The 288,358-nt window shown below is 38.5% G+C and overlaps 3 protein-coding genes across 8 annotated transcripts in view; 2 read left to right on the top strand and 1 right to left on the bottom strand.

Annotated features, from left to right (window-relative positions):
- Window positions 1-824, top strand: part of LOC122022658 (E3 SUMO-protein ligase MMS21-like) — a 1,102-nt gene extending 278 nt beyond the window's left edge. The window contains exons 2-3 of the mRNA XM_042580708.1: window positions 473-558; window positions 631-824. Coding sequence (XP_042436642.1) covers window positions 473-558; window positions 631-761 — 217 coding nt within the window. The 3' untranslated portion in view covers window positions 762-824. The remainder of the gene's footprint in view (window positions 1-472; window positions 559-630) is intronic.
- Window positions 825-69,217: 68,393 nt separating this feature from the next.
- LOC122025621 lies at window positions 69,218-203,193 on the bottom strand. 6 transcript variants are annotated; one of them, XR_006123780.1, is made up of 20 exons: window positions 202,747-203,193; window positions 202,399-202,646; window positions 201,589-201,696; window positions 201,392-201,500; window positions 187,367-187,435; window positions 187,143-187,298; window positions 186,965-187,038; window positions 186,393-186,480; window positions 177,202-177,244; window positions 164,946-165,008; window positions 164,015-164,244; window positions 162,188-162,308; window positions 162,011-162,111; window positions 161,810-161,923; window positions 161,512-161,682; window positions 161,284-161,430; window positions 161,073-161,218; window positions 158,083-158,960; window positions 157,678-158,001; window positions 133,939-134,071 (listed from the first exon to the last, which is right to left on the bottom strand). XR_006123780.1 is itself a non-coding variant. In XM_042584457.1 (19 exons), the coding sequence occupies exons 3-18, from the start codon at window positions 201,650-201,652 to the stop codon at window positions 151,554-151,556; spliced, it is 1,731 nt and encodes a 576-aa protein (XP_042440391.1). In that variant the 5' UTR covers window positions 201,653-201,696; window positions 202,399-202,646; window positions 202,747-203,192; the 3' UTR covers window positions 133,934-134,071; window positions 151,508-151,553. The 6 variants fall into 6 exon arrangements, 2 of the variants coding, with proteins under 2 accessions (XP_042440390.1, XP_042440391.1); XR_006123781.1 differs by lacking the exons at window positions 133,939-134,071; window positions 157,678-158,001; window positions 158,083-158,960 and adding exons at window positions 69,218-69,539; window positions 69,621-69,695 and having other exon boundaries at window positions 202,747-203,192; XM_042584457.1 differs by lacking the exons at window positions 157,678-158,001; window positions 158,083-158,960 and adding an exon at window positions 151,508-151,588 and having other exon boundaries at window positions 133,934-134,071; window positions 202,747-203,192.
- A 79,384-nt stretch (window positions 203,194-282,577) lies between these two features.
- On the top strand, window positions 282,578-283,530 carry LOC122024681. Its single transcript, XM_042583353.1, has 2 exons — window positions 282,578-282,736; window positions 282,837-283,530. Exons 1-2 carry the CDS (start codon window positions 282,602-282,604, stop codon window positions 283,257-283,259), a joined length of 558 nt encoding a protein of 185 aa, XP_042439287.1. The 5' UTR covers window positions 282,578-282,601; the 3' UTR covers window positions 283,260-283,530.
- The last annotated feature ends 4,828 nt before the right edge of the window (window positions 283,531-288,358 follow it).

The raw sequence follows: 288,358 nt of genomic DNA, 5'->3' as shown, positions 1-288,358 counted from the left end.
ATTTTTTTTTCTTTGTGAATGAACAAATATTAAACGGTTCACAAGTTAACTAAAAATAACTATTTTAAGTGAACTTCTTTCTTAAAATGCATTGCTTGGTTTCCTTGGAAATCATGTTCCTTCTTGAACCATATTCAATTTGGCATGAGTCCTTATTTGATTAGTTGCGAACTATGAATTTGTGTGCTTTGTAGAATGCAATGTGAGATATGTTAATGTCGTAGACAACATTCCATAGCTTTCTACTTATATTTCCTTCTAACAACTCAAAAAAATCTTTTAATAGATTTTGTTGATTCAATTGTTCATGTTCCTTGAACAATGCTTGATGTATATTTATTTATCAAGTGATGAAGAAGCTTATGACTAGTCTGTTTCACTTTTTTTTTTGTTTCCCAAGCAAAAGGTATGTTATTATTATTATTAAAGTCATAAACTGTGTTCTTTCTATCTGTTGTTCTTCATCAAGAAGGATGGACTGCAAGCACATTTATGAGAAGGAACCAGTAATCCACTATATAAGCACAAAGAAACCACATTCTCGATGCCCAGTTACAGGTAAGTTCCCTATATGTTGTAGTTGATCTTTCGTTGTTGATCTTTTTGCTCATTACAGCTACATCCTATCAGGTTGCCCAAAAATTCTCCAAGTTGGACGGGTTGTATGCGACGCCTTGCTTACAATAGAAATTGATGAAATGTGTTTGGCATCAGCTACAAACATAAATTCAACAATGGTAGAAGATTTTTACAGAAGTTGACTGAAAATGGCAACACTGCTCCCTGCAACTGTAAGCTTGATATAATTTTTCAAGGTGATTTAGCCCCTGTCGGTGATTTATCATCAGCCAATGCGATTTAGGCATCATAGTTAATTATCTTTTGATGTTGTAAGAAGAATATTTGTGTAATTTGTGGATACGGACTTGATGTGTACAATATCGATTATCTTTTTATGTTGTAATAATAATATTTATGTGTTGGTTACATGGATATTGACTTGGTGTGTTTAGATACACCAATGTATAATAATATTAACTAAATTTTGTACTATTAAAATATTATATAATATCAATTTTTCACTATTTCGGAAATTGAATCGATGTTGTTAAACAATACTGATATTACATCGGTTTTCCACCACTACCAAAACCGGTGTTATTAACTGATATTACATCGGTTTTACACCGTTGTTGAAACGGTGTCGTTAAGTGATACTACACCAGTTCATAACCGATTCGAAAACCGGTGTCGTTAAGTGATACTACATTGGTTATAACCCGATGTCTAAAATGGCAAACCTTTTACATCGCCTTCATAGACATCGGTCGATTTTGTAATAGACAGCGGTGGAAAACCGATGTCTATGAGGGGTTTTCTTGTAGTGTATATTCGACAAGGGAATGTACATGTAATCTAAATAGAACAGAATGTAAAATCCTAAAACTAATACAACTCCGGCTGTATTTAATATTTACAATCATGCACACACATAAAATGCCCTCGACATGCCCGAGGGTCCAAATCACACACAAACACAATATGGTCATAATAGTTAGAACTAGGATGCCTGCAACCACAAAGTTAATCTATTTGCACATCCTACTATTATCCTGCCTAAATTTATGTATGAAAAGTGCATAATTTAACTAAAAACTAAACACACAGAGGCAAAAAACTAGCTCTGATACCAATTGTTGGCGCTACTCGGAATTCTGTTCTATTTCCCCTGTACAAAAATTTATACAAGCACAGAACTTTTCCTAGCAACCCATGTGCTTTTCAGAAGTTTAACTTGGATTGCAAATGAAACTTAACATTATTAATCCAATTTCAACCCATGTGTTCATCAGAAGTTAAAACATATTACAGAAGTTGATTAAATATCTATTTCAAGGATTGGCTTCCAGGTCGTTGGTGAGGCACTCGACCTTCTTGGGTATGGGATCATCCACCACTTCCTAGACAAAGTCTTTCAAAGAAATTGAATATTTAAACTCCTTACAGTAACCTTAGGTTTAATTACAGAGACCATAATTGAAGCATAAGATCATTGGCCTCTTGTGTTGGTATTTCAGAATCCATACAAAGAAAATAAAGTAACTAATACGTAGCGGAATAATTAACTAGTTGTACCTTTCCTTTTTTTCAATAGACCTCTTGATCTTCTGCTGTATTCCTCTCCTCCTCTTGGACATCGTGTGGGCGACGATCTTCCAAGATAACACCACCCAAACCACTTCTTTGCCTCCAAGACTTTCGACCACCAAGGGATTCTAGAATAGGGAGTCTCCTTCTCTTCTTCTTCTCCTCCAAGTAATTGGCCACAAGAAGATGGAGCCTCTTGATGCCGCCAGCCCTTGGTAAAGGAAACAAGGGGAGAATAGAAAGGGACGAGGGCCGACCAAAACAAGGATTAAAGGAAAAGACTTAGGTTGTGTTATACCATAAGGCACCATCTACCTCTCTTTTATAATCCTTGGTGAATGCAAAAAAGGAAAGATTTAAAATTAAAACCTTCCTTTTAATTCCTATTATGTGTGGCCGACCCTTATTTGGGCAACAATTAAGGATAAATTTTAAATTAAAATCTCTCGTTTGAACCATTGTGGATGGCTACAAAAAGGAAATATTTTAAAATTAAAATATCTCTTTGAAATCCCTTTGTGGATGGCTATAAAAGGAAAGTTTTTTAAAATTAAAATCTCTCTTTAAAATCCCTTGGAGGATGGCTATAAAAGGAAAGATTTTAAAATTAAAATCTTTCTTTCAAATCCCTTGAAGGATGAGTATAAAAGGAAAGATTTTAAAAAAATTAAAACTCTCTTTTAATTCCTTGTGGTCGGCCCCTTGCTTGGGCACCAAGCAAGGCTTGGCCGACCACCTCTTGGGCTCCAAGCAAAGCTTGGCCGACCCTTGCTTGGGCACCAAGCAAGGATGTGGCCGGGCCATTACTTGGGTAAGAAGTGGACTTGGTTGGATACAAGGTTTTTTTATAAAGAGGCTACAACAGGGACCTAGAGGAGGAATTGGTTTTGGCCTCCTGATGGACTTGGGCTTCCCGTGCTGAACCCGAACACCTAACTCAAGTCCATCAATAATAACTCATACCACTAAAGGATTATTATTGAACTACCGCACCAATTCCATATTACAATATGGGCTCCTTCTTATTATGACTGTGTTAATCTTCCTGTGTTTAAGATATCGTATGTCCATTAATTAAATGAGTTACTAACAACTTACTTAATTAACATCTAACTTCAAGAGTAGTACTACTCAACTTCATTGTCATGTCAGAACTAAGTCCACCTACAGGGTTTACATGACAATCCTTATGAGCTCCTCAAGGAGACATCATCATCCTAATAAATAAGACATAGTTTCCTTCTATAATCAACAACACACCATATAAATAATATTATTTTTCAACTTATCAGACCTATTGATTTAACGAATAAATCTCACCCTTTGATAAATTAAAGAAATAAATACTAAGTACATGTACTTGTTATTATATCGGGATTAAGAGTACGCACATCCATAATAACAGAGGTTCTGTTCTTTTATGCAGTCAGTATAAAAGGAACAAACTCAAAATGATCCTGCTCAATACACACATAGTGTACTGGTGTAATTTTATAGTCAAGATAAACTAATACCAAATTACACTACAACTATTCCAATGGTTTATCCCAATCCATCTTGGTTGTGAGCTACTATTTATAATTTATAAGGAACTGATAACATGATCTTCTGTGTGACACCACATACCATGTTATTTACAATATAAATTAAATGGACAATTGCATTTAACTAAATACAGACATTTAACTAATGTGATTCTCATTTCAAAATAAATGTTTATACAAAAGCTAAGTTTTTAATATACATTCTAACACAAAGGCATCGTCATGATTCAGTCCAAAGTCAGAGGGCCTTTCAAGTGTGCGATGATCATTCTCCAATGGAAAACTAGGCTGAATGTTTAAATGGCTATTCCCATGAAGTGTGGTAATCATGTTTTCTTTATTTCCATTTTTAGGTGTGATTCTGTCCGAAAGTAGGCGAGTAGAAAGTTGGGATGTGGAAACTTTGCTGACCAGATGTGAACTTTGCCCCGCTCTGTAAAACATATGCCATCAGTGCCGAGCCAGGGAAAGTGTCCCGGCATTGGCCCTCCGACGCTCAAGTCAGTCACCAGAATGTGGAGGAGTAAAATAGTAGAATTATGCGCAAAATAGTAAATCACCCCTACTTTCATTGATGATGGACCCCCCTTCATATAGAACTTTGGTGGATGACGTGCATGCTCCTCGAGGCATAAACACGTTCTCCGATATGTTCATGGCCATGTTCTCCGACATGTTCGTGGCCAAATTCTCCAACATGTTCGTGGCCACATCCTCCACTATGCCCTATGAAAGGATGTCGAGAGTCATGTCTCATTGCTTGGCCGAGCCGGTAGCTACTCGGCCGGGAGTGCTTCGCTCTGTCCACTTCAGTTGCTCTTCCATGCGATGTCTGTGTAGTAACCACCTTCCTCCATTCGGACAAACTATCCGGTCTCCCTCAGCGTCTTGATAATATGACTTGAATGTTTGCCTATGATATTCTCCCAAGTCGGAAGGATTGTTCGCTCAGACATATCTCCCATCGATCAAGACCTACCTGTCCCGAACGGTCATTACATTTACCCTTCATTTGGCCCTTTGACACTTGGGCATTCACCATCTTGACTTTGACCTCCACCCTAGCGGTTGACCCCGTGCCAGGTGGGCCTCCTCCTATCGTCGAATCACAAACTGCCCCTTCAAGTCTAGTCAAAGGAGGTTGTAAGTCTGACTGACTGGACAAGATGTGTCTTCGTCGACTCTAAAACACAATCGGCCCATATGCTCAAGGTACTGATCGACTCCCATATTCGTGTCATTCGACCTTATTTCACTGGACTGGGTCTGTCACTGTTGCTCGACCCAAGCTTTCATAGGAAAATGTGCTTTGGACATTCAGCTGTATGATAATCGCTTATTCATGTCCGATCGAGATGATGGGCGAATATACTTGGCGGCAATTTTCTTCTCCTTGCTCCTCGCTCTTCTCGGCCAAGTGCCCTGACGTCATCCAAATTTCTTAAAGATCATGCAAATCTTCATTCATTATGGCTGAGCACGTGGCCATACCTATTAATTAAGCCTCATTAATGTCGTCCGGTGATTGAACGTCGTGTGTCTCCTTGTTGTCCCCTCACGTTTTACATGACAGACAAATATCCGCTAATGACGTGATAGGCGGCCTTTTAAATTCAACGGTTGGATCTTCTTCTAGGTTTTTGTAACTCTGGATCGGACGGTTGTCGTCAATCGACCATGAGGTTTATAAGCATCACGTGTGTTACCGTCGTTTTCACTTTGTGTGCCTTCGTCTTCGAGCTTCCCGGCGACGCCTTGCTTCTGTTGGAATGTATACTAAAAACCTAGCTTTTTATATAAACATTTATTTAGAAATAAGAATCACATTGGTTAAATGTCTACATTTATGCTAAGTGTAGTTGTCCGTTTAATTTATATTGTAGATAACATGGTGTGAGGAGACACACAGAAGTTCATGTTATCAGTTCCATATAAATTATAAATAGTTGCTCACGACCAAGATGGAATGGGACAAACCATTGGAGTGGTTATAGTTTAATTAGGTATTAGTTTATCTTGACTAATAAATTACACTACTACACTATGAGTGTATTGAGCAAGAGCATTTGAGGTAGTTTCTTTTTATACTGACTATATAAAAGAACAATACCTCTGTTATTATGGAAGTGTGTACTCTTAATCATAATATAATAACAAGCACATATACTTAATATTTATTTCTTTAATTTATCAAAGGGTGTGATTTAGCTCGTTAAATCAATAGGCCCGATAAGTTGGGAAATGATATTATTTATATGGTGTGTTATTGATTATAGAATGAAACTGTGTCCTAGTAAGCGAGGTTGATGATGTCCCCTTGAGAAGCTCATAAGGATTGTCATGTAAACCCTGCAGGTAGACTTAGTCCGACATGACAATAAAGTTGAGTGGTACTACTCTTGGAGCTAGATATTAATTAAGTGAGTTGTCAGTAACTCATTTAATTAGTGGGCATTCGATATCTTAAACACAGGGAGATTAACACACTCATAATAAGAAGGAGCCCATATTGTAATATGGGATTGGTGCGGTAGTGCAATAATAACTCTTTAGTGGTATGAGTTATTATTGATGAACTTGAGTTCAATGTTCGGGGCGAACACGGGAAACTCAAGCTCATCGGGAGAGCAAAACCAATTCGTCCTCTCGGTCTCTATTGTAGCCTCTTATATAAAACCTTATATTCACCCAAAGCCTAGCTTCTTAAGGCCCAAGCAAGGGGTCGGCCAAGCTAAGCTTGGAGCCCAAGATAGGGCCAGCCAAGCCTTGCTTGGTGCCCAAGCAAGGGGCCGACCACACCATGATTAAGAAGGAAGTTTTATTTTTTGTAAAATCTTTCCTTTTATAGAGATCTATAAAAAGGATTTAAAAGGATGATTTTAATATAAAACTTTCCTTATTTAGATCAGTCATAAAATGAAATAAAAGGGAGTTTTTTATTTTGTTAAAAACTTTCCTTTTATGTTGGTTTTAAAAGAGAGTTTTAAATTTTAAGATCTTTCCTTTTATAGCTTTCTACAAAGGAATAAAAGCGATATTTGAAATCTTTCCTTATTTGTAGTTATCTATAATGTGAAAGAAAGATTTTAATTTTTTGATAAAATTTTCCATTCTTGAAACCATGTTTTATTTTAAATCTTATCTTTTATAGATATCCATAAAAGGATTTAAAAGAGAGACATTTTAATTTATAAAATATTCCTTTTAGAACTATCCACAAAAGGGATTTTAAAAGAGAGATTTTAATTTTTTTTTTTTAAATCTTTCCTTGCTTGGAGAACAAGCATGTGGTCGGCCATGACAAGAAGAAAAGGAAGTTTTAATTTTTTTTTTTAACTTTCCTTTTTAGTCATTGCCAACGAATATAAGGAAGTTTCAATTATGTTTAAAATTTTCCTTATTTGCCAAGACCAAGGAATATAAAAGAGAGGGTAAAGGTGCCTCACCTAAGAATATATCTTCTATTCCTCTCCTCTCTTCCTTGGTGGTGGACGACCCTTACTCTTTCTCTCTTCTCCTTTGTTTTCCCTCTTGGTGGCCGGTGGCATATTGGTGTGGAGATCCATTGATGGCCGGTTGCTTGAAGGAGAAGAAGAAGAGAAGGAGGTTCTCTTGTCTAGCATCCCTTGGAGGAAAGATTGGTGGCCGAACTTCATCATCTCTTGGAGAAAGTTGGTGGCTGAAACTTGGAAGGAAGAAGAAGGCTTGGGTGGATTCTCGTCTTGGTATATCATCGCCCACACGACGTTCGAGATAAGAAGAGGAATACAATAGAAGATCAAGAGATCTATAAGATACAAGAGTTATAACTAGTTATAAGTTTCCGCATCATAACTAGTGCATCCTTTTGTATAGATCTTGTAAAACCAAACACAAGAGATTATCAATTTTAATTATCATTTTTGTTTTCGATTTCATGTTTCGATAATGTGTTTCTATTGAGGTCTCTATTGTTAAACCTTATTTACTGTGAGAAGTTTAAATATCTGATTTCTTTGAAAGACTTTGTCTAGGTAGTGGTGAATGATCCCATACCCAAGATTGCCTAGTGCCTTACCACGTTTGACCTGGAAGTCTATCCTTAAAATAGATATTTGATCAACTTCTGTAATATGGTTTAACTTAGGAAGATCACATCGGTTGAACTTGAAGTAAGAATGTTAAGTTTCGTTCCCAATTCAAGTTTAACTTCTAAAGGGAAAATTTGGATTAATAATGTTAAGCATCATTTACAATCCAAATTTAACTTTAGTAGAACACATGGGTAGCTAGGATTGTTCTATGCTTGTACAAATTTTTGTACAGGGGAACTAGGACGGTATTCCGAGTAGCAACCAACAATTGGTATCAGAGATAGGTTTTAACCTCTGTGTGTTTGGTTTTAGCTTAATTGTGCATATGTCATACATATTTTAGGCAGGATAATAGTAGGATGTACAAATACATTAACTCTGTGGTTGCAGGCTCCAACTATTATGGCCTATTGTGATTGTTTGTAATTGGACCCTTGGACATGTCAAGGGCATTTTATGTGTGTGCATGATTGTACTTATTAAATACAGCAGGAGTTGTATTAGTTTTAGGATTTTACTTTTTGTTTGATCAAGATTACATGTGGAATATAGGATCGATAAATGTAAAATTCTATTTTTATCACGGATCATATCCTTGCGACGCATGGTGCTATTTGAGAACTAGAGGCACAGCGGAAAAAGAAGCAAGATAGATGTGACAATGAGACCCGATTGCGGTGGCTAAAGATGGCAGCAGCTAAGGTTGGCAGCACACAGAGGACAGTGATGGAAGAGACCATAATAGTTGGAAAACTATTTTTCCATATTTATTGCTTTTATTTGTTGTGATGTGTGTGCGCATGATAAAATCCTCATCTTAAAAAACTAAGTGGGAGAGGGATTAGTAAATAAATTCCACGGTCTCCATTACTGGTTTGTAAGTGATGCAACAAACTTGTGTGTTGGCTCTGAGTGCCTCCCTCCACAACGAATGAGTTTGTTTGCGGATCACTAGATCAAACTTCCTTTATGGATGGTTATAGGAAATTATTTAGGAGCGTGTGATCTTCTCCAACTGAAGGGGCACAATCCTATTTAATGGACTAATTATCAAGTAATGGTATACACTTAGGCGCATTTAATAGTATCCTCCCCAACAGAGTCACTGCTATTATTTGTGTGACCAAAAGAATACCAACTATTAATTTGTCATAAAGCTAGGTAAACCCCCCTCTTACAAATGTCTGAATTTGTATACGCCCACACTAACGTGGCATATAAAATTCACAGTGTTTGAGGTAATTTTATTTGTCATAAAGTTAGGTTGATAAAATAAAATGGGTAAAACCTCCTTCTACAAAAAATTGAATTTGTATACGTCCACACTAACGTGGCATACAAAATTCATGGGTTTGAGGTAATTTAAGATTGACAAGATAATTTATGGGTAAGGCCCTCCTTTTACAAATGTCTAAATTTGTATACGTCCACACTAATGTGCCATACAAAATTCATGGTGTTTGAGGTGTTGGTGAATTTAAATAATATTGTTTTGAGGAATCAATATTATTTTAAAGTTTTGACCAAATATTTGATCGAAGACAGACCAACTATTAATTTTATTTGTCATAAAGATAGGTTGACAAGATAATAAAATTAATGGATAAAATATCCTCTTACAAATGTTTGAATTTGTATATGTCCACACTAACGTGATATACAAAATTCACGGGGATTTTAAGGTGTTGGTCTTGACCAAATATTTTTGTGATTCTTAGGATTTCAAATGTTTTTCAATCCCCTAGCTGTTATACTATAGAATAGACTTAGTAGTCCCAATTATAATGATTGGAAACAAAAACTTGGACACTAAGGTGGACTGTCCTCTCAAAACTGAGAACAATAAAGGTGTATTCTATTCATTAGTTGTTGAAACATGTTTAGTGGTGTTATCTATCGGTACCTGGTGTGTAGATACGGGAGCCACTGATCATGTCTGCAATTCATTGCAAGGGTTCCAGGAAACTTGACAACTATATGAAGGGGAAATTACCGTCTACATGGGCACTGCTGCAAAAGTAGCAGCTGTTGCAGTGGGAGATGTTTATCCTCTGATAGGAATAAAACATGAATTTTAAGAAATTATCTTTATGTACCAAGTTTAGAAAGAACTTGATTTCAATTTCTAAACTATTCAAAGAACTTGATATTCTGTCTCTTTTGATAACAGAGTTATTATCAAGAAAAAATAGGAAAGTTATCTATTCTGGTACATTTGTTTGCAATTTATATATTCTAAATCCAAAAACTCCCATGATGCAACAAATTGAAATTAATAACACATCTTCTAACTCTAATAAGAGAAAACAACCTTTAGAAATAAACCAATCATATCTTTCGCATCTAAGGCTAGGTCATATTAACTTAAGTAGGATTCAAAGGATAATAGCTGATGAACTTTTGGGTTCATTGGTGGTGGAAAACTTTCCAACCTGCAAGTCTTACTTGGAAGGAAAAATGACCAAGAGGTCTTTTAAGTCTAAGGGGTATAGAGCCAAAGATGTGTTGGAATTGGTTCATTCTGATTTGTGTGGACCTATGACTATCCAGGCAAGAGGTGGTTTCGAATATTTCATCTCTTTTATAGACGACTATTTGAGATATGGGTACATTTACTTGATGTGCCGCAAGTCTAAGTGCTTTGATAAGTTCAAACAATACAAGGATGATGTGGAGAAATGTCAAGGTATCAAGACTACGGTGAGATCGTAGTGGCGAGTACCTCTTAGGAGAGTTTAGGAGTCACTTATCAGAAGTCGGGATTCAATCCCAACCGACTGCACCTAATACACCCCAATAGAATGGTGTGGCAGAACGAACGTATAGGACTCTTATGGAAATGGTTAGATCGATGATGAGTTATTCAGAATTACCAAATTCATTTTAGGGATATACTCTAGAAACGGCAATGAACATAGTACCTTCTAAAGTCAGAACCCTCTACTCCCATAGAATTGTAGAATGGGCGTAAGCCTATTCGGATTTGGGGTAGTCCAACACATGTGCTGAAGGGAGACACTGATAAGTTAGATAGGAGTTCACTTGTTTGTTGGTTATCATAGAGAAACAAAAGGAGGTTTATAGTCCTAAAAAAATCAGAAGGTCATTGTTAGCACCAATGCCCGATTTTTAGAAGAGGACTATGTTATGAACCACAAGCCCATGAGTAAAATTGTTCTTAAGGAAATTAGAGAAGACACGTTTAAACTAGTACCAACTGTACAGGATGAGATACCACAAGAAACTGCAACACGTGTCACAAATGATGCACAATTGCAGACAGTGCCTCGTCATAGTGGGAGGGTTGTTAGGCAACCTGAAAGATTCATGTTTTGGGAGAGTCTTTGGACTTGATCCCTGGAGAACATGAACCTGATTCTCGGACATATGACGAAGCACTCCAGGTTAAAGATGCAGCATCTTGGCAAAGAGCAATGAATACAGGAGTAGAATCTATGTATTCTAATAAAGTCTGGGAGCTTGTAGAACCACCAAATGATGTAAAAGTCATTGGGTGTAAATAGGTCTACAATAGAAAAAGAGGGACAGACGGGAAGGTGGAAACTTTCAAAGCAAGGTTTGTTGAAAAAGGGTATCAATTATAAGGAAACATTTTCACCGGTAGTCATGCTTAAGTCTATCCGGATTCTTTTATCTTTTGTTGCTCATATGGATTATAAGATTTGGCAAGTGGATGTCAAGACAGCTTTCCTTAATAGAAGTCTTGAAGAAAGCATCCATATGAAACAACCAGAGGGGTCCATTGCAAATGCCAAAGAGCATCTTGTATGTAAGCTCAATCAGTCTATTTATGGACTAAAATAAACTTAAAGGTCTTGGAACATCCGGTTTAATGAAGTAATCCAGTCGTATGGATTTATTCAGTGTCCGGATGAGTCTTGTGTATACAAGAAGTGTGATAGAAACGTGGTGGTATTTCTTATACTATACGTAGATGACATGTTTGATAGTTGGAAACAATATCAAAGTGTTGTCGGAAGTAAGGGTATGGTTGTCCAAGCAATTCGATATGAAGGACTTGGGAGAATGTGCACATATTATCGTGATCAAAGTAATAAGGGATTGTTGGAGTGTATACTAAAAGCCTAGCTTTTGTATAAACATTTATAAGAATCACATTGGTCAAATATCTACATTTATATATACCAAATATAGATGTTTAATTAATTTATATTGTAGATAACATAGTGTGTGGTGTCACACACAGAAGATTGTGTTATCGGATCTTTATAAATTATAAACAGTAGCTCACGACTAAGATGGAAAGGAACAAACCATTGGAATAGTCGTAGTGTAATTAGGCATTAGTTTATCTTAACTAATAAATTACACTAGTACACTTTAAGTGTATTGAGCAGGACCATTTAAGGTAAATTCTTTTTATATTGATTTAATAAAAGAACTAGATCTTAGTTATTATGGAAATTTGTGCTCTTAATCCTAATATAATAACAAGCACATATATTTAATATTTATTTCTTTGACTTATCAAAGGGTGAGATTTAGTTCGATAAATCAAAATGCCCTATAAGTTGGGAAATGATGTTACTTATAGTGTGACTTGTTGATTATAGAAGGAAACTGTGTCCTAGTAATCTAGGTTGATAATGTCCCCAAGAGGAGCTCATAAAGATTGTTATGTTAAACCCTGCAGGTGTACTTAGTCCAACATGACGATAAGGTTGAGTGGTACTACTCTTGGACAAAGATATTAATTAAATGAGTTGTCAGTAACTCACTTAATTAGTGGACATTCGATATCTTAAACACAGGGAGACTAACACACTCATAATAAGAAGGAGCCCAAAAATGTAATTTGGGATTGGTGCGGTAGTTCAATAATAATTCTTTAGTGGTATGAATTATTATTGATGAAGTTAAGTTGTGTGTTCGGGGCGAACACGGGAAGCTTAATTTCATCGGGAGATCAAAACCAATTCCTCATCTCGATCCCTATCGTAGCCTCTTGTATATAGAGATTTATACCCACCACATACCCACCTTATTACCCATCCTAATGGGGTCGGCCAAGCTAGCTTGGAACCCAAGCTAGGGCCGGCCAAGACCAAGTGGATGAACCAAGTTGGTGGCCGGCCAAAGCTTGGGTCCCAAGCTTAGGTGGCCGGCCACTAGAAAATTAAAAGGAATTTTTATTAAAATTATTTCTTATGTGGATATCATGGTTTTAAAAGAGGGGTTAAAATTTAAATCTTTCCTTTTATAGCTTTCTACAAAAGATTAAGAAAAGATTTGAAATCTTTCCTTATTTGTAGATTGAAAGGAGATTTAAATTTTGAGAAAACTTTCCTTTTTAACCATGTTCATGATTTAAAAGAAAGTTTAAAAATTAAATATTCTCTTTTATTAGTTTCTACAAAATATTAAGAAAAGATTTGATATCTTTCCTTATTTATAGATTGAAAAGAGATTTTAATTTTTAGAGATAACTTTCCTTTTTGGAAATTATCCACATGTTTAAAAGAAAGATTTTAATTTATAAAATTTCCTTTTTACTAACCAATCATGAAGGGATTAAAATTATTGAAATTTTTATAAATTTCTGGAAACAAATTAGGAAGTTTTAATTCTTGTTTTAATTAAAACTTTCCTTGTTTTGGGGAGAAAGTGGCCGACCATTGAAATTGAGAAAAGAAATTTGATTTTAATTAATTAAATTTTTTATTTTCATGGCAAAAGAATTAAGGAAGTTTTTATTTAAATTTCCTTATTTGCCAAGACCAAGGATTATAAAAGAGGGGGTAGAGGTGTCTTCATGGTGAACGAGTCTATTCTTTTCTTCCTCTCTTTTCTTCCTTAGTGTGGCCGGCCCTAGGGTCTCCTCTTCTCCTTCTTTTCTCTTCCTCCTTTGTGGCCGGCGACATCAACTTAAGGGAAGTCCATGGTGGCCGGTTCTAGCTAAGAGAAGAAGGAGAGAAATAAGGCTTCGTTTCTCGCATCCCTTGGAGCTTGGTGGTGGTGGTCGGACCTTTACTTCTCATGGAGAATTAATGGTGGCCGAATCTAACTTGGAGAAGAAGGAGCTTGGTGGTTCTTGTCTCGGAAGATCATTGCCCACACAACGTCTGAGATAAGAAAAGGAATACGGTAGAAGATCAAGAGGTCATTAAAGTTTACAAAGGAAGGTATAATTAGTAATTAATTTCTGTATCATACTAGTTGTATTTCTTTTGTATGAATTCCAAACACAAGAGGCATTAGATCTAGTTTTTCGAATTAGTTTTTTCGAGCTTGTGTTTTCTTCTTTTTCGAATTTGTAATTCGATTGTTTTTTTTGGTTAACCTAGAGTTATTTAAGGAAATTAAATATTATCTTTCCTTAAAAGGCTTTGTTTAGGCGGTGGTGGTTGCTCCCATATCCAAGAAGGTCATGTGCCTCGTCATGCAGTCCTGGAAGCCAATTTTGGAAATTAATATTTAATGAAATTAATAACATAGGTGGATTTAAATCAATAGTGTTAAGTTCCGCTTGCGATTCAAATCTAAAACATTAAGAATAGATAAGTTAAATTTGGAATCAATGATGTTAAGTTCCGTCTGCGATTCCTAATTTAACTTCTAAAGAACACAATAGGTTATTTAAGGAAAGGTTCGACACTTGTACAAAATTTTTTGTACAGTTGAACCGATACGTTTTCCTAGGACTAACCAACAATTGGTATCAGAGCTAGGGTTTGCCTCTGTGTGTTTGGTTTTCAAATAGGTTATGCACATGTCATATATAATTTAGGCAGGATAATAGTAGGATGTGCTAACTTTGTGGTTGCAGGCTCCAACTATTATGGCTTATAGATGTTGTGTGTGATTGGACCCTTGGACATGTCAAGGGCATTATTTTTGTGTGTACATGATTGTATGTAACTAATATAGCAGGAGCTATATTAGCCCTAGGTTTTAGAATTTTATTTTTCAATCTAGATTACATGTACATTCCATTTATGGAATATAGGATCGATATATGTAAAATTCTATATTTATCGCGGATCGTATCTTAGCGAGGCGTGGTGCTATTGGAGGACCAAAGGCGTAGCGGATTAAGAAGCAAGATAGATGCGACGACTCGACCCGATGGCGGTGGCTAAAGATGGCAACAGCTAGAGTTGGAGCACATGAAGGACAGTGATGGAAAAGGCCATAATAGTTGGAAAATTAATTTCCATATTTATTGCTTATATTTACTGTGATGTGTGTGCGTATGATATATGCTAGCATAGGTTAAAATTCCTCACCTTAAATAACTAAGTGGGAGAGGGATTAGTATATTAATCCCACGGTCTCCATTACTGGTTTGTAAGTGATGCAACAAGCTTGCGTGTTGGCTCTGAGTGCCTCCCTCCACAACGGATGAGTTTGTTTGAGGATCACTAGATCAAACTTCCTTAATGGATGGTTATAGGAAGTTATTTAGGATGTGTGTGATCTTCTCCAACTGAAGGGGCACAATTCTATTTAATAGACTTAGTATCAAGTAATGGTATACACTTAGACATATTTAATAGTATCCTCCCCAATGGAGTCACTGCTATCATTTGTGTGACCAAAGGGAAACCAACTATTAATTTGTCATAAAACTAGGGTGACAAGATAATAAAATTAATGGGTTAAAACCCCTCTTACAAATGATTGATTTTGTATACGTCCACACTAACGTGGCATACAAAATTAACGGTGTTTGAGATAATTGTATTTGTCATAAAGTTAGGTTAACAAGATAATTAATGGGTAAAACTCTCCTCTTACAAATGATGATTTTGTATACGTCCACACTAACGTGGCATGCAAAATTCACGGTGTTTTGAGGTGTTGGTAAATTTAAATAGTATTGTTAGAGGAATCAATATTATTTTAAATTTAGAGTCTTGACCAAATATTTGATCAAAGACAGACCAACTATTAATTTTATTTGTCATAGGTTGACGAGATAATAAAATTAATGGATGAAATCTCCTTTTAGAATTTGTATACGTCCACACTAACGTGGCATACAAAATTCACGGGGATTTTGAGATGTTGGTCTTGACCAAATATTTTTGTGATTCTTAGGATTTCAAATGTTAGTCAATCCCCTAGTTGTTATACTATAGAATAGACTTAGTAGTCCCAATTGTAATGATTGAAAAACTTGGACATTAAGGTAGACTGTCCTCTCAGAACTGAGAACAATAACGGTGTATTTTATTAGTTGTTGAAACATATTTAGTGGTGTTATCTACTGGTACCTGGTGTGTAGATACAGGAACCACTGATTATGTCTGCAATTCATTGCAGGGGTTTCAGAAAATCCGACAACTATATAAATCACCGTCCACATGGGCACTGCTGTAAAAGTAGTAGCTGTTGCAGTGGGAGATGTTTATTCTTTGATAGGAATAAAATATGGATTTTCAGAAATTGTCTTTACGTACTAAGTTTAGAAAGAACCTGATTTCGGTTTCTAAACTATTAAAGAATAGATATTCTATCTATTTTGATAACAAACTTGTTATCAAGAAAAATAGGGAAGTTATCTATTCTGGTACGTTGGTTGACAATTTATAATCCAATAACTCCCACGATGCAATAAATGGAAATTAATAACACATTTTCTAACTTGAAAGAGAAAGTAACCTTCGGAAGTGAACCAATCATATTTTTGGCATCTAAGGCTAGGTTATATTAACTTGAGTAGGATTCAAAGGATATTAACCAATGAACTCTTGGGTTCTTTGGTAGTGGAAATCTTTTCAACCTGCGAGTCTTACTTGGAAGGAAAAATAACCAAGAAGCTTTTAAGTCTAAGGGGTTTAGAGCCAAAGATATGTTGAAATTGGTTCATTCTGATTTGTGTAGACTTTTGACTATCCAGGCAAGAGGTTGTTTCGAATATTTCGTCTCTTTTATAGATGACTATTCGAGATAAGGATACATTTACTTGACACACCACAAGTCTAAGTGCTTTGATTAGTTCAAGAGTACTAGATTGATGTGGAGTAACGTCAAGGTAAAAGTATCAAGACACTACGGTTAAATCATAATGGCAAGAACCTCTTAGGAGAGCTTAGGAGTCACTTATCAGAAGACGGGACTCAATCCCAATTAACTGCACTTGGTACACCCCAACAGAATGGTGTAGAAAAAGAAGGTATAGGACTCTTATGGAAATGAGTAGATTGATGATGAGTTATTCAGAAAATTACCAAATTTATTTTAAGGATATACTCTGAAAACGAAAGTGAACATAGTACATTCCAAGTCACAACTCTCTACTCATATAGAATTGTTGAATAGGTGTAAGCCTATTTTGAAGTATATTCAGATTCGGGTAGTCCAACACATATGTTGAAGAGAGACAATGATAAGTTGGACAGGAGTTCACTTGTTTGTGGGTTATCCTTGATAAACGAAAGTAGGTTTATGGTCTTAAAAATCAGAAGGTCATTGTTAGCATCAATGACCGATTTTTAGAAGAGGACTATATAATGAACCACAAGCCCATAAGTAAATTTGTTCTTAAGAAAATAATAAAGGACACGTCTAATCTAGTACCAACTGTACAAGATGAAATATCACAAGAAACTGCAACACGTATCACAAATGATACACAATTATAGACAGTGCCTCGTCATAGTGAGAGGGTTATTTAGCAACCTAAAAGATTCAGGTTTTGGGAGAGTCTTTGGACTTAATCCCTGGTCAACATAAATCCAATCTCCAGACATATGACGATGCACTCCAAGATAAAGATGCAGCATCTTGGCAAAGAGCAATGAATATAGAAATAGAATTTAGTATTCTAATAAATTCTCGGAGCTTATAGAATCACCAAATGGTGTAAAAGCCATTGGGTGAAAATAAGTCTACAATAGAAAAAAGGGATAGATGGGAAAGTGGAAACTTTCAAAGCAAGGCTTGTTGAAAAAGGGAAACCTTTTATCGGTAGTCATGCTTAAGTCTATCCGGATTCTTTTATCTATTGCTGCTCATATAGACTATGAGATTAGGCAAATGAATGTCAAGACAGCTTTCCTTTATGGAAGTCTTGAAGAATGCATCCATATAAAGCAACCAGAGAGGTTCATTGCAAAGGGCAAAGAGCATCTAGTATGTAAGCTCAATCAGTCTATGAACTGAAGTAAAGCTTCAAAGTCTTGGTTCATCTGGTTTAATGAAGTAATCCAGTCTTATGGATTTAGTTACCGGATAAGTCTTGAGTATACAAGAAGTGTGATGGAAACGTGGTGGTATTTCTTGTACTATACGTAGATGACATTTTTGATAGTTGGAAACAATATCAAGGTATTATCAGAAGTAAGGGTATGGTTGTCCAAGCAATTTGTTATGAAGAACTTAGGAAAGTGAGCACATATTCTTGGGATCAAGGATCGCAAGGAAAAGAATGTTGTGCTTATCCCAAGCTTCATACAATGAGCTCGTTTTAGCATGTAAAACTCCAAGAAAGGTTTTTCTACCTTTTAGACATGGAGCGGCTTTATCTAAAGAGATATCTCCGAAGATATCAAAGGAGATAAAGGGCATGAAGGTAGTTCCTTATGTTTCGGCTGTAGGAAGCCTAATGTATGCTATGCACTAGACCGGATATCTGTTTTACCATGAGAATGGTTAGCAGATATCAAAGTAACCCAGGACAGGGACATTGGACTGCTGTGAATGCATATGTTGAAGTACCTTAGAAGGACTAAAGATTATATGCTAAGTTTACCAGTCAGATGATTTGCTCCCTGTGAGTTACACAGATCCGGATTTCCAATCAGATAGGGATGATAGTAAGTCAACCTCGGGGTTTTATGTTTACTTTAGGAGGTAAAGCCATAACTATGGAGGAGTGTTAAGCATTGGTGCTTTCTCAGACTCCGCTATGGATGCTAAGTATGTGGCAGCCTCAGAGGCAGCCATAGAAGCTGAATGACTCAGTAACCTCAAGATGGACTTAGATATGATTTCTGGTTTGTCCAAAGATTATTACAATTTATTGTAATAATATTGGTACAGTAACAAACTCGAAGAAACCATGAGTCCATAAGGCAAGTAAACACAATAGAGCGCAAGTACCACCCAATACGAGAAATTGTATAAACGAGGAGAAGTTGTTGCCGCCTAAATTGCATCAGGTGATGACCTATAGATCCTTTCACTAAGGTCCTTAAGGCAAGAGCTTTTGAAGGGTATGTTGAAGGGTTGGGAATCAGATGTATGGTAGCATTTATGGCAGCATAGTCTTTTAGTATAAGTGGGAGATTGTTGGAGTGTATACTAAAAGTCTAGCTTTTGTATAAACAATTATAAGAATCACATTGGTCAATTGTCTACATTTATATATACCAAATGTAGATGTTCAATTAATTTATATTATAGATAACATAATGTGTGGTGTCACACACAGAAGATTGTGTTATCGGATCTTTATAAATTATAAACAGTAGCTCACGACTAAGATGGAAAGGAACAAACCATTGGAATAGTCGTAGTGTAATTAGGTATTAGTTTATCTTAACTAATAAATTACACTAGTACACTTTAAGTGTATTGAGCAAGACCATTTAAGGTAAGTTCTTTTTATACTGATTTAATAAAAGAACTAGATCTTAGTTATTATGGAAGTGTGTGCTCTTAATCCTAATATAATAACAAGCACATATATTTAATATTTATTTCTTTGACTTATCAAAGGGTCAGATTTAGTTCGATAAATCAAAATGCCCGATAAGTTGGGAAATGATGTGACTTATAGTGTGACTTGTTGATTATAGAAGGAAACTGTGTCCTAGTAATCTAGGTTAATAATGTCCCTAAGAGGAGCTCATAAAAATTGTCATTTTAAACCCTGCAGGTGGACTTAGTCCGACATGACGATAAGGTTGAGTGGTGGTACTACTCTTGGACTAAGATATTAATTAAATGAGTTATCATTAACTCACTTAATTAGTGGACATTCGACATCTTAAACACAGGGAGATTAACACACTCATAATAAGAAGGAGCCCAAAAATGTAATTTGGGATTGGTGTGGTAGTTCAATAATAATTCTTTAGTGGTATGAATTATTATTGATGAAGTTAAGTTGTGTGTTCGGGGCGAACACGGGAAGCTTAATTTCATCCGGAGACCAAAACCAATTCCTCCTCTCGGTCCCTATCGTAGCCTCTTGTATATAGAGATTTATACCCACCATATACCCACCTTCTTACCCATCCTAACGGGGCCGGCCAAGCTAGCTTGGAACCCAAGCTAGGGTCGGCCAAGACCAAGTGGATGAGCCAAGTTGGTGGCCGGCCAAAGCTTGGGTCCCAAGCTTAGGTGGCCGGCCACTAGAAAATTAAAAGGAATTTTTATTAAAATTATTTCTTATGTGGATATCATGGTTTTAAAAGAGAGTTTAAAATTTAAATCTTTCCTTTTATAGCTTTCTACAAAAGATTAAGAAAAGATTTGAAATCTTTCCTTATTTGTAGATTGAAAGGAGATTTAAATTTTGAGAAAACTTTCCTTTTTAACCATGTTCATGATTTAAAAGAAAGTTTAAAAATTAAATATTCTCTTTTATTAGTTTCTACAAAATATTAAGAAAAGATTTGATATCTTTCCTTATTTGTAGATTGAAAAGATATTTTAATTTTTAGAGATAACTTTCCTTTTTGGAAATTATCCACATGTTTAAAAGAAAGATTTTAATTTATAAAATTTCCTTTTTACTAACCAATCATGAAGGGATTAAAATTATTGAAATTTTTATAAATTTCTGGAAACAAATTAGGAAGTTTTAATTCTTGTTTTAATTAAAACTTTCCTTGTTTTGGGGAGAAAGTGGCCGGCATTGAAATTGAGAAAAGAAATTTGATTTTAATTAATTAAACTTTTTCTTTACATGGCAAAAGAATTAAGGAAGTTATTATTTAAATTTCCTTATTTGCCAAGACCAAGGATTATAAAAGAGGGGGTAGAGGCCTCTTCATGGCGAACGAGTCTATTCTTTTCTTCCTCTCTTTTTTTCCTTGGTGTGGCCGGCCTAGGGTATCCTCTTCTCCTTCTTTTCTCTTCATCCTTTGTGGCCGGCAGCATCAACTTAAGGGAAGTCCATGGTGGCCGGTTATAGCTAAGAGAAGAAGGAGAGAAAGAAAGCTTCGTTTCTAGCATCCCTTGGAGCTTGGTGGTGGTGGTCGGACCTTTACTTCTCATGGAGAATTAATGGTGGCCGAATCTAGCTTGGAGAAGAAGAAGCTTGGTGGTTCTCGTCTCGGAAGATCGTTGCCCACACAACGTCTGAGATAAGAAGAGGAATACGGTAGAAGATCAAGAGGTCATTAAAGTTTACAAAGGAAGGTATAATTAGTAATTAATTTTCGCATCATACTAGTTGTATTTCTTTTGTATGAATTCCAAACACAAGAGGCATTAGATCTAGTTTTTCGAATTAGTTATTTTGAGCTTGTGTTTTCTTCTTTTTCGAATTTGTGATTCGATTGTTCTTTTTGGTTAACCTAGAGTTATTTAAGGAAATTAAATATTAGCTTTCCTTAAAAGGCTTTATCTAGGCGGTGGTGGTTGCTCCCATATCCAAGAAGGCCATGTGCCTCGCCATGCAGTCCTGGAAGCTAATTTTGGAAATTAATATTTAATGAAATTAATAACATAGGTGGATTTGAATCAATACTGTTAAGTTCCGCTTGTGATTCAAATCTAAACCATTAAGAACAGATAAGTTAAATTTGGAATCAATGATGTTAAGTTCCGTCTGCGATTCCTAATTTAACTTCTAAAGAACACAATAGGTTATTTAAGAAAAGGTTCGACACTTGTACAAAAAATTTTGTACAGTGGACTCGGTACATTTTCCTAGGACTAACCAACAGGGATCGCAAGAAAAGAGTATTGTGCTTATCCCAAGCTTCATATATCGATACTGATCCGGTGATAAGGATGGGGAATCCTCGTCGACGGAGGGTCAACGGCACGTGGAGGTCAAAGGTCAAGAGAATCAACCCGGAGACCGGCCGACCGGAAGAAACAGACCTACCGACCGGGCACCAGCAGGCCGACCGGCCGTGAATCCCCCGAACCGAATGACAGATAACCTGCCTAGGGGTCGGGTTTCTGATGCTCAAGGTAAAATGGTTTCGAGGGTCGAACGGGCTGTCCGTTCGGCCGGTGCACAAGGCAACGCAGGCAGGAGCAGTCTCATCCGAGTATATGACCGATGCAGAAGTGATATGCCTACCGAGCGGTCGATCCGCTCGGCCCTGGAACAGACAGGGAACGTAAGAGGACAACGGAGACAGGGGATAATATCATCCTCGAGACACCTGCCGTCGACAAGCAGCAGAGTTGGCGGCCGATCCGTACACAGAATCATACGGTGGAAGCTTCCACCGTCACATCCGGGATATGCTCGGACAGTTGTGGAATGGCGCCAGAGGTACTTTTCTAACAGAGGCTTGTTAAGGTATGTTTGGGGAAGCGTGCACGCATAAAGAAGCGTGCCCGCGCCGCCCCGGGGTCCTATATAAGGACCCCCAGACGTCGACGAAGGTATGCGCAACTCTCTACTGTAGCCACATTACGCTGCCTCTCTCGTTGCCTGACTTGAGCGTCGGAGGGTTGTCGCCGGGAAACCCCTCCCGGCTCAGTTTCTTTGCAGGTTCGCCGGAGAAGCTACGCCACCCGTCGGAGACAACAGAGCGTGCCACGTCCCCAGCGTCAGACGACTTAGCGCTCGGACAGGATCAAATTGGCGCCGTCTGTGGGAACGCACCTGAATCTGAGCCAAGAAGATGGAAGAAACTGGACGTCAACTTCTGGTAACGCTCTCTCCCGAAGAACTCGAGGCACTCGTCCAAGCGCAAGCCGCAAAAATCGTGGAGCAGCAACAGAAAGCTCAGGCTAAGCGGGCAGTGCAGCAAGCGACATCAGCTTCGGGGGGTCGAGCACCACTCGAAGACTGGCAGGAGCAGCTCTCAATATGGGGGCAAAACAAAGGGTCGGCCGGCACACAGATGGGGGCGCCGCCCGCCCCGATCCCTTTTCATCAGGCTCTATTCCAGATGCCCTCAGAGGTGGCGCAAGCCAATCAAGACAAGGGATCCTCATCGGACGAAGCACCCGTCCGGGACGTCAAAAAAGGAAAGGCGCCCCGAACAGACTCGTCACCCAAGCGGATCAACCGGCAGTTTTCAGACGCCATTCTTCGCGATCCACTGCCAAAGCATTATGCTCCCCCTACGATCGGGGAGTACAACGGGACAACCGACCCAGATGACCACCTAGGTAAGTTCGACAGCACCGCCACTCTGCATCAATACATAGATGATGTGAAATGCCGAGTGTTCCTTACCACGCTTTCGGGATCGGCGCATCGGTGGTTTCGAAGACTGCCGGACAGATCTATCACAAGTTTCAAGGAATTCCGAACGGCGTTCCTCCATCATTTTGCAAGCAGCAGGCGCCACCAGAAGACAAGTGTCAGCCTATTTGCCATCAAGCAAAGCGCGAGGGAGCCGCTCCGAGCGTACATCCAGCGCTTCAACCAGGTGGCCATGGACATTCCAACGGTCACCTCAGAAACAATGATGAACGCGTTCACGCAAGGGCTTGTGGACGGTGACTTCTTCCGCTCGCTCATCCGGAAGCCACCTCGGGACTATGACCACATGCTGCATAAAGCCAACGAATACATCAATGTGGAGGAAGCCCAGGCGGCGAGAAGAAAGGAAGCCCAGAGCGACCAACCAGCTCCCGCCGAGTGGAAGCAGCCAGTCAGCCACCAGCCCCCCAGAGGACCACGAGCCGAAGTCGCCCGTCCTCATCAACACATCCGGCCGCACGCCGTCCAGCAAGTCGTGGCTGATCGGCCCAACCCCAAGGGGAAGGTATGGACCCCGATGTTCTGTTCACTCTATCAATCGGCCACTCACAATACCCGTGACTGTCGGAGCCTACCCCCCATCGCTCATCCTGCGCCAAGGAGCTACCGCCGCCGATCGCCTTCACCAGACCAGCGACATCGACAGTGTAGCCCCGTGCAAAGGATAGAAAGGCGATCCCCCAAGCGACATCATCGACAGCAGCTTGGAGCCCACCATCGAGCGTCAAATGAACGACCTCGACCTTCCGCTCGGGAGGAGGAAAATAGGGCCAACGCATCTCGGGGAGAGATCAACATCATCGCCGGGGGCCCGACCGGCGGAGATTCCAATACAGCCAGAAAGGCACACGCAAGGCAGCTGAGGATCCATGCGGTCTGATGCAGCCAGGAAAGGGCGATCGGACCCGAGATCAGCTTCGGGCCCAGGGACCTCGAATGAGTTGAAGCCCCACACGATGACACCCTGATCATTCAAGCGGTAATAGCCAACTATACTATTCATCACATTTTCATTGACACAGGCAGCTCAGTCAACATAATATTCAAGAAGGCCTTCGATCAACTGTAAATCGACCGAGCTGAACTACTGCCAATGACGACCCCCCTCTATGGGTTCACTGGGAACGAAGTCTTGCCAGTCGGCCAGGTTCGGCTGGCTATCTCATTGGGCGAGGAGCCACTCAGAAGGACAAGGACCACCACCTTCATTGTGGTTGATGCTCCTTCTGCATACAACGTTATCTTGGGACGACCGGCGCTCAACGAGTTCCGGGCGGTCGTCTCTACCTTCTGCCAGAAGTTTAAGTTCCCGGTGGAAGACCAAGTAGGGGAGGTGCGGGGAGACCAACTGGCGGCTCGGAGATGCTATGTGGAGATGGTCCGAGCCGAATCCAAGTCCGCTCGGAAGATGCCGCTAGTTGAGGTAAATACTATTACTGAAAAACCACCTTCTTTGGTTTATGATGAAAATGAGGAGGTACAGATTGACCCTTCCCGACCGGAGGCCATCACCTTCATAGCATCCGATCTGGAAGAAAAGCAGAAGGAGAAGTTGGTCAAATGCCTACGGAGAAACTGCGACGTCTTCGCTTGGTCGACCCATGAACTGTCAGGGGTCTCGCCAAGTGTAGCGCAGCATGAACTTCACGTCCGACCGGACGCTCGGTCGGTGAAGCAAAGGAAGAGGGACTTCAGCGCGGAGTAGAATGTAATCATCCGGGTGGAGGTCGAAAAACTTCTAGAGGCTGGCCACATAAGGGAAGTGCAATTCCCGAGTTGGCTTGCCAATGTGGTTCTGGTCTCCAAGCCGGGCAACAAGTGGAGAGTCTGCATCGACTTCCGGGACTTGAACAAGGCATGCCCAAAAGACTTCTACCCCCTGCCCCGGATCGATCAACTAGTGGACTCCACGGCCGAGTGCGAGCTGATATGCATGCTGGATGCATACCAAGGCTACCATCAAGTGTCTCTCGCCCGAGAAGACCAAGAGAAGGTCAGCTTCGTCACAGCGGACGACACCTACTGCTATAATGTAATGCCGTTCGGGCTGAAGAACGTAGGAGCCACCTACCAGCGTCTGATGAACAAGGTCTTCAGGGAGCAGATCGGACGCAACTTGGAAGTGTACGTGGATGACATACTTATCAAGTCCTTCCGGGCGGCCGATCTATACGCGGACATGGAGGAGACCTTCCAAACACTGAGAAGGTATGGCGTCAAACGTAACCCTCAGAAGTGCCTGTTCGAAGTGAGAGGCAGGCACTTCCTGGGGTACATTGTGACCGAGCGGGGCATAGAGGCGAACCCCAGCAAGATAAAGGCATTGCAGGACATGTCGCCTCCCAGAAATCTCCGAGAGGTACAGCGTCTCACCGGTCGGATAACAGCGCTGTCAAGGTTTATCTCTAAGACCGCTGACCGGAGCTTGCCATTTTTCAAGATTCTCCGTAAAGCCACCAAGTTTCAATGGGACGAGGAGTGCGATCGGGCATTCGAGGAATTAAAGACTTATTTGAATTCCTTACCCGTATTGGCGAAACCAGTCGTAGGTGAGCCGCTCCGCATTTATTTATCTTCAACTGAGCATGCTGTGGGCTCAGCATTGGTAAGGCCGAGCGGAGAGGAACAGCTAGTGTACTTTTTGAGCCATATCTTAAAGGATGCTGAGTCTCGCTACACCGATCTCGAGAAGTTGGCTTTCACCCTGGTCCTTGTCGCTCGGAGGTTGCGCCCTTACTTTTTTGGCGCACACCATTATCGTGATGACGAATAGCCCGCTAGCAAGAGTACTCCTGAACCCTGAAGCATCCGGACGGCTCATCAAGTGGACGACGGAGTTAAGCGAATTTGACATCCAATATCAACCCCGCTCGACGATCAAAGCACAGTCCTTGGCGAATTTCGTGTCCGAGGTACAAAAGCCCGAGCCCGAAGCTACATGGAAAATATATGTGGACGGATCGTCCACTCGGCTCGGAAGCAGAATTGGGATCATGCTACTTTCGCCTCAGGGAGATCGGATGCATTTATCCGTCTGGCTGGACTATCGGGCAACAAATAATGAGGCAGAGTATGAAGCCCTCATAGTCGGATTGCAAGCCGTCCAGCATGTTGGAGCCAGTCGGGTCGTGATCCACTTGGATTCACAGCTTGTCGCTCAGCAACTCATGGGCACTTTTGAGATAAACAATGCAAGACTCAGATTGTACGCGGCGGCCTTTGAGAAACTCAAGACCGGCTTCACCGAGGTAGTGGTCCAGAAGATACCCCGAGCGGAGAACTAGGCGGCAGATGAGTTAGCCAAACTCGCCAGCTCAATATCGTCGGTCATCATCCAACCACCAATCGAGCAAGTATCTTTGGTAGCACATGTGGACCAGATGGATGGCCTCACATTCCCGATCGATTGGAGAATAACCATCACTGAGTTCTGCGCTCAGGTGCCACGCCTTCCGATCGGGACGAAGCTCAGCTACTAAGGAGGAGAGCTGGCCGGTTCACGCTCATCAAAGATTAGCTTTATAAAAAGGCGTTCTCTCGACCTCTGCTGAAGTGCGTCAGCTCAGAAGACTCCGAGTACATCGCAACGTGTCTTTCCTGTGAGGATATACACCAAGGATCTTGCGGAGGTCATTCGGGCGGCCGTTCCTTGGCTAGGAAGATCCTGCTGGCTGGATACTTCTGGCCAACGCTACACGAGGACGCCGCTCGAACCATCGCAACGTGTCTTTCCTGTCAGAAGTACCACTGTTGTTCTCATAGGCCGACCGAAGAGATGAAAGTGTCCACAGTGTCCTGCCCGTTCGACCAGTGGGGCATGGACATCGTAGGACCCTTCCCTATGGCAACCGGACAACGGAAGTTTCTATTGGTGGCAGTAGATTACTTCTCCAAGTGGGTGGAGGCTGAGCCATTAGCCAAGATAACCGAGCACATGGTTAAGAAATTTATCTGGCAAAACATCATCTGTCGGTTCGGCATTCCGCGTTGGCTCGTGTTGGACAACGAACGACAGTTCGTCGGAAACCAGCTCGAGAAATGGTGCAAGGGATATGGCATTGAGTAGCATTTCACGTCCGTGGCATATCCCCAAAGCAATGGCTAAGCCGAAGTAGCCAACCGGGAGATACTCCGAATTCTTCGGGCTCGGCTCGACCACATGGGAGGAAGCTGGGTGGACGAGCTACCGGGAGTCTTATGGGCCATCCGCACGACCCCAAAGGAGGGAACGAGAGTAACACCGTTGTTAGGATGTATACTAAAAGTCTAGCTTTTGGTATAAACATTTATCTAGAAATAAGAATCACATTGGTCAAATGTCTACATTTATGATAAATGTAGTTGTTCAATTAATTTATATTGTAGATAACATGGTGTATGGTGTCACACACAGAGGATCATGTTATCAGTACCTTATAAATTATAAACAGTAGCTCACGACCAAGATGGAAAAGAACACACCATTGGAAGGTCGTAGTGTAATTAGGTATTAGTTTATCTTAACTATATAATTACACTAGTACACTTAGAGTGTATTGAGTAGGACCATTAGAGGTCGTTTCTTTTATACTGACTTTATAAAGGAACAAAGACCTCAGTTATTATGAAAGTGTGTGCTCTTAATCCTAATATAATAACAAGCACATATATTTTATATTTATTTCTTTAATTTATCAATGGGTGAGATTTAGTTCGATAAATCAATAAGCCCGATAAGTTGGGAAATGATATCACTTATAGTGTGTGTTGTTGATTATAGAAGGAAACTGTGTCATAGTAATCTAGGTTGAGAATGTCCCCAAGAGGAGCTCATAAGGATTGTCATGTTAAACCCTGCAGGTGGACTTAGTCCGACATGACGATAAAGTTGAGTGGTACTACTCTTTGACTAAGATATTAATTAAATGAGTTGTTAGTAACTCACTTAATTAGTGGACATTCGACATCTTAAACACAGGGAGACTACCACACTCATAATAAGAAGGAGCCCAAAATATAATTTGGGATTGGTGCGGTAGTTCAATAATAGTTCTCTAGTGGAATGAATTATTATTGATAAAATTAAGTTGTGTGTTCGAAGATGCTTAATTTTATCAGGAGACCAAAACCAATTCCTCCTCTCGGTCCCTATCGTAGCCTCTTGTATATAGAGATTTATACCCACCACATACCCACCTTCTTACCCATCCAATGGGGCCCGCCAAGCTAGCTTGGAACCCAAGCTAGGGCCGGCCAAGACCAAGTGGATGAGACAAGTTGGTGGCCAGCCAAAGCTTGGGTCCCAAGCTTAGGTGGTCGGCCACTAGAATATTAAAAAGGTTTTTTATTAAAATTATTTTTTATGTGGATATCATGGTTTTAAAAGAGAGTTTAAAAAATTAAAAATATCCTTTTATAGCTTTCTACAAAAGATTAAGAGAAGAGATTAATCTCTTTCCTTATTTGTAGATTAAAAGGATGGTTTTAATTTTTTGGTAAAAACTTTCCTTATTTGTAAATCATCTACATGTTTAAAAGAGAGTTTAAAATTTGAAATCTTTCCTTATTTGTTGATTAAAAGGTGGATTTTAAATTTTAAGAAAACTTTCCTTTTTAACCATGTTTATGATTTAAAAGAGAGTTTAAAAATTAAATATTCTCTTTTATAAGTTTCTACAAGAGATTAAGAAAAGATTTGATATCTTTCCTTATTTGTAGATTAAAAGAGATTTTAATTTTTAGAGATAATTTTCTTTTTATCCACATGTTTAAAAGAAAGATTTTAATTTATTAAATTTCCTTTTTATAAACCAATCATGAAGGGATAAAATTATTGGAGAAATTTTTATAAATTTCCGGAAACAAATTAGGAAGGTTTTAATTCTTGATTAAATTAAATTTCCTTTGCTTAGATTATTGTGGCCGGCCATGTTGATTAATAAAAGAGAAATTGATTTTATATCAATTAAATTTATTTTTCATGGCAAAGAAATTAAGGAAGTTTTTATTAAAATTTCCTTATTTGCCAAGACCAAGAATTATAAAAGAGGAGGTAGAGGTGCCTTCATGACAAGAACTCTATTCTATTTTTCTCCCTCTTTTTCTTCCTTGGTGTGGCCGGCCATCCTCTCCTCCTCTCTTCTCTTTGATGGTCGAACCTCATCCTTCTTGTGGAGATTCATATGGTGGCCGGATCAAGTTTAGAGAAGAAGGAGAGAAAGAAAGCTTTGTTTCTAGCATCCCTTGGAGCATGGTGGTGGTGGCCGAACCTCTTCATCCTAGGAGAAGTTTTGATGGCCGAAACTTGCAAGGAAGAAGAAGGTGCTTGGTGGTTCTCATCTCGGAAGGTCGTTGACCACACAACGTCCGAGGTTAGAAGAGGAATACGGTAGAAGACCTAGAGGTTTTTGCTTGAAAAAGAAAAGGTATACTAGTATTTAATTTCCGCATCATACTAGTTTTATCTTCATGTAAAAATACCAAATACAAGAGGCATGCGATTCTAGTATTTCGAATTTGTTTTCGATGTTGTGTTCTTTTGTTTTTCTTTTCCTTGTGATTTGATTGTTCTTTTCGGTTGACCTAAAGTTATTTAAGGAAATTAAATATTAGCTTTCCTTAAAAGGCTTTGTCTAGGCGGTGGTGGTTGTTCCCATATCCAAGAAGGCCATGTGCCTCGCCATGCAGTCCTGGAAGCCAATTTTGGAAATTAATATTTAATGGAATTAATAACCTAGGTGATTTGGATCGAACGTGTTAAGTTCCGCAGGAGATCCAAGTCTAAACCTAAAAGAACAAGTAAATTAAACTTTGGATCAAACGTGTTAAGTTCCGCAGGCGATCCAAGTTTAATTTAAAAGAACACATGATAGCTAGGAAAAGGTTCAGACCTTTGTACAAAATTTTTGTACAGTGGAACCGATAGGTTTTTCGAGTAGCAACCAACAACCGTTCCACCTGATGTATGGAGGTGAGGCGGTTGTCCCAGTCGAAGTCGGCGTAGAGTCCGTCCGGATCCAGAATTATGACGAGGATAATTCCGAGCGGAGGTAGCTAGAATTGGACTTGATCGACGAGGAGCGTGCCAAAGCGTCCGTTCGGATGATGGCCTACAGGCAGAGAATGAAGTAGAACTACAACCGCCGCGTGATTCCCCGAGCATTCCAGGTGGGCGACTTGGTCTGGAAGAAAGTGAAGTCGGTCGGGGATGTAGGCAAGCTGGAGGTGCCCTAGGCAGGACCCTTCAAGGTCGTCGAGAAGCTCCGATCCGGAGCCTACTACTTGGAGGATGAGGATGGATGGTGGCTGGATAGGCCATGGAGCGCAAACCATCTCCATCCCTATCGGGCTGGATGAAAGGTGCGCCAATGTAATATATTTTCATGATTATTCTATTCGGATGTATCTTGTGGCTGCAGGAATGAAAGTTATAAGAACAAAGCAAAGGCATGAACATCGTGCGCCCAGCGGATAGTTGTATAAAGGCATGGTGAAGACCCCGTGCTGTTCGGCCGGGCGTATATTATCCGAGCCATAGGCTCAATGGTGAAGACCCCGTGTCGTTTGGCCGGGAGTATATTATCCGAGTTATAGACTCGATGGAGAAGACCCCGCGCCATTCGGCCGGATGTATATTATCCAAGCTAGAAGCTCATTATTGAAGGTCGTCGAGCGGCGACGTTAAACTCTAGAGTCGGATCAGCGACTATAAACCCCCCAGCTTGAAGAAGACCGTCGAGCGACGACGTTAAACTCTAGAGTTGAACCGGCGACTATAAACCCTCCGGTCGGAAAAAGACAATAAAGAGGTCGACCTGCGACTCGATGTGCCGATCGGTCAAGTTACCAAAGGTACTTCGTGAACATCTATCGGGAATCCCATTTAAAGAAGTGGGAGGTGTTCAGGCGAGCGGCCTGGTTATGCAGAATACTTCGTAAAAAATTCCTTAGGAAAGCAAGGCAGGACAAGAAACGATCAATGAAAAAAAATAATAAATAAATAAATAATAATAATAATAATAAAGGGGAGACGCGAACGACAGTAATTCGCGATCCGATCGAAAGACACAAGCATTGACAAAAGGAAAAGGAGTAAGTTACTAAAAATACGGCATATCTTCATTACAATTTAGGCCCTTAGGGCCGATCGGAAGGTTTACAACGAACACTACTCGAGGAAATCATAAACGGTCTTCGGGATGGAAGAGAGGAGCACCACGTGGTCTTCAGCCGGGATGGTTGTGGAGTCGGGAAGCTGACCCATGGACTTCAGATAGTCTGTCGTGGCGGTAATGGCCAACTCAGAGGCGGTATACATCCGTTTGCAGACCTTCTCAGAAAACTCGTTCGAGCGGATGTGCTGCTGCTTCAGGGCTGCGACCCGACCTGGCTCGGCCTCTTGATATTCTTTGAAGGCAGCTTGGGAAGCTTCCAGGGAGTCCTGCAGGGTCTTCAGTTCATCCTTATGTTTGAGCGCGTCCCCCGAGCGGTTCGCCTTCTCACCGTCCAGCTGCTCCATCAATTCTTTGACTCGCTGCTCCAGGCCCCGCGCCTCAACGTTTTTCTTCTCCAGATCAGCGATGGTCATTTTCTTTCATTCGGTGGCTAGGCTTATTTTTCAGTCAAGTGTCTTGACCTGTCGTTCGAGTTCGGCCAAAGTATGGGCCGGGCCTGGTCGGTCGTCTTCTTTTGCTCAGCCTTCAACAAATCTTGGGTCTTTTTGAGCTCCTTCTACAACTCGGCATAGGAGAGGCCCTGGGAGGACGGACCACCCGAGCTCCTTAGCCTCTTCAGCTCTTCGTCCACCATGGTCAGCCGATTGGAGACAGCAATCTCCTCCACTCATCTCTGACATAAACAAGAGTATTAATAACTGATCGGAAAGAGGGCGTAAAGGACTACGGAAGAAAACACGCTTACCCTAGTGGCCTGCTGCATATGGCTGTTGGCCAGCTTGCTGAGCGGAATGATCGCGACTCGGGCCCGAGCATCGACCCACATCTTGGCGAGGGGCCCCTTCATAGTGATCATGTGCTCGAGCGCAGTCGATCGATCAGACTTGGGCAAAAGTTCCTCGGTAGGAAGATGCAGGGTGGCCCTGATTGTGTGGCTCCGACCGGGAGACGTGTGAGCAGATGCAGAAGGATCAGAGGTCGGGGTGGAGAATTTGGACAAAATAACCGAGCGCTGGACCCGGCTGGGGGCAGGTGGAAGAGCGTTGACCGGCACAGCCTCAATAGCGTTGGTGGGAAAGTTTAGTTGAGACGGAGTCCGATCAGACGATAATGCCTCCACCATTGGAGTTTTCCCACGAGAATCGGACCCCGCCCGCTCGGATACGCGAACAGCAGAAGTAGCCGATCGCAACGGAGTATCCGTCCGGCGCCTCTTTTGTCTGAGTGGCTGCTCATCTTCCTGACCGGAGACTTCCTCTTGCAGGAGGCCTGAGCGGCTGACTCTTCCGCATGTGTCTCGCTCTCACCCTCGTGAGAGCCGACCGGAGTGATGCCCAGTCGCTCCATCTCTTTGGCGGCGGCCGCCTCGAGCGCCTCGGCTTTCCTCTTCAAAATCCCTTGCACCACGGACTCCATGACGATATTTACTGCAAAGGGAAAAGAAGAAAATCAGTTAGCACTCAAAGTATATGTGCAAGTGAAATTCTTACCGAAGCTGCTCGGAAGTGGAGTGCGGCTCGGACTCAAGCCAAAGATATAAAGCACGCCTTCAGGCAGAAGCTTGTTGATATCGAGCTTCAGACCGGCAAGCATGTTCGTGGCCTCGAGGTAATCTGGTCGGGTCTTAAATCTTTTTAGTTCGGGAGAAGTAGGCGGTCTGACCTGCCATGTGGTCCGGAAGGGAGCCCGCTCGGGAAGACGAAGATAAAAATAGTACTCCTTCCAGTGTTTATTGGAGGAAGGGAGTTTATAAAAAAAGACTAGGCCGGGCCGAGCCTGGAATAGATAGGTGCCCAGCTCGGACTGCTTGGGATAATAAAAATAGTAAAAAAATTCCTGTCGGAGAGGGATGCGGTGTATCTTGAACAGTACCACCACTCCACACAAAAGTTGAAAAGTATTGGGAACTAGTTGGGCGAGCGGAAGACCAAAGAAGTTGCAAACGTCGACGAAGAAGGGATGAAGGGGAAATCGTAGACCGGCTGTGAATTGGTCGCGGAAAAAACAAATGGCTCCTCTCGGCGGTTTGTGAGGCCGAGCGATTGGTGAGGGTAGAATAAGTTCAAAATTAGACGGGATGTCAAAACCGTCAAGCAAAGCCTCGGCGTCACGTCGATCGAAGCGAGATTCCATGGTAGTATACCAGGGACCTAAAGTGGGTTCTACGGGTCGGGATGAGCTAGCCATTATCCGATCGGGCAAGAAAGCAAAAGCCAAGAGAATAGAAAATGACACAAGGCAAGGAGACGATGAGAAGGACAGTGACCAGAAGACGAGAACTCGACAAGAAAGACGAAGAAAACAGAGAGGAAAGGCGGAGAAACCTTATGAAGAGGCTGGGGAATCGAAGACGGCGGAAAATCGTCGGGAAACAGTGTGGCGGGGTCGCCGGAACGCTGAAGCACCAAAGGGAGGCAGCGGAATACGCGAAGGCAGAGGTGTGACGGAAGAGGAAGGTGACGGCTTTATAAGGTCGGGCCCGATCGGCCTCGGCCGTCCGATGCAGGTCACAGGAACCGAGGCCCCCATCGGGTCGTTCATTTCAAACCGCCGATGTCCCATCGGACACACCGCCGAGCCGTACGATGACGCCAACAGAGGTGCCACGTGGCATCATGTCATAAGGGCGCATTTAATGAGCACCATTACGGCGCGCAGCGCGTGTGCTCAGTCTTAATGGAGAAGATTTGCACTAATCTCAAGGAGATCCGAAGGGCATCAGCAAGGATCGTCGACGCGGCAGCAAAGCCAGCGCTCGGAAGGGGCCGAGCGGCCGCTTGAGGAACATTCCAGAGTGGTAGGGCGATGTCATTCAAGCCGACCGACAGTCCAGTCAGTCGGACTTAGCGCCTCCTTCGACTAGACTTGAAGGGGAGGCATGTGATCCGGTGATAAGGACGGGGGATCCTCGTCGGCGGAGGGTCAACGACACGTGGAGGTCAAAGGTCAAGAGAATCAACCTGGAGACCGGCCGACCGGAAGAAACAGGCCTACCGACCGGGCACCAGCAGGCCGACCGGCCGTGAATCCCCCGAACCGGATGACAGACAACCCGCCTAGGGGTCAGGTTTCTGATGCTCAAGGTAAAATGGTTTCGAGGGTCGAACGGGCTGTCCGTTCGGCCGGTGCACAAGGCAACGCAGGCAGGAGCAGTCTTATCCGAGTATATGACCGATGCAGAAGTGATATGCCTACCGAGCGGTCGATCCGCTCGGCCCTGGAACAGACAGGGAACGTAAGAGGACAACGGAGACAGGGGATAACATCATCCTCCAGACACCTGCCGTCGACAAGCAGCAGAGTTGGCGGCCGATCCGTACACAGAATCATACGGTGGAAGCTTCCACCGTCACATCCGGGATATGCTCGGACAGTTGTGGAATGGCGCCAGAGGTACTTTTCTAACAGAGGCTTGTTAAGGTATGTTTGGGGAAGCGTGCACGCATAAAGAAGAGTGCCCGCGCCTCCCCGGGGTCCTATATAAGGACCCCCAGACGTCGACGAAGGTATGCGCAACTCTCTACTGTAGCCACATTACGCTACCTCTCTCGTTGCCTGACTTGAGCGTCGGAGGGCCGTCGTCGGGAAACCCCTCCCGGCTCGGTTTCTTTGCAGGTTCGCCGGAGAAGCTACGCCACCCGTCGGAGACAGCAGAGTGTGCCACATCCCCAGCGTTCGTCGACTCAGCGCTCGGACAGGATCAGATACGATCTTAGCTCGTTTTAGCATGCAAGACTCCAAGAAAGGTTTTCTACCTTTTAGGCATGGAGTATCTTTATCTAAAGAGATGTCTCCGAAGACATCAAAAGAGATAGAAGAAATGAAGGCAGTTCCTTATGCTTCAGCTGTAGGAAGCTTAATGTATGCTATGCATGAGGCCGGATATCTATTTTGCCATGGGCATGGTTAGCGGATATCAAAGTAATCCATGGCAGGGACATTGGACTGCCGTAAAGCATATAAGGACTAGAGATTATATGCTGGCAGATGATTTGCTCCCTGTGGGTTACACGGATTCTGACTTCCAATCAGATAGTGGCAATAGTAAGTCGACCTCAGTATTTTGTGTTTACTTTAGGAGGTAAAGCCATAACAATGGAGGAGTGTTAAGCAATGATGCTTTTCGGACTCCACCATGGAAGCTAAGTATGTGGCAACCTCTGAGGCAGCCATAGAAGCTGTATGACTCAAAAACTTCATGATGGACTTAGATGTGATTCCTGGTTTGCCCAAAAAAAAATTATTACAGTGTATTGTGATAATAAGTGGTGCAATAGCAAACTCGAAGGAACCACGAGCCCATAAGGCAAGTAAACACATAGAGCGCAAGTACCACCCAATACGAGACATCGTATAACGAGGAAAATTTGTTGTCGCCTAGATTGCATCAGATGATAACCTGGAAGATCCTTTCACTAAGGCCCTTAAGGGAAGAGCTTTCGATGGACATATTCAAGGGTGGGAATTAGATGTATGGCAGGGTATATGGAAGCATAGTCTTTTAGTATAAGTGGGAGATTGTTGAAATGTATACTAAAAGCCTAGCTTTTTGCATAAACATTTATTTAGAAATAATAATCACATTGGTCAAATGTCTACATTTATGCTAAGTGTAGTTGTCCGTTTAATTTATATTGTAGATAACATGGTGTGAGGATACACACAGAAGTTCATGTTATCAGTTTCTTATAAATTATAAATAGTTGCTCACGACCAAGATGGAATGGGACAAACCATTGGAGTGGTTGTAGTATAATTAGGTATTAGTTTATCTTGACTAATAAATTACACTAGTACACTATGAGTATATTAAGCAGGACCATTTGAGGTAGTTTCTTTTTATACTGACTATATAAAAGAATAATACCTCTGTTATTATGGAAGTGTGTACTCTTAATCATGATATAATAACAAGCACATATACTTAATATTTATTTCTTTAATTTATCAAAGGGTGTGATTTAGCTCATTAAATCAATAGGCTTGATAAGTTGGAAAATGATATTATTTATATGGTGTGTTGTTGATTATAGAATGAAACTGTGTCCTAGTAATCTAAATTGATGATGTCCCCTTGAGAAGCTCATAAGGATTGTCATGTAAACCCTACAGGTGGACTTAGTATGACATGACGATAAGGTTGAGTGATACTACTCTTGGAGCTAGATATTAATTAAGTGAGTTGTCAGTAACTCATTTAATTAGTGGGCATTCGATATCTTAAACATAGGGAAATTAACACACTCATAATAAGAATGAGCCCATATTGTAATATGAGATTGGTGCGGTAGTGCAATAATAACTCTTTAGTTGTATGAGTTATCATTGATGAACTTGAGTTGGGTGTTCGGGGCGAACACGGGAAGCTCAAGCTCATCGGGAGACCAAAATCAATTCCTCCTCTCGGTCCCTATTGTAGCCTCTTATATAAAGCCTTATATTCACCCAAAGCCTAGCTTCTTAAGGCCCAATCTAGGGTCGGCCACACCATGATTAAGAAGGAAGTTTTATTTTTTGTAAAATATTTCCTTTTATAGAGATCCATAAAAAGGATTTAAAAGGATGATTTTAATATAAAACTTTCCTTATTTAGATCTATCATAAAAGGAAATAAAAGGGAGTTTTTTATTTTGTTAAAAACTTTCCTTTTATGTTGGTTTTAAAAGAGAGTTTTAAATTTTAAGATCTTTCCTTTTATAAGTTTTTACAAAGGAATAAAAGAGAGATTTGAAATCTTTCCTTATTTATAGTTATCTATAATGTGAAAGAAAGATTTTAATTTTTTGATAAAACTTTCCTTTCTTGAAACCATATTTTATTTTAAATCTTGTCTAACCTAACTATTAGGTGGAGAAAACCTAACACAAAGGTGTGCTAGCACCTTGGTAAGGTTCGGCCAAGAGAGGAGAGGGAGAGCAAGAAGAGAGAGCAAGGAAGAAGATGGAATGAATTTTCCTTGAATAAAATTCAATCTCATTCAATCACTAAAGTGGCCGGCCACAATGGGATTGTAACTCCCCATTCTCATTTAATGTGGTCATTAAAGAGATTTGTAACCTCCATGAGGTGGCACACACATGTGCTAAACATGATGATGTGTAACACCATTATTGGCCACTTAATGCCAAGTCACAAATGATGTGGCATAAAGTCAAGTCAAACTTGACTCTTCCTCTTCCTCTCAAGTCAAGTCAAACTTGACTTAATCTCTCTCATGGTTGATCTAATTCAACCATTTAATTCAAGTCAATTTAATATAATGAATCTAATTCATTTAATTAAATTGATTCAATGAGTCATAATCTAAATTAGACTCATTGAACACATGAATCAACTTGAGTCCAACTCAATTAGCCCAATTAGGATTACTCTTAATTCAATTTGATTCATCACATGAATCTAATCCTCTTGGTTCATCATATGAACCTAATCTCCATCTAATTGTCCTTAGTGTGTGACCCTATAGGTTCTTGTAACGTTGGTAATTCCCCTAAACCCATTTAGGAGCATAAGTAATGAGCGGTATCTAGCAACACATCACTACTACCCAAGTTACAAGAATGTTGAGATCCAACATCACCTTGTGACTACTAATTGTGACTCCTCACAAAATATGACAAGTGTCCTTCTATCCTAGACATCTAGATTGATCAATATGAGGCATAGACCGTGTCATCCTCTGACCAATCTAAATCTTGAACTCCAAGTAGACTCACTCAATCAAATGAGCTCAATATCTCATATTAACTCATTTGGGCATGGCCATGCACTTCGTGGTCTCACTCTATCAAGAATATCGATGTCGCTCCCGTCATATAGGAGGGATAGATCTCATCTACATCACTCACATCCCTCTACATAATTCGTTACATACCCAGTAATCGCCTTTATAGTCCACCCAGTTACGGGTGACGTTTGACGAAACCAAAGTACATAACTTCTTATGTAGGGAACCATGGTGACTTCAGGTCTAAGGACTAGTAGTCATACTAATAGCCACATGAGAAAGTATATGACACTCATATAACGATCCATGATACTTTCTCATGACGGGTCATTCAGTATACATTCTTCAATGCATACCCATGTGTCAACTTGATATCTCTATATCCATGACTTGTGAGATCAAGTCATCGAGTGGACCTACATGCTAGTCTCGTCGCATTAACATTGTCCCTGAATGTTAATACTCGACTAGGAATGATTAAGAGTAGTGTTCCCTATATCATCTCACTATCGGTTCAACTAACCGATTGATATAGGTAAGAACCTTCTACTCAAGGACGCTATTATACTTAGTTTATTTGGCACCAATACAAGTAAGTATAATAACCAAAACAAATGCCTTTATTTATATAAGAATATGATACAATAAGTTCATAATACAATCATCAAATGATTGGCTCTAGGGCTCTAACTAACAAGATCCATTAATGACCGGTTGTTTGAAGGAGAAGAAGAAGAGAAGGAGGTTCTCTTGTCTAGCATCCCTTGGAGGAAAGATTGGTGGCCGAACTTCATCATCTCTTGGAGAAAGTTGGTGGTTGAAACTTGGAAGGAATAAGAAGGCTTGGGTGGATTCTCGTCTTGGTAGATCATCGCCCACACAACGTCTGAGATAAGAAGAGGAATACAATAGAAGATCAAGAGGTCTATAAGATACAAGAGGTATAACTAGTTATAAGTTTCCGCATCATAACTAATGCATCCTTTTGTATAGATCTTGTAAAACCAAACATAAGAGGTTATCAATTTTAATTATCATTTTTGTTTTCGATATTTGTTTCAATTTCATGTTTCGATAATGTGTTTCTATTGAGGTCTCTATTGGTAAACCTTGTTTACTGTGAGAACTTTAAATATCTGATTTCTTTGAAAGACTTTGTCTAGGCAGTGGTGGATGATCCCATACCCAAGAAGGCCTAGTGCCTCGCCACGTTTGACTTGGAAACCGATCCTTGAAATAGATATTTGATCAACTTCTATAATATGGTTTAACGAAGATCACATCGGTTGAACTTGAAGTAAGAATGTTAAGTTTCGTTTCCAATTCAAGTTTAACTTCTAAAGGAAAATTTTGGATTAATAATGTTAAGCATCGTTTGCAATCCAAATTTAACTTTAGTAGAACACATGGGTAGATAGGATAGTTCTATGCTTGTACAAATTTTTGTACAGGGGAACTATGACGGTATTCTGAGTAGCAACCAACAGCTTCCTCTTCCTCTCCGATGACCTTTTCTGTAAGCTTCCTCTTCCTCACTCGAATCTTTTCATTGTTCTTAGCGTCCTCTCTTTCAATCGAACTTTTTCGTTGTTCCTCGTCAACCTCTTTGTTTCCGATGGCAAGATCCTCACAACCTCTCATCTCCATCCTTGGGCTCTGGTACATGTCCATTGAGTCCAGGTTCGACGGAGGCGATGCTGAGAGTTTGAGAGCCGCTTACGAAATTCCATCTAACTATCAAATCACTCTTCCTTCTACTTCCGAACGATCGAATGAACCGCCATCAAGTTTTCTATACTTCTTTAGGGATCAATTCACTGACGGTCTGCGGTTTCCTGTCCACCCCTTCGTTTCCACAATCTGTAAATATTGTCATATTTCTCTCCACTAATTAGTCCTGAAATCCTTTAGGTTGTTGTGTGGGGTCGTCGTCCTTTTCCGCCTGCACGACATTCCTTTGACCCCTCGGCTCTTCCACTACTATTATCCTAAATTTTCTAAGTCGGGGACCTTCCTATTCCAAGCTTGAGTGGGCTTGGTCTTCTTCGATAAGATGTTGTCCTCCAATAAGCTTTGGAAGGACTACTATTTTTTCATTTGCTTTCTCGAGCGGCTGGCAACTTGAAGTGGCGAACCCCCCGGCGCTCAAAAAGTATAAGAGCCAACCAGACTACCTCCATGCATCTTCACACTTAGCCGGTCAGAAGTACCATATCCATAAGTTGTTGTATGAGGGAGTCCTCTACATGTTTAGCTTGAGCCCAAATCCCATGAAGCTCTCGTCTAGCCTAGGTATACTCCTCTTCTTCTTCTTCTTCATTGAATCTAACTGATTTTTTTCTCCTTTTTTGCAACTCACGTCATGCTAAGGGTGCTCTGGCCGGCAAGAGTAAACTGGTGGATGTAGAGATCAATGCTACAACCGCGACCGAGCTAGAGAGCCGAGACTTACAGCTGGTCGACTCCCAAGATAACCTGCTCGACGGAAGCGAGGGAGCGCTATTACAGGTGAGCGAAGGAGGAGGCAGCCAGACGGCTATTAGTGGGGTAGCTGGTACAGTAGATATCCCCCTAGGGCAAGCTCTGGCACTTCCAGTCGACGCAACCTCTGAGTCGGCCTCTTCTGGGGAATCACTGATAAGTCGGAAGAGGCATCGTGTGGAAGCTACATCCCCATCTACTACTTCTGCTATGTGATAACCATGATTTTACTGTATTATTTTGATTCATATATACATGGTTTGATGTTGATTTCATAGGTTTAAATCATGGTTACATCACATTTTATACATTGTATCGATTTTGGGCTTAATTATAAATTATTTTATTTTCGTGTTATTTGATGCTAATATTTTATTATTATTTTGTAGGAATCAAATGATCTTATATTTGGATCTATTCAAACCGAATTTGTGCTCGAATCGGAGTTTAAACGAGAAGATCAAGCTGCGGAGCATTATGGACCGTTCATCAAAGATTAGACAGATCTGAACCATCCAGTGAAGATCTGGTCGATCCGACCTAAGAGAGAGTAGATCGAGACCCTAGATCAAGATCAGTACCTTTGGATCGGATTTTAGGCAACTTTCCACCGTTGATCAAGCTCCAAATCAATCACAGTCATCCGTTCATATCTGGATCAGATTCAAAAGAGAAACTACAGTAACCTTGGTCTTCGTCGATCTCCTCCGCGCAGCTTCGTCCCAAGGCGCATTTTCTTCCGGATTCTGACCACCTTTCCTTCTCTGATCATCCTCTCAAGCTTCAACCTTAGTGCATAATCTCTATAGCAGCTCATCCCGATCTTCTGGAGCCATCGAAGGGTGTTCCCTTCGGTGGAATTTGGCTCCCGGCATCTCTCTGTTCCAGCCTGATTTGGAGGTGTTCTTCCAATCGGCGACTCCGATTCACATCAGCGACTATCGGCGGTGGTCCTCCGGTGTTCCTGAGCTCCATCTGATAGCAAACCATCATCCGCAACTTCATCCCAGATCCAGAGCTCAGATTTGCAGATTTTCAGGCCATTCTTGGGTTTAGGGTTGTTTCAGCTCGTCGGGGGTGGTCCGCCGGTGTTGTTGAGCATACCTCGAACTGAGACGCAGCTGAGGTTCTTCGTTGAGGTCCGGAGTTGGGTGTTCTCGACTTCGGCACTCTTGTGTGACGGCAAGAGTGTGAGGATTGTTAGATTGATTGTGAGAATGGATTGGTTTACCCTTTTTAGTTCATTTTGTTACTGTTTATAGCTTGTCATAGATTTCTTGATGTTTGTTAAGTTGTTTTAGCAAGTAATCTAGTATTTCTTTCCTTGTTGAAGTTTAATTTGTGCTTAATTTGATGTTAGGTTAATTGTTTAGTGTTTAAGTTTTAAGCTATGGTTTAATTTCTGTTTAAATTAGATTTAAATGCTTCTTGTTATTTCATTCCCGATTTAATTCAATGCTTAGATTAAATTTTAATTGTGTCTCGTTATTTCATTACTAGTTTAAGTGGGTGTTGATGGTTTAATCACAACGTAAGGTGACAATGCGTTATGATTTGATTATTGGTACCTAGTTAGGTTTCACTATTGCTTTAGATTAATTTCTTATTCGTTGTGCTTTACTTTTGTTAGATTTAGATTCAAGCTTAAACCCTCCATTTATGTATTAAAACCCCAAAAAAATAGAATAACCGACAATCCTAGATTACATCCTACCATTTGTTCCTCGAGAGATCGATCCTGGTCTCGTTATTACAACATGATTGTGTAGATAAGGGGTTCAGTGGAAAATTCATTGTTAATTTGATTTATGAGTGTGACAGACATCGTTATCAAATTTTGGCGTCGTTGCCGGGGAACTTGTAGCGGTGTTTGATAATTTTAGGATTGTTGTTTTATTGCTTTCATGATTATATATCCATGTGTTTTATTTGTTCCTGAGTCTTCTGATTTTATTCGCTAGTATTTCAGTGTAAGAACAGGAAATCTATGTGACCATGGATCCATATTATCAGCATTTTGAAAATTGGAGTCAGAGTTATTATTATCAGCCTCAGACTGGGATTTATGCGCTTAAATATCAGTATGAGGAAGCACAAGAACAAATTGAAGAATCAATGTAGAAATTCAATGAAGTTATGCAACAAATGAGAGAGCATCAAGATCAGCAATTTGCAAGGATACAGAATATTCAGACTCAGTTAGATCAGATTGCATTATCTATTAATCAGTTACAAGCACAGAATGCCAGTGAGGAGATGGAGAGTAGAGATTCTATCAGTCCTGACCCTACTTTCATCTATTCACAAGAATTTTCTAGTATTATTTGTGATGATGATGTAGTTCTTCAAATTTCTGATTCTACTAATAGTGTTGCTTTAGATGTTGGAAATGATGCAGGTATTGATGTTGAAGATGATTTAAGTGTAGGGGAATGCTTACTGGAAGCATTACCTCAAGAATCACGAAAAATTGAAGATGTAAGTGTAGGGACTTGTGCTATGGAGCCAAGCACCCAAGAATTACTACATGAAGATGTACATACACCAGAAATAGATTCTTTGAATTTGAAAACCTCATTCATTGTTGTCCTTAGATTCAAATTCCAGAAACTGTTTTAAATGTTCAAGAGAAGAATGTTGTATATGTTAAATTGAATTCTGTAGGATCTAACCAAATTACAGAATCTGGTTCTCAAGCTATTTCAAAACATTAAATCTGAGTTCTAAATTTTAAAATGGAAATTCTGTTTTGAGCCAATTGTATATGCTAACTTTGAATAGTAGTGACTTGAAGTAAACATTTTGTTTATTCAATGGAAAATGAGAGTCTTTGTTCAAATCCCTTGTTCATGATTCAAACTGAACTCCATCAACTAGAATTTTGGAAGCTAAAATCGGAAACTATAAACAAGTGCCAAATGGTTCCCTCTTCCAAGCTGAATTCTGGAAATTGATGTTTCCTATCTTCTAGATCTTCTATGATTCAGTGCAGATTTTTGATACACTCATTGCCATAAATGGGAGTTTTAGACAAGTTGATTTCTTTATAATTCAAGTTGGATTTTTTATAATTCAAGCTGGATTTCTTTGGAGTTGTGTAAAGACCGAATTCTTTGATTTTATTATTTAACTCCTGAGTGCAACCCTTGAGGAGGGATTGTTATAGGAGAAATATCCAGTGAACTAGTTGTAATTACTGAATTGCAGAAGAGTCCAAACCCAATTGTTGTTTCTGTCAGTAGAGATTAGAATTTGATCTTTTGTTATGACAATACCAATTTATAATTTCAAAAACTAGTTCATTTCAAGGAAGTTGTATTCTGAAATGCTGAACTTAATTTTAGGTTCTGGTTAATATGGATTCTGAATTCTGGAAACCATGAATCAGTATGTGAAATTCAAATGGTGAGTGTCATTTCATTCAGGAAGCATTTCAAATTGGAACATAACTCCTGAAGAAATAAGGATAAGAACAACCACTTGATACAATACAAAGAACAGTGCAGAAAATTTGAGGAAAGTGTAATGTGATTATTAAGAGTTTGGATTCGAACTTCAAGTGTAGGGCACTGTTTATTTCAGGAAGTACTTCAAGCTATTGTTCACTAAGTGCTTAATGATATGTTCTATAGTCTAGATAACCAAGAGGAAAGAAGGCTAAAATTCTGAAAATTTCAAGTTGCTGGAAACTCAATGAAGTGTTGAATTCTGTTCATTGGGTAATATTATGTGCTAATTTTTGGAATTAAATTTTCAGCCAAATTAAATTGAATTCAAGCTAATTGTGAGTGAGAAATCAAGCTGCCGAAGTTTATAGAGATTTGACAGTAAAGCTTGATCTAAATGCAATGAATTATGAGTGAAACAGAATTCTGGAATTGGAAAGATCTGGAACTGAACAGCATTGGGATTTCTTTAGTTTTGTTTTAGCTGAGTTTCCAAATTGGAATCGATTGTGGTCAAGCTTGAAATGAGTAAATGGATGAGATAGTTCATTGAAGAGATAAATGATGAAGCTTGAATTTTGAAGGGAGATCAACAGAGAAAAAAAAAAGTGCAGAATTGCAGTGTGCTAATCAAAAATTGAATTAGTGTGTCTGGTTGCTGGATTTGCAGCTAGTAGAGTTCAAATTCGAATTAAATTTTTGTTCCATCATTCAGATTTGAATGGTATTTAAGTGATATCAATCATTAGCACAAGATTTTAAAGAACAGATGTAGAATTTTTAAATAACAGAGAAGAAACAGATTCTGAAACATTGCTGAATTGGAGTGCAGAAATAGAGAAGTGTTGAAACATGGTATCAAGACGTATCAAAAATTGGAAGCAGTATTTAAACAATTGAGAAGCTCAAGTTAAGTCCTGTAAAGTGCCTAGTATTCTATGTTGCTTAACTTTTGAAATCAGTAATTTTTCTGCTGAAATTGTTGGAAACCTGATACTGAATAAAACCCACAGAAAATAAAACAGAAATCATGAAGACCTTAAATGCATCCTTGTGTTGCTGGACCTCAAGTGAAGACATTTCAATTGTAGTGTGACATTGTGTGACTTATTTATGCTATGATACTGATTGAAGCTTAAGAACCATCCATGAGGCAGATCCTGGATTTGTTAAATTGCACTGCAGTTGTGGATCTTATTTCAATGCATTGCTAGTATTAAGAAGTTGTTGTACGATTTAGTTGCCAAGTTTTATGATAGTCTTTTATGATCTTAAGACAAGTCATGGTTGTGAATTCCGGTATCAGTTTTAATTCTGATTCTGGAAACAAGAGATGAATCTACCAATGGCGAAAATCGAAAACAGAATCTGCAGCAGATATGAAAAAAAATACAGTGGTTTAAAGTGTGTTGAGTTTTTGGAAGCTGAGTTGAGTTGTTCTTTATTAATTGTTGTGCCCAGATTTGTAACTGAAAGTTCTGAATTGGATTGAGTTCTTACTATATGATTAGTGATATGCTCAAACATAGTCTGAATTCTTTCCAAAATTTGAATTGCCAGAATTTAGTTCCAGAATGTGCTATTAATGTAACACCAAGAGGATGCTCTTGCACTTGAATTTCAGAACCTGAACCTGAACCTGGAATCATCTGCACTGCAGTTCAAGAAATTAGTAGAATACCTGTTTATAAAAATACTTTTTAGTGCCAATTTTGTGTGTGGATTTTGATCAGCAATAACTTTCTTAATCTTACTGGTACTACAAAATGCAAAGGTTGTAGAATGCAGTAGATACTGGAAATGTTGGATTGGCTAGCTGCACTTTTCTAAATTTCTTTTTAAGCTAAGTTACTGAACTTGATAACATTGATACCATCTTATGTGTGCAAAGGAAACTACACTACAAGAAGTAGAGAATTAAAAATTTGCAACCTAGGAGTCAAGTTTCTGAGATATAACTGGAAGTTCTGCTATTGATTTTGAGCTAAATTTCTGCTGCTACCAGATCAGCTGGTTCTACTTTTCTTGTGGCATAATTTGTTACAGCAGATGTTGGAATCCAATTTCCTTTTATTGAATCAGCAGCACTTTACAATTTGATTGTTTTGTGTGAATCTATGATATGTTGTATTATCTGAGACAGCCAATGTTTTAAGTGTGGGGGAGGGAACTCTTCTTGGCAAGTTGATGTGAGATTATTTTAGTTTCAAAATGCTGAAATTGAAGTGCAAAAACAGTGAAGAAGAAAGGAAAAATAGTGGCAAAACAAAAGAGTATCAAGTGTGGAGATAGAGTATCAAAATTTTTGGATAGTCATCAAATTGAATGAGAAGTTAGCTTGATATTTTGAAGTGGTAATGACAAATGGTATTCATCTCTTTTCACATCAAATTGGTCAACTCATCAAGTATATTCCTCCAATACTCTCATCTTCTCAATTTTTCATTGAATTCTTTTCTTTTGCCTACTACATTCACTTCACTTGTTCTTTTTTATTCCATTTCAATTCTTGTTGATAAAAATCCTTTTGATTCATGTATGCTATGTTTATAGTGGTGGAGAATTAGAAAATAAGCAAGCTTATGGTAGTGAAATGTTGTGAGTTGCATTGAGTGAGCTCCACTTATACATATTTTTGAGTGTGAGAGCTAGAATAGGTAAATCCCTTGTGAGATTGCATCTTGCTTAATTTTTCACTATGCAGACCTCAACTCGAACCAGCTCACACCCTCCATCTGAGTGGGGTGAGACCTCTACACCCGCTCCTCCCGAACAAGTGGCGATCGTCCACCATACTTCGATTTCATCTGATCGGATGTCATCCTTGTCCGAACTGCCACAAGAAACCATCTGTGCATCGCCGGTCGCTTTCATACTGCCTCCATTTTTTCCAACAACCTAGAAATCACGCATACGGCCAGCACAAGCATCTCGATCGGTTAGCCGAGCGACGTCCGCCTCATCTGGCTAGAGCTGCCAACGCCACATAACGACAGTCATCCATCTGCCAACAGACAAGTGGCGCAACTCTGATGACGCCGCATCCCAGACTCCCGAGCACTAAATAATTATTCAAGGGCCACTTGCTCAGATATAGGCTAACACCCGGGCTCATGTGACAGTCATGCCTCCCGGGGCTCTCACCAACAATCACACCCAGATGTCCACTGGGATAAGTATCCATCATGTGTACTTGTATGTTCCCATTTAGCCTTCATAGTTTCTTGGTGCCTTGCAGTATTGGGTAGAGAGCCTTGCCATGTGCCAAAGGTTCACCTACTTGGAGCATGAAGTCTAGCAGCTGCGTGCTCCGAGCAGCCAATCGTCCACTTCTCAACCACAAATGGAGCAAATGAGCCCTAAGATGACTCAATTAAGAGCCAATCTGAGTAAGAGCTCCGAGCAGCTGGAGGTGGAGAGGGTCAAAAGCGCCAAGCAGGCTACACAATTAGCTTGGTTTAATAAATAGGCCAGCTGTTGGGAATTTTGGGCCGCAAAAATCGCCTTTTTGCGTTGCGGAAGCCCCAAACCCCAAGCCACCGGATCCGTGCGAAGATAAAATTTTTGAAAACATTATGAGTACGAGTTTCTTACGCTAGTTCTAAACTAGATCTACAAGGAGAAGGAATTTACCCTTGATGTGATGCCCTTCGTAATCCCGCTCGTCCAACGGTTCGCCGGATCTCGAGATCGTCAAGTGTACGATCCTCTAGAAGTATCCACACGAACAAACTAGGTGAAGAAGACCAAACAAAGGTGTGCTAGAACCTTAGATGGTTCGGCCAAGGAGGAGGAGAGGGAGAGCAAGAAGAGAGGAAGAAGGAGGAATGAATGCCTTGAATGAAAATCAAATTTTCCTCCACACCATAAGTGGTCAGCCACTATTGGAGTTGTAACCTCCATTCTCATTTAATGTGGCCATTAAAGAGGAGATTTGTAACCTCCATGAGGTGGCACACACATGTGCTAAACATGATGATGTGGCATATCATCATTAGGCCACTTAATGCCAACTCACAAATGAGGTGGCATATAGTCAAGTCAAACTTGACTCTTCCTCTTCCTCTTCCTCTCAAGTCAAGTCAAACTTGACATTATAACTCTCATGGTTGATCAAATCCAACCATTTGATTCAAGACAATTTAATATAATGGATATAATTCATTTAATTAAATTGATTCAATGAGTCATAATCTAAATTAGACTCATTGAACACATGAATCAAATTGAGTCCAACTCAATTAGTTCAATTAGGATTACTTTTAATCCAATTTGATTCATCACATGAATCTAATCCTCTTGGTTCATCATATGAACCTAATCTCCATCTAATTGTCCTTTGTGTGTGACCCTATAGGTTCTTATAACGTTGGCAATGCTCCTAAACCAATTTAGAAGCATAAGTAATGAGCGGTATCTAGCAACACATCATTACTACCCAAGTTATAAGATTGTTGAGAACCAACATCACCTTGTGACTACTAATTGTGACTCTTCACAATATATGACATTGTCCTTCTATCCTAGACCTCTAGATTGATCAATATGAGGCATAGATCGTGTCATCCTCTAATCAATCTAAATCTTGAACTCCAAGTAGACTCACTCAATCAAATGAGCTCAATATCTCATATTGTCTCATTTGGGCATGGTCATGCACTTAGTGGTCTCACTCTATCAAGAATATCGATGTCCCTCCCGTCATATAGGAGGGATAGATCTCATCTACATCACTCACATCCCTCTGCATAATTTGTTACATACACAGTAATCGCCTTTATAGTCCACCCAGTTACAGGTGACGTTTGACGAAGCCAAAGTACGTAACTCCTTATGTAGGGAACCATGGTGACTTCAGGTCTAAGGACTAGTAGTCATACTAATAGCCACATGAGAAAGTATATGACACTCATATAACGATCCATGATACTTTCTCATGGCGGGTCATTCAGTATACATTCTCCAATGCATACTCATGTGTCAACTTGATATCTCCATATCCATGACTTGTGAGATCAAGTCATCGAGTTGACCTACATGTTAGTCTCGTTGCATTAACATTGTCCCTGAATGTTAATACTCGACTAGGAATAATTAAGAGTAGTGTTCCCGATATCATCTTACTATCGATTCAACCAATCGATTGATATAGGTAAGAACCTTCTACTCAAGAACGCTATTATACTTAGTTTATTTGGCACCAATACAAGTAAGCATAATAACCAAAAAATCAAATGCCTTTATATATAAGAATATGATACAATGAGTCCATACAACAATCATCAAATGATTGGCTCTAGGGCTCTAACTAACACCAGCTCCTTTGAGTCCAAGATCAACTCAGCCAACACCAGGAAGCTTTTGCCCATCGAAGACTTGGGGATCAAAAACAAAGAATTTTGGGTGATGGCTCAAAAACTCAAGGATACTGAGGAGTCTCTTAACGTCGTGTGGGAGAGTCGATCGGCTTAACGCTCCATCGCGAAGACCTAGCATGATGCCAAAGATGAAGAGCTGGCCAAGTTGAAGTCAGAGCTGGAAGCCTCCCGAGCGGCCCTAGTGACGTATCAAGCGAGTCTAGTTGATTCGAGCTCATGAAGCGGGCTTACATCCGCTCGGACATCTTTAATGACAAGGTTGTCGATCGGGCACTCTGTCTTTTCAACCTTGCCATCGACAAGACGCTGGACCAACTGAAGGATGGTGGCTACATTCCAACTGCTCAGACAAGTAAGGTCATTAGTCGGGACAAGCTCACTGAGTCGCTGCCTGATGATGCTTTGAATTATCTTGAGTGAGCTTGTTCATGAGAATGCTGCTTTATTTTGTATTGCCCTCCATGCACTTGTAAGAATTTTTTAGTGTAAATGTGTAATCGCCTGTTCGGCGAGTTTTTCTTGTTTGTTTGTCCCCATATCGCCGTTCGGTATTTGCTTACTGGTTTGGCTCACAACCTACAAGTGTGTCAATTTCGATCGGCGATGGGCTACTTGCTTTCAAAGTTGATCGATCAATTCAGGCTTGCCGAACAACCACCTTATTTTGAAAAACTTCCTTTTGAGCGCTGTGTTTCCTAGTCGGTCATTTTCGTCGATACTATTTTTCATCGAAGGCCCAAGTTTAGGGTCGCTGCTCGACCGTTGATGAAGACCAGGATTTAAGGTCGCCACTCGACCGTTGAAAGGCATAAACATGGGTTTAAGATCGCTGCTCGACCGCTGAATGAAGTAGACATGGGTTTAAGGTTGCCGCTCGACTGTTGAATATGTAGACATGAGTTTAAGGTCGCCGGTCGACCGTTGAATGGCGTAGACATGGGTTTAAGGTCGCCGCTCAACCATTTAATGGTGTAGACATGGGTTTAAGATTGCTGCTCGACCGTTGATGGATACCAGTTCGATCGGCATAAGAGTCTGGAATACTATATTTTTCATTCATAGTTTTCCTGCATTCATAAGTCACACTTATGCATTTACATTGGTACTCATTCATGCACCTCTCACCCAACTCTATTAGGTTGAAGGTGGTTCGCGCTCCAAGGATGCTCGAGCTGTCTGCCATTTCGTCCTGCAGGTAGTATGATCTCGAGCAGAGTTTTTACACTACTTTGAAGGGGCCTCCTTAGGGAGCTTCGAGCTTGGTGACATCTCCAACTGGCTTTATTCTTTTCTAAACTAAATCACCAACCTCGAAGGACCTCGGGATCACCCTTCATTTGTAGTTTTACCTCATCCTCTGTTGGTATACCGTTAACTGAATGGTAGCCTTATCCCATGCCTCATCCACCAAGTCGAGCTCTATTAGCCTCCGCTCGGAGTTTCCCTCCGACTTCAACAGGGACCACTGCTTTGCCTCCATACACTAGCTGGAATGGTATTACGCCGATCGACTCTTTTGGAGTTGTGCGAAGTGCCCACAAGACACTCTGGAGCTCATCAACCCAACTTCCTCTTGTGTGGTTGAGCCGAGTCCGTAGACCCCTGAGGATCTCCCGATTCATGACTTTTGCCTGGCCGTTGCTTTGGGGGTAGGACACTGAGGTGAAAGATTGTTGGATGTTATAGCTTTTGCACCACTTTCTGAGCCTTCGACCGGTGAATTGCCTTTCGTTATCTAAGACGAGCGGGTGGGGGATGTCAAACCGACATAAGATGTTCTGCCATATGAATTTGATAACTATCTACTTGGTTATCTTTGCCAGAGGCTTGGCCTCCACCCACATTGAGAAGTAGTCCACCGCGATAAGCAGGAATCTCTGCTGACTGGTTGTCATGGGAAACAGTCCAACGATATCCATACCCCATTGGTCGAACAGGCAAGATACCATAGATACCTTCATCTCCTCGGTTGGTCGGTGTGAGATGTTGTAATACCTTTGGCAGGACAGACAGTTGGCTACTGTCTGAGCGACATCCTCTTGGAGTGTGGGCAAAAAATATTCAGCCAAGAGAATCTTTCGGGCCAACGAATCGCCACTCGGATTTCCACAGGAGCCATGATGTACTTCTTGGAGTATATACTCCATGTCCTCCATGTCTACACATTTGAACAGCGACCTTGAGAAAGATCTCTTATAAAGTTGGTCTCCAATCAGGGTGAATCGTCCAACCCTCTTTTTTAGTAGTCAAGCTGCATCCTGGTCGGCCAACGTGCTACCCGATTGGAGGAATTCAATCAGCGAGATTCTTCAGTCGCTCGAGAAGACCACTTCCTCCATCCGGTCAATGTCCGCCACCAATGAAACATGTTCAATCGGCTAGCTGATCATGACCAGTGATAATGAACTGGCTAACTTAGCCAGTTCGTCCGTGGCTTGATTGTCCAATTGGGGGATCTTCTGTACAGTGAACTTTTGAAAATTTATCTTTAGCTTCTCGAAGGCTTCTGCATATAACTTGAGTTAGGAGCTACTAATATCGAACGCCCCAGATAGTTGTTGGGCGGCCAAGTGGGAGTCTGAGTAAATGAGGACTTTTGTGGCTCCGACATGCTGCGCTGCTTGTAAAACGGCTATCAAGGTTTCATATTCGGCTTCGTTGTTGGTGGACGATAGTCCAATCGAACAGAAAGTTGTATTTGATCTTTCGGAGATGAAATGAGCAGAATGCTGATCCCGCTGCCCTACCGAGTGGATGAACCATCGACATATATTCTCCAAACAGATTCTGGCTAGGCATTCTGGACCTCTGTGACAAAATCAGCCAAGGTTTGAGCTTTGATCACCATTTGAGGCTGGTATTGAATGTCGAACTCACTTAGTTCGGTTTTCCACTTGATCAGATGTTCGAATGCCTCTGGGTTAAGGAGGATTCTTTCCAAGGTGTTGTTGGTCATCACGACGATTGGATGTGCGAGGAAGTATGGGCGGAGTATCCGAGTGGCAAGTACCAATGCGTAAGCTAATTTTTCAAGACCTGTGTAGCAGGACTCGGCGTCTTTCAATATATGGCTTAAAAAGTACATGGGTTGTTATTCATGGCCATTCTACTTAACTAATGCTGAGCCAACCACATACTCGGTGGACGACGGATAGATCCAGAGCGGCTCCCCAGTGCACGGCTTAGCTAACACAAGCAAGGAGTTAAGATACTCCTTGAGCTCTTCCAACGCCTGGTCGAACTCCGCGTCCCACTAGAATTTTGTCGCTTAGCGCAGCACCTTGAAGAATGGTAGGCTCCAGTCAGATGACTTCAATATGAATCTAGACAATGTTGTGATTCGTCCGGTCAGTCATTTGGCCTCCTTTAAGCTGTGTGGCGGAGGCATGTCTTGTAGCGCCTTCACCTTGCTCGGATTCGCCTTGATCCCCCACTCGGCGACGATATAACCCAGGAATCGACTGCACCTCGTGCCGAACAAGCACTTGTTTGGGTTCAGCTTTATTCCATAGACCCTAAGAGTTTGGCACGTCTCGTCGATATCTGCACAAAGGTCAACAGCTCAGAAGGATTTTATTAAAATGTCATCAACATATACCTCCGTATTACGGCTGACCTACTATCGAAAAACCTTATTCATCAGCTGCTGATATGTGGTGCAGGTGTTCTTCAGTCCGAACAGCATGACGTTGTAGCAATACGTTCCATCGGCCATAATGAAGCTGACCTTTTCCTGATCTTCTCGGGCGAGCGATACTTGGTGGTATCCCTGATACGCATCGAGCATGCAGATTAGCTCGCAGCCTAATGTGGAATACACCATCTGATCTATCCTGGCCAGCGGATAGAAATCCTTCGGCATGCCTTATTCAAGTCATGGAAGTCGATGTAGACCCACCATTTGTTGCATGGCTTGGAGACCAACACCATATTTTCGAGCCAGCTCAGGAATTAAACTTCCCGTATATGACCGACCTCCACTAGTTTCTCTATCTCTTCTCGGATGATTAGGTTTTTCTCCATGCTAAAGTCACTTTTCTTTTGCTTCATCGGTCGGATGTCCGGTCGGACATAAAGCTCGTGCTATGCCATGCTCAGCGAGATTCCGGGGAGCTTGTGAGTAGACCAAGCGAATACGTCATGGTTTCGTCTGAAGTAGATGGCCAACTCTGCCTTCTTCTCGCTCTCTAGATCGGTGGCAATGAAGGTGACTGCTTCCGATCAGACCCCCTCATTTTCTTCATACACCAACGTAGGAGGCTTCTCCGTGATAGTGTTCACCCCCAGGCGTAAATTTTTCCGAGCGGCATTTGTTTCTGCTCTGACCATCTCGACATAGCATCGCCGAGTGACCAATTGATCTCCTTTGACTTCTCCCACCTTGTCGTCTACTAGGATTTTGATCTTCTAGCAATAGGTGGATACCACCACTCGAAATTTATTGAGCACTGGTCGGCCCAGGATGACGTTGTAGGCCAAAGGCGTGCCCACCACGATGAAGTTTATGGTCCTTGTCCTCTTCAAGGGATCCTCTCCGAGCAAGATGGCCAACTTGATCTAGCCGATCGACAATACTTCGTTGCACATGAAACCATAGAGTAGAGTCGTCATCAACAGCAGCTCACTCCGGTCGATTTGCAACTGATTGAACGCTTTCTTGAATATGATGTTCACCGAACTCCCTGTATCAACAAAAGTTGAATGAATTGTATAATTGGTGATTACCGCTCGGATGATCTATGCATCGTCATGAGGAATTTCCACTCCTTCCAAATCTCTCGAGCCAAAGCTGATCTCGGGTCTGTTGGCCTTCTCCTTGTTGTAGCCAATAGCATGGATCTCGATTCGCCGAATGTGCGACTTTCTCATTCGGTTAAAATCACCACCGGCCGACCCACCCACGATCATTCTTATTTCTCCCCAAGCGGCGTTTCTCTGGTTCTCCTCCTCCCGTTGCAACAATCTAACCCGCTCGACAGATGCTCTAGCAGGGCTTATGTTATTCCTTCACGGGAGATGAAAATGACGTGGTTCAGCCATCCTCCTTTCCTCCTCCCTTCGCCCTGTAGATCGGCATCTGTGTTGTCAATCAGGAGAAGGGGATCGACGATGGTATCCATGTAGGGTCAGTCTGCTAGCTATGGGTGTTAGATCATAATAGTCCCTCGTGTTGTGTGTCACCGACTGATGGAAGGAGCAGAAGAGTGGCGTACATACCTTACCTTTTACGGCCCTCAGGAGACCAGCCGCCACATGCTGCACGACATGTATCTTTGGCTCCAGGTGGGATTGGGCTTCACCCGATCGAGGCCCCTTAGGAGGTTGATGGCTGCTCTGCGGTCTCCGTTTAGATGCGGTTACTGGCTCGGTGGGCGTTTCCCTTTTTCTTGCCGCTTGGGCTTCTTCCGCATTGATATACTCCATGGCCTTCTTCTGAAGATGTTCGAAGTCCCATGGCAGCCTCCGAATGAGTGATATGAAGAACTCCTCTTCAGTGAGCCCTTAGGTGAAGATGTTCACCAACACGTCCGAAAAGACCACCGAGATGTCCATCTCCACCTGATTGAAACACTGGATGTAGGACCTCGGTGCTTCCCTGGGCCCTTGCTTAAGGGTGAACAAGTTGATGCTCGTCTTCTAGTGGCAACGACTGTTGGGACCGATGTGCCCGCTAGAGGGGGGTGAATAGCGTCTCACCTCAAATCGATGGCTTCCTACATATTCGTTAGTGCGCAAGCGGAATAATACAATACAAATTACGAATACGAAAGTTAAAGATAAAGAAAAGAACAAGCAAACCAATGCACGTCGATGTAACGTGGTTCGGAGATGATGCTCCTACTCCACGGCTATCCGTAAGGTGGACGATCCCTCAATCCGTCGGTGGATTAGTCCCCAGAAACTCCGGCTAGCTCAAACCGCTCCTTGTGGGTGGAGAAACCTCACCACAACTTCAACCAAGAACACTTGGACACAAGAGATCCTTGAGCACTTTAATGACTACTAATTAGGCTTTAACCAAGTCTAATTTCGTCAACTTCAACCAAGCTTCCAATGCTTGGTTATATAGGCCACGGGTTAGAAAACCTCGCCTACCAGTCGACTGCCAAAACATGCAGTTGACTGCCCTTCGTGGAAATTCAACCGTTGCAGCCCAACGGCTCGATACCAACCCTCTGTTCGCTACCAGTCGACTGCAGCAGTCGACTGATGAAACCACCAGTCGACTGCTACAGTAACACTACAGTAACGCTACAGTACTGCTACGGTAAACCCTAATTTTGGGATTTTACCTCGAGTACATTCACTCAGCACTCGTTCTCGCCCGACCAACCTAGACATAGCCTTCTAGCCTCCTCCATCAGCCTTGCGTCCCTCGGATGCCTCCCCATCCTTCACGTCTTGCCTTCTGGAGCTTCCATCGGCCTTGTCATTGTTGTCGGGTCTTCCTTTGCCAAGAGGTCACGCCTCCGGGACTTCATCCATTGCCAAGTCACACTTGGACTTACGTTGCCAAGACTACATGCTTGGACTTACACCGCCAAGACTCATCCTTGGACTTTCCTCCTTTGCCAAGATCACACTTGGACTTACGTTGCCAAGACTACATGCTTGGACTTACACTGCCAAGACTCATCCTTGGACTTTCCTTGTTGTACCTGTATCCTGCACACTCACAATGCATATCAAATACAACAATAAACCTAACTTAAACCTTTGCCCAAACATCAAAACCTAGGATACCCAGATTGCTCCAACAATCTCCCCCTTTTTGATGTTTGGCAACCCGTTTAAGTTAGGGAAACAATATAGCAATACATATGCAAATAAATATATGTAATCTACACATGCATAAATCATGGAACCTAATCCTAGGCTCCCCCTTCACCTAAGCTCCCCCTTGAGCTAGGATTTCTTGCAAAGGTAAACTTCTCCCCCTTTGCTAATAAATGAGCAATCGCTCCCCCTTCACCTAAGCTCCTCCTTGAGCTAGGATTTCTTGCAAAGGTATGTAAGTTTTTCACTTAAACCTAAACTTCTCCCCCTTTACCATACATCAAAAAGAGCTCCAACAATATCCCAATTATTGGACTCTTTGACCTCTAATGACCATAAACATCATGTATTAATCCCCCATAAGATTACATACATGTTCACCACTCTTTTGGTCATTTTCTAATGCTTGAAAAATATTTTCAGACCGTATCAGTCGACTGCAAGAAGTACCAGTCGACTGTCCCCATGAAAACGAACTTACAGAGACATTCTGTGCTCGTGAACAGTGTTAACAGTCGACTGGTAACTGTACCAGTCGACTGGTACACTATTCATGAAAAAATCAGCCTTTTCTGGCCAACTTCAGAAATGCGCCAGAAATTTCACAGACCTCCAAAAATCCCCAAATTTTGTGGAGAGGTCTATTATATCAATATCTACTTGGGAAAAATATATATAAAAATATATGTATCACAGATCCTAAGATTGACACAAAAATTCAAAACTAGCTAAATTGTTCAATTGAACCTTGACCTAAAGTCCTAGTTTTGGCTTCCTCTGGATGTATCTGCCCATACTAAATCACAATACTTTCCTAGCATGAGTTTATATGGCATCTATATATCAAAAACTAATTTTCATGCAATATGAACCCAATTCATATTTCCATGCATAAAACTTAACTCAATTGTGCCAACCAAGTATAGTAGAGACTCAAATCTATCTCTAATCCCTTTGGCACATCTTGGTTCACTTAAGATCATTTGCCATATGTCCCAAAGACTCTTTGAGCTCCCCCTTGAGCTCTTAATCTTATCCACCTCCCTAGGTGACTCATTTACTATGACTAGGCCATTTTGGTGCACCTCAGGTGACACTTGGCCTACAAGACTCACCTTCTTAACCTTAGACGCCTTGTCTTTGATTAATTTCTTCTTGTCCTTAATCTTGGACACCTCATCCTTGCTATAATTATATGATACCCTAGCATATTCCTTCTTATTGGCCTTGGATAACTCTCCCTTGTCCTTGGTAACACCTCTCATACCAATGTCATGTGCTACCTTAACACTTGACCTCCTTTTGGTCTTGGAAAAGATTTTTATGTTTCCAAAGCGTAACTCCCCCTAAAAATATGGTCAAACTTCCATCACTGCACCAACAATGACTTGGGGTTCCTAAATAATTAAGAAAACTAAAACTCGAAGTTTTGAGGTTCAAAATTCAATAATGAAACTAAACCTCAACCGAAACTTCACTTTGGTTTTTCTTAACCAATCCATACTTGTTTTCATCATAAAAACTCATGGAAACAATATTTAGGGTATACTTTATCATGGAAAAATAGTTTTCTATGAAACTACTTCCTATTTTCAAAGATTGACACAAATTTGAAAACTCTTGAAAACTTAAATGTTTTCTCCTAATTTGTATCTAACTTTTCAATGATGATTACTATCAAAAGATAGTCTTCACCAAGGTTTTTCAAAAGTATTTTGAAATCATTTTCAAAACCAATATCCAACCACGTTCTTTGGGTTCAATGCACATGACTTGTACATTAGCTTTCCCAATGATTGGAAGACACATAACTATGTGTTTTGATGAACCTAAAACTCAACAAGATGCACTAGATCAACATCTTGAGTTTTGTTCACCATATTAACATCTCACTTGTATCTAACGTGTATTAAAACACATACAAGTCACCTTATAGTTCTTTGTGAGATGTATATTTGGTCTTGCCCTAAACTAAGGGATCATGCATCTCTATCTAGGCATTGTAAAAATCATGATCATCCATCTAGGATGTCACTTGATATTATCCCTCTTGTTGGAACATTTACATACATAATAAATATCTTTTGTCCTTAATTACAAGGAAATTGACATACTGCATGATGATTAATGACATACATCAAAATAAGCAATTTTCAAAAACAAAGCATGTTATAGCTACATGATGTATGTATGACATGACATGGTATTTTTGTATTTTTCATAATAAAATGTGAATGTTAAATATGATGTCATGACATATGATGGGCAAACAATCATGGCAAGTTAGCATAAATAAAATTTACCTAGATTACCTATCTAAGTATTCTTAACCCTAGCTAACTCAAAATTTAACCCTAGATTGCCTAATTTTATCAAGAAAATGCCAAACCCCTACTTGACATTTCTTTAATTTCTTTCTAAATTTGTGTCATTTTAAGTTAAACAAATTCCTCAAAGTATGGCACATTTTACTCTTTCCAAGAGTAAATGAAATCAAATTAAAACTTAGATTCGCCTTTAACCTTCTAAGAAAATGTCAAAACTCCAACTTGACATTTCTTATCCTTTTCTAAATGTGTCAATTTAAATTAAGTTCAAAACCTCAAAGTTTGACACATTTTACTCTTCTAAAGAGTAAACATCTTACATTAGGACCTAGATTTTCCTTTAATTACCCTAAGAAGATACCAAAACCCCAATTTGGTATTTCTTATGTTTTTACACATTGTGCTAATTTAATTCAAACATAATTCCTTAAGATTTGGCACATGTTACTCTTTCCAAGAGTGACAATTTGGATTAAGGTTTGCATTTCCCTTAATTCCATAAGAAAATGTCGAATTCCAAATATGGCATTACTTTTGCTTCTCTCTAGTGTGTCAATTTAAATTATATTTAACTCCTCAAATTTTGACACATATATTACTCTTTCAAAGAGTAACCCTACAATCCTTTTCATTTTCAAAGGTTAACAATAACCTTGAAAATGCTCTCAAGTGTCAACTTTAACAAGTTTGGGTTAAATACCCTTCCAATTGGAGTTGACACTCTCTAAACCTATCTAGGGTGTAGAGAATATGCTCCTAGGAACCCACAACCTATTGGTGCTCCTTGGATTTTCTAGGTACTCACTAGGGATGACTTCCCTAGATACCTTCCTAAGGACCTTTCTAGGCTTTTTAGAAGCCTTGGTCACCTCTACTAGGTCACTTCTAGGAATAACTTCCCTTGTAACCTTCTTTGTGACTTTATTAGGCCTCTTAGAAGTCTTAGTCACATTTGTCTTGTCAAAAGTACTCTTAGGGATTCCTTCCCTAGTATCTTTGACTTGACCTCTACACCTAGGGTTGACCCCATAGTTATATGGAACCCTATGAAAAGAAGTCACATCCTCCTTGGCTTTAGGTTTGTATCCCAAACCCCTATCGCCATTGGATGACTCTTGTCTAACTTTTCCTAGGTTATGCTCATTTTGACCCCTAAGCATGTTTTCCATTCTTGCTAAGGTCCTTCCTAAATTATCAAGTCTTGTCCTTAAGACTTGATTTTCACTCCATAAATCCCTAGATTTTGGGTTTTCATTTAATCTTTGAGCATTTCTATTTTTAGGCTTATATCTAAAATCCTTGGTGTTATTGCCTAAGTTGTTATTTACCTTCCTAACCTTAGGTGTGGTAAATCTAGCATAAGGAGGAATATATTTATCCTTAAGGTTATCATGCCTCCTATTCTCATGATAAATAACATTAAGATGATAAGAGTTATTTCTAGCATGCTTTTTATCATATGTCAACGGAATGGATTCATTAAATGATACCTTGGTTTTTACCTTGGAAGCTCCCTTCTTCTCCCACTTCTTCAAGTGCGCCAATTTCTTGAGCTCTCCTCTCCTTGGGCACTTTGTGTGGTAGTGACCCCACTCACCACATGTAAAGCACCTAATGTGCTTCTTCTCCTTCTTCTTCTTCCTACAACTCACATTAGTTTCTAAATTAACTTTAGTGAGTTTAGGGTTTACCTTCTTTACCTTCTTGAGCAAAGGACACCTACTCTTGTAGTGCCCCATCTTACCACACTCAAAACATTTGATGTGGTCCTTTATGCTCTTCTTGGTAGTTGAAGTAGAGGGTTGAGCTTCCAAGATCTCCTCTTCCTCGGATTTCTCTTCTTCCTCTTCACTTGAAGATGTGGACTCTTCCACTTCTTCATCTCTTGAGGATGTGGAAGATCTCTCCTCTTCCACCTCTTCCTTTTCCTCCTCGAATGTTGACCTCTTGTCAACATCGGATTGCTCCTTCTCTTCTTGGACCAATGAGCCATTTTCCTTGGGCTCTTCCACTCCTTGGATTTTTATAGGGTCTTCATGATAGGCAATGATCTTTTTCCAAAGATCACTTGCATTTGTGGTTTCACCTACACTCAACAAAATATTAGAAGGTAGTAAATTATGCAAAATTCTCGTTACGTCCTTGTCCGCCTCCGATTGCTCTCGTTGCTCTTCGATCCAATGCCGAGGTCGTAGGCGTTTACCCTTCTTGTCTGTAGGAGCTTCAAATGGGTCACTCAAGACAACCCATTGGTTCCAATACATTTGGAACCATGTCTCCAACCGCTTCCTCCAATAATTGAAGTCTTCTTTGTCGTACGGAGGTGGAATTCGGATATCCCATCCGAGCGGTCCTTCGGACTCCATCTTCTTCTTCATCTAGCTTCTTGCTCTCTTGGCGGTTAGTCCGTAGAAGAGCGACCTCGCTCTGATACCACTTGTTGGGACCGATGTGCCCGCTAGAGGGGGGGTGAATAGCGTCTCACCTCAAATCGATGGCTTCCTACGTATTCGTTAGTGTGCAAGCGGAATAATACAATACAAATTACGAATACGAAAGCTAAAGATAAAGAAAAGAACAAGCAAACCAATGCACGTCGATGTAACGTGGTTCGGAGATGATGCCCCTACTCCACGGCTGTCCGTAAGGTGGACGATCCCTCAATCCGTCGGTGGATTAGTCCCCGGAAACTCCGGCTAGCTCAAACCGCTCCTTGTGGGTGGAGAAACCTCACCACAACTTCAACCAAGAACACTTGGACACAAGAGATCCTTGAGCACTTTGGTGACTACTAATTAGGCTTTAACCAAGTCTAATTTCATCAACTTCAACCAAGCTTCCAATGCTTGGTTATATAGGCCACGGGTTAGAAAACCTCGCCTACCAGTCGACTGCCCTTCGTGGAAATTCGACCGTTGCAGTCCAACGGCTCGATATCAACCCTCTGTTCGCTACCAGTCGACTGCACCAGTCGACTGCAGTAGTCGACTGATGAAACCACCAGGCGACTGCTACAGTACTGCTACAGTAACTCTACAGTACTGCTACGGTAAACCCTAATTTTGGGGTTTTACCTCGAGTACATTCACTCAGCACTCGTTCTCGCCCGACCAACCTAGACATAGCCTTCTAGCCTCCTCCATCAGCCTTGCGTCCCTCGGATGCCTCCCCATCCTTCACGTCTTGCCTTCTGGAGCTTCCATCGGCCTTGTCATTGTTGTCGGGTCTTCCTTTGCCAAGAGGTCGCGCCTCCGGGACTTCATCCATTGCCAAGTCACACTTGGACTTACGTTGCCAAGACTACATGCTTGGACTTACACCGCCAAGACTCATCCTTGGACTTTCCTCCTTTGCCAAGATCACACTTGGACTTACGTTGCCAAGACTACATGCTTGGACTTACACTGCCAAGACTCACCCTTGGACTTTCCTTGTTGTACCTGTATCCTGCACACTCACAATGCATATCAAATACAACAATAAACCTAACTTAAACCTTTGCCCAAACATCAAAACCTAGGATACCCAGATTGCTCCAACAACGACTTCTGACGAAGTGATGTAGGAAGGCCGCTATGAAGTCTTTGAAGTTGTGGATCGAGCACCTCGGCAACCTCTTGAACTAATGTTGCGCCAATCCAGATAGCGTGCTGAGAAAGACTCGACACTTCACTCCATTCATGTACTAGTGAAGTGTGGTCGTGTTATCAAACTTGGCCAAATGATCGTCCGGGTCGGTTGCTCCATTATATTCCCTGATCGTCAGTGGGGTTAATGCTTCGGTAGAGGGTCGTCCAGAATCCCCTGTGAGAACTGTTGATTAATTTACTCGGGCGAATCATCTTCCTTTGGCGATTTTCTTTTTCGTGCATTTCGAACGGATGCCTCATTCGAAGAAGATCCCCGATCTCTATTTGCCTGACCTCTCTCTTATGATGGAGTCTAGAATAGTGCTCGATGGAATGGGATAGGCGCATGAGGGGCTTCCTCATAGGTGTCGGTCGACTTCTTTGTCTGCTCCTGAGGGCTATTTGGTCCACATGCTCTACTTGTTCGACCGATTGGCCTGCAGTTGATGTCACATGCTCTGGTGTTTGCCGCTCGACCATCGCTTGATGTTGTTGTTGCTCCACTATCTTCGTTGCTCGAGCTTGTATTAGTGTGTCAAGCTCTTCTTGCGTCAATGTCACCATGTGGTGTCGTCCAGCGTCTTCCATCTCCTCATTTTAGATGGAGACTACATTCCCACAAACGACGCCAAAATGATTCTATCCAAAAGTGGGCGAGTGGAAAGCTAGGATGCGGTGACTTCGCTGACCAGATGTGAACTCCGCTTCACTCTGCAAAACAAATGCCGTCAATGGCGAGCTAGGGGAAGGGTCCTCGACGTTGGCCCTCCGACGCTCAAGTCAGTCAACGAAATATGGAGGAGTGAAATAGTAGAATTACGCGTAAAACAGTAAATCACCCGTACCTCCGCCGGTGATAGACCCCCTTTATATAAAGCTCTGGTGGATGATGTGCACGCTCCTCGAGGCATGAGCACATTCTCTAATATGTTCATGGCCACGTTCTTCAACATGTTTGTGGTCACTTCCTCCACTATGCCCTATGAAAGGATGTCAAGCAGGTCAACTCCTCGACCAGGACTCCACTATGTCCATGGTCAGGTACCGTTGCTTGGCCGAGCGGATAGCTGCTCGGTCGAGAGTCCTTTGCTCTGTCCACTTCATTTGCTCTTCCGTGCGATGTCTGTGTAGTAACCTGCCTCCCTCCATTCGAACAAACTATCCGGTCTCCCTCAGCATCTTGATAATATGACTTGAGTGCCTGCCTATGATATTCTCCCGAGTCGGAAGGATTGTTCACTCGGACATATCTCTCGTCGATCGAGATTTACCTGTCTCGACCGACCATTATATTTACCCTCCGTTCAACCCTTTAACACTTGGGCATTGACCATCTTGACTTTGACCTCCACCCTGGCAATTGACCCCATGCCAAGTGGGTCTCTTCCTATCGCTGCATCTAGGTGCATCTTGGTAACTTGAATATTTGTCATAGGGTCGTAGCTATGTAATGGAAGCATCATTCTCCAAATGACCACCAGCATCATAGGAAACTGAAGTTTCCAGGAGAAAATGGGATCCAAGACCATGAGATTCTTCTATGACAACTATTGTTGGGATCTTTGTTCTTGGTGCAATCTGTGCATGGGCAGAATGACGGTATACCACCATTTTGGTTGAGTCAAGACTAGAGTTAAACTCTATCTCTTTAAGATGAATTTGCCCCGCATACGGTGCTCATGGAACATGGAAATCACCTCCCAAGATACAACAACTTTATCTTGCGATAGCAACACTACAAATCGCAAGACCTTCAAACCGAAGAAGGCTTCTCGAACTCTCCAATGCAAGTATGGAATGCAATGCTTGCTTTGCTTGGAAGGAATTGAGTGAGTGAAATGAGGATGTGAGGGACTTTGTTTATACTAAATGAAGGGGGTATAAGAACCTCTTGGTTCAATTAGATCTCATCAATCCATTTTGAATTGGACGATGTAGATCGCATCCTTTCCTAAGAGGCACACTACCTCTTCATAAGATGTCACCCTTTAACTATCCAAAAGACACTTAAACCTTTTAATTTCTTATTTATAATTTCTAACAATCCTCCACATAAATAAAAATTAATGCATGCATGTTATCACCTAAGGAGAGTTCAATCGATAAGTTAATGCATCGGGAGAGGTAGCTTGTGGCTTTGAACCTTCCGTAGTGGAATGCTATCGAGAATACTAGGCTACGCAGTGAACGTGATGTTTTGAACTGCTCAGCTGTTTGTGTATACTAAGACAATAACACTCACACAGAGACTTGTCTCACCTACTTTTCGTTCTCATGGTTGGTTCCGTTTTAGCCATGGACATCATCTTGGATTCATGAGTGTTTCATTGAAGCGGTCAGTCTTCACACTCATATAGGTGACACTTCTAACAAGAGTTTTCTACCATACTCCACCTTATAAAGGTATAGAAGTCATTAAAAGGATACGTTTAACCTCACTACATGTGGTAGGATAGAACAAGTTCATCCTAGGATTGGGATAGAGATAATATATCTCGTGTGCTATAACACAACTTCTGTAACTTTGTTGTCTCATTGAACCAAGATCTTGGGATCTCCAGTCAACAAGGTTGGGTTACCGCTATAGTCATTTTAGTTGTAGGTTTTTAGTCTCATTCCTCTCGATGAGCAGTATACTTGATCTCGACTTAGCCCCTTCGTAAGAGGGTCTGCCAAGTTATCTTTTGACTTGATATAGTTGATTGCAATTACTCCGTTTAAGATCAACTGCCTAATGGTATTGTGTCTACGACATATATGTCGAGACTTACCATTATACATACTACTCTGTGCCCTTCCAATCGTCGATAGACTATCACAGTGTATAAGTACGGTGGGCACAGGTTTCGTCCAGGTCGGAATATCTTCCAAGAAATTTCTCAGCCATTCAACTTCTTCTGTTGCTTTGTCTAGTGCTATAAACTCAAATTTCATAGTTGACCGAGCAATACATGTCTGCTTTGTGGATTTCTAAGATACTGCTCCTCCACCGATTATGAATACATACCCACTAGTGGATTTGAAATCTTTTGTATATGATATTCAATTAGCATCACAATATCCCTCTAAGACAATGGGATATATTCCGTAATGTAATCCGTAGTTCATAGTATATTTCAAATATTTAAGAACTCAAATCAATGGGTGTCATTTGGATTACTCGTAAAAGGACTCAGCTTGTTTACCACACAAGTAATATTTGGACGTGTGCAGTTTGCAAGATACATCAAACTACCTATTAACCGACAATATTCCAATTGCGATATGGGCTCACCATAGTTTTTCGCTAAGTGTTGACTTAGATCCATAAGTATTTTTACTGTAGAGAGATCGTACGCATTGAACCTTTTCAACATTGACTCTACATAATGGGATTGTGTTAAAACTATCCCATCGGATGTCTTAAGAATTTTAATTCCCAATATAACATCTGTTAGACCCATATCTTTCATATCAAAATTCTTGGTCAACATTTTCTTTGTACTCATGATTACCTCATTATTACTGCACATTATAAGCATGTCGTATACATATAGACAAACGATTACATGACCTTTAGGTGTGTGTTTGACATAAATACATTTGTCACATTTATTTATTTTGATTCATTTGATAGCATTGTTTTGTCAAATTTTGTGTCATTGTTTAGGCGCTTGTTTAAGTCTGTACAATGACTTAACAAGTCGACACACATTTTCTTCTTTTCCTGGAGCTACGAACCCCTCGAGTTGCTCCATATAGATTTCTTCTTCCAACTCACCATTTAAGAATGCAGTCTTAACATCCATTTGGTGTATTGCAAGGTTAAATAGTGGTGCGATGGCTATCAACACTCATATGGACATAATCCTTGTCATTGGTGAGTAGGTATCGAAGTAATCAATGCTTTCCTTTTGCTTGTATCCTTTGACTACAAGTCTAGCTTTATACTTGTCAATCGATCCATCAGCTTTATACTTGCGTTTTAATATCCACTTACAACCTAATGATTTAGTACAAAAAGGAACGCCCACTAATTCCCAAGTATGGTTATTCATGATGGACTCGATTTCATTACTGACAGCTTCTTTCCACAATAGGGCATTGAGACTAGCGAGAGTTTCGCTTAATGTTCTTGGGTCCATTTCCGACATAAAAGTCATGAAGTCCGGCCTGAACAATTTCTCAACTCTAGCTCGTTTGCTCCTACGTGGCTCTTCGCTTTGATTGTCAATAGTCCTTTTATGATAACTAAGTTCTGAAATATCATTTTCGTTAGAACTTCTGTTGTTATCACTTTGAATCTTTCCCTTCTTATTCGAGAATATGTTTTCAAAGAATATCGCATTCTGAGATTCCATGGTTGTTCCCACATGAATATCAGGAATGTCTGACTTGTGAACTATGAAACGATATACACTACTATTATGGGCATATCCGATAAATATCACATCGAATGTTTTAGGTCTGATTTTTACTTGCTTTGGTTTGGGTACTTCGACCTTTGCTAAGCACCCCCACACTTTCAGATATTTGTACGATGGCTCGCAGCCTTTCTATAGCTCATATGGTGTTTTATCATTTTTCTTGTGAGGGATTTTATTGAGGATGTGGTTTGCTGATAATATAGCTCCCCCCCCCCCCATAAGTTTTGGGGTAAGCTTGAATTTATCAACAAAGCATTCATCATTTCCTTTAATGTTCAATTTTTACGTTTGGCAACACCATTTGATTGAGGCGAGTAAGGCACCGTTGTCTAATGGATAATGCCAGATTCTGAATATAACTAATCAAACAGTGCACCAGATTCTCTACCTCTATCGCTACGAATTATTTTAATTCATTTATCAAGTTGATTCTCAACTTCTATTTTATATGTTCTGAAAGCTTCTAAGGCTTCGTCTTTACTTTTTAAAAGAAAAACATAACAGAACCTCGTGCAATCATCGATAAAAGTAATAAAATACTTTTTATCTCCTCTACTTTGCATGAATTTTAAGTCACATAGATCACTATCTATTAACTCTAGAGGAGTCGTTGACCTTTCCACTGAATGAAAAGGTAGTCTCATCATTTTTGCTTCCACGCACACTTCACATTTGTGTGTTTTGTCCATATTGACATTTGGTAATAAATTTAATTTGACGAGACGTTTAAGAGTATTATTATTGACATGCCCAAGTCAATCATGCCATAAATTAAAACACTTAACAACGTAGTTGGAAGCTTTTATTTTATTACCATCAAAGTCACGGTGTACAGTCATTACAACCATTTTGAACAGACTTTATTCTAAGTACCCCTTACCTATGAATACACCATTCTTCGTAAGTACAAAGTTGTTTGATTAGAACATAAGTCTGAAATCGACCTTAACAAGTGCTGATCCAGAAACTAGGTTCTTCATGATGTCGGGAATATGGAGCACATCAATGAGCGTTAGATCTTTCCCAGATGTCATTTTCAGAACAACTTTCTCGAGTCTGACAATCCAGGATGTCGTGGAATTACCTATATAGAGCTTTCTTCCACTTATCGGAGTATACTTGGAGAATATCACCTTATTAGAACAGATATGATGTGTTGCTCCTGTATCCATCCACCACTGCTTTGGGTTATCCATCACTGTGTTGGTTTCAAACACGATCGCAATGAGATCTAATTCCATGTCGTCAGAAGTTATGACCTGGTTCGCAGCATCCTTCTGACTCTTGGTTGGTTCCTTCGGGTGTCTGCAATCTTTGGACATGTGTCCTGGCTTTCCACAGTTGTAGCATGCACCCTTGAATTTCTTGCTTTGAGCCTTCTTTTTAGATTGGTTTGGTTTTTTAGCTTTTGGCTCAGCCAGGTTCGACATCTCGTCGACTGCCCACTTTGTTCCTCTGAAGTCGGACATCTTTCAATTATCTTCCTCAATTCATAGCCTTAGGATTAGGTCTTCAAGTTCCATCTCCTTTTGCTTGTGATTCAGGTAATTTTTGAAATCCTTCCATGATGGAGGGAGTTTCTCGATTACCACGACTACTTTGGACAACTCGTTCAGTTTCATGCCTTCGGCATCCAGATCATGCATTATCAGTTGCATGTCTTGGACTTGAGATGCCACACTCTTGAAATCCATCATCTTGAAATCCATAAATCGTCCGACGATGAATTTCTTCAATCCAGCATTTTCGGTTTTGTATTTCTTTTCAAGTGATTCCCACAAAGATTTTGCCGTTTCCATCGAACAATACACGTTATACAACATGTTGTCTAATGCGTTGTAGTTGCGGCATAGGAAATCTCTGTGCGTCCACGTATCGCATGCAACCTTATTATTGGGCTTTCCTTCCGTAGCAGCTTGCGGGTCTTCATGCAAAAATCGTACGAGGTTTAGCGTTGTCAAGTAGAATAGCATCTTTTGCTGCCATCGTTTGAAGTCGATTCCGTTAAACTTCTTCGGCTTTTCTCCGTGTGGAATGGCGGTCAAACTGTCATTGATCCCAACCATCAGTTTGCAGGATTAAAAAAAATTGTTTTAAAATTGTTGGGATCTTTGTTCTTGGTGCAATCTGAGCGCGGGCAGAATGACAGTATACTACCGTTTTGGTTGAGTCGAGCTTAAAGTTAGACTCTATCTCTTTAAGACGAATTTGCCCCCACACGGTGCTCACGGAACACGACAATCGTCTCCTAAGAAACAATGACTTTATCTTGCGATAGCAGCACTGCAAATCACAAGACCTCCAAACCGAAGAAGGCTTCTCGAACTCTCCAATGCAAGTAGGGAATTAAATGCTTGCTTTGCTTGTAGATCTCATTTCATCCATTTTGAATTGGATGATGTAGATCGTATCATTTCCAAAGAGGCATACTACCTCTTCATAAGATGTCACCCTTTAACTATCCAAAAGGTACTTAAACCTTTTAATTTCTTATTTATAATTTCTAACAAACTAGTTTGTCACTAAGAGAATCTTGATTAGCTCTTCGTGATTTATGTGGAGGTTGAGCACTTCACTGCTTTCTCGGCCAGGCAGGTCACAGAACGAACTCTGTCTAATAGCTCTATCATTAGCTCCGGTATGTAAAATATAAACATCTGTATCATTTTTCTTAAGCAAACATCTCATAGTTTCTGAAGCAACTTCTCTAGATGCTACACTGTTTCTTCCATAAGTGAAAACAATGGAATTATGTATTCCTGGCCAAAAATGATAATCAGAGCTCAATTTAATTGTCTTCAGCCTGTTGATCTTGGTGACACAATTGCTTCTTTGGTAAAGTAGGATCTTGTCAGACTGTAATATTGATAAGCTGAACTCTGCTCTGATGGATGAATTTGGTTATCTTGTATGCTTATTTCAACCTGCTTAGCCTTTTGAAATCGATCATGAGCATTGCACTGAGCATCATCAAGTTTAGTTTGAATTGGCACACCACTGATTTCCTTCAATGGCAGGAGAGCTTGGCATCTGTCAAGTAGAATACCTTCCTTTAACTGAGACACAACCCAAGAGTACGAAAAGGTTAACACGAACAAAATTCCTTATGTACTTTAAAGGAAAAATGAATTGCTAACCTTGTCAAGAGAAGTTCTAGGCAAGGAAGCCTTGTTTTGGATGATAAATTTGTGAAGTTCACCATTCAAAATCTCCTAAACAAGGCATATAATTGTCAGGTTGACAAAATTAACAGCAAAAAAGAACTAAAACTTTAAATGTCCAGAGCATGCAGTAAATTTTACAATAACTAGAGGAATTTCACTCCGTTCTAATCATAACAAAAAAAACTTATTATTCACGTTGACTGACATGTGAACTACGTCAAGACAAATGATTCAGGCGACCACACATTGTCTTCCTTAATTCAAGAAGTCGCACCAAGCAACAAGCAATCTTCCTCTTTCATGAGCCAAGAGTATTGGCAGTTTCATGACCCATATGTATCCACAACTCATTAACCACAACCACTAGCTAGGGATTTTGATGATTGTGAATGCAGTTCTGCAACTCCACACAATTGGCCATTACCAAGTGCTCAAAAATAGATTTTAACAAGGCAAGCACAGGCGATGAAATCAAACTAGTGCTATTTCCACTCTCCTTTTCAATTGCATATCGTGGCACCTTCCACGTCCTCATTGATCTCACTAATACCATATGTGTCAGAATGAGTGAAATGACATGATAGTGTTTTGTAGTCAAGGACCAAAACCTCAAGGAATGAAATTTTACATCTTGTGTGGAGTGTACCTAGCATTCTAAACATGAACTAGAAGTGCAAACTGCTGGTGCAATTTTCCCTAGGTCCAAGTTGATCAGGTTGACTAAGTTTGAGTTGGCTGAAGTTTGAGTCTTGATGTTTGACAATATATGGAGATTACAGATGTAATTGTCTATATTGGAGACTCACTATTAAAGGTTAACCAGCATAGTCTAGTAGGTCAACATTGACCAGATACTTGACTGGGAAGTCCTAACTAAAGGTTAGGCAAGGGCAAGTCTAACGGGAAGGTTGGCAGAAGAAGGAAAATCCAGGTGGATCAGTGTTGACCGAACACTTGATGTGAAAGTCCTGGTGAATGAAGTCAGATAACTATAAAGTCCTGGTGAATGAAGTCAGATGAAAAACCCTAGTGAATGAAGCTAAGCAGTGAGAAAGTCCTAGTGAGTGAAGCCAGATAGTTAGGAAGTCCTAGTGAGTAAAGCTAAGTAGATGGAAATCCTGGTGAGTGAAGTCAGGTGAGAAAGCCCTAGTGAGTGAAGCTAGGCAAATGGAAAAAGTCCTGGTAAGTGAAGCCAGGTGAAAAACCTTAGTGAGTAAAGCTAGGCAATGAGAAAATCCTGGTGAGTAAAGCCAGGTGGTGAGAAGTAATGGTGAGTGAAGTCAAGCAGAGAAAAGTCCAAGTGAGTCAAACGGTTAACTGGACACTTGGTGACGAAGTCCTAGTAGGTCAAGACTGACTAGATGCTAGGCACGAGAAAGTCCCAACAGGTCAAGATTGACTGGATGTTGGGCAAGAGAACCCTAGTTTTATGTTTGGCGAGATAGGGCTGAGCAATATATTTGGCCTAAACTCCAATCGATCAGTTCATCAATTGAGAGCACTATCGTGACAAAGGCGACCTAAGCGATCAGCTGATCGATTAGGAGTTTATCACAAACACACAGAGGGTTTTCCAATCGATCTGCTGACCGATTGGGACACACCAATCAATCAGGCCATTGATTGGGCTCAGATTTCTCGCGATGATGCGAGGAAGCCCGAATCGATTTTGGATCTTCTGCGAGAGCACAGAGGCACTCTAAATCAATCAGTTAATTGATTGAAGTCTCCCCGATCGATTGGTCAATCGATTAGATATGACTATTGCATAAGTTACGAGCTTTGGATGGATGTGATCACTGGGATCTGATGTGGAAATCGATTGGGAGCAGACTCAATCAATTGGGAGCCTTAAAAGCGCAGATATAAAAGCAACAAGTTCAAAATGTGACAATTTTTCACCGATTCTTCTCCACCATTGTCGTAGGTTTTTGAAGCTTCTTTGAGACAAGTGTTGTTGCACTTCTAAGGTTCAAGAGGTGATTACAAGCTATAAGAGATTAAGCAAAAAGAGGCTTATTGTATTTATGTGCATTTACTTCTTGTTTTGAGTTTTATTCTTGTGTGAGCTTGTACGATGTTTCTTCACCTCCAGATTGTTCCGAGAAGAAGTGTTTTTCATAGTGGAGAGTGTGCTTAGGTGTGGATCTTTGGATTAGTCACCTCTTCTTGAGGTGGATTTAAGTAAATCCTTGTGTTAACATTGGAGGAGTTCGCTTTAAGTATTTCTACTGCAAAAGATCAGCATCGACAAAGTGAGTGATCTATTCAACCCCTCCCCCTCCTCCTCTAGCTCCGGAGTGCCCCAATAAGAGGTATCAGAGCAAGGCCACTCTACACCGGACTCATCGTTGGAAAGGGCAAAGAGCTAGAGGAAAAATAAGAAGTTGAAGCCCTAATTCAACAAATCAAAAACTTCATTAAAAGAGCTCAACTTCAAGATGGGTTTTCTAGATGGATTCGGATATGACACAAGGATACCTCCACCATTCACATCTATAAGCTTCGATTCTTGGAAATCAGGAATCAAAAACTTCTTCATGATGGAGATAGAGCAATGGTTTATTTTAATAGAAGACTTTCAAGCTCCAACAAATGACAAAGGCAAAATCCTCAACAAGAGCAAATGGAGCAAGGAGCAAATTCAAAGAAATGAGGTCATGACAAAGTGACCAAATTATTGGTCAATCTATTAACAAGCAACATATTGAGCCAAATTAGAAAATACCAAAACGCCAAGGAACTTTGGAACAAGTTGGCAGAGTTTCATGAAGACCCCTTCACTATACCAAATCAAGACAAATGTAAAGAGGGAGATTCAATTGATCAAGAAGAAGAAGATCCATGCTCAAGAGAGTGTCAAGACAAAGGCAAAGGGGCATGCTCTTTGTTTGATGTGCACGAGGATTCAGAGATTGAGAGGTGCTCAACATCCGAGGAGGAAATTCAAGAAGCTTCCACCTCAAGGATTGAGGGGGAGAGTCATTCGTTGACACCATAATAAGAAGAAGCTTCTACTTCTGGGTCAAATGATAAAAAAGATGGTGTCACCTCTAAAAATCAAGAAAAATCAAATGGAGGATCAAGCGACACCCCTACAAGCAAAGATATAAAAATTTCAAATTGTAATGATAAAAATCACATTATATGTTTTGAATATAGGGAAAGAGGACACTACAAAAGTAAGTATCCAAAGTTGACCGAGAAGAGAGGTCAAGTGGCACCAAAGGCTAAGGAGAAGTCAAGAAAGGTCAGTCCCGTGATACGAAAGGGCAAGGAGCAGTGTTTCTTGTGAAGTCAAAAGGGGCATTATCGGAGTCATTGCCCACGGAAGAAGATACCGACCAAGAGTCAAGAAGGAAGCTCAACTCAAGGGGAGGCTCTTAAGAGAAAATCCAAGATATCATTTGTTGAAGTGATTCCTTTAAATCATGATAAAAATCATGCTAGATCAAATTTATATTATTTTAATAATATTTATCATGAAAATAGGAAGTATGGTAGAGTTAAAGAAAAATATATAGTGTATTATACTAAAACTACCTCAATTAAGACTAGGAAGGTAAATAACAATTTAGGCAAGAACTCTAAGGATTTTTAATATATGCCTAAGAAAAAAATGACTCAAGGTTTTAATGAAAAATCTAAATTTGAGAACTTAAGGAGAGAAAATCAAATCTTAAGGTCAAGACTTGATAAATTAGAAAGAGTCCTTAAGAAAATGACAAATGGTGTCCAATGATCTAAGGACAAAAATCTATGGATAGATAGACAAGAACCATCCAATGGTAGGAGGGGTTTAGGTTACAAACCTAAAGCTTAGAAGGATGTGCTCTTTTATCATAGAGTTTCATATAACTATAGGACTAACCCTAGGTCTAGTGGTCAAGTCAAGGTAATAAGAGAAGTTATCCCTAAAAGTAACCTTAAAAAAACCAATGTAACTAAGGCTTTTAAGAAGCCTAAGAAAGTCACTAAGAAGATCAGGATAGTTATCTCTAGAGTTGACCTAGAGGAGTCTAGCATGATCAAGGCTTCTAAGAAACCTAGGAAGGTCACAAGGGAAGTCATCCCTAGAGTTGACCTAGAGGAGTCTAGCATGACCAAGCTTCTAAGAAGCCTAGGAAGGTCATTAGAAACGTAATTAGGGAAGTTATCCCTAGTGAGTACTTAGCACACCCAAGGAGCACTAATAGGTTTTGGGTTCCTAAGAGTGTGTTCTCTACACCCTAAATAGGTTTAGAGAGAGTTAATTCTAATTGGAAGGGTAGTTAATTTAGTCTTGATGAAGTTGGCACTTTAGGATATTTTTAAGGTATTGTTACAACTTGAAAATGAGAAGGATTAATTATTTACTCTTTAATAGAGTAAAATGTGCCAAAATTTGAAGATTTGAACTTAATTAAAATTGGCACAAATAGTGTAATTCAAAGAAATACCAAGTTGGAATTTTGACATTCTCTTGGGAGATAAAGGCAAACCTAGGTATATTCTTTAAATTTAGTAATTAATTAGGGATACTTAGATATATAATCTAGGTATATTATTTATGCCAAATTGTCATGATTGTTTGCTCATCATATGCTATGACATTATATTTTACATTCATTTCGTTTTGAAAAATAAAAAATATCATATCATGTCATGTCATACATACATCATGTTGCTATAGTAGATTTTCTTTTGAAAATACTCATTTTGATGTAGACCATAAATCATCATGCATTACTTTAATTCCTTCTATATAAAGACTATGACATTAGTTAACAAATGACATCCTAGATGGATGATCACAACTTAAATGTCTAGATAGATATATATGAATCTTTAGATTAGGACAAACCAATATCTATATCTCACAAAGATCATAAGTTAACTTATATCTATTTTAGTACACATTAGATACAAGTGAGATGTTAGGAGGATGAACAAAACTCAAGATGTTTATTTAATGCATTGTTTTGAGTTTTAATTTCATCAAAACACAGTTATGTGTTATCCAATCATTAGGAAAGTTAGTTTATAAGTCATGTGCATTTAGCTCAAGGAATATAATTAGAAATTGATTTTGAAAATTATTTTAAATATACTTTAGAAAACCTTGGTGAATGCTATCTTTTAATAGAAATCACTATTATATAGTTAAACACAAACTAAAGCAAAACATTAAAGTTTTCAATGGTTTCAAGTTTTGTGTTAATCTTTGAAAATAGAATGTATTTTCATAGAAAACTATTTTTCCATGATTGTGTATGAATTAAATAATGTCTACATAAAATTTTTTGATTTTTAGAAAATCATAGAATTATTTAGGCATTTTTGAAATTCGACCAAAAGTTGATTTCAGAAAAATCAGAAACTCAATCGATCAGGGGAAGTTCAAGCAATCGGCCGATTAATTGAATTGAGTTTTCCATGAGCAGAAACTCCTAGAATTGATCCTTTGATTGATTAACCCATGACTTGATCGATCGGTTGATCAATTCAAGTGTTTTTCCGTGAACAGAGCCTTATTGAATCAATCAATTGATCAATTGAAAGGTTTTAATCGATCGAGTCTCAACTTCAATCGATTGAAAAAACTAATTTTAGCTATGATGGTCTTAATTCAGTCCATTAAGCTACGTTTAGTTATGTTAACCATCCTTAACCTTATGAAACTCATTTATGAATATTTAAGGGTAGTTTTCTTGATGAAAACAAGAATGGAATGATTAAAGAAGACTAACTTGGAGTTTAGGATAAGAAAGAGTTTCAAAGTTGAACTTTGAACATCAAAACTTCAAATTTTGGATTTTCTAAAGATTTAGATATTTCAAATCATTTTTGGTGCAATGGCAGAAGATTAAAGCATATTTTGAAGGGGAGCTACTCCTTAAAGACATGAATTATTTTTTACGAAACAATGGAAGGTTATAAACCTTCATTATGGATGTATGCTCTAGGATGAGCATTTAGAGATAATGAAGGATATAAGACTTTCATTGTGATGTTATGAGCAACATGTGGATAACTCTTTAGAGGGAGGGATTTTGATGTGTGCCAAAGGGGGAGAATGTAGGGTTTAAGTTAGGAAACCTTCATGACTCAAAGGGGGAGATTACCCTCTTGGAAAGGGGGAAAATAAAGGAAACTCTTATTCATACTTTAGCATAAAGAAGAAGTTGAGGCTGTGAGATTAGCATAACTTAAACGTATTATCAAATATATAAAAAAAGAAGAGATTGTTGGTACAATTTCCCCTAAGTCAAGGTTAACCAGCTTGACTAAGCTTGAGTTGGCTCAAATTTAAGTCTTAATGTTTGACATATATAAAGATTGTAAGTGCAATTATCCATATGGGAGACTGACGGTCAAAGGTTGATCAAAAGAGTCAAATATGTCAAAGTTGACTAGATACTTGATTGGGAAGTCCTAACTGAAGGTTATACAAGGGCAAATCTAATGGGAAGTTTGGCAGAAGAAGAAAAGTCCAGGTGCGTCAATGTTGATTAGACACTTTGCGTGAAAGTCCTGCTGAGTGAAGCCAGACAATTGGAAAGTCCTGGTGAGTAAAGCCAGACAATTAGAAAGCCCTAGTGAGTGAAGCTAGGTAGATGAGAAAAGTCTTGGTAAGTGAAGTCACGTAAAAGACCCTACTGAGTGAAACTAGGCAGTGAGAAAGTCCTGATGAGTGAAACCAGACAGTTATGAAGTTCTAGTGAATAAAGCTATGCAGATGGAAATCCTGGTGAATGAACGTATGTGGAAAATCCCTAGTGAATGAAATTAGGCAAATGAGAAAAGTCCTGGTGAGTAAAGTCAGATGAAAAGTCCTAGTGAGTGAAGCTAGGGAGTTAGAAAATTATGGTGAGTTAAGCCAGGTGGTGAGAAGTCCAGGTGAGTAAAGTCAAGCAGAGAAAAGTCCAAGTCCCTTTAACTGAATACTTGGTGGCGAACTCCTAGTAGGTCAAGGATGGCCAGATGCTAGGAATGAGGAAGTCCTAGTATGTCAAGATTGACCGGATGCTGGGCAAGGGAATCGTAGACTTGTGTTTGGCGAGATAGGGTTGAGCAATCGATCAATTGATTGATTGGCCCAAGCCCAATCCATCGATTCATCCATTAGTTGCACTATTGCGACAAAGGCGACATAATCGATCAACCGATCGATTTGGCTACTCCAATCGATTAGTTGATCAATTGGGAGTTTATCGCAAACACACAGAGGTTTTCCCAATCGATCAGCTGATCGATTAGGAGACTAATCGATCAAGCAATCGATTGGGCTCAAATTTCTCACGATGACACAAGGAAGCCCGAATCGATTGGTCAATCGATTCCGGGTCTTCTGCGAGAGCGTAGAGGCGCTCTGAATCAATAAGTTGATCTATTAAAGGCTCCCTAATCGATTGAGATATAACCGTTGCGCAGGTTGCGTGCTTTGGATGACTGTGATCACTGGGATCTGACGTGGCAATCGATTGAGAGCAGACTCAATCGATCGGGAGTCCTAAAAATGCAGATATAAAGGCGACGACAAGTTCAAAATGTGACAACTCTTCACCGATTCTTCTCCACTATTGTTGTCGATTCTTGTAGTTTCTTGGAAACAAGTGTTACCACACTTCAAGATTCAAGAGGTGATTACAAGCTTCAAGAGATCAAGCAAGAATAGGTTTTATTGTATTTATGTACATTTATTTCTTGTTTTGAGTTATATTCTTATATGAGCTTGTACGAACTTCCTTCACCTCCGAATTATTCCGAGAATAAGTGTTTGTTATAGTGGAGAGTGTACTCGGATGTGGATCTTTAGATTAGCCACCTTTTCTTAAGGTGGATACCAAATAAATCATTGTATTAATATTGGAAGAGTTCACTTCGAATATTTTCACTGTAAAAGATCATCATCAATGAAGTTAACGAGCTATTCACCCCATCCCACCCAATCTAGCTCCAGAGGGGAAAAAAACTATTTTCCTATGCAAATTCATCCTGTTCTGATTCCGAAATCATTATAATCAGTAACAAGCATGCACCTTGATTTTGACTAATTATCTTTCGTACTAAAGACCTTCGTAAAAGAAGAGAGCATCAGACTTTACTACAGTAGCATCCAATAATAATTAACTCTTGAGATTCTGCCCAAACCAATGCTAAATTAACCTTTATGTCATTTAATTTTTTGTAGCAGCAACTGCAAACAGGTAGCAATATCGGTTGAGAGCTCTCGACTGGTTGGCATTGGTTCAGACTTTAAGTAATACAGGCAACTAGCTGACATGTTTTCTGTAAGTATTACGGTACAACCCAAGCGTGACCAGGCATTTTGTATATCTCTTTGCTCATCATCTTTTCTCTCACTTTTTCTACCTCCTCCCATTTTCCTTGCTTTGCATATATATTCGATAAAATCACCAACGAAGTCGAATTTCTTGGCTCCAACTTGTAAAACTTCTTGCTCATTGCTTTTCCAAGTTCAGCCTCCGCATAATGCCTGCTAGCACCTAACAAAGAAGAATACATGGAACTTGAAGGCTCAGGGATTTCACATATAAAATTTTCAGCTTCACTAAGCTTTCCTGCTCGTCCTAACAAATCAATCAAACAGCCAAGGTGCTCTTTTGATGGCTTTATCCCACATACTACTGTCATGAATTTAAAAATTTTCATGCCCTTTTCGACTTGACCACTATGACTACATGCCGATAAAGAAGCCAAAAAACTAGCCGCACTAGGCTTTACTTCATGTTCTAGCATTTCTCTGAACAATTCAAGTGCAGCATTATGCTCCCCATTTCTTCCATAACCAGATATCATGGCGTTCCACATCACTGGATCCATTGACTTACTTTCCACGTGATTAAAAACCCTACAAGCATGAAGAGAGTATCCACACTTCATGTACATATCGATTAAGGCTGTTTGGAAAACGTCATCTTTGCGCCCCACTCCGATCCTCAACGCATGGCAGTGAATCTCTTTCCCAAAAAGGAGATTTGAGGTCGACGAAGAAACTTGAAGTAGACTAGTCATGCATTCTAAACTCAGTGATGGAGTGACTTGGTCCAATCGCACTAGGACCAACAACCTATAAGCTTCGGTAACATTTCCATGTCTCGAAAGGCCACTGATCAATATGTTCCAAGTGACTGCATCAGGGGATATACGTTCCACTCTCAATTGATGAAACAAACTCAGAGCACTATGAACATTTCCATGGCATAAGAATCCTGAAATCATAGTGTTCCAAGTCACCAAGTTCCGGTCCTCCATTTGCTGAAAAACTCTATGAGCTTGTTCGACCAGACTACATTTGCAATACATGCGCACAAGTGCTGTTCCAATCTTGACATCATGGTAGCTCAACCCATTTCTGAACACATAACAATGTATCTGCTTTCCGAATCGCAAAGAGGAGAGCTCCGAGCATGCGGATAGAACAGTGAGCAATGTCGATGAGTTGGACTGCAGCACCACCAGCATCTCTCTGAATAGATTCAAAGCTGATAGAAACTCTGCATTTCTGACCAATGCAGACAACATTGCGTTAAAGGTAGCCACTTTCTTGTCCAGCATCAACTGGAAGATCCTTCTAGCAAAACTTAGCTCGGAGCAATTCGAGTACATGGTGAGGAGGGCAGTTGCTACATATGCATCTGAATCATGCCCCACCTTCAACGAGAAGACATGCAGCTGCTTACCCAGCATCGAAGTCATGCAGGCTGGGAGTAAACTTGCGACGGTGACGGAGCTGGGTCGCAGCACAACAACCATGTCTCTGAATAACTTCAGAGCTGATAAGAACTCTGCATTTCTGACCAATGCAGATAGCATGGCGTTAAAAGTAGCCACTTTCTTTTGCGGCATTAGCTCGAACACCCTCCGAGCGGAACTCAACTCGGAGCAATTTGAGTACTTGGTGATGAGTGACGTCACGATGTACGCATCGGAGTCATGCCCCATCTTCAACGAGAGGCCGTGCAACTGCTTGACCTGCTTTGGAGTCGCGCAAGCACGTAGTAAGCTAGTGAGATTGACAGAACTGGGATGTAGATTGGCGTTGTCAAGGAGGCCGGTGAATACGGGAAGGAGGTGGTGGAAGCATTGGTGACGTGAAAGGCCGGGGATGAGGGCTTTAAAAGACTGTAAGGTTTGGTGGTGAACACGGTCGAACACCTTGAAGGCGTCGTGAAAGTAGCAGCTTTGTCGGTAGGCGGTGCTGAGGGCGGTGGCGGAGTCGATGCTGCGTGTGGTTGCATGGCCGTGAAGGATGTGGGTGATGAGAACGGAGTGGAGCTTGCCTGATGCCATGTGAAGGAGTAGGAGGAAGGTGAAGTCATCGAGAGGAATTATCCAAAGAGCATAGAGGAGAGCTGCTGTGCTATTTATTAATCGGGAGATGGCAGCCTTCATTGGGTTTAATCATCTGATCTAGTGGCCAATTTTATTTGATAATATATTTTTTAAATAAAAAATCATTTCAATAAAAATGATAATAGTATGATATAACTTGCCGTGTTTATATGTATAATTATAAATATATTAAAATAATTTTAAGAGATTGAGTTGAGACATCATTAATTTTATCATATTAGTACATATTATATTTTTTGATTTATTCAAGTAGCTGCTCCTCTCTCCTCTCTGACTAGAGATATTAGAATATCGAAAGTTAAATATAGATACTAATTATGGTAACTAGTTCATTAGAGTAACCTGTTATGACACTTCATATGATTCTCTATCTATATAAATATGTCAATAAAGATCTCATTACAACTCAAGTGTAAGTTTTCTTCTATCTGAGGTATTCAAGTCACCTTGGTCATGAAAACTTATACTTTGACATATTAAGGAATCATCTTCGTGGAGATGTGGACCCGGATTGATTGAGTATAAATCGAAGTAGCCAAAAGTGTTTAAATAGTCAACAAAGGATTCACCTCTCCTTATATAAGGAGATGTATATCCTATGGTCACCTATCAAGATTGTTACTCAAAGTTTTTAGCCAAAGCATTAAATGTCAAGGGTATGATACTCTTAGACACATGTTAGAGTAATTTTAATCCACATGATGATGAAGTATTAGTTGGGTTAGATGTGATGTAGTCAGTCTAGTGGAGATTGACACATAGACTATGTCCTAAACCAAATAGGTATAAGACGAATGAAAGGAATAAATCACGATTCATTATAGCTGCTAAAGAGTTCAGAAAGTGGTTTTAAGGTCAATCGTTGATTTTTTTGTCAATTGAAGGTTATGATATACTATTAGATGTCACTCGTGATCTATTTGTAATTAATAGTTAATTACGAATGACTAACATAACTAGGAACATATTGAGTCACACGTATTACAAGTTTATCTGAAAGACTTAAAATAAGTTTAAGAATTGAATTCTCAAATCGAGAGAGATTAAGTCTAGTTGAACCAAATGAAGGAAAAATATGAAAGATATTTTATTAGAATGGAAGCGTAGATGAGTTGTGTCTTTTGAAGATGAGATGAACCCTCTTTGGTTCAATTATGAACCAAATTAGTTTGATTCTAATTAAAGATGGTTTAGTTATTAAACTCATGAGCTTGATTTTGAACCAACTTAGTTTGGTCATAAACCAAACTTAAGTCAATTGGTTTGAGTTTTAGGCTTTGGATTAGATTCTAGCTCAATTTTGATATATTCTATAAAAAGGTAAAATCTATAACCCCAACCACTGTCTCACACTATTGCCAGAGAGTAAATCAGGAAATTGAAGATAGATGTGTTTTTTTTATTAAACTTAAAAGTTAGGTTTTAATAGCCTTAATTAAAAGCCTAAAGTTAGTTTTTAGGGTTTTAATTTTTAGCTGTGTTTTCTCTCTTTACGTTTTCCTCTCTCTCCTATGAGCACCACTGCCCAAGCCATTCTCAATGTTGCCTATGTTGGAAATGTGAATGGAATAAAGAGATGGAGACGAAGAGACTCTATTGTGCATGAGTTTAGTCCCACATTAGAAGTCTCTTGGCTTTATTGTTGGTTTATATTATGACACATGCATTGACGTTGTAAACATATGCATGGGGAGAGCTCTCTCACACGTGAGTGCGCAGGGGTGGGTGCAAATCCAGGGCCCGGATTGTACCGAACCAAGGTTGACTCGTGCGCGAGCACGACTTGTGCATGTCGAATGCCGGACCGGTTGAGGTAAAATTTACCCAAAAGAATGAACCAACATATAGCCACTAGAATCTTGCTCAAGGATGTAATGGAAGCATTAATGTGAAATTAATGCTGATTCCGTAACGTCTCGACATTAATTGCGGCATTAAACTCATTAATGGTGATTTCGTAACGTCTCAGTATTAATGACGACATTAATCTCATTAATAATGATTCTGTAACGTCTCGACATTAATGAAGACATTAAACTCATTAATGACGAAATTAAACTCAGCATTAAATGATCATAATTTGATCATTTATTGCAGGCAAGATGAGAGCTCCTATATAAGGAGGCTGGATCTTGAGCAAAGCGAAGAAAAAGAACGCAAGCAAAGCGAAAGCAAGAGAATTCCTCCATCTTCGTTCCCTGATTCTTTTCTCTCAGTCGTGCATCCGCTCGGTTAAACTATTTGTGATAGCACTCAGGTGCATTCTCAGTTCGCCACGAACAACCAGTGCTTGGTTGCGTTCGTGGTCTTGCCGTTGTATCCTGGGAAACAGACGATCCGAGAAAACCTCGAAGCACAGCCGGAGGTGGGACGAATCTGTTTTAAGGAAACTGCGTTGATCGCAGGCCTCGGTCCGGTGCTCTGTTTGTCCGCTCGGTTGGACTCTTCATTTGCTGGGTCGGCCACTCGCCCTTCTGATCTGCCCGACTGGTCTCCCGCTCTACCTGTCTATCCTTCAGTCTGCTCGGACGATCTGATTACTCAGACTCTGAGGTCAGAAAAATCAGCCCCTGTTGGCAGCCTGAGATTATCTGCTCAGGTCATCTTAACTGTGAGTTGAATTTAATTCGAGTATTTAGATTCAGCTAATTTCCTGTAAATCTCCGGCTACAGATTGTTTGGTATCCAACAATCTTGAAACAGACTCGATTCTGTTGAGATGGCCACGGAACGAAATGTTGAGGTGCAACAGACTCAACATGTTCAGGCCCCCTCCGCCCCGATTGGAACTGTGCCAATTAGTCATGGGGAAAGGCCAGAGAAGTTCAATGGACTAAACCTCAAGAGGTGGCAGCAGAAGATGCTCTTCTACCTGACCACACTCAATCTGGCTCGGTTCTTGACCGAGGACCCTCCCAAACGCACTGAGGATGTTGATGCGCAAACCATCAGTACAGTGGAGGCATGGACTCATTCCGAGTTCCTTTGCCGAAACTACATCCTTAACTGCCTTGCCGACTCGCTGTATGCTGTGTATAGCATGAAGAGTACGGCTAAGGAACTGTGGGAGTCCCTAGACAAGAAATACAAGATGGAGGACGCAGGGGCAAAGAAGTTCATCGTGGGCAGATTCCTGGACTACAAGATGATTAACTCCAAGACAGTGATCAGTCAAGTCCAGGAGCTTCAGGTGATCTTGCACGAGATCCACTCAGAAGGAATGGTTCTGAGTGAAACCTTCCAAGTGGTTGCTATCATCGAGAAGCTGCCTCCCGGCTGGAAGGATTTCAAGAACTACCTGAAGCACAAGCAGAAGGAGATGAATGTGGAGGAACTCATCGTTCGACTTCACATCGAAGAAGACAACAAGAGTTCAGAGAGAAAGTTGTTCTCTCCGGCTACTGTCAAAGCCAACGTGGTCGAGCACGGACAAAGCTCGAAATGGAAGAACCCCAAGTCTTCCAAGATAGGACCCAAAGGAGGCATCAGCAAGAAGAAATTCTCTGGGAAGTGCTTCAACTGTGACAAAGTGGGTCACAAATCTTCGGAGTGCAGAAAGCCGAAGAAGAAGCAGGAGGCCAACCTGAACGAGGGACCAGAAATGGACGACCTCTGCGCTGTGGTCTCTGAACTGAACCTGATCGGTTCAAACCCGCGACAATGGTGGATCGATACTGGAGCCACTCGACATGTCTACTGCAACAAGGAGCTGCTCCACAACTTCGAAGAAGTCACTGGAGACAAACTGTTCATGGGGAACTCAGCAACCTCGGACATCACGGGCCAAGGAAAGGTGGTGCTGAAGATAACCTCAGGCAAGGACCTCACTCTGAACAATGTGCTGTATGTTCCGGAGATTCGGAAGAATTTAGTGTCCGGATCACTTCTGAGCAAGTATGGCTTTCGCATTGTTTTTGAGTCGGACAGAGTTGTATTGTCCAAAAATGGGAGGTTTGTAGGAAGAGGCTATGTATCTGATGGGCTGTTTAAGCTCAATGTAATGGCCATTAGGCCCAAGATAAATAAAACTGAAAGTTCTTCCACTTATATGCTTGAGTCTTCGTGTTTGTGGCATGGTAGACTAGGACATGTTAACTACGATGTATTGCGTAGATTAATAAACATGCAAAGCATACCTACATTCCACCTTGACCCAAAACACAAGTGTGAGATTTGTGTTGAAGCGAAAATGACAAGGTCATCCTTTCAACATATTGAAAGAAGTAACGAACCACTTGACCTAATCCACACTGACGTGTGCGATCTAAAAGGTACGCCAACGCGTGGTGGAAATAAATACTTCATCACTTTTGTAGATGATAACACAAAATACTGTTATGTGTATCTTCTCAAAAGTAAGGATGAAGCTATAGAAAAATTTGCTCTCTATAAGAACGAGGTTGAAAACCAGCTTAATAGAAAGATTAAGGTGGTTCGAAGTGACCGAGGCGGTGAATATGTGTCACCGTTCGCTGACTTGTGTGCTGAACAAAGGATCAGACATGAAACAACAGCTCCTTATACTCCTCAGCAAAACGGGGTTGCTGAGCGAAAGAATCGAACTCTTAAGGAGATGATGAATGCTCTTCTATTAAGCTCTGGATTGCCAGAGTTCATGTGGGGGGAAGCTGTGTTAACAGCTAATTACCTTTTAAATAAGGTGCCTCGGAAGAAAATAGATAAGAGCCCTTATGAGTTGTGGAATGAAAGACAACCGTCCTACAAATATTTACGAATGTGGGGGTGTCTTGCCAAAGTGTTGGTGCCTGATCCAAAAAGGATTAAGATAGGACCAAAGACTGTTGATTGTATATTTATTGGATATGCACATAACAGCAGTGCTTATCGATTTTGTGTGTATGAGTCACACATACCGGAGATACATAAGAACTCGATAATCGAATCGAGAAATGCCTCTTTCTTCGAGCATGTGTTTCTATATAAGACCCGTGAGGATGCTAGCTCCTCAAAACGGGCGAATGAAACACAAGGTGAAGAAGAAAATGATGACAATGAGGAACCAGTGGAGGTTGAGCCTAGACGGAGCAAAAGAGCTAGGGTAGAAAAATCCTATGGATCGGATTTTATCACTTTCATGTTGGAGAGTGAGCCCCGTAGTTACTCAGAAGCTGTAGGCTCTTCTGATGGACCTCACTGGAAAGAGGCAATTGCATCTGAGATAGAATCTATCTTGCAAAATCACACTTGAGAACTTGTGGATCTTCCTCCGGGAAGTAAACCACTAGGTTGCAAATGGATTTTCAAGAAGAAAATGAAGTCAGATGGCACGATCGATAAATACAAGGCCAGATTGGTAATCAAAGGATACCGACAACGAGAAGGCCTTGATTACTTCGATACATACTCTCCAGTATCGAGAATAACTTCCATTAGAGTATTGTTGGCTATTGCCGCTCTATGGAATCTCAAAATACATCAAATGGATGTAAAGACAGCTTTTCTAAACGGGGATTTAGAAGAGGAAATCTACATGGACCAACCTGAGGGGTTTTCTGTGCCAGGACAGAAAAACAAGGTATGTAGATTGGTGAAGTCATTATATGGCTTGAAACAAGCGCCAAAGCAGTGGCATGAGAAATTCGATAATGCCATGAAGGAATGTGGATTCAAGATCAATGAATGTGATAAATGTGTCTACATGAGAGTCACAGAGAGTGACTATGTCATCTTGTGCCTCTATGTAGATGACATAATTATCATTGGGAGTAATGATAAGATAATCAAATCCACAAAAGATATGTTGAACTCAAGATTTGACATGAAAGATATGGGCCTAGCTGATGTGATTCTGGGAATCAAAATTCTTAGAACGACAGAAGGACTTGTTCTTAGTCAGTCCCATTACGTGGACAAAATTCTTGAAAAATTCACCAAGGGTGATACTTCTTTGGCACGAATGTCGATAGATACGAGTCAACATCTATCGAAAAATCGAGGTGAAAGTATCTCGCAGATAGAGTACTCTCGAGTGATTGGAAGTCTGATGTACTTGATGAGTTGTACTCGACCAGACTTGGCCTACGCAGTAAGCAAACTGAGTAGATACACGAGTAATCCCGGTGTTGAACACTGGAAAGGGATAACAAGAGTACTGAGGTACTTGAGGTATACTCGTGAATATGGACTGCACTATACGAGATATCCTGCTGTAATCGAAGGATACAGCGATGCAAGTTAGATATCCGATATAAAAGACTCTAAGTCTACGAGTGGGTATGTCTTCACTCTAGCAGGTGCAGCCATTTCCTGGAAATCTTCTAAGCAAACCATAATAACCAGATCCACGATGGAATCTGAGTTTGTAGCTCTTGACAAGTGCGGTGAAGAGGCTGAGTGGCTACGGCAATTCATAGAAGATATTCCACGATGGGTGAAACCGGTGCCGGCGATATGCATACATTGCGATAGTCAATCAGCAATCGGTCGGGCACAGAGCCATCTGTATAATGGTAAGTCTAGACATATACGTTGTAGACACAATACCATTAGAAAACTATTCTCAACTGGAGTTATCACTGTTGACTATGTGAAGTCAAAGGATAACCTAGCGGATCCGCTAACCAAAGGGTTAAATCGAGAGTTAGTTGTAAGCTCATCACAGGGAATGAGCTTGATGTCGTTGTCAGCGATCAGTGCAGAGGACACCCAACCTATGCTGACTGGAGATCCCAAGAACTAGGTTCAAAGGGACAACTAATCTGCGCTGACAAGACACACTGTGGGGATAGCCCAATGAAACAGTGACTAGACGAGGGTAAGCCGATGGGTTTTTAATGATCAAAAAGAGTAGTTGGAACTCTTGAGGGATCACCTATGTGAGGAAGAAGTGGGACCGCTTCGAAGAGAATTGGAGGCATAATTCTTAGAGCTTCTCACAGAACCAGGCGTGTTCATGGCCAAGAACGAACACACTCATGAGAACTGAGTTGTATCAGGGAGAGTCTTACACAGACGGCAGTATAGTTCAAAGACATCATGTCTACTATCAGTCAATAAGCAACCAGATCTTCACAAGGGAGGGTTCAAAGGGTAAAACCTACCTATCCTATACTTGACTCAACTGTTGAATGCTATCACATACCCTGTTTTCCATTCATGTGGGGGATTGTTGGAAATGTGAATGGAATAAAGAGATGGAGACGAAGAGACTCTATTGTGCATGAGTTTAGTCCCACATTAGAAGTCTCTTGGCTTTATTGTTGGTTTATATTATGACACATGTATTGACGTTGTAAACATATGCATGGGGAGAGCTCTCTCACGCGTGAGTTCGCAGGGGTGGGTGCAAATCCAGGGCCCTGATTGTACCGAACCAAGGTTGACTCGTGCGCGAGCACGACTTGTGCATGTCGAATGCCGGACCGGTTGAGGTAAAATTTACCCAAAAGAATGAACCAACATATAGCCACTAGAATCTTGCTCAAGGATGTAATGGAAGCATTAATGTGAAATTAATGCTGATTCCGTAACGTCTCGACATTAATGGCGGCATTAAACTCATTAATGGTGATTTCGTAACATCTCAGTATTAATGACGACATTAATCTCATTAATAATGATTCTGTAACGTCTCGACATTAATGAAGACATTAAACCCATTAATGACAAAATTTGATCATTTATTGCAGGCAAGATGAGAGCTCCTATATAAGGAGGCTGGATCTTGAGCAAAGCGAAGAAAAAGAACGAAAGCAAAGCGAAAGCAAGAGAATTCCTCCACCTTCGTTCCCTGATTCTTTTCTCTCAGTCGTGCATCCGCTCGGCTAAACTATTTGTGATAGCACTCAGGTGCATTCTCAGTTCGCCACGAACAACCAGTGCTTGGTTGTGTTCGTGGTCTTGCCGTTGTATCCTGGGAAACAGACGATCCGAGAAAACCTCGAAGCACAGCCGGAGGTGGGACGAATCTGTTTTAAGGAAACTGCATCGATCGCAGGCCTCGGTCCGGTGCTCTGTTTGTCCGCTCGGTTGGACTCTTCATTTGCTGGGTCGACCACTCTCCCTTCTAATCTGCCCGACTGGTCTCCCGCTCTACCTGTCTATCCTTCAGTCTGCTCGGACGATCGATTGCTCAAACTCTGAGGTCAGAAAAACCAGCCCCTGCTGGCAGCCTGAGATTATCTGCTCAGGTCATCTTAACTGTGAGTTGAATTTAATTCGAGTATTTAGTTTCATCTAATTTCCTGTAAATCTTCGGCTACAGATTGTTTGTTGTCCAACAGCCTAGTCGCTGGAGCTCTTGCAGCAGTCAACTAGCTCGGGTGGAAGCCATCTTCGAAGGGAGCCAAAGACCAATTGGTGTTAGATGCTGGCAGTCAGAGCATCTCGTATGTCGCCTCACCTCAGTTGCGCGCCACCACATGACGGCTCTTTGGAAGAGTTGTCTGGCCATCCATCGATCACCACTGGTCATCCAAAGACCTGCTGACTTCTGGCAACTCCAGTAGCAGCTGGACAATAAGGAGAAACCTCTCCTTACTTGTTGGCGTGAGTTTCCAGTTGCCGAAAACTGTTTCCAACCACCGTGAGTTTACCGAAACACCAGTCGTGGTCACTAGTGTTGTTGCTGCTGACAGTCAACAGTTGTCAATGAGACCATCGGTAATAGAGCTTCTAGTCAAGAACCGCAACAAGTATTGTTGTCGTTTATCTCGCTAAGTGCCATCGGGTTGCAAATGCCCCCGAGCAGCGAAGCAAGTGGATAACCTCCACATTTGGTATTGTCTTAGTTGTATACGCCATCAGATACTGAAATGTGGGAGGGATCCTCTCTCGGATCTGTTGGTGCGGGAAACATCCGACGATCAAATTCAAGTTTTGGTAATGACAAAGGATTCAAAATGAAGGTTGTTTGTTATCTAATGTGTGTGAATGAGATTGCAGGAAAGTCCTAACTGCGGTTAGGCAGGTGGAAAACCCTAGGGGGTGGTAACCCTAGGTCCTAGGGGATGGTAACCCTAGGTGGTGGAAATCCTAAGGGAGGGGTAACCTTAATGTTGGAACCCCAAGGTTGTTTTGGTGTGATCAACAAGTTAAGTTAGGTCCTGCGTTATTTTAACCTTGTGTCTAAGTGTGCAGGAGCTTAGGAGCACAGGTACTCGAGCGGAAGACGCAGCTAGCGAGAAGGACGGCACGTGGTGCGTCCGAGGGACGAGGCACTGCGGAAGAGTACCCCGATGGACGAGAAGGAAGCGTGCGGTGGTTCCGAGGGACGAAAGCCGGAGCGGAAGATTGCTCGGGGAGCAAGAGACGCAGCTAGCGAGAAGGTCGGCACGCGGTGCGACCGAGGGACGAAGACTGCGGATGAGTACACTGGTGGACGAGAAGGAAACACGCAGCGATTCCGAGGGACGAGAAGCCCGGCCGAGATCACCCAAGCTAGCAGAGCCGGAGCGAACAAGACCCGTACCGAGACGAGCTGAACCGGAGGTGAAAAAGTCAACGTTGTTGACTTTGGGCTCCAGGGCGCCCGGAGCAGTCCGGGGCGCCCGGAGCAGTCCGGGGCGCCCAGAACCCTCCGGGGCGCCCTAACCAGTGAAATTGACCAGATCGAGTTTTGACTCGATCTGAACGTTGGGGGATAAGTTTTATCCCCCCCTAGGGCACCTGGAACCCTTCCAAGCGCCCCGACCAAGGCTATAAATATAGCCTTGGTCCAGAAGCTTTGGAATGAACTCACTGATTGTAAATCCAGTGCTTGCACGCTCTCTTTTAGTCTAAGCTTCTGTTTTCTGCGCTACATTGCCGTACGAGGCTTCTCCGCCTGAAGGAGATTTTTAGTGAGCTTAATCTTCCTTGGATTAACAACCACATCAGTTGTAACCAAGTAAACCTTTTGTGCCTCGCTTTTTCTTTATGCTCTTAATTTATCAGCTTACTTTATTATTTATGCAAATGTTAGTTTAAAGAGTTCGAGGAGGGTTTGTCTTTTTGTGTTTGCAGGATATCCAACAACCCCCTCCTATCCGGCCGCAACGGTCTTACAAGTGGTATCAAAGCCGAGTACGCCTCAGAAGGACTAACCGCCGTCTGAAGGAACAAAAAGATGGCCGGAGCTAGCGACTACCCACCAGCATTCAAGGGGGAGCTTGCTTCTTGGAAGCAACAAATGAAGGTATTTCTTAACTCTGATATTGGTATTTCTTTAATAATGAAATCTGGTTATGAAGCACCAAAGAAAGAAAACGGAGAAAAGATCGACATACGCCTCTGGAACGAGAAGCAACGCGACGAGTTTATGGCAAACGGTCGGGCAGAGTTTCACATTCTAACCGCTATACCAAATAAAGATTTTGATAGAGTTGGCGAATATAAAAGCGCAAAAGAACTTTGGGAAAAGTTCTTAAAACTCTACGAAGAACCGGTTGAAGCCGTCCCCTCAATAGACATCGAGCCATCATCAAAAGAATCCGAGACGGAAGAAATTACCGAGACAGCCCCAACAGTCGAAGTACATCCCGAAGCTACAAGCTCATCCCAGATGAGCATCGATGAAGGGGGAGAGACATCGGAAGAAACCAACTTGATAGGGGGAGAATCAACTACTGACAAGGTAAGTCAGGTATGGTCTCCACCTTCTGAACAAGTAATTAACTCATCGAAAGAATTATTCGAATCGCAAAATGCTTTGACAAAAGATTCTTACGAATCACAAATTATTTTGTCAAAAGAATTTTGCAAATCAAAAAAATTGTCGAAAACTTTCTTCGAATATTTTTTCAAATTATAAATTACCTTCTCGAAAAAGTTTTGCGAATTAAAAATTGAGTCATCGAAAAAGTTTTTCGGATTAAGAAATATGTTATTAATAGATTCCTGCAAATTAGAATTTTTGTTAAAAAATTCTTGCAAATTACAAAATATTTCTTCAAACGAATTTTGCACATTGTCGAAAGAAGTTTTACAAATTATATTGTCGAAAAATTTTATCAAGTTATTGAAATATTTTTGTGAAGTAGAAAGTCAAAAAAATAACAGAAAATGACATGTTAAAAGATCGAATAAAATTTTTAGCATGTTTAATATTTATGGCTTTAAATCTGAAAAAGGTTGAGTTAAGAAGTTATGATAAATTAAAATGGAAATTTAAAATTTTCTGATAAAAGCATTAGAATATATAAAATAAATAAATGCATAGAAAATTTCTTTTAATATTATCAATTCTTTTAAATTTTCTTGCATAAATTTTTCGTCTTTGAAAGTTTTTTATTATTGATGACGAATACTTAGAAGTTTTTTTTTTAAAAAAAAAGTTATCTCTTGACTTAGAAATTTTCCTTAACTTGGAAATATTTTTTCTCCGAAAAACATTGAAATAGATTTCTATAATTTTTCTAAGTGTCAAACCCTTAGATTGTTTTTCTTGAAACCCCATTTTTATTGTGATCAAAGGAGGAGAAGGGAAAGTATAAGTCTAGGGGGGGGTAGAAAATTGAAAATTAAAATTTAAAATTTTTGAAATTCAATTTTTTCTATCATGTTGCATGTTATTGCAATAAATTATTTTTATTCTATGTCTATTTGTAACCCTAGCTTAACTTGGGTTGATCAGACCAAAAAGGGAGAGATTGTTGGAACCCCAAGGTTATTTTGGTGTGATCAACAAGTAAAGTTAGGTCCTGCGTTGTTTTAACCTTGTGTCTAAGTGTGCAGGAGCTTAGGAGCACAGGTACTCGAGCGGAAGACACAGCTAGCGAGAAAGATGGCACGCGGTGCGTCCGAGAGACGAGGCGCTGCGGAAGAGTACCCCGGTGGACGAGAAGGAAGCGTGCGGTGGTTCCGAGGGACGAAAGCCGGAGCGGAAGATTGCTCGGGGAGCAAGAGACGCAGCTAGCGAGAAGGTCGGCACGCGGTGCGACCGAGGGACGAAGACTGCGGATGAGTACGCTGGTGGACGAGAAGGAAACACGCAGCGATTCCGAGGGACGAGAAGCCGGAGCGGAAGGCTGCTCGAGAAGACCGGAAGTTGGGTTCGGGTGAGCCCTTTTCCGGATGGCAGAGATCACCCAAACGAGCGGATCCGGAGGAGAAGAACCGGACTGAGGCGGGACTGAACCAGAGAAGAAGTCCCGGATGAAAAAGTCAACAACTATTGACTTTGGGCTCCGGGGCACCCGGAGCAGTCCACGGCGCCCGGAGCCCTCCAGGGCGCCCGGAACCCTCCGGGGCGCCCTGAGCAGTGAAATTGACCAGATCGAGTTTTGACTCGATCTGAACGTTGGGGGATAAGTTTTATCCCCCCCTAGGGCGCCCGGAACCCTTCCAGGCGCCCCGACCAAGGCTATAAATATAGCCTTAGTCCAGAAGCTTTGGAATGAACTCACTGATTGTAAATCCAGTGCTTGCACGCTCTCTTTTAGTCTAAGCTTCTGTTTTCTGCGCTACATTGTTGTACGAGGCTTCTCCGCTTGAAGGAGAATTTTAGTGAGTTTAATCTTCCTTGGATTAACAACTACATCGGTTGTAACCAAGTAAACCTTTTGTGCCTCGCTTTTTCTTTATGCTCTTAATTTATCAGCTTACTTTATTATTTATGCAAGTGTTAGTTTAAAGAGTTCGAGGAGGGTTTGTCTTTTTGTGTTTACAGGATATCCAACAACCCCCTCCTAGCCGACCGCAACGGTCCTACACTTAGGTCCTAGGGGGAGGTAACCCTAGGTGGCGGAAAACCCTAGGGGGTGGTAACCCTAGACAGAAAGTCCAGTCGAGCTGGAGGACCGAATTAGCATCAGGTATGCTCTCCAGAGTGGAGTAGGTGAGGACGCGTTCCCCGTAGAGGGAACAGTAGGCGTCGGTTCGACCTAGGGTTTCCGGTTGAAAATCCAAAGTCAGAACCGGACAGTCCAGTAACTGTCACACATTTGTTTTTATGCTATTATTATGTGCTAACTTTGTTTTGCAGGATATGTTGTTGTTTTATGAACTAACATGTCTTGTAGGCTCAAAAGTGCAAAGTTTACCTCGGGTGAACAGTACCCGAGGTGCCCTCATGGAGGTTTGAGGTGTAACGTCCCAGCCTGGGCGGGCCCCACCCGGACCGAACCGGGAACGCCACCAGAATTTTCCGTCGGGTTGACGACTAGCTCCACAAACCACCGGAGGTCCTTTCAGCGTGCTTTGTCCTCACTCGCACGCATCCTGGAAAACTTCCCAGGAGATCACTCATCCTCAGATTTGTCCAAGCCAAGCATGCTTAACTTTGGAGTTTTTAAGTTTGAGCTTCCGAAAAGGAAAGTGAACCTTAGTGATATGAATAGTATCATCTAACCTTTTAAGTCATACTTAACCAGAATCTCAGAACCAAGGTATTACAATCACCCCCACTTAAAGACACAACGTCTTCGTTGTGTAACCACGTACGAATTACACCATAGACAAATCCCAGAATCTCCCTCGCTAGGTGGTGCCCTGGGTGCTCCTGCCATAGGCGCACTCACAGTCGCAAGGTGGCTCTGATACCATCTGTAACGCCCCGGCCCGGGCGGGCCCCACCCGAACCCAACTGGGAACACCACCAGAATTGCCCATCGGGTTGACGACTAGCTCCACAGACCACCAGAGGTCCTTTCAGCGTGCTTTGTCCTCACTCGCACACACCCTGGAAAACTTCGCAGGAGATCACCCATCCTCAGATTTCTCCAAGCCAAGCAAGCACGCTTAACTTTGGAGTTCTTAAGTTTGGGCTTCCGAAAAGGAAGGTGCATCTTAGTGATATGGATAGTACCATCTAACCTTTTAAGTCATACTTAACCAGAATCTCAGAACCGAGGTATTACAATCACCCTCCTCAGCGGGTAACTACTGATATGTATAATAAAAAAAATACAAATAGCACTAACTATGCGTACAGTCTCCTGATATAAGAAGGATAAATGTAATTGAAATAAATAGGAGAACAACTGTACTAACCAAGACCCGGTGTATGGATAAAAACCCGAGAGGTATAGAAATCATGTATGCATGTCAAACAAATGCATCCATCCAATATGCAACATATAAGTGCAGCAAACACAAGCAATAAATGCAACAATGCGTATGATGCCAATGGCATGTCCTGGTCACCCCTACTGCCAGTCAGCCATCTCACACACGATGGTGAGACCGAGTGGGTAGGGTTGTGACAACCGTGCACTCTGCCATCACTGCTCCTGATGAGTGATCGAGTGAACGGGATGCTGTCGGAGTACACCTATCCTCCTACCCCAAATCATAAGTGGGAGAGCGCAATGCTCTCATCTCCCTGAGCAAGTTCAGAGGAGGGATCCTTGTCGGCTACCACGCTGCGTCACACTACCCATGAGCGGACCAACAGAGCCAAACAGAGCAAACTGTCTGCCGGCTACCACGCTGCGTCTCCAGACCAGCGGAGCCTAACAGAGCAGAACTGTCTGTCGACTACCACGCTGAGTCATCGAACCAGCGGAGCCTAACAACAGAATTATCACACACCTACCTGACATACCACTAACCCATGAGTGGTGGTGTGTGCAGATCTATGTAACTGGCGATGTGCTCAACAATAATGGAGCCGACTATTGCACAGCATGCAATCATTCGAGATGGTGCATGATACTAAGCATGGAAATATCCTGAACCTATCCATCTCTACAAAATGTGTACCATAGGACAAAGAATCAAATCAAAGTTACACAGATCAGATAAGGTATAAAAACCTAGGTTCTGAACATAATAAAGCATAGTTATGCCACTACCCCTATAAGCATGTATAATCAGGTAGGTACTAACATGAAGTGTATAACAAGTAAACAAAACAAGCATGTAACAGGTAACGGGTAGTGATCAACCGATGCAGATAAGAAACATAACCATTATTATTTGTTAAAAACACTACTATGCATATCAAAATGACATATATAAAAAGATAAGTCAAAGTACCCGCCTCTAATAAGAGGATCGTATCCAGTCCAAATCCGACGTCGAGATACTCGTCTCGCGTCAAAATCCTGTGTCACCAATATATACATTTTTATTTAACTACAACTCATATGAATAGCTAAATAAAATCTTTAAGGCTAAATTAAGGTAAAACCCTAATCAATCTAACCATCTAGTAATCCAATTTGTCCCTAATTCAATACATATACCTAGGTTAACATAAATTACTAACCTATCTATCAATCATCGACAACAAGATCAAAACCCTATACCTTACCTAAATTCACAGTCGTGCTTGTTGATCCATACAAGGAGTGTTGCTGCCAGCAAAGGTTAATTGCTGCTGGAACCCAAGAAAACCCACCGAACAACCCTTCCTACTGGAATCCTTCACTGAACGAAACAGGAGGAGATCAAGAATCTAACCAAAATCCCAAATTTTCAACTAAGCAATCCCTTACCTTCAAGATCACCGGAAATCAAAGAAGAGAGAAGCAAAATGGCGTCGCTCGATCCTAGCAGCGGCGACTAGGGCACAAGGACAACGACAGCCGGCGCTAGGGCAGAGGGAAAGCACTGCTCGAAGCTTTGGCCAGTAGTAAGAAGAGAGGAGATAAGTCGGCGGCGATGCTAGGGCACAGGCAACAGCGGCGCTGGGTCGAACCTGGTGGCCGACGATGCTCTCGTGGCGGCTAGCTGGCAATGACGATCAGGTGGCAGAGGGAGTCAGCGTCGGTTGTGGTGGCCAGTGGCTGGCTAGGGCACGAGCAGAGAGACGGGTGGAGATTGGGAGAGTGGCTCAGCCGGCGGTGGCTCGTGCTTGTCGTCCCTTAGGCAGGGACGGAGGAGAAGAGAGTAAGAGGATTTGGGCAGAGGCGAGGAAAGCGTTCAGTTTCGGCCACGAAGAGGAAGAGAAACCCTTGGCCGAGGGGTTTAATCACGAGGGGAGGAGCGTCGCGGGCGGCAACGGTTGGAGAAAGGTGTGATTCAGCGCGTGGAGGTTAGGGCACGCGGGTGGTTCAGCGGGGGAGAAAGAAAAAGAATAAAAAGAAAAGGAATTAAATAAAATCAACATTTCCTCGCTAAAACGGGGTAGCCTAAACAAGCTTTCCCGAGGCCCAATATGTATCCCCGTAAACTCGTCATACGAGCTCCGAAAATTTTTCGAAAAATTTCTAAAAATTCCAAAAAATTCTCTTATGGTTATTCGGCCATTTTCGATATTTTACATGAGGCGCCTCGGACAGCCTTGAAGGAGCCCTCAAAGAGCATGGAGGCACCTTCAAGTGGATGAGCGACGACGGAGTCTGGGCTTATCCGCGGGGCTGACTCGGCTATGATGGAGGTGCCCTCAAGGGGCTTTGAGGCGCCTTCAACAGCCCTTTTATAGAGGTCTCCACCAGCAGCTCTCAACAACGACTGAAAAATGATCCTTCTTCCATGTGCTGCGAACGAGACGATCCAGGACAGCTGTAGCAACACCCCGACGACCAGGAGCTTCAAATTTAGTATTTCTGTTGTCGGTATAACTTATTTATTGCATTACTTATACTTCATAGTTGTATATTTGCGAACTTATAGTGATTGTCCAAAGTAAACGCTCAACGAGCGTGGGCCTTGGAGTAGGAGTCGCCCAAGGCTCCGAACCAAGTAAAAATACTTGGGTCTTCTTGTGTGTGTTTTATTTGTTATTCCGCTGCATTACTCGAACGTTTTTGAATTCGATAAGTCAAAGTCACGAGCGCTATTCACCCCCCTCTAGCGCGTCTTGATCCAACAATTGTATTAGAGCGGGGTCGCTTCAATTTGGTGCAACCACCAGTCAAGCATTCTTTTCATGGTGATTTTCAATTTTTCGGAGTCGATCGGAGTCGATATTTTTGCTGTGCCTTCCGATCCGATTTTTTCGTAATCGAATTTTTCTCGAAGTTGGTGCAACACCACTTGAGAATGCGTGTTATTTTTCTTTTATCCCGCACTACTAATCCAGGATAAAGTCCTGGGACAAGTTTTTCTATTTTTTTGTGCTAGATCTTCAATGGCTCTCCAAGAAAGCTATAGCACCGCTCGCCCATCGCTCTTCACCGGAGATGACTTCGGTTGCTGGAAGGGCCGGATGGAGGCATACCTTCAGACTCACTTTGAAGTCTGGATGATCGTCAAAACCGAGTTCGAACTACCAACTGATGGCGCCGGCAAACCAATACTGTACGAGAACTAGGACGCGACTATGATCAAGAAAGTAGAAGCCAATGCCAAAGCGACCTGCACCCTCCAATATGGACTAACGATGGAGGAGTTGAACAGCGTCGGCCCGTTCTCGAGCGTCAAAGAACTGTGAGAGAAGCTGATCGAGTTGCACGAGGGCACATCCGACACCAAGGTAAGTAAGAGAGATCTTATTCTTAATAAACAATTTAATATTAAGTTGCAGGAAGAAGAAACAACAAGCCAATTGCATGCACGCATTCAAGACCTCCTCAACGGTCTCCACGCAATTGGACAAAAGGTAGAAAATAGAGATATCATCAAATATTCCCTAAATGCTTTTCCGAGAAATACCTTGTGGGCATCCATGGTAGATGCTTACAAGGTATCCAAGAATCTTTCTTCAATTAAACTGGATGAGTTGTTTTCAGAATTCGAATTGCATGAATAGATTAACTCACGTGTGGCCAAGAAGGGTATAGCTTTGGTTGCAGGTACAAGCAGAGCGCGTGAGTCAAAACTAAGAGCCGAACTAGAGTCAGAAGAAGAACTGGATTCAGACGACGACGACGACGAGCTCACAACCGAACTCGTCAACCTAGTGAGGAAGCTCTACAGAAAGAAGAAAGGCTTCAACAAGAAAGATGTCAAAAAAGTAATTCAATCCAAGGAGGCCCAACCAAACTCAAAGATGAAAGTCGAAGTCACCTACTACGAATGCAACCAGAAGGGGCACATCAAGGCAAATTGTCCGAACAAGAAAGACGTGAAGAAACTAAGAAAGAAGAATGCTCTGAAGGTGACCTGGGATGAGTCTTCCTCAGAAGAGTGCGACGATGAAGAACTCGAACAGACGAGTTTCCTTGCAATGACGACCTGGGACCAAATCAATGAATTCGGAAGCGAGGATGAATCGGAAGTTGAGTCCGAGAGAAGCCACGGATCCGTATCCATTTCCGAATGGCCTAACCCCTCTGTAAGTATTTATCGCCTATACAATTTAATTAATTATTTAATACATAAATTAGCTAAATCCAACATTCGGATCAGATCACTTCTAAAGGAGGTAACATCCCTTAAAGAAGTGACCAACTCCGAATCCTTGACTGACCCGATTCAGACTGGAACCTCAACTCAAGTCCAAAAGCTCGAGGAAGAGAATTCCAGCCTAAAAACGCAAGTCAAGGATTTGAAGATAGCATTGGAACGGTTCACACTGGGTTCCAAGAATCTTGACTTGATTATTGGAAAACAAAAAGTCGTATACAATCGATCCGGACTAGGGTTTAAAGCTAGAAGAAAGTACCGGTCTTATCTATCGCTTGTTAACAGACCGAATAGAAATGTAGTCCAAGCATGAGTACTTAAGTTCAACTTGGTCAATAAAGTTGGACTTGGTCAATATTGGGTCCCCAAGGATCAAGTTCATTACCTTGATAGACCATATCGAGGTTATGATCCAGGGGGAGCCAATAGAAAAACTATCTTAATAAATAGGTAAAATTTCTTGATGATTTTTTATTTCTTTTTTTAAAATGCATGATTAGACTAGAATAGATTAAGGACATAGGCGTAATTTACACTTGATTGGTTAGTCCTAGGATTTTCAAAAAGAAAATTAAATATATATTTTCTTTGAAAGACTCTGTCTAGAAGTGGTGGATGATCTCATACTCAAGAAGGCCTAGTGCATCGCCATAGCCTGAGAGTCAATCTTTGAAATGTGTATTTAATTGATTAATTGGAAAACCTAAGTTTAACTCAAATGTAAATTAATCCTTAGACATAATCTAAATTAAAGATAACCATCTCACAAAATTACTTATTTCCTATTGATAACTTAGAATCGGGTGAGATGGATCTAGGATGAATCTAGTCAAAATTGATTTAATTTAACTATTCAATTAATTTAACTAATTAATTTAACTCAACTATTTAATTAACTTAATAAATTAATCAACTTAATAATTAACTTAAATTATCAACATAAATTAATCAACTTAATAATTAACTTAAATACTCAACATAAAATAATCAACTTAATAATTAACTTAATAGATTATCAACTTAATAATTAACTCAACATAAATTAATCAACTTAATAATTAACTTAAATTATCTACATAAATTATCAACTTAATAATTAACTTAAATTATCAACAATACTTAATCAACTTAATTAGTAACTTAATAAAACATCTCACAATTACCCATAGGAATACCATGTTTGATCATTTAGATTGGATGAGATAGAACATTAAATTGATTTCAATCAAACTATCTTCTGAATTCATTTAATTGACTCAAATCAAATACTTTATGTAGGAACATAAAGATTTGGATCAATGGATGCTAGATAGTGGATGCTCCAGACACATGACTGGAGATAGATTGAAATTCACTAAGCTGAAACTCAAGAACCTAGGGTCTGTTGCGTTCGACAACGACGGAACCCTTAAGGTAATCGGAATAGGTAATATTCAATTAAATTCTGATTTTTACATTTGAAAAGTCTTATTGGTTGAACAATTCAGTTTTAATTTACTTAGTATTAGCCAATTATGTGACTCAGGATATTTAGTCAAATTTTCAAAAACTGAGTGCATAATTAAGAACATTAATAATCCTGAAATCACACTTAAGGGCATTAGGAAAAAGAACATCTATTCTATAGATCTACCAACTTCCTCTCTAGAGTGTTTGTTAACACAACAAGAGGAAATCGAGTTGTGGCACAGGAGACTAGGTTACACTCACACTAGCTTATTTCGAAAATGAGTCAAAATGGTTTAGTCAGAGGTTTGACCAAATTAAAATTTACTGAAAATTTTAATGCTTGTCAACAAGGTAAACAATCCAAATCAACCCACAAATTAACCAACTTAAATAGAACTACCTCGATACTTGAGCTCCTTCACTTAGACCTATTTGATTCACATGGAGTCACGCCACTAAGCAAAAAACTAATATTACTTAATAATAATTGATGATTACTCAAGATTTACTTGGGTAAAATTCCTTAAAACTAAAGATGAAACCTTTGAAGTCTTTAAAATCTTTTGTAAATTAATAGAAAATGAAAAAGATACTCAGATAAAAAGAATTAGAAATGACCATGGGAGAGAATTTGAAAACCACAAATTTATTGAATTTTGTGAAATTAATGGATATAAACACGAATATTCATGCCCTAGGACCCCCCAACAAAATTGTCTAGTAGAACGTAAAAATAGAACCCTACAAGAAGCCGCTAGGACCATGTTGAATGAATATAACCTATCTAATCAATTCTGGGCTGAAGCAATTAATACAACATGTTATATACAAAACATAATTTTAATTAATAAAGGTCAAAATAAAACACCTTACGAAATATATTATAATAAAATTCTCAACTTAAACTATTTAAAGGTGTTTGGGTGTAAAGTTTTCATTCTAAACACCAAAGACTACTTAGGAAAATTTACATCAAAAATAACCCCAGGAATATCTTTAGGGTATTCAACAACCAGTAGGGCATATAGAGTGTTTAACAAAAATACCCTAAAAGTTGAAAAATCAACCAATGTAATCTTTGATGAAGAAAATAACCCACCCAACGTAACAAATGAAAACATTAATATAGAAAATGTTAGGAACATAGAAGATGATGAAGATATTCAACCTAAACCTAGTGAATTACAAGAACCAGAAACTAACCCAAATATAAGACCAACAAGAGCAAGTACTTATCATCCATCTGACCAAATTTTGGGTGACTCAACTCTAGGAGTCAGAACTAGATCAGCCTATAGAAACCTAAATCAAATAGCCTTGATTTCCAAAATTGAACTCAAAACTATAGACGAAGCTCTACCAGACCCAAACTGGACATTAGTAATGCAAGAGAAATTATCCCAATTTGAAAGAAACCAGGTCTGGGAACTAGTACCTAAACCCATCAACAAGATGATAATTGACACTAAGTGGGGTTTTAGGAACAAATTAGATGAACAGGACGAAATAATTAGAAACAAGGTAAGAATAGTAGCTAAAGGGTTCAGCCAAATAGTAGGATTAGACTATGATGAGACCTATGCCCCTGTAGCCAGACTTGAATCTATTAGGATGTTGCTGGCTTATGTAGCACATAAAGGATTCAAGCTATATCAAATGGATGTAAAATCCATCTTCCTAAATGGATTTATCAAAGAAGATGTATATGTAAGCCAACCTCCAGGATTTGAAAACTTAGAACATCCAAACCATGTTTTTAGGTTAAAAAAAGCTTTATATAGACTAAAACAAGCACCTAGGGCTTGGTTTGAATGCTTATCAAATCATCTAATATCTAAAGGGTTTAATCAAGGTCAAATAGATCTAACACTGTTTGTAAAAACCTTAGAAAAAGACATATTTATAGCTCAAATTTACGTAGACGACATAATTTTTTGTTCAACCAACTCTAAATTTTTAAAAGAATTTACCAAATTAATGGAAAATGAATTTGAAATGAGTCTAGTAGGAGAACTTAACTTTTTCCTAGGTTTACAAATTAAACAAACTAAAGATGGAATTTATATTTTTCAAACTAAATATGCTAAGTAATTAATTAGAAAATTTGGAATGAAAAATTCAAAAAATACTAATACACCAATGGCTACTAACAATAATATGTGTTGGATCGAGAAGCGCTAGAGGGGGGGTGAATAGCGCTCGTGGCTATTTTGATCGATTTAAAACAAGAGTGATAAACGCAGCGGAAATTAAAAGGACAATCACACACAGACACGAGGAGTTACTTGGTTCGGAGTCTGTGGCGACTCCTACTCCAAGGCCCGCAATCGTTGATCGCTTCCGGTGGCCAACAACTATAAGCTCGAAAAGTTATTACAAACTAATTACAATTTGAACTGTAAAGAAAGCAATACCGACAACAAGAATATCAAATCTGGAGTTCCGGGCCATCGGGATGTTGCTACAGCACTTCGGGAACTTCTCGTTGGTAGCTTGTCGCAAAAGGATCGCTTAGAAGGTGTTATCCTAGACTGCTGGTCGAAACCCCCTTATAAAGGGTGTTCAAGGCACCTCCATTAAGCTCCAAGGCGCCTCCAACCCAAGGTTTTATCCCGACTCAACCGCTGTCGATCAGGCTTTGACCGCTGCTCATTATCCACCTGAAAGCGCCTTCAACGCCACTCCAAGGTGTTGGTGCGGGTAGCACTAACGGTCTAACCCAGGTTTTGATGAATGACAAATAGGTTAAGTTAGTTGTGTTGTTGTCTGACACTTTGATCAAGTGTGCAGGAAAAGTCCAGACAGTAGGATGTCCGAAGTCGGGGTGGCGGATAGGCGAGAAGTCAGCGGGTCGGCCTGGCCGGACGCTGGCGAGAAGTCCGGTCGAACAAGTAAGTCAGGAAGGGAGTGATGAGGGCGTTCCCGGAAGGAACATTAGGCGTCGATCCGACTTAGATCCATTTCGGATATTTAAGTTGAGATCGTGACTAGATTCGGTCTCGGAAAGACGGGATAAGTCATACTCTTTTTAATTATCTGTTGAACCTTAACTATGCTGACAATCTGTTTTCAGGATATACATTTGCCTCGGACTAACTTTGTTTTGCGGGAAAAGGGAGTTTTCTGGAACAAGGTGGTCCGGCGCGGAGGATCCGGGGGATCAGGCGCCCGGAAGGCGAATTTTATCCAGCCAAGTCGTCGCCACGTGGAGCATCTTGGTTTGGCGGTTATGTCACCTCCTAAGGAATCCGGATATAAAGAAGCGGCGGGAGCTTCAGAAATGAATTTTTACTGAGAACTCTTCTACTGCTGGTCTTGCTGCTCGACGTTCAAGTGCGACGTCAACAACGCTCCGACAAAAGTGCTCCTCCGGTGTTTATTTTATTTTTCTTTGTCGGTATTGCTTTCTTATTACTAGCATTTCCTGTACTTATTCTGTAGTCATATTTCGACTTGTTAGTAATTGTCCAACGAAAGTGGTCAAGGACCACGGGCCTTCGAGTAGGAGTCGTCACAGGCTCCGAACGAAGTAAAAATATCTGTGTCTACTTTATTTTTTCGCTGCGTTTATACTCGTCTTTTTCGAATCGATATTCACCCCCCCCCCCCCTCTATCGAATCTAACGGTCCTACAAGTGGTATCAGAGCAGGTACCGCTCTGATTTGGTGCAACCACCAATCAGACAGGGGGTGAATTGTTTTTTTTAATAATTAATTTTAAAACTGGTGTTTCGTTAACTTAATATTTCACTAATCAATTTAAAATTAGTGCAACACGAATCTAGATTTTATTTTTTTTCATTTTTCTCTTCCCGCACTACTAATCCAAGACCAAGTCTTGAGATTTTTTTGGTTATTTACCTGTGCACAGAATGTCCCAACAAGCAGTGCGACCTCCACTCTTCAACGGGGACGACTTCCCTTACTGGAAGAAGCGCATGGAGGTCTACCTCAAAACAGACTTCGACCAGTGGATGAGCATTACGAAACCTTACAAAATTCCAGTGGACAACGCCGAGAATCTGGTGGATCCTGAAGACTGGACAGCAGATCTCAAGAAAAAAGCATCAACAGAAAATAAAGCGATCAACACTCTACAGTGCGGATTGACAAGAGAAGAATTGAACAGAGTCGGTCCACACAAAAACGCTGACAAGTTGATCGAACTGCACGAGGGAACGAGCGACGCTAAGGTAACAAAATGAGACCTGCTTCTAAATAAAATTTTTAATATAAAAATGCAGGAAGGAGAAACAGCGAATCAACTACACGCGAGGATCAAGGACATCCTCAACGGGCTTCATGCAATAGGCCACCAAATGGAGAACAGAGACTTAATAAGGTACGCTTTAAACGCTTTTCCACGTAATAGTTTGTGGGCATCAATAGTGGATGCCTACAAAATTTCTAAGAATCTTTCTAACTTAAAATTAGACGAGCTATTTTGTGAATTAGAATTACACGAACAAACTAATGCTGGAGCCGAGAAAGGTATAGCACTATTTGCAGGTTCCTCCAAAGAAAAGAAAAGCACCTGAACTTGAAGAAGACTCGATCAAGATTCAAGACGAAGAACACCCAGTGAACTTGGTAAGAAAAATGTTCACCAGGAGAAAGAGGAGCTTCAGCAAAAGGATCTTCAAAGATCGGCTCTCCCTCGGAACAAAAGAGCGTGACTTGTAGCAAAAAAGGACATTACAGAACGAATGTCCAAAACTAAAGTTCGACAAACCAAAGCCAACAAAAAGAAGGCACTCAAAGCAACGTGGGACGACTCCTCGGACGAATCGGAGGAAGAAGAGCGGAAACATCAGAGCCACCTCGCACGGATGGCCCGCGAAGCAGAGATGAAGACGGGTCTGAACCGAAACAAGCCACGAGTCCGTACTGGTTTAGAAGGCCAGAATGAGGTATACTTTAATTTAAACAAAAATTTTTAGAATTATTTCTGTTTAAATAGTAAATTAACTAAATTAGAAAATGAAAACAAATCACTTCTTGAGGAAAATCAAAACCTCAAGGAACAATTAAAAAATTCGAATCCAACTCAAGATCTAACACTTGAAGAGGAAAATTTATCGTTAAAAAATGATGTTAAAAATTTAAAAGAAATGCTAGAAAAATTTACAACAAGATCAAAAAATCTAGACTTAATCCTAAATAATCAAAAAGCATGTTATAATAAAACCGGACTAGGATATAAGTCAAATTCAAATAAAACCTTCAAATCATTAATAACCCAATACAAGTCAACCAATCTAGCTTGGGTTCCGAAAGTGTGTCTGACCACGCAAGTAGGACTTAATCAATATTATATACCTAAAGAAAAAATACATTATATAAAATTAAATAAACCAAACCAAAATCCAAAATAAAACCTAAATCAAATTCAAAATCTAAACAGTTTAAAAAACAACAAAATTATCACCAAGTTAACTATAACTATAAAAAGAATCGACACAAGCCTAAAATCAAAACTTAAATTAATGGCCAATAATTCAGGGGGAGGCTCCAGAATAGCTGGCACCTCCAAAACTAACTTACACGACAGGGTAACCCAAAACTAACAAACCCGGCAAGGCAATTAGAATTAGAGACCAAGTTTAACTTGAATCATGGTATTGGTAAAATTTTTGGATGATAGTACGTTAGGGAAACTTGGGCATCGCATGTCTAGAAAGATATGGTTTCGATCTGGTGCATTTGGCCAAGTGGAACTGACCGAAGCTACCCTTAAACGAATCCTAACCAGTTAGACCAAGATTTAGTACTAAGTTCCGTGGATGGGACTATTCGGAAAACCTCGAAAGGTTGGTTACTTCTAATGATGTCCTTGTGACTCACCAAACTTAGAAGTTTATCCGAAGAATGCCTATTTGTGGAAACCAAAGCTAAGTCTGAATCTAACACAAGTTAAACCAAAAGTCTGTAATCAAACCAATTTCATCTCACAAAATCATAGGATTCCCTGATTGATAATATAGATCGGGTGAGATGAATAAGGCTTAAATTTTAATTTCAAAATTTTAATTTTAACTTAAAAATTAATTTCAAAATTTTAATTTTAAACTTAAAAATTAATTTCAAAATTTTTAATTTTAATTTAAAAATTAATTTCAAAATTTTAATTTTAACTTAAAAATTAATTTCAAAATTTTTAATTTTAACTTAAAAATTAATTTCAAAATTTTAATTTTAACTTAAAAATTAATTTCAAAATTTTTAATTTTAATTTAAAAATTAATTTCAAAATTTTAATTTTAAACTTAAAATTAATTTCAAAATTTTTAATTTTAAACTTAAAAATTAATTTCAATTTTTTTTCAACTTAAAAATTAATTTCAAAATTTTTAATTTTAACTTAAAAATTAATTTCAAAATTTTAATTTTAACTTAAAAAATCAATTTCAAAATTTTAATTTTAAACTTAAAAATTATTTTCAAAATTTTAATTTTAAACTTAAAAAAATTTCAAAATTTTAATTCAAAATTTTAATTTTAAACTTAATTTCAAAATCTTAATTTTAAACTTAAATTAATGCATGCTCAAAAGAGTAACTTCAAAATCCTACTTACTGTAGGAAACCAAATGGATTTTGGACAGTGGTTGCTCCAAACATATGACTGGAGATCACACCAAGTTCACTCAACTCACTTACAAAAGCCTAGGAACAGTTGCCTTTGGAAACAACGACAAACTCAAGGTAATTGGTATAGGTAATATTGAATTAAAATTAGACTTTATAATTTCAAATGTCTTACTTGTTGAAAACTTTAAATATAATCTTCTAAGTATAAGTCAATTGTGTGATACTAGGTATAAGGTCAAGTTTCTATCTACAGAATGTTCAATCAAACATCTAGATAATCCTACCATAAGCCTAAAAGGTTTTAGAAAAGACAACATCTATGTCATCAACTTAACCATTTCTTCCATTAAGTGTTATTTAACACAAAAAGAAGAAACTTGGTTATGGCATAGGAGAATGTCTCACACCAACTTCAGAAATATAAGTAAACTAAATGGACTTGTAAAAGGCTTATCGAAGTTATCTAACTTAGATTCAACTATATGTAATGCTTGTCAACAAGGAAAACAAACTAAATCAACCCACAAACAAACAAATCAACCACAAACTAACTCAATCTTAGAACTTCTACATTTAGATCTTTTTGAGTCCTATGGAGTCAAATCCATTAATGGAAACTTATATTGTTTAGTAATTATAGACGATTACTCTAGGTTTACTTGGGTAAAATTCTTAAAACATAAAGATGAAACTTTTAAAATTCTTACAAATTTTTGCAAACAGATTGAAAACGAAAAAGATATTAAAATTAAAAGAATTAGGAGTGACAATGGGGGAGAATTTAAAAATCACAACTTTAACAGTTTTTGTCTAGAAAACGGTTACCATCATGAGTTCTCATGCCCTAAAACCCCCCAACAAAATGGAATTGTAGAAAGAAAAAATAGAACCTTACTTGAAGCTTCTAGAACAATGTTAAATGAGTATAACCTACCTAAATACTTTTGGGCAGAAGCCGTTAGTACAGCTTGCTATGTACAGAACAGAACAACAATAAATAAAACTCATAACAAAACTTTCTTCGAAATGTTTTATAATAAACAACCAAACATAAAATACTTTAAGGTATTTGGGTGCCCAGTTTTTATCTTAAATACAAGAGAACACTTAGGAAAATTCACCTCTAAAATTGAAAATGGAATTTTTGTAGGATATTCCCTAAACAGTAGAGGCTACAGAATTTATAATAAGGTTACCTTAAAAATTGAAGAAACTACTAATGTAAAATTTAAAGAAACTAAACAAGACATAGAACCTACACAACCACCGGAGTTTGTTCCAGAAATCAACCAAACTCTAAGTCATGAAGAAGAGGAACAACATCAAGAGAATCAACCTCCTAAAACAATAAGGGTAAACCCAAATCATCCAACTGATCAAATAATTGGTGACCCAGACTTAAGAGTTCAAACCAGATCATCTTTTAGAAACCTAAGTCAAATTTCATTAATTTCAAAAATTGAACCTAAAACTGTGGATGAATCCCTACTAGACCCAGATTGGATTATAGCTATGCAAGAAGAACTAGCCCAATTTGAGCGTAATGAGGTCTGGGACCTAGTCCCACCACCTAAGAATAAGAAAATAATAGAAACAAAATGGGTATTGAGAAACAAACTAAGTGAAACGGGAAATTACTAGAAATAAGGCTAGGCTAGTTGCAAAGGATTTAGTCAAGTTGAAGGACTTGACTATGGAAACATATGCCCCAAGAGCCAGATTAGAATCCATTAGAATGTTACTAAGTTATGCATAAGGGATTTAAACTATACCAAATGGATGTTAAGTCTGCCTTTCTTAATGGACTAATCAAAGAAGAAGTTTATGTAGGTCAGCCTCCTGGTTTTGAAAGCTTAGAACACCCTGATTATGTTTTTAAATTAAAGAAAGCCCTATATGGACTTAAACAAGCACCCAGGGCGTGGTATGAGAGGCTAACATCTTACCTAACATCTAAAGGATTCAAACAAGGTCAAATTGACCCAACCTTGTTTGTTAAATCATTAAATACAAACATTTTTATTGCACAAATATACGTGGATGACATAATATTTGGCTCAACAAATTCAGAATTTTTAGAAGAATTTATTAATCTAATGGAAAAAGAATTTGAAATGAGCTTAGTGGGAAAACTAACCTATTTCTTAGGATTACAAATCAAACAGACAAATGAAGGAAACTATATTTCTCAACATAAATACACCAAAGAATTACTTAAAAATTTTGGAATGGAAAATACAAAAGAAATAAAAACACCGATGGCTGTAAACACAATCTTAGATAGTGACCCAAATGGAAAATCAATTGATTTAAAATATTATAGAAGTGCAATAGGTAGCTTACTGTACTTAACTGCAAGCCGACCTGATATTTTATTTGCAGTTAGTATGTGTGCTAGATACCAAACTTGTGCTAAGGAATCCCATTTGACACAGGTTAAAAGAATTTTTAGATATCTTAAAGGAACAACAAATGTAGGAATCTGGTATCCTAGGACAAATAATTTTGAACTAATAGGGTATTCTGACTCAGATTATGCTGGATGCAAATTAGACCGCAAAAGCACAAGTGGTGGATGCCAATTATTAGGTGCATCACTTGTTAGCTGGTTTAGTAGAAAGCAACATTGTGTTGCTCTGTCTACAACTGAGTCAGAATACATAGCTATAGGCGAATGTGTTGCACAAATATTATGGATGATGCATACTCTAAAAGATTTCAACTTAAATATCACAAATGTAAGTATTAATTGACAATATAAGTTCAATTAACTTAACCAAAAATCCTGTGCATCATTCAAGAACCAAACATATTGAAATTAGACACCACTTCATCAGGGATCATGTTACTAAAGGCGATATTAAACTCAAGTACATTGAGTCCAAATCAAATTTAGCTGACATTTTTACAAAACCTCTCCCTGAAAGTGAATTTAGCAACTTACGACGAAAATTAGGGATGTGCTTAATAGACTAGGATCTTTCAAAAATACCTTCAAAAATGATTTTATCAAATTATAAGTCAAATTTATTTGTTTTCAAACTTTTCATTTTTAGACTTTCAAAAACAGTTTTGGCCTTAGACTAGTTTTGAATCCTTAGAAAGCAAGTACCCATAGGTCTAGTTCTTGAGCATCTCACCAACACCTTAGGTTTACCTTGCTTGTGTTTGATAAACATAGAAAGGGGTGAGATGCATAGGCCAACTGTCTAGACTTAAGATGTTTATTCCAGTGCATCAGCATAAGTCTGGACGTTAAATACAATTCAGATATTAATCAGATTAAAGTTCATCAGTCAAGTCAAACACTGACTGGTTATAATTAACTTAATCTGACTAACCAAGTGAAAGCTACTATCTTCTGATAGTTAGTTAGTACCTAATTGGTTAGACAGCTGGTTAGAGTAAGTATCAAGTTCAGGGGGAGAATAAACTCAAATTTTGTGTGTTTGAAAAATGTCTTTTAAAACCTAACCTATGTTTGAACATTGATTTACAAAAAGTTAAATTTAACTAAGTATTTGAAAAATGTGAAAGTTTAATCCCACCTAATTTTCAAACCTGATTTGAAAAATTAACTATTTCCAAAATTAGCCTTAAAAATTAATTTTGGCAAAAATTTTATTTCTTGAAAAGTTTAATTTTTCCTTTGTTTTAAAAATCGAAGTTGAAAAATTTACCTTTTTGAAAATTAAATGTTACTTAAACATAAAAAGTAAATTTGAAAAACCTGTCTTGAAAATTTCTACACGCTTGAAAAGTTAAACTTGATTAACTTTAACTTTTCAAAACTCAACTTGTCTACCCCAAGTCAACTTGACTATTTTTTTAACCTGGTGTTAAAAATTGCACTTTTATCTTTCAAATTTTGAACCAAACTTAGTTATCTTTCAAAATTTGATTACCTGTTACAGTAACTCTTCACTATGATTATTTACCTTTGTTCATTTTTTTTTTATGAATGTCAAAGGGGGAGGAGGGTTAGGTGGTTAAGTTAGCTAAACCAATTTGAAAATACAAACTAACAAACTTTAAAACCACATAAATGCATGTTGTTTCTTGCATATGTTTTCACTAACTTAACTAGGTTGTCATTCCATCAAAAAGGGGGAGATTGTTGGTGCGGGTAGCACTAACGGTCTAACCCAGGTTTTGATGAATGACAAATAGGTTAAGTTAGTTGTGTTGTTGTCTGACACTTTGATCAAGTGTGCAGGAAAAGTCCGAGACAGTCGTGACGGATGTACGGCACGAAGTCCGCTAGGTCGACAGTGGCCGGATAGTGGCGAGAAGTCAAGCGGTCGGGGTGGCCGGACGCTTGGCGAGAAGTCCGGCTAGGTCGACGGCCGGATAGGTGGCGAGAAGTCCAAGCGGGACGGGCTGGCCGGACGCTTGGCGAGAAGTCCGGCTAGGTCGACGGGCTGATCGGATAGGTAAGTCACTGGAAGGGAGTGACTATGAGGACGCGTTCGGAAGGGAACATTAGGCGTCGATCCGACTTAGATCCATTTCGGATATCTAAGTCGAGATCGTGACTAGATTCCGGTCTCGGAAGGCGGAATCTAAGTCATACTCTTTTAATTATCTGTTGAACCTTAACTGTGTTGACAATCTGTTTTCAGGATATACATTTGCCTCGGACTAACTTTGTTTTGCGGGAAAAGGAGTTTTCTTCCGGGCGCCCGGAAGGCTAATTTTATCCAGCCAAGTCGTGCCACGTCGAGATCTTGGTTTGGCGATTCGTCACCTCGGCGGAAGGAATCAGGCCGGGCAATATAAAAGAAGCCCAGGCGGGCTTGAAATGAATTTTCTCGAGAACTCTTCTCTGGTCTTGCCGCTCGGCGTTGTGCGGCGTCAACAACGCTCCGACAAAAGTGCTCCTCCGGTGTTTATTTAATTTTTCTTTGTCGGTATTGCTTTCTTATTACTAGCATTTCCTGTACTTATTCTGTAGTCATATTTCGACTTGTTAGTAATTGCCCAACGAAAGTGGTCAAGGACCACGGGCCTTCGAGTAGGAGTCGTCACAGGCTCCGAACGAAGTAAAAATATCTGTGTCTACTTTATTTTTCCGCTGCGTTTATACTCGTCTTTTTCGAATCGATATTCACCCCCCTCTATCGAATCTAACGGTCCTACACAAGGTGCCTCCAAGCCGTGGTCCAAGGCGCCTTCAGTCCCCATGAAGGCGCCTCCAGCTCCTCTGCACAGCTGGTTTCGGCTGGCACCCGAGGCGCCTCCAAGCTCCATGGAGGTGCCTCGGGCACTGTTCATATGAGGTGAAGTGTGCTCTTTTGTCCTTGCACAATGTGTTAGTCCACAAAATACACATATACCCTGCAAGACAAGGTTAGCACACATAAATATGATAAAAAAGGTGTTTGACAGTCTCTGGACTGTCCGGGTCTGACTTCAGATTTCCAACCGGAATCCCTAGGTCGACCCGACGCCTATTGTTCCCTCTACAGGGAACGCGTCCTCACCTACTGCTCTCTGGAGAGTTACCTATTGCCAGTGCGATTGATAACCATGATTTTACGGCATTATTATGATTCATTTATGCATGGTTTTGATGTTGGTTTCCTAGTTTAAATCATGGTTACATTACATTTTGTGCATTGTGTGTATTTTTGAATTTAATTGCAAATTATATTATTTTTGGTGTTATTTGATGCTAATATTTGACTCTTATTTTGTAGGCATCAAAGGATCTTAGATTTGGATCTATTTGGACCGGAATTGGGCTCGAATCGGAGTTCAAAAGACAAGATCAAGCTTTGGGTCGATTTGGGCCGTTTATCAAGAATAGGACAGATCTGGACCATCCGTTGAAGATCTGGCCGATCCAACCTAATGGGGAGCAGATATTATCCATTGATGAAGATCCAGAAGTTTTGATCCAGATCTGAGTTCATCTAGCCATTGATCCAGCCCGAAACAATCTGGGCCGTTCATTAAAGACTGGGCAGATCCGAGCCATCCAGTGATGATCTGATCGATCCGACCTACGGGAGGGTAGATCCAGATCCTAGATCAACATCAGTACTTTTGGATCAGATTTTGGGCAAGCTTTCACCGTTGATTTAGCTCCAAATTGCTCCCAGCCGTCCGATCAGATCCAGATCTGATTTAAATAGAAGCTACAGTAGCTACAGTGCCTTGGTCGATTCCTCCACACGCTGTTGGCGTCCCGCGGCGCACTTCTTCAGGATTCCGACCCCATCTCCACTCTCGATCCATTTTCCGGCCAATTTCATCGGCGTCGATGACCTCAGAGGCTTGCGACCAACGTCCGGCGATCTGACCTCGCTCAAAGGTGGTCCTACGGCGAGAATTGTGCTCTGCGACACTCTGCTTCTTCCGCACCCGATTTGGAGGTGTTCTCCGATTCGAGGTTCCGCTTCCATCCGTGAGCTTTGGAGGTGTTCCTCCACTGTTTCTGGACCATTCCCGATGGCATTCCATCATTCATCTTCTCCACATCAAATCTGAGGTTGCAGCTCACAGATTTTCAGATTTCCCAAGTTGGGCGGCTCCGATTTTCATTAGTTCCGTTTGGAGTGGTCTCCGATGGTGCTGGTAAAGGTTGAGCTGAGTGTAGCTACTGAGATTGTATTCTCCGATTACAGTTGGAGTGTTCTCCGTTGTTTCCTTGTGTGACGGCAAGGAGAAGTTGCCGAGAAGATTGGTTTGGTGTTGAGATGGTTTAGGGTTTAATTTCTGCATTCTTTTATTGTTGATAGATTTACATTTCGGTTTATGTTAGTTGAATTCATTAACATAGTTCTTCTTAGCTTAATTGTTTTAATTCAAGTGTTTGAGTAATTTAGTTTTAAATGCTCTTTAAGTAGTTGTTAATCTTGCATTAGCTTAGGGTTAAGTATTAGTGAGTAATTTAGTTTTCTGTAGTTTAATTAGCTTTAATTTCAGCAGTAGATTAGTTTCTTAGTTGCTTAAATTCCCCCAATTCCATTTTTATATCGAAAACCCCAAAAATAGGAATAAAAAGACAATCCTAAATTGCATTCTACCGTTGGTTCCTCGGATCGATCCTGGGCTCGTTACTACGACATTATTGTTTAATTAAGGGGTTCAGTGGAAAAATACATTTGTACAATTTGATTAGCGGATGTGACAAATTCGGCTACATCAAATTTTGGCGCCGTTGCCGGGGAAATTGTAATATGCAATGTTTAGTAATTTTAGGATTGTTGTTTAATTGTTTTCATGTTTATATATCCATGTGTTGATTTTATTTGTTCCTGAGTCTTCTGATTTTATTTGCTAGTTTTTTTTTTTAGTGTAAGAACAGGAAATTTAGCAACCATGGATCCATTTTATCCGTATTTTGGAGATTGGAGGGATAGTTATTACTATCAGCCTCAGACTCAGTCCTACCTACCTATGGAGCAACGGAATAGGTATGAGGATGCACAAGAACAAATTGAAGAATCAATGTGGAAATGCAATGAAGTTATGCAACAAATGAGAGAGCATCAAGAGCAGCAATTTGTAAGGATACAGAATATATAGAGTCAGTTAGATCAGATAGCATCATCTATTAATCAGTTACAAGCACAAAGAGACAGTGAAGAGGTGGATTGTGGAGCGCTTGTCAGGCCTGACACTACTTCTATTTCTTCACAATAATTTTCTAATATTATTTGTGATGATGATGTAGTTGTTCAAAATTTTGTTTCTACTAACGATGTTGCTCTAGATGTTGTAAATGATGCAGGTATTGTTGCAGAAGATGATATAAGTGTAGGGGAGTGCTTACTGGAAGCATTACCTCAAGAATCACCAAGAATAGAAAATGTAAGTGTAGGGACTTGTGCTATGGAGCCAAGCACCCAAGAATCACTACATGAAGTTGAACGTTCGCCAGAACTGGAGTCTGAGCATTTATTTGAGGAGAAAGAGGTAACAAACACCACTCCAGGTACCTCTCAAGATGACAAGGTGAGTATTTTGTGTAATTTTTCAGAGAATTTTATTGAGGTACCAATTGTTGATTTTATTAGTTGTGATGCAATTCTTGATATATATTTTACCCACACTAATATTCTCCTATTTTCTTTTTACCCCACATGCGTGTGGGAGGTATTTTCTTTTATTGATGTTGTAGGAGAACACAAGCTCCCGGAGTGGGTGCTTAAACTGAACCGACTTAGACCTCCAGAAAGAATTTTGAAGGGAAAAAGGATTAATAAGAAGAATTTGAGTGGAACCACGATTACTCTACTTCCGGGGTGGATTCTACTTCTAAAGCTTCTTCAACCACCGGGAAATGAAAGGGGAGTTGGTTTCAAATTTTGTTTTTTCTTGCATTTTAATTCATGCTTTGTGTCTAATAAATTCTTTATACGTTTCTTTAGTTTCATACTTTGCATTTTGCATTTTACTTCCATACTTTGCATTTAGTTGGTATACATAGCATGTCATTTGAATAAATTCTCCATGAATTGTTTAGTAATACTTGTAAGATGGTAAAAGTTGTTTTAAATTTGATCATCAACTTTAGATCATTTGACATGATTGGATACTCTACTTACATGAAATTGGTTAAAATGGTGGTGGATTCCAATTTGATCAATTGAACCTGATTACATGAAAATTACCTACTGAGGACCACCACAAGCCTAAACTCTATTATTTTCTCTTGTGTGGCATGCACTTACAACAATTGAAACTCTAGAACTTGCTTATCTTCTTTTCAAGGTCACAATAGCATAAGTATGCATGGAAAGGAAGGATGAATTCTTTTCTTTTGCCTATTTCAAATTCCAATTCATTTTTCCACAATTTTCTTTAACAATTTCCTTTAAGCATTCTCATCTTTCATTTTAACCTTTAATTCCCTTTTGCTTGGTCCATTCATTGAGGGTTTTGGTTAACTATCTTGATGAGTTAGATTGTTCGATGATGGACAATGATTTAAGTGTGGGGGAAAATTAGCTTATGCTCAGAGATTTTGAAGATAAGGGATGGTTTCATAAGTTTTGAATGGTGATTTTTGAGAGAGATGTGGTCCAATCAGGGTTTTGACTATAGAAACTTGATACAATGTGCAGTAATGGAAGCTGAATTTCAAGTTCTGTTTTAAGTTTCTAATATCTAGAGAGTTAACATTTGATATAGCTGAAAAGGAGCAAAAGTTTGAATTTGGTGCCAACTTCATATGAAATTTCTGAACAGCAATAATATGAATTCAAGTTTACATCAGTTCAATCTTAATGGTATTTGTGAATGAGCCTAATTTTCTAGAATTTAAGCTAGAAATTGCCAAGTTTCCAGCTTCAAAACTATCCATCAATTCAGCAAAATACAAAGTTTCAGAAACAAGATGCTGAAATCTGCTGGAAACTGATACAATTCTGCAGGAATAGATACTGAAATTGTGGAATAAGGAAAGGATGAAGGAATGTTAGTGAATATGACTGCATATGAACATTACTGGAGACAATAAAAAGGTTTGCTTAGAGAAGGCTGCAGAAACATAAATCTGCAGAGAATGGAAGGCTGCAGAAACAAGGGATCCTGAAATTGAAGTATCAATTGTGTGCCAAGTTCTTCTTGTAACCCTCCGATCAATAAATGCTGCAAATGAAAACCTTTATTCCTCATTCATGAATGGTATTCAAGTTTCAATAGTTGAAAATCTAAAAATCTGCACATCTAAGTTCTGAAATTCAGAAACTGAAAATTGTTAATGTTGGAATTGGAATCTAGAAAACCAGAATACAGTTTCAAAACTTCTCAATCAAGGGAATTCTGATTTTCTAACAGGAAAAGGAACAAATCTGCTGTTGAATCTGAAATCAGAAACAACTTGTTTGCTTAAATCTGAAATATTTGGGTGATAGGAGATTGAGTACCAGAATTTTGAACTTGCTAGAATTTTTATGAGTCAGATGTTCAAAGTTTAGTGCCAAGCTTTGGTTGTTCTGTACCAATATCAGCCAATGGTTGAACCGATTGAAAAATATACATTAGAATCAAGAAGAAGAAAATGAGAAGATGCAGCATGCAGGATGAATTAATTATGGTGCTGAATTCTGCAGAAAGGAAAATTGCTGCATGACCATTGTAAGCTGAATTCTTAAGTGAGATCTGAAATGGAAAAAAGAAAAAGAAACATTTGCTGCAAGGATAGAATGAACACGGTGCAGAATGCAGAAAATGCAGAAATCAGCAAGTGCACAAAGGAAAGGCAGTGTGGTAAATTGATGGGCACATTTTAATGAATGTGTGTAGCTGTTGGGAAACAATTTTGAAGTCATTAACTGGATATTAAAGAATAGTGATACATAGTTCTTCACGTATCTAATTCTGAAAATTAATATCTGCAATCTACAAGAAGTTCGCAATGTTGGTATGTTAGTTGCTGGTGAGGAATACTTTCCATTGTTAGGGCAATTAAATGTTGAATTGAATTGATTCTGTGATGTGGAAAATTTGAAGGAATTTATGTTCCTGAATTGTTGATGTTGTATTTTCAAAAGTATGGTTTCTTAAACTCAGTTCAAGAAACTGGAATCTATTGCTGCTGAAATGGAATTCCTGATTCTAAAAATTCAGAAGTAAATTCCAGATCCATTGATTGCATTTCTGAAATTAAAATCAAAATGTTGAACTTAGCTCTGAAAAAAAAAAAAAACCAGATCCAAACTCGAAATTTCTGCAGCATTTGCAGAAATGAAATCAAAGTACCAAACTGAAGCTGTGATTTCAGAGGTTAAGTGAATAACTAAATCAGAGAGTGATGTGGATACAACTTGAATTCTGTTGTTAAAGATTAACTTACTATGGCTTCAATGGCAACACTCTAAGAGGATGCTCTTACATTTAAATTTCAGAACCAGAACTGGAATGGATTGCACTGAGATAAGTAGAATACCTGTTTATATAACTTAAAACTGTTTTGTGCCAAATTTTTGTACTGTTTCTGAAATTGATATCAGAATTAGTAACTGAGCTTTGCAAGTTGAGTTGAGCTGATTTTTCTAGTTATTCAAAAGGAGTTTGTTGTTGAACTTGTGAAGCTTTAATTGCTTCTTTCTCTTATTGTCATTACTGTCGAGGAAACTGATAATTAGTTTGAATAAACATGATGTCTGTGATTCAATGAAGTGTATGTGTAAGACAATAGAATTATGAGTTGCTGGAATTTGAAATGTAGAGTTCCAGAATTCTATTTATGTTCAAGGTGATGCAAATCTTCAAGATATCCCATGACACAAAAGGCATTTGCTGATAGAAAAAAAATTCAGAATTCATAAGATGCATTAACTTGGTGATTGAATATCAAAAATGCAGAGGTCAAGTGAGAATGAAACAGAATCTGTTTACAAATCTAACTGCACTACAAAGAGGTTATATCTTTTCTTGCTACTGATTTCTGGAATTTTAAGAGAGCTATGTTCTAAACCTCTTTAGCAGAGCTACTGAATTTGGAAGGGAATTATTGATAAATCCTTGGAATGGTAGTTGAAATGAAGATTTACTTGAATGCTTAACTTCTGAAATCTTGAACTTTTCTACTGTGTTTTTGAGAAATCTGTAACTGAAGAGAAACCACAGAAAAAAAAGACAGAAACAGAGAAAAGTATGAGGAACTGCAGATACAGAATTCAGAAATCTTTTGTATCAAATGAAGCTTTAGAATGTCAAGTTTCAGAATTCAGAATTCAAAAATCTGTATAGTTTGAACTGGTATCATTAAGTTGCAGAATATGAGCTGATTTCTTCATGCCTTCAACAGAACTGTATTAATTGAATTGCTGAAATTCGAGAGCTGGATTTTTGCAGGAGTTGCAGAATGGTGTTTAACAGATTTGTTTGTGAAATAAGCTGGAATTCAAGAGCTGCATTCAAATGTTATTGCAATATTCCATGACAACATTCTAAGAGGATGCTTTTGCACTTGAATTTCAGCACTTGTAGCATGATGTAGAGCATTTCCAAAGATGCAGAACCTGGTATCAACTGCATTATAAAGCTGAAATCAGTAGTTGGATTGCTTAGTAGGGGCTTTTAATGGATTGTCTTTCTGAGGATGGATTGAATAGGAGTATTTTTGAAATGCTCAAGCTGGAAACTGAGAACTGAATCCGTAGGAGGTAATTTGTAAATGGTACAATGGCTGTTGGAGATGCAAAACAGCAAAGAAAAAAAAAACAGTGGCACAAAGGAAGTGTATCAAGTTGTGTGCCAACTGATAATGTTTCGAATTAACTTAAATCCTTTAAATTGTGAATTTTTGTGCTGCTGGATTTGATTTTCTGATTTCTTGAATTCTGAATCTTTGTGCCAACTAAAGGCTTTCCAAGTTGACAGTGTGATTTCTGCACATTGTGGATAAGCAAGTTGCTGTAATTCTGATTTCTAAGTTGCTGTAATAATTTGAGCTCCTGTTGGAATTGAGATTTTGATTCAATTTGCTTGGTTACTTGAATTCCGAAAGAAAAGAAAACAAAATATGCAGAATGATGCAAACAGTGGCAAGATTAGTATCAATTAAGTGAATGCATGATGTGTTTTATTGCCCGAGACGACCAAGTTTAAGTGTGGGGGAAGGGAATTATTCTTCATGATTTGAGATTATTTTTGAGCTTCCAAATTGCTGAAATTGAAGTGGAAAAATAGTGAAAGAATTTTTTTTTTTGAAAATTGGCACATTCAAGAGAGTATAAAAAGGAAGACAATGTATCAAGATTCTATGTTGGCATTCAAATTGGAGGGGAGGTTAGCTTGGTATTTTGAATTGATAAAAACAAATGGTATTCATCTCTTTTCACATCAAAATGGTCAACTCATCAAGTATATTCCTCCAATACTCTCATCTTCTCATTTTCTTCATTAAATACTTTTCTTTTGCCATTTTCATTCACTTTCATTGTTCTTCTTGCTTTCATTTCAATTCTTCATGATTAAATCCTTTTGATTCATGTATGCTATGTTTTATAGTGGTGGAGAATTAGAAAATAAGCAAGCTTATGGTAGTGAAATGTTGTGAGTTGCATTTAGTGAGCTCCACATATATGCAATTTTGAGTGTGAGAGTTAGAATAGATAAATCCCTTGAGAGAGTGCAACTTGCTTAATTTTTCAATTGGATTGAAACTACCATACTTACTGATTATTGTTTGGATTGTATTCATGATTGTTAGTGATCTTTAGATGGTCTTAGTTAAATTCTTTTTACTATCTTTTAGATATTGCTAGAGAATTTCTATGGAGATGATTTTTAATTTTCTTTACTTACACGGGACGTTCAAGACTAAGTGTGGGGGATTTGATAACCATGATTTTACGGCATTATTATGATTCATTTATGCATGGTTTTGATGTTGGTTTCCTAGTTTAAATCATGGTTACATTACATTTTGTGCATTGTGTGTATTTTTGGACTTAATTGCAAATTATATTATTTTTGGTGTTATTTGATGCTAATATTTGATTCTTATTTTGTAGGCATCAAAGGATCTTAGATTTGGATCTATTTGGACCGGAATTGGGTTCGAATCGGAGTTCAAAAGACAAGATAAAGCTTTGGGTCGATTTGGGTCGTTTATCAAGAATAGGACAGATCTGGACCATCCGTTGAAGATCTGGCCGATCCAACCTAATGGGGAGCAGATATTAGCCATTGATGAAGATCCAGAAGTTTTGATCCAGATCTGAGTTCATCTAGTCATTGATCCAGCCCGAAACAATCTGGGCCGTTCATTGAAGACTGGGCAGATCCGGGCCATCCAGTGATGATCTGATCGATCCGACCTACGGGAGGGTAGATCCAGATCCTAGATCAACATCAGTACTTTTGGATCAGATTTTGGGCAAGCTTTCACCGTTGATTTAGCTCCAAATTGCTCCCAGCCGTCCGATCAGATCCAGATCTGATTTAAATAGAAGCTACAGTAGCTACAGTGCCTTGGTCGATTCCTCCACACGCTGTTGGCGTCCCGCGGCGCACTTCTTCAGGATTCCGACCCCATCTCCACTCCCGATCCATTTTCCGGCCAATTTCATCGGCGTCGATGACCTCAGAGGCTTGCGACCAACGTCCGGCGATCTGACCTCGCTCAAAGGTGGTCCTACGGCGAGAATTGTGCTCTGCGACACTCTACTTCTGCCGCACCCGATTTGGAGGTGTTCTTCCGATTTGAGGTTCCGCTTCCATCCGTGAGCTTTGGAGGTGTTCCTCCACTGTTTCTGGACCATTCCCGATGACATTCCATCATTCATCTTCTCCACATTAGATCTGAGGTTGCAGCTCACAGATTTTCAGATTTCCCGAGTTGGGCGGCTCCGATTTTCATTAGTTCCGTTTGGAGTGGTCTCCGATGGTGCTGGTAAAGGTTGAGCTGAGTGTAGCTACTGAGATTGTCTTCTCCGATTACAGTTGGAGTGTTCTCCGTTGTTTCCTTGTGTGACGGCAAGGAGAAGTTGCCGAGAAGATTGGTTTGGTGTTGAGATGGTTTAGGGTTTAATTTCTGCATTCTTTTACTGTTGATAGATTTACATTTCGGTTTATGTTAGTTGAATTCATTAACATAGTTCTTCTTAGCTTAATTGTTTTAATTCAAGTGTTTGAGTAATTTAGTTTTAAATGCTCTTTAAGTAGTTGTTAATCTTGCATTAGCTTAGGGTTAAGTATTAGTGAGTAATTTAGTTTTCTGTAGTTTAATTAGCTTTAATTTCAGCAGTAGATTAGTTTCTTAGTTGCTTAAATTCCCCCAATTCCATTTTTATATCGAAAACCCCAAAAATAGGAATAAAAAGATAATCCTAAATTACATTCTACCGTTGGTTCCTCGGATCGATCCTGGGCTCGTTACTACGACATTATTGTTTAATTAAGGGGTTCAGTTGAAAAATACATTTGTATAATTTGATAAGCCTATTTGTGACATTTAATATAGATTTTAGGCATTACCAGTGATCCTCCAGATCGACTGGACTTTTGCTCAGTACTCGATACTTCCGGACTTTCTGCTGGACGTCCGCTCCCCGACCCGTCCAGTCTTCCACCTGGTTCGCGACACCAGGACTTTCTACCTAGGGTTACCACCCCCTAGGATTTTTACCTGAAGCCCTCGACCCACCAAGACTTTCCGCATAGGGTTACCACCCCCTTATGACCTAGAGTTACCGCCCCTAGGGTTTTCACTTGCCTAACCTCAGTTAGGACTTTTGCCTAAGTATACTTAGGACTTTCCTACAAGCTCATTCAAACTGTTAGATCACACATAATCTTAACTTTGAATCTTTTGCCATTATCAAAACACTGGTTCGATCGTCGGATGCTTCCCGCACCAACAATCTCCCCCTTTTTGATTATGGCAACTTAAATTCAAAGTTAAGTAGCATACATAAGTAAACGGATGTATCAATGAATATAAGCAAGCTTTTTATGTAAGAAGTTTAAGTAAGAACCTAAGAAAGCTAAATAAGCTAAATGTATAAGGCTCCCCCTTAATAAGAGCTCTCTTTTTCTTATCCTTAATTTGAATTTGTCCTACTCTCGCCTTTGTCATATATCAAAAAACTTTTGTAGGGACAAGACAAGATGAAAGGACTAAGTTTTTTAAAACCAATAAATTATGTTTTCAAAAAAGTTACACTTTTAAAAACAACATTTAAAACAACTTGTAAGTGAAATTTGCTAAGAAAAAACTTATTTTTGAACAAATTAAAGCAGAAGAAATATTTTAAACACGAAGTTGGTTTTAAGAAAAGGTTAGTAATATGGCTAAAAAGATTTTTCTTTGAACCGGAAAATAGCTAAATTGAAATTTCTTTAGTTTTGATCAACTCCTTTTACTTAGCAAAATTTATGCAAATTACGGTTAAATTTTAAAAAATTAAAGCAAACGATTTTCGAGAGGTAAGTTTTTAAAATAGTATTTTGCAATTTAAAATGACTTAGCTATTTTCAAAAGACTTTGAAAAATATTTCGTTAAAGCATTTTAAAAAAACATTAATTTCGAAAAGCTTTTCGAATAATTTCTAAAAGCTTCAAAAAAAATTAGGTAACCTTGAGACTTTTTGTAAAATGCTTGAATAGAGCTTTTTAGAAAATGGTTAGCTAAGTGGAAAGGAATTTTTTGAAATAATATTAAATAAAAAATCTTTTGATTTGACCTAGTTAATTTTGAAGACGGCTATAGAAGTCATAAAATATTTAGACGAATAAAGAGTTTTAAGGCAAAGGAGGAGCAATTATTTAAGAACCTAATGTCCAAGCATGAGTGAAGTTAAGTGGATTTCAAATTAACCAATTTCCTTTAGTGAGCTATCAGAGCCCTAAGGTGCAAGCATGAGTCAACTTGAAATTTTAATATTCTTAACCAACTGCCTAACCTTTAGCTACTAGCTGAATACCTAGAGGGCAACAGTTTTCACTTGGTTAGTCAAGTTAGTAATCCAGTTAGATTTGACTAGGGCTGGATCATTTAACTTGATTAATGTAAAGTTAGTTTTTAACGCTCAGACTCACTATGATGCAAAGAAATAAGCATTCTGGAGTCCAGGCTGTACCCTATGCATCTCACGTCGTTCTAAGTTTCTTTCAAAAACAAGCAAGTTAATCCTAAGGTGTTTGTGAGATGCTCTGGCTGAAACTAGGGAAGCATGATATCTAAGGGGAAGATCCTAGTCTAAGTCCAAATTTTGAAAAACTAATACGATTGGGATTTTGAAAACATTGTTTTTCAAAAAAAACAAAATCAAGTTGGTTTGAAAATCAAATTATCTTAAAAGATAATTTTAAGATTAAGCAATTTTGAACACCAAAATTTTTTTTAAAAATTAGATGTAAGAAGTTGGTTTGAAAATCAAGATCTATTCTATCCAACACATTCCTATTTGTCTTCTAAGTGCACTGAACTCGAGTTCAGGTAAGGATTTTGTGAAAATGTCAGCTAGGTTTTATTTGGACTTAACATGATTAAGTACAATTTCACCTCTAGCTACATGATCCCTTACAAAATGATGTTTTACCTCTATGTGTTTAGTCCTAGAGTGGTGAATTGGATTTTTGGTCAGATTAATTGAACTTATATTATCAATTAAAATTTTTATATTCTAGTTGATAGTTTTTTAGTGTATGCATCATCCACAAAAGTTAAGAAGCACATTCTCCTAGGGCTATGTATTTAGCTTCAGTAGTGGATAAAGCAACGCAGTGTTGCTTTCTGCTTGACCAACTTACTAGGCACTGACCTAGAATTTAGCAACTACCACTTGTGCTTTTTCTATCTAGTTTGCACCCGGCATAGTCTGAATCAGAATAGTCAAAAAGGTCAAAGGTGCAAGTTCTAGGGTACTAGAGTCCTACATTTAGGGTGTCCTTAATGTACCTAAGTATTCTTTTAGCATATGTTAAATGTGACTCTTTTGCACAGGATTGGTATCTTGCGCACATACCTACTGCAAATAGTATATCGGGTCGACTTTCAGTTAGGTAGAGTAAGCTATCTATTACACTTCTATAGTGTTTTGGATCTACTGGTTTTCCTTCAGGGTCAGAATCAATGTTGATATTAGTTGTCATTGGTGTATTTATAATTTTTGAATTTTTCATGCCAAATTTTTTAATTAGTTCCTTAGCATATTTAGTTTGATAAATATAGATTCCATCTTTGGTTTATTTAATTTGTAAGCCTAAGAAAAAATTGAGTTCCCCTACTAAGCTCATTTCAAATTCATTTTCCATTAATTTAACAAATTCTTTTAAAAGTTTAGTTTTGGTTGAGCCAAAAATTATATCATCAACATAGATTTGGGCTATGGAGATGTCTTTCTCTAAGGTTTTGACAAATAAGGTCTGATCTATTTGACCTTGGTTAAAGCCCTTGGATATTAGGTAATTAAATAACCGTTCATATCATGCCCTAGGTGCTTGTCTTAGGCCATATAAGGCCTTTTTCAGTCTGAATACATGGTTTGGTTTGTCTAAGTCATCAAGTATGGGTAGAGCAACAGTAAGGGAAGAAGTGGAAGACAAAGAAGTCTGAATCGAAGGGGGACGGTAAATAATGTATGGTGAGTTGGGGGGGGGTGTATGTTGGTGCAGTAAGCATCCGACGATCAAACCTCAGTTTTGATAATGGCAAAGGGATTCAAAGTTAAGATTCCTTGTTATCTAACGTGGTTAAATAAGGTTTCAGGAAAGTCCTAACTGCGGTTAGGCAAGGGAAAATCCTAAGGGGGGGTAACCTTAGGTCCTAGGGGGTGGTAACCCTAGGTGAAGGAAAATCCTAAGGGGGGTAATCTTAGGTCCTAGGGGGCGGTAACCCCACCTAGGAAAATCCTAAGGGGGGGCAACCTTAGGTCCTAGGGGGTGGTAACCCTAGGTGGAGGAAAACCCTAAGGGGCGGCAACCTTAGGTCTGGGGGCCAACCCTGAGGGGCGGTAACCCTAGGTGGAGGAAAACCGGCAACCTTAGGTCCTAGGGGGTGGTAACCCTAGGCAGAAAGTCCAATCGGTCTGGAGGACCAGACTGGCAATAGGTAATCTCTCCTGAGGGGAGTAGGTGAGGACGCGTTCCCCGTAGAGGGAACAGTAGGCGTCGGGTCGACCTAGGGTTTCCGGTTGGAAACCCGAAGTCAGACTCGGACAGTCCGGAGACTGTCTATACTTCATTTATCATATTTATTGTGCTAACTTTGTGTTGTAGGATAGTGTTTGGGACTAATGTATCTTGCAGGTGCAAAGGAGCAACTTAAAGCCTCGGATGAATAGTGTTTGAGGCGCCTCCATGGAGCTTGGAGGCGCCTTGGGTGCAAAGCTAGAGCTGGCTGCGAAGCACCATTAGAGGCACCTTGAAGAAGGCAGAAGGCGCCTTGGAAGGCGCCTTGAGTGAGGTTTAAGGCGCCTTGAATGGATGAAGTTCGACCAGATCAGATTTGATCCACGCGGAAGACCAGGCAGCATGGAGGCGCCTTGAACAGCCTTCAAGGCGCCTTGAACACCCTTTATAAGGGGGTTTCGACCAGCACTTCAGGACAACGAATATCAAGTGATCTCTCATCAACGTGCTGCTCCAAAAGACACTCCGAAGTGCTGCTACAAGTGCCCGACGACCCGAAGCTTCAGATTTAGCATTTCTAGTTGTCGGTATAATACTTATAGCTTTTAATTGTACTCATAATTGTAATCTTTTAACGAGCTTATAGTTATTGCCCACCGGAAGCGATCAAGGATCGCGGGCCTTCGAGTAGGAGTCGTCACAGGCTCCGAACGAAGTAAATCTCTGTGTCCTTCTGTTTGTGTTTGTTTGTTTTTAATTCCGCTGCTTTAATTACTCTAACACTGTTTTCGATTCCGATACGTACAAAATAGCCACGAGCGCTATTCCCCCCCCCCCCCCCTCTAGCGCATCTCGATCCAACAGGGTAAGGTCATTTAATTCAGGAAAATTCATAAAAAAAGGTTGGCGAAGAACTACCACTAGGAATAGTTGTGGTGTCAGACGAAGAAGGAACAAGAGCAGGATAAAGGGCTGAGAGAGGGAGATCAGGAGAAAGAGGAGCAGCATCCAAGGGGGGAAGGTCTTCAGAATGAGAAATAGATTTCAGTTTCGAGGAAGGAGCAAGGGTCAGCTTACGTTTTTTCTTGATGGGAGTTTCTGGAGGAGATTTCTCTGAAGCCGAAGGGGAGGCGAGCTCAACAATCGTGGGAAGTTCAGGAGGGTTCCCTTCTGGAACTGCAGCTTGAGAAGTAGAAACGTCCTCTATGATAGCAGGGGCTTCTAACGAAGAGGGTTTCCCTAGTGCGGCAAGGAGTTCCTGCTCCTTAGCTTTAACCATCTCTTCTGCCAAACACAACTGCCCATCGATTATAGCTTCGAAAAGAGCATCCACTACACAAAGTAAAAAATACCTTAGTTAGTAAAAAAGGATTGTAATAGACAAAGGGTGACTTACCAAGGGAGCTACGAAGTCCTATTTGAACGAGGCTCAATCCAAAAAGATAAAGAGAAGGTCATCTTGGATCCATTTGTGAATGAATAAACGGCAACCTGATAGCTTCTATAAGTAAGGAGTGAAGGAAGGATGTCTGTGCAATTCCTTCACATCAGGAAGAGCAGGGACAGAGGATTTTCAAGAAGCAGCCCAAGGAATGGGTTCAGGGAATTTTACAAAGAAAAAACGTGATTTCCATCTCTTGATGGAAGAGGGCATTTCTTCAAAAAAAAAAGGTCATTTTAGGTCGGGATTGAAACAAAAAGACGCCAAGCTCTGACCTCTTAGGATAGGAGAACATAAAGAAGTTCTGAGGGGTTGGAGGGATATCAAAGAGGCGGAAGAGCATGAACAAACCACAAAGATAACAAAAGGCATTGGGGGCGAATTGTTGCAAGGGGATATCAAAGAACTGGCTTATTTCCACCAGAAAAGGGGGAATGATAAAACGCAAACCGACAGTCATTTGGTCTTTGAAGAAGGTGACATGATTCTCAGGAGAGAGATGAGGGCGAGAATCATAATCAGGAATAGCAATATGATAGGCTCTAGGAATTCCATATAAGGAACGGAGAGCAAACCTATCATCTTTGTGAAAGGTCGAAGGGGTTTGAGCGTACCACGTGAAAAATGATTCTTTAGCCATATATGAATATAAGAGTAAAAGAAGACTTACTGAAGCCTTAGGAAGAAGGACGACAAGGAAAGGCTGGAGAAGAAAGAAGGATGACAAAAGCTAAGTTATGGCACCAACAGAGAGTGTGAGGAAGAAGATGAAGGAGTAAGAATATGAAGGGTTTAGGGTTTTCGAAAATATTGACTAACAAAAAACACCGTTCGATAATATTGATAAGACGTTGCCAAAAAGCGTGCGAGCGATTACGTCAGGAGGAAGAAAGTGGTAATACGTGTCGAAAATCCATAAACAGACATTTATGATGGACATAACAGGGCAAATCATGCCCGGATCAGCGTCGCAGCATAGTACATCGTCGATACTCTCTTTCCGTTGAAAAACCAATTAACGAGGAGAAGATTTTGAAAAAGGTATTCAACTTCCTAGGTGTAATAAAGGAGGGAATGGAAAGAATATATAAAATAATATTAGCAAATCATGACTTGTTAAAATTCAGAATCTACCAACAGACTATGATGTCGATTTGCCTTATAGACAGGCCAGAACTTAGAAATTTGACTAAATTCAAACCCACCCGAACTCATACACAAAGTGTCTTATGTAGTTATTTCTTACACAATCCGCTACGTGATTACACATGCTTTTGCTCTCAAGTATACACACAAAACTCTGATATCACTACTAGTAACTTTGTAACCACAATAAGGAAGGGAGAATATTTTGCCCGGTACTGTGGTAGGTAGAGAAATCTGTCATCCAACAGAATCTCATTTCCGTTTATAGACGCCAGATTGTGCTTCCACACCTAAATGGGGGCGGGAAATAGAATGACAGCTTGGGCAAGTAGAAGAGATTTGCCCTGTCCTCTGGCGTTTGTGGAGTTCCCCCTCACAAACAAGTGACTGAAAGGTCCTCTCCGACCTAATCTGAGTCAACTTGGCTTGTAGAAGATCCACCTCAGCTTTCTGTCGATCCAGAGCTCGTTGCTGCTGAGATATTAGTAGACCATCCGCATAAGCTTTTCTGTTTAGATCAGTCACCTCTAAGATATGCTGGATCCTTAGAGTATCCAGCTCCTCAGTCTTTTGCTTCAAATCCGAGTAGGCTTTGTTCCTCAAAGCCACTTCTAACCGAACCTGTGATTGAGCTGAGAGCAGACGCACCTCTAGTTCCTGTTGAGGGGAACGATGTAAATCTAGGGCTTGCACGGCTTCGTGTAAGAATTTCTCCTTCTCGTGTAGTATTTAATCCCAAGGAGGGGGTTTTGAAGCCATGACTCTCGGTAAATCTTAAGGAGGAAAGTAAAACTACAAGGGGCAAATGTGAATGGGGAAGGAAGCAAGAGCACAGCTCTATTTAACTTGACAAAAGAGGTCACGAGATCATTGTAGAAGGAGTCACAGGATCATTGTAAAAAAATATCACAAAATCATCGTAAAAGTTATCACGGGGTCGCCACAGACGGTATCAAGAGGTCAGAAATAGACTTAGATTTAATCAGTCGACTACACCTCTTTCAACTAGACTTGAAGGGGAGGCTAGTGATACGGGTTATGATAAGTGAATCCTTTGCAAGGGAGAAAAAGGGGCAATAAGGATAAGGAAGGCTGAAAAGAGCACGATAAGGATATAGTAGGCCGCCCGAAAAAAGTGTGGCCCTGTAAGAGTGTTGCTAAGCGTTTGGCAGACAAAGAATGATCGAACGTAAGAGATCGGCCAAGCATATGAGTTTGGCAGGCAAATACCGACCAAGTGGAGGAGACCGACCGAACATAAAAGCAGTTAACCTTAAGATGTCTGGAATGTTTATATACGCTCGACGGGTTAAGCTCGATCGATAAGGCATGATCGGCCGGGCTCGATAGACCGGTCGAGCACAAAGGCATTCAGCCTCGCACGACCCCTAACATACGGCCGACCGAGGGAAGATCGACCGGACAATAGTGGTTGTATACGTCCGACTGGTTAATCTCGATCGATAAGGCATGATCGACCGGGCTCGATAAATCGATCGAGCACAAAGGCATTCAGCCTCGCCCGACCCCTAACATACGACCGGCCGAGGGAAGATTGATTGGGCAATAGTGGTTGTATATGTCCGACTGGTTAATCTCGATCGATAAGGCATGATCGGCCTGGCTCGATAGACCGGCCGAGCACAGAGGCATTTAGCCTCGTACGACCCTTAGCATACGGCCGACCAAGGGAAGATCGATCGGGCAATAGTGGTTGTACACGTCTGACTGGTTAATCTCGGTCGATAAGGCATGATCGACCGGGGTCAATAAACCGACCGAGCATGAAAAGTAGATCGAGCATAAAGGTGTTCAACCTTGCACAGTTTCTGGCATATTTATAAGAATAGAGTCCTGGTCGGGTATAAATAACCGATCGAGTATAGAATATCGGTCGAGATTAGTACAACAGAAGATATTTATCATATATACAGAATGAGGTTATGTGACTAACCAAGTGTATGTAACAGGTGAACCATAAGAATATGTGATCATATGACAGCTTAATTACTTTAGCGGCAAATAGCTTCTAGAAGTCCCCACAGGTATGCTAAACGACAAAAAAATGTACATCTGGGGTAAGAAAAAGATTCCTTAAACCATTAATGTAGTTTCGACTTACGTCATCTCTTAACAAACTTTAACAAACCGGGGTCCACCTCATGGCTGTGGAGGTTAGATGAGGTGGAATAAAAAGGGGAATCCTCTCCACTGGCCAGGTACACAAACATATGCATTGCATCAGAATCAAACCCTAATTTCATCTTTTTCGTACTTCTTCTTCTTCTTCTTCTCGGAAAGACTAACTTGAGCGTCGGAGGGCCTAGCCAGGGATTCCCACCCTGGTCTTAGGTCGCTAACGCTTTGTTGGTTGATCTCATAGTGCGCAGGAGAGAGAGATCATCCATTGAACCACCGAGCCTTCGTTGATCCACGGTGTTCCTCATCAGAGTTCACTTTTCCACAGGGATACCTCGCCGAAGTTCGTTTTTGCGAAGCATTTTTCATATATCCGCTTTGGTTTTCTCGGATTTATTATCCTTTATCTAAGCACTTGTGAGGTCCGCTGTGAGTTTCTTGGATCCTCATTTGTTCGTCGGCATCAGAGTTATAGTTCATCATCGTCCCTCATCGCCCAGCGCTTCATCTCGCAAGCTCTCAAACAGGATCAATTATATTATAGATAGAAGTTGTAGTCATGTTAGCACCTACATAGGCAACTAGGAGAGTTCTATATAAGGAGTTTCGAGGAAGAGTTTGAAATTCACTCATTCACTCATCTCTTAGTCTCTTGTGCCCATGCTTTAAATGCTCCTTCGCCTTCTATCTTACGACACGCTATGACTTATGCTTTATTTCTCCTCGCCAACACCTAGAGTACCTTTTTTATTTATTTTATTGTTACCTTATTTATTTTATTATGCTTAAACTTTTTAGATTCTTTTTTATAAAATTTCTCCACATGAGAGAAATTAGAAATAAAAATTACATTTTATAACTACTATATGTCTATACTTCTAGTTTAATTGATCAACTTGCATGCTTAAACTGTTATCTAAATCTATTAGATGATTTTATTACCTTTGTTTTACTTGATTGAATTAGTTTGAATTTATTTTATTTGCATTATGCTTATTCTGATTGATTCAACTATTTTAATTACTATTTGCTCATTTTTTTAAATTCCTAATACTATTCACCCCCTCTAGCATCGATTTTGATCCAACAATTTAGTATCAAAGTGGGTTAAGCTGATAGAAACTAGAAAAGTTTGGATAGTTGCATATCTTGATTGGATTTCCCTACATAGTGCATGTAGTCAAGTGGAACTAGCAAAAGTTCTCTAACCTCACTCTAAACCAGTTAGACAAAGGCATCGCATTAAAGTTGATTTAACGCTAGATTCTTAAGTTAGTTTTGTCTTAGGAAGTAGTTGTTACTCCAATAATCAAAAAGGTCCTTGCCTAGCCACTACCTGGAAGCTAACTTAGGAAACTCTTGCTCAATTAGCCCAAAACAAAACTTGAATCTAACATAGGACGAACTTTGCACTCTCAATCAGGGATAAACAAAGTAAATCATTTAATAATCCAAGTCTAGTTCATACCCAAATCCAAACCCTAATTACAGTCATACCAAATCTAAACTAAACTCATATCTTGTCATAAGCCTTAATACAACTTGAACAAATACTTTTTTACAGATACGTCTTTGGAGGAAGGATTCAACACAACTCACCCGCCACTTTTCAATGGCGATAATTTCACCTATTGGAAAAACATAATGGAATATTATCTAATGAATGATATAAAAAATTATCTTATTATCAAGATGAGCTTTATGCTACCCAGAATTCCAAATGGCACCCTAGTATCTTTTAAAAAATAGTCAAGCGATGATAAGAAAAAGGCTCAAGCTAATTTGAGAGCCATAACTACATTACAGTGCGGGCTAATATAAGAACAATTGACCAAATTCGGTTAGTTCAGTAGTGTTAAACATCTCTGGAAGAAACTAATTGAACTATATGAAAGTCCAGCTGACTCATGACTCGCTAAAAAGGACCTATTATTAAGTCATCTTCAAAACATCTAAATGAAAGAGTGTGAAACAATAAGTCAACTGCACAACCATTTAAAGGAGATACTATATTCATACAATTGACGAATAGATAGACAACAGTGATTTGATCAGGTATGCACTTAAGGTATTTACAAGGACCACCTTGCTGGCATCAATGGTTGATACATACAAAGTATCTAAGGACTTGTTTATTATTAAATTAGATGAATTCTTTTGTGATTTTGAATGTCATGAATAAACTAATCATGATCAAAGGAAGAATGGTATAGGTTTGATTGCAGGTAAATCCAAAACAAGATCCAAACCTAAAGAAGAAATTGAGACAGAATCCAAGCCCGAATCAACATCCGACAAAGACAATCTCTCTTCAGAAGTCGCACACCTAGTTAAAAGGATGATCCGACAGAAGAAATTAACTCAAAATTTTGAGGAGATCTCGAACAATGATCTGGTAAATGTTCGATGCTTTGAATGCAAGAAGAAATTTTCAGCTGATTCCACACTTGGACTTTTTGTCAAGCAATCAGCTTTCAACTAATTTCATTCACTTGGACTTGATTCACCTAGCACCCAACTAAGAATTTGTCTGTCAAACCTTAATCACTTGGACTTAATTCTCTTAGTATCCAACTAGGAATTTATCTACCAAGCCTTAATCACTTGGACTTGATTTACTTATCTTTCAGCTAGGAATTTATCTACCAAGCCTTAATCACTTGGACATGTTTCACCTAACACTCTGCTAGGAATTTGTTTATTGGTCTCAATCAAGACTTAGTTCAAGCCTGATCCACAATTAAGACTTTAGATGCCTAGATCCACTAGAACTTAGTCATTGCTTGATTCATAACTAGGATTTTAACACCTATCAAGTAATTTGCATCTACAAACTTGACGTACAACCAGTTAGACATTTCTTTTTTCAATTATTTGTTGAATTTCTCTATTTACCAACTCCTTGTTGGACGTTCTCTGTCAAATATTTGGTTAACCTTAGACTTACTTGACACAACATATTCATTTTATACATCACGAGGTTTAAACCTATAACCATAAGGTTTGACCTTATGATCCACTGGTTGAGCTAGATAATATATTGTCTAAACATAACATATGGTACAAATGTCAAAACACTGATCACCTAATTGCACCAACAGCGAGAGGTGGTTCTTAAGTTAGACAGATTTGACTATTAGATTAGTTGTAGTCAATATATACCAAATCGATTGATGATCTGGTCAATTAGGGAGTCAAATCAAATAGTTGACTATCCAAAGACATAATTAGACTTCACACTTGTAGAATTGAAAGTCAATAATGTGTGCCAAGCGCACTAGATAGCTTAAAAGTGTCAATTAGGCTCAGTGAGTTGGATTAATTATGTCAACCAAGCAAATCAATTCGAGCTCCACAAGCCAAACAGATTGAGCAAGTGGACTAGTTGGTTGAATATAGCAACTAGTTTAGAATGATAAAACTAGGTGAGCTGGTCAAATTATGTGGGCAACTAATCGAGCTAGTAAATGTAAGGTGAAACAATTGACTACAAAGGTTCAATCTAACCAAGTAGCCTGTCAAGTTGAATGGTATGTAAGACAAGAAAATAATATCAAATTGACTCGAAAAGGTCAATATAACCAAGTTGCCTATCAAGTTGAATGGGCATGTAGAGCAAGAAAATAATATTAAGTGGAAAAGAGCAGTTAGTTTTATTTAACTAGATGATCATGCGAGTAAGATAAAATAAATTTATCATTTTAAAAGCCATTTCTTATTAATTTTAAGCAGAAATCCTAAATTCTAAATCGTATTGTGTTAATTGTTTATTTCAACCCATTGGAATCACTTTTATATTATAAATATCTTAAGTTTTGTGAATCCAACCAACCATTAGGTTTTTGTAAAGGTAAGGATAAGATTGTTTATCTGAAGGAATCCTAATAGTTCTTGAGCATAAAAAGTAGCACGATAATGCTTATTCAGCACATGGGAACGGGTAGCGTCCTAAGCATCTCGTCCGACAGCTCCCTAGCGCTATCATTGTGCTAAACCAACTTGAACAGAAAAAAGTTTCATTCCAATTCGTCTAGTTCCTGCTTTTATAATAAATTTTCTCAGAATTTTCAATATTTCAAATTTTAGACGTGACCAAACCAGTCAAGTCCTGGACTTGTGTTGATACAAAGCAATATTTTCACCGCATCTGTGAAGCTGAAACTACACTACTATCTACTTTACTGTCAACTGTCAGACAAGGATAATAATAAAAGATTTCTTTGAATAGAAAAATTCAAAATAAACACTTTTCAAATCTGTGCCAACAGAAAGTTGTATAGACCAACAAATTTTGATAATTTGTCTATAATTTTCTTTCGCGTTTCTCTTTTTGTTTCTTATTCCAATAAACTTTCCCCCAGCTTTTTGTCCCATGCCTGCAAGTTTACACCAGCAAATTGAGATAGATCTTATTGCTCCATTATTGCAAACAGGCTATCTGGCTATGGATCATCATCATATGGTGTGTTTGAGGTCGATGGTGTTGGCATGGTCACAATCGATCTCCCACCAAGTTCAAACTCGAGTAGTTTGGTGTAGTTGGACTGGCATAATTGACTATTTCCAGTCAAGTCCAATATCTCAAGTGTACCTAGAACAAAGAAACTTAGTAAAACTTTTAATCTTCAATATCAAAATTTTCATAGCCACTTAGTGGGATAAAAGTTTAGTTGTTATATCCAGTTTTTGACACAGAAGACAGTTTCACATCTTTCATTGTTATACGATCTGTGAATTAGTTGGAGTTAACACATGCAAGTACTTCAGGAAGCAGCATAGCCAACAAAACACTCATTCAAATTGACAAGGATTAAAAATTCTCTCATGATGAATAAAGTGGCAGGTGGAACAAACTAGCGTGCATACTCCAACTTGGTGGCAATAGACAAGGATCAAAACAATGTGGCTCATAAACAGCGGTGCAAATAATAAATTATTCGATTCAAAATAAAGCTGTCCAAAAAAATAACAACATGATTAAATATTAAGTCATGCCAATGTTTCAGATTCAGCTAATGTCTATTAAAAAAATAGAATGTACAAAGGTTCAAAATCTTAAGTCATGCCAATATTTCGGTGTTTGACCATGCTAGTATTCAGATATATTGGAAGAAATATATGCAACCTAGCCATACTTTCACTCTATGGTCTGGCACACCGGAGATTAACTAGGGATCGGTTGGAGTAGGTAGAGGATAGAAGCTGCACCTTTTGTGGGCTACAGGAGGACACAGGAGCATATATTTTTCAGATGTCCTCAGGTGCGCCACCTATGGGACAGAGTCAGAGGGTGGCTCCAGGAGATAACTACATACATGCGGATGTTACAGCCTTACAGGTTTTTCGGTGCAATTACAGAGGCACTAGCAGGCTGATGCAAGATAGACACATATGGCAAGCCAGGAATCACAGCAGGTTTGAGGGAATCCATCTGGATATTGAGGTCATATATAGGAAAGTCCAGACACATGTATTAAAGGGCGTAGCCACCTTAAGGAGAGGGGCTCTCACATTTTATTAAAAATTATATATATATGAAAGTCCTTATCATCACTTTGAGTAGTTGATTCATCACCACTCAATGTTGAAAATTGAAATTGATCACATATTTGAAAAGTTCATGACTTAAGTTATCAATTGGTACCACTTCTACGAGGAAATATCACAATTTGAAATGTTAAGTATCGAATTTTTAAAATAAAATATATAATAATAAACGGATGAACTAAATCGTAGGGCACAAAGTAAGGAAGATAAATTAAAATTGAATCGAGTTTGAACTAAATTCAATGGGTAGATATGGAGATAAAAATTATGTTGGTTCAAATTGGAATTGATTTGAAGTTGAGTTATGATCGAACCAAGTTTAATATTTAAACGAGTTCAAACGATTTAAAAAGAATTAGGATATTTTTTATGAAACCTTTCACTTTTTTTCTCTCCCTCTTCTCCCTATGCATGTTACATCCCCGCCGTACCATATGTAATCCCTTCACCCATTCTTCTCTTTTATTTTTTTCTTCCTCTTGTTCCTCATTTGCTTCTTCTCCTTCTCTTCTCCAACGTTAGTAAACCTATAATTTTTTCCTCTTCTCTTATGAAGCACAAGAACTTTTTTCTTCTCATTTCTCTTCTCCAGCAAACAAGAAATGCAACACCAGTTGCTGCCCTCTTCTAGCAACAAGATCAAGCAACCATCAACCCCTATATCTTCTTCCTCTTCTGGTATTTTTTTAGGATTTTATTGGCACAGTAAAATAGTCATGTTTTGTCTTACCTTGCTCTCTTTGTGTTGTTGCCGAGCTCACCGACTAACGAAGAAAGTAAAGTTCTCCATTTTTTACTTCTTCCTCTCTATTTTATCTTCTCTATTTTTCTCAAAAGCAATGATCTTCCAAGAGTTGTAAGTTATGCCTTTCTCGTTTCATGAATTTTTGAAAATTGCCCCTCCTAATCGAAAATCCTGGCTACGCCCCAATGTATATAGGACCCCAGACATTTACTCTACTACATCACGGATGAGCTGTTCTCGGTGATCACCTTGTTTGTATCATCAAAAAACAAAAACAAAAAAATAAAAAAAAAAGGAAAAGGAAAGGAAAAAAAATCTCTCTTTTGTACCTCATACTGCTATCATGAGCCATGAGTTGATTTCATAGAGTTTTGGAGGCCATAGCTTGATATAGGCAAGGGCAGCTACTCAGATTAGATATTCCATCTGACATGAGTAGCTCCCCTCGGTCCTTTCATTTTGACTAGTTTCATTTCTTTTCTTTTCTGTTCTTCCCATTTCACTTTCATCATTCTCATTTCATGTTGATACCACACACACACCCATTTTGATACTTTGATGCTTTTTGATAATCTAACCCCGGAAATCGGCTCACATCTTGACCTCACTATGTGAGTTGATATACATAGGGATGGGAGGACATCCATTTTGATACAAAGCTAGGATTTTGATTTGTCTAGCATTGTATACAGAACTCAGGATATCTACTCACATCTTAGCTATCCATCATATATGAATAGCTATCCTAGGTCAAAGTTTGTAAAAAAAATGAAAAAAAAAAATATCAAACAGTTGCGGCGTTTGTAGAGGAGTTTGGATGGTGGTGGCTAGCACAGCATGAGAGGATTAGACAACATATCATGACAGGATCAGACAGCTGTGGAGCTGCAGAGGAGACTGGATGGGGATGACTAACACATCAGGAGAGGAGCAGACAGCACTTGCCTCACCGGCCTGATATATCACTTTCAACAGTTGATGCGATCAATGGATACAATACTTTGGAGGTGGAGGTGGAGGTGGAGGTGGAGGTGGAGAGGCAGGACCACATCTACTACTGTTATCAAGGCACCACATAGCCCTGGTTTGGGATCTAATAATGGCTACAACACACATAAGAGATGATTATACATACATTTTGGCGGATTAGCTCGGAGTCTGGCTACTATATATGGGAGGAGGCTGCGGATTCACTGAGGGAGACACCGTGGCACCAACAGAGGAGCATAGACGAGGTACATTTATGGGTAGCAGCGGATACACAAAAGCATAGTTGCTTCGGATTCAGCACCTTGATGCGCCACGATTCATGGCAGGCAAGGGGCTGCAATATGGTAGTATGTTCCATGATGATCACTAGGATGTGAGGTTGGAATTCATGAGTACAAACACGTGTATATGGTAGCATAGCTATCTTAGGACACATGTATGTTTTGTACATTTTAATGATATATATTATTACCCTTCATCAAATAAAAAAATAGTATTCTGATGTATGGTGCTAGTGATAGAATTAGAAAAGGAAGAAAAAAAAGTAAAAAAATTAACACAATTGTATACCTAAAGTTCAGAGTATATGTCACAAGTAAAATGATATAATTTTGACACTGTTGTATGAATGAAAGCTAAAAAAAGTATAAGCAGTATTTCAATACATCTTGACATGTATTGTAGCATGACAAGGGGTGTTGAATATTGTCATGACATGATACTGCTTGACATGATTAACACTGTGACACTGGATAGATTACTTGTTCCAAATAGTATCAAATTTTGATAAATTTTGGTCATGTTGTCTGACATAGTATGATATGTCAAACCATGGGATGCACCTTAGTGTTGATAGCAAAGTTGTTAATCCTGATACATCTTTACTTACACTTTTGAAGATACCTTTTTGGGCAAGCTAATTGCCCCCCTTAATTATACAAAAAATGAAAATGTGATGTTAATTTGCTACTATGCGTAGCCACTCAATTCTATGCATAAACAATTAAGTAAACAAATTTCTTATTAAAAAAATAATTTGATGTGGTCCACCATCAACTTGTAAATTCGTTTTTAACCCGCAAACCAATCAATTTCATCATTAAGTCAACTACCAAATTAAAAGTTGTCTCTTATCCATCTAATCCACCAAACCCATATTTTTAAGGCCAAATCACACTTCAATGATCAATTTCTCTTAGCTATTACAAAAAGGACAATCCGATGCACGAAGCTCCCGCCATGTGGGGTCCAAGGAAGGATTCATGCTTTTTGCAAGAGGCTGAAAAGGATTCAAACCCGTGACCTTTAGGTCACAAAGCAACAACTTTACCTTGCGCCAAGGCTCCCCTTCTCCTCTTAGCTACTACAAAATTAGAAATTTTAATCTTAACACTATTGACTTTTTCATAGTGCACTAGTGACTTGGTGCAGCATCTTATAGATAACGACACAATAATGATGCTTCTAAGATCCATTGCAAAAGAATGAGCGTCTAATTTTACCCTTGAACTGAATTCTTCCACCAATTTATACTAGCATGCATTAGGGTATTTTCTTAATTTATTATCTCCATCCCCAAAATATTACCTAGATTCTTGATGATTTAACTTGTTATAAAATAACGAGGAAAATTCTTTGTGAATGTCCAAGTGTAGGCATTTCATTTCTCATCTTTATTATCTTTTGTTATATCATGATGTGAGAGATTTCATTTTGTTAATGTCCATATATATAGTAGATGCATGTTGAGAAGAAAGGTATTATGAAAGTGAAAAAAATATCTCTTTCATTGCTCTCATCTTTCTATCTCAATTTATTTACTATTGCTTGTTTTATAACAATTTATCAATGAGTAACCAATTAAGGCTCTAATCTATTACTTTGACAAAATTTAGGTTGAAAAAAAAATTATGGGTGCAAGCATTATAGTTCCATACTTTCTAATTAATTACATGGCTTTAATCTAAATATATCTGGTAGGGTTTCTCTTTTTGTGTCAAACTCACGAACTTTAAGTATGTCAGCCTTGACATTATAGGCACAAATTGTTTGTCATAGTGCTTGATGTTGAAATTTAGCAGAAAATTGATCATGATATTCTATAGAAAACATTCTTCTTTTATGCCTGGAACATGCACTGATAGCAACAATATTGAGACAAGTTTTACAAAATATTCTGAATTAATTTCATGTTTGGTTGAAGAAAATAATGAGCTATTGATGAAAATTATGAGGTTCATCCTACTGGTAATAATCCATTACTTGAAATGAATGTGACAAATTAAGATAATCAAGTCAGTTGATCTAATTTACCGAAAAGGCATTGGTTGCATACACATTGTATGACAAAACATCTTGTCGACCTTTATCAAATTAATGTGAAAAAGAAACAAAAATACCAAGGACAATTTTATATTTCATAACAATACCTCTAAGAATAATCCTTTGAGGGTTTTAAGAGTCCAATTCAAGAAACACTTCATCCTATAGAGAAGCAATTTCTGCAACTGATCCTATAGAATCACCCTCAACTGGTTTCGCTAAACCAAGTGATTACCAGGGTTCTACACCTAGTATTTCCACAATCATTAAGCAAAACAATACCCAAATCCAGCTACTTGTTCAAATTTCTGAAACATTAAAAGAAATTCAAGCCAGCTTGCAAAAACAAAATCCAACTCCTTTTCCATCAGACCTGATTACAAAATTGCAAAACCTTACTCTCTCCAAGCCTAAAGAAAAGCCTGGAAAATTGTATGTTTTTAAGGATCCTTATAAAATTCTAAAAGAAGAACAAGAAAAATTGAAAGGATCATGGCAACCACAAGGACAGAGCAGCAGCAAATAACTGCAACACTACTATTTGAAGATCAAATACGAGGTTATCGGCGAAATCAACGACGATTATTCAACGCACAACAAGTGGCAAGGCGTGTTGGGCAAGCTCTTATTGGTGGTACTTCAACAAGGCATACTCTTGAACAACAAATTGAGCCTGAAACTCAATTACAATTATATATGCAAGAGCGAGCTTCCATAGTACCTGCTGAGGTACTTTACCACTCCCGAAGGGATGATGCACATCATCGAGTATATGTGCATAGATCTGAAGAAGCAATGCTTGTGACCGACAACCATCAAGTGGACAGAAGCTTTATACAAGAAGAAAGCTTCAATCAACTACGACGAAGTGGTATGCAATATATTCACCTTGGAGTCCTTCAGGTACGTATACAAATATTACATCGTCAACAAGAAGGAACGATGGCACTTGTTGTCTTTCGAGATAATAGGTGGCAAGTTGATCAGGCAATTATAGCAACAATGGAAGTAGATCTTACCAAAGGAAGCCAAATGATCTATGTGATTCCAGAAATTATGATGACAATTGACGATTTCTACCGAAATGTTCAAATATCCATCCTTACAAGAGGATATGAAGCCTGGCAGAATAGCGAAGCTAATTTGCTAATCACAAGAGGACTGGTAGGTAGGCTTTCAAATACACCTAATGTTGGTTTTGCTTATGAAGTTCAAGGTGTTGTAGATCACCTTACTTCTCACGGAGTAAAAGCCTTACCTGGAAAAAGTTTTTCAACTCATCGGCTGCAAGGTCTAAATTGGACCATTAATCCTACTCAAATTACTATTCCTATGCAACCAGCAGAAGTAAATAGTCAAACAATGCTGGATGGACGCATATCATTAAGCTTCAACAATTATGCAGCAGCCCAAGTAGCAGAACCACCAAAATATAATGACAGAGATGAAGAAATTTTGACGGTATTGATTGAAACACATCGTGGTGTTTTTACTTACTTTGACGGCACGGAATCAGAGTATCTCGAAAATTATAGAGATTCTGATAATATTTATGATAAAGGAAAACAAATAGCAGAACAAGAAAATTACTCCCCAAGGTACACTCCTAAAACTGAGCCTCATATTTTAGTAAATCGAATGTTTCCACAGGCAGTACTCCCAAAAAGAAAAACAGAGGGATCTGCTGGACTTGATATAGCAGCAAGTCATGATGCTATTATCGAGCCATATGGACGAGAACTCGTACATACAGGCCTACGAATAGAAATCCCATATGGATATTATGGCCGTATAGCTTCACGATCAGGCTTTGCATGGAAACATGGAATTGAAGTAGGAGCTGGAGTAATTGATTCAGACTATCGGGGTGAGGTACAAGTTCTTTTGTTTAATAGAACTAGCCTTCCTATACTTATTACTTCTCAGCAAGATATTGCACAATTAATCCTTGAGAAATTAGCTATGCCAGAAGTATATGAAGTTCCTCATCTAAGTTATACTGAACGAGGAGAACAAGGCTTTGGATCTACAGATCAACATTCTGTCTTTTTACCAATTAATGAAGCCTCTTCCTCTCAAGAACCCCACAAACTTACAACGCAGGATATCTTTTCCTTACTAATGCCACAGGAAAAACTGGCAGTTTTGGTGGAAAATGATTCTTCCCACATATGTTTTGAGGAAGCCCATGCAGCGACTACAAGCCCAGGGGCCTCTGTACCGCAGCCCATGGACACTACTCTAAACTATGAGGAGGAACCTGATTCCTACCTTGATTATATTCAGTATTTATCCTCACTGTCAAACACCAAACCAATTTGGGACACCTACTCAGATGATGAATGGACTAATCCATTCGCCAGCGAAGGTGGTGGGAGAAGAGAACATGCTCTTGAATTACGACCAGATAATTATGAAGAAATTGTTCAACTCATTGCTGCAAACTGTGAAATGGAATATCCAAGTATTCAGCGGCTGACTGAAAATCTAATCGGGGAAGAACAGATATATTCAACTAGTACGGTAATTTCTCCATATCGACCCCCTCAAGATACAGCAATGGGGCCACCTGGATATCCACCGGCTAATAATACTCCAGGCCCAAGTTTTCAGCCCATATATGAGCAGCAACCTCCAAAGGCAAAATTTAAAAAAAGAATGAATAATGAATTATGGACCCTACCATCAGCACAACAACAAAGTGGGGCCCTTTTTGTTATTCCAGAACAATTAAATTTATTTGATGACGCCTTCTCAAGATGGGAATCTATTACCAAGAATTTTGTGGCATCACAAGCCTTCTCAGACTCTAAAGAAAAAATAGAGTTTATTGAAAACCTGTTGGGAGAAATTGAGAAGATCACATGGATTCAGTGGAGAATGACTTACCTTACCGAATATGATGCCCTTATTGCCATCAGTGAAGGGCGAGAAGGTACACAGAACATTCTATCTCAAATGAGACGTGTATTTTCTGCTGAGGACCCTACTCAGGGTTCAACTGAAGTTCAAAATTCAACATACAGGGATTTAGAAAAATTATCCTGTGATAATGTTAAGCACATAATCCAGTACATCAATGATTATATGAGATTGGCAGCAAAGACTGGACGCCTTTTTGCAGGACCAGAACTTTCAGAGAAATTTTGGTTAAAAATACCTGGGGATCTCGGAAATAGAATCAAGACAGCCTTTGAAGCAAAGCATCCTGGTTTAACAGTAGGAGTTTTTCCCAGAATTATATTTGCTCATAAATTTCTTGAGCAGGAGTGTAAGGATGCGGCATTCAAAAGATCGTTAAAAGATCTATCTTTTTGCAACCAAATCCCTATCCCAGGGTACTATCAGAAGGCTGGATCTAAGAGAATGGGGATCCGACAATCAAAAACTTATAAAGGTAAACCACATAACACTCATGCTAGAATTGAAAAGCGAAAGCATTTATTAAGAAACAAAAAATGCAAGTGTTATTTGTGTGGTCAAGAAGGACACTTCGCAAAAGATTGTCCTAATGATAAAAGAAATGTCAAAAGGGTAGCAATCTTTGAGCAATTAGAAATTCCTGATGATTATGATATCTTATCTGTACAAGAAGGAGAAGCTCAAAGTGACGCCATTTACAGTATTTCTGAAGGAGAAGATGATATTCTTGAGGTACAACACTCTGTCCAAACCTTGCAAATAAATTCACTATATATGTTAGGTTTGGAAGATGGAGGATACAGGCAACAGATCAGACTGACAGATTCACAGTCAAACTGTATGCATCAATGGAAGCATAATGAAAAAATTATTGCTCCACAATCAACTACTTGTACCTGTTGCAAAAGATTAACTATTCAGAGGGCCAGGATACACTATCCGGAGTACTACCTTACAGTATGCAATTTATGCGGGCCCTATTACTTTAACAAAGAGGTACCTGTAACCCCTGCACCTGCAACTCCATTTTATCCTATGAACTTAATACAGGAGCAGAGAAATTATATCATCTGGTGTGAAGAAGAAATCCGAAGGTTAAAAGAAGAAGTTGCATATTATAAATCACAATGGGAAGCCTTGCAGCTGGAACAAGATTTACAAAAAGATTTTCACGAACTTGAAGAAGAAGCTGCAAATATGTTTATTGAAGAAACAATTGCAACAACATCAAAACCTTCTACATCAAGCCCACGGTTAGTAAAAAATATGCTGTACAATTTAACCGTGGAAATGGATATACCAGGTATTCCTAAATTCAAGTTAAAGGCAATTTTGGATACCGGTGCAACATGTTGTGTAGACCAAAGATCCATTCCCAAAAATGCTCTGGAACAAAATACCTATGTGGTAAACTTTAGCGGTATTAACTCACAACAATCCGCTAATATGAAGCTAAAAACTGGGCGAATGATTATTGGGGATAATATCTTCAGAATTCCCTATACCTATAGCTTTCCTATGGTTCTTGGGGATAATATTCAATTCATCATCGGGTGTAACTTCATCAGAGCAATGCATGGGAGACTCCGCATTGAAGGCAATATGATAACTTTTTACAAAAATTTAACAACTATAAATACTTTACCATCTGTAAATGCAGCAATCGGAGAACTAGATCTAGATGAAGACGAATATATACAAATTAAGGAGATGGTGATATATTCAGCAGAGAAAATTAATCCATCACTTAAGCGAAGGTTTGACCCCATATTACAGCAGCTGAAGAAACAAGAAATTATTGGAGAAAATCCTCTCCAACATTGGCAGAAAAACAAAGTTCTTTGTCATCTGGATATCAAAAATCCAGAATTTATTATTGAAGATCGGCCTCTCAAACATTTGACTCCAATCCAGAAGGAGGCATTTTCTAAACATATTAAGTCTTTACTGGACTTGGGAATCATCCGTCCCAGTAAAAGCCGACACAGAACAACTGTCATTATTGTCAATTCAGGTACTACCATTGACCCTGATACTGGAAAAGAAAAGAAGGGCAAAGAAAGACTGGTGTTTAATTATAAACGCCTCAATGACATAACTCATAAAGACCAGTATAGCCTTCCTGGTATTAATACCATCTTAAAGAAGGTTAGTAATAGTTGTATCTTTTCCAAATTTGATCTGAAAAGCGGGTTCCATCAAGTAGCTATGCACCCTGACTCCATAGAATGGATCGCATTTTGGGTACCTGATGGGTTGTATGAATGGCTCGTTATGCCATTTGGTTTGAAAAATGCCCCAGCAATATTTCAACGAAAAATGGATCTCTGTTTCAAAGGAACAGAGGATTTTATTGCTGTTTATATTGACGACATCTTAGTTTTCTCTCCAGATGAGAAGAGCCATGAACAGCATCTCCAACAGATGCTTAATATTTGTCAATTAAATGGACTTGTATTGAGTCCTACTAAGATGAAGATTGCAGTAACTGAGATTGAATTCTTGGGTGCAATTATTGGTAATTGCAGAATCAAATTACAACCACATGTTATCTCAAAGATTGCTGATTTTAAAGACAATGAACTCAAGACCACCAAAGGTATGAGATCATGGTTAGGTCTTTTAAATTATGTCAGGAATTACATTCCTAATCTCGGAAAATTGCTTGGACCTTTATATGCTAAAACTTCACCCAAAGGGGAAAGGAAATTAAATCAGCAGGATTGGGACTTGATAAAACAAATTAAAGAAAAGGTTCAGCAACTTCCAGATTTAGAGATACCCCCTCCTGAATGCTATATTATTTTAGAAGTTGACGGTTGCATGGATGGTTGGGGAGGGATCTGTAAGTGGAAACAAAATAAATTTGACTCTATATCTTCGGAGAAAATTTGTGTATATGCAAGTGGGAAGTTTAATCCTCCCAAATCAACTATAGACGCTAAAATTTATGCCGTCTTAAATACAATGGAGTCTCTGAAGATTTATTTTCTTGATAAAGCTGAACTTCTCATAAGAACAGATTGCCAAGCTATAATCAGCTTCTCACAAACCATCACGAGTTAGATGGCTTTCTTTCACTGATTATATCACTGGAGCGGGACCTTTGGTCAAATTTGAGCATATTGATGGCAAAAATAATCAGGTAGCGGATTCTCTTTCTCGCCTAATATCAGTGTTAACTTTTTCAGAATGGCCGGAACAAGACCTTGGCAGGCTAGCTCTGGTTCCACAAGCACTCAAGGAGCTCGAGAAGAAGCCCAACCAGGAGGCCCAGGAGATGTTGATCAAGGCCCTGAAAGCCCTCTCAGCCTCGCTGAACAATACCAACGAGAATCAAGTAAACGCCATAATCAGCCAGTCCCACTCAACAGATTCGACCAAATCTCTGAAGATTTGCACCAACTCGAACAAAGGGCTGCAGTACAAGCAATTAATGCACTCCAACAATTACGCATCATCCACTCACTAAAGTTACAAGAGTGCAATAAGTGCAGAGGAAAGGACAACTGGTGGAATGATTGGTATCCAGCTGTCAAGCAATGTGACGACCAACTGACACAATCATCTTACCTTCTGCAAGACTGTGTCTCTCGCATGCGTAATTTTAAAGTTTGAAGCATGATGGACCCAATGAATGACCACTCAACGTCCATACAAGCTTTACTTTATTAAAGTAGCTTTATTAAAGTAGCTTTATGAAGCACTATGAAGATTCCTTCTGATCTTCTTATTTGAAAAACGTGTTGATGGGGCCCAATGAGCACCTAGCGTTCTCTATAAGAAGAAACTCTTGCAAGGAATTCAGGCATAACCTGAACCTTACTCGAGTCAGTGGGAAAACTAGTTTGTAAACCTTCTAGTTCTTAATTCCAGTTTGCGTTCTTGCTCTCCTCACGTTTCCTTCAATCATTACTTTCTCCGCTGCCCCCTCTTTTGACCTCAAGAGGTCAAAAGAGGGGGCAGCGGAGAAAGTAATGATTGAAGGAAACGTGAAGTTTTAGCATATAAAGGTCCAAGCAATTTTCCGAGATTAGGAATGTAATTCCTGGCATAATTTAAAAGACCTAACCATGATCTCATACCTTTGGTGGTCTTGAGTTCATTGTCTTTAAAATCAGCAATCTTTGAGATAACATGTGGTTGTAATTTGATTCTGCAATTACCAATAATTGCACCCAAGAATTCAATCTCAGTTACTGCAATCTTCATCTTAGTAGGACTCAATACAAGTCCATTTAATTGACAAATATTAAGCATCTGTTGGAGATGCTGTTCATGGCTCTTCTCATCTGGAGAGAAAACTAAGATGTCGTCAATATAAACAGCAATAAAATCCTCTGTTCCTTTGAAACAGAGATCCATTTTTCGTTGAAATATTGCTAGGGCATTTTTCAAACCAAATGGCATAACGAGCCATTCATACAACCCATCAGGTACCCAAAATGCGGTCCATTCTATGGAGTCAGGGTGCATAGCTACTTGATGGAACCCGCTTTTCAGATCAAATTTGGAAAAGATACAACTATTACTAACCTTCTTTAAGATGGTATTAATAGCAGGAAGGCTATACTGGTCTTTATGAGTTATGTCATTGAGGCGTTTATAATTAAACACCAGTCTTTCTTTGCCCTTCTTTTCTTTTCCAGTATCAGGGTCAATGGTAGTACCTGAATTGACAATAATGGCAGTTGTTCTGTGTCGGCTTTTACTGGGACGGATGATTCCCAAGTCCAGTAAAGACTTAATATGTTTAGAAAATGCCTCCTTCTGGATTGGAGTCAAATGTTTGAGAGGCCGATCTTCAATAATAAATTCTGGATTTTTGATATCCATATGACAAAGAACTTTGTTTTTCTACCAATGTTGGAGAGGATTTTCTCCAATAATTCCTTGTTTCTTTAGCTGCTGTCATATGGGGTCAAACCTTCGCTTAAGTGATGGATTAATTTTCTCTGCTGAATATATCACCATCTCCTTAATTTGTATATATTCGTCTTCATCTAGATCCAGTTCTCCGATTGCTGCATTTACAGATGGTAAAGTATTTATAGTTGTTAAATTTTTGTAAAAAGTTACCATATTGCCTTCAATGCGGAGTCTCCCATGCATTGCTCTGATGAAGTTACACCCGATGATGAATTGAATATTATCCCCAAGAACCATAGGAAAGCTATAGGTATAGGGAATTCTGAAGATATTATCCCCAATAATCATTCGCCCATTTTTTAGCTTCATATTAGCGGATTGTTGTGAGTTAATACCGCTAAAGTTTACCACATAGGTATTTTGTTCCAGAGCATTTTTGGGAATGGATCTTTGGTCTACACAACATGTTGTTGCACCGGTATCCAAAATTGCCTTTAACTTGAATTTAGGAATACCTGGTATATCCATTTCCACGGTTAAATTGTACAGCATATTTTTTACTAACCGTGGGCTTGATGTAGAAGGTTTTGATGTTGTTGCAATTGTTTCTTCAATAAACATATTTGCAGCTTCTTCTTCAAGTTCGTGAAAATCTTTTTGTAAATCTTGTTCCAGCTGCAAGGCTTCCCATTGTGATTTATAATATGCAACTTCTTCTTTTAACCTTCGGATTTCTTCTTCACACCAGATGATATAATTTCTCTGCTCCTGTATTAAGTTCATAGGATAAAATGGAGTTGCAGGTGCAGGGGTTACAGGTACCTCTTTGTTAAAGTAATAGGGCCCGCATAAATTGCATACTGTAAGGTAGCACTCCGGACAGTGTATCCTGGCCCTCTGAATAGTTAATCTTTTGCAACAGGTACAAGTAGTTGATTGTGGAGCAATAATTTTTTCATTATGCTTCCATTGATGCATACAGTTTGACTGTGAATCTGTCAGTCTGATCTGTTGCCTGTATCCTCCATCTTCCAAACCTAACATATATAGTGAATTTATTTGCAAGGTTTGGACAGAGTGTTGTACCTCAAGAATATCATCTTCTCCTTCAGAAATACTGTAAATGGCGTCACTTTGAGCTTCTCCTTCTTGTACAGATAAGATATCATAATCATCAGGAATTTCTAATTGCTCAAAGATTGCTACCCTTTTGACATTTCTTTTATCATTAGGACAATCTTTTGCGAAGTGTCCTTCTTGACCACACAAATAACACTTGCATTTTTTGTTTCTTAATAAATGCTTTCGCTTTTCAATTCTAGCATGAGTGTTATGTGGTTTACCTTTATAAGTTTTTGATTGTCGGATCCCCATTCTCTTAGATCCAGCCTTCTGATAGTACCCTGGGATAGGGATTTGGTTGCAAAAAGATAGATCTTTTAACGATCTTTTGAATGCCGCATCCTTACACTCCTGCTCAAGAAATTTATGAGCAAATATAATTCTGGGAAAAACTCCTACTGTTAAACCAGGATGCTTTGCTTCAAAGGCTGTCTTGATTCTATTTCCGAGATCCCCAGGTATTTTTAACCAAAATTTCTCTGAAAGTTCTGGTCCTGCAAAAAGGCGTCCAGTCTTTGCTGCCAATCTCATATAATCATTGATGTACTGGATTATGTGCTTAACATTATCACAGGATAATTTTTCTAAATCCCTGTATGCTGAATTTTGAACTTCAGTTGAACCCTGAGTAGGGTCCTCAGCAGAAAATACACGTCTCATTTGAGATAGAATGTTCTGTGTACCTTCTCGCCCTTCACTGATGGCAATAAGGGCATCATATTCGATAAGGTAAGTCATTCTCCACTGAATCCATGTGATCTTCTCAATTTCTCCCAACAGGTTTTCAATAAACTCTATTTTTTCTTTAGAGTCTGAGAAGGCTTGTGATGCCACAAAATTCTTGGTAATAGATTCCCATCTTGAGAAGGCGTCATCAAATAAATTTAATTGTTCTGGAATAACAAAAAGGGCCCCACTTTGTTGTTGTGCTGATGGTAGGGTCCATAATTCATTATTCATTCCTCCTTTAAATTTTGCCTTTGGAGGTTGCTGCTCATATATGGGCTGAAAACTTGGGCCTGGAGTATTATTAGCCGGTGGATATCCAGGTGGCCCCATTGCTGTATCTTGAGGGGGTCGATATGGAGAAATTACCGTACTAGTTGAATATATCTGTTCTTCCCCGATTAGATTTTCAGTCAGCCGCTGAATACTTGGATATTCCATTTCACAGTTTGCAGCAATGAGTTGAACAATTTCTTCATAATTATCTGGTCGTAATTCAAGAGCATGTTCTCTTCTCCCACCACCTTCGCTGGCGAATGGATTAGTCCATTCATCATCTGAGTAGGTGTCCCAAATTGGTTTGGTGTTTGACAGTGAGGATAAATACTGAATATAATCAAGGTAGGAATCAGGTTCCTCCTCATAGTTTAGAGTAGTGTCCATGGGCTGCGGTACAGAGGCCCCTGGGCTTGTAGTCGCTGCATGGGCTTCCTCAAAACATATGTGGGAAGAATCATTTTCCACCAAAACTGCCAGTTTTTCTTGTGGCATTAGTAAGGAAAAGATATCCTGCGTTGTAAGTTTGTGGGGTTCTTGAGAGGAAGAGGCTTCATTAATTGGTAAAAAGACAGAATGTTGATCTGTAGATCCAAAGCCTTGTTCTCCTCGTTCAGTATAACTTAGATGAGGAACTTCATATACTTCTGGCATAGCTATTTTCTCAAGGATTAATTGTGCAATATCTTGCTGAGAAGTAATAAGTATAGGAAGGCTAGTTCTATTAAACAAAAGAACTTGTACCTCACCCCGATAGTCTGAATCAATTACTCCAGCTCCTACTTCAATTCCATGTTTCCATGCAAAGCCTGATCGTGAAGCTATACGGCCATAATATCCATATGGGATTTCTATTCGTAGGCCTGTATGTACGAGTTCTCGTCCATATGGCTCGATAATAGCATCTTGACTTGCTGCTATATCAAGTCCAGCAGATCCCTCTGTTTTTCTTTTTGGCAGTACTGCCTGTGGAAACATTCGATTTACTAAAATATGAGGCTCAGTTTTAGGAGTGTACCTTGGGGAGTAATTTTCTTGTTCTGCTATTTGTTTTCCTTTATCATAAATATTATCAGAATCTCCATAATTTTCGAGATACTCTGATTCCGTGCCGTCAAAGTAAGTAAAAACACCACGATGTGTTTCAATCAATACCGCCAAAATTTCTTCATCTCTGTCATTATATTTTGGTGGTTCTGCTACTTGGGCTGCTGCATAATTGTTGAAGCTTAATGATATGCGTCCATCCAGCATTGTTTGACTATTTACTTCTCCTGGTTGCATAGGAATAGTAATTTGAGTAGGATTAATGGTCCAATTTAGACCTTGCAGCCGATGAGTTGAAAAACTTCTTCCAGGTAAGGCTTTTACTCCGTGAGAAGTAAGGTGATCTACAACACCTTGAACTTCATAAGCAAAACCAACATTAGGTGTATTTGAAAGCCTACCTACCAGTCCTCTTGTGATTAGCAAATTAGCTTCGCTATTCTGCCAGGCTTCATATCCTCTTGTAAGGATGGATATTTGAACATTTCGGTAGAAATCGCCAATTGTCATCATAATTTCTGGAATCACATAGATCATTTGGCTTCCTTTGGTAAGATCTACTTCCATTGTTGCTATAATTGCCTGATCACCTTGCCACCTATTATCTCGAAAGACAACAAGTGCCATCGTTCCTTCTTGTTGACGATGTAATATTTGTATACGTACCTGAAGGACTCCAAGGCGAATATATTGCATACCACTTCGTCGTAGTTGATTGAAGCTTTCTTCTTGTATAAAGCTTCTGTCCACTTGATGGTTGTCGGTCACAAGCATTGCTTCTTCAGATCTATGCACATATACTCGATGATGTGTATCATCCCTTCGGGAGTGGTAAAGTACCTCAGCAGGTACTATGGAAGCTCGCTCTTGCATAGATAATTGTAATTGAGTTTCAGGCTCAATTTGTTGTTCAAGAGTATGCCTTGTTGAAGTACCACCAATAAGAGCTTGCCCAACACGCCTTGCCACTTGTTGTGCGTTGAACAATCGTCGTTGATTTCGCCGATAACCTCGTATTTGATCTTCAAATAGTGGTGTTGCAGTTATTTGCTGCTGCTCTGTCCTTGTGGTTGCCATGATCCTTTCAATTTTTCTTGTTCTTCTTTTAGAATTTTATAAGGATCCTTAAAAACATACAATTTTCCAGGCTTTTCTTTAGGCTTGGAGAGAGTAAGGTTATGCAATTTTGTAATCAGGTCTGATGGAAAAGGAGTTGGATTTTGTTTTTGCAAGCTGGCTTGAATTTCTTTTAATGTTTCAGAAATTTGAACAAGTAGCTGGATTTAGGTATTGTTTTGCTTAATGATTGTGGAAATACTAGGTGTAGAACCCTGGTAATCACTTGGTTTAGCGAAACCAGTTGAGGGTGATTCTATAGGATCAGTTGCAGAAATTGCTTCTCTATAGGATGAAGTGTTTCTTGAAATAATATAATTACTCATAAAAGGGATCAGTACTTACAGGGATTCCTGTTGCCTTGGCGAGGGTAGTTCCTCTCCTGAGAATCTCATATAGATGTGCCCTTGGTTTTCCTTAGGCCTCCTGCCGTTTTAACCAAGTTAGGATCTATCCTTTCGTTTCTCAAGATTGCATAGTGCCAACACGCCAAAACAAAAAATTTGTAAGGCTCTGATACCAAAAGAGGGCAGCGGAGAAAGTAATGATTGAAGGAAACGTGAGGAGAGCAAGAACGCAAACTGGAATTAAGAACTAGAAGGTTTACAAACTAGTTTTCCCATCTTGAGAAGGCGTCATCAATAAATTTAATTGTTCTGGAATAACAAAAAGGGCCCCACTTTGTTGTTGTGCTGATGGTAGGGTCCATAATTCATTATTCATTCCTCCTTTAAATTTTGCCTTTGGAGGTTGCTGCTCATATATGGGCTGAAAACTTGGGCCTGGAGTTTTATTAGCCGGTGGATATCCAGGTGGCCCCATTGCTGTATCTTGAGGGGGTCGATATGGAGAAATTACCGTACTAGTTGAATATATCTGTTCTTCCCCGATTAGATTTTCAGTCAGCCGTTGAATACTTGGATATTCCATTTCACAGTTTGCAGCAATGAGTTGAACAATTTCTTCATAATTATCTGGTCGTAATTCAAGAGCATGTTCTCTTCTCACATCATGATGTTGGAATTTTCTTGAAAATTCTCAACTAGATGGTTAATCATAGTTGATGCTATAAGTTCTATTTTCTTGTAATAATATGTTAGGCTTTTATATGAAACTTTTCGTTACTGTATAATTGAATTGTTAGCGTTAATATATTTTTTGTTGTGTACTTATTTGTGTAACTTTGTTTGACTATATTTATAAAAAAAAAATATTTATGAATGCTCTTTAATTATCCAATAATTGGATGATTTTTTTATGAGTTCTAAGACTTTGATTTTCCAACCCCCATAGCATAACCGAGTCGGTCACCACATGATAGGTTTTCAGAATTGAGCAAGGGTTGATTCCCGATGAATCCAGTGGAAATACCCTCCCATGTGGTGGCTTTCTTCAGTTTCCTAATTTAAATGACACTGATTACCCCTAATGGGGAGGATGAATTTGAGGTAGTAGAGACCGAGTCTTGTTGCCAATGAGAGTCACAAAGAGAATATCGCAAAGCACAAATAATAGCTAGAAAGTTTACTAGAAAATTAGCGTACCTATTCGCATGCCAAACAATTTTATAATTCTCAAAATCGGTGGAGACCGATCACCTTGATGTTATCGTATCTGTGACTATTTTAGAATGTCAAAATCTTCATAATTAACCAGATCACCTTCTAATTTTATCCTTAGTCAACTGTGTACTCTTACAATCAACTATGTTGTTAAAGAGTCACCTTCCAGAGTCGATTTACGATCATTCTGTTCAATTTGGAACTCTCCAAGTCAACTGTCCAACATTTTGTTCATTTTTTGAAATTCACTAATCAACTCCATTAGTCGACTGACAAACATTATGTTCGGTTTAAGATAACATCAATCAATTTAGGGAGTCGACCGCTTAACATTATGTTTCTTCCTGTGCAAAACCACAATTCAAACACAATGTGATTTTCATAATATAGGTGCACAACAGTGGACTACATGCAAAACGACAACCTTAACGTTATTCGTAGTATAAATCAGTTGACTCCAATAGTCCACACAATCAATTGATCTCATACATGAATCTAGACTTATTCAAATTTACACTTTCCCTTTGCAAGTGTCCACTGTTATCTTAGTATCGGTCGACTAAGGCACCATGACTCAACCCATCTACGAGTAAAGTCCACGTAACTCTAAATCTACCCCTATCCACAATGATAAGATCTTGAAGCTCTCAAGTTAGAGATATAATTGATGCTAGAAGGCCTCAATATCAACTGAACTTTCATACCTAGAATCTCACCACTCTAGGTGTTCCTCTACCTAGCATTTAACCTTCCTTATAAGAACTCTTATCTGTGGTCTTAATAGTTTTAATAATATTGGCAACACGTTTAAGATAATTTTGTGTTGATCTAATGTGTACTAAGTTATGTAGGATCTACCATGTATACAAGTTTTGAGGACTCGATGGCCCAAGCTTTGTAAGATCAGAAAAGGATGGTGCATCAGAGGAATCGTAGAATGAGGAGTATCTGAGTAGGGTAAATCGAGGAGGAGATCTACGTAACAAAGGCAAGAAGAATGGCTAAGAGGGAGTCACGGGCTTAAAACATCCGAAAGACGTAGTTTAGCAATAGAAGACCTCAAGACTTAAAGATATATGATAAGTGGAATGACCTGTACACATGGGGCAAAGGATAGACATGGGACAAAGGATAGACAGGTGACTTAGGTAGTCTTGACCTAAGAACCAGTTAAAGTCCGAACATCTATCGATTGATGAATAAGATTCAATCGACTGGTATTCCATAACTCGAGTTTGATCTATTTGAGGTATTAGGGTTGGATGAATCGACTAGTGGGTAAGATTCAATCGGTTGATAATCTAAATACCTCAAATTTAGATCTATTTGGAGTATTAAATTTAGATCAGTCCACTGTTGGTAACATAATATGTTTTGACAACCAAACAAAAAGATTTTAAGTCAACTGGAAACAATCAATTGAATAATGATCAATCGACTAACCAAATCTATTGTTGTTACAACACGACCGTTTGAAATAGAGCCGAAGATGGAAAGATCAATGACACAATGTAGATAGGATGTGAAGATCATTCAACTAGAAGATTTGAGATAAAGGTTATAAATAGGACATGAAGGGCTGCGAGAAAAAAAAAAGTTTTGCTCTGAAATACAGATCAATGCTCAATTTTTTTTAAAGCCTTTATTGTTCTCTAATTTTCTGGCATTGTTGTTGTTGTTGGCTGATCGTAAGAGGTTTCTCCACCTCCAATGGTTTACTAAAGAGGAGAAAATTAATGGACTCCATGTGAATAGGTCTTGATGTAGCAATCTGGAGGTAGTAAATCAAAGGTGTCCCTCTTATTTGGCTTGTTTATTGTGCTCTTTATTTTCATTACGCATTTTTTAGTTATACAAAAACTAACATTGCAAGTGAGTTGTGGCATTCACCCCCTCTACCACATTGGCATCCTGATCCAATGAGGACTTCCTTGCCACGATCCTTCTTGGACTTCATCTTCACCATGTTCACCTAGCTAGCATCTAACCTTCCTCCATGCCAAGGCCCTTCTTAGATTTCCCTACCTAGAATCCAACATTCCTTTGTCTACTAGGTCTTTCATCATCTTATCAAGTAATCTGCAACTGTGCACTTAACACACTAGATAGATCATATCACAATGATCACTTATTTAAATATGGTCCAAACATCAAAATTATGCAATACACATGTTCAAGTAGATTACATCAATAATCTCTCTAAACTATGCAACATACATGGGTGAATTGCATCAACAAGATTTTAATGTCATTATTTAGATTTTAATTATAATAGGTTAGTGTATGTTGTTAGTTTACAAGAGTTTAAGGTTTGTTTTATTTTAGTTGTTGCCTTCATTTTAATCTGAGTCATAGCATAATAATTGAATCAAATAGGTTGTTTTTATATATATTTCTTTTGTAGATACTTATCTAGGAGAAGCAAAGCACGCCAATTTTAAAGAATATTTTACCTTTCCTTCGTATATATTAAGGTGAGTAAATTATTTTTCGACTCATGTTTGTTGTGCATGAATTAAACTTATACCTTATCTACAATGTTATAATTGTTTTGAAAAGGGGAATGAAATGACACTAAACTAGTGAAGCGAGTAAAGTGAGTTCTAGAAGAACAAGAATATTAAGTTCAATAAATAATATTCTTTTCTTTCTATTTGCATGTGGGTGAGGGATCACCTGAGAATTTACTTAGGGAGGGAAGGGGAGGAGTTATTTTCAAAAGAAAATATTAACTCTGTGCTATAAGATTATACATTAATATATGGTTAAATTAATGAATTTTTATATATTTATTAAAAGATGTCTTGGGTAGGATGGTAATTTCTCCCGAATTTGACAGGGAATCTGACATCCGACTCGAATGGAGGAGAATATGGAGGGAAGTTTTATACGTGATTATAATAATCGGGTATTCGAGTATGGGTATAGAGGCGGATGTGGTAAAATCCTACTCATACCCTACCCGATACTCTATATATATATATATAAGCCTCATTTTGTATTGGGAAAGAAAAAACTTTAGTCCGCTTTCCGTCTCAGAAAAAAAAACTTAGTTTGCCTCTTTATTCGATCACCAACACATATCTCATCTTTTTTCCACAAGAAATACTCACCCGATCGAAGGAGCGCGAGACAAGGAAGAGCAGATAAGTACATTGAAATATTTTTTTTAAAAAAAAAGAATCATTGGTAGTAATAGAATGATGAGTAGGACATGGATACTCGATCCTCCGACGGATATGAGGATGAGTATGAAAATTAAATACCCGATAGGTATGGGGATGAATATAATAAATAGGGATGGGTACAGAGGATATGAAATTATATCCAAATCCTACCTATTGTCATCCCTAATCTTGGGTTAGTCTCTCAAAATAATCATTAAGTGAGAATGGCATATTTAAATAGAAAGTGAATCCAAGAAGCTATTATCAATGGTGAAATAAATGCTAAAAATAAAAATTTTATTTTTAGCCTTATATAAGAAGGCCTAATTGTTCACAAAGACATGATAGTGTAGGTCGCTTGCCAATATTTATTTGTGTCAAGATGCTACAATACGAACTTTAGCCCACATGTTACTTGATACTATTCTAACTCTAAAATAATCTAACCCTATTGATTCATTTCATAAAAGATTTATTTGTGATTATTAAAGTAGGTTACTTTATGATAAAAGATAGTGAAAAATAAGTGGAATAACTTACGTAGTGGTAATTAAGGATGGAATTATTTGTGATATATAAATTGTCTATCAAAAATAGAATGTTCACTAATAAGGGACATAAAGGTTAAGAGTTGTCCTTGCGTTGAATAAAAACCTTAATTCCTATGAGATTAGCAACTAACTATGAGTAAGTACAAATATTGGTATTATTGAAAAAGGAGGCAACGTTTATAATGGATTAATTGAAAGTGACAGTGGATAAAATTTTCAATATTAAATTCATGCACATCCCTTCTATTTATCCACTTTGGAATTTGTGCTCACTTTTTGGAATTATTTACCATCAAGTACATATGTTGTTATATTATCAATCATATTTACTTCCGAGGTATGCATTTTAGTTATATTTTATGTTGTATTTTACCTTGAAATTATTATAAACCACACCTAGCGAGCGAAACTTGCCTCTATACAAGCCAAACTCGCATTGTAACAAGATGAGCAGCATTCTCAAATTAATTTAGTTATGATTAAAATAATCTTATTATTTAAATCAAGTTAGACTATAAATTTTAATTTAAAAATTAAATATAATTTAATTAATTTGACTAACTAATTTGAATAACTAAATTAATTTAAAATTCATATTTTAAATTAGAAAATTATATTCATAAATTATTTAATTAATTTCCTTATGTTTAGTAAACTAATCAATTCAAACTTATTCTTAATTAATTCTAATTAATCATATTATATTTAGTTATTTTATCAAAATTAGAATTAGAATTAAGTTGATTAAAAATTAAAATTAAATTTAATTAGGATTAAATTTGGTTTAAATTAAAATTAACTTAATTAGGATTGTAATTGATTTAACCAAATTGAATATACTCCAATACTTCTAGTATACTTTACTCTACTTATTGCTTCAATATACTTAGTTTGCTCATGAAATACAATATTGGAAGCAATAAGTAGTCACTTGGTTGTTACATCAGAATTTGGTTAGTACTAAAAGTCAAAAGCTAATATATCCACATTATCTCACACACGACATTTATCATAGCTCTATATTTTGATTCTGCACTCAAACATGAGACAACATTCATCTTTACTTTTATGAAACTAGATTTCTCCTAACAAGGACAATAATCATATGTGGATCTTTGATTATGTTGTTCTTTTGAGATTCGTACGATTGGTTGCCAGCCACCAGTCTTCCCTATCATGTAGCAATTTCGTTGTTCTATAAAAACAAATAATGATTCTGTTGCAATAGTAAGTACCTGCTGGTCCTCCCCTTCTGAGATGCTATAGATCGCATCAGACTGGTCATCTCCTTCTTGAACAGACATTATTTCATATTCTTTCGGGAGCTCCAGTCCTTCAAATATTGCAACTCTTTTTACATTCTTATATTCCCGGGGGCAATCTTGGGCAAATGCCCTTCTTCTCGGCAAAGAATGCACTTGCATTTTTTATTTCTGATAAGATGCTTTTTCCTCTCTATTCTTGCGTGTGACTGATGCGGCTTTCCTTTGTAGGTTGTAGATCTTCTTACTCCATACTTTCTTCTTGTATCCTGATAGTAGCCTGGGATTGGTATCTGGCTGCAGAATGACAAGTCTTTGAGGGATCTACTAAGCTGCCTTCTTGCATTCTTCTTCAAGGTATTTGTAAGTAAATACTACCTGAGGGTGTACTTCCATTGTATTTCCTGGATACATTTCCTCAAAGGCTACTTTTATTCTTCTACCAAGATCTCCAGGAAGTTTTAGCCAAAATTTTTCGGATAATTCTCGCTTGTAAATAATTGTCCTGTCTTGGCTGCAAGATTCATATATTCATTTATAAAGGGTATAATATCCTTTATTTGGGGGCATGTTAACCTTTCTAAATCTCTGTATGCCCTATCCTGCATGTCAGTGGGCCCTTGAAAGGGGTCTTCAAGAATAAATACCCTTCTAATTTGAAAGATTATGTTTTGCGTACCGTTGTGGCCTTCTGCTGATTTTACTAGATCTTGGTATTCATTTGGGAATGTCATTCGCCATTGGATCCAGGTCAATCTTTCAGCTTCTCCCAGTAGATTTTCGATGAAATCTGCTTTATCTTGAGTGTTTGCAAAATTTTGCAGGGCAACTACGTTCTTGGTGATTGCTTCCCATCGGAGGAAAACATCCTCAATCTTTCCAAGCTGGGTTGGTAAAGTGAGGATTGCTCCAGTATGCTGTTGGGCAGATGGAAAATTCCACCATTCAGATTTATTATCTTTCTTGAAGTTCCCATTTCTTCTGATATTAATGTCAGGCTCAGCTGCTATGCTTATAGGTTCAGGTTTGGGTCGCCTTTCCGTTGGAGGATAACCAACCGGATTCATGGTAGCATCTGCAGGAGGCCTATACTGGAAACTGCTTCTTGAGAATAAATGTGCTCCGATATTTGTTTTAGTTGCGGGTATTCCATTAACCACTCGGGTTCATCGGTGGTGCCAGCGGCAACAATATTTTGAGCTGTAGTTTCATCAGTTTCATCAGGAGCTTCAGCTTCCTCCTCCCCTTGAATCTGCCTAGTTAGCATCTAAAAACACTCCACCTTAGTATGACTATAATTGATATACAAGCCTTGTCTTTCTCCTTTCAAATAGAACAAAACTAATTCTACAACTACTCAATGAATAATTGTTACAGCTGCCCAATGATTAATCGTTGGAGAAGTCATATAAGAAATCATAATATTGACTAAATATGTAATATATAGATGAATCATGTAAGATAATTTAACATTTTAACTAATCTTCTATATCTCTCGTTCTTAAATAATTCACATCTTTTGTGAGTTGCAGATTAGGAGTCATTAGAGTACTACATGGTTTAGCCCCTAATTTTCCTATCTCCAACAATAAGTGAAATGCCTATTTCCTCTGAGATAAGAAAATTTCTTTCTTACTTCTTGTTACCTTAACGCCCAAGAAGTATTTTTAAATTCCGAAATCCTTTGTATGAAGTTGACTATAAAAAACACAGACTTAAGAGACGAAATACTTACAATGTCATTCCCAATAATGACAATATCATTCACATATACAGCCAACAAGATAATACCCACTTCAGACGATCTATAAAACACAAAATGATCAAACTTATATTTTTTTCATTCCAAACTTCTCAATCACCTGACTAAATTTGCCAAACCAATATGGAGACTTTGTTTCAAACCATATAAAGATTTATGAAGACCTTTCCCATCCTCCCCTTGAGTAATAAAGTGACTTCCTTCTAAAGGTCACCAATTATGAGTGACCGCTATGGAAATAAACAATCAGATGGAACTAAGTTTAGCAAGTGAGGGTATAGCCTTAGCAACAAGACGAACTTTTAATCGAGTAATAGATCCATCAAGATTGACTTTAATTGTAAACATCCATTTGCATTCAATATTCTTCTTTCCTACTAGTAATTTGACTAAGGTCAAGTACCATTATCATCTAGAGCATTAATCTCTTAGGTATTCATTAGCGGATGTTTTAGGAAAGAATATAAAATAGAGTGTAAAATACGGCAACAAAATAATAATAAATAATAAGGTTTAATGGACGAATAACTTTAACGGAATTTTTAGAAATTCTTAGGAATTTTCTGGGAATTTTTCAGAACTCGTATGGCGTATTTGAAGGGGATGCATTTATAAACTTGGGAAAAAGCCTGTTTGGAATACCCAAAAGAAAACAAGAACTAAATCTCGAATACCAAAGAAATTCTAAACCTCTTACACAAAAAAAAAAGTCCCACATTTAATACTGACTCGATCAAGTAAGTGAAGATGCCTAGCAACCAAAATAGTGACAACCGAAGAGATTTTCAATCACAAACACGCTTTCACATGCCGACTAGTGGGACTACACCAAAAAAACTCATAACGGCACATGTAGTTCACGCACAAAGATTCCAATGACTAGAATTTGAGCAATGACAGATTGATCAACAGTTCCTCCTAGGCCAGCAATGGCTAATGCAAGAGAAGAGTTGTGGCTGACGATCAATAATAGAAGAGAATAGGAGGGTAGGGTTTCAAATGAGGGCTAGGGTTTGTTATGACAGTTATGGTTTGCTTAAATACCATACTAAGAAATTTGAAAGAAAATATATTATTAATTTTATTCATCAATCTCATAAATATATATATATATATAAAGAATATCTTGACTTAATCAAATCTCTACTATCAAAGTAAATCATATCCCTATAATTAAGGTAAACCATATATCTATATTTCCTATTTTATTTATATTATCGGTAACATGGGACATAGAATCTGACTTGGGTATATAGCTATCCTCTCTTCTTTTTCATTTTCATTTCCTTCCTACTTACACTTTGAATTCTTCATTGGCACAAGTCAAAACTTTGTCACCAAATTGATACCATATCATTCCATTTAAAGAAAAAAAAACTCTAGTATGGTATAGATTGTGAACTTTGACAGTGGTTGACCATATCCAGAATTTCAATGAAAATGACATGTGGCAGAAATTCAGCTATTTGTCAAAGTGAAACGTTTGTTACAATTGAATTCAACTATGAATATTGTTTAAAAGTTAAATACATCAAAATGTTATTAAATGAGTTTGGATATTATAGAAACCCCAGATTTGAAAGTGTAAATAGACATAAATGCATACCTCTTGATTCTTTCAGAGCCCTGTAAATGACTTCCACAGATTCAGGAGGCATGATATTACCTCCAGCTTTGATACAAGTAATATTTGGTGCATACAAGAGGGCTTTAGAGATGAAATATGCAGCTTTGTTCCCACCACGATTCTTGCTACAAATCAAAGAATAAAAATTTTAAATTTTGTGTTTATGCGTGTGAGAGATAGAGGGATAAACCTTATGTTGATGTATTGAAGAGCCGTCTCCCTGGGTATTTGATCTTCAAGTTGCTGAAAACCTAATATTCCTAGTCCTATATCTTCGATGTTGAGTTTTCTAACACCAGGGGAAGCCAGGAACTTTGCCAGTGGTGCTGCGATAAAACTAAAAGATGAACTTGGTATTAGAAAAACTGGTTAACACAGTATATGAAATAGGAAGACAATGCGCTGATGCCTATCTTGCCTGCCAAGTTCATTTTCTGCCACAGAAAACGTATTTAGTGGTGTTTTTATAGGCGGGAGGCTTCTTAAAAGATTAGCAACTCCAGAGCAAGATAGATTGCAATTATTTAACTTAATATCAGTAAGAGGGTAATCTTTCAAAAGAGCCCAAATAAAATAAGGAATCAGACTCCTGCATGCAAAAACAATATTATGAACTCTTTTATCCAGTGGCAATAACAAAAACTGTTTACACAAATAAAAAGAAAAAAGGTACATAAGTTCAAAGGGTGTTTCCCTGCATCAAAATACTTAATCACCTGATTCCTCCATCCATTATGGCATTGTCACTGATATCTAAACATTGCAATACAGGCATATGAACCAAGATATAACAGAGATCTTCCGCATCTTCCTTCTTCAAATTATTGCCCCTTGAGTGTTAACAAAATCCAAAATGCCATAAGGAAAGTAACATAGAACCATAGAGCTACACTTAACAAAAATAAACAATGTAGTACCTTAAAGTCAGTTCCCTGAGTGACTGCAGTGGCATTTTTGGTTCAATAAATGATGAAGAATCCAAAGGTTCCCTCACAACCCTAGATAGCCAACCAGCAAGCTGAAGGGAAATTATATTTATAATTGAGGCATAATATGATTGAGAAAAGTTAAGTAGAAATTTATTGGCTACCAACATTATTTTCTGATATTTCAAGCGTGACTAAAGGAGAAGATGACTCCACGAGAACATCAAAGATCAATTTTGCATGCATTGCCTGTAACTTACTGTCACAGATACACAGTGAGTGCAAGTCCCTGAGAGGGGAAAGAGAAAGCTTCTTTAAATTTGGTGTTAGGATCAGCCATTGATACAAGAACAATTAGCAAATGGAAACTGCACACTATTCAAACATTATGTACATGCCCTCCCAGTAAATCAACTAATTTCCAAATTATTCATTTACAATAATATGAACTAGATAGACCTAGGCAGACAATAAGATGATCATGTATATACTAATATTAGACTGCACAAGAACAATGCATAATCTAGTTTTCATTCGATCAAGTGAAAACATAAAAATATCAACAAAATGAGAAGCCTGACATCTCTTAACTATAGAAGATGACACAAATGAGAATTACTAATTGATTATTTAAATAAACAAGGGGATTGAGTTTGATGTGAAATTTAGTAGTAGGCTTCAGAGCAATTGAGCTTTCTCACCTATGGAATTAAAAAGTCACATGTTAGGATTTCAACAAACAATCTATTCAAGTTAGAGTATGCAGAGGATTGTTATAGTTATGAAATAATTCAGAAATGAATGGAACTTTTTTGATAAATATCTTCCCAAAGAAAATTACTTTTCATATTAATTTTGAAGTGGTTTGTTCAGGAAAAGCAATCATTAAATTGATCAATATTCCATCGTTTATTTGTATTAATTAAGTCATTCAAATTATAATGAATATAGTTAATCTTAAATATTTTCTGACAACTGTATATGTCTAAACTGAATACAATAATTTTGTATGCAATAAACTGACAGCATGAGACCCAAGGTTTAAAATTTCGACCCGTGCCGAGGTTTCGGTCTCAGACCGGAACGATACGGTTTCGGTATCGTATCGTACCGTGCTGATACAGTTTCGGTATTTTTTTATTTATCTATAGTAATTATAAGATAAATATGTTTATGATGTATATAAAAATAAATTGTATATTGATTTATTATAAGTTCTCAATTATTGAATAATTTAATATTATTAGAAAAAATAATTAAAAATAATTTTATTTAAATAGAATTGATATATCAATCATTTAAATTAAAATGGAAGTATCTATAATAATAATAATAATAATAATAATAATAATAAGTATATAAATTAATACAAGATATTACTTTATATTAATAATAATTATATAAATTAATTATTTATTCATTTAATTAATTATTAATTAAATAATATATATTTTAAATAGCAAAAAATATCAAGTAAAAAAATTTTAAAAAAAATATCAGAGTATAAATATAATTTATTAGAATTCTTTTAAAAAAAATTAGAATTTTTAAAATATTTTTTAGAATTTTTAAATTTTTTTTTAAAATTTAAATGAAATTTAAAATAATAAAGAAAATATTAGAATATAAATAAGAATTATTATATTTTTTAAAATTTTTAAATTAAATTTACAATATTATTTTTTTTCAGAATATTAATTAATAAAATTTATTAAATTTATTTTAATTTTAAATATATTTTTTATATATTTTATTAGGATAATTTAATTAGGGTTTATAAAAACCTCTTCGAAATAACCCACATCCTCCTTAGGAATTGTTTAATTTAATTAATTAAATAAAATAAATAAATATTAAAAAAAGAAAGAAAAATCGCGCTTACGGCATGAGACCTATAGATATGTTCCTGACCATACAATGAATATACTCAAGCATGAAACTACTTGATGAAAATCTAAATATACTTGCAAATATGTAAACAAGAATTAGGCGTACCTCCCAGATACTAGAAAAGACAAAAGGCCAGAAGGAACCAAAGATGATTTGTTGTCAAATACACGAGATGATTTGATATAAAGATCATGGATCCCATGGGTTTCAGAACCATCTATGTGCATACACCCAAAAAATTGTTCAAATATGGCAGAAGGAATGCGGCAAAAAATAAATTCAAGAGATCGCAGTGTATGTCTGTGCTGTTTGAGAAGCATGAGAAGTCCATCGACCTAGAGAGTATAGAACCAATGGCATAATAAAGAAAAAAAAATAGATAAATACATATTTATTGCAGGCTAAGAGTTAAGAGATATTCATGTTGCTCATGTCAAAACTAGATACACTAATTATAGTAGTTATTTAAGATATATATACATGCTGATCATATCAAAACTAGATACACTAATTATAGTGGTTGCATTCATACAGAGAATATTCCGTTTGTCTTGAGTATTTGTTCATTAACTTATTTAATCATTAAAGAGGAGCAAGTTCAAATTTTCTTTAAATATAGAATATTTCAGCCATTGATTTGTTAAACATACATATTATGTAACACGTGCAGGTGTTTTCTAAGACATAACGAGAATGCTTTTTGACCATTTAACTGCCCCTGAGAAGTTTCTGCATATTTTGGTCTTAGTGCATGACAAGGCATACAATGCAACACAATTGCCCATACTGATCGTCAAACTATTGGTAAATTAGAAGTCAAAAAACTATAAATATACAATATATTGTGATTATTTTCACTATGCTTATTATAATCAAGATCTCAAATGTTGGACAAGAATAAAGGGCAGCTCGGTGTACAAAGCACCCACTAATGCAGGGTGAAGGGTCTATTGTACGCAGTCGTACCTGCTTTACAAAAGGCAGTTACAAGAGGCAGTTTCTGAAAATGTTGGACAAGAATCAAAATTTAAATTACCTGAGTTTTGGATATTACTCTTCTAAACACCAAACTTTGCAACTTGCAACCTCGGAGTAGCTCCTGCATTTAAAAGGTAATTCATTTTTGTTGATTATTATTTCATTGAAAATATACAAAATACAGAAATATGCCACAATTGTAGTTTAGTTTCTGATCATCTAAGAGCTGAAACATGTTTAAAAATTTTCACTAATAAACAAAATAAGAGACATTAGAGAATCCAATATAATAAAGATAAATGTCATGCACATAATGATAAATTAGACCTATCGCAATGATAACACTAGTTGCATTTTCTAATTGTCATTAATTAATCTCACCAATGTATTCGCCAATATAATATATCATGAAGTATATTATTAATGCCATTTTATATAACAAAATGCCACAATTTTAAATTAATGTGAACAGAAGTTTACTTATGTTGACTTTAAGGTGGAAATTGAACTCTTTTGAGATATTTTTATAAATGTCCTAATGGAATGCTGCTAAAGATTTTCCTAATATAGATTACCATAACACCCTATGTTAAAATGTTGCAAATTTAAACTTGCATTTGTTCTATATAATTGGGGGATTTACCAAATGCATCATATTTAATTTTCTTTCTAGTAAAATTTGGTAAAAAAAAAATAACAAATACAACAACCAAGTCTTATCCGACTAGGTGGAGTCACTTATATGAATTCTTCTGCGTCATTGGACTTTATTCCCTACTCATCATCTATATTTAAATAAATTGTACTTTGTTTTATTATTGTTAATCAAGATTTTTTTTATCTTGCTCATTTGATGTGCATATTTATTATAATTTTACATCGTGCTTAATTAGAACATTTATTGGTTGTCTAAATACATATTCATACCATCTTAAACATGTCTCCTGGAGTTTTCCTTATGCAACCCAACTTTATTTCTAATATTCTCAATTCTTATTTTATCCATCCTCATATGTGCGCACATCCACCTTAAGAACCTTATCTCCACAACTCTCATCCTCCGTTTATGTACTTAAGTCATAGTCCAACATTCAGTTTCATATAACATAGCAGGTGTAATTGTCATTTTATAAAACTTTCTTTTAGATTTTAGAAGTACTTTATAATTACAAAGAACACCTGACGATATCCTCCATTTCAACGCTTGTCTTCTTTATAAAATATTTTTCTCAATCCCTCCATCCTTTTGCAACATGATCCTAAATACTTAAAACTCTATTACAAATAACTTGTCATTTTCTATCTTAACAATTGTCTCATAACATCTAATATTGTTAAATTTAAATTCATATATTGTCTTTACACTAAGCCGAAAACCTTTTACTACCCACCAAGATGCAAGTTTAACATTCACTTTTTCACGTGTCTCATCTACCAAAATAATATTATGTGCAAACAACATGCATCGATCGTGTCTTGGATGTATCCAATGAGTGCATCCATATTAGTATAAAAAAAAAAACAGGAACTTAGAAATAATCTTTGATGTAATATTATCTTTATAGAAAATCCTTTGGTTAATTCGTCGAAAGTCTTCACTATTATCATTACATCCTCATTCATATCCTTAATTATATTAATATATGTTATGCTAACATCTCTATTTTTTTAAATTCTCCATGCAATTTCCTTTGAAACCATATTATAAACTTGTTTTAAGTCAACGAGAGAAAATATATAACTTCTGTTCTCAACCTTTTAGGTATGAATTCAAATTTATCTTAGAACACCATGATCTTCTTTCTTAATTTTTTTTATTACTCTTTTATAAAATTTCATGATACGACTCATTAGTTTAATATCTTATAGTTTGCATAATTTTGTATGTTTCCTTTGCTCTTATATAAGGGAACTAGAGTATTACTCTCTACTAATCAAATTTTGTCTTTTAATATCACGTTCAATAACCTTGTAAATCATTCAATACTTTATTTTTCTAAGTACTTTCATACCTCTATTGAAACGTCATCTAATCTAATTAGTTTTCTATTTTACATCATATTTAAAGCTTATTCTACTTTTAAAGTTTGAATTCTACGATAAAAATTTAAATTTCTATATTTCTTTGACCTACTTAAATTACATAAGATAAGTTGGTCACCTAAATCTTTATTAAAAAGTTGATAAAAATACCACGGTTCAAAATTTCATTTTGTGCCGAGCGGAACGGGTGAAACTTACCTTTCCGCCCGCGCACCGAAACTGGCACCAAACTAGCGGCGATTTCGTCATGTGCGTCACGCACCAAGAGGAATCGCTCGCTCCAGAAGGAAGCACGCTCGTCGTCGGCAGTGTCTCAAGACGCTTCCGGTGTCGCCGGAAGCGTCACAAGGCGCAGGAAGTGTCACAGGCGTCGGAGGCGTTATAACGCGACGTTTCTAGCAACGCCGAAAGCGTCGCGGGACGCTTCCGGCGCCACCGGAAGCGTCGTCGGACACCTTCGATGCCGTTAGACGCCGTCGTCATAGTTAGAGGTGTCCGCGGGGCGTCGATGGCATCGTGTGCGGGCAGGCGCGCACGTCGCGGGCGGTGGCGCACGTCGCGGGCGGTGGCGCGCGTCGCGAGCGGTCGCGCACATCGTAGGTGGGCGTGGAGTGACAATGCAAAATTAATATTTTAAATAAATCAAACAATTCCTACTTGTTTGTGATATTTTAAAGAGTCTTTCGTAAATCCTAATTAAATTATCTCAATAAAATATAAAAAAAAAATATTTAAAATTTTTAAAAATAATAATAAATTTTATTAAATAATATTGTGAATTGTTTTTACTATTTTAAAAATTCTAAAAAAATTTATAAAAATTCTAATAAATCAAATTTATATTCTCATATATATATTTTTTTATTATTTTATTTTTTTACTGTTTTAATGTTTTATTGATATTCTATTTTTTTTAATATTTTAAATATATATTATTTAAATTTTTAATTAAGTAAATAAATTTATATATATAATAGTATTTTGTATTAATTTATATAATTATATAATTATGATTATTTAATCAGGATATTGGAGAACTATAAAGGTTATCTAAGTAAAATATTACACCTTTTAGTAAGGTAACATATTATGATATTATGATTTATCCATTTTAATTCAAGTTATTTATAGATCAATTGTTTTTTTTAAGAAAACTATATTTGATTATTTTTTATAACAATATTAAGTTATTTAATAATGAAAACTTATATAAAATTAATATATAACTTATTTTTAAATTATACATAATAAATATATTTATCGAATAATTACTATATATAAATAAAAAAAATACCGAAACATTATCAGTACGGCACGATACGATACCGAAACCGTATCGTTCCGATCTAGGACCGAAACCTCGGCACTGGTCGAAATTTTAAACCTTGAAAAATACATCATCCATCGCTCTTTTATTTCCTCAGCATTCAATAATATCCATTTGCAATCATTTTAATGCATCTTACGATCTCTTATCTTCCTCTCTCACTTTACCTATTTTATAATTGTCTTTTTCCCTTTCTTTTGTATTCAATTGTTAAATATAAGTGTTCAAAAATTTTGTTCGTTCATTCACTGCTTTCTTGGCTTTTTTTTTACTACTATATATTTTTTCAAGTGTACAATACTTTATTGATTGTTTGTCTTTTTGTTCCCTTTCTCCTACTTTCTCCTTCCAAGAGCAAGATTCTTTCATTGGTGGTGCACTCTCTTTGACACACAACTACACTCACTATAAAAAAACATTGATTTAGGGACGAAAAAAATTCGTCACAAATTAGCGACAAAATTAGAAATCGTCACTAATTAGTAACGAAATTAGCAACAAATAAATTTCGTCACAAATTAGCAACAAAAAAATTTGTCGCAAAATTAGTTGCAAATTCACGATGAAATTTAAAATTTATTATAAAATTTGTGACAAAACTTAATTTCTTTGCAAATATTGCGACAAAACCAAAATTTGTCGCAAATTTTGCAACGAAACTAAAATACATAGCAATTTTGTGATGAATTTTGCAATGCAATTAATTTCGGTCTAAATTTGCAACGAATTAAAAATTTGTCACAAAATTTAGGATAAATTTTGAAAATTTTGGTGTTATTTTACCGGGCAAAGTTTATACCAATTCCTTGCAAAATATTGCGACGAAATTGAAATTCGTTGCAAAATTTTGCAACGAAATTCGTCGCTGAATTCAGGGATAATTTCATAATTCGTCGCTAAATTTAGCTATCTAAAACCACCCCTAACTAAGGGTGTCAAAAATGAACCCGACCCGACGACCCAACCCGAGTCGACCCGAAAAAAATCGGGTTCGGGTTGGAGGGTTGGAGAGTAAAAAAGTTTCGGGTTGGGTCAGGTCGGGTTCGGGTTGACCCGGGTTGACTTAAATATAGGGTTTTGTGGGTTTTTTGGGGTTAAATCAAATTTTATTTTAAAAATTTAGATGTTTTTATGTATATTAATATCATGTTTGTATGATAATGATGGAGTATTGAGATAAAAGTGAAGAATTATAGGGAAAATAGCCCAAAAAAGTCGTTTTGAATCGGATTTTCGAGTTATATGGGTCGGGTTTGGGTTGATCAGGTTGGTCGGGTTCAGGTTCGGGTTAAGATGTTTTGGGTTGAACTCGGGTTCGGGTTGGGTTAAAAAAAAAAAAACTCAACCCGACCCACCCGAATTGATACCCCTACCCTTAACTCTAAAATCCGATTTCTCCCGCATGCGACCGACCTGATCTCCCGTCGCGCCCTCTCCTCCAAGGCAACCCTTTAATGGTCGTCGTCGACTCAGCCGGTAGCAACAGCGGGGATGGAGGTGGTGGACTTGGTGGCGACGACTAGTAGAAGCTCACTAACCTCGATCGAGGTGGTTGGCCCCCTCCTCCAAACCCTAAACTTGATGCCTTTCTCCAAGTATGGTACTGATCCACTCTCTCGCTTTCCTTCTTGATAGATGCGGTGCGAGAGGGCTTCCGACAGTGGCTACTCAAAGCACAGGCGGTGCTCACCAAAGTCACGACGACTATCGTGAAGCGCGGGTTAAGCGCAGACACTGCCTTTGTGGGGGAGCCTAAGGATGTGGCTGTTGAAGAGGAGTTACTCGTGCCTCCCGAGATGACGGTGGAGAGGAGGACGTCGAGCGGCTTCCTCTCATTTGGTGCTGCTGTCTCCATTAAGCAATTTGGGAGGTGAGTCTGAAGCTCTTCATTTGATCCATTATTCTTGTTGTGTGTTTTGGAATTTGTTGCTCAGTTGACCTCTGATTCTTGCAATATTTTTGCAGGATGAATTGTTTGACAAGGCAGAAGATGCAAAAGATATTTGAATCTCCTGTGCCAGAGGCCATCCGGAATAATGCTGCTTTAGGTGCATGATGCAAGACAGCTTTGATTTCCATCCTAACTTGAAGGTTGGTGAGTATAGTGGTTTGTTTTCCTTTTGAAAAGTACAAGTTATGAGTTCTTTTCTTAAGCCCATCCCTTACAGTTTGCTGCTAACATTATTTGATTAATTTAATTTCCCCCATATTAATTTGTATTGTGTTGATTCAAATGGAAACAGCCACGCGTTGATTCACTATAGTTGTCCAAACAACATTAGCATTGGGAAAATCATCATCTTCAAAGAGTTTGATAAATTTGAACTGATTCGAAATGGGGGCCATACTCTTATCCCTACAACTTCTCTAAATTAGATCAGGACTTGGAAATAGTTATTGTCCTGAGTACAACTTGATCAATCATGCTATTTAAATTGGGAAAGTCAAAATGCTTTAATGTCATGGGGATTATGAAGTTTTCAGCTATAGTAATTTAGAACCATGATGACACAAGGTCATTACATTACCTGAATTTCTATACTCGATTAGACTCTTTGTAAACTCAAGAATGCCTATTGAGAACAAGGATATGGAGGCATGCTATGATAATTTAGATGGTGGTTTTACATTCTAATGATACTTGGATGTGGTTCTCCTTTCCCTAACAAATTCACAGTTGATTCTAATTGGGTGAGAAATTGCTTATGGCCTAATCCTTGGAAATACTTCAATATGCATATTCTTTTGTCATTGCTTACTCTCATGTTCGTTAACTCCTGTAAGTTAGATAAAGCAGAAAATTATAGGTACTAGTATTTTCCTTGGTAATTATGAGTCATAGTATGTTGTTAATATTAATAATCAGAGCACAAACTAGGGGTGATTGTTTACTGATTTCTTGTCTCTGTATGGATTATCTGTCACTAATTACTCTTTTCCTTGATACTAGGAAACTAATGAGGATGGGGAGGATGACGATGGTGAGCAGGAGGATGATGATGATGATGATGATGATGAAGAAGAAGAAGAAGAAGATTGAGATTGAGAACAAGATAGCTTATTTATATAGTCGATGATGAGATGGAAATGTCATGGGTTTCCTAAATGCAAGAAACATAGATGTGTCAGATTCATATAGCTTCATATACTGATAGTTATAGCAATTAGAGTCTGGGTTTGAAAACTCTTTATGACTTTTCGCCCATTAAGTTGTATACTGATTTGTTTGATTCAAATCTTATTGGCACTTGTTGATTTGTGAATTGATTGAATCTAATTAGTTTATAGTTTGATGAGCTAATTTTTGATTGGCTTCTATTTGATTGAATCTTTGATGGATCAGATTTACAAATTTGCTGCACTGAAAAAAAAAATTACAAGTTTACAACAAAATTTGTTCGTTGTTGATTTTGTGACGAATTTTACGATGAATTTTGCAACAAATATTGCAACGGAAATTATTTTCATCGCTAATTTGCGACAGATTTTGCAAAGAATTTTTATTTTTTATTCGCAAATTTTGCAACGGCCTACTTGCAAAGAAAAATTTTTCATCAAAAAATTCGTCACAACAAAATTTATTTTTTTTTAGTGATTTTTAACTATCATTTTCAACTTAATGTTATTCTATCATATACTATATTTAAATCATCATATATTTCACTTAATACTTGTACTTCTACCCTAGTCGACCCCACCTAGTCGGATAAGGTTTCTACCCCTCTTTAAAAATGCTTTGCTTCCCACCCTTTGATTTTCATCACTTAATTTTAGAATTCGTGCATATTTTTCTTCTATTGATGCTATATTTGAGACGCATATTCAACACTACTAACATATGTTAGGTAGTTAAATTTTTTTTCAAAGATGACCTCACAATTTCTACAAATCTTTCTAAGTAAATTTATGACTTAATTTTTCCACTCTTGAATGTGTATTCCCTTTTCTTGGAAAATACATTAGTTAGTATAAGTTCAAACTATCACAAAATCCAATATAGTTTTCTCTTTTTCATTTCTCGTTCCAAACTCATAACTCTCATGCACCATATAATATTCCTCATTTTCCACTCCTACATGTTCATTTAGATCTTCTCTTATTAAAATCACTCCATTTGGTAGAATATTTTATAATATCTTATCTAGGTCGTCCCAAGATCTAGATTGAAAATACATGAAAAAAATCATGGGTTTAAAAGATAGAAGATATCTATATTGGTATGAAGCCTTTTGAGTAAAACTCAAAAATAAATCCATGAGGGATTAGACTCAAAGTGGACAATATCATACTATTGTAGAGGTATATAAATTCTTTTGGTCCTAGTAAGTGTATGAAAGTCATGGTCCATATCGAGTCATGTGGGTGGAATAGTAGCTTTAAATAAAGGAGGTGGGGGCTCCTAAAGGAGTGAACTTTAAGCAAAAAGTTAGTAGGTCAAGGGTGACCGAATTCTTGACGAAAATCCTAGAGGAGTGAACCCTACGTGGTGAAAAGTCTACGCAGGTCAAGGGTTACTGAATGCTTACCAGAAATCCTAGAGTGAACCCTAGGTGGTGAAAGTCTTTGAGGACCATAGAAGAATGCTTGAGGGGAGGCTCAAAGCAGGTCAAGAGTGGCCACTTGCTTGAGGGGAGGCTCGAACCATGAGAATAATGATGATCCTTCGTTTGAGGGGAGGATTGTTGGGAATAAAATCAAAGTCCCGCATTAGAAATACATGAAAAAAATCATGGGATTAAAAGATAAAAGATATTTCCATCGATATAAGGTCTTTTGGATATAACCCAAAAACAAATCCAGGCTTAGACGCAATGTTTGGAGATATATGAATTATTTTGGTCCTAATAGATTTGATGTTTGCATCTAATCCAACTTGAGGTGTATATATATGTTAATTACATTAATAGATTCTTTCATTACTATTATCTTGAGAGTTACAATCATATCCCCTTTCTAACTACTCCTACTCCTTTCTTTAGCAAACTACAATAATACTTATTTTTTTCTTATTTTACTCTTCTTATATAACTTACAACTCGAGTTCTCTTTCATCTTTGTCTTCTCTCTTATCCATTGTCTCTTATACAAATAAAAAAAATTTTAAATTATCAAATTTACTATCTTATTGTTTTACCAGTGAGCGTTCCTATGTTCCATATTTCGATCTTAGACAATTATTTTTTATATAATATTTGTTCTTATTCAATCTATGGTGTGAGAACTGTTATATAACACTACACTCAGTTTTCATCGCGATATAGTGGTCCTTGCCTAAACGTTATAACCTGCAATGTGTTCCTTCTAGTGATTAATGGGGTCAATTCTCAGTAAGAAGCAAAAATGAAACTAAAGGCAGGACAAATGCTGATTGGAGAAAATAAGTTTAGAATTCCTTTCACCTACGCCTTTGATATGACTTTGGGAAAAGGAATTCAAATGGTACTTGGTTGCAACTTCATAAGGAGCATGCAAGGAGGTGTCCGAATTGAAGGTAACATTGTTACATTCTATAAAAATATCACTACAATACCAGCAAATCAAAGTACTATTGCAGCTATAGAAGAACTTAACTTGGAAGAAGATGAGTATATCAAAATACAGGAGGAAGTTTATTTTATGGGGAATATCTCTAATACCAATATTCTGGCAAAGCATGGTTCTCTTATTAATCGATTGAAGGACCAAGGTTACATAGGGGAAAATCCTCTGCAGCATTGGTCAAAGAATGGGATACTTTGAAAAATTGATGTTATTAACCCAGATATAACAATTCAAGACAAGCCGCTGTCCAGTGTAACACCAGCACTAAAGAAGGCATTTGAAAGGCATATTGAAGCACTTCTCAAATTGAAGGTGATCAGGCCAAGTAAAAGTAGGCACCGCACCATGGCTATGATTATACAGTCAGGGACTTCTGTTGATCCAACAACCGGAAAAGAAACTAAGGGAAAAGAAAGAATGGTCTTTAACTATAAGACCTTGAATGACAACACTTACAAAGACCAATACAGTCTCCCAGGCATTAATACTATACTCAAAAAGGTAGGAAATTCAAAGATTTATTCAAAATTTGATTTAAAGTCGGGTTTTCATCAAATTGCTATGGATCCTTCCTCTATTGAATGGACGGCCTTCATCTGCCCAAATGGTTTATTTGAATGGCTTGTGATGTCTTTCGGTCTGAAAAATGCACCTGCTATATTCCAGCGAAAAATGGATCACTGCTTTAAAGGTACGGAGGATTTCATTTCAGTATATATTGATGATATTCTTATCTTCTCAAATACGGAAAAAGAGCATATTAAGCACTTGGAAGTATTATTAACCATTTGTGAAAAACATGGTTTAGTTCTGTCACCCACAAAATACAAGATAGGAGTATCAAAAATAGAATTTCAGGGTGCAGAAATTGGAGAAGGCAAGTTAAAACTTCAACCTCATATTATTAAGAAAATTACTGAGTTCAAGGATGAACAGTTAAAAGAAAAGAAGGGGTTAAGATCATGGCTAGGCATTCTCAACTATGCTCGCACATATATTCCAAACCTAAGTTCTAAACTTGGACCCCTTTATGAAAAAACATCACCACATGGTGACAAGAGAATGAAAGCATCAGATTGGGCCCTAATAAGAGACATTAAAGCCCAAGTAAATCAACTCCCTGATTTAGAGATACCGCCAGAAGGGGCCTACATTGTTTTCGAAACAGATGGTTCTATGATGGGTTGGGGGGGATCTGTAAATAGAAGCCCAGTAAATATGACCCCAGAAGCATGGAAAAAATTTGTGCTTATGCTCATGGGAAGTTTCCTGTAATTAAGTCGGTAATCGATGTTGAAATTTATGCGGCAATGGAAACAATGACGGCACTCAGAATACATTTCCTAGACAAAGATGAAATTACTCTCGGAAATGATTACCAAGCTATAATCAGTTTCCATAACAAAACTTCCCGGAATAAACCATCGAGAGTGAGATGGCTGGCGTTCACAGATTATATCACTGGCACTGACGTCAAGGTAAAGTTTGAACATATTGATGGTAAGTTAAATATTCTTGCAGATACACTCTCCCGATTAGTAAAGGGGCCGGAAATGATAGTTGTCCTCACGGATGAAGAAGATGCTAAAGAAGAAGCTTCCTGCTCCATAAGATTTCCGTTATTAACGGAATATGAGGATCTAATTCATGAGACATTGCCAAAAGTCTTTTTGAAAGAAGAGCACGATAAAAGAAATCGAATGGCTAAAAACGAAGATCAAGCCATTAGTAACATAACAGAAAGTCTTCATGAACTGGAACTTATCCTCCAGATGAAAGAGTACGACTTCAATCATCGAAGACACATGGAAGGAGGATATGATAGCTACTACCATAGGAACCTTGAGTAGGGGTGTCAATTCGGGTGGGTCGGGTCGGGTTGAGTTTTTTATTTTTTTTAAACCCAACCCGAACCCGACCCGAACCCAAGTTCAACCCAAAACACCTCAACCCGAACCCGACCCATATAACCCGAAAATCCGATTCAAAACGACTTTTTTGGGCTATTTTCCCTATAATTCTTCACTTTTATCTCAATGTTCCATCATTATCATACAAACATGATATTAATATACATAAAAACATCTAAATTTTTAAAATAAAATTTGATTTAACCCCAAAAAAATCCACAAAACCCTATATTTAAGTCAACCCGGGTCAACCTGGGTCAACCCGAACCCGACCTGACCCAACCTGAAACTTTTTTACTCTCCAACCCTCCAACCCGAACCCGATTTTTTTCGGGTTGACTCGGGTTGGGTCGTCGGGTCGGGTTCATTTTTGACACCCCTAACCTTGAGGACATACGGAAAAGCAGAAGAGACATGTTCACAGCAATGCAACATGTTCAACAGATACGGCACGAGATAAGGAGGACTACGCCATAATTCATAAGCAATGGTGGGCCCAAAACGTGTAAAGATAAAGTAGCTTTAATAAAGTCACTTTTTGAAAGGACTGAGCCCCGGGGAGCCGTCCTTTCCCAAAGTGATAAGCCTTATGAGCTGTAAAGTAAAGCAAGTGTGCTGTAAAGAGGAATAAGTGTGTTGTAAAGTCTTTATGGCAGACAAAGGGTGAATAATAGAGGGACGATGGGACCAAGAAAATGGGTACCCGCCTTTGTTATTTCACAACCTTCTCTCGCCTATAAAAGACTAAGCGTGTAAGGGGTTTGAGCATCCTTGAGCAATTCCAAGAATCTCATTCCTAAAGTGTGCTAAGAGTGTTTTTGTTTTAGTCTGTAAACTACTTTTGAAGGTAGTAAAGAATTCTGTGCTTCGTCACAGACTCTTGCTTTTATTCAGAAGCGATCCATATTTGGTATCAGAAAAACCTACTGAAGGGAATATGCGTCTTATCTTATCTCTAGAAGAGTTAGAGTGCATAACTTATGACTTAAAGTGGCATTCGTCGATTTAACTCTTTATGCAGCAACCTCAAGAAGCTTTGTTCATAAAAAGCACTTCACCTTGCTTAGAGATAAACAATCATAGAACAAGCAGTTTAACAAAACACCAGATGTCTATTAGCATCTCTCTTAACCCTTTTCCAAGAAAACTCAGGTTATAACCTAAATGGACTTCTTTTTAAATAGATAACTACCTAATGAAACTTCTTTAGTCATCTTATGTTTCGAGTAATAATTGATATACAGCCTTATCCCTTTTTTCAAGTAATTATTGAGCAATTAATTTGCTAAAATACACCTTATAATAAGCTATTTATCGTACAACAAAAACGGGCATATCTGATATAGAAATTGGCACATTTAGGAAAATGATTTCTAGAGTTGATAATTCTAAAAATAGGGTTTAGGCTCAAAAAGGTTAGGATTGACCACTAGTCCACTATGGTAGCATATTCCATCTGTAGTATAATTCAGTTCAATTATATTTATACTTACACATGTTTCAGCAACACAAAGCACATTTTGAAGTCTCAAATATCTGCAATAATAAATAGAGTAATGCATCAGTCTTTGATAATATGTACCGCAAATAAATGACAATTCATATGGTATGTTTGAACATAGCATCTTTGTCTCTTTGACAACCAAGAAAAATTATTAATTAACAGAAAGACTTACTAGAACATTCAATCAGATAATAAGTGCAAAATCTTAAGAATTAAACCTAATAAAAAACAATTTAATTATATCAATTTAGGGATGGCTATATCGGTCTTATCTTATAATACAAAATTAAAAAAGAAATATTATATTTATCAAGGTTTAAAATTTTGAGTCGTGATGGAGTTGTAGTCTCTAACCCAACACGATAAGATTTTGGTATCATATTATGTCGTGTCAATATGATTTCGATATTTTTTTTCTTCTTCAATATAAGTGTGTATTCATTAAAGAAAACATTTTAATATTGATAGTTATAGATGTTCATTATTGAGTTTATATTTTAGACATTAGCTGTTGAGTTATCTTGTGAAATATTTAGTGCCTATCGAAGCTTAAGCAATAGATATCACTATAAATTTGAAATCTCTCTTTTACTATTGTTGCACATAATGAACAAACTGTTAATCATTTGAAGTTTTATAGTAGTGGCAGTCTGTCAAAAACCTTACATCTAGAATCTAAATTGTGACAAATTTAAAGTTTCGATGCATCTGCACTAATGTCGCATATGAAGGTTAAAAATGTAGATATATTTTCTGTTTATTCTTCTTTCTCATCTCCTTCCATTTTCTTTATCCAATTCTCCACCAGCACCGTACATTGAAACTCTAATACGGTATTGCAATAGTATTGTTTTAGGTAAAGTTGAAACATCAATATGACTCGAGATTTTGAACCTTGATATTAGCTTTATATAAGATTTCAATGTTGGATAACTTAAGATGGTCAGATAAAGGAAAATAAACAAAGTTCTCTTTCAATAAAAAGAATTTGATACAACACTAACTCAAATTAAAAAATAATGCAAATAATCATATTTATTTTAGTGAAGCATTCGATATGTAGTACCGTGTATTTGATGGAAAGATTAGTTCTTGCAACTAGGGGTGTCAAAAATGAACCCGACCCGACGACCCAACCCGAGTCGACCCGAAAAAAATCGGGTTCGGGTTGGGCATTTTCGGGTTCGGGTCGGGTTCGGGTTGGAGGGTTGGAGAGCAAAAAAGTTTCAGGTTGGGTCAGGTGGGTTCGGGTTGACCCGAGTTGACTTAAATATAGGATTTTGTAGGTTTTTTTGGAGTTAAATCAAATTTTATTTTAAAAATTTAAATGTTTTTATGTATATTAATATCATGTTTGTATGATAATGATGGAGTATTGAGATAAAAGTGAAAAATTATAGGGAAAATAGCCCAAAAAAGTCGTTTTGAATCGGATTTTCGGGTTATATGGGTCAGGTTCGGGTTCGGGTTCGGGTTGAGGTGTTTTGGGTTGAACTCGGGTTCGGGTTAGGTTAAAAAAAAAAAAAAACTCAACCCGACCCAACCCGACCCGACCCACCCGAATTGACACCCCTACTTGCAACACCCTTAAAATTTTCCAACACTAAAATTAAATAATCATCTATTAATATTGATTTATTTACATTTAGATCAACATGTCTTAATTTACCACCCGGAATGACACCCCTAGAATTAAAATTGGTATAGGCAATAGGATAAAAATATTCATGTGTCCCGAGCTTAAAATGGTGAACCACCATATGATGCTTTAAAGTTATTATAAGATAGTTAAGAGTATGATAAACTTCGATTAAAAATTAATCTCAACTAAACTCTCCTATATATCTAAATAATCATGAGCTTCATTTTGTCTATCACTCTTATATCAACATCTAAACTTAGGGGGCGTTTGGTTAATGGGTTTGAAAATGAGGGAATGGAATGATAGTAAAAGATAGTGTTTGGATTGTGGATTTGGGAATGATAATTTGGGAATGATTTCTAGATTTATGGGAATCAACCAAACTCATATAACTAGGTGAGTTTCATTTCCATTCTCATTCTCATTCCACCTTACTATCAAACCTATACCCATAGTCATTCTCATCATTTAACCAAACGTCACCTAACTCTTAATAGCTCTAGCCATGGTTTAAAATATTGAGTTGTATTAGAATTTCGGTGTATAACTGGAACGATATAGTTTCGATACCGTATCGTACCGTACTGATATGATTTCAATATTTTTAAATATAAAAAATATTAACTAAAAAAATATTTAACATAAATTTAAAAAAAAACAATATATATATATAATTTTTTTAAAAAGAAAAGAAATACAAAGAAAAATAAATAAATAAATACATAACAACAACCAAGTCTTATCCCGCTAGGTGGGGTCCGCTAAAATAAATAAATAATTTATTATATTTTTAGAATTAAAACAAATAACAAACATAATTAATTAAAGAATTTTATTAGGGTTTAATTAAGCCTCTTTAGATTATCCATATTATAGTTAGGAGTTGATTAAGATAATCAACTTAAATTTTAATTAAAACTCTTGGCCCGCTCACGCAAGCCCTCCACAGGCACAAGAGTGATATTTTTTAAATATAAAATATAATAAATAAAAAATAAAAAACTTTTTAAAATAAAAAATAAATTAAAAAATTATCATATATTTTTAGAATTAAAAAAATAAAATCTACAATTAATTAGATAATTTTATTAGAATTTAATTAAGTCTCTTTCGATTATCTCTATCATAGCTGAGAGTTGATTGAGTTAATAAACCTAAGTTACCAATGTTAATTAAAAATTCCGCTCGCACGACCCAGGCGACCCCCTCCAGCATGGTCGAGGGGGTCGCGCAACAACTTCGGCATGACCGCTGGATTCGTACGACAATCGGATGTGGCCGCTAGGGTCGCATGACCCCTCTAATGCAGCTACTGGGGTTGTGTGACCCCTCCATTGCTGCCGAGGGGGTCCTACGAGCCTTTTGCAGTGATCGTAGGAATCGCGCGATGCCTCTGTGACTGTCGTTGGCCCTGGTGTTGGGTTGTGTCGATATTCGTCAGCGAGCAAAACTAAATGATTCGCCCGTTTCGAGTGGTTCATTATGAGATTTTGATCCATGGCTCTAGCGTCATGATCCTCATCATCATCCAAAGTCAAAACGCCAAAACAAAGAGTAGGGTTTTTCATTTGTGTCATGTCGAATCTGAAATATATAAAAGCCTAACCTAAAGACGGCAACAGGCGATGGCAACGGCAGTAGTGATGTCGGTAGCGAGCGTGCAGTGGCAGCAAGCGGCGGCAGCGATGGGGCAACGGCAGCGGCCGTTCAAGGAGGAAGGAGGGGTGAGTTGTTTTGAAATCACCTAAAGCACCAAGGTTTTTTTAACCTACATTGCACCACCTAAAACACCGCCTTCCATAAAAGCGATGCGGTTGATGTCCGCCTCCTACCTAGGTGGTGCATAGGTGGCCGCCTCAAGAGCCATTTAGAACACTAAGTATGATACTTATGTTTCTACATTCCTTTACCACTTTATTCCATATGTTACTCCCCAAACCTCCTAATACTCAATCTCCTCTTGTGCTAGATCATATTTGGCATCAAAGCCTGACTTAATATGTCTACAAGATCCGGGAAGAGTTTTAGAGGAAAATTGACTTATAATCAACGTGATGAGATACTTATTCGCGTGATGCAACTTGATGATATACAAATTCGTCTAAATGGTGTTAAAGCTATGGTTTCTAAATCTAAAGGTCATCAAGTCCAAGGAGAGCATGAAGATGATGTTATATCAAAGAGTAGAAGGAGAAGAAAATTCTTATGATTATGGAGCTTATATTGAAGTTCATTTTGAAGAAGATGAAGAAACTTCTTTAGCAAGTGTTGTTAGGCGTATTGTTACTACCCTAAAAGTCGAAGGTGAAAATTAGAGATGGATATCTATTTTTCATATATTGGTTCGTTGTGGGGAATCGAGCACATAAGTTTATTATTAATGGAGGAAGTTATATGAATATTGTCTCAGTATATATGGTAGAGTGCCTCAAGCTTCCTACATAGCCACATCCCCAACCATACAAGGTTGGATGGATCAATAACACAAAATTATAATGACTCTAGTTGATGCGACATTATGTCTATGAAAGTAACTCATATACTTCTTGGAAGACTTTCGTTATACTATCAAGATGTGCATCATTATGGCAAGGAGAACACATACACTTTTAGGTTCAACAAGAAGAAAGTGTACCAATGCAAAGACGGCTAAAATGAAGAAATACAAGCAAGAGAAGGTAAAGAATGCTACTAATAGTGGAAATTCTCAACACATTCTGACCAGGAAAATTTCTACTATATATGAGAGTAAAGAAAGTATTACTAGAAATGCCCTTATAATCAAAGAAGTTAAAGAAATATCTACTTCTAAAGCTTCCTCATATCCTCCGGAAATTACTATGTTATTAAATGACTTTTCTGATGTAGCTCCAGATGAATTACCTAGTGAGCTTCCATCAATGCATAAAATTCAGCATGCTATTGATTTTGTGTCAGGCTCACAACTACCTGATCTATCAATCTATCAAATAAATCTAAGTGGACGTACAAAATTGAAGAAGCAAGTGGAAGAATTATTGTCCAAGCGTTTCATTCGCGAAAGTCTAAGCCCATGTGCTATTCCTTACTTCGTTAACACCAAAAAAAGATGGTAGCTGGCGCATGTGTATTGATAGTGTTGGTTAGTTCTTATAGCTTTTCAAATTGATTTGAAATCAAATAGGCATAAGACTTGGAAATGAACGAAAGACAACTTTCAAGACTAAAGATGACTTTTATGAATGACTTGCCTTTTGGTCTTTCCAACACGCCTAGCACATTTATGTGCTTTATGAATCTACTACTACAACCATTTATCAGAAAATTTCTTGTTGTTTATTTCAATGATATCTTAATTTTCAACAAGAATAAAGAAGAACATCTTATCCATTTACGACAAGTTATGAGAATTATTCACAAAGAAAAGCTCTATATAAATTTAAAGAAACGCTCCTTTATGACTTCCTTTGTGGTATTCTTAGGCTTTGTGGTGTCATCTAGAGGATTAGAGACAGATCTTGATAAGGTAAAAGTCATCCGAGAGTGGTCATTTTCTAGGACACTACAAGCAATCAAAAGTTTTCATGGCCTGGCAACATTTTATAGGTGTTTCATAAAAAATTTCAGCATTATTATGGCCTCTATAACTGATTGTATAAAAAAAAGGCTCATTTGTTTGGACCAACACAGCTTCACAAGCTTCTCAAGAAGTAAGAAAAATTGGTTGAAGCACCTATTTTTTGACTAAATTTTACAAAGGTCTTTGAAGTGGGTATGTGATGCATGTAATGTTGGAATCGGAGGTGTATTAAGTCAAGAAGAGCATCCTATTACATATTTTAGTGACAAGTTGAATGAGATGAAACAATGGTATTTCTACTTATGATAAAGAATTTTATGTAGTAGATCAAGCTTTGTGTTATTGGCGACACTACCTCCTTCCACAACAGTTTGTTCTATATTCTAATCATCAAGTTCTTTAATATATCAATTCTCAGCAAAACCTAAGTCATCGACATGGAAAATGGAACTCTTTCTTACAAGAATATACCTTTGTAATCAAACACAAATCCGGTGTTAAAAATAAAGTAGCTGATGCACTTAGTAGAGTGATATATATTTTTTCTTCTATATCTATACAAGTGGTGGGATTTAAACTACTTAAGAAAGACTACCCTTTGTGCAAATATTTCAATAATATATTGTTGCTTTAATGGCAGGACAACATGAAGATTTCTCATATTTTTCAGTGCATAATGATTATCTCTTTAAAGGAACTTGACTTTGTTTGTTTAATACTTCTCTTCGTGAGCAAGTGATATGGGAGTTATATGGTGGCAAAAGGCGACTACGCTTGCCCCTAGCGCCCCCGCCAACCCGTCCTAGAGCTAAGACGGAGGAGATAAATCACAGGTGGCTAATAACATTTGGAATAGTGACTAGCGCACGAGGGATGCATTTACCTCGACTATGCCAAGATTCGAACCTCAAACCTCATGGTGGCAGCACCTCATGCGCTAGCCACTAGACCGTCCTGAGAGGACGATATGGAAGTTACATGTTAGAGGGGCAGCAAGTCGTTTTAGAAGGGATAAAACAATTGCAATGGCTAAAGACCGTTTCTTTTGGCCTAGTCTTAAAAAGGTTGTGGCGAAGACTGTCTCTCAATGTCGCACATGCCAATTATCTAAAGGAAGAAAGAAAAATACTAGTTTATATATGCCTCTACCAATGCCACACCAACCATTGCAAGATCTAAGCATAGATTTTGGCACATCAACCATGGCCAGATCTAAGCATGGATTATGTGCTTAGTTTGCCTAAAACCATTACAGGACACGACTCTATATTTGCAGTGGCAGATCGATTTTCAAAAATGGCTGACTTCATTCCATGTTCAAAGACATCAAATGTCGTTCACATTACTAAACTTTTCTTCAAGGTAGTTGTTCGCCTTAATAGGTTACCATTAACAATTGTTTCTAACCGAAATGTGGAGTCCACAAGCTACTTCTAGCGAACCCTTGGAAATTGATGAATACAAAGTTGAAGTTTTCTCTTTCTTTTCACCCTCAAACAGATGGTCATACAACGGCAGTCAATAGAAGTTTGGGTGATTTACTTCGTTGCCTTGCTGGAGATCATGTTACCACATGGGATCAAATTCTTCCTATGGCTGAGTTTGCATATAATAGTTCAGTGAATACATGGCTCAACTGAAATTGTTACAGGTATGCTTACTAGAAAGCCAATTCATTTGGTTCATTTACCATTGGAGGCAAGACCAAGTGCTAAAGTTGATGCTTTTAGCAAACGCATACAAGATATACACAATGATGTCAAGTGAAAAATTGCTCTAAGCAATAAAAGATATAAAACACATGCTGATTTGAAAAGAAGTTTGCTGAATTTCATGAAGGCAATATGGTAATGGTTCGTACAAGGCCAAGACGATATCCAAGAATGGTTTATAAGAAACTTCATTCAAAGAATGTTGAACCCTATAAAGTTTTAAAGAAAATCAGTTCTAATGCTTATGTGAGCTACCAGCACATATGGGTATTAGCAATGTCTTCAACATTGAGGATCTCACTTTATATTTTCAACATTGAAGATGTAATTGATCATCAGATTGTGTCTGAAAAGGGAAGAAATTATCCAAAAGCATCTTAACAAATAATCTCACTTTATATTCTGGGTACTAGGGGTGTAAATGAGCCAAGCCGCTCGCAAGCCGCTCATGAGCAACTCGGTCAAAGCTTGACTCGAGTTTGGAGTTGATCGAGCTCGAGCCAAGCTTGAGCCGACTCGTTTATTATTCAAGTCGAGCTCGAGCCTAGATAATATTGGCTTAAGGGCTTGTCGAGCCTATCAAGCCAGATATTAATATATAATATATTATTTTTATTTATTCAAGTAAATATTGATAATTTAGTACATTAAATAATTATTAATAAGTATTAAGTAAAATCATAATATTTGAAAAAAAAATTAAATTATAAAAGGATAAAAGTCAAAATCCCTCATTGTTGGTCTCTCACTTTCTCTCGGTCCTGTTTCTCTTCGTTCACCTTCACCGCTTCACGTCTTCAAGCCTTCACCTGAATCACCCTAAGGTGGCGGCCGCAGCCCTAAGTCACCTAACAGAGATTGATTCAACAAACTCAACACGCTGCCCTGGAGCCGTTCAACTCAACCTTCAACGTTTCCCTCTTTCTTTTTTCTGCAACCAAACCAAGATTAGGGTTCCTCAAAGGATAGTTTTCTTTTTTTTTCAGCCATGGCGTTCTCTGTCCCTCTTTGCCCTTTAATTCTGAGGATCTGAGCCTCCTTTGTTCATCTCTGTATTGGCTAGGGCAATGCGTTCATGATTTTTCCATTTAATTTTCTGACATGAGATTTCATCTTCTTTAGAATTTCGAAGGATGTTTAGTTTATATCCTAGCATTATAACTGTTGTTCCTATTATTCCTCTGTCTTATATATTCTTGTGGCTGTATTAGAATTCTTAGCCTAAAGATTTAACTTTTAACACGTTTTCATAATCTTCTGTTAGATGTAATATGAATGATCTTTAAAATATGTGTGCTTGCAATATATGGAAGTGGTAATGAACTGATCTGCTGTGGTTTGTTTCCGTCGTTGATTTCAAAGATTTGACATTGGAAGTTTAGAGCTTGTTTTTTTTTCTCGTAAGTACTTGCATGGAGTTCTTTTGATTCCTACAAACTAAAGATTTGAAGCATGTTTAGGAGACAAAATGGGTAAAATTGGATGTTGCTTTGTAGATTGTATTTTCTCTTCTTATTATTGTTTGAGCTTTTTATAATTTTTTTGACAATTATTTATCTTTTGAATGTAGAAGAGTCACCTATTTCAATTACTATAAACAGTGTCGTAGCTGAAAGTAATGAGGTTAATCTTGATATCAACAAGGAAATTGGCACAGCTGGTCAAGAAACACAAGCAAATGCTAGAGAAAAAGAGAAAGAGGGGTTCCAAACAAAGAAAAGGAAAAAAATTTCAGAAGTTTGGAATGATTTTGACACAGTAGATGGATCAAAAAAAGCAAAATGTAAACATTGTCAATCTCTTTTTACATTTGGTAAATCAGGAGTCACATCAAGTCTTTTGAGGCATAGATTAAATTGTGTAAAGAGAAAAATTCATTTGCGAGCAGCTGAACAACAAACAAAGTTGAATTTTCTGCCCACTGATTCAACTTCACCATCCATTCTTGCTTTGCATTCTGAAAAATTTGACATGAAACAAATGAGGGAGGCAGCTGCTCATTGGATTATGATGCATGAACATCCATTCACCATTCTTGATGAAGAGGGGTTCAATTTAATGATGAGAAGTGGAATACCGGAATGACAAAAAAATAGCAGGACTACATGTTGTATGAAAATTTATGAGGTTGAGAAAAAAAGGTTGAAGAAAAGTCTTGAGTGCGTTGATAAAATAAGTTTGACTTGCATATAGAAATTAGTTAAGAAAGAGCACAGGATAGAACTTTAATAATAATCTGATTATAATATCATTGAAATAAAGGAAACCTCATATATTTCCCAAATCTGTTACAATGGAAGGATAGTTTCATACAGCAACATGTATCTCTGTGACCAATTGCATCCATGATGCTGTCTGCAAAAGAGAGGATAATGTCTATAAGCAGATACGTTATTGTGTTGCACATACTTAAATACAGAAGTATACAAAGGCATCTTGATGAACAGAGAAGGGGTTTCAAATTGAATTTCTTCAGCAAATCAACACCTGAAGGCTGATACCATTTGCAAGAAAAGTATTAAACACATTAACGGAAGTTTTTTCATACCATCATGCAAAATTTTAGTTTAAAACTAGTGAAATCAATCTTAATTAAAGTGATTTTAAACTATCTCAGTTGCAGAAAAATATACAATAATTTAGGCCCTTGACAGCTGCGTTCAACAATAACTAAATAACTTTATGAAACTTGAGTGTGTATCTAAACTATTTATTTAGTTGCATGGAAACTATGAAAAGAGATGTCGAATTTTATGTCAGTTTTTTAGGGAATAGAAAAAACCTCAAATATAAATGTCAGGAGATAAAACAAAACATAAGAGAATAATGAAAAATCTACCCGAAATTGTAAGATCACCAATATTAGCATCAAACGAAGGAAGCAAGGCTTTCTCTGCAGCTTCATCTAAAACACTTTGCCAAATATAAACTCAAGTCACATTCAATTATTATATGACTTGTATCATCTTCATATAGCTTGAAGAATCCAAGATAGAACAACAAATTAGATGGCATACTCTTGTAGGTGCTTTTCCCAGTATAGTTGTTGCCAGTCAAGACTTTGGTTCAATTTTGATTTATCATTACCATCTATTCCAGAAGGATGAATCCTCTTGATATTGGACCAGCGAGTCATGAATAACATCATCCATAGTGTATTGAAATCTTCACACCTGAAGTAAAACGGCCATCTCTAAATAATATTTTCACATATTAATATTTATTTAACAAATCACATCACCTTCCACAATTTTGTCTGCACTCAAAGCTAGCATTTTTGCATCCAAACTCACAAGAATGGTCAGCTGATCTGTCACAGCATACAAGAGAGTCAAAAATATAATCAAGCAAACACTAGGGCATATAGTGGAGCTACCAAACTTCACCAAAGACAAAGAGCCCCCCATATTAAAGAGTAACTGTCATATTTGTTTAGCATGTAAACTAATCATGACAGCAAAAGCAGTTATTTTTTCAGTGTTCTGACCTAAAATACACATCCATGTGAATTGCATCAAAACAACCTATTCCAAAATAAGTTCAAGAGGATTCCATAACTATGAGTGTCAAAAAGTGAAAATTAAGGATGCTCCATGGTTTATATGACTTTGGAATGTAACCTCTAGTCTCAAGATTGAGCATAAAAAAATCTCAAGAGGAAAAAACATTGTGCTTAGAATAGTCCAGGAGTGGACATCATTATTATTAGCTTTGAAGATGAGCAAGAACTTAACTGCTGTGTCAATTAGGCAAAGGAAAAATAAATAAACACAATTTAGTTGTCAACAAGGTAATATAGGATACTAAGCATGATATCAACATTATTATTGTTAGACAAGAAAGCTGCTAACAGGAGAAAATTATAGCTGGATTAAATTGATGAAACACATAATTGAATTGTGGGGGAAAGAAGGATTGAGAGAAGAATAAGATAGAAACAAAAAATTATGGAAATCATATTAATTTTAGATGAAAGAATAACTATATGTTGGGGAAAAAGTTCTCCCTTGTAATTAAGCTTTGACCAAGTGTTTTGATATTTTTACAATTCAACTTAATGAAATTTTATGAGTTGCATGAAGTATAAAAGAAATTACACAAATTGGAGATTGAAGTTATTAAGCTTTGATGAACTTCATGAAAAACGAGTCAAGGATCTTCTAACTTATGGTGATCAACAAACTTTGAGAAGAACATACAGACCCATATTTTGTGGTTGATAGAAATTGTATATTGGGTTTATCTGAGATAGATTAATTTATCTGACATCTCTTAATGCAGGGGAAATTTTACCCTGCGCACCCCCGTGCATGATGCACTGCGCGACTGAAGGGGGCAGCCGACATGGTAGTAGGGGTACCGGTGGGGTGGGCCAACAGTGCCCCCTAATGCAGATCCTATTCTAGATCAGTTTGCTATACCCACGTGGAGAAAAGAAAGGATTAAGTTGATGAAACACATATTAAGTTGAATTGTGGGGGGGGAAAGATTGAGAAGATGGAGAGAAGAATAAGATAGAAACAAAAATATTAGGTTGGTCGCCTAGCCATCCCCAAGTATGGCTTTCCATGCCGCTCATTATTGCAGTCCAAGCCATGATTAGACAAGACTCCTTGCCGGTATGGGTGATACCCGGAAATGACCTCCCAAATCGCCTTCCCCAGCCCATGCACAGGCATGGCTCCTCACCTATGCAGTCCCATGCCATGATTAGACATGACTCTTCGCTAGTATAGGTCATACTTGGAAATAAGCTCCCACATCACCTATCACGGTCCAACCAATGCATGGGCATGGACCCTTGTAGTCGTAGACCATCCCAAAGCATGGTTTCTCACCTACCTCTACTTATAAATATACTTATGTATCTCCACTATGAAAAAAAATTCACATTCTTACTAAGTGTCATTGCATTCTTGCTACATCCACACTTGCATGACTTAAACATTAGATTAGTAGATATTTAAGGTTCCAGACCCATCATGGATCATATAGTAAAAGCGAGATCTTTGAATTCGGTTACATCTTCTTATTAGTGCCATAAGAATTATTTTAATCATTTCCAATGTGTATATTAATATTTTAATTAGCAAAATACAAACACTTGCTATTTATAATTGTATCAAATTTTGTGTAAGAAATTGTCGATAAAGGTGCACCGTTTATGCACCCCCTCTAGATCATGAGTCTACTGGTTAATATTAGACTAAAAGATGATATCGCTCAGACGACCCCGTATCACCGACCCCACGGCAAGATACAAGCAGTAAATCAAGGGGGTATTTTATCTTAGCGCAACAGCCTCCTTGGATAGGGAAGTCTGACACCCAACGAAGCATTTTGCACCCACTTGAAATTGAAAACAAGACCTATTAGAACAAACACTCGTGCAAGTATCAATTATGCCAACCCATGGGACATCTACTAGTTAATATCATATAAACATTTAACAGAGATTTTGTTTATTAGAAGAGGATTAGAGATCTACTTCTGATTGCATTTTTATACACTGTTAGCATTTGAGAGTCTATAAAATACTATGAAATAGAAAAAATAATTATACTACGATGAGTAGATGGACCAAAAAAATTTTAAAAAGGAATATATAGATGATGGAAAAGCAACATATGCATTAGTGTGTATTCCAGAATAAGAGTTGCACACGGTGCAAGAATGTCAAGGTATCATAGAACAAGTTCATCAAGCTACATGTGAGCACATCTGATTCAAAACTAGCCAAAGCAAGATCTCTTATAAACACAACTCAATATATTCAAGATGAAAGGTAAACACCATAGCTTGAATGCACTCAAGATTCAAGCAAAATTATCAATGGGCTAATGTCTATAGGTGAGGAAATCCCAATCAGGATCTACTACGAAGTGCTTTCAAGATTCTCTACATAAATCCACTGTGGACATTAATAGTGGATGTTTATCCAATGTTCAAAAATTATGTTCTCAACTATGGAACTTCATGAGGCCAAACAAATTAAGACCGAGTTATAATGAGGAAATAACATTTATGGTCAAGGGTGACACCATCATCATCCTCTTCATCAAACACTAATGAAGATAAAGCAAAACAAATTTTCAAGTGCAACAAAGAAAAGTCACTCGAAGAATGAATACCCAAAAATAAAAAATAAGGAAAATAAAAACACAATAAGGCACTTAAAGCTACATAGAATGATTCGTACACATCAAATGAGGAACCAATCCAAAAAATAGTTACACATTGAGCCCTTGTAGCAATCACAAAAAGGAGAGGCAAGAGTTTCAAGTGAAGAAGAAAACATTTCAAAAAAATTTATCTTATGGCCAATTGGTTGAATTAGTAAATGAGAGTCCATGGCAATTAGCAAAATCAAATAATAAAAAAAAATTATATGAATGAGGTGAACAATCTTAAGGCTCAACTTAGTGTACCTCTATCACCTTTATTGGATTAAAGAAATAGAAATAGAAAATTTAAAATGTAAACTTAATAAAACAGTCATTCATATAAAAAAAGATTTTTGGTGCATAAATTAAGGGGGAGACCTAGGTTTAAGAGAAATGCTTTAAGAGGAACTTGTTAAAGGTATTTGACTAATCCATAGTTTGGGGAGAAATGTTTCCTTGAGGGGGAGAGGAATTTCCCTAAAATAAGAAAAAGAATAAAGAGATTATTAGAACAAGGGAGAGGGATCCACCTTGATGAAAGGGAAGGCTATAAAACCTTCATATAATATTTGGCTTGAATGTTACTTTTTGAATCAAAAAAATTACAAAGAACTTTTTTTAATGCATGCTAAAGGGGGAGAATGAAGGTATTAAGTTAGAAATCTTCATTTAAATTTTGGTATAGGATATGAAAAGTTAGACTCGGGGTTAAGCCTAACTTAGATATTGTGAACTATCAAATAAAAAGAGATTGTTAGTACAATCAAACCCCTAATCAAGGTTGATCAATCTAGTCAAGGTTAACCATAGTGCATTTAGATGTTTAAGCAATATGTTTGAATAATATATTTGATTTTTGGAGATGGGTGTCAAATAGGATACTTGAAAGTGGAAGAAGTCCAAATGTGTCAAGGTTATCTGAACATTTGGCTTTGGTTAAAGAGCGGGTGTTGGTAGAAGCTAAAAGTTTAAGTGGGTCAGGTTGATCAGAGGTATTGAGAAGTCCAATCGGTGTTGGCAATGGAAAGTCCAAAGAGGTCGTGGAGGACATGCATGTGGAAGTCTAGGAAAGTTAAAAGTGGCCTAGGCAGGTCTTGGAGTCCTAGAGGAGTGAACTCAAAGTAAGTAAAAGTCCTAGCGACAAGGTTCGTCAAGGAAAAGAGCTGATAGGCAAAGGTCAATCAAATGTTGGGCAATGAGTGAAGTTCCAAGGACAAGGACTCTCTAGGCATGTGAAGTCCTAGTATGTTTCGGTCAATTTGATATTAGGCAAAGTTTAAGTGTTGATAAGTCACGATCGATGTGCACAAGGAAAATGGAAAGTCCCAAAGACAAATTCTCTTGGCATGGTAGTGACTCAATGTTGGTATGGCTGAAGTTAGAATGGCAGTCAACTAGAGTAGAAGTTGCAATCGCCTAGTGAATCAAAACCACAAAGCTGTGATTTAGACGGATTCAGGACTCTAAAATTGACTCTGGCTAAAATGCTAATGAACCGAAAGTTTTGTAGACTTGGTCAGTCAACTAGTGCACTTCAATCAACTGATGACACAGTGAAGCAAATGATTAGATGATGGTTTTATCTAGTCCAATCAACAAATGAACTAGACAACTAAAGAACTGATCCAATTTACACAAAATAGGTTACATGTCATAAAGGAGTTGATTGATGAAAAGATAGAAATCCATTGATATGAAGCACTTGACTAATGGCTCACATATAGAAGGACTATATAAGTTGATCTCATGATCATTTCAAAATAATGTGATCGGCTACAAGGAGAGTGTTATCGCATTTTAGGGTCGTCATGAGCAACCTACAACGATTGAAAGTAATCATTTCAATTTCATTTGTAATTTCAATTCTTTTATTTTTATTATTTGGTTGTATTCTTACATATGTGTGTCTCTTGTATATACTCTAAAAGAAGAGAACTGTAAGATATTTATCTGCCTATAGAAAGTGTCCAAAGAAAGAGAAAATATAGTGGTGTTACCAAGAGTGATCCATTGACGGATCATATGTCGTAGAGTAGAAATAAAGAGTTTTGAATTGTTTACTTATGTTTGTTATTTTATTAATTTTTGTTGTGTATTGATCATAGGCAAACAAAATCCACGCGTTATTCACACTCCCTCTAACCGTGACATCAATCCTAACACTTGGCATGTGCAGAAGTCCCAAAGGAGTGAAAATCCAACAAATGTTAGAAGAAGTCCAAGATCCTAAGCAAATGAAGAAGTCTTGTGCAAATGTGGAAAAATCCAATAGGCATTAGCAAAAGTTCAAGACGTTCTTGGCAAATGATAAAGTCTCAAGGAATGAAATCATAATAGATGTGGAAAAATCCAACATGCATTGACAAAGGACCGATAAGTCCTTGGCAAACGATGAAGTCCTGAAGGAGTAAAAAGCTCGAAGGTAGGACTCGAAAGCAAGTCAAGCTTAGGAAGCTTGCTACTATACAAGGCTAGAGGCTTGTCAAAAAGAACTTAAGGAAGGAGCATTATCGGCATGAGGACATGTGAGATGAATAATGACAAAAAGTCATTTTGAGTATTTTAAAAAGATTTTTCTACTTAAGTGTCTACCAGAGATTAAGTGTTGTAGGTCGAAGTCAACAAAAAAATAAAAAAACTCAAAGTCAAGCAGATTCAATAGAACATAGGGTTTCTCAATTGACTAGATAGTTGAGTCAATTTAGTGGTTGACTGTAGCTTTTTGCTTAGAAACAAAAGTATTCTCTCTAGACTGAGTCAACAAAATGAGAGCTCAGTGCCTAAGTCAATTGTCCAATTGATAATTTTCGTCTCTTTGTAATTTGAATCAGCCGGAATGATCGTAAGCATGGTTTAAAATTTTGACCCGTGTCGAGGTTTCGATCTCAGACCGGAACGATACGATTTTGGTATCGTATCGTGCCGTGTCAATACAGTTTCGATATTTTTTTTTTATTTATATATAGTAATTATTAGATAAATATGTTTATTGTGTATAATTTAAAAATAAATTGTATATTGATTTTATATAAGTTGTTTGAACAACTTAATATGCTTAGAAAAAATAATTAAATATAATTTTCTTTAAAGATGTATTAATTACTCAAATTAAAATTGATATATCATAATTATATAAATTAATTGTTTATTCATTTAATTAATTATTAGTTTAAATCTTATATATTTAAAATAGTAAAAAAATCAAAATATCAATTAAATAGTAAAAAAATATAAAAAAATATAAAAAATATATGAGAATATAAATATAATTTATTAGAATTTTAAAAAAAATTAAAATTTTTAAATAAATTTGAAACGGTAAAAAAGAATTTTTATAATATCAATTAATAATTTTTTATTTTTTATTTTTTAAAATTTTAAATATATTTTTATATATTTTATAGGGATAATTTAATTAGGGTTTATAAAAGTCTATTCAAAATATCACACTCTAGTTGGGAATTGTTTAATTAATTAATTCTTTTTTTCTTTTTGCAACAGTGATCCCACGAGTCGCAAGTCCTACTACCGCTGCTTACGCGACACCTCCGTTGGTGGCGGAGGCATCGCGAGACGCTTTCGAGGGCAACGGAGGTGTTGCGCGGCGCTTCGTGGCGCCACTAGAAGTGTCCCGCGACGCTTCCAGCGGCACAAAGGTGTCAATCGTTTGCAGATGACAAAGGCGAAATTTGTCCGCTTGCTGTGTTAGTTTCGCTTCCTCACCGTAAATTCCGACGATTTTAGGCAGCACGGCTCGGCAGTTCAAACCCTGATTGTAAGACATTGTTTTTACAAGATAAGGTTCGTGTCTATGAGATTTGGGTCGGATGAGGTGTTTTAAGTCCATTATAATTGTGAACATTGAAATTTCCTTAGGATTATCCAAGTGATTCAACTAATGGTTAATCAAATTGATTGGAGACATAGTCATGTAAAGAGATAGTCAAGAAGTTATGGTTGACTTAACTAAAGACATTAAAAGAAATGACCAAAGACTTATCTAGTTAAGTGAGTTGACTAGTTGATTGGTAGAGATCAAGTCGACTGGATGCACTTTGAGTTGACTTGATAAGAAAAAATCATTCCAGATAGAGTTCTAAAATCAATGTTTCAATTGACTTGATAAGGAACGTTGAGTCGACTAAAGTTCCACACACTATCACTATAAATAGAGAAGCAAAGCCAGTTGGAACAACAACATATTCTCAACCTACATTCACAGCCTACTTTAATTGTTTATCTCATTGTGTTCTATGTTCTAAAGTGCTTCAAACGACCTCAACAAAAAAAAGTTTCTATAGAAAGGTTCATTGAATTTACTTTCTGGCATCAACCCTACATTTCTTACATCCATGGACATAGATATTAGAAAGGACAGGTAGAAACAAAGCAATTATTCCCAACATTAATGGAAATGGACGATCAAACAGTTATATGGAAGGAATCCATGGAAGAACAAGATGAGGGAGACTAAGAGATATTACAATTGGCAAAAACCAACATGCCCTCTTTGACTGTAAGAAAGGCTTGCACAACTTGAGAAAGAATTTATAGTGCATTCGATTGAAAGCAGCGGACTTCGCTAGATCGGTGAATTTCATTACGAATTCTATGACTTCCGCTAGAGGGAGGAGGATCAACGACAATAAATGATAGATATGCTTTGTAATTAGAATTTACAATAGCAACCCCCAACCAATGATTAGTATTGAGGAGTACTAGAGTATCATCATGCTAAGAACTATTTCCTTTGCATGTTTGATTTAGTTGACTTATTGATTTATTTGGTTATGTATGGCTTTATTGTATTATCTATTGCACTTTCATTTGTTATTCTTATGCTTGATACAAGCATTTATATAGTTGTTGCAAAGATTATAAGTGGTCTTTTAATTTAATTAAGATTTTATATCTTATAAGTTATCCTTTCTTTTGTAGATACATGTGATTAGTTACTTGTTGGAAATCATAAGTATTATGTATGTGATATTGGAATTAAGTTAGATAATAGCACCAAAATTTCAAACTATTTTCAAATTTGCATCAATTTTCAAAAATATAAAGATTTTATATTCAAAAATATTTTTCTCTATTAGATCTTACAATAATACATATCTCTAGAAAAAAAATCATAAATTTTCAATGTACATAGATTTTTCAACAAATTTTTGCTTTTGAGCATTACAAGTTACAGTAGTCTACTGAAGTAGGAACCCAACTGATATTGTGTTCACTCAACTGAACAACCAATCCATGTCTACGTCAGGACATAGTGTATATGTTGTTTCATCAATATATTGTTAACTCTATTAGTTGGTGCAGCAAAGAGAAACTTCTTATGCATTTGTTTATATATGATCAAAATGAAAGTTATTATAATGAAGAATCTCTCTTAACAAGAAGAAGCATCTAAGAAGGAAGAGCGGCATTGTCTTATTTAAGGGGAAGCTTGCATTAAGGGGAGAATATGTTTCTCTGATTTTTCATTTACTTACATGTTTTGGTCTATATGCTGATTTCATATATTTCTAATCAAATTTGCATGAAATTTTTTATTTCAAACTACTATTGTGGATTAGATTATAAGAAAATAACTATGCAAATTAAAATTATTAAAGTAGCTAAGGGATTATTTGAATTAACGCTGCAGCTATTACAAGAGATACAATACTTCCACCTCAATAGTAGGATTCTTATTAGGATGATTATCTAGAGGTGTAAAGGCCTCAATTCATACCTTAAGGGGGCGTTTGGTTCTTTCCTAGGAATAGGAATCGGAATGGGAATCATTGTATTGTGGAATGGGAATGGGTATGAGCATGGATATCACTCTTAAAAGCAATGTTTGGTTAGTTGTATATCTTCTATCGAAATAAATCAAAGTTTCCTTTTTTACCCTTAAAGGAAAATAAGAGAAAAAATTAGATGTGAGAGAAAGATGAATGTGAGAGAAAAATATGATGAAAGAGAATGATGAGAGAGAAAGTATTATGAGAGAGAAAGTGTGATAAGAAAGAATGAAGAGAGAGAAAGTGTGATGAGAGAAAATGAAAAAAGAGAGTGTGATTGGAGAGAAAATATGATGTGAGAGAAAATATGATGTGAGAGAAAGTATGATAGGAGAGGATGAAGAGAGAGAAAATATAGTGAGAAAAAAAATGAGGAGAGAGTGTGTCATGAGAGAGATTGAGGAGAGAGAAAGTATGATGAGAGAGAAAGTATGATGAGAGAGAAAGTGTGTTGAGGAAAAAAGGAGTAAGTGTGGCAAAAGACGAAACCCTCGCCCTCAGGGCCCCCGCCGCACCCTGCCCAGGGTCATCACGAGGGAGGTAAATCACGGTAGCTCGGTGGCAAGTACGCAGTGGGCCGAGACTTTTTGCACAGGGATAGGGAATAAATCCCCGTTGCCCTGCGGACTCGAACCCATGTTCTCAAAAAAAAAAAAAAGAAAGGAGTAAGTGTGATAAGAGAGATTGAGGAGAGAGAAAGTATGATGAGAGAGACAGTGTGTTGAGGAAAAAAAGGAGGAAGTGTGATAAGAGAGATTGAGGAGAGAGAAAGTATGATGAGAGAGAAAGTGTGATGAGAAAAAAAAAGTGTAATGGGAGAGATTGAGGAGAGAGAAAGCATGATGAGAGAGAAAGTGTGATGAGGAAAAAAAAGGAAGAGAATGCGATGGAAGAGATTGAGGAGAGAGAAAGTATGATGAGAGAGAAAGTGTAATGACAAAAAAAGAGGAAAGAAAGTGTGATAGGAGAGATTAAGGAGAGAGAAAGTGTGTGATAAAATGATAAGAGAAACTATGATGAGAGAGAAAATATAATGAGAGAGAATAAGGAGAGATAAGTGATATGAAAGAAAAAATAAATAAATATATTTTGATATTTGATATTAATGGAGAAAATTTTAGTTTTAAGTCAAGGGTATTTTTGGAATAAGGGAATATTTTGATTGATAAAAATAGGGTAATGACTCATTGAAGGGGGGTACATGGGAATGAGTTATTACCCAATTTCAAGGATTCATTCCCTTATTTGTATTCCTATTCCTATAATCCAAACATTAACAATGGGAATCAATGATTCTCATTCTCATTCCCCACTCCTATTACCCTAAACCAAACGCCCCCTAAGTTTAACTTGCAGTTAAGAGTGAACAAATTAGGGTGCATTTAAGCAAGTATTTTTTTTTTTTAATTTATTTTTCTATCACCCATCGATATTTCTTACTTACCTCGACCTTTTAGGTTCACCTAAAAAAGAGAAATTGATTGCATTAGAAGAAGTTGAATGACTAAGTATTTGTCATGCACTACAAAACTGAAAGGCAAAGAAATTAGGAAACAAGCATACAAGAATATCACTATCTAAAGAATTGTCATTGGTTGATGAATGGATAACAGTTTAGTGTAACAAAATAACTAGATAAAAAAAGATTGGCTTAGAGTACTTGATGATGATGTCCGAGAGACACGTAATGGTCACAAGGATAAAGAAAATAAGTCATTACAGATTTCGATGACTTAGGATTAAAGTGTTAAGACAATGAATTAAGATAAAACAAGAGGAAACAAAAATAGTGATGATAAAGATGATAAATTCCTTGATAAACCTATATATAATTCAAGAGTTCTTATTATTTTGATACTTGATGAAACTTTATAGATTGGACTTATTTAGATGCTAAGTTTAGTGTCACAGAATGATTTTGAAACTAAGGGGGCGCTCGGTAAGGGGGTTTAGGGATTAGGAATGGAAATGAACCATATCCGATTCCCATTTATGCTGCTTGGAAAGGGTCAATAGGAATCAAAATAAAGTAATGATTCCTGCAATTTAATCGCAAAACTCATTACCCTCCTCAATCGAACCCATCATTTTTTGACAGAAAAATCCTTCTCAACCCATTATCCTCGACTGCTTCTTGCTTCTGCCCTAAAATCGTTCCCTCTTCGACTGCTTCTTCCCTAAAATCATTCGCCTCCTTCGAATGCTTCTGCCCAAAATCGTTACCTCACTTTCTTCAAGAATCATTCGCCTCTTCGACTCAATCGGTGCCACATTTTTTCAACTGCTCACTTCTGCCAAAAATCCTTCGTCTCTATCAGACAGTTGTCTCTCAAGGATGATCGTTGAAGATCTGCAACATAGTAGAAATCCTCGCAATCGGTGGCATATTTGACAAGTTGTTTGTGAATTCTTATACTTGTTCATGTGAGTTCTCTTTTTTAGAATGGTTTATATCTAAAGATGAAGTTTGTTGATTAGTTTTCCTGTGTTAAGACAGTGTGTGTTGGATCCCCAGTTTTTTTATTTTTTTTGGCATTCTAAGGGCTGCTGGTCTTTTTTCTTCTTTTGTGTGTATGTGTGTTGTGAGTTACGGTGGCTGGTGGTGTGTTGGATATTTGCTATTTATGTGTTTTGTGTTTTTCCCTCTACTGCCTGCTGCGTGATTTTGATTCTTATGTGATGTAGATAAGATGGCACAACCTCCTTTTAACAAATAGAAGACGTAGATTAATGTGCACTTTGTGGAATATGTATGGAATGCTCGTGGTTTGTTTGGTTCTCATACTTTATCAAATCGCAATTCTTGCCTCTCATCAAAGTAAGATTCGTCAATTAAAAAGGAAGGCAAACGGATTGCGTGTGTGAAATGGATGTTTAGCCATGCAAAAGAGAGTGATGAAATATGTGTTAGTGAACTTCGAATGGATAGGAGAACATTTATGATATTATGTGATATAGTACGAGACTTTGGGAGTTTAAAAGCCACAAAAAATGCAACCATTGAGGAAATTATGGCCTCATTTATCTACATGTTGGCACACCATAAAAAAAAGTAGAACAATAAGCCTTCTTTTTGGACGAAGTCCTAAACAGTTAGTTGTCAATTCAATCTCTGTCTTCGAGCAATTATACAACTGCACCACATATTGCTAAAGAAACCTGAGCTAGTACGCGATGACCGCAAAGAAAATAGGTGGAAATCATTAAGGTAACATTTTTTTAATCACCTCTGGTTCATCTTTTAAAATATTTTTCATTCAACTCTATGAATATTACAGGGTTGTTTAAGTGCTTTAGACGGTACTTTTATCCCAATAACACCCCCTAAAGAAGAAAAATAACATTATCCCACAAAAAAGGGGGGGTTGCTACAAATGTGTTGGAGTGTGCTCCCCAAATATGCAATTTATATATGTGTTACTTGGTTGGGAAGGTTCTACTCATGATGGTCGGGTTCTTCATGATGTCAACAGTAGACCATCTAGCAAGTCACCCAAGGTAAATAGTAATTGTTTTATACTTTCAAGTTTAATGTTTTTTTTTTAATTTTACGGAATACTTGCATTTACTTTATTTTCCTTGATATAAGTTGTTATTATTTGGTAGATGCTGGATATTGCACTGTGCCGCAACTGGACGCATGCGATGACGATCTGACTTCATGCGCGGGTGCTATGTTGGTCGCGTGCCGATGCTGGTCCCCTATCGAAACAGTAAAATCCGTGAGTTTCGGGCGAAACGGCTCGGTATGTTAAACCATGATGGAGTAGATGGTTTTATGCAAAATGTTAGCTCACACCTTGAGTCTATGTCAACTTGGGTTCAGGATAAATCTTCTAAAATGCTACAAGTTCTTGAGATGTTGGATAAGCACGGGTTTGTTGGGAAGAACAAGTACAAGGTTGCTCAAGCAATTTGTGAAGATGCTGTGAAAATTGAGTTATTGTCCAGTTTGGATCCATCTGAAGTAGAAGATTTTGTGCTCAGTTGCTTGTAATTATAGATTTTGAATATGCTGGTTTTGAAAATTCTGGAAACATTTCATCAACTTATCTTGTTTAGTAATCGGGTTTTGAATGACTGCCTAGCTACCCTTCAATTAATTGATTGTTTTATGTACTTTTAGGATGGTGGTGTATCTTTTGTTTAGGATAAGGCATTCAACAGAATTATAGTCTGTTGAAGATTTGGTTTGTTAACTAATGTTGTGTTCAAACAATGGTTAATTACTGACAATGGTTTATTTTGGAGATATGTGCTGTGTTCACTAGTACTGTGATATATGGATAATATGCCCTCGAAATATAGCTACCATGCTTGAGATATATGGCTTAATAGAAGTTTTTTTTAAACAATTACGACTTGCTTACCTTTTTTAAAAAATAAAAAATAAAAAAACAAACAATAAGATATGTTTATTTTTTTATTTTTGATTAAAAACTACAATATGTATGTAATTGTCCGCGAGTTTTTTTTGTAGGTCCATTATTTGTACTGTGTTGATCATATTCCGGTGATTGTTACAGCTTTTCTTGTATTGTTTAATGGTAAGGGTAAAATTGGAAATTTGATTGATTCTCATTGCATACTTTCATTTGTACCAAGCAACATCAATCACATTAACACTCATTCCAATATTTATACCAAGCACCAACAATTCAATTACTGATTCCCATTGTGATTAACCTCTCAATCAAACCCATTACCATTCCGATTGAGTAATCTATACCAAGCACCCCTTAATTGTTTTTAATAGTCATGTGTGCTATAATATTTTTTAAGAAAACAAGTGTTCTTAAGATGTGTTGTTTTGATATTAGTTATGTAAATAACTTTAATAGGATAAAAAATATTAAAATTGCTAGACAAAAAATTTAATGAAAATTAATACATAAAAAATATAGTTGACATTTAAAAAAAAATGGTCTTACAATCCAATGTTCTAATTATATTACCCATTACCATTCCAAGATAGGATCTCGAATTAAATAAAAAAATAAATGCATTCACATTCTTGTCTTGAATACAATTAATAAAATATCTAAATTAATGGAAAATTTAAGATAACTCTTAAAATAAAATCTCCTTTAAGTAGTTCCCTTTTGTATTGAGAATAAAGAATTTCCTTGTGTTTTCTACCATGGTTGAGTAATGGCATATAATGCACAAAAAGAACACAGGTAAGGAAAATCGTTGTTCATATAGTTAGAAAAATATAAAGAAGAGAAAATAAACGGCACTATGAAATGTTAACTTCGAGCAAAAATTAGCTATGCCACAAGGAAATACTTTACTAAGATTGAGGACTGTCACCTTTCTCGAAATTCATGTATATTTTGCAGTGCCAAAGGAGAAAGGTTCCTCACTAAATTATCAAACAAGTCTGGCGGAAGTTCAATTATGTCCTCTGTTAATTCATGTCCTGAGACATAGAAGCGTCCAATAAGCAATTTTATCACGTTCAACCAAAAAGATAATAAGGTTAAAGAACTAATACTTTCAGCACTGACCATGTATTATAGCAGTTGTAATCTTCCCCACACACAAATTGAACAAGCATGGAACCGTAGACATGAAACTATCACTGACAATACATCCAGCTGGACTAGAGAACCAATCTGAAAGAATAACAGAAGGAAGCATTACCGTGAATGAAGAGACCGAAAAATTTCCGGAGAAAAGCAAGAACAAGAACGAAATCGTCAAATTAATTAAAAGACGATACAAGTGGTACCCGATAAGCAAAACTAATCGGAGAGAATAGAGGGGAAGTATCTTTCAACTCAGTATCACAGATCTGTAGACGGGTGCTGCTGGGAGTGAGAGGAACAGAAGAGAGGGAAGGAAAATGAGGAAATCGGCGATGGCCCGTCGGCCACGGATGGAAGAGGGGAACGAGGCAAAGAAGAATGAGAGGGTTTTCCCATCATCTTCATAATACAACTAAATCCAGCAATCATTCAATCATTTCATCCCCATGATCAATAGCTAACCACCAGATCTAATCATTAACCAAATTCAGTAATCCAATTAGATTTAACTCTCACCATTTACATTAACTATCATACATTTATCCCTTAACCAATTAGACATTGGTAGATTCCAAATCCAAAAATAATCTCCCTGTTAATCTGATATCCCTTACCCAAATCAACCAATCACCATCAACCCCTAATTAATGAAAACAATGCAGATAGAATGAATTCAATTCTATAAAAACAATTTCAATCCTAAACACATCTCCTCATCATCAACTAGATAACAATCTAACACAAAAATGACTTCAAATCTGTATCTATCTGATACCAAACAGATCTCACCTTATTTCCAATCAGCAGTCTGTTCAATGAAGAAATTGAATGCTACCATGAAGAAAGAACTCTCCACCTCAGATCTGATGAGAAGATGGTATCCCAGTGGATTTTTCCTCCTCCCTAAACTGAAGAGAGGATAGATCTCCGGCTAGCAGTTCAGGTGTGCATGGAGTTGTGCCTGTCTCCCTCGCTGCATGGTAGTAAATAAAGAAGCGGCTCTGAAAGATGCCAGCTCAAGGTAGTTCGTCGGTAGTCTGCCGAAGAAGGAATGGGTGTCGGCGTCGATCGGGGGAGAAAGACAAACGACGACAATGAGATTGGGGAAGAGAAATAGGGATAAACGACACCTCATACCTTCTTTTGGTCGGAGATGGACTGGCGGCAATGGCCCTATGCTTACAGATCGAAGCAGGCAATGAGAGAGAGCAGCGGCATTAGCTCTCGCGTCAACTGTGGCCTGTAACGATGACGAGCTGCCTCACACAGAGAAGGGGAGACGTCTACTCCCACGACGACAGTGGCCTGTGGTGTCGCCGTACCGGCGTCACGCTGAGAAGGGGCCGCAATGGTGTCAAACGACGGTGGCAGTCCGCGTAGAGCGTCTGCAGGTCGCGCAAGGCGTCAGCGTCTCACTATCTGAGCGACTTGGTGCTTAGTCGGTGGGTGGCGTAGCGTCGACCAGTGGTGCCGAGCAGATACGCAAGAGGGAGGTTGAGGGAGCGGTGGCAAGATGCAGGGCACAGGAGGTTGAGAAGAATCGTGAGAAGAATAAGGGAATCGGGTGGAAATAATGCTTAGGGTTTTAAATTATAATCAATTCCCAAACTTCCAAAAATCCTAATAAATATATCCCTTTACATATAGTGTACGAAATCTGTTTAACTCCTAAAAATTTTCTAAAATTCTAGAAAATCTAATAAAATTATTTTTCCAATAACAACCCTCCAAAAAATAAAAAAAATATATAAAAAACTTGATTTTTTCCTAAAGGAAATTAGATGATAAAAGAAATATCATAAGAAATAAAGCTCACTTAGTAACTAGAGAGTTTAGTCAAGTAGAAGATATAGACTATAATAAAACTTATGTACCAATGGTCAAATTTGAATCCATTAGAATATTGCTAGCCTACCCATCACATGAAAGATTCAAACTATATCAAATTGATGTTAAATTCATATTTCTAAATGATTTTATAAAAGAAGAAATTTACATAGGTCAACCACCATGATTTGAACACCTTAACCATCTATTTAAATTAAAAAAAAAGGTATTATATGATTTAAAACAAGCTCATAAGGCCTGGTATAAAAGGTTATCAACTTACCTAAAAGAATTTTAAACAAGGTCAAATTGATGCTACATTATTTGTCAAAACAAATGAAAATGATATATTTATAGCACAAATCTACGTTGATAATATAGTATTTAGATCAACCAATACTGAATTTTAAAAAAAATTTATAAATCTAATGGAAAAATAATTTAGAATGAGTTTAGTAGAAGAACAATCATTCTTTTTAGGCTTACAAATAAAACAAATAAAGGAAGAAAACTATGTGCACCAAAACAAATATACCAAAGAATTAATTAAAAAATTTGGAATGAAAAATAATAAAGAAATAAAAACACCTTTGGCCACAAATATTATGTTAAATAATGACCCAAAAGGAAAGTCTGGAGAACTAAAGTATTATAGAAGTACAATAGGAAGTTTTCTTTACCTAACTGCTAGTAGACCTAGCATACTATTTGTAGTAGGTATGTATGCAAGATATCAATCTTGTGCTAAAGAATCTCATTTAATATCTATTAAAATAATAATTAGATATCTTAAAAGAACATTAAATGTAGGAATGTTGTATCCTAGGACAAATAGTTTTGAACTTAGAGGTTTTTCTAACTCAAACTATGCTAACTATAAATTCATAGAAAAAACAAAAGTGGTTGCTACCAATTTTTGGAACCATCTTTAGTTAGTTGATTTAGTAGAAAGTAACATTATATTGCATTATCAACAACTAAGGCAAAATATATAGAAATGAGAGAATATGTAGTACAACTTTTATAAATGATGCATACATTAAAAGATTTTGAATTAAACTATAACAATGTCAAAATATTTATTGATAATATAAGTTCAATAAACTTAACCAAAAAACTTGTGCATCATTCAAGAACAAAATACATCAAAGTTAAACATCACTTTGTTAGGGACCATATAGACAAAAGAAATATTATACTCGACTATGTTGAATTAAAATCAAACATGTCTAACATATTCGCTAAGCCCCTACTTGAGGCTGAAATCAGCACTTTAAAGAGACGATTAGGAATGTGTTTAGTAAAATAAGATTTCTTATATACTAGTGTACATGATATTTTATTTACTTACATACAAAAGGAACTAGCCTAGGCTCTAACTTAGAATTCATTAACCTTTAGATTTAGGCGGCCTTTGCATCTCACAAATACCTAGATTAACATGTTTTTGTGTATTGAGCCACATAGATGTAGGATCGATGTCGATGATAGAGACGGGGGGTGAATAGTGTTAAGAATTTTTTTAAAAAAATGAGAAGATAATAATTAAAGCAATTGAATTAATCAAAGTAGGCATAGAGGACATAAAATAAACTTAGACTGATTCAATCAAATAAGACAAAGGCAATAGAAGCATGCAATAGATTTAGCTAATAGTTTAAGCATACAAATTGATCAATTAAACTAGAAGTATAGACGCACAATAGTTAAATGTAATTCTTATTTCTAATTTATTCTAAGTGGAGAAACCTTAAAAAAATCTTAAAAACTTAAGTACAATAAACAAATAAGGTAACACTAAGACAAATAAAAAAATTACTCTAGGTGTTGCCGATCAGAAATAAATCATAAGTTATTGTTTGTCTAGCATAGAAGGTGAAGGAGCACTTTGACCAAGAGCATAAAAGGCTAAGAGATGAGTGAATGAGTGAATTTCAAGCTCTGCCTCGAAACTCCTTATATAAAACTCCCCTAGTCGCTTATGTAGGTGCTGACATGGTTACATGTAAGATAACGTCAACGAAGCTCTATTGTCCCCTGTAGACCCTCCTGTCACTTGGGCAGAGGTCAAAATTCATCTTGCCCATCTTATTTGGATTTCTATAACACCATCTCTTGTTTGTTTGGAAGTTGCTCAAATCTCCCATATACCTAGTTGCCTAGATTGTATACGGTCGCCTAGACCCTCCGAAATCCCTTTGTTGAGAGTTAATACCAATCAATCACCCCCATATTCCATCCGATTGCTTGGAACTGTCTAACATGCTTCCTTGCAATGGTTACATGTAATGCATATGACATAAAATGTAAATCTACTAGCATTTGACTAGATTTGACCCATCCAGTTAGGTTTTGCCAAGCAATTAGTTTCCATCTGATTCTACACACCTAGACATTTTGCCAAGAAATCAACTTCCAGTTGATTCCACACACTTGGACTTGATTCACCTAGCACCCAACTTGAAATTTATTCGCCAAACCTTAATTACTTGGACTTATTTCACTTAGGACCTAGCTAGGAATTTGTTTCTTGGTCTCAACCAAGACTTAGCTCATGCATGATTCATGACCAGAACTTTAGATTCCTAGTGATCCACTAGGGCTTAGTCACTACCTGGTTCACAACTAGGACTGAAACACCTGTCAAGTAACTTGCACCTGTAAACTTGGCATAACTTGTTAGATCGCAACTAATCTAACTTTAACCTTAGTGATATATCAAAATCCTGGGTTAAATGTGTTAGTGCAATCAACCTCTAAGGTTTCAATGTTTGATAATATACCAATGTCAGGTCAAATCCAAATAGGACTTGATGGTTAAAAGAGAGAAGTCTAGTCAGGATTAGATGACTAACAAGGGTAAGTCCTAACTGAAGGTTAGGCAGGTAAGAAGTCTACTAAGTGACTAGTTTGACAAGTAAAGTCAAGTATACAACTAGAGGAGAGTGATCCAATGAGGATGAACCTAGTGGGGTTGTAGGCATTGATCTAACTTAAATATATTTTAGAAGTTTAAGTTGAAACCATGACTATATCCTGGTCTTGGGAAAATAAGATCTAATTCATATATCTTATTTTCAATGTACTAACTCTATTTGGTAGGTTACCTTTTGTTGTTTGGACTAACATGTCTTGTAGAAACAAAGTGGAAGATTTAGCCTTAGATAAATAGTGCTCAAGGTGACTCGGAGCTGACTAGAGGCACCTCGAAGATGAATGAAGGCACCTTGACCCCCGGAGGCATCCTCGCATAGATAAGTTTCAAAGATAAGGTTTCACTGTGGGGGTGCACCTCGGAGCGCATTAGAGGCACCTCAGAGTACATTGAAGACACCTCAGAGTGCATTGGAGGTGCCTAAGAGTTGATGGAGGCACCCTCGCACAAATAAAGATCGAAGTCTTTGTATTGGATAAGTGTCGTTGGAGGCACTCTAAACCTTTGGAGGCGCCTCAATAGTGTTTAACAGGACCATTTGGCCAACATTCAAAGAACAACTTTACTACGCTCATTCTCGATAGTTTGGCTGCTCCAACTTGTACTACTGTCCTACAATGTTGTTTCACCTGACTGCTGCAGACAAACCAACTCCAACTCCTAAGCTAATGATTTCTTCATCCCTATGTTGGTAATGTTTATTTTAAGCAATTACTTTATTCCTCAAAGGAAGTGTAGGGTGCTATACTTTCCTCATACTTTGTATTCGAGATTCAAATTTAGTGGATTGCCCATCGAAAATGTCCAAAGTGTTGGAGTGTATACTAAAAGTCTAGCTTTTATATAAACATTTATAAGAATCACATTGGTCAAGGGTCTACATTTATATATACCAAATGTAGATGTTCAATTAATTTATATTGTATATAACATAGTGTGTGGTGTCACACATAGAAGATCGTGTTATCGGTTCTTTATAAATTATAAACAGTAGCTCACGACCAAGATGGAAAGGAACAAACCTGTAATAACCCAAATTTCCTCATTGCTAGTCCTAATAGTACTTAAAAATATTTAGAAATGCTTTAGAAATATTCTAGAGATTTTTAGAAATTTTTAGAGTATTTTTATGTAATTTTCGGAGTTCGTTTGGTATTTTTACCAAAAGAAACGAATTTGAGGCAAAAAGAGGTCGGGCCGAGGATCGAACCGGAGACCTCTAGTTAAGCAAAATCTTAAGTTGTTTCGGATGACCAGGAACCCAGCAGGGTCGTGCTGATCAAAGAAAGGACGAAAGTAATTTAAATAGTAATAGATAACAGAATATCCTAGTTATAAAGGGAGATAAGAGAGGAACTTAGGCTTTTAATTTCTCGTGACCTAACCCTTCCTCTCCTCTCTCTCTCGCGTGCGACGACGGTGATTGGGCGGAAACGAAGAAGGAAGCTAGGGCTTCGTCTCCGGCGGCCGGCCAAGGGTCAATCCGAGGGTTTTTCACATCCTCACGATCCTCTCGTCAAGGAGAACATGTAGACACGAGGAGTCGCCAGAAATTTCGAGCTATCTGAAACCCTAGAAGCCTATCTCGGCTGTGAGTCAAGGGAATAAAGGTAAGCGTTACTCACCTGTAATAAGGGTAGTTTCGAGCTTCGATTTTCTTTTCTCTATTGCCGGAATACGCTGTACCGAATTGAGGTTGCTAGGGATTAAGTTTTTCCTTCTTGGCTTTCGGAATATGTTGTACAGAATTGTTTTGTTAGGGGTTTAAGAATAGTTTCAAGATTTGCCTTCTCCTTTGCATTTCTACTGTAGCATGCTTAAAGATTTCTGTTACTCTATAAAAGTATAAGCTTTGAACAAGTTTTACATGGGTTTTGTTTTAAAATTCCAGCAAGCTTAACTTGATTTGTGCTACAAGAGGGACACGAACATCCCTTGGGGCTTACTGTTTTGGGTTTGTTTGTGTTGTGCAATGGGCATGAACAGCCTTAGTTTTGGGAGTATTCGGTAGATCTTTTATTGCTATTTCTTTAACGTGCAGTTTAGATCTTTTCTCTGCCTAGTTTAGTAATTCTAGTACAAATTACTTTGTGAATTCTGAGCAAGAACAGCCACCAAGTTCATATTAATTGTAGGTCCTTTGTTGATTTGTAACCAGGCGTGAACAGCCTGTAGTAGCAGTGCAGATTTATTGCTTCTGCCGTGTATAGTTATCATTTTTTCTGGCTTTGTTTAGTGTGAACGGCTTTAAGAAATAAGCATTGTATGCAAATTTTTGTTAAGCATTGTATGCAGATTTTTGTTTAAGCATTTCAGTTTTAGAATTGTTTAAGCGTTGCAGTTTTAGAATTATTTAAGCATTGCAGTTTTGTATAAGGCATTCTTTTATTAGAAGTATCAACAAGTAACAAGTATTTTACTTGAAGAGGCTAGTACCCGACTTTCGAGGTTGTCGTTAAACAAATCCAGGTGACCGGTTCCGAGGTCTCGGCCCTGGTAAGACCAAGGTTTTTACCCTCATAGGACTGGTGGCTCGCTATCTCAGTTTCTATTAGGGAGCGCGCAATGGTACTAAGCCCGGGCCCAAGAGATTATTATTTTGAAGTATAAGAGTATAAGTTTTGAGAATAAATGAAATAAGTTTCTCATGGGTTTAAAAATCAACAAGTTTAGTTCTTCTTTTCTAGCATGTTGTTTAGTTTTTCTTACTGTTTATTTGCTATTAGATGAGCAGTCTTACATGTTTAGCATTTCAGTATGTTTTGATTCCTTTGCTATTAGAAGAGCATAAGCAGTTTCTCTTTTAAAGCATTCAGTTTTAATTTTTGGCATAGATATATATATATATACATGCACATTGAGTTTTGTGAGTAGACAGCGCTTACTAAGCATCCGCTTATAGTTGCATTTCCTCTTACTGCAGATAAAGGAAAAGGAAAGCTATAGTGAAGGAAGGCGACAAGGAGGTGCGGGATGGATGTGTGATGTCTGGACTATGGAAGACTTGGGATCTTGCTAAAGAATTTATTGATATTTTTGCTTTTAGACTAGTTGTGAAATTTAGGTGGATTAAGTCTTTCTTGCATTGTTGGAACTATTCTTTCATGTTGATGGTCTATTCATAGAATGTTTTATGTATTTAGAATTCTTCCATTTAAATTGTTATGCACATTAGTTCCATTATTTGAGTTGTATCACTGTCACATACATATGCAGATTGATATATATTTTAGTTGAGAATAAATACTTGAGTCGAATGTTGAGATGAGTTATTATGTTTCCAGCTGCTACTAAATTGCATGTTTAGAGTTTTCAAAGAGTTTCAAGTATTATTGTCAATATGTGAGCGACACTAGTTAAGTAAAGTTATATAGTTAAGTAACGTCCCACTCCCACAAATTAGTAAGAGGAGGGTGGGGTCATTACAAGTTGGTATCAGAGCAGTCTCCATTCTCCAGCATCACACACACATCAGCATCAGCCTTGTCGTCTTCAAGTAAGAAAGTACTTAAATTCTTTTATTTTTTTATGTCTTTCCTTATTATTTATAGTATAGAGAAATCCTTAGAAGTATTTGCTTTATGTGCTTAAGTAAGATAGAAAGTCCTTGTTTTATATATATATATATATATATATATATATATATATATATATATATATATATATATATATATATATATATAAATTTATATAAATATATATATATATATATATATATATATATATATATATATATATATAACTCAGCTCAAGCCTGAACATTATAATCTCTCTGAAGTTGTTGCTCAACTCCAGAGACAAGTAGCAGAGCAGCAATAAGTAATCGCCAATCTGATGGCAAATCAGCAACCAGTACCTCCCACTCCCCCAACTATCAATGTGGAGACCCCAGTGGTGACTGAGGTTCCACCAGCTGTCCTGGAAGTTGTCACAGCACCTAAAAGACAAGAAGCATATCTGATACAGTGGATGAAGCTGAAGCCAGAAAGTTTCTCAGGCACGACTAAGCCCTGGGATGCTCAGGCTTGGTTCAAGATACTAGAGAGCACAATGGAGCTTCTTGACTGGCCAGAAGTCGAGAAGGTCAAGTGTGCCTCCTTCTGCCTATCTGGAGATGCTCGTATGTGGTGGGAGAGAGTTAAGAGTAAGAGAGCAGCCAACCAGATGAGTTAGGCTGACTTCAAGACAGAGTTTTACGAAGAATTCTTCTGCCAATGGATCACCAATAAACATTATGAGGAGTTTATAGAATTCAGACAGGGTGACCTGCCAGTAGAAGAAGCAGTCAAGAGATTCAACAGGCTAGCTCGTCTCTGCCCAGAGCTAGTAAGTACATAGAAAGAATGAGTCAGACTGATGCTCTGAATGCTGAGGCTAGAAATAGCATTTAACGTGAGTAGTGGAACTCACCGACCATAGACTGGTGAAAAGCTGGTCAGCAGGGCATTAGTCGCTGAGCACTATCTGAACAGCATTAAGACACAACAAACACAACTCAAGCCAGTCAAGATAGAAGACAAGACAGCAGGGAGTCAGAAACCCCAGGCAAGTAAGCAGTACTGGAAGGGCAAGGATAACAAAAGGAAATGATGGAATACAGGAGGCAGCCAAAAGAGAGGTCCAGTAGACAAGCATGCCAAGTTCCCTCCCTGCCCTAAATGTGGGAGACTACATCCAGGAGTCTGTCTGGTGAGTATGACTGGATGTTATTCGTGTGGTCAAGAAGGACACCTGGCTAAGGCGTGTCCTAACAAGCTCAAAGCACCTCAGCAACAGGCAGCGCAATACGGGAACAAGCCTCAGTTACACTACATGCCTGCAACTCTGGACGGACCTCAGCTCGGTCAAGGAAGGTTGGAAGCCCCACCAGTTCCATTCTCCCTCACTAAAGAGGAAGCTGCTAGTGCCTCCACGGTCGTAACAGGTCAAGTAGTTATTTTTCAGCATTTAGCTACGGTACTATTTGATACTGGGGCGACCCATTCTTTTATATCAGTACCCTTTGCCAAGGAATCTCAGGTGCCTACAGAGAGCATGAACTCCAAGTTCTTGACAACCCTACCTTCTGGGGAAGTCATGGAGTCCAACCAGTGGCTTCGGGTTGTACTAGTCAAAATTTCAGACCGAGAGCTATATGTTAATTTAGTAGTCCTAACGATGCAGGATTTTGACGTTATTCTGGGTATGGATTTTCTCAGTAAGTACAGCGCTTCGGTGGACTGCCGCAGAAGGAAAGTGATTTTCAGCCCAGAAGGTGAACCATCCTTTGAGTTTACGGGAGTGTCGAAGAGGAAGACTAAAAAATTCCTCTCTTCCCTAACAACTCACCAAATGTTAGCAAAAGGGTGTACCAATTTTCTGGCGTACATTGTGAATGCAGAAGAATAAGAAGGACACAAGCAGGAAGATGTTCGGGTAGTCTGTGAGTATCCAGAGATATTTCCAGAAGAGCTACTTGGACTACCTCCCAACAGAGAAGTGGAGTTTGAAATTGAGTTGGTTCCTGGTATCGGTCCAATTTCAAAAGCTCCATACCGGATGCCCCCAGCAAAGCTGAAAGAGCTACAAGAACAACTCCAGGAGCTGCTTGACAAAGGTTTCATCCGCCCTAGTCATTCACCATGGGGAGCTCCAGTGTTGTTTGTTAAGAAGAAAGATGGATCTATGCGGATGTGCATAGATTATAGAGCACTGAACAAAGTGACAATTAAGAACAAGTACCCTCTTCCCAGAATAGATAATCTATTTGATCAGTTAAGGGGGGAAACAGTGTTCTCTAAGATAGACCTGCGCTTTGGATACCATCAATTGAGAGTGAAAGAAAGTGATATATCCAGAACAGCTTTCAGGACCAGATATGGACACTACGAATTTGTAGTCATGCCTTTTGGAGTGACTAATGCACCTGCGGTCTTCATGGACTTAATGAACAGAGTTTTCAGAGAATACCTTGACAAGTTTGTCATCGTGTTCATCGACGACATTCTGATCTATTCAAGAACTCCAGAGCAGCATGACACGCACTTGAGAATAGTACTGCAGATCCTTCAGCAAAAGCAACTTTATGCCAAATTCTCAAAGTGCGAGTTCTGGTTAGAGCAGGTGGCGTTTCTAGGTCACATCATTTCTAAAGAAGGTATCCAGGTGGATCTTGCCAAAATAGAAGCAGTCAACAACTGGTGCAGACCCAAGAACGCCAGGGAGATCAGAAGCTTCCTTGGTTTAGCTGGGTATTACAGGAAATTCATGGAAGATTTTTCCAGGATAGCCTCTCCACTAACAACCCTAACTAGGAAGAACAAGAAGTTTGAATGGTCAGACAAATGTGAGCAAAGTTTCCAAGCATTGAAGAAAAGACTGACCAGTGCTCCCATTCTGACAAGAGTTTTGACATATACAGTGATGCTTCCAAGATGGGCCTTGGAGCTATTCTCATGCAAGAGGGGAAGGTTATAGCTTATGCTTCCAGACAACTCAAAGACTATGAGAAGAACTACCCCACTCATGATCTTGAGCTGGCAGCTGTAGTCTTTGCACTAAAACTCTGGCGACATTATTTGTATGGAGTTCAGTGCAGAATCTTCACCGACCATCAGAGCTTGAAGTATTTCTTTACCCAGAAAGACTTAAACATGAGACAACCCAGGTGGCTAGAGTTGGTTAAAGATTATGACTGTGAAATCCTCTACCATCCAGGTAAAGCTAACAAAGTGGCGGATGCACTAAGCCAAAAATCCAGTGCAACCCTGATGCCCTTGTCATCATTAGCACTGCCACTGCAGAAGGAATTGTCAGACTTTGGAGTTGAAATTATTGATGGGCAACTCTCTACATTGACCTTAGAGTCAACCCTGCTTGAGGATATACAAAGAAAATAAGGTGAAGATCCAGACATCCAGAAGATCAAGCAAGGGATACAGAAAGAAGAAAATTCAGAGTTTCAGGTATCAGACAATGGAATCCTCTATCAGGGGAGCCGCTTTTGTGTCCCCAATGATGAGGAATTGAGAAAGAAGATTCTAGAAAAAGCTCATAGTACACCGTACTCCATGCATCCTGGTTCCACCAAGATGTATCAAGATTTGAAACAGAGATCCTGGTGGTCTAAACTCAAGAGAGATGTTGCAAAATATGTCAGTACCTGCCTGACATGCCAGAGAGTCAAAGCAGAGCACCAGAGACCAGGAGGAGTCCTACAACCCCTCCCAATATCAAAGTGGAAGTGGAAAGAAATATCCATGGACTTTATAACAGGTCTTCCAAGGACCACTAATGGGTACGATGTGATATGGGTGATAGTGGACAGGTTGACAAAGTCTGTCCATTTTCTAGCCATCAAGGTGTCCCACTCTATAGAGCAGTTGGCACAGCTGTATGTTAAGGAGGTGATCAGACTTCATGGAGTCCTGAAGTTGATTGTTTCTGATAGGGATGGGCGATTCACCTCTCACTTTTGGGAGTGTGTCCAGAATGCATTAGGCACCAAACTCAAGTTCAGCACAGCCTTCCATCCCCAGACTGATGGACAGACAAAACGAGTAAATCAGATTTTAGAAGACATGCTCAGGGCTTGTGCATTAGATTTTAAGGGCAGTTGGTGCAAGTATCTGTATTTAGCTGAATTTGCCTACAACAATAGCTACCAGGCCACTATCAAGATGGCACCTTACAAGGCACTGTATGGTCGAAAGTGTAGATCACCCATTTGCTGGCAAGAAGCAGGTGAATGGAAAGAAATGGAAGTGGAGCTGGGCATTCAGACAGAGATGATAGATAAGACCACACAGACTATCCAGAAGATCAGACAGAGAATTGAGACTACCCAGAGCAGACAGAAAAGTTAACACACGTTGTAGGCCACTTGAATTCCAAGTAGGGGATTCAGTCTTTCTCAAGGTCGCTCCTATGAAGGGAGTGATGAGATTTGGCAAAAAGGGCAAGTTAAGTGTTGGTTGCTACTCGGAGAACCTAATGGTTCCACTGTACAAAAATTTTGTACAAAGGTTTGAACCTTTCCTAGCTACCATGTGTTCTTTTAAATTAAACTTGGATCGCCTGCGGAACTTAACACGTTTGATCCAAAGTTTAATTTACTTGTTCTTTTAGGTTTAGACTTGGATCTCCTGTGGAACTTAACACGTTCAATCCAAATCACCTAGGTTATTAATTCCATTAAATATTAATTTCCAGAATTGGCTTCCAGGACTACATGGCGAGGCACATGACCTTCTTGGATATGGGAACAACCATCACCGCCTAGGCAAAGCCTTTTAAGGAAAGCTAATATTTAATTTCCTTAAATAACTTTAGGTCAACCAAAAAGAACAATCAAATCACAAGGAAAAGAAAAATAAAAGAACACAACATCGAAAACAAATTCGAAATACTAGAATCGCATGCCTCTTGTATTTGGTATTTTTACATGAAGATAAAACTAGTATGATGCGGAAATTAAATACTAGTATACCTTTTCTTTTGCAAGCAAAAACCTCTAGGTCTTCTACCGTATTCCTCTTCTAACCTCGGAGGTTGTGTGGGCAACGATCTTCCGAGATGAAAAACCACCAAAGCACCTTCTTCTCCTCCTTGCAAAGTTCGGCCACAACAAGAGCACCTCCAAGGATGAAGAGATTCAACCAACCAAGCTCCAAGGGATGAAAGCTTTCTCTCCTTCTTCTCCAAGCTAGAAATCGGCCACCACTTGATCTCCAAGGAGGATGAAAGGTTCGGCCACAAAGATGGAGAGAAGAGAAAGGGAAGAGGCCGACTACACCAAGGAAGAAAAGAGGGAGAAAATAATAGAGGTTGTTCACCTTGAAGGCTCCCAAAACCCCCTCTTTTATAATCCTTAACTTTGACAAATAAGGAAATTTAATTACAATAAAATTTCCTTAACTTTCCTTGACATGAATTAATTAAGAAAAATTAAACAAAATTTCCTAATCCCTCATGTCATGGCCGGCCACCTCATGAAGAGCAAACAAGGTAATTTTCAATCAACAATTAAAATTCCTTATTTGTCTTCGAAAATTTTAAAAATAAAATTTCCCTTTAAAATCCCTTCATGGTTGATAAAAATAAATTTCTATAATTTTAATTTTTCAACATGTGAATAATTTACAAAGAAGAAAAATAAAATATCCTTCCAATCTACAAATAAGGAAAGAGATTTAATCTCTTTCTTTAATCTTTTGTAGAGACTTATAAAAGAGATATTTTAATTTTTAATCTCTCAAATAAATTATATCTTTCACATAAGAAAATTTTAAATTTAAAATTCTTTTTTAATTTAATAGGGTCGGCCACCTAAGCTTGGGTTTAAGCTAGGGTCGGCCACCCATGAACCAATGGTTTGGTCGGCCCTAGCTTGATCCACAAGCTAGCTTGGTCGGCCCCTACAACATGGGTATGAAGGTGAGTATAGGTGGGTATAGTACTCTATAAATAAGATACTACGATAGGGACCGAGAGGAGGAATTGGTTTTGGTCTCCCGATAAAATTAAGCATCCCGTGTTCACCCCGAACACACAACTTAATTTTATCAATAATAATTCATTCCACTAGAGAACTATTATTGAACTACCGCACCAATCCCAAATTATATTTTTGGGCTCCTTCTTATTATGAGTGTGTTAGTCTCCCTGTGTTTAAGATATCGAATGTCCACTAATTAAGTGAGTTACTGACAACCCATTTAATTAATATCTTAGTCCAAGAATAGTACCACTCAACTTTATCATCATGTCGGACTAAGTCCACCTGCAGCGTTTAACATGACAATCCTTATGAGCTCTTCTACCTAGATCACTAGGACACAGTTTTCTTCTATAATCAACAACACACATTATAAGTGATATCATTTCCCAACTTATCGGGCTTATTGATTTATCAAACTAAATCTCACCCATTGATAAATTAAAGATATAAATATCAAATATATGTGCTTGTTATTATATCAGGATTAAGAGCACACACTTCCATAATAATTGAGGTCTTTGTTCCTTTATAAAGTCAGTATAAAAGAAACAACCTCTGATGGTCCTACTCAATACACTCTAAGTGTACTAGTGTAATTATATAGTTAAGATAAACTAATACCTAATTACACTACGACCTTCCAATGGTTTGTTCCTTTCCATTTTGGTCGTGAGCTACTGTTTATAATTTATAAGGTTCTGATAACATTATCTTCTGTATGTGACACCACATACTATGTTATCTACAATATAAATTAATTGAACAACTACAAACAAATATAGATAATTTGACCAAATGTGATTCTTTATTCAAAATAAATATTTACAAAAGCTTAGGCTTTCAGTATACACTCTAACAAGTTAAGTCCCCGCTACGTAGGACCCTACCTGATCACGGAGAGGATTGGGAAAGTAGCTTACAAGCTGGACTTACCACAAGACATGTCAGCGATACACAATGTGTTTCATGTCTCCATGCTAAAGAAGTGTCTTCACGACCCTAGCCAAGTGATTCAGCCTCAGTCAGTGCAGATTCAGGAAAATCTTAGCTATGAGAGCAGACCTATACGGATAGTGAACAGAGAAGTTAAGAGACTAAGGAACAAAGAAGTACCACTAGTGAAGGTCATTTAGCAAAATCAGAAGCACGAGGAAATTATGTGGGAGCGTGAGGACAGTTTGAGACAGAGATATCCGGAATTATTCTAAGTTCGAGGACGAACTTTTTATAAGGTATGAGGAATTGTAACAACCCAAATTTCCTCATTGCGAGTCCTAATAGTACTTAAAAATATATAGAAATGCTTTAGAAATATTCTAGAGATTTTTAGAAATTTTTAGAGTATTTTTATGTAATTTTCAGAGTTTGTTTGATATTTTTACCAAAAGAAACAAATTTGAGGCAAAAAGAGGTCGGGTTGAGGATCGAACCGGAGACCTCTAGTTAAGCAAAGTCTTAAATTGTTTTGGATGACCAGGAACCCAGCAGGGCCGTGTTGATCAAAGAAAGGGTGAAAGTAATTTAAATAGTAATAGATAACAGAATATCCTAGTTATAAAGGGAGATAAGAGAGGAACTTAGGCTTTTAATTTCTCGTGACCTAACCCTTCCTCTCCTCTCTCTCTCGCGTGTGACGACGGTGCTCGGGCAAAAACGAAGAAGGAAGCTAGGGCTTCGTCTCCGGCGGCCGGCCAAGGGTCAATCCGAGGGTTTTTCACATCCTCACGATCCTCTCGTCAAGGAGAATGTGTAGACGCGAGGAGTCGCCGGAAATTTCGAGCTATCCGAAACCCTAGAAGCCTATCTCGGCTGTGAGTCAAGGGAATAAAGGTAAGCGTTGCTCACCTGCAATAAGGGTAGTTTCGAGCTTTGATTTTCTTTTCTCTACTGTCGGAACACGCTATACCGAATTGAGGTTGCTAGGGATTAAGTTTTTCCTTCTTGGCTTTCGGAATATGCTGTACAGAATTGTTTTGTTAGGGGTTTAAGAATAGTTTCAAGATTTGCCTTCTCCTTTGCATTTCTGCTGTAGCATGCTTAAAGATTTCTGTTACTCTATAAAAGTATAAGCTTTGAACAAGTTTTACATGGGTTTTGTTTTAAAATTCCAGCAAGCTTAACTTGATTTGTGCTACAAGAGGGACACGAACAACCCTTGGGGCTTACTATTTTGGGTTTGTTTGTGTTGTGCAATGGGCATGAACAACATTAGTTTTGGGAGTATTCGGTAGATCTTTTATTGCTATTTCTTTAACGTGCAGTTTAGATCTTTTCTCTGCCTAGTTTAGCAATTCTAGTACAAATTACTTTGTGAATTCTGAGCAAGAACAGCCACCAAGTTCATATTAATTGTAGGTCCTTTGCTGATTTGTAACCAGGCGTGAACAGCCTGTAGTAGCAGTGCAGATTTATTGCTTCTGCCGTGCAGAGTTATCATTTTTTCTGGCTTTGTTTAGTGTGAACGGCTTTAAGAAATAAGCATTGTATGTAGATTTTTATTAAGCATTGTATGCAGATTTTTGTTTAAGCATTTCAGTTTTAGAATTGTTTAAGCGTTGCAGTTTTAGAATTGTTTAAGCATTGCAGTTTTGTATAAGGCATTCTTTTATTAGAAGTATCAACAAGTAACAAGTATTTTACTTGAAGAGGCTAGTACCCGACTTCCGAGGTTGTCGTTAAACAAATCTAGGTGACCGGTTCCGAGGTCTCGGCCCTGGTAAGACCAAGGTCTTTATCCTCGTAGGACTAGTGGCTCGCTACCTCAGTTTCTATTAGGGAGCGCGTAATGGTACTAAGCCCGGGCCCAAGAGATTATTATTTTGAAGTATAAGAGTACAAGTTTTGGGAATAAATGAAATAAGTTTCTCATGAGTTTAAAAATCAGCAAGTTTAGTTCATCTTTTCTAGCATGTTGTTTAGTTTTTCTTACTGTTTATTTGCTATTAGATGAGCAGTCTTACATGTTTAGCATTTCAGTATGTTTTGATTCCTTTGCTATTAGAAGAGCATGAGCAGTTTCTCTTTTAAAGCATTTAGTTTTAATTTTTGGCATAGATATATATATATATACATACACATTAAGTTTTGTGAGTAGACATCGCTTACTAAGCATCCGTTTATAGTTGCATTTCCTCTTACTGCAGATAAAGGAAAAGGAAAGCTATAGTGAAGGAAGGCGACAAGGAGGTGCGGGATGGATGTGTGATGTCTGGACTATGGAAGCCTTGGGATCTTGCTAAAGAATTTATTGAGATTTTTGCTTTTAGACTGGTTGTGAAATTTAGGTGGATTAAGTCTTTCTTGCATTGTTGGAACTATTCTTTCATGTTGATGGTCTATTCATAGAATGTTTTATGTATTTAGAACTCTTCCATTTAAATTGCTATGCACATTAATTCCATTATTTGAGTTGTATCATTGTCGCATACATGTGCAGATTGATATATATTTTAGTTGAGGATAAATACTTGAGTCGAATGTTGAGATGAGTTATATGTTTCCAGCTGCCACTAAATTGCATGTTTAGAGTTTTCAAAGAGTTTCAAGTATTACTGTCAATATGTGAGCGACACTAGTTAAGTAAAGTTAATAGTTAAGTAACGTCCCACTCCCACAGACTAGTAAGAGGAGGGTGGGGTTGTTACAAAACCATTGGAAGGTCGTAGTGTAATTAGGTATTAGTTTATCTAAACTATATAATTACACTAGTACACTTAGTGTGTATTGAGTAAGACCATTAGAGGTCGTTTCTTTTTATACTGATGATCCTGTCCGAATCACTGAACCAAGGGACACTGGGCACGCGGCACGCTCCCAATCGTTGGAGTGAACTTCCGGCTAATCGAACGAAGCTCCGGCGATCCTGCACAAAAGTCTAGCCGGGAAGGGTTCCCGGCGACGACCCTCCGACGCTCAAGTCAGGTAAGTGGTGGAGAAAGTGGCTGCCAAATTTGTATCATGCGTACCTTCGGCGAATTAATAGCCTCTTTATATAGGATGGAGAAGGAACTGATGCACGTATACCGAGGCACGTACGTGTCAGCAGCCCATACCATGGTATGCACTTGTCAGAGAGCCTACCTGACACCATGCTGCCACAGTCGAGCATGTTCTTTGATGTGACGGCAGGACCACCCGTTGTCAGACTAGAAGTATGGCATAGCCCTACGACTTGACGGCTGTCAGCAGATATCCCCGTCTTTTACCCGCCGTCTAACTGGGGTGTCCGGCCCGCCGAGCGGGCGATGAACGTCGTCCGGACGAGCTTGATTCTTTGCGCCGTCCAGGCGGCACTTCCTTCCGCTCGGTCCTTGCGCACTGTTTTATTTGAGCGTCGGAACCCTGGTCCCTACCAGGGTGCCTTTTACTATCAGATTTCCCTTTCTTCTGAGTCCGGTCGGCTTGCCCTTTTCCGGCGAACCACAAGATCCTTTGACCTACCCTCAGCGTTGACTCCTTATGGGATTCCGGATTTTTACTACCGGATCAACTGACTTTATAAAGGAACAAAAACCTCAGTTATTATGGAAGTGTGTGCTCTTAATCCCAATATAATAACAAGCACATATATTTGATATTTATTTCTTTAATTTATCAATGGGTGAGATTTAGTTCGATAAATCAATAAGTCTGATAAGTTGGGAAATGATATCACTTATAGTGTGTGTTGTTGATTATAGAAGGAAACTGTGTCCTAGTGCTCTAGGTTGATAATGTCCTCAAGAGGAGCTCATAAGGATTATCATGTTGAACCCTGCAGGTGGACTTAGTCCGACATGACGATAAGGTTGAGTGGTACTACTCTTGGAGCTAGATATTAATTAAGTAAGTTGTCAGTAACTTGTTTAATTAATGGACATTTGATATCTTAAACACAGGGAGATTAACACACTCATAATAAGAAGAAGCCCAAAATGTAATTTGGGATTGGTGCGGTAGTTCAATAATAATTCTTTAGTGGTATGAATTATTATTGATGAAGTTAAGTTGTGTGTTCGGGACGAACACGGGAAGTTTAATTTCATCGGGAGACCAAAACCAATTTCTCCTCTCGGTCCCTATCGTAGCCTCTTGTATATAGAAATTTATACTCACCACATACCCACTTCTTACCCACCTTTATACCCATCCTATTGGGGTCGACCAAGCAAGCTTGGAACCCAAGCTTGGGCCGGCCAAGTAAATAGGGTGAGTTGAGTTGGTGTGGCCGGCCCTAGCTTGAACCCAAGCTTGCTGTGGTCGACCACATCACATTAAAAGGGATTTTATTTTTAATCTTTTCTTAATGTGGATATCATGGTTTTAAAAGAGAGTTTAAAATTTAAATCTTTCCGTTTATAGCTTTCTACAAAAGATTAAGAAAAGATTTAAAATCTTTCCTTATTTGTAGATTGAAAGGTGGATTTTAATTTTAAGAAAACTTTCCCTTTTTAACCATGTTCATGATTTAAAAAGAGAGTTTAAAAATTAAATATTTCTTTTATAAGTTTCTACACAAGATTAAAAAAGGATTTGATATCTTTCCTTATTTGTAGATTGAGAGAGATTTTAATTTTTAGAGATAACTTTCTTTTTATCCATATATTTAAAAGAAAGATTTTAATTTATAAAAATTCATTTTTATAAACCACCATGAAGGGGAAAATTATTGGAGAAATTTTTATAAATTTCTGGAAGTAAATTAGGAAGTTTAATTATTGTGTGAATTAAAATTTCCTTGATTGGGAGAAAAGGTGGCCGACCATTATTATTGAGAAAAGAAAATTATTTTTAATTAAATAAATTTTCCTTTTCATGGCAAAAGAATTAAGGAAGTTTTTTATTTAAATTTCCTTATTTGCCAAGACCAAGGATTATAAAAGAGGGGGTAGAGGTGCCTTCATGGGTAACGACTCTATTCTTTTTCTTCCTCTCTTTTCCTCCTTGGTGTGGCCGACCCTAGGGTCTCTTCTCTTCTTCTTCTCTTCTCTTCCTCCTTTGTGGCCGGCGGCATCAACACAAGAGAAATCCATGTTGGCCGGTTCTAGCTAGGAGAAGAAGGAGAGAAAGGAGTTTTTGTTTCTAGCATCCCTTGGAGCTTGGTGGTGGTGGTCGGACCTCTACTTCTCTTGGAGAATTATGGTGGCCGAATCTTGCTTGGAGAAGAAGGTGGCTTAGGTGGATTCTGATCACGGTAGATCGTTGCCCACACAACGTCCGCGATAAGAAGAGGAATACGGTAGAAGATCAAGAGGTTATTTGTTTACAAAGAAAGGTATAACTAGTAATTATTTTCCGCATCATACTAGTTTTCTTTGTATAGTTATTTTTGGAAATACCAAACACAAGAGGCATATGATTCTAGAGTTTTCGGATTTGTTTCGAAGTTGTGTTTCTTTTCTTTTATTTTTCGAATTTGTGATTCGATTATTCTTTTTGGTTAAACCTAGAGTTATTTAAGGAAATTAAATATTAGCTTTCCTTAAAAGGCTTTGTCTAGGCGGTGGTGGTTACTCCCATATCCAAGAAGGCCATCTCGCCATGCAGTCCTGGAAGCCAATTTTAGAAATTAATATTTAATGAAATTAATAACATAGGTGGATTTGAATCAATAGTGTTAAGTTCCACTTGCGATTCAAATCTAAACCATTAAGAACAGATAAGTTAAATTTGGAATCAATGATGTTAAGTTTCGTCTGCGATTCCTAATTTAACTTCTAAAGAACACAATAGGTTATTTAAGGAAAGGTTCGACACTTGTACAAAAAAATTTTGTACAGTGGAACCGGTACGTTTTCCTAGGGCTAACCAACAATTGGTATCAGAGCTAGGGTTTTCCTCTGTGTGTTTGGTTTTCAAATTAGGTTATGCACATGTCATACATAATTTAGGCAGGATAATAGTAGGATGTGCTAACTTTGTGGTTGCAGACTCCAACTATTATGGCATATAGATATTGTGTGTGATTGGACCCTTGGACATGTCAAGGGCATTTTTTTTTGTGTGCATGATTGTAATATTTTATACAGCAGGAGCTGTATTAGTTATTAGGATTTTACATTTTTGTTCGATCTAGAATATATGTACATTCCTTTATGAAATATAGGATCGATGTATGTAAAAGTTTATATTTGTCGCGGATCGTATCCTTGCGAGGCGTGGTGCTATCGGAGGACCAGAGGCGCAGCGGAATAAGAAGCAAGATAGATGCGACAACTCGACCCGATGGCGGTGGCTAAAGATGGCAGCAGCTAGGGTTGGAGCACACAGAGAACAGTGACAGAAAAAGGCCATAATAGTTGAAAAATTAATTTCCATGTTTATTGCTTTTATTTACTGTGATGTGTGTGTATGCATGTGTTATATGCTAGCATAGGTTAAAATTCCTCATTTTAAATAACTAAGTGGGAGAGGGATTAGTATATAAATCCCACGATCTCCATTACTAGTTTGTAAGTGATGCAACAAGCTTGCGTGTTGGCTCTGAGTGCCTCCATCCACAACGGATGAGTTTGTTTGCGGATCACTAGATCAAACTTCCTTAATGGATGGTTATAGGAAATTATTTAGGATGTGTGTGATCTTCTCCAACTGAAGGGGCACAATTCTATTTAATGGACTTAGTATCAAAGTAATGGTATACACTTAGATGCGTCTAATAGTATCCTCCCCAACGGAGTCACTGCTATTACTTGTGTGACCAAAAAGGAAACTAACTATTAATTTATCATAAAACTAGGTTGACAAGATAATAAAATTAATGGGTTAAAACCCCTCTTACAAATGATTGATTTTGTATACGTCCACACTAATGTGGCATACAAAATTAACGGTGTTTGAGATAATTTTATTTGTCATAAAGTTACATTGACAAGATAGTTAATGGGTAAAACTCTCCTCTTATAAATGTTGATTTTGTATACGTCCACACTAACATGGCATGCAAAATTCACAGTGTTTTGAGGTGTTGGTAAATTTAAATAGTATTGTTAGAGGAATCAATATTATTTTAAATTTAGAGTCTTGACCAAATATTTGATTAAAGACAGACCAACTATTAATTTTATTTGTCATAAGTTGACAAGATAATAAAATTAATGGATAAAATCTCCTTTTAGAATTTGTATACGTCCACACTATCGTGACATACAAAATTCACGGAGATTTTGAGATGTTGGTCTTGACCAAATATTTTTGTGACTCTTAGGATTTCAAATGTTAATCAATCCCCTAGTTGTTATACTATAAAATAGACTTAGTAGTCCCAATTATAATGATTGGAAAACTTGGACATTAAGGTAGACTGTCCTCTCAAAACTGAGAACAATAACGGTGTATTTTATTAGTTGTTGAAACATATTTAGTGGTGTTATCTACTAGTATCTGGTGTGTAGATATATGAACCACTGATCATGTCTACAATTCATTGCAGGGGTTCCAGAAAATCCGACAACTATATAAATCACCGTCCACATGGGCACTACTGTAAAAGTAGCAGCTGTTGCAGTGGGAGATGTTTATCCTCTGATAGGAATAAAATATGAATTTTCAGAAATTGTCTTTACGTACTAAGTTTAGAAAGAACCTTATTTCAGTTTCTAAACTATTAAAGAATAGATATTGTGTCTATTTTGATAACAAAGTTGTTATCGAGAAAATAGGAAAGATATCTATTCTGGTACGTTGGTTGGCAATTTATAAATCCAATAACTCCCACGATGCAATAAATGGAAATTAATAACACATCTTCTAACTTTAAGAGAAAGCAACCTTCGAAAATGAACCAATCATATTTTTGGCATCTAAGGCTAGGTTATATTAACTTAAGTAGGATTCAAAGGATAATAACCAATGAACTCTTGGGTTCATTGGTAGTGGAAAACTTTCCAACCTGTGAGTCTTACTTGGAAGTTAAAATAACCAAGAAGCTTTTAAGTCTAAGGGGTTTAGAGTCAAAGATATGTTGAAATTGGTTCATTCTGATTTATGTAGACCTTTGACTATCCAGGCAAGAGGTTGTTTCGAATATTTCGTCTCTTTTATAGACGACTATTCGAGATAAGGATACATTTACTTGACGCGCCACAAGTCTAAGTGCTTTGATTAGTTCAAAGAGTACTAGACTGATGAGGAGTAACGTTAAAGTAAAAGTATCAAGACACTGCGGTGAAATCGTAGTAACGAGTACCTCTTAGGAGAGTTTAGGAGTCACTTATTAGAAGTCGAGATTTAATCCCAACTAACTACACCTGGTACACCCCAACAGAATGGTGTAGTAGAAAGAAGGTATAAGGCTCTTATGGAATAATTAGATCGATGATGAGTTATTCAGAAAATTACCAAATTTGTTTTAAGGATATACACTGGAAACGAAAGTGAGCATAGTACCTTCCAAGTCAGAACTCTCTACTCATATAGAATTGCTGAATAGGTGTAAGCCTATTTTGAAGCATATTCGAATTCGGGTAGTCCAGCACATATGTTGAAGAGAGACAATGATAAGTTGGACAGGAGTTCACTTGTTTGTGGATTATCCTAGATAAACGAAAGTAGGTTTATAGTCTTAAAATTCAGAAGGTCATTGTTAGCATCAATGACCGATTTTTAGAAGAGGATTATATAATGAACCACAAGCCCATAAGTAAATTTATTCTTAAGAAAATAATAAAGGACACGTCTAATCTAGTACCAACTGTACAAGATGAAATATCACAAGAAACTGCAACACGTATCACAAATGATACACAATTGCAGAAAGTGTCTCGTCGTAGTGGGAGGGTTGTTAGGCAACCTAAAAGATTCATATTTTGGAAGAGTCTTTGGACTTGATCCCTGATAGACATGAACCTAATCCCCGGACATATGACGAAGCACTCCAAGATAAAGATGCAGCATCTTTGCAAAGAATACAGAGTTAGAATATATGTATTCTAATAGAGTCTGGGAGCTTATAAAATCACCAAATGATGTAAAAGCCATTGAGTGAAAATAAGTCTACAATAGGAAAAGAGGGATAGACAGGAAGGTAGAAACTTTCAAAGCAAGGCTTGTTGGAAAAGGAAACTTTTTTATCGGTAGCATGCTTAAGTCTATCCGGATTCTTTTATCTATGAGATTTAGCAAGTGGATGTCAAGACAGCTTTCCTTAATGGAAGTCTTGAAGAAAACATCCATATATAGCAACCAGAAGGGTTCATTGCAAAGAGCAAAGAGCATCTTGTGTGTAAGCTCAATCAGTCTATGGACTAAAGTAAAGCTTCAAAGTCTTGGAACATCCGGTTTAATAAAGTAATCCAGACCTATGGATTTATTTAATAACCGAATGAATCTTGTGTATACAAGAAGTGTGATGGAAACGTGGTGGTATTTCTTGTACTATACGTAGATAACATTTTTGGTAGTTGGAAACAATATCAAAGTGTTGTCAGAAGTAAGGGTATGGTTGTCCAAACAATTCGATATGAAGAACTTGGGAGAATGCATATATTCTTGGGATCAAAGTAATAAGGGATCGCAAGAATATTTTATTTATCCCAAGCTTCATATATCGAAACAATCCTTGCTCGTTTTAAGCATGCAAAACTCCAAGAAAGGTTTCTTACCTTTTCAGAATGGAGTAGCTTTATCTAAAGAGATGTATTCGAAGACATCAAAGGAGATAGAGAAAATGAAGGCAGTTCCTTATGCTTCGGCTATCGGAAGTCTAATGTATGCTATGCACGAGACTGGATATCTGTTTTGCCTAGGGCATAGTTAGCATATATCGAAATAACCCAGGACCGGGACACTAGACTGCCGTAAATCATATATTAAAGTTCCTTAGAGGGACTAGAGATTATATGTTAGTTTACTAGGCAGATGATTTGATCCCTGTGGGTAACAAGGATTTTGACTTCTAATCAGATAGGGAAAGTAGTAAGTCGACCTCGGGGTTTTGTGTTTACTTTAGGAGGTAAAGCCATAATTATGGAGGAGTGTTAAGCATAGGTGCTTTTCAGACTCCACTATGGAAGTTGAGTATGTGGCAGCCTCAGAGGCAGCCATAGAAGCTGAGTGACTCAGTAACCTCAAGATGGACTTAGATATGATTTCTGGTTTGTCCAAAGATTATTACAATTTATTGTAATAATAGTGGTGCAGTAGCAAACTCGAAGAAACCATGAGTCCATAAGGCAAGTAAACATAATAGAGCGCAAGTACCACCCAATACGAGACATCGTATAACGAGGAGAAGTTATTGTCGCCTATATTGCATCAAGTGATAACCTATAGATCTTTTCACTAAGGTCCTTAAGGCAAGAGCTTTTGATGGACATGTTGAATGGATGAGAATCAGATGTATGGCAGCATTTATGTCAGCATAGTCTTTTAGTATAAGTGGGAGATTGTTGAAGTGTATACTAAAAGCCTAGCTTTTGTATAAACATTTATAAGAATCACATTGGTCAAGGGTCTACATTTATATATACCAAATGTAGATGTTCAATTAATTTATATTGTAGATAACATAGTGTGTGGTGTCACACACAGAAGATCGTGTTATCGGTTCTTTATAAATTATAAACGGTAGCTCACGACCAAGATGGAAAGAACAAACCATTGGAAGGTCATAGTTTAATTAGGTATTAGTTTATCTAAACTATATAATTACACTAGTACACTTAGAGTGTATTGAGTAGGACCATTAGAGGTCGTTTCTTTTTATACTGACTTTATAAAGGAACAAAGACCTCAGTTATTATGGAAGTGTGTGCTCTTAATCCCAATATAATAACAAGCACATATATTTGATATTTATTTCTTTAATTTATCAATGGGTGAGATTTAGTTCGATAAATCAATAAGCACGATAAGTTGGGAAATGATATCACTTATAGTGTGTGTTGTTGATTATAGAAGGAAACTGTGTCCTAGTGATCTAGGTTGATAATGTCCCAAAGAGGAGCTCATAAGGATTGTCATGTTAAACCCTGCAGGTGGACTTAGTCCGACATGACGATAAGGTTGAGTGGTACTACTTTTGGAACTAGATATTAATTAAGTAAGTTGTCAGTAACTTGTTTAATTAATGGACATTTGATATCTTAAACACAGGGAGATTAACACACTCAAAATAAGAAGGAGCCCAAAATGTAATTTGGGATTGGTGCGGTAGTTCAATAATAATTCTTTAGTGGTATGAATTATTATTGATGAAGTTAAGTTGTGTGTTCGGGGCGAACACGGGAAGTTTAATTTCATCGGGAGACTAAAACCAATTCCTCCTCTCGGTCCCTATCGTAGCCTCTTGTATATAGAGATTTATACCCACCACATACCCACTTCTTATCCACCTTTATATCCATCCTATTGGGGCCGACCAAGCAAGCTTGGAACCCAAGCTTGGGCCATCCAAGTAAATAGGGTGAGTTGAGTTGGTGTGGCCGACCCTAGCTTGAACCCAAGCTTGGTGTGGCCGACCACATCACATTAAAAGGGATTTTATTTTTAATCTTTTCTTAATGTGGATATCATGGTTTTAAAAGAGAGTTTAAAATTTAAATCTTTCCTTTTATAGCTTTCTACAAAAGATTAAGAAAAGATTTAAAATCTTTCCTTATTTGTAGATTGAAAGGTGGATTTTAATTTTAAGAAAACTTTTCCTTTTTAACCATGTTCATGATTTAAAAAGAGAGTTTAAAAATTAAATATTTCTTTTATAAGTTTCTACAAAAGATTAAGAAAAGATTTGATATCTTTCCTTATTTGTAGATTGAAAGAGATTTTAATTTTTAGAGATAACTTTCTTTTTATCCATATATTTAAAAGAAAGATTTTAATTTATAAAAATTCATTTTTATAAACCACCATGAAGGGGAAAATTATTGGAGAAATTTTTATAAATTTCCGGAAGCAAATTAGGAAGTTTAATTATTGTGTGAATTAAAATTTCCTTGATTGGGAGAAAAGGTGGCCGACCATTATTATTGAGAAAAGAAAATTATTTTTAATTAAATAAATTTTCCTTTTCATGGCAAAAGAATTAAGGAAGTTTTTTATTTAAATTTCCTTATTTGCCAAGACCAAGGATTATAAAAGAGGGGGTAGAGGTGCCTTCATGGGTAACGACTCTATTCTTTTTCTTCCTCTCTTTTCCTCCTTGGTGTGGCCGACCCTAGGGTCTCTTCTCTTCTTCTTCTCTTCTCTTCCTCCTTTGTGGCCGGCGGCATCAACACAAGAGAAATCCATGGTGGCCGGTTCTAGCTAGGAGAAGAAGGAGAGAAAGGAGTTTTTGTTTCTAGCATCCCTTGGAGCTTGGTGGTGGTGGTCGGACCTCTACTTTTCTTGGAGAATTATGGTGGCCGAATCTTGCTTGGAGAAGAAGGTGGCTTAGGTGGATTCTGATCACGGTAGATCGTTGCCCACACAACGTCCGCGATAAGAAGAGGAATACGGTAGAAGATCAAGAGGTTATTTGTTTACAAAGAAAGGTATAACTAGTAATTATTTTCCGCATCATACTAGTTTTCTTTGTATAGTTATTTTTGGAAATATCAAACACAAGAGGCATATGATTCTAGAGTTTTCGGATTTGTTTCGAAGTTATGTTTCTTTTCTTTTCTTTTTCGAATTTGTGATTCGATTGTTCTTTTTGGTTAAACCTAGAGTTATTTAAGGAAATTAAATATTAGCTTTCCTTAAAAGGCTTTGTCTAGGCGGTGGTGCTTGCTCCCATATCCAAGAAGGCCATGTGCCTCGCCATGCAGTCCTGGAAGCCAATTTTGGAAATTAATATTTAATGAAATTAATAACATAGGTGGATTTGAATCAATAGTGTTAAGTTCCGCTTGCGATTCAAATCTAAACCATTAAGAACAGATAAGTTAAATTTGGAATCAATGATGTTAAGTTCCGTCTGCGATTCCTAATTTAACTTCTAAAGAACACAATAGGTTATTTAAGGAAAGGTTCGACACTTGTACAAAAAAATTTTGTACAGTGGAACCGGTACGTTTTCCTAGGACTAACCAACACAAAGGACCTGAGTCTTGGTGTAGGAGTCGTCGAAGGCTCTGGTAAAGTAAAACCGCTTGTATTCTGCTTTCTTTCTTTGTATCTTCCTTCCGCTGCACACTCAGATTTAAAAAGTTGAAAAGATACATTTTTAAAATCACCTGATTAGTCCCCCCCCCCTCTCATGTGCATCAGTTCTACAAGTGGTATCAGAGTCTTGTTTGCTCTAAATTAGTGTAACCAACATTCAAGCAAGGAGTTTCTTTTTACTGTTTTTCGCTTCATTTTTTCTTTTCTATTTTGAACCTTTTCGACGTAATCTAAATTGGTGCAATAACCTCTTTGGATAAGCTTTTTGTTTCGATTTCTTCAAATTGTTCGAAATTAGTGCAACACCACTCGAGCTTTCTCTCTGTTCTTTTTTTTCTCTCCTCTCACACTACTTACCCCAAGACATAGTCTTGGAAACCTTCTTGTGGCTTTTCTGTTTCAAAATTAAATGACCCAAAGTGAAGGTTACACCATTGCTCGCCCTTCACCCTTTAGCGTCGATAACTTCCCTTGCTACCAAAGAAAATTTGAGGTATATCTAAAGACAAACATTGAACAATGGCTGAGCACTCATTGAGGGTACACGACTCTCGTAGATAACGTATTCGATGTGCTCCTTAACCCAAAAAAATGGAACCCAAAAGAGAAAAAAAAAAAAAGCACAAATAGATTCCGAAGCAATAAACACCCTCTAATATAGACTGACGAAGGAAAAATTCCACCAGATTTGACCGTTCGAGAATTCAAAGGATCGTTGGGATAAGCCAATTGAGCTACACGAAGGCACAAAGGATTTCAAGACAACTAAGTGTCATTTGCTATTAAATATTTTACTTAATATAAAAATACAGGATGAAGAAATGACCACCCAACTGCACGCGAGGATCAAGAACATCCTCAATAGACTTCATCTGATCGACCACCAATTAGAAAATAGGGATGTCATAAGGTATGCTCTAAACTCTTTTTCTCAAAATACACTGTGGCCATCTATAGTAGATACCTATAAAGTTTCAAGGAATTTGTCTAAGTTAAAATTAGATGAGTTATTTTGTGAATTAGAACTCTATAAATAGATTAACTCAAAAAAGCTCAAGAAGGGCATAGCGTCTCTTGCTGGTTTGACAAAGGAGGTGAAAACAAGAAATTGAACTAAGCCCAAGTCAGAAGATGAATCAGACGAAGTGGAGCAACAAGTGAATCTAGTAAGGAAAATGTTCACTAGAAAGAAAAAAAACTTTACCAAGAACAATCTACAAAAAATGATCAAGTCAACATCCAACAACGTAAAGGCAAATATCACCTGCTTCAAATGCAAACAGAAGGGTCATTTTAAGCATGAGTGTCTAGGTAAAAAAGAAGACAAGTATAAAAAGATGAAGAAGAAGAAGGCACTACAAGCTACCTAGGATGAATCTTCCTCAAAAGAGTCATAGGCAGAAAATCGAAAGCAAGCTAGCTATCTTTCACTAATGGCAGTTAGACCTAGGTCAAAAAGTAACTCAAATAAAGAAGATAAGCCCGAGTACGAATTAAGTCGTGAGTTTGTACCCTTTTTTGAAGGTTCCAACAAGGTATAAGTTATTTTAAATGCAAAATTTTTTAAAGTAATTTCATGCATAAATAGAAAATTTTAAGGAAAATCAAGACATTAAGGTACAACTTAAATTAAACTCCTCAATTGAAAAAGTTTAAAATGGAAACTCAAATTAAGTTGTAAAACTTGAGAAGGAGAATTCCATTTTGAAATGAGAAGTTTAAAAAACTTTTAGAAACTTTCACCACAATATTCAAAAATTTAGATTTAATATTTGGATCCTAAAGAGCTATATATAACAAGTCCGGACTCGAATACAAATTCAACTGAACTATAAAATATTTATTTCACTTATAAGTCAAAATAAAAATAAACCAAAGCATGAGTTCCAAAAGTTTATCTAACAAAGCAAGTATAACAAAATAAATATTATGTTCCTAAAAATAAAATTCATTACTTAAACACAAAATTAATATTCTATGATTCAGGAGGAGACACTAAATTAGTTGTCACATCAAAAACATAACCTATCCACTTGGGTAATTAAGGATAAATAAGAATAACATATTTTAACTCTTGTCCAACATAGTATCAAGGTGGGGCGAGATGATAGTATATTAGGGAAATTTAGTATAGGAAGTTAAGTATGGTAAGACGTAGTCTACTTGGTCTACTTAACTAAGTGGAACTAATCGAAACTATTTCGTCATATCCTACACTAGTTAGACCAATGTTTTTCGATAGGAAAGTCAAATGTACAATTTCTTTAAAGTGCTTTGTTTAGAAATGGTAGTTGTTTCGATACCCAAGAAGACCCCTGTGTCTTACCACATCATGGAAGCTAATTTTTGAAATATATATTTAACTAACTCACAGTTAAACCTGAATCTAAAATAAGATCAAACTATCTTCAAATAAAAAATTTAACTAAACATCTCACAAAACTAAAAGAATATCTTGGTTGAGAAATTAGAGCGGGTAAAATAATTAAGGAAAATTAAATTTTAAAAATATAAATTATTTTAAAAAACAAATTTAAAATATTTAAAATTAATAAGTAAACCTTAATTTAAAATTTAAATTAATTAAACTAAACTAAAAATTTTAAAATTAAACGTTAAGATTAAATCAATTAAAACTTTAACTTAATTAATTTTTTAAAAAATAAATAAATAAAAATTCTTTAAATTTTTTTTAAAACCTTTTAACAATTCTTAGAAAAATTATTTTAAAATTTTGGAAAAAAACCTTTTAAAATTTCTTTTTAAAACCTTTTAAAAATCCTTTTAAAACTTATTTTAAAAATCTTTTAAAAATTCTTTTTAAAAAAACCTTTTCAAAATACTTTTCAACATTTTTTTAAAAACTTTTAAAAATTCTTTTCAAATTCTTTAAAAAAATCATTTAAAAACATTCTAATAATCCTTTTAAAAATAAAATTTCTTTTAAAAATTAATGTTAACTTAATTAACTTAAACCATAAACACTCTTAAGCATAATCCGAGATTAATCTAGAATTTTAATTCAAAAATCAAGAACAATTTATTAATCCATAGTTAATTAATGATTTATTTAACTAATTTTATTTTAATTAGACTTAATTAAAAATTCATGGTTAATTTTGGATTATTTAAGTTAGAATTTTTAATCCAAGATTAATTTAAAAAATCAAATTATTTCTACCTTAACAAATCATGTTAAGCATTTCTTTAAACACATAAGGTTACCATGTTTGAAAATCTAGAATAATTAAGATGCTAGGAAAAGTAAATTTTCAAGATTAATTCATGATTAATTTTAAATTATTTGTATAGTTTTCAAAAGTATACACTTTTGAACATGATTATTGACCAACACTTAATGTCTAAATCTTTTAGGTCAAGCATAAATTTTTAGACCCCCAGACACATAGGCATGTAATCCTTGTGGTTAAAAAGGAATTTCTAAGGAAATGTCAAGTTAAGGGTGAGATTCATTTGAAAGACACAATTTGAAAAGATATTCAAATAAAATACTTTAGAAAATATCTTAAAAATTTTATCTTTAGATTTTTAACAAAATAGTTTCATCATAACTTTCAAAATTCTTTTGATAATTTCAAAGCCCTTTTGAAAATTTTCTACTAATACGTGCATTAGTAAACATTTTAAATTATAGAATTATGTTTGAAAAATATATTTTTTAAAACACTTTGAAAATGTGTTTAATCATTCTCTTTGAAAATTACTATGGAAATACATGTTTTTGATAAAAAAATATTTTAACAAATCAAAATCATGGGATTAAAAGATAGAAGATATCTCCATTAGAAATCAAAATCAAAACCCCAGTTCTAACATCAAAATCCCACATTAGAAACACATGAAAAAATCATGGGATTAAAAGATAGAAAATATCTCCATTGATATAAGATTTTTTGGATAGAACCCAAAAACAAATCCAGACTTAGATCTAATGTCCGGAGATATATGAATTATTTTGGCCCTAACAAATTTGATGTTTTCATCTAATCCAAATTGAGGTGTGTATATATATATTTTAATTACATCAATAGATTCTTTTATTACTATTATCTTGAGAGCTATAATCATATCCCATTTCCAACTATTACTACTCCTTTCTTTAGCAAACTACAATAATACTTATTTTCTTATTTTACTCTTCCTATATAACTTACAACTCGAGTTCTTTAACATCTTTATCTTCTCTCTTATCCATTGTCTTTTATACATACAAAATATTAATTTTTCTTTTAATTATCATATTTACGACATTATTATTTTACCAATGAGCTTTCCTATGTTTCATATTTCAAATCTTAGACAATTATTTTTTTATAATATTTGTTCTTATCTAACTTATGATGTGAAAATTCTTATATAATACTACACTCAAGTTTTCATCGAGATGTAGTAGTCCTTTGCCTAAACGTTACAACCTGCAATGTGTTCTTTCTAGAGAATAACATATTGAAGGGTATATGCATCTTGTCTCCAGAAATGTTTAGTGCATAACTTATGACTTAAAGTGGCATTCATCGATTTAACTCTTTATGCAGCAACCTCAAGAAGCTTTGTTCATAAAAAGCACCTCACCTTGCTTAGAACAAGCAGTTTAACAAAACACCAGATGTTTATTAGCATCTCCCTTTACCCTTTTCCAAGAATGCTCAGGTTATTACTTAAATGGACTTCTTTTTAAATTGATAACTACCTAATGAAACTTCTTTAGTCATCTTATGTTTCGAGTAATAATTGATATACAGCCTTATCCCTTTTTTCAAGTAATTATTGAACAATTAATTTGCTAAAATACACCTTATAATAAGCTATTTATCGTACAACAAAAACAGGCATATCTGATATAGAAATTGGCACATTTAGGAAAATGATTTCTAGAGTTGATAATTCTAAAAATAGGGTTTAGGCTCAAAAAGGTTAGGATTGACCACTAGTCCACTATGGTAGCATATTCCATCTGTAGTATAATTCAGTTCAATTATATTTATACTTACACATGTTTCTGCAACACAAAGCACATTTTGAAGTCTCAAGTATCTGCAATAATAAATAGAGTAATGCATCAGTCTTGATAATATGTACTGCAAATAAATGACAATTCATATGGTATGTTTGAACATAGCATCTTTGACAAATAAGAAAAATTATTAATTAACAGAAAGACTTACTAGAACATTCAATCTGATAATAAGTGCAAAATCTTAAGAATTAAACCTAATAAAAAACAATTTAATTATATCAATTTAGGGATGGCTATATCCGTCTTATCTTATCATACAAAATTAAAAAAGAAATATTATATTTATTAAGGATTAAAATTTCGAGTCGTGGTGGAGTTGTAGTCTCTAACCCAACACGATAAGATTTTGGTATTGATACGGTGCATATTTTGTGGGGTCAGTATGTTGATGTAGTTATAAGTTAATACCACAAGAGGGTCAGAAATCAAGTTGACTTGGAGTTCAGGAAGGTCAGAAGTCAAGCCTCCGTGGCTGGTCAACAGTCAAACTGACGTGGAGAGCAGGGAGGTCAAAAGTCAAGCTTACATGGCCAAAGTCAAAGTCTCAGCTGACGGGGCGGTCAAAGGAGGGGATTATAAGACCAGCCCTGATAGTGGGCAATAAACGGGCCCGCGGGCCAGATATAGCTGAGAACTGAGACTACAAGTTAATTAAAGGTCTGGACACAGACCTGGCGTGCAGGTCGGGACATCCAAGCCAAGGATCACAGGTCTGGACACAGACCTGACGTGTAGGTCGGAACATCCAAGCCAAGGATCACAGATCTAGATACAGACCTGGCGTGCAGGTCGGGACATCCAAGCCATGGATAGCAGCGAATATTAAACGGGTCTGGACACAGACCCAGCGTGCAGGTCGGGACGTACAAGCCAAGGATCAGAGGTCTGGCACAGACCCAGCGTATAGGTCGGGACGTACAAGCCATGGATAGCAAAACAGTAAACGGGTCAGGACACAGACCCAGCGTGCAGGTCGGGATGTATAAACCATGGATAGAAATAAACAGTAAATAGGTCTGGACACAGACCCAGCGTGCAGATCTGGATGTATAAGTCATGGATAGAAATAAACAGTAAACAGGTCTGGACATAGACCCAGCGTGCAGGTCGGGACATACAGGCCATGGATAGCAAAACAGTAAACGGGTCAGGACACAGACCCAGCATACAGGTCGAGACGTACAAGCCATGGATAGCAGAACAGTAAACAGGTCTGGACATAGACCCAGCGGGCAGGTCGGGACGTACAGGCCATGGATAACAAAACAGTAAACGGGTCAGGACACAGACCCAGCGTGCAGATCGGGACGTACAGGCCATGGATAGCAAAACAGTAAACAGGTCGGAACATAGATCTAGCGGGCAGATCGGGATGTAGAGACCGTAAATCGCAGATGACAAATGCGGGTCGGAATGCTAGCTTAACACACATATCGGGACATACAATTCAGGGATATTAGTATATTAAAGCAGGGCGGGTACATACCTCGGAAGGCAGGCGCGTCATTCAGACACTACGGGACAAACAAGCCAAGGAATCGTAACCACTTGTAAGAGAATGTCAGGAAATAATTAGGGGGTCAGGGAATATGCTAACAGTCGGGGCTCAATGCATCTTCGGTTTTGCCGCCAGCCTATTAAGAAGAGCCACGTGTCAATCACCGCAAGACAAAGGCTGACAGCCGACATTCTCTGACACCCGTCAGGCCCAGAAACTTCCGTTGTAGTATAAAAAGGGATGTCTTGTCCCTTATGCAGGTACGCTCACTCGTCATTTCTCACTGGTTTTCACTTTTCGTCCTTTTTCTCTGATTTCTGGGGAAAAAGTACCTGACTTGAGCGTCGGAGGGCCTGACCCGGGGACTTTTTCCCTGGTTTCTAGTCTCTAACGACTCGTGGACTCGTCTGAGTGTGCGCAGAGCAACAACGTCATCGTCCTGGTCATCTCTCGCCGTCAGCCGCCTGTGAGAACCTTTCCAGGAGGGTACCCGGTAGATCCAACACTTCAACGACTTTACGTCAACTTTCCGCACAACAAGGCCCGCCTTCATCCGACTCATCTTCCGGACGGGATCAAATTTGGCGCCATCTGTGGAAACACAACAACCTGTTCCGGAACGTTAAGATGGATGACGTTGGGAGGTTCTTTGCTATTATCACAATCCCGGAGGATCTCGACGCACATATTATTTCTATCCTCACTCCACCGGTATTCGGGAGTCGAGGGATCGAGTGGAGCTTCAGCTGGTTGACATGTTAGTTTTTCCATTATATTTTTTCCCTGACTCCACGGGTATTCGGGAGTTAAGGGACCGAGACAAACCCTTAGCCGGTTGGCACGGCTTCCCGATCAGGTACGCTGCAAGCTCTGCTCCCTTTTTACGATTATAGGAACTGATATAACTCCCTGATAAGATAGTAAAATCCTAGTTCCTTGGTCAAAGACTAGGGCCTTCAATTTTTGATCGGACACCAGGGGCCCGGCTCCCCGCACATACACTTGGGACACAGCTCCCCACTCATGCACTAGGGACACAACTCCCCGATCATTGACTCGCAGTACGACTTCCTGATCAAGATCTAAGGGCCTCACTCTTTGATTACAGGCTAGGGGTCTTACTCTCTAATCAGGGACCAGGGGCTCAGCTCCCCGATCAGGTGTATTATAGGCTCTGCACCCTTCGCCATGAGGCTCTGCATCCTCTTACTACTACCAGCTCTGCACTATAGGCTCTGCACCCTTCGCCATGAGGCCCTGCATCCTCTTATTGCTACAGGCTCTGCACCCTTTACCATGAGGCTCTGCATCCTTTTATTGCTACAGGCTCTGCACCCTTCGTCAGGAGGCTCTGCATCCTCTTACTACTATAGGCGCTTCACTCTATTATTATTATATGCTCTGCATCCTTAACCTGTTTTGCAGTCTCTTATATCTACAGGTGCTGCTACCTGCATCCACAGTGCTCTGCTTCCTTCTATGGTTATGAACTTTATTCCATTATATCGGCTTCACGCTTTTTATCCTCCCCCCTCGCTCCACGGGTATTCGGGAGTTGAGGGACCGAAATAGATCCTCAGCCGGCTGACACCACTCCACGATCAGGTATGATACGCGATCAGGTATGACAAAGGCTTTATTCCCTCATGTTGCTACAGGCTTCGCTTCTAGGGGCTTCAAGGCTTATCCTCCCCCGTTCGGTGTCGAGATATCACCACAGGTCTCAGACCAGAATATCACCACCGGTCTCGGATCGGAGTATCGCTAATGATCTCTCGGTCGGGCGGTCATACCAATTCCTGATCGAGCCTCCAAACCAATTCCCGGTCAGGCCTCCAGATCAATTCCGGGTCAGGCCTTCAAATTGCTTTTTTGTCAGGCCTTAATATTGTTTCCTGATCAGGTCTCCAGATCAAGTCCTGGTCAGATCTCCATATCAATTTCGGGTTAGGCCTTCAGATTGCTTTTTTGTCAGGCCTTAAGAATGTTTCCCTGTCAGGTCTCAGAATGTTTCCCAGTTAGGTCTCCAGATCAGGTTCTGGTCAGACCTTCAGATAAATTCTTGGCCAGGTCTCCAGATCAAGTGCTGGTCAGGCCTCCGGATCACCTCCCTGTCGGGATTCCAGACTCTCGCCTCAGTGCGAGTTATAAGTGAGCTCTGCTCTCACGCCTCCAGACTCTCGCCCCAGTGCGAGTTATAAGTGAGCACTGCTCTCACGCTAAACCCCCCAACGACCTTCCCGGTCGGCTATCCCAGACTCTCGCCTCAGTGCGAGTTATAAGTGAGCTCTGCTCTCACGCCTCCAGACTCTCGTCCCAGTGCGAGTTATAAGTGAGCAAGGCTCTCACGCCCAACTACCTTCCCGGTCGGTTGTCCCAGACTCTCGCCCCAGTGCGAGTTATAAGTGAGCATGGCTCTCACGCCCAACGACCTTCCAGGTCGGCTATCCCAGACTCTCACCCCAGTGCCAGTTATAAGTGAGCATAACTCTCACGCCCAACGACCTTCCCGGTCAGCTGTCCTAGACTCTATCAGAGTATCGACACCGATCTCAGACCGAAGTATCGCCATCGGTCTCAGACCAGAGTATCACCACCGGTCTCGAACTGGAGTATATATCGCCACTGGTCTTGGACCGGAATATCGCCATCGGTCTCAGACCGGAGTATCACCACCAGTCTCGGACCAGAGTATCGCCATCGGTCTTGGATTGGAGTATCTCCACCAATCTCGAACCAGAGTATCACCATCGACCTCCCATTCAGGTTCCAGACTCTCGCCCAGTGTGAGTTATAAGCGAGTATGACTCTCATGACCAACTACCTCTCTATCGGCTTTCCAGACTCTCACCTCAGTGTCAGTTATAAGTGAGTATGACTCGCAACCAACGACCTCTCGGTCGGCTTTCCAGACTCTCGGCCCAGTGTAAGTTATAAGCGAGTATGACTCTCCCGACCAACGACCTCTCTGTCAGCTTTCCAGACTCTCGCAACAGTGCGAGTTATAAGAGAGCATGACTCTTGCGACCAACGACCTCTTGGTCAGATTTCCAGACTCTCGTCCCAGTGTGAGTTATAAGTGAGCATGACTCATGACCAATGACCTCTGGGTCGGATTTCCTGACTCTCATCCTAGTGTAAGTTATAAGAGAGCATGTCTCTCGCGCCCAACGACCTCTCGGTCGGTTTTCCAGACTCTCGCCCCAGTGTGAGTTATAAGTGAGCATGACTCTCACACCCAACGACCTTCCGGGTCGGCTGTCCCAGACTCTCGCCCCAAGGCGAGTTATAAGTGAGCAAGACTCTCACACCCAACGACCTTCCAGGTCGGCTGTCCCAGACTCTCGCCCCAGTACGAGTTATAAGTGAGCAAGGCTCTCACGTCCAACGGCCTTTATGGTCGGTACAATGATTTTTTCGGTCAGTATTCCGTATACCGGCAGACACAAAATGCAGCAGGCCAAGTTATCACGCCGGACTGGTTAGTAAGCCATATTGTAGGAATTCTAGCTAAACATGAAATTTTACAGGCATATTCGCAAATCACAGATATGTCCCAAGCGTCTCATTCGCGGCGACCAAAGAATCATATGTTATGAGGGGAGATGAAAAGGGGGTAAGTAGATTGTTTCTATTATTTTTGCTATGTGTAGCTAGAAATATTAACGGAACGCAGGAGTTCTATAAAAACACGATGATACATGAGCAATATAGTGAATAACTACAACAAGAATGGAAGGCAGAAGACAAGTTTTGTTTCATTAAAATAGGAGGTACATCCTTCAGAGGTTTTAATTGTTGCCCGATACAGAGGCGGGACCCTTTTCTCCCAAATGGGCCTGAGCTAGAATCAATTCTTCCCGGACACTTTCGAGAATGTGCCTCAATTGATAGATGGTCTCGTCCTTTTGCCGGCTCTCTTCTTTCAGCAGAGCCAGTTCATCCTCATGCTTCATCTTCAAATACATGATATGATGGATTTGACTCTGGAAATCCGCTTGAGCTTTCATCTTGAGGGTTGTCTCAGCCCGAGTTCGATATTTGGCTGCTTGCCAGAGCTCCTCCATTTCCCGATGGAGGGAGGTCTGCAGATCCCTGCTCAAGGTCATATCACGTAAGGCTTTTTCCTTAAGGGTTAGCTAGTGGCGTACGGAAGATAGTTCAGTGGGCTCCATAGGTTAGAGAGGGATCGCAAGGAGACAGAAGAGACACAGATACGAGTATTGTGACAAGGAGACATGAACCTTTTACAAGGAAAAAGAAGGTGAAGGGATTTCCTCGGAATTCGAGGCGGCACTTGGAAAACCGGGCGACATTTATAAAGGGCAAGTACGCTCAGAAGTTGAGGAGTCAACATAAGCATAGAAGGAAATCATTCATCTCCTAGGAAGTCAGATCAGCAGAGGACGCGGGAACCGGGTCAAGCAACACAAAGATTGGGGTCTAGTTAGTCGGACTAGAACCTCCTTCGACTAGACTTCAGGGGGAGGCTTGTGATACGGTGCATGTTTTGTGGGGTCAGTATGTTGATGTGGTTATAAGTCAATACCACAAGAGGGTCAGAAGTCAAGCTAACTTGGAGGTCAGGAAGGTCAGAAGTCAAGCCTCCGTGACTGGTCAGCAGTCAAGCTGACGTGGAGAGCAGGGAGGTCAAAAGTCAAGCTTACGTGGCCAAAGTCAAAGTCTCAGCTGACGGGACGGTGAAAGGAGGGGATTATAAGACCAGCTCTGATAGTGGGCAATAAACGGGCCCGCGGACTAGATATAACTGAGGACTGAGACTACAAGTTAATTAAAGGTCTGGACACAGACCTGACGTGCAGGTCGGGACATCCAAGCCAAGGATCACAGGTCTGCACACAGACCTGGCGTGCAGGTCGGAACATCCATGTCACGCCCCAGAGGAGTCCCCGTCCGAAGAAATTTCGGCAGCATCTCCCCTGTACGACGGACAATCTGAAACTTTCTACATATCTCCATACCTCAGCCACATGCGGCTGGAATAATAACAATAAATATAACACAACCACACAAACATCCACGCAGTTATATATAATCAAACAAAGCAGTAATACTCTGACTCGAAAACCACCCTACTCAACTACACTCGTAAAACTCAAATCCGACGAAACTCACCTCTTATGCCGACCCGACAGGCATGTAGTAGAATAAGACCAAATAAAATCCATCGACATGACAATAATAAATACAACGTCCAAGTATCAAACAAATCAAGTCTAAACATAGACAAACGAGAAGAAAACTCAAAAGTCAATCAATCCTCGAGGTCTGCAGGGGATCTAGCACTACGTGCAGTGGGGACTAGCGACTGGAACTCCCTCCTGACAGCATCAACCTGAAAATAACAACAATGGAGGCGGGGTGAGTCCAACACTCAGCAGGTACAATTGATATGCAAAGTAAAGAAATAACACCTAGCACTAATCATGCGTACAGTCTCCTGATAAAGATAAAGGTAAATGCAAACCGAAGAAGACAGGAGAGAATCTGTACTAACCAGGACCCGGTATAAGGACAAACAGTCCGAAGGTATAGAAAACCTGTATGCATGTCAAACATAGGTATCCAAACAATATGCAAGATATAAATGCAGCAAAAATCACAACAATAAATGCATCATGCATATGATGCCAATGTCATGGTCACCGCGACGACAACCAACTCACAACAAAAGTGGGACCAAGTGGGTAGGGTGTTGGAGTGTACACTGAACACTACTCCTGATGAGTGATCGAGTGGACGGATGCTGTCGGAGTACTATCATCCTACCCCAAATCATAAATGGGGAGCGCAATGCTCTCATCTCCCGATACACTATGACGGGTAGGAATCTCTGCCGACAGTCACACTACCCCTGAGCGGATCAACGGAGCACCGGAAGAGTCAAACCGACGTGCTACTGTGTCACGCTACCCGTGAGCGTCACAACGGAGCAGTGATGAAAACTGGCAAAGTGCTCGACAATAATGGAGCAATATATCGCACAGCATGCGATCATGCAAATGGTGCATGTCACTAAGCATGGTAATATACTAAACCAACCTCTGGGCATATAACAATGGGCACCATAGTGAATAGATCAAATCAAGACATACTGATCAAAAAGGTATCAAACCTAGGTCCTGAACATGTGAAACATAGTTATATCACTACCCATGAGCATGATAGATCGGTACAAGATCAATACGAGATGCAAACAAACAATCAATCAAACAGGTAACATGTATTGGGCAGTGATTAACCGAAACAAATAGGAAACACAATTAATGCAACATATTATTTTCATTACTAAGCATATCAAAGACAATAAGTCAAAAGTACCCGCCTCCGAAAATAGAAAGGTCTAATCCGGTCCAAACACGACGTCGAGATACCCGTCTCGCATCAAGGTCCTGTGTCACCAACAGAGATATATTTTATTTAGCTAAAATTCCAATGAATTGCTAAATAAAATTCTCAACACAACTTAGGACAAAACCCTAAGTCATAATCATTAACTTACCTAATTAAACACATATAATTTAGTTACTCAACCTGTATCAAATAACTAAATCAAACTCTTAATTCAATTAGGAAAAGCCCTAATTATTGATTAACCTTAATTGATCATCAATTAACTTGTCCACATCAAAACCTAAATCCACCAACCGAATACCCCAGTGCACAGAACCTAATCAGCCGACACATGAATAATCATCTAACCAAAATCAAGTACACTATGATCTACAACTAAGCATATGTTTAATCCGTAGACTACATCATCTCAATACGTACCAAGATTCCCACTCCTTACCTAACTTCACAGCCACTGTTTTGAACTGGAATCAAAGAGTTGATAGCGGGAATTGCGCCACTAAGGGCTGTTGGCTGCTGTAAACAATACCAACAAACAAAAATAAAAAATTTCCTACCAAACCATGTTCCCAAACGGACCCAAAGTAAAATCCAAATACCTAACATGCCTTACCTACTCGTCACCCTCTGTTTCCTCTCTGCCGGCGACTGGTGGCGAAGAAGAAAGACCCGCCAGTGGAGTCTAAAGCACGACAAAAGGTTGCTGGACCTTAGCGTCGGCAGTGGACGTTGGGGCAGAGGGTAGAAGAAGAAAGAAAGGCTCGGGAAGAGAGTGAAGATGGGGCCGGCGTTAGGACACAGGTAACGGCGGCCGGCGCTGGGGCACAAGACAGTGGCGAGAGGGCACTGCAAGTGAGCAAGGGCTCGGCTAGGGTACGGGGTGGCCGGCGGTGGAGGGGGCGTCGGCGATTAGGGCAAGGAGGAGAGAAAGGCAAAGGAGAGGAGAAGTGAGGCGTCGGCGTCGGTTAGGGCAAGGGAAGAAGTCGGGCGCGCGGGTGGTTTCGGCGTCGGGTGCACGTGAAAGAAATAAGAGAAAAAGAAAAAGAAAAAGGAAAAGAAAAATAAATCTTTTCCTCATTAAAATAGGGTAGCCTAAACAGGCTTTTCCGGACCCCGTTTTTAACCCCGTGAACTTATCCGTACGAGCTCCGAAAAATTCCCGAGAAATTTCCAAAAATTCCGGAAAATTCCCTTATTAATATTCGCCTATTTTTTTTCGATATTTTACAATCCAAGCCAAGGATCACAGGTCTGGATACAGACATGGCGTGCAGGTCGGAACATCCAAGCCATGGATAGCAGCGAATAGTAAACGGGTCTGGACACAGACTCAGCGTGCAGGTCGGGACGTACAAGTCAAGGATCAGAGGTCTGACACAGACCCAGCGTACAGGTCGGGACATACAAGCCATGGATAGCAAAACAGTAAATGGGTCAGGATACAGACCCAGCGTGCAGGTCGGGACGTATAAACCATGGATAGAAATAAACAGTAAATAGGTCTGGACACAGACCCAGCGTGCAGATCTGGATGTATAAGTCATGGATAGAAATAAATAGTAAACAACTCTAGACATAGACCCAGCGTGCAGGTCGGGACGTACAGGCCATGGATAGCAAAACAGTAAACGGGTCAGGACACAGACCCAGCGTACAGGTCGGGACGTATAAGCCATGGATAGCAGAACAGTAAATAGGTCTGGACATAGACCCAGTGGGCAGGTCGGGACGTACTGGCCATGGATAACAAAACAGTAAATAGGTCAGGACACAGACCCAACGTGCAGGTCGGGACGTACAGGCCATGGATAGCAAAACAGTAAACAGGTCGGAACATAGATCTAGTGGGCAGATCGGGATGCAGAGACCGTAAATCGTAGATGACAAAGGCGGGTCGGAATGCTAGCTTAACACACAGATCGGGACATACAAGTCAGGGATAATAGTATATAAAAGCAGGGCGGGTACAGACCTCGGAAGGCAGGTGCGTCATTCAGACACTACGGGACAAACAAGCCAAGGAATCGTAACCACTTGTTAGAGAATGTCAGGGAATAATCAGGGGGTCAGGAAATATGCTAACAGCCCGAGCTCAATGCATCTTCGGTTTTGCCGCCAGCCTATTAAGAAGAGCCACGTGTCAATCACCGTCAGACAAAGCCTGACAGCCGACATTCTCTAATACCCGTCAGGCCCAGAAACTTTCGTTGCAGTATAAAAAGGGATGCCTTGTCCCTTATGCAGGTACGCTCACTCGTCATTTCTCACTGGTCTTCACTTTTTATCCTTGTTCTCTGATTTCTGGGGAAAAAAGTACCTGACTTGAGCATCGGAGGGCCTGACTCGGGGACTTTTTCCCTGGTTTCTGGTCTCTAACGACTCGTGGACTCGTCTGAGTGTGCGCAGAGCAATAGCGTCATCGTCCTGGTCATCTCTCGCCGTCAGCTGCCCGTGAGAACCTTTCCAGGAGGGTACCCGGTAGATCCAACGCTTCAATGATTTTACGTCAACTTTCCACACAATAAGACCCGCCTTCATCTGACTCAGCTTCCGGATGGGATCAGGTATCATATTATATCATGTCAATATGATTTCTTTTTTTTTTTTTCTTCTTCAATATAAATGTGTATTCATTAAAGAAAACAATTTAATATTGATAGTTATAGATGTTTATTATTGAGTTTATATTTTAGACATTAGCTGTTGAGTTCATGTATTGACACTACCTTGTGAAATATTTAGTGCCTATTGAAGCTTAAGCAATAGATATCACTATAAATTTGAAATCTCTCTTTTTTACTATTGTTGCACATAATGAAAAAACTGTTAATCATTTGAAGTTTTATAGTAGTGGCAGTTCGTCAAAAACCTTACATCTAGAATCTAAATTGTGATAAATTTAAAGTTTCAATGCATCTGCACTAATGATATATTTATCTAGATGATTTCAACTATAAGTTATTTTTGAAATTTAATGTAATTTTAGCATTTCAAGAATAAGTAAAGACATCAACTGAATTTTTAAGAATGTAGATGAATTTAGATTTTACTATTGTATAGTTAGGTGGTAAAAAGACGAATACGCTCATCTCCAGCGCCCCCGTCAATCCGTCCCAGGGTCAATACGGAGGAGGTAAATCACGGGCGGCTACTAATCTTTGGAATAGTGACTAGCACATAAGGAAGACATTTACCTCGGCTTTGCCGAGATTCGAACCCCAGACCTCATGGTGACAACACCTCATGCGCTAGCCACTAGATCCATTGATAACCATGATTTTATTATATTATTTTGATTCATATATGCATGATTTGATGTTGATTTCATAGGTTTAAATTATGTTTACATCACATTTTTGTGCATTGTCTTATTCTTGGACTTAATTGCAAATTATTATATTTTTGTATTATTTGATGTTAATATTTGATTTTTATTTTGTAGACATCAAAGGATCTTGGATTTGAATCTATTTGGACCAAATTTGTGCTCGAATTGGAGTTGAAACGAGAAGATCAAACCTTGGAGTTATTTGGACCGCTCATCTACAATCAAGAAGATCTGAGTCATCCATTGAAGATCTGGCCCATCCAACCAAATGAGGAGGAGATCTCAGCCATAGATGAAGATCCAGAGGTTTTGATCTAGATCTGATTTCATACAGCCATTGATCAAGCCCTAATTAATCTGGACCATTCATTGAAGATTGGGCAGATCTGAACCATCCAGTGAAGATCTGGTCGATCTGACCTAAGGGAAAGTAGATCCAGACCCTTGATGAAGATCAGTACCTTCAGATCAGAATTTAGCCGAACTTTCACCGTTGATTTAGCTTAAAATCATCTCAGCCGTCCGTTCAGATCTCAGCCGTCCGTTCAGATCTCAGCCGTCCGTTCAGATCTCAGATCTGATTTAAACCCAGAAGCTACAGTAACTCTGGTTGTCGATCCTCCACAGCGTGCAGCTTCATCCCGGCACGCGACTTCTTCCCGATTTCGGCCCCGATTCCTTCTCCAATCAACCTCTCGAGCTTCAACCTCGGTGGATAATCGCTACAGCAGCTCATCCCGATCTTCTGGAGCCATCGAAGGGTGTTCTCTCTGGCGGAATTCTCATCTCGGTAAGTCTCTGTTTCCGTCAGATTTGGAGGTGTTCCTCCAAATCTGAGCTCCGATTCCCATCAGAAACGTTCGGCGGTGGTCCTCCAACGTTACTGAGCTTCATCCGACCACAATCCATCATCCGCATCTTCATCCCAGATCCAGAGACCAGATTTCCAGCATTTTCGGGCCGGTGATTGGTTTTGAGGTGTTCACAGCGTGTCGGGGGTGGTCCGTCGGCACTGTTGAGCATTACTCGAGCTGATACGCTATAGAGCTTCTCCGCTGAGGTCCGGAGTTAGGTGTTCTCGACTTTGGCACTCTTGTGTACCGCAAGAGTGTGTAGCTTGGTGTATTGATTGTGAGAATGGATTGGTTTACCATTTTAGTTCTTTTTATTTCTGTTTTGTAGCTTGGCACAGATTTATTTTAATGTTGTTATGTTTTTAGTAGTAGTTTAGCATTTCATTACCTTGTTAAAGCTTAGTTTAAGTCTTATTTGGTGCTCATTTAATTGTTACGTTGTTAAGTTCAAGCTAGGGTTTTAATTGGTGCTGTAGATCAGATTTAATTGCATTTCATTATTTCATATTTAGTTTAAGTGTGTTGATGGTTTAATTATAATGTAGAGTGACAATGCATTATGGTTTGATCATTGGCACATAGTTAGGTTTCATTTATGCATTAGATTAATTTTTTATTTGCTGTGCTTTTCATTAGAATTAGCTTCAAAGTTTAAAGCCCCCATTTTCATGTTAAAAACCCCCAAAAATAGAAATAAATGATAATCCTAGATTACATCCTACCGTAGTTCCTCGAGAGATCGATCCTGGGCTCGTTATTACAACATAATTGTGTAGTTAAGGGGTTCAGTGAAAATTCATTATTAATTTGATAAGGCCATTCGTGGCATTTAATATATTTAGACGTTATCACCCATCCGAGGGGACTACTATGTTGGTGCGGGAAGCATCCGACGATCGAACTCGTGTTTTGATAATGGCAAAGGATTCAAAGTTAAGGTGTTTTGTAATCTAACAAGTCTGCTTGAGGATTTCAGGAAAGTCCTAGCTGCGGTTAGGCAAAGGGAAAACCCTAGGGGGTGGTAACCCTAGGTCATAGGGGGTGGTAACCCTATGCAGAAACTCTTGGCAGGTCGATGGCTTCAGGCAAAAGTCCTAGGGGGTGATAACCCTAGGTGGAAAGTCTTGGTGTCGCGAACCAGGTGAAAGACTGGATCAGCTGGGAAGCGGAAGTCCAGCAGAAAGTCCGGGAGCCTCGAATGCCGAGCAAAAGTCCAGTCGATCTGGAGGATCGAACTGGCATCAGGTAATCTCTCCTGAGGGGAGTAGGTGAGGACGCGTTCCCCGTAGAGGAAACAGTAGGCGTCGGGTCGACCTAGGGTTTCCGGTCGGAAACCCGAAGTTAGACTCGGACAGTCCGGAGACTGTCTATACTTCATTTATCATATTTATTGTGCTAACTTTGTGTTGCAGGATAGTGTTTGGGACTAACGTATCTTGCAGGTGTAAAGGAGCAACCTAAAGCCTCGGATGAACAGTGTCCGAGGCGCCTCCATGGAGCTTGGAGGCGGCCGCAGAATCCGTTGACACAATCTGCCGGCATGGCTGAAGGTGCTTGGCGCCTTCTTCGGCGGATAAGCGCCTTTTGAAGCAGGCTTTCGACCGGTTCAAGTCTCCCATGGCGAAGACTTCTAAGAAGATGGGCGCCTTGAATAGCCTTCAAGGCGCCTTGAACACCCTTTATAAGGGGGTTTCGACCAGCACTTCAAACAATCAAGTTCTAAGCTTTCTTCCTTTAACGTGCTGCTAACTCAATCATTCCGAAGTGCTGCTGCAACATTCCGACGACCCGGAGCTCCATTTTCTTCTTTCTTAAGTTGTCGGTACAAAGTTATTTCAATACTTTCATTGTAATTTGTAATTCTTATCGAGCTTATAGTTGTTGCCCACCGGAAGCGATCAAGGATCGCGGGTGTAACGACCACCCTTCTTATTACTACTACTACTACTACTCTCTAAGAGTGACTGCTACTTAACTACTAACTCTACTTAACCGGTACGCTACTTAACTACGAGAAATCTCTACAGAAAAATTTCGGCAGAATCTCCCCTGTACCGGTGACCAAATCATCAATACAAACAAACTATACTCAGCCACAGGCGGCTGGAACATATATCTTCACAACCACACAGTATAATATCACAAATAAAAGAAGGAAACTTCCCTAACAATAGCAAACATCAATATCACTCCATCAATAGAACCCAACTACAAATGCGGAATAAACTTAATTACAATATTGACTCATAATAGCATTAAAAGAAAACTAAAGAACTCTAAACAGAAAAGTCTTAACAATTCCTTAGCAAACTCTTGATCTCCCCATAGTCCAGCCATCACACACCTTCATCACCACCACCTTGTCGCCTTCCTTGCTAAATCTTTTCCTTTCCTTTATCTGCAATAGGAGGAAGTGCAGTCTATAAGCATAAAGCTTAGTGAGCGCTATCTACTCACAAAAACTCGATATGCATGTATATAAATAAAAATATGCTAAAACTGAATGCTAATATATAAAACTACTCATGCTCATATATAGCAAAGGAATCCTGCTAACTGAAATGCTAAACATGTATAGCTAATCATGCTTATAAGAATAAAACTATAACTGCATGCTGAAAGCAAATAAAGCTAAACATGCTGATTAATCTAATAGCAAGAAACAAATAAACTACTACTGCATGCTTCAAATAACAAGAAACTAAACTTTCTAATTCTAAACATATTTGAAGCTTGTTTCATTTGTTTCAAAACTTATACTTTAATACTTCAAAATAATAATAAACTTCTTTTGGGCCCGGCATTGTACCAATTTGCGCGCATCCTTAATAAGAGTCGAGGTAGCTAATCCCGAAACTACTAAGGTACTTCTAGGCGATCTTGTGCCTAGGGGTGATCTAGGAGCCCACCCAATGGACCTTGTGTCCTGGACCTCGTGTCCGGTACATGCCATTAAAAGTAAAATACTTTCTTTTTAACTATAACTTCTTTATACTTGCCCTTACTTGGCATTTAAGCAAACACCTTGTGTGCGCTTTTGATATTCAATCTTCTGGAATTGAAATCAAGTATAGACCTTAGTCTTTCTTGCTTATAGTTCTTAAAGACAGAAACTCATGCTTATGTAATAGCAAAGAAACTAATAATTGCATGCTCAAGATATTCTAATAGCAAAAGAGACTAGAAAGTATCACCGTGCACATCTAATGGCAAAGGGAACTGATCATGCTTAATTATTAGCAAATGAAAAATTTCTCATGCTTTACTAACAGCAAGTGAAAACTAAACAGCAAGAAAATAAATCTAAACAGCAAAGGAAAGTCTAAACGACATGCTGAATCCATTCGAACTCCTTCTCCTCTTCTTTAACCAACAGATTCAAGAATAGAAACTTCAACTCATAGCAGTAAGTAAAGGTATCTGAAACTACTCCTCACTGTGACAAATGAAATGAAGTCTACATGCTCTAAAGGACTAAACTACCTCATGCTCAGATTTAACAAAGAGATTAAATCTAAAGACATCAACAAAGTGGAGCTAAGTGAAGCCAAATGAAGCAAAGTGTAGCAAAGTGAATTGAAATCAACCTCACGGCAGCATTAATCCAGAAAATTCTGGAAATTTGCTAGAAATAGTTTTAACTAGAAATAGTCTCTAGTACTACTACTACAGCATTTGCTAAATCTATCCTAAATGATAGTAGGGTGACCGGTACATTTTAAAAGTACCAAGAAGAAGATCTTCTGGTTTTGAAACCCTTCTTGTATTGTTCTATTCAAAATCAACCATGCAGATATTAACCGAATCAACCAAAGACAAGTATTAAAACAGGACAATGCTACCAACTGTAAAATGTCATATTTCCTGCTATAATTAAGTAGATCCCTTTAGGTGATTCACGACAGCAAAACTAATCCCATCATAATCCACAGAAATGCAGCAGATCATTGGGCGTGTTGAAACTGAATTGCAAAGTAAATTAATTCACAGCAAAATCCTTTACTCAATGACTTACACGACATCTACACAAAAAGGAACCCAATCAGCGACTACATGGCACAAACTACCTCACGGCAGAAGCATGGATTCCCGATCATCACAAAGAATTCGAAAATTCGAAAACAAGAACAGAAACTAAATCCCTAATCAATCTCAATTCTGTACAACATGATATGTAGGCAAGGATGAATTAAATCAAAGCTTAAAACTGAGTAGATCATCTACATGTTCCGAAACAAGCAGGAAAAGAGAGTTAAATCCCTAACCACTAAATTCGGTACAAACCCTATCCAAAGCAAGGAAAAACAAATTGAAACTCGGAACAACTCCTATTGCAGGTGAGAAGCAACTCACCATGTTTTCTTGGACTTACAACTGGAGAAGAGGACTCTAGGGTTTCGGCTAGTTTCAAATCTCAGCGTTCCTTTTGTGTCCGCGTGCTCCCTTCGACGAGAGAAGCTCGGGTCCAAGAAGATCTCACGGAAGTGTCTTTGTCCGACCACTGGAGGCGAAGCCCGAGCTGCGGCTGCGTTTTCGCCCGAGAGGAAGTCGACACCGCGAGAGAGGAAGGAATCGCGAGATTAGGTCACGGGAATAATTCTCTTCTCCTCTTAACTTATCCCTTTTATAACCTAGGTCTAACTTTGTTCTTTACTATAACTCATATATATCTCGCTTCAGACTTATTAACAAACCACACGTAGCCCAGTTGGTTGGCTGTGTCCGGTTGGGTCAGGTTCGGCCGGAGGTCTTGGGTTCGAATCTCACCTTCAACATTTTTTTTTAAAAACTTCTTTCTTTTTGTAACCCTACTAAACGACCTCCAAAAATTACGTAAAAATACTCTAAAAATTCCTAAAAATCTCTAGAATATTTTAAAAGTATTTCCAAAAATTTTTATGGACTTTTAGAACTTGAAAATAGGGAAATTGGGTCGTTACAATTCCCCATACCTTATAAAAAGTTCGTCCTCGAACTTAGAACAATGCTGGATACTTCTGTCTCATATTGTCCTCACGCTCCCAAGTGATTTCCTCGTGCTTCTGGTTCTGCCAGATAACCTTCACTAGTGGCACTTCTTTATTTCTTAGTCTCTTGACTGCTCTGTCCACTATCTGTGTAGGTCTGCTTTCATAACTAAGATCCTCTTGAATCTGCACTGACTGAGGCTGAATCTCTTGGCTAGGGTCGTGGATACACTTCTTTAGCAGAGAGACATGAAATACATTATGTATTGCTAACATATCCTGTGGTAAATCCAACTTGTAAGCTACTTTCCCAATCCTTTCTGTGATCAGGTAAGGTCCTACATAACGAGGACTTAATTTGCCCTTCTTGCCAAATCTCATCACTCCCTTCATAGGAGCGACCTTGAGAAAAATTGAATCCCCTACTTGGAATTCAAGTGGCCTACGGCGTGTGTCAGCATAACTCTTCTGTCTACTCTGGGCAGTCTCAATTCTCTGTCTGATCTTCTGAATAGCCTGATTAGTCTCATCTATCAGCTCTATCTGAATGCCCAGTTCCACTTCCATCTCTCTTCTTTCACCTGCTTCGTGCCAGCAAATGGGTGATATGCATTTCCTGCCATACAACACCTCATAAGGAGCCATCTTGATGGTGGCCTGATAGCTGTTGTTGTAGGCAAATTCAGCTAAGCACAGGTACTTGCACCAACTTCCCTTGAAATCTAGTGCACAAGCTCTGAGCATATCTTCTAGAATCTGATTTACTCGCTCTGTCTGTCCATCAGTCTGAGGATGGAAGGCTGTGCTGAACTTGAGTTTGGTGCCTAGTGCAGTTTGAACACACTCCCAGAAGTGAGAGGTGAAGCACCCATCTCTATCAAAAACAATAGATTTAGGAACTCCGTGAAGTCTGATCACCTCTTTAACATACAACTGTGCCAACTGCTCTATAGAGTGAGACACCTTGATGGCTAGAAAATGAGGCCAGTTATGAAGTCCATGGATATGTCTTCCCACTTCCACTCCGGTATAGGAAGAGGCTGTAGAACTCCTCCTGGTCTCTGGTGTTCTACTTTGACTCTCTGACATGTCAGGCAGGTACTGACATATTTAGCTACATCTCTTTTGAGTCCAGACCACCAGAATCTCTGCTTCACGTCTTGATACATCTTGGTAGAACCAGGATGCATGGAGTAGGGTGTACTATGAGCTTCTTCTAAAATTTTCTTTCTAAGCTCTTCATCATTCGGAACACAAAGGCGACTCCCCTGATAAAGAATTCCACTGTCTGATATTCGAAACTCCGAATTTCCTTCTTCTTGTATCCCTTGCTTGATCTTTTGGATATCAGGATCTTCACTTTGCTTTCTCTGTATATCCTCAAGCAGGGTTGACTCTAAGGTCAATGCAGAGAGTTGCCCATAAATAATTTCCATACCAAAATCTGACAACTCCTTCTGCAGTGATAGGGCTAATGATGACAAAGACATCAAGGATGCACTGGATTTTCTACTTAGTGCATCTGCCACTTTATTAGCTTTGCCTGGATGATAGAGGATTTCACAGTCATAATCTTTGACCAACTCTAGCCACCTACGCTGTCTCATGTTTAAGTCCTTCTGAGTGAAGAAGTACTTACGACTCTGATGGTCTGTGAAAATTCTGCACTGAACGCCATACAAATAATGTCGCCAGAGTTTTAGTGCAAAGACCACAGCTGTCAGCTCAAGATCATGAGTGGGGTAGTTCTTCTCGTAGTCTTTGAGTTGCCTGGAAGCATAAGCTATCACTTTTCCTTCCTGCATGAGTACAGCTCCTAAGCCCATCTTGGAAGCATCCCTATAGATGTCAAAACTCTTGTCACTTTCTAGAACTATCAGGATAGGAGCACTGGTCAGTCTCTTCTTGAGCTCTTGGAAACTCTGCTCACATTTATCTGACCATTCAAACTTCTTATTTTTCCTAGTGAGGGCTGTTAGTGGAGAGGCTATCCTGGAAAAGTCCTCCACGAATTTCCTGTAGTACCCAGCTAAACCAAGGAAGCTTCTGATCTCCCTAGCATTCTTGGGTCTGCTCCAATTGCTGACCGCTTCTACCTTGGCTGGATCCACTTGAATGCCTTCTCTAGAAACGATGTGACCTAGAAACGCCACCTGCTCCAACCAGAATTCGCACTTTGAGAATTTAGCATAGAGCTGCTTTTGTTGAAGGGTCTGCAGAACTATTCTCAAGTGCGTGTCATGCTCCTCTGGGGTTCTGGAATAGACTAGAATATCGTCGATGAACACAATAACAAAGTTGTCAAGGTATTCTCTGAACACTCTGTTCATCAGGTCCATGAAAACTGCAGGTGCATTAGTCACACCAAAAGGCATGACTACGAACTCGTAGTGTCCGTATCTGGTCCTAAAAGCCGTTCTGGGTATATCCTTTTCCTTCACTTTCAACTGATGGTACCCAGAGCATAGGTCTATCTTTGAGAACACTGTTGCCCCTCTCAACTGATCAAATAAGTCGTCGATTCTGGCAGTGGATACTTGTTCTTGATGGTCACTTGATTCAGAGCCCTATAATCTATACACATCCGCATAGATCTATCCTTCTTCTTGACAAACAACACAGGAGCTCCCCAAGGTGAGTGACTAGGGCGGATGAAACCTTTGTCAAGTAGCTCCTGAAGTTGCTCTTGTAACTCTTTTAGCTCTGCTAGAGAAATTTGGTACAGAGCTTTTGAAATTGGGCTAGCGTCAGGAACCAATTCAATTTCAAATTCCGCTTCTCTGTTGTGAGGTAGTCCAAGTAGCCCTTCTGGAAATACCTTTGGATACTCACAGACTACCCGAACATCTTCCTGCTTGGGTCTTTCTTGTTATCTTTGTCCTTCCAGTTCTGATTACTTGACTGGGCTCTCTGTTTCCCCACTGTCTTGTCTTCTATCTTGACTGGCTTGTGTTACGTTTGTGGTGCCTTGTTGCTAATCAGATAGTGCTCACTAATGCCCTCCTGACCAGCTCTTCACCAATCTATGGTCGGTGAGTTTCACTACTCACATTAGATGTTATTTCTGGTCTCAGCATTAGGAGCATCAGTCAGACTCGTTCTTTCACTATACTTACTAACTCTAGGCAAAGGTGAGCTAGCCTGTTAAATCTTTTAACCACTTCTTCTACTAGTAGATCACCTTGTCTAAATTCCATAAGCTCCTCATACTGTTTATTGGTGATCCGTTGACGGAATAATTCTTCGTAAAACTCTATCTCGAAGTCAGCCTAGCTCATCTGGTTGTCTGCTCTCTTACTCTTAACTCGCTTCCACTACCTACGAGCACCTCCAGATAGGCAGAAAGAGGCACACTTACCCTTCTCGACTTCTGGTAAGTCAAGAAGCTCCATTGTGTTCTCAAATGTCTTGAACCAAGGCACCCCAGGACTCAGTCGTGCCTGAGAAGCTTTCTGGTTTCAGCTTCAGCCACTGAATGAGGTATGCTTCTTGTCTTCTAGGTGTCGTGGCGACTTCCAGGGCAACTGATGGGACTTCAGTCACCACTGGGGTCTCCACATTAATGGTTGGGGGAGTGGGAGGAGCTGGCTTCTGATTGGCTATTAGATTGGCAATCACTTGCTGCTGCTCGCTATTTGTCTCTGAAGTTGAGCAACAACTTCAGAGAGAATAGGCCCAGGGGTTCTGGGCTTTTCGTTCTCCTGAACTTGGTCCTCAGTATGAACGGTACGGGGACGTCCTCTTCTTGAAATCTAATTATGCAGAGGAAAAAGACTAAATAGCTTCTCTAACCCTTTCTAATCATATATATATATGAATAAAGAAAAGGGAAACAAAATCTTCTATCTTACTTAAGCACTTAAAAACAAATACTCTATACTGCAGTTAATAATACGGAAAGCAGAATAAAGAAAGAATTTTAAATACTTTCTTACTTGAAGACGACAAGGATGATGCTGATGTGTGTGTGATGCTGGAGAATGGAAACTGCTCTGATACCAACTGTAACGACCACCCTTCTTACTACTACTACTACTATTACTCTCTAAGAGTGACCGCTACTTAACTACTAACTCTACTTAACCGGTACGCTACTTAACTACGAGAAATCTCTACCAAAATTTTTTGGCAGAATCTCCCCTGTACCGGTGACCAAATCATCAATACAAACAAACTATACTCAGTCACAAGCGGCTGGAACATATATCTTCACAACCACGCAGTATAATATCACAAATAAAAGAAGGAAACTACCCTAACAATAGCAAACATCAATATCACTCCATCAATAGAACCCAACTACAAATGCGGAATAAACTTAATTACAATATTGACTCATAATAGCATTAAAAGAAAACTAAAGAACTCTAAACAGAAAAGTCTTAACAATTCCTTAGCAAACTCTTGATCTCCCCATAGTCCAGCCATCACACACCTTCATCACCACCACCTTGTCGCCTTCCTTGCTAAATCTTTTCCTTTTCTTTATCTGCAATAGGAGGAAGTGCAGTCTATAAGCATAAAGCTTAGTGAGCGCTATCTACTCACAAAAACTCGATATGCATGTATATAAATAAAAATATGCTAAAACTGAATACTAACATATAAAACTACTCATGCTCATATATAGCAAAGGAATCCTGCTAACTGAAATGCTAAACATGTATAACTAATCATGCTCATAATAATAAAACTATAACTGCATGCTGAAAGCAAATAAAGCTAAACATGCTGATTAATCTAATAGCAAGAAACAAATAAACTACTACTGCATGCTTCAAATAACAAGAAACTAAACTTTCTAATTCTAAATATATTTGAAGCTTGTTTCATTTGTTTCAAAACTTATACTTTAATACTTCAAAATAATAATAAACTTCTTTTGGGCCCGGCATTGTACCAATTTACGCGCATCCTTAATAAGAGCCGAGGTAGCTAATCCCGAAACTACTAAGGTACTTCTAGGCGATCTTGTGCCTAGGGGCGATCTAGGAGCCCACCCAATGGACCTTGTGTCCTAGGCCTCGTGTCCGGTACATGACATTAAAAGTAAAATACTTTCTTTTTAACTATAACTTCTTTATACTTGCCCTTACTTGGCATTTAAGCAAACACCTTGTGTGCGCTTTTGATATTCAATCTTCTGGAATTGAAATCAAGTCTAGACCTTAGTCTTTCTTGCTTATAGTTCTTAAAGACAGAAACTCATGCTTATGTAATAGCAAAGAAACTAATAATTGCATGCTCAAGATATTCTAATAGCAAAAGAGACTAGAAAGTATCACCGTGCACATCTAATGGCAAAGGGAACTGATCATGCTTAATTATTAGCAAATGGAAATTTTCTCATGCTTTACTAACAGCAAGTGAAAACTAAACAGCAAGAAAATAAATCTAAACAGCAAAGGAAAGTCTAAACGACATGCTGAATCCATTCGAACTCCTTCTCCTCTTCTTTAACAAACAGATTCAAGAATAGAAACTTCAACTCATAGCAGTAAGTAAAGGTATCTGAAACTACTCCTCACTGTGACAAATGAAATGAAGTCTACATGCTCTAAAGGACTAAACTACCTCATGCTCAGATTTAACAAAGAGATTAAATCTAAAGACATCAACAAAGTGGAGCTAAGTGAAGCCAAATGAAGCAAAGTGTAGCAAAGTGAAGTGAAATCAACCTCACGGCAGCATTAATCCAGAAAATTCTGGAAATTTGCTAGAAATAGTTTTAACTAGAAATAGTCTCTAGTACTACTACTACAGCATTTGCTAAATCTATCCTAAATGATAGTAGGGTGACCGGTACATTTTAAAAGTACCAAGAAGAAGATCTTCTGGTTTTGAAACCCTTCTTGTATTGTTCTATTCAAAATCAACCATGCAGATATTAACCGAAATCAACCAAAGACAAGTATTAAAACAGGACAATGCTACCAACTGTAAAATGTCATATTTCATGCTATAATTAAGTAGATCCCTTTAGGTGATTCACGACAGCAAAACTAATCCCATCATAATCCATAGAAATGCAGCAGATCATTGGGCGTGTTGAAACTGAATTGCAAAGTAAATTAATTCACAGCAAAATCCTTTACTCAATGACTTACACGACATCTACACAAAAAGGAACCCAATCAGCGACTACATGGCACAAACTACCTCACGGCAGAAGCATGGATTCCCGATCATCACAAAGAATTCGAAAATTCGAAAACAAGAACAGAAACTAAATCCCTAATCAATCTCAATTATGTACAACATGATCTGTAGGCAAGGATGAATTAAATCAAAGCTTAAAACTGATTAGATCATCTACATGTTCCGAAACAAGCAGGAAAAGAGAGTTAAATCCCTAACCACTAAATTCGGTACAAACCCAATCCAAAGCAAGGAAAAACAAATTGAAACTCGGAACAACTCCTATTGCAGGTGAGAAGCAACTCACCATGTTTTCTTGGACTTACAACCGGAGAAGAGGACTCTAGGGTTTCGGCTAGTTTCAAATCTCGGCGTTCCTTTTGTGTCCGCGTGCTCCCTTCGACGAGAGAAGCTCGAGTCCAAGAAGATCTCACGGAAGTGTCTTTGTCTGACCACCGGAGGCGAAGCCCGAGCTGCGGCTGCGTTTTCGCCCGAGAGGAAGTCGACGCCGCAAGAGAGGAAGGAATCGCGAGATTAGGTCACGGGAATAATTCTCTTCTCCTCTTAACTTATCCCTTTTATAACCTAGGTCTAACTTTGTTCTTTACTATATCTCATATATATCTCGCTTCAGACTTATTAACAAACCACACGTAGCTCAGTTGGTTGGCTGTGTCCGATTGGGTCAGGTTCGGCTGGAGGTCTTGGGTTCGAATCTCACCTTCAATATTTTTTTTAAAACTTCTTTCTTTTTGTAACCCTACTAAACGACCTCCAAAAATTACGTAAAAATACTCTAAAAATTCCTAAAAATCTCTAAAATATTTTAAAAGTATTTCCAAATATTTTTATGGACTTTTAGAACTTGAAAATAGGGAAAATTGGGTCATTACAGCGGGCCTTCGAGTAGGAGTCGCCTTAGGCTCCGAACGAAGTAAATCCTCCATGTTCTTTTCTGTGTGTTTCTCTATTTCATTTCCGCTGCATTAATTTCTGAACGAGGTTTTAATTACTCCGATAGTTTTACGATTACGATAAACGAACGATTTAGCCACGAGCGCTATTCACCCCCCTTTAGCGCGATCTCGATCCAACAATTGGTATCAGAGCGGGGTTGTTTTAAATTGGTGCAACCACCATTCAAAACATTTTTTTTCGTGGTATTTTTCGGAGTCAATTAGAAATTAGCTAAATAGCTAAAATTCTAATTCTTTTCAAATCGGTGTTGCTCAAAGTTGGTCAATACCACTTGAGCTCGTTTTTTTTTCTTCTTCCCGCACTACTAATCCAAGACTCAGTCTTGGAATAGATCTTCTTGTTTGTTTATTTTTTTAGATCTAAATGGCCCAACAAGAAGGATATAGCACTGTTCGTCCCCCACTATTTTCCGGAGAAGACTTCGGATATTGGAAGGGGCGAATGGAGATATATCTGAAGATCCAGTTCGACACCTGGATGATAGTCAAGACAGGACTGCAACTACCAACTGATACAGACGGAAAGCCTACATCCTGTGAGAACTGGGAGCCAACCTTTATCAAAAAGGTGGAAGCTGACGCCAAAGCTACCTGCACCATCCAGTGCGGTCTTACCAAGGAAGAACTCAACAGAGTCGGTCCGTTCTCTTCCGCAAAGGAGTTGTGGGAGAAACTGATTGAACTTCACGAAGGCACCTCGGAAACCAAGGTAAGTAAGCGTGATTTGTTACTTAATAAACTATACAATTTAAAAATGCAGGAAGGCGAGACGGCAAGTTCGTTACACGCTCGAATTCAAGATATTCTGAACTCTCTACATGGAATCGGGCAGAAGGTAGAAAATAGAGACATTATAAGGTATGCTCTTAACTCATTTCCTAGGAGTACATTGTGGGCATCAATGGTAGATGCCTACAAAGTCTCCAAGGATTTGTCCTCCTTAAAATTAGATGAGTTATTTAGTGAATTTGAACTTCATGAACAAACTAATGCACAACCAACCGAGAAAGGTATAGCTTTGCTTACAGGTACTAGTCGAACACGCGAACTGAGATCCCGACGAAAAATTGAACTGAAATCAGAAGAAGAACTTGACTCAGAAGATTCAGAAGATGAACTGACCAGCGAACTAGTGAATCTCATGAAGAAGCTCTACAAGAAGAAGAAGGGCTTCAACAAGAAAGATCTGAAGAAGGCAGTTCAATCCAAGGAGGCCCAACCGAACTCGAAGGTAAAGTTTGAAGTCACTTGCTACGGGTGCAACCAGAAGGGGCACATCAAAGCCAACTGCCCCAACCAAAAGGAAGCCAAGAAGCAAAGAAGAAAGAAGGCCCTGAAGGCAACCTGGGACGAATCTTCTTCAGAGGACGACGACGACGAACTCGATCAGACGAGTTTACTCGCACTGATGGCCCGGGACCAAACTATCGAATTCGAGAGCGAGAGCGAGTCAGAGGCCGACTCCGAACAAAGCCACGGATCCGCATCCGTTTCCGAAGGGCCAGACTCCGCTGTAAGTATTCCGAGGCTTAATAATTTAAATTATTTACTTCGCAAATTAGCTAAGTCAAATCTTAGGATTAAATCACTTCTAAAGGAAATAGCTATCCTTAAAGAAGTAACTAACTCAAAATCCTTACCTGATCAAGTTCAGACTGAAGATTCAACTCAAGTTCAAAAACTTGAGGAAGAAAATTTGAGTTTGAAAAATCAGGTCAAGGATTTAAAAAATACCTTAGAATGGTTTTCTTTCGGTTCCAAGAATCTGGACCTAATTCTTGGGACACAAAGAGCCATCTACAATAGAACTGGGCTAGGATATAAGAGTAAAAAGAAATATAAATATTATTTATCCCTAATAAACAAACAAAGTAGTAAATCAGTCCAAGCATGGGTCCCCAAGTCCAAGTTGATCAATCAAGTTGGACTTGGCCAATACTGGGTTCCGAAGGATCAAATACACTACCTTGATAGAGCATATCGAGGCTATGATCCAGGGGGAGCTAAAAGAAAAACGATCTTAAAAATTAAAAAATTAAAAATCAATTTAAAAATTCGAAATTAAAAATTTAAAATTAAATTATAAATTCAAAATTCAAAATTCAAAATCAAATTAAAAATTCGAAATTAAATAAAATTCAAAATTCAAAATTTAAAAATCAAAATCAAAGATAGATGGAGGATCCAGACTAGCTGGCACCCCCAACTGAACTACCCGATAGGGTAACTGAACCTAATCTACCCGAAATGGGTAAAACAAAAGTAGATTACCCGGCAGGGTAATTAAGGTTAGATTAAAACGGGCTAGGTTTAACTTGACCCACGGTACTGGTGAAGTTTTTGGATGATAGTACGTTAGGGAAGCTTGGGCATCGCATGTCTAGGAAGATATGGCTTCGACCTGGTGCATTTGGCCAAGTGGAACTGACCGAAGCTACCCTTAAATGAATCCTAACTAGTTAGACCAAGGATTAGTATTAAGTTCAATGGGTAGGACTATTTGGGAAACCTCGAAGGCATGGTTACTTTAATGAGCTCCTCGTGACTCACCATAGCCCAGAAGTTTATCCAAAGAATGCTTACTTGTTGAACCCAAAGCTAAACCTTAATCTAACACAAAGTTAAACCAGTCCCTTAAATTCAACAATAGTTCATCTCACAACAATTATAGGATTCCCTGATTGACAATTTAGATCGGGTGAGATGACTAAGAAATTAAACTATGAAAATTATTTTAAAACTCAAATTTCAAAATTATTTTAAAACTAAAATTTCAAAATTATTTTAAAACTAAAATTTCAAAATTATTTTAAAACCTAAATTTCAAAATTATTTTAAAACCTAAATTTCAAAATTATTTTAAAACTCAAATTTCAAAATCATTTTAAAACTAAAATTTCAAAATCATTTTAAAACTAAAATTTCAAAATCATTTTAAAACTCAAATTTCAAAATCATTTTAAAACTCAAATTTCAAAATCATTTTAAAACTAAATTTCAAAATTATTTTAAAACCTAAATTTCAAAATTATTTTAAAACTCAAATTTCAAAATTATTTTAAAACTTAAATTTCAAAATTATTTTAAAAACTTTAAATTTCAAAATTATTTTAAAACTTAAATTTCAAAATTATTTTAAAAACTTTAAATTTCAAAATTATTTTAAAAAAAAACTTTAAATTTCTTAAATTATTTTAAAAACTTTAAATTTCTTAAATTATTTTAAAAACTTAAATTTCTTAAATTATTTAAAAACTTAAATTTCAAAATTATTTTAAAAACTTAAATTTCTTAAATTATTTTAAAAACTTTAATTATTTTAAAAACTTAAATTTCAAAATTATTTTAAAAACTTTAAATTTCAAAATTATTTTAAAACTCAAAGTTCAAAATTATTTTCAAAACTAAATTTCAAAATTATTTTGAAACTAAATTTAATCTAAAAAATTAATTAACTTTAAAACTATTTTAAAAAAAAAAAAAAATTTGGACACAGCACATGAAGGCGCCTCTATCAAAGAGGAGGCGCCCTTAAACAGCGGCGGGAAATTTCCCGCCGCCCACTTAAGGCGCCTCGAAAGGCGCCCTAAAGAGACCTGGAGGCGCCTTAAACCTTTCTTTTTGTCACGAACAGAAGCGTTTTTCGTTTTTGTTCGTGTTCTGCCGCAAGCCAATTTCTTCGGATTCTTCCCAACCAAGGCGCCTTCTACTTGAATCCTTCCCTTTCATTCCTAGCTATGCCTCCTAGGTATAACCTAAACCCTTTTCAATCATTTATTTTCTACATTCTTTGCTAGTTTTACAATTTTTCTTGTATAATGTCAATAATAGGAAGTGTCGTATTGTGGATACCACACCAGCTAGGGCCCCTTCCACGGATCCGAGATTCCCCTCGGAACAACATAGGATAGATTTCTCTAGGTTTACCTTTGAGTCAATTAAACCTAGATATATTGGTCGAGAATTTTTGTCCCAATACTATCAACCCACTATCGAGATGATAAACCACTATCATCTAGATAAACTGGTTGACTGTACCACTACAGTCAACCAAGATATGTGTGCCCAGTTCTATCACAACCTTGAAAAGGGTGATGATAGAACCTATTCCACCAGAGTTGGTGGTACTGATCTTCAGCTTACACCCTCCCTACTTCGCACCAGCCTAGAGCTTAGGGAGTCCGAGTGTACATTTTTATGTTATCCGAGTAGGAACCTACCCTTTGGTGATCCTTATTCCCATATTACTCTAGATGAAATTTACATGCATTTCTTTGGGGAAGAGAGACCCTTGTGTAACACCCACAAAATTATAGGATAAGTATATGAGTATTATTTTCTTTAGAGCATAGAAATAAAAAGGATAAGAGAAAAGGGAAAATAGAAACAAAAAAATAGAATAAGAAGAGGTGAGGTCAAGGATTGAACCTTGAACCTCCCACAAATAATGGAGATAGATTGATGTATGATAACCACTAGGATAATGAATAATATTTGGATAGAAAGGAATGAAAAATTTAGTTAAAGGTGAGAAGGAAATAAAAGAAAACTAAACAAAAGAGCAAGAGAAAACGAAGTGGCTTACCTCCTCTTCCTCTTGGTTAAGAGAAGAAGCAAGTAAAAGGTAAATTGCCTACTTCCCTCCCTCTCTCTATTTTTCGTGGGAATTAAAGGAGTGAGGGTAAAGAGGAGTTGAGGGAATGAATGAAGACATGTTTCATTGGCAAAGGAATAAATAGATTGGGAGAAGAAAAACAAGAGATTAAATTTCTTTTCTTCCTCCTTCTTTCTCCTTCCTCATTCTTCACTGAAACCAAGAGCCTTTCCCTCTCCTCATTCCAAAAGCTAAGCTAAGTTCCTCTCCAAGAAAAACTAAATTTAGAGAAGAAGCCTTCAAGTTCTATCCCTTCCAAGCAAAAGAAACAAAAGGAGGTACAAGAAGAAGAAGCTTTCTCCTTCCTTGGCACTTAGGATATCTTTTTTCTTAAGAAAAACCATAAGCGAAAGGATGTAAGTTTCCCTCACCTGTGGTACAATAGCTTATGTATTCTTTTTATGAGATTTGGTTGCCTAAAGGCCTAGGAAACTTTTATGAAATTTTCGGCCAAGACAAGACCAAGAAGAAGGACCTAGGAAATGTAAAGACCTAAATTTTGACATGCTCAATATGTTTCTTGTAACACGTATCTTATGGTAGGGATTTATCTAATGTTCATATGCTAAAATGTTTGGTTAGAACTTAGAATCACACCCCTAGACTCTCGGCCAAATATGAATAAAGAAGATAGGTAAGCTAAGACTCAAACCAAACATGTTTCTTATGTTTGTTTTATGATATGTGCCTCATGATGAGGAAGTTGTTAACATGGTATGCTCATATAATGTTTAAACTTCATTTCATGCTCATAGGTATTTCGGCCATGATAGGATTAGGGGCCTAGAAAAATTGTTAAACCTAACTATTCTCATGTTGTTCCTTGAAATAATTGCTATGAAAGTTGTTTAAGGTTCTCATGCTTTTATGACACTTGAACCCTAGCTTTAAGTCTTGTAAGTCTCGGCCACATCATGTTTAAGGGCATTGGAAACTTAGAACCTAACTTAACTATGCTCATGTTGTTCCTTGAAATAATTGCTATGAAAGTTGTTTAAGGTTCTCATGATTTTATGACACTTGAACCCTAGCTTTAAGTCTTGTAAGTCTCGGCCACATCATGTTTAAGGGCATTGGAAACTTAGAACCTAACCTAACTATGCTCATGTTGTTCCTTGAAATAATTGCTATGAAAGTTGTTTAAGGTTCTCATGCTTTTATGACACTTGAACCCTAGCTTAAAGTTTTATAAGTCTCGGCCACATCATGTTTAAGGGCATTGGAATTTAGAACCTAACCTAACTATGTTCATGTTGTTCCTTGAAATAATTGCTATGAAAGTTGTTTAAGGTTCTCATGCTTTTATGATACTTGAACCCTAGATTTAAGCCTTACAAGTTTCGGCCACAACATGTTTAAGGGCCTAGAAAACTTAGAACCTAACCTAATTATGCTCATGATGTTCCTTATCATAATTGCTATGAAATTGGTTTAGGGTTTCCATGCTTTTATGACACTTGAAACCTAGTTCCAAGCCTTAAGGGTTTCGGCCACAACAAGTTTAAGGGTCTAGAAAACTTAGAACCTAACCTAATTATGCTCATGATGTTCCTTGTAATATTTGTTACGAAATTGGTTTAGGGTTCACATGCTTGAATGTTGATTTTTAACCCAATGTAATGCTTGATAAGATTCGGCCATGATAAATTTATAAGCTTAGGAAACCTAGAACCCTACCTAAACATGCTCATGATGCTTCCTTATGGTATATGATATGATATTGGTTTAGGGTTCACATGTGGGTATGTGGTTTGTTTACCTAAATCCCAACTATATGTTTCGGCCACTATATGACATTAGGGTTAGAAATCTAAATATGATTCTCATGTATCTCATATGCAATGTTTTATGATGTGGTAAGAGCTTGCTATGCTTCAATGTTTAATTATGTACACTTATGATCTATGTATGATGGTAATCCTTATGCTATGTTGTGTGCCCAAGTTATGCATGATATTATGATGAGCTGTGTGCCCAAATTATGCATGCTATTTATGATGAGCTGTGTGCCCAAACTATGCATGTACTTATGATGTGCTGTGTGCCCAAATTTTACATACCATTATGATGAGCTGTGTGCCCAAATTCTATATGGTATGATATGATAAGAAATACGATGTGCATGAAATAATAAGAACCATGATATGTATGACATGCTACTTTACTTTATATGGCTTGTAACAAGGGTGGGCTCCATAAGCGCCCCGGGGTCGATGGACTAAGAAACGGGCCTCGTTAGGGATGGGCTCCTAAATGCCCCTAGGTCGATGGACTAAGAAATGGGCCTAGTATGTATGCCTTGTAGGGTTCAAGACTTGCTACCTTGGACCTACAGAGGACGCGCACATTTATGTATGTGGTACAAGTCGGGGCCCTAATCATGTTATGATTATGTTTAAGTATGCATGTAATAAGTTTTCAAAGGACATGTTGCATATATTATTGCATGAATCATGTTTTTGAAAGTCATCTCGCATCACACCTTATGATTATGTTACGATATACCATGATGCTTATGACATGTTATGTTAGAATGAACTTTATGATTTTATTATGATATGCTATGATTATGAGTATGTTATGCTAAGATGCATGTTATGATATGCCATGATACCTTACGATTATGTTATGATATGATGCTTCTATACATGATATGATGAGTTGTATTTATGCTTCATGCCTTGGAGATTTAGTTATGCTATACGGTTTTTGTGAGTAGGAAAGGATCTTACTGAGCCTTTGTAACGACCCACCTCCTACTAACTAGGCTGCGAGGCCGATCGTTACGTTATGCTGTGCTAAATTACTATTGCGGAAATCTGGATTGATTAAAATTTTACTAAACTGGTTACTGTAAAATCTGAACTTAATATTCTAGGTGTACCTAGGAGTCGTACACATGCTAGGAAAGGTAATCTATGCCTCCCTGATATCCTGCTGGCTGTAATCAAGCATTTCAATCGACCCGTGAATCGATTGGGCTGTCGGATCGATCCCGTGATCGATCCAGCTTGATACTGGCACGGAAGAAGGCTCTGGATCGATCGGCTGACCGATCCAGAAGCTGTATCGCTTCTGTATGCGGCTGGATCGGTCTACCGACCGATCCAGGAGTGCACTGATCGGTCAGTATTGCTGGATCGATCGGCTGATCGATCCAGAAACCTACTGTTCGCGGAGCGATTTCCGATCGATCAGCTGATCGATTGGAACCCCCCAATCGATCCACCGATCGATTGGGGTCTCTGATTTTGCAGTTAAGCTCTGATTTCAGCACTTGTTCGTGCCAAAATCTCACATGTCACTTATACAATCCATAGAATATATTCTAGTGACATAAAGCTAGCATTCTAAACTGGATATAAAGCATGGTTTACTAGTTCGTAGCATTTAACAATTAAAAGTGCGTGAAAATAGAAATACTAAAGGTTCAATTGTTTAAGCTTGCTAGATCCCCTAAGGATCTTTTATTCCAAGTTCCTGCCACACACACCATCTCTGCATTAAACTCCAGCTTCCTCTGCTAGTCCATCTTCCCTTTACCTTTATCTGCAGTATAAGGGAAAATAGTATCTGTAAGCTTAAAGCTTAGTAAGAAACCATCTACCTCACAAAAACATGCATACGATGCAATTCATGATTTTAAAACATGCTATTTGGAATACATACTGAATATGCTAAGCATGGCATGACATACAATACATAAAAGCTAACTGATCATGGCAATTAACACTGAAACAAGGCATACATGATAAATCTAAGCATGGAGTTAACTCATAGTATCAACTAGGAGAACTACACTGAAACTAATACTGAATTAAAACTGAGCTAGTGCTGATCTTAAACTATAATCACATAACTAGGTTATGAATTTGAAAGCTATTATCGTAATAAGTGAAAATACATAATCATGTTGCTAGTGGGCCCGACAACTGTACTTTGCTGTGCGCGCATCCCTAACTAGACCCGGGTTTGCAAGTCCCGAATTTAGTAGGGTTACTAGGTTGTCTGAACCTAGGGACGACTGTGGGAGTCCAACCGAATGGATATCTGATCCTGTACAGTGCCACTGAAAATAAAATACTGAATATAACTACTAATTACTTATTTTACTGTTTCTAGGTTATCTGAACCTAGAGTTAGGTTATCTGAACCTAGAGGCGACTGTGGGAGCCCACCCATTGGACCGTAGTCCCATGAAAGCTGTAGTAAGGCTAACTAAGCTATTTTAAATGCTTCTATTGCATTTACTGAGCTATTAGAAATGCCTAAGTTGCATTTTACTGAGCTAATCATTTAATCGAACATTTAGTGTGCTTAAACTCTCCCCTCTTTTAGGGAGACTACCTCTAGGCACCCGACAACATCTAAGACCTCCAACTGAAGGGGGAAAGACGTGTCCGGCCCATCTAAAGGTACTGACTAAATCCCTAAACCTGCGAGGAGGGTTAAATACACCCTATGTGTCGAAAAATCTGCATATAACTAAACTAATGCATAGAAAACCACACAAAAGCTACTTATACTGCAGGTGAGGGGTTTCTTACCTCGTACGCTAATTTCCTTACAATTCTAATCGCTAGGTTTCTGGTGGAGACGAGTTTCTCGACGATACTCTCGCGTCTACGTGTTCTTCTTACGGAGGGGAACGTCCTTGTGCTAGAATCGCTGCCGGAAGGTGCTCTTAGGGCCCTAGGAAAGAAGCCCTAGGTCCTCTTGTGGTTGGTGCCGAGAGAAGGAGGAGGAGAAGGGGAGTCGGCGGTGAGGGTTAGGGTGAGGAAGAAGTCACGTTAAAACTAATCTCCTCCCTTCATTATTTTCCTATTTATATTAAGGAATCAATTCGCCCAACTCTAACTTAAATTTAATTGCCTCCCTTTCCTTTCAGCACGGCCCTGCTGGGTTCAACTGGTTGATAACATTATCCGTAAACCATAGGTCTCGGGTTCAATTCCCGCTTAGGTCGTTTTCGTTTTCTATTTGTTTTTGCTACTTCCGCTACTCTAAAAATTCTGTAAAAATATCCTAAAATTCCAGAAAAATCATAGAATATTTCTAAAATAGTTTTGAGAATTTTCGGGCGTTACAACCTTGTGTGCTCACAGCTTACTTTCCTTGTACCACAGATAAGGGCAAAGAATGGATGTACTTGTTGGTGCAACATCCCTCAGGTCAAGGTTGACCTGGTTAACCAAGCTGAGTCTTGGTTTGGGTTTAGATGTTTGACAATAAGATATTGATTGAAGAAGAGTCAAGGAGGTCAAGGTTGAACGGATACTTGACTGGGAAGTCCTAACTGAGATGTTAGGCAGAATGAAAGTCCTGGTGAGTGAAGCCAGGCAGAAGGAAAGTCCTAGTGAGTGAAGCTAGGTGAAAGTCCTGGTGAGTGAAGCCAGGCAGAAGGAAAGTCCTAGTGAGTGAAGCTAGGTGAAAGTCCTGGTGAGTGAAGCCAGGTAAGAGGAAATCCAGATGGGTCAAAGGGATTGACCAGACATCTGGTGGAAGTCCAAGTAGGTCAAGGGAGTGACCGGATACTTGGCACGAAGATAAAAGTCCAAGTGGGTCAAAGGGTTTGACTGGACACTTGGTGGGCAGGTCAAGGGAGTGACCAAATGCTAGGCATGATGTACCAACAGGTCAAGGTTGACCGGATGTTGGTTTGAGAGGCTTGGGACTTGGTTTTGGGCAAAAACCAAGAGCTGGATCAATCAGTGGATCGATCCAGGATCTGGATCGATCAGTGGATCGATTCAGGCCTTTCTCAGCGAACAGAGAGCCTCTGGATCAATCAGTGGATCGATTGGGACGCTGCTGCTTCGCGCGATAAGCGCTGGATCGATCCGTGGATCGATCCAGGCGTTTTTCCATAGCACAGAGGCGCTCTGGATCGATCCGTGGATCGATCCAAAGCCTCCCCGATCAATTGGGAATAATCGAATCGATCGGGATCCGACCGTTGGCGTCGATAAAGGCCGCAGGCGCACGATTCCTTTGGCATCTCTTCGCCGATTCAACTCAGATCTTCACCAGCTTCTCCACAGCTTTTCTCAAGCTCGAGATCGCCAGCTCTTGAAGGTTCTTGGAGGCTCTTCTAAGTCAAGAGGTGGATCAAAGCAAGAAGAAGAAACTAGGGTTAGAGTTTTTGTACTCATTGTAAGCTTGTATTTCTTGTATCCCTTCCCTCTCTTCTTGTATTGAGTCTTGTAGGGCTTCTCCGCCCTTGGTAGTTACCATAAAGGAGAGGTTTATTTAGTGGAGGGTGTGTGTGTTGGTGTGGATCCTTGGATTAGTCACCTCTTGTGAAGTGGATACCAAGTAAACCAACCGTGTTAGCGTTGTGTGATTGTTTCTTTGTATTTCTGCTGCACATCTTTGAAGAAACAAGCACCGCCGAGCACCGAGCGAACGCGATGAGCTATTCACCCCCCCCTCTAGCTACTTTTCGGTCCTAACAAGTGGTATCAGAGCGAGGCCGCTCTTCACCGGAATCAACGCCGGAAGGGTCAAGCATAACAAGAAGAGCTAGAGGGTGAAGAAGTTGAAGCAAAATTGTCAAAGTCAAAGAAATTCAAAAGCTCAACTTCTACAATGGAATTCCGAGATGGGCTCGGATTCGACACGAGGGTGGCTCCACCATATACTTCCACGAGCTTCGATTCTTGGAAATCAAGAATCGAAAATTTTCTTATGATGGAGATAGAGCAATGGTTTGCTCTTATGGAAGGCTTCAAGGCTCCAACAAACTCCAAGGGCAAGCTTCTCAAGAAAAGCAAATGGAGCTCAGAGCAAGTCCAAAGGTGCGAGGCAAATGACAAAGTGACCAAGCTTTTGGTAAATTTATTGCCAAGCACCATCCTTTGCAAAATTGGAGAATTTGAAGATACAAAGGATTTATGGAGCAAATTGGCCAAGCTTCATGAAGAGATCCCCTCCACTGTACAAGAGCAAGAAGTATCCAGAGAGGGTGACTCTTTGGAGCAAGACCAAGAGGAGGACTCCAAGGTTGAGAGATGCTCAACCTCCGAAGAAGAGGAAATCCAAGAAGCTTCATCCTCAAGGGAATGCAACGAAGGGAACAAGGAGGGAGCATACTCCTTGTTTCATATTCAAGATGATGAAGCCTCCACCTCTAGGATTGAGGGGGAGCAATTCTTGGTGACACCGGATCAAGAAGAAGGAGAAGCTTCTACATCCGGGTCAAGAGAAGAAGAGGAGGAAGAAGCCTCTACCTCCACAAGTCAAGAAAAATCAAATGGAGGAGAATCAAGGTCCGATCTAGAGGAAGCTTCTACCTCCGGATCCAAAGGAAAAGATGTCATCCCTACAAGCAAAGGTATAAATATTTCAATTAATAATAAAAATCATATTATATGCTTTGAATGTAGGGAACATGGGCACTACAAGAGCAAGTGTCCCAACTTGGCCAAGAAGAAGGGCCAAGTGGCACAAAAGGGCAAGGAGAAGCCCAAGGAGACCATCCCCGGAACAAAAAGGAGCAAGGAGCACATTGTGTGCTTTTCTCAAAAAGGGCATTACCGAAGTCAATGCCCCAAGGGGAAGAAGATGGTCAAGGCTCAAGGAGGCATTAGTCAAGGGGGAGCCTCCAAGGTAAAGAAGAAGGTAACATTTATTGAGTCTACCCCTTTACATTATGGTAAAAAGCATGATAGTTCTAACTTATATCATTTTAATGCTATTTACCATGAAAATAGAAAGCATGATAGTGTTAAAGAAAAACATATAGCTTTTCATGCTAAAACTACTACACCTAAGGCTAGGAATGTAGGTAAAAGTCTAGGCAAGAACTCTAAGGATTGTAGCTACAAGCCTAAAAACAAAAATGCTCATGAACTTAATGGAAAACCAAAAACTAAGGACTTAGTGATGGAAAATCAAGTCTTGAGGTCAAGACTTGATAAAATGGAAAAGACCCTAAAAAGGATGGAAAATATCCTATTAGGGCAAAATGAGCATAACCTAGGTTTAGGGGTACAAAAGCCATCCAATGGCCATAGAGGTTTGGGATACAAACCAAAGGCTAAGAAGGATGTGCCCTCTTACCATAGAGTTCCATATAGTTATGGAATAAACCCTAGGTCTAGTGGTCAAGCCAAAAATACTAAGGAAGTCATCCCTAAGAGTATTTTTGCAATAAATGTGACTAAGGCTTCTAAGAAGTCTAAGAAAGTCACAAACAAGGTCACAAGGGAGGCTATCCCTAGAGTTGACCTAGAAAGTGTGACCAAGGCTTCCAAGAAGCCAAACAAGGTCACTAGGAAGGTATCTAGGGAAGTTATCCTTAGTGAATACCTAGAGCATCCAAGGAGCACCAATAGGTGTTGGGTTCCTAGGAGCATCTTCTCTACCCCATAGATGGGTTAGAGAGTGTCAACTCCGATTAGAAGGGTAGTTAACCCAACTTTGAGAAAATTGACACTCAAGGAGCATTTTCAAGGTTTTTGTTAACCTTTGAAAATGAAATGGAACTATTATTTACTCCTTGAAAGAGTAACATGTGTCTATTGGTGGAAAAATTAATTTTATCTTAAAATGGCACAAATTAGAAAAATATAAGAAATACCAAGTTGGGACTTTGGTATTTTCTTAGTGCTACTCTTGTGGAAAAATGAAATATGCCAACATTTGAGGATATGTTTAATTTTTAAGTGGCATAAACAAATCAAGAGAAATAAGAAATGTCAATTTAGGTTTTGGCATTTCTTTGAAGCATTTAGGGCAATCTAGGTTTAATGTTTTAAATTAAAACAAGTGGTATCATTTTAAGTTAAAACAAGTGGTATATTTTGAGTTTAGCTAAGTAATTAAGGATATTTAGATAGGTAATCTAGGTATATTTTATTTATGCTAAACCTTGCCATGATTGTTTGCCCATCATATGCCATGACATCATGTCTATTTTTGCATTCATGTTTTATTATGAAAAACCCAAAAATACCATGTCATGACATTCATACATCATGTAATTATAGGATATTTTCTTTTGACAATTATTTCATTTTGATGTATGCCATAAAAAAAATCATGCATTAAGTTTAATTCCTTGTAATTAAGGACAAATGGCATTTAACAACACTTATTAACAAGTGACATCCTAGGTGGATGTCTAATATCTCTAAAATGCCTAGATAGATATGCATGATCCCTAGAATAGGGTAAAACCAAAATCTTACATCTCACAAAGACCTATAAGATGACTTGTATGTGTTTTAGTACACATTAGATACAAGTGAGATGTTAGGATGATGAACAAAACCCAATATGTTGATTTAGTGCATTCTTTTGAGTTTTAAGTTCATCAAAACACATAGTTATGTGTTTTCCCATCATTGGGAAAGCTAATGTACAAGTCATGTGCATTAAGCCCAAGGAATATGGTGGGATATTGGTTTGAAAATATTTTTAAAATGCTTTTAGAAAACCTTGGTGAAGGCTATCTTTTGATAGTAATCATCATTGAATAATTAGACACAAACTTGAAGAAAACACTAAAGTTTTTGCGAGTTTTCAAGTTTGTATCAATCTTTAAAAATATGAAGTATTTTCTTAGAAAACTATTTTTCCATGATAAAGTATACCCTAAATAATGTCTACACAAATTTTTACGATTTTTGGAATTTTATAGAATTTTCAAGGGGTTTCTGAAATTGGCTGAAATTGAATTTCAGCAATTTCAGGCCTCCAATCGATCAGTGGATCGATTGGAGTGCCTCAATCGATCAGCCGATCGATTGAGAAGGCATTTCTCATGAGCAGAAGCTCGCTGGATCGATCAGCCGATCGATCCAAGAAGACTGAATCGATCAGTGGATCGATTCAGCAGGGTTCAATCAATTGGAACCCAACTCCAATCGATTAAAGATGCTGATTTTGGCTGGGAAAGCTTATTTTCAGCATTTTGAACCTATTTTAGTCTAGGTAACCATTCCTAACCCCTCAAAATATATTTGTATACACAAAAAGGGTGTTTTCGTGTGGAAAACAAGGATGGATTGGTTAAGAAAGGCTAAGTTGAAGTTTAGGTTGAGGTTTATTTCAAATTTTGAATATTTGAACCTCAAAACTTCTAAAATTGGGTTTCCTAAAGTTTTAGGGATTCCAAGTCATTGTTGGTGCAATGACAGAAGTTACCACCATGTCTTTAGGGGGAGGGACTCTTTAAAGACATGAAAATTATTTTTCATGAACCTTGGAAGGTGGTTAACCTTCCGTTAAGAACATGCTCAAGGTTGAGCGTTTGAACCTTAATGGGGAGTGGATATCCTCATTGTTCAAGTGGTTTCCAGTGGATAATGCTCAAGGATGGGCATTTGTCTACATTGGGGGAGAATGTAGGGTTAAGGATAATGAAGGGTAATGGGATCTTCATTATCGTGTTGATCACAATGAGTGAAGTTGTGATCACGATGAGCAACTCTTAAGGGGGAGAGTTTTTCAACAATGGATTTGTTGATGTGTGCCCAATATTGAGGCATGGATTGATGTGTGCTCAAGGCTGGGTTGATGTGTGCCAATAGGGGGAGAATGAAATGACTTGTGAAAGGGAGTAAGTTAGGCTTTCATTACCTAAGAGGGAGTTTGCCCTCTTAGGGGGAGAATGAAGAGCTTAACTTCTGCTTTCATTACCTAGTGGCATGAAGAATGAGGCTATGGGATTAGCCTAACTTACATGTGGGATTGTAAGTGTTATTGTGGTATTGTCAAACATCAAAAAGGGGAAGATTGTTGGTGCAACATCCCTCAGGTCAAGGTTGACCTGGTTAACCAAGCTGAGTCTTGGTTTGGGTTTAGATGTTTGACAATAAGATATTGATTGAAGAAGAGTCAAGTAGGTCAAGGTTGAACGGATACTTGACTGGGAAGTCCTAACTGAGATGTTAGGCAGAATGAAAGTCCTGGTGAGTGAAGCCAGGTAGAAGGAAAGTCCTAGTGAGTGAATCTAGGTGAAAGTCCTGGTGAGTGAAGCCAGGCAGAAGGAAAGTCCTAGTGAGTGAAGTTAGGTGAAAGTCCTGGTGAGTGAAGCCAGGCAGAAGGAAAGTCCTAGTGAGTGAAGCTAGGTGAAAGTCCTGGTGAGTGAAGTCAGGCAAGAGGAAATCCAGATGGGTCAAAGGGATTGACCAGACATCTGGTGGAAGTCCAAGTAGGTCAAGGGAGTGACCGGATACTTGGCACGAAGATAAAAGTCCAAGTGGGTCAAAGGGATTGACTGGACACTTGGTGGGGAGTCTTAGCAGGTCAAGGGAGTGACCAAATGCTAGGCATGATGTACCAACAGGTCAAGGTTGACCGGATGTTGGTTTGAGAGGCTTGGGACTTGGTTTTGGGCAAAAACCAAGAGCTGGATCGATCAGTGGATCGATTCAGGCCTTTCTCAGCGAATAGAGAGCCTCTGGATCGATCAGTGGATCGATCCAGAGGTCCCAATCGATCAGTGAATCGATTGGGACGCTGCTGCTTCGCGCGATAAGCGCTGGGTCAATCCGTGGATCGATCCAGGCGTTTTTCCAGAGCACAGAGGCGCTCTGGATCGATCCGTGGATCGATCCAAAGCCTCCCCGATCGATTGGGAATAATCGAATCGATCGGGATCCGACCGTTGGCGTCGATAAAGGTCGCAGGCGCACGATTCCTTCGGCATCTCTTCACCGATTCAACTCAGATCTTCACCAGCTCCTCCACAGCTTTTCTCAAGCTCGAGATCGCCAGTTCTTGAAGGTTCTTGGAGGCTCTTCCAAGTCAAGAGGCGGATCAAAGCAAGAATAAGAAACTAGGGTTAGGGTTTTTGTACTCATTGTAAGCTTCTAAGCTTGTATTTCTTGTATCCCTTCCCTCTCTTCTTGTATTGAGTCTTGTAGGGCTTCTCCGCCCTTGGTAGTTACCATAAAGGAGAGGTTTATTTAGTGGAGGGTGTGTGTGTTGGTGTGGATCCTTGGATTAGTCACCTCTTGTGAGGTGGATACCAAGTAAACCAACCGTGTTAGCGTTGTGTGATTGTTTCTTTGTATTTCCGCTGCATATCTTTGAAGAAACAAGCACCGCCGAGCACCGAGCGAACGCGACGAGCTATTCACCCCCCCCCCCCTCTAGCTACTTTTCGGTCCTAACAGTACTAAGGGAGCAGCAGGAGGGGGCAAGAAGGACGTGTGTAGTAGTGACTCGGCTAAAGAGAAAGACCTGCTTCTAGTTAATAAGAATTATGTTTATGTCGTTCTTTTATGACTCCATGACATTTCATCATGCTCTTTAGTATTATGGTTTAAATTTATGTTAAGCATGTTATGTGACTCATGTGATAGGTAGTTAGTGATGATGATTTGAAAAGTAAAGAAAAAGTTTTAAAGGAAAAAAAATTATACTATAGATAAGACTTCCGTTGTTTTAAGAAGAAAAGATAAGTAACCCTCGTCAGCTTAAGCAGGAAGGGGCGGGGCGTTACACCTTGGGCCTGACCGAGTTCAGATCCACTCTTCTTCGAGTTCAGGATTATGCTATATACAGAGTCCTGACTGCTTGTATACTACCCTTATCATCTCGAGATGTCTCGAAGATGCGACCGTCCCACTCGTTCTTTTTGTACGCCCTCACCCAGCGCTTAGATATAGACATAGCCCTCCATATATTTCATAACATTGTCCTTGCATCCAGTACAGTTACATCTGGAGTAGTTCATATGCCTTATTGTCATATCCTGACCCAGATATTTTCCAGCTCTGGGATAGACATCACTAGAGGGGTACTCATCCCACTTACCATTTACGATGAGTTCGGTTAGCGTAGCCTTAGATTAGAAGGGGCAGAGGTCACTGCCGAGGGGATTCTGGCCTGGAAGGGCCGACCACCACCAGTTGCTGCTCCTGGTGCTCCAGAGGCCGAGGACGCACCAGAGGCAGATGAGAAGTGGCCTGATTTCCTAGCAGAGGACTTTTTCACTGATCCTTCTACCTCTGCTGGACCCTCCACCTCAGCCGGGCCTTCATCTTCAGCATCACTCTCTGTCGAGGACAGACTCACTCGACTCGAGGTCCAGACCACTCAGACGCGACGAGCTGTGTTAGACAACCATCGCTTCCTTCGATCTATGCGATCTGAGATGGCAGCCGATTTCGCATCTCTCCGAGGCGAGATTCGGCGTCAGGGACAGCATCAGCCGGCACCCGAGCAGCAGCTAGCCGATCCTCCAGCTGACGATCCACCTGCTTGATTCTATTCTGGACACTTACTCATCTTTTTCATTGATCTGCCTATCTTACTCATCATTTTGGATTGTATCCTGGAGTTTTTAGACAGTCTGGACATGTTACTGAGTACTTATGTGCTGTTTTTTTTTAAAAGTAGTTGTCTCGTTTTGTTTTAATTATTGTTTTTCAAATTCTAGGAAAAATTAACTTAAAAAATTCCATTTTTTTTTTAGATTTTTCAAAAACAGAATTAGCCTAGGCTACCCCCTAGAAATCATGTTCCCCTAGACTTAAGCCAGAGCATCTCACAAACACCTAGGCATATTTTGATTGTGATTGAAAAACATAGAACGGCGTGAGATGCATAGGGTACAGCCTGGACTCAAGAATGCTTATATCTGTGCATCGATATGAGTCTGGGCGTTAAATACACAATATACATCAATCAAGTTAAGTCTTCCAGCTCTAGTCAAATCTATCTGGACCAAAGTGACTTAACTTGACTAACTATGTGAAAGCTGTTGCCCTGTAGACAACCAGCAAGTAGCTAAAGGTTAGACAGTTGGTAAAGGATACTCAGTTTTCTAGTTAAGCATGTTTGATCTCTAGAGCTCTGATACCTAGTAAGTTAATCTATTGAACATGACTCATGCTTGGACTTAAGGACCAACTGACTTTGAATGGATAATCAAAATTTTTCCCTCCTTGTCCTAAAATTTAAATATTGTTCAAACTTAAGCTAAGTTTACTGTTAACCTAAGTTTTCAAAATTCAATACTTGTAAAGAGCTAAGCTAAAGTTCCAATCTTAATTTTCAAAACTTGTTGAACTTAGCTAACTTTGAAATCTAACTTTGTAAATTCCTGCACAATTTTTCAAAACTTAACTCAGTACCTTTAAAAATTAAAAAGCAACTTTTCTCCTAAGTAAGAATTATATTTTTACTAACTTTTAAAATCTATCAAAAAGATACACTTCTTAACAGTTTTATCTTTTCACTTAGCTAAAAATAGGAAATGACTATTAAGTGGTCTCAAATCTAGTTATTCAAAAGTCTATTATTGCTTATTTTTGATATATGGCAAAGGGGGAGAGTAGCAAAAATGTAAATGTAAAATTCAAATTTAAATTAATATAAAAGGGGGAGCAACAGTTAAGGGGGAGCATATAGTTTATGCTAAAACTTTAAATTCGTAGGGTTTACTTTGGCAAATTTGCTTTGTCAAATATGTTCATCTATTCTAGCAAATTTTGCCTGTGTTAAAAGTGTTCATCTATTCGTTTGTTTACTTAACTTTGAATTTGAGTTGTCATAATCAAAAAGGGGGAGATTGTTGGTGCGGGAAGCATCCGACGATCGAACTCGTGTTTTGATAATGACAAAAGATTCAAAGTTAAGGTGTTTTGTAATCTAACAAGTCTGCTTGAGGATTTCAGGAAAGTCCTAGCTGCGGTTAGGCAAAGGGAAAACCCTAGGGGGTGGTAACCCTAGGTCATAGGGGGTGGTAACCCTATGCGGAAAGTCTTGGCAGGTCGATGGCTTCAGGCAAAAGTCCTAGGGGGTGGTAACCCTAGGTGGAAAGTCCTGGTGTCGCGAACCAGGTGAAAGACTGGGTCAGCCGGGAAGCGGAAGTCCAGCAGAAAGTCCGGGAGCCTCGAATGCCGAGCAAAAGTCCAGTCGATCTGGAGGATCGAACTGGCATCAGGTAATCTCTCCTGAGGGGAGTAGGTGAGGACGCATTCCCGGTAGAGGGAACAGTAGGCGTCGGGTCGACCTAGGGTTTCCGGTCGAAAACCCGAAATCAGACTCGGACAGTCCGGAGACTGTCTATACTTCATTTATCATATTTATTGTGCTAACTTTGTGTTGCAGGACAGTGTTTGGGACTAACGTATCTTGCAGGTGCAAAGGAGCAACCTAAAGCCTCGGATGAACAGTGTCTGAGGCGCCTCCATGGAGCTTGGAGGCGCCTCGGGTGCAAAAGCTGACCTGGCTGCGAAGCTTCAATGGAGGCGCCTTGAAGGTGGTATAAGGCGCCTTGGAAGGCGCCTTGAGCAGGGTATAAGGCGCCTAAAACAGATGAAGTTCGACCAGTTCAAGTCTCATCCACGCGGAAGACTCGGCAGTATGGAGGCGCCTTGAACAGCCTTCAAGGCGCCTTGAACACCCTTTATAAGGGGGTTTCGACCAGCACTTCAAACAATCAAGTTCTAAGCTTTCTTCCTTCAACGTGCTACTAACTCAATCATTCCGAAGTGCTGCTGCAACATTCCGACGACCCGGAGCTCCATTTTCTTCTTTCTTAAGTTGTCGGTACAAAGTTATTTCAATACTTTCATTGTAATTTATAATTCTTATCGAGCTTATAGTTGTTGCCCACTGGAAGCGATCAAAGATCGCGGGCCTTCGAGTAGGAGTCGCCTTAGGCTCCGAACGAAGTAAATCCTCCGTGTTCTTCTGTGTGTGTTTCTCTATTTCATTTCCGCTGCATTAATTTCTGAACGAGGTTTTAATTACTCCGATAGTTTTATGATTACGATAAACGAACGATTTAGCCACGAGCGCTATTCACCCCCCCTCTAGCGCGATCTCGATCCAACATACTATTGTATAGTTAGGGGAAAAGGGGATGGTGACTTTGATTTTTTAGTATATTGTATGCATTACTATAAAATATACAATATTTATGAAATAAATGAGTCTTCACTCTAAGTTTTTTTTTAAAAAAATATTGTTTATATATTTGATTTTTTATTAGACATGATTTACGTTGAACCCCAAGGTATTTTGATGTGATCAAATAAGTTTAGTCAGGTCCTGTTTAATTTACACCTTGGGTCTAAGTGTGCAGGAGCTTAGGAGCACAGGAAGTCGAGCGGAAGATGCGGCTAGCGAGAAGGACGGTATGGGGAGAGAGCCGACGGGCTTGGTGTGTCCGAGGGACGAGGTGCCAAGGAAGAGTACACCGGTGGACGAGAAGAAAGTACGCGATGTTTGAGGGATGAGAAATCGGGGAGGAAGTCTGCTCGAGGAGAAGGCCGAAACTTGGGTTCGGGTGAGCCCTTTTCCAGATGGCTGAGATCACCCAAGTAAGCGGAGCTGGAGCGGAAGACCCGGATCGAGGCGAGCTGAACCGAAGCAGAGGGCGCAGACTAAAAAAGTCAACACTGTTGACTTTCTTGGTCCGAGTGCCTGAACTTGTCCGGGGCGCCCGGATCTAGATTTTATCGAGATCAAGGTCAAACGCAATCTATGCGAAAAGGGATAAAGTTTTATCCCCTCCCAGGCGCCTGGAACCCGTCCAGGCGCCCTGACTAAGACTATAAATATAGCATTGGTCCAAGAAACTGAATAACAATTTGTAATCCATTTCTATTTGTTCTACTTTTTTTTGTGTGTTGTTAACGATGTAAGAGGTTACTCCGTCCGAAGGAGATCTTTAGTTAACACTGTTGACTTTTTTGGTTCGAGCACCCGAACTTGTCCGGGGCGTCCGGATCTAGATTTTATCGAGATCAAGGTCAAACACAATCTATGCGAAAAAGGATAAAGTTTTATTCCCTCCCAGGCGCCTGAAACCCTTCCAGGCGCCCCGACCAAGGCTATAAATATAGCCTTGGTCCAAGAAACTGAATAACAATTTGTAATCCATTTCTGTTTGTTCTACTTTTCTTTGTGTGTTGTTAACACTGTAAGAGGTTACTCCGTCCGAAGGAGATCTTTAGATAGTGCGTTTCATTCTCCTTGGATTAGCAATCTTCTGATTGCAAACCAAGTAACTCCTTTGTGTCTATTTCATGTTTAATTAGTCTCTTTATTTTTAATTACAAGTATTCTTAATTTAGTTATAAGTTGAGAAAGAGTTGATTTATTTTTTCAGGGCAATTCACCCTTCCTCTTTTGTCGGCCTCCAAAAAGACCAACAATTTAAAGTCACATATTATGTTGAGCGATACGAGCGAAACGTATCATTCCAATAAATTACCAAAACTTAAAACTACCTGGCATGTTGCTGTGTCAAACATGTAGATTAGTATCATGTCAAACTAATATTTGACATGCTACATTTGTTTGATTTTTAGCTTTTGTTATATATAATGTTAAAATTATATTGTTGCATATGAGGGTTAAAAATGTAGATATATATTTTTTTTCTTATTTTTTTTCCGTCTCCTTCCATTTTCTTTATCCAATTCTCCATCGGCACCGTACATTAAATCTCTAATACGATATTGCAATAGTATTATTTTAGGTAAAGTTGAAACATCAATATGACTCAAGATTTTAAACCTTAATATTAGCTTTATATAAGATTTCAATGTTGGATAACTTGAGATGGTCAGATAAAAGCAAATAAACAAAGTTCTCTTTTAATAAAAAGAATTTGAGACAACACTAACTCAAATTAAAAAATATGCAAATAATTAGATTTATTTTAGTGAAGCATATGGCATGTAGTATGGTGTATTTGATGGAAAGATGGATTCTTACAACATCTTTAAAGTTTTCCAACACTAAAATTAAATAATCATTTATTAATATTGATTTATTTATATGTAATATTGATTTATTTATATGTATATTAACATGTCTTAATTTACCATCGGGATGAGACCCCTAGAATTAAAATTGATATAGGTAATAGGATAAAAATATTCATGTGTTGCGAGTTTAAAATGATGAATCATCATATATGCTTTAGAGTTATTATAAGATAATTAAGAGTATGATAAACTTTGATTACGAATTAATCTCAACTAAACTCTCCTATATATCTAAATAATCATGAGCTTCATTTCTACCCAAAATTCATCACAGAAATATGAAACAAACACCAAAATTATTTCTATGACGAATTTCGGAATTCATCTAAAAAATATGCGAGGAATTCCAAATTTCGTCGCCTAAGTTTTGGCAGCAAAATATCTTTTTTAATAAAAAATCTATAATGAAAATTAGATTAGTCGTTAAATTTAGGATGAAAAGAAATTATCACATATCTAGGTTTATCAATTTTGTGATATATATTTTTTAATTTCTAATTAATTTTTTGTCCTAAAATTTAGGGATTGTTTTTTCTATGATGAAATATTTTTCATCATAAATTTTTTATAATAATTTTTTTATAATTATTTTTAGTGCGTCTTATACGGAAAGGAAAATCTAGATCCAAAAAAATCCACGGCTTAATCAAATTTATCCAGGATGCATCAATGTTGCTTCCTCTAGAAGCAACTAAGGCAGTAGCTCATAAATATAAGAACAATATCTTTTCGGATGAATCTAATGATTAGCGTATGAAATATTATTATAATGAAGTTTGAGATTTAAATTTCGGTAAAACTAAGTTAAATACCTCTCATATAGGTTAGTCATTATTTTAAAAATTAATAGACGTTCATAATTTACTTCCTTTATATTGATCTTAGGATAAATTAACAACAAATATATTCATCTTTTATCACAAACAATATAAGAACACGCGTCTTTATTCTTACGGAATCCACCGCGTTTCTTCCCGAAACTACTGGATACGTGTTATTTCTTCCCGAAGCCACTACACAATGAAGTTTCCTGCCACGTCGTATGATAAAAGAACACATTCTATATTTATACCAACCCAATTTCGATTAACACTTAGGAGTGTATCGAGCCGACGGAAACAATGGTGCCTGTAGTAAGGACCCGATCACTTTTCCTTCATCCTTCCTCTCACGTTGTCCTTCTCCGTCTTCGGCGACGCTCTTCCTCCACCACCACCCGAACAACCGACACTGCCCTGAACTCCGACGACATTCAGGTGGTGGCTATTAAATTAATTGGTTGCTTAGCACATTTTTCATTCCTGCGATCCATTAATTGGTCATAAAGCTACTACATATACTTACATATGCATTCAGGGAGAAGACGTGGGACAGACAGCCAAGGCGGCAGCCGCTGAACAGAAGCAAAAAGCGGAGACAGAGGATTGGTCGACGTCCTGCATCGGGTTCGACGGTAGACCGATTGATCGAGAGGATTGGTCGAACGAAAAGGTGGAGTTTGTGGATGATTCCAAGAGGTACTACGCGCATCACAAGGCGTCTCCTCTGTCGGAGATAGAGTTCGTGGACACGAGGAAGCCGATAACTCGAGCGACAGACGCCGTAGAAGGAGATATGGGAAGGGGCGTGATGGTGGAGGAAACGGTGGACCAGGCGTTGGCCCGGGCAGAAGAAATATTTAGGATGAGGGCCATGATGGGGGATCCAAGTTTGCCTCATTCCAAAGTGCTCCGGCGCATGCTTCGACAGAGCTGTGACAGCAGTGTCGATGCTCAGTGATCTTTTGATATCAATTGTACATCGTCAAAGTCTGAAACGGCCAGAGTGTTATTTATTTTAATATTAAATTATTTGTTAAATATTAGATTATTAAGTACAGAGTGAAATTCGGTCGAAAATGACTATTTTATATTATTATTGGTAAGGAGTAAATATTTGAATACTAAGTGCTACTGTACTTAGTTGTTAAATTATTTTTGATTAATAGTTAGTAATTAGTTAACTAGTTAATTAAAGACATTTGCAGTTGGAGGATTATAACATGTAATGTATATTATAAATATTTTAATATAAATCTCTCCCTTATTACATAGATAGAGTTTATAATTTTTTTTATAAATTTGTATCAAAATTTTAGGATCAGATTTATAAAAAAAAATAATGGAGAAAGATTTATAAAAAAAATAGTGGAAAAAGATTTATAAAAAAAATAGTAATAGTGGAGAAAGGATAGAGAGAATTTTAAAAAAAGTGGGGTTTTTAAAAAAAAAGATTTTATGATAATAAAGAATAGTTTTTAAAAGAAATAAGATTTTTAATTTTTGATGTGATAATGATGTGACAGAGCATAGAGCATAAATCTTTTTAAGAGGTTAATCACGACTATGGATATTTTAATTTTTAAATGTTTTAAATTTAATTGTTAAATTAGTTTATATTTTTATATATTTAAATTAAAATCTCAAGTATAATGAGAAACTTTAACAAATGAAAATAATTTGAAGAACAAAAAAAAAACATCATTGATGGGAAAAAATCAAGCTCACATAGGAAGATTATGAAACTTTAACAAATGGAAATAATTTGAAGAAAAAAAAAAAAAAAAAACTAAACATCATTGATGGGAAAAAATCAAGCTCACATAGGAAGATAAATATATGGTGAATAAGCGGCTTCGTCTGCATTGGAAAGGAGTCCATAGTCTTGTTCCTACTGTCTCACCCGCAAGCAGACACGCAAGCCTTCATGTTTATGTATGATTATCCAAATTTATAGTCTATTTTTTTTTATTATTATCTATATAAATTTCATTAAATACGATATCAAGTAAAGGCGTTAAATTAAAATTAAATTAGGATCGAACAAAATCGATCAAATAGGTGTTATGTTGATCTAAATCTACATTAATTTAGATTTTATTTGATCGAGTTATGGTCGAAATAGATTAAATTGATTTAAAATTGATTATGAAATTTTCAAAAGAACTCTTCCACATAAGCAATTGTGCTCCCATCATTCTAAGCTCAAGCCTTCGAGGCCACGACAACTCCATCTGTTGCCAAGCCTTCACTCCAAAAGGCGTACTCGATGACATGACACTTGACTGTGGCTGTCACGATCAGATCGATATGTTCAATGACGGATCCAAAAATTCATATATGAAGGGACGATTTTTACATGAAACAAAGGACGATATCCTCCACCGGTGAAACCCCATACTACTAAGGATTTCATTACCGACAAAGGAGGGTGACCGCCGATACCGTCCCCCCTATGGATCCGGCCCTGGATATGTTCTTCACATCGACATATCATTACAAGTTATGTCTATGTCAAGGATAAGTATCTATGGATTGAGGTTTTACATGAGATGCTTGAGTATGATCCCATGCCATGCTCACAGACAACTATCTTTACTTCACTGTCAGTTGGACTCCCTCTAACACAGTGTAAGCAGCTAGATCTTCTATCATAATCTTCAAATTTTCAATATACGAATTAAATATTATTATAGATAAATTAATTCAATAATATCATAAATAATAAAAAAATCATTCAATAAAAATTTAAAAATCGATGAAATATAAGAAAAAAAAATAAGATGTTCACATGAAGTGAACTCGGATCTCTTGTGAACTCGGCCAACAGAAGATTAATCTAGCCCACCTCTAAATCTTGTAGTGAGAGACCCCATTAAATCCTCAAATTTGAAGATAAAGTCATCTACAAGGCTCTCCCGGGCTAATGCGCATGGTAAAGCCATTTTGGATGCACATGAGAGATCACGGTTCGATCTTCTATTGCGGGATGCATTGGTGTCAAATTTGGTGAAAAGATTACATTGGGCGTTCTTGGTCAAAGTATCCACCTGCCACAAAAAAAAAAAAAATAGTACTCGCAAATAGAGTCCCCGCTTCAGCATTGAAACGATCTTTTAAGAGATAAAGTGGAGATCGCCTACTGGCCTATTACTATGAGCGTACTTGATGGATGGGAATTAAATGGATTATGCAATCATATTTTGATACAAGCTGTTGTGTTCTGAGATTTATGATCTTGAAGTTGTTGGGGTTCTGATGAAAAGTATATGAGCGGAGCTTATTTTAATTTGATAAGGCTAAGCTGTGATACGATAGGGTGAGCGTTACTTGGTGTGATATGGTATAGTGAGAGTTGCTTGGCGTTCTAAGAAAGCAACTTGGTGTGATATGATAAGCTGTGATACGGTAAGGTTATGTTATAATATTATAATTTTATTTTGCTAATTAATCAGAAGAAATTATTTGGTGTTCTAAGTAATTTATGTACGTAGATTGTATATACTTTTATTCATACTTTGATACATGTTTATTGGATGAATAATGCTCGTGGTTTTTTTTACGTTTTTCATAAAAAAATTGGGAGTAATAAAAACAGAGGAAATAAAAAGTAAAAGCTAAGAAATAATCACTAACACTTTATTTTTACTTAATTTGAAATCTGTGAAGACTCATACTCTAAGATCCGCACTCGTTGAGTACTTTCTATGGATAATCCGCTAAATCTTAGAATGATTACAAATGTATGAAATTGAAAGTACAATACCAAAATGATTATACCGACAATTTGAATTAGTATCTTAGGCGTTGTCGTTGGAGCAACATTTGAGTGTCGTCGAGAGCTTTTCAGAGTAGCGCACAAGCATGGAAGTCGTAGAAAATTGTCGTAATGAGGTGCTAGTCGAACCCTCTTGTAATAGCTCTATCCGGGAGCCTTGATCAATTCCCGAGCGCCCCCATCAAGCTAACGTGGCTGCACCTTGACGAAAGTTTATCTCTAAAATTTTATCCAACTCTGAGTGCCTGGACTATGACGTATGCTGGCCAGACGATCCAGATGACCAATCCACTGGCTATTGGAGAGTACAATGGGTCGACCGATCCAGACGACCATTTGGGTAAGTTCGACAACACGACCACACTTCACCAATACACAGATGGGGTGAAGTGCCGGGTCTTACTTACCACACTCTCCGACTCGGCACAACGATGATTTAGGAGACTGCCGGACGGATCGATACAATACTTCAAGGATTTTCGAATGACCTTCCTACATCATTTTGTAAGCAGCCGGCGCTACCAGAAGACGAGCGTCAACTTATTTTCTTTAAAGCAAGGATCAAGAGAAGCTCTCCGGGTGTACATCCAGCGATTTAATCAAGTAGCTATAGATATCCCCTCGGTCTCATCTGAGACAATGATGAATGCCTTCACCCAAGGGCTCGTCGAGGAAGACTTCTTCCGGTCGCTCATCAGGAAACTGCCCCACGACTACGACCACATGCTCAAAAAGGTTAATGAGTATATAAATATGGAGGAGGCCCAAGCAATAAGAAGGAAGGAGGTACCTACCGAACCCTCGGTGCCGACCAAACGTCGACCGTCGAGCGACCACCAACCGCCGAAAGAGCCAAGAGCTGAAAACCGACCTCACCAGGAAACAAGGGTGCACACCGTGCAGCATGTGGCGTCCGACCAGCTAAAGACATTGAAAGGTAAGTTATGGACACCCGTGTTTTACTCCTTCCACCAGTCGACGTCGCATAACACAAGCGATTGTCGCGGTCTGACGCCAACCGCCAGACCTACCCCTAGGGGCTATCGTCGCCGATTTCCCTCTCCCAACTGACGAGCATCAACCTGTCGGGCGGCGGGAGGAGGCAAGAAGATCACTCGGGCGATGACACCATCATAAGAGGGAAAGTGTTGATCATCCCCTAACCTCTCGCGAGCAGCATAGGTCGTCCGCTCGGGAGGAGGAAAATAGAAACAATACCACTCGGGGAGAAATAAGCATTATCGTCGACGGACCGACCAGCGGGGACTCCAACCGAGGCAAGAAGTCATACGCTCGTCGACTGGAGATACATGCAGTAGGTTGCAGCCAAAAAAAGGCAAGTAGGCCTGAGATCAGCATCGGACCCCGGGACTTCGAGGGAGTGGAAGTCCCTCATGATGATGCCCTCATCATCTGAGCGGTAATCGCTAACTACACTATCTACTGAGTTTTCGTTGACACAGGGAGCTCGATGAATATAATTTTCAAGAAGGCTTTTGATCAGCTCTAGATCGATCGAGGTGAACTACTGTCAATAACGACCCCACTATATGGGTTCACTGGCAATGAGGTACTGCCGATCGGTCAAACCAAGTTGGCCATATCGCTTAGAGATGAGCCACTCAGGAGGACCAGAACCACTAACTTTATTGTGGTAGACACCCCCTCAGCCTACAATGTTATCTTGGGCCGACCGGCCCTCAATGAGTTTCAAGCAGTAGTTTCAACCTACTGCCAGAAGATCAAGTTTCCGATACACAACCGGGTGGGAGAAGTCAGAGGTGATCAGCTAGCCACTCGGCGGTGCTATGTTGAGATGGTCAAGACCGAAGCCAGATCCACTCGGAAGGCTCCCAGGCTAGAGGTAAGTGACATCACTGAAAAACCACCTACTCTAGTTTATGAGGAGAGAGAGGAAGTGCAAATTCATCCTCGCCGAGCGGAAGCAAAAACTTTCATAGCGTCCGATCTGGAAGCTGAACAGAAGGCGGAGCTAACGCCTGTCTCCAGCAAAACCACGACGTATTCGCATGGTTGACGCACGAGCTCCCTGTAATTTCCCCAAGCGTTGTGCAACATGAACTTCATGTCTGACCGGACTCTCGGCCAGTAAAACAAAGGAAGAGAGACTTCAGCGCCGAGAAAAATCTGATCATCCAGGCAGAAATAGATAAGCTGCTGGAGGCCAGCTACATACGGGAAGTTCAATTACCGAGCTGGCTCGCAAATGTAGTGCTGGTCTCTAAGCCAAGCAACAAGTGGTGAGTCTGCATCAACTTCCG

The sequence above is a fragment of the Zingiber officinale genome, chromosome 9B (genome assembly GCF_018446385.1).
Source record: "Zingiber officinale cultivar Zhangliang chromosome 9B, Zo_v1.1, whole genome shotgun sequence".
Taxonomy (NCBI): domain Eukaryota; kingdom Viridiplantae; phylum Streptophyta; class Magnoliopsida; order Zingiberales; family Zingiberaceae; genus Zingiber; species Zingiber officinale.
Note: the sequence above shows the minus strand (reverse complement) of the source record. Positions and strands in the feature narration are given on the sequence as shown.

Excerpts from the sequence above, each read along its gene's own strand:
- LOC122025621 (XM_042584456.1), bottom strand. The coding sequence starts at position 201,652 with ATGTCTACGGTTCCATGCTTGTTCAATTTGTGTGTGGGGAAGATTACA. Across the intron at positions 186,481-186,964 it reads TGGTGATCTTACAATTTCGG|ACAGCATCATGGATGCAATT; the intron begins GTAGATTTTTCA and ends TCTCTTTTGCAG. Across the intron at positions 161,219-161,283 it reads CTTCAATACATCAACATAAG|CAAGAATCGTGGTGGGAACA; the intron begins GTTTATCCCTCT and ends TTTGATTTGTAG.
- LOC122024681 (XM_042583353.1), top strand. The coding sequence starts at position 282,602 with ATGGTGCCTGTAGTAAGGACCCGATCACTTTTCCTTCATCCTTCCTCT. Across the intron at positions 282,737-282,836 it reads TGAACTCCGACGACATTCAG|GGAGAAGACGTGGGACAGAC; the intron begins GTGGTGGCTATT and ends ATATGCATTCAG.